The 288,358-nt window shown below is 35.6% G+C and overlaps 1 protein-coding gene across 2 annotated transcripts; it reads right to left on the bottom strand.

Moving 5' to 3' along the window:
• Positions 1-82,723: 82,723 nt before the first annotated feature.
• LOC126757413 (uncharacterized) lies at positions 82,724-253,899 on the bottom strand. 2 transcript variants are annotated; one of them, XM_050471313.1, is made up of 9 exons: positions 253,648-253,899; positions 253,214-253,549; positions 244,607-246,875; positions 133,588-134,261; positions 107,947-108,048; positions 106,698-106,806; positions 98,289-98,465; positions 96,460-96,573; positions 82,724-85,041 (listed from the first exon to the last, which is right to left on the bottom strand). In XM_050471313.1, the coding sequence occupies exons 3-9, from the start codon at positions 244,689-244,691 to the stop codon at positions 84,902-84,904; spliced, it is 1,401 nt and encodes a 466-aa protein (XP_050327270.1). In that variant the 5' UTR covers positions 244,692-246,875; positions 253,214-253,549; positions 253,648-253,899; the 3' UTR covers positions 82,724-84,901. The 2 variants fall into 2 exon arrangements, with proteins under 2 accessions (XP_050327270.1, XP_050327271.1); XM_050471314.1 differs by having other exon boundaries at positions 244,607-246,870; positions 253,214-253,899.
• Positions 253,900-288,358: the final 34,459 nt, after the last annotated feature.

The following is a 288,358-nucleotide window of genomic DNA, read 5'->3' as shown; positions in this document are numbered from 1 at the left end:
TTCAAAACGAGAATATTAAATCCTTAAATCAAAATATCATTTTTATTATTTGTTCTCAGTTCAGGATATTTTTGTGTCTTTTAAAGCATTACCTATAAGTAAAAGATCGAAGATAGTTTCAGATTTGGGAATTTAGTTGTTCAAATATTAGCCAAACCAGAAAAAATGAAGGACTTTGAATTTCACTAACTTATTTTGAATGCTAAGTTTGTGGTAATATTATTTAAAAATACAGAAATTGAATCTCACATTAAAGTTTTTAAAAATAATTAATAATTTTGTATTATATTGAGTCAATCTGAAGAGTTAACGTGTGGCCATATAATGCAGAGAGAACAGTATCGTTCTCAGTTAATTTAAAAAAGTTCTTTCTTTGGATAAGAAAAAATAAAAAGGACTTCTCTCTCTGCAATTCCTTCTTTTTTCTTATTTTTTGTACTTCCCAAATTACTTCGTGAGTATTTGGATATACAACACCACTACAAATTTCCCTAGATAATATATAGTCCCAAACGTGGGTGCGTAAGAACCTTCCAGCTAAGCTTCTAGACCTTTTACCGAATCTCTATCAATGTGTGCGGTATGGCATTGTCTTGTTGGAACAAAATTTCTCTCTTAATGGGCAAAGCTGACTACTTTTAAGCGGGTGCTGTCTTCAGACAGTCCACTTGCTGCCAGCATAGATCCTAGTTAAGAGTTTGGCCGTAAAGGAGTATTTCACATTAGAGTTTTCCTGGCCAAACTTTTCCATTCCATTGAATTCAGCCTCTTCCAAAATGTTCCAAACTGTAGGGCGATGGACGATATCCATTATTTTGATATATCTGCGACAATTAGGCTTCTTCAGGCTACGGTAGCAGGATCTTAAAAATTAGACTCACATTTTCAGCTACCTGGCATGCTTTTCCACTTTGTAGAAGAAAAATTACAATATACGGCATATTTTCTCTTTGTTGGTATTCATCTTTGAAGCATGCTCAAACAGCATATAGTGAAACGATCACAAAACTGTCTCTATGCCACTGGAACGCCTGATAAATGAACCAAAGCCGATCACAATGCTTTGCTGCAATCTGTTTGTGAACATTAATCAATATAAACTCATTCGACGTCTTATACCGAAAAATAACTATATACTATAAAGTAATCCCTTACTTTTTAATACAGGTAGATTTAGAACTCTATATCCCACATTGTAACAAGTTTTTCAACAAGAGCGTTTCGAAATTTTTTTAAATAAAACAAAAACGGTTTGAGATATCAATAAACTTCTATATTTCTGTAAAAGTACATTCGATGCCATTATGTATGTATAGAACTCGATTTCTTTTGCATGGCCACCATGGGCACGCTTGCAGAAGTCCAGACTCTGAACCCAATTTTCGACGGTTTTCAAGCATAAATCAACTGATACTCACAATTTCACGTTTGATATTTGTACGAAGTTCATCAATTGTCGCTGGTTTGTTGGCATAGATCATAGACTTGACATAGTCTCACATGAAAAAGTCTAAGGGAATTATCTGTGGTTTGTTGCGCCATCCTGTTGGAACCACATATTGTCCAAGTCCATATCATTCGATTCAGCTCAAAAATATGCGATAATCATTGAGCGGTAGCGATTCCCATTCATAGTAACGTGCCGGTCCTGATCGTCATGGAAGAAGTACCTCACCAAACCGTAACTTTTCGGAATGCAATGGTGACTCAAGAAGTACGTGTGGATTGCTCTTTGACCAATAACGCATATTTTGCTTATTGACGAAGCCATTCAGCCAGAAATGAGTCTCATCGCTGAAGATGATTTTTCTATGAAAATCCGGATCATTTTCAAGTTGTTGCTCAGCCCAATTCACGAAAATACGACGATTCTGGTGTCAAGCGGCTTCAGTTCTTGCGTCTGTTTGATCTTGTGAGGATGTAGGTCAAGATATTTTCAGCGAAGAAGTTCATTAGCGACGTTCACAGAATAATGTTTTTGTTTTCAAAAAATTTGCAGTTAGGATTTCTGAATATATTTCCGGTAAACCTAAGCCAATTGAAGTTTACACTTTTACACTGTACATTTTGGTACACTGGAAAGAATTAAAAACTTTTGTTCCAAATTATAAATTTAGATAATTATTTTGCAATTCAAATTTTTAATAACATACTATAAGGCGATATAAAACAAAAAAAAATCACTTATATTCTTGAAACTCTCATAAAGACCGATGAAAAGGTTAAGAAATCAGTGCAATTCAAATTGAGATTGCGAAGGGGAAGACTTCTTTTGATGACTTTGAATTTTTAATATTTTGTTTTAGTAAATTGTTAGATTTCAATATATAAATCCAATATCTTCTCCACCACCATTTTTGTTTTATATTTTTAAAGGTTTTGAATTTAAATACACTAATTATACTAAAAATATAAGTTAAAGGCAACCTAACCAATAGCACAACAACAAAAATTGCAAAACGACTGGAGCATGCAACATTGGGAATTAATTTATAAGTGTGTGTGTGGCACTACAATGCACAGCGGCATATCATTTAGTGAGGCAACAGCCGAACGAGCGAGAATTTTCTTTTCCCCAACTATTCTTATACTGAGAGTATATATATATGTGTGTATGTACATGTGCAACATTTCACCGCATCAGTTTGTTGGCCATTTGTGCCAAAGGAAGGTAGAGAAAATATGTTGCCGTTGCTGTAAGCGACTTATGAGGTAATCGTTGCCGTCGCTACTTTAATACAACTCTCAGCGCTTTATTATAGCGCGCCGCTGTTGAGGCGCACACTGCTGGGCGCAACTAGCCGTGTGTGTGTGTGTGTGTGTGTTGGCATTATCGCCTTTGTTGTCTTTGTTGCCATTGTTGTTGACCTCAGGAACCACAGTTGCGACCCCGAGCCGGGCGACTAAATCCAATGGAATTTACGAGACAATCGCCAAAGTCATTGTCGCTGTGTCGCTGAGCCGCTGTGCCACTGAGCGTTGTGCGCTGTGTGCTGTTGTGCCGTCGCTTGCCGCATAACCTCATGACTTTTGGTGCCCACTTTTTACCACTTTGCCATTTCACCACATCACTTTTGCTGTGGTGCGCTCTGTCTCCGCCGCACTCTTTGTTTATAAATATTTTTTTCATTTCCTTTCGCCTTTGCTTTTGTCCTGCTGTGCGGTTGACAGAAGACCGCTTGGCCTAAAAGGGGTGCCGTCTGCCTTCTAGCAGTGGTTGCATTGGGCGCTCGAGCCTGCATTTTCTTGTGAGTCAGCGTTGGTGTGTGTGTGCGGGTGTATGTAATCGCAAAGTGCCTCCACTCACACGCATTTTGCTGCACCGATGCGTTCGCATGCGGAAATTCTTCATTGAAAATTGTTGTAATTACTGTGCTTATTTTTGTGGCATCCTTTGTTGTTGCTCTCGCAAGTTTTCTTCTACTTTCATCGCATATGCTCTGCCATCGCGTGTTTCCTCTTCATTTTCCTTGTTTTTATTTTCCACTACTGTCTTCCTTGGCCGAGTCTGTATGTGTTTTCAAGGGACATCTAAAGACAGATTCGAGTTAAAATTTTATGCGCACTTCTTGCACTTAATCCGTAATCTTTAAAAGGCATCCACTTCAGTGCATCGCTGAGACGCTTCTCGCTTGCGCCTCTTGTCACTGATCGCTGCGGTTGTAGTCCGGTCCTCAGTTGTGCTTATTCGCTTTTAATAGTCGCGCTCCTTTCCCCTTAGCGCCCACTCCTCTACTTTCGGCTCAGCGGTCTATAAATGTCGAGTAATTTTAGTCATAGTTTAAGTGAGTGTAGAAGTCGTTCAAGTTGCCGCTGCTGGTCCACTGTTGTTGCTGCTGTTGCATTTTTTGATGAAGTCATCCAAGCTGCTGAGTTAATATTGATTTTATGAAGATGACGAAGAAAACTGTCATTAATGAAGTTGCGCGTTACAGTTTCTTGCACAAATAGTAAGCAATAAGGATTAAAATATAATATTGGTTCTATATTTTGGAGCTTCTGTGATTATGGGAGAATAGTATTACAAATTTAATTTGAAAGCTTAACGACCCGATTTTAGAGTAAGGATTTGAGTTTGGAGTTTGGTCGCATAATGAGCAAACTTTTTATTTCTTTGTTAAATTGGTTATGGCTCTTTATTTCTAACAGGAAGGAAGTTTGAGGTGTTTCCATCTCGCCTTACTCCATATAGGTTTTGCAGCTGGCGTTCCCTAAGATTCTCAACCGTACAGTATGGATGCAGATATAGCAATGGCCTGTTAGAATCTCCACAAATAGTAGTAGTACAATATTTCGCAAAGCCAAACTATCTAGTAACAAAACACTCGAGGAGAGTATATAACTGTCTGTTCTTTTTTTACTGTCAGCGTAGCTAAGGTGTCTTTCCTTGTCAGCTCCTCAGCCTTATATTTACCTGCGATTTTTCTCTCGCCTGACACTCATACTAGTCATATTACAAAGTTACTAGATATCATTGGTACCGAAGTTAAGCATTCCTTAACGAGATCGGAACGCATGATTAGTGAGCTCAAAGCTATTATTGTCACAATGCTATCAAAGTGAGTCCCTTTTTCTAAGGAGACTGCAATAAGAGCAGTAACTCCTGCATTTGGTCACCAACTCTCCCAAAAGCTGCCTTTTCTTTGGCCCTCCACATACTGTCGTAGGTTGGTTGTGTCGACTTGGTTCAATTGGATTTTCAAATGGGTTGTAAATTTTGATTCGATTTATTTATATATTTCAAAAAAATACTAAAGTCCAATCGACCAACTGCTAAAAAGTCCCATTTCTGGAGACAAGTTCTTCATCCCGAAGGCTTGTACAGGTCTCAGGCCCATCAGCCTCTCCCTTCTTACTGAAAACCGACATAGAAATCCCCTTCATGGTTTCATTTAGGTTGGGTTGTGATTCGAATAGGACAATTATGGTCAAAGGAAAGTCTCAATTGGATTTTCAAATGGGTTGTAAATTTTGATTCGATTTATTTACATATTTCAAAAAATACTAAAGTCCAATCGACCAACATGTTGAGAATAAGTGCTACCAAAAGTGCCCATATCTGGAGACAATTCACTTCAACAATGGCAACAAACGCCATCTTGCACAGAATGACCGTCGATATCATCGCAAAGTGTTTGGCTGCGAAAGCTACTATCACACTCAGAGATTTTGGGTTCCAAAACATGTCTGAATATTCGGAAATCCTCACACGTTTTGATTTCATACTGGATCACTTGGATTATGGAGTCGGGAAACCAAACTTTGGCAGTAATATCGGTGCAATAGTTACCATAAGGGAATATTACAAACATCTTCGATATTCCGGTTAACCACTGCAACACCTGAAGAGATGCTTCCGACTTTGATCCTTGAATGTTGTGAGTATATAAAATGTTCGGTTACACCAGAAGTTAGTTCTTCCTTATCTGTTTTATTTTAAGTTCTTTGAAGTTACATCATCAACCACTGTGCATGAGCTTATGTAATTTATGATGTTCAATCGAAGGCAAGAGCATTTTTCGGCACTAAATAGTACTAGTAGTAGTAATATTATCATTTGACACGCCAATCCATCCCAATTTTTTCTCGTGGAATTTTCTTAAAAATAAGTTCAATATTTCTGAGACTTAATATCATATTTAAAGTTTCTTTCATTAACTAAATAATGCAATATTATTAGTTTAAATATGTAACTACCTTTACTTCTAGACCACACCGAAGAGTTGAAACTCCAGCTCAAAATGCTTGCCTTCACAAATATGTAATAACGCTGGTAGCTATTCCCCGGAAAAGCTTTGGTGACACGTGACCACTGTTATGCAAATGATATACAAGAAAAGTTATATACCGTTATTGTAATAGTTTGTCATATGATTTGTTCTGGCTTCTCAATTTCACAAGTAATAATAATAATGTACATTTATACGTGCAATAAATTTGCAAACACATAGACATATCTATCAATATACATATAATATATGGCACTCACAAGGATGTAGGAGCACCTTGCAACACTACAAGAGCGGTGGCTGTAGCAGCGGTGCTGAAAGCAATCAAAACCGAAAGCTGAAAACACAACAACAACAACAGCGGAAACCATAACAACCTCTGTTTTGCATTCTCCGTTCAATTTAGTTAGAAAACAATACCAACAAAGACTGGCACACGCAGTCCGTTGTTGTTTTGTTTAGATGTACATGCAGCTTTCGGTTTCGCGCCACAATGGCAAGGCAAACTCCAGAAATTGGGATCTCGTTTATCAGCTTGTACCAACGGTGTTCTGAGTAGTAGTTCTGAGACACGCATTAGGGTGTGTCATTCTGAGTCAACCTTTTTTTTCAACTGAAAAACAGGCAAAAAACTTTCGAAAATGTGAAAAAGAAAGTCACTCAAAAGATGAGTAAAATAATCGATTTTTCGAATGTCAAGAATCGATTCTTAATCGACTTCGACTACTGAAGATCGATTCCGAAAAATCGATTATTTTATGAGAAAACTCGATTTTCGGATCGAATCGGAATCGAGTTTACCATCCCTACTGGCAGCCATCGCGTTCTCATATAATAACCTCCGCACAATAACCACCACAAAAAAAATGATTTTTTTTCATTTAATTTATATGGAAAACAGAAAATTTGAAATAGGCTCCTCTTAATATTAATATTAAGAGGTCGTCTTTTGAGTGACTTTCTTTTTCACATTTTCGAAAGTTTTTAGCCTGTTTTTCAGTTGAAAAAATAAGGTTGCCTCAGAATGACACACCCTAATACGCATAGAAGCACAGAAGTGGGAGTAAATGCTCAAGGGATAGACAAAGGATGCAACTTGCTAGCTAGGTGAGATTGTTTTGATGACTGCCGGTTGCATGTGCAACAACAGTTGGTCAATAATTCCCATAAAGGATGAAATGTGCTTGATTTGGTGTGTGTTTGTTGTTGTAGTTCCGAAAGTCTCTTGCACGTTTTCATCTGTTCTGCCTCTGCTTGTCCGTCCATCGCTGTGTTTCAGTTTTTATGGCTTATTCTTCCTTTCTCTCTGCCCTACTTTTGTGCACTTCAAACGGTCTACACCTGCAGCAATGCTCAACAAACCACATACGCATACACTGTGACACGTTTGCCAATTTGCCAGTAAGGAGTGCATAGTCTATCAAAATGCTCAGGAAATAGAATTTGTTTATCTCCTTTTATTGCTATAAAATATGCGAATAAAACACAGAAGTAGTTTTGAGGTCATTGTTTGTCCACTGTCACTGCATCTGCAGGACTTACACTTCACTTTCATTTGTTGCGCTTATTCAACTCTCTGCTCGCATTGCAGCACGGTTAGTTTTCTTTTCATTTTCGTTTTGTTGCTAAGCCGTTTTGTCTTTGTGAAATCTTTGTTATTGTCTTGTTTACTTGACTTATTGGATTGGCTCACTAAGGTTACTGGTAATGCGCTAACTACAAGGCCACAACAGCTTTGTGTGCGTTGTGTGTTGAACTCATTTTAATCATCATCGAAGACTCTGGCTTGTTATTTTGTAAGCATATTTCCAAAAGTAGAAACATCGACGGGTTGTCTTCACCATTTTGGAATGTCCAAATGAAATAAAAGCCAATGTAAAAGATAAGTATTTTAACCCCTATATATATGAGTTATTCCCAAGTATTCTTTTTTTCAGAAGCACCCCATAGCTTTAATTTTTATTTTAAAACCAGAATAGAATGTAAAGAAGCTTTTTATTTTCAAATTACACGATGCCTTAGTCATGTTTTTTTTTTTCATGTAAGTAACTTGGTATTTTATGCTATTTTTATTAAACAGGTAAAGCCACAAACTTGAATAAAATATATAAAATATAGAAAGATAGAAAATGCGTATTACAGAACGACAAAATGATAAAATTCAAAGTTTAAAATAGTTATCGTGTGTAAAGCTCTAATAATTTGATACAAAAAATTACGGTTGCCACCTATTTCAAAAATTTTAAGTCAAGAAATTGTAAAATATCGAATATGACTGTTGAAAGAAAAATGTTCAAAAAACCATACTATTGAAAATTTTGTTTAGTGGGGTTGCCACCTGCTTAAAATTTTAACTATCAGAATTAATATGATATGCCTATAAATACAATCACACTGGTCTCAATAAGAATAGTTAAAGGGGTTTAAAGAAGAAATTATTTTTCAGCAAGGTTGCCACCAGTTTCAAAAGTTTAATTAAATATTTGATAAAATCAGTTAATAAATTGAAAATTGATATTAAATACTCTTGATATGTCTTAATAAAGTTTCAAATATAAAATATTATATTTTTGAGGAATGGTGCCACTTGTTAAAAATTTAAAATTTTTTTTATTGTTCAAAAACAGAAAACAAAATGATTAGTGAATGAAAATGAATTTATTTCAAAATTTTGTTTGGAAAGAAGTAAATATTTTTGATAAAAGTTGCCAACTGTTTAAAAAAAATTAACAAATGAAACAGAAAAAAATTTAAAAAAATGCCGTCTATTAAAGTTTATTAATTTCATTTATTTGTTAAAATTATTTAAATGATCAAAAAATTTGTAAAAGCACCAATTTGCTCCATATCTCTTATATATTGTGACTGGTAGCACTGGAGATATACGACTGCAACATCTTTTGACAAAATACGAAAAGACTTTTTAGACTACCCAATATAATGCCATATTGAAATAAATATGTAGCATTTATCTTTCAAAAATATATGAAATCAGCAAAATTTTTTTTACCGTTAATCACGAATATGCGTATGTCCTTCTTTTCCCGCGACTCGTTGGGCCTATGTAGTCGAAACGAACCCGAATTTTATCCAACTTAACGTTGTTAACTAAGATAAATTTCTGAAAATTATTTGGATAATCGTTTTTGCCTCTACAAGAACGACAACAACGCCTACGTACATATATAAAGTTAGTTCTAAAACATGACTTCTCTTTTTATATGAAATAATTCTCCTTCCGAGAAGATTAGATAACTCGTGTATTTTGGCACTTTTTTTATAAATTATGACAATACATTACTTAAAATTTCCCATTAAACTTCTTCTAATGTTCATTTACATATCCGAAATAACTTATCTACAAAGTCTTGCAACCACAAACAAAAAAAACCAAAAGACAAGCGAAGAACTCGTTAAATTTGCCGCACACTGCGTATAAGCAACACTTTCCGAAGGAGAGTGACATATTGCTTGCAACATGGATGCATGTATGCGCAGAACTGTACAAGCAAGCGTTTTTTGTGCGTTGTTGTAAAAGTTTAAAAACATTTCTTGCAAAAGATTATGAAATAAGCCACATAGCGGAAGTGCAAAGTCCAAAAAGCAAACTTCACAAGATTTCCTCAAGCATTTCTCCTCACTTTTGTAGCATGCACATAAAGTAACACAGTTGAGTGGTGAAGAGTTCTGACAAAAAGAAAGTTGCATGCAACATGCAGGTTGTTGTGTAAGCAAACTTGTTACTTGGTTAGGGCAAACTTATCGGCTTGGACTTTGTTGCAAGCATGCATATCACACATTCACGTTGCAAATACCAAGGAGCAAGCGCAGGGCAATGAAAAAAGAACATGTTATAGCAGCTGTGCTTAATTTCGCAGCATATCTACATACATATACATCATTTGTGCGTATGTGTGTGCGTGTGTTGCTTTGTGTGTGCATGTGCGTGGGCTAAACGTGTTATTTATATGTTTGTACACACAGTAATTGCTTTCTTGCAAGTAAACTTATTTTTTGTTGCGTTGCCTTGTGTTTTGGTGTCCGTGTGCATATGTATGCATGTGTTTGGTATGCTGGCAGCCTTGCTGACCAGCAGCCGTTTCTCATAAAATAAAAATTCATGTTTTATTGACAAAATGTGACATGAATTCGGCTGCTGGTGCATATAAGCTCAAAATTATTTGTCATCCGAAGCGGCAAAAGTTGTTATTGAATTGTTTAGTCTTGTTATTTCTAGCATCCAATATTCGATGGGTTCAATTTTAGTAGCAGAGGATATTTTGCAATAATATGTTAGAGGCTGAATAATAAATGATTCCTCAGAAATATTACAGAATCGAAAGGTAGCTTACGTAAGTGCTCCAAGTAACAAAAAATTATATTTTTTCACTGCTTTATGGACTGCTGAGGAAGTAGTTAGAGTCAATAGGGTTGACAAAAGCCGCAGAAGGACAAAATACTATACGAGCTAAGGTCTAAAGTCAGATTATAAAACATTTTCTTAATCACTAACTTAGTCACTCTTGTATACTTAAAGGTAATCCTCTTATTTGACAATATTCTTCAAATTTTGAAGTTAGTGCGGTAAAAAGTTACAGATATTTCAACAAGGACGTCTCCGAGCGGTCGAATCTTTTTTTCTTGCTCTTTTCAGAATCGGTGATGAAAATTTTACTGAAACGGCTGCACCGATCGATCTTGAAAAATTCGCACGATTTTCTTATAAATAATTGTAGAGTGTGCTCAAAGGATTAAGACTTCAATTTGGAGTTTAGTTGTTGCACAATAAACGTTTTTCATTTTGTCAAAAATAAATTTTTGTGCTAGTTCATCGATGATTACCTGTACTCGCCTGTAGTAATAATACTTTTTTGTTTTTTTCTTTATCAGGTAATTTTAAGCAGAAAAATTTTCCTCACCGCCAGAAACCTTATTTATCGAAGTACTTTAGGAAATTAGCTATGAGAATAGGGTATCCAAAATTTTAAAATTACATAAATCGCCGATTTTTAAGGTCACTGAAATTTTGTAAATGTAGTTTTTTATTTATTTATTTAATTATTTAAAAAAAATTAGTGGAACGCGATAGTGGATATAACCACTTAATAGACGTGGAAGGTGAAGAAAACATTTCTAAATATATATATGGCATACAGAGTCACAACTAATCTGTGTTTTCGTACAAATCTTAAAACTGGGCTCAACTTAAAATCAAAATGCTAGTTTTCCAAAAGACATTATTTCAGAATCAGTTTACCTTTGAGAGACTATCTTCATAATTTTTCAATCTCCCAATATATTTAAAGCCAAACTTCTCGTAGCTGTATCAATAAAAACGAGATCTTCTTATTGTTAAAATGGAACGAAAAATCAAAATCGAAAATTGGGAGGAGCATACAACATATATAACGAAACATAAGACTCTTCTTAATCCTTAGAATTAGGAATATGTGGAAAGCTTGAAATGTCGGAAAATATAATTTTAGAAAAGTAGCCCAAGAAACCTGTTAGTGTTCAGAGTAACAATTAGATATACATATCTTAATTGATAAAATGCCCCTTTATATCCAATATTGCACCAGCGTGACGCTTATAACATATTGTTAGTTAATAAAGAAAGCGATAAACTTTTGCAATTGTGTTATGAAAAGTTTCATATTTATTGCCCATTTTCAATTCCTAACTAAACAGGGCAAAAATAAACCAAAATTCAAATATTTGCTCAAGCTTATACCAATACGAGTATAAGAAAATTTTCTCATTATGAGTGAGTATATATACAAGAAAAACAGCAAAATATATCCCAAAAAGCCTTCGAAAAGGGTTTGCTTTAAATGCTTGGTAGAGAATTTTACTCAACTGTGACACGTTTTTATGCTTAAATGTTGATTGTTTGTGTATTGAGGCTGCTCCACAGCAATGCGGCCAATTACACATATTTTATGGTCATCGATTGGGTCAGCCGTTTAGCTATTCTATGAAAAAGCATCACAGCCTTCGGCAAGGGTGAAAGGTTAGCAATTTTGCGAAGCATTCGATTGTTTGAGATATTGCAAACGTATAAAGCAGTTGTTAGAAATGTAAAGTATATATATTTACACATATATTCATGCGAGCATAAATTTTTTGTGATGAGGAAATAGTCAGGTGCTATGTGGTATGCTTTATACATAAAAATTTTGTGTAACGTTGTTTGTCCGCGATGGACTCCTAATCTACTGAACTGATTTTAGCAAAATTTAGCACACTGTGTCCGGTTTGAACTAATTTAGTAGATAGGATAGTCAAAAAAATGCATAAATAAGAAATACAGTGAAAGCTATAATAAATGGACACTCTATTAAGCGGATATATATTATGGGAAATATCACTGTACATATTTCTTAATATACGCATGTACTCACAATCCCCAAAAAATATAAAACAGTTGAAATTCTATAACTCAAACTTCAATAAGTCGAAGTTCTCCATAACTTGAACTCTCGAATTAGCAATAGAAATCAAATTACATACAAATTTCCTGCCATAACTTGAGGTAATTGTCGATTATGGTGATTCGAGTTAGGAAATTTCGACTGTAATTAGAAATTTATAAAATGCCAAATCCCAAAAACTACTTTTTTAATTGTCTAGTTAAGCCATTCGCTAAATACTGGTAAACTTAACCAAGACTCCTTCTTTCGGTATTAAATTCGTTATTTTTATACCCTGAACAGGGTATATTAAGTTTGTCACGATGTTTGTAACACCAAGAAAGAAGCGTCGGAGACCCTATAAAGTATATATATAAATGATCAGTATGTTGAGCTGAGTCGATTTAACCATGTCCGTCTGTCTGTCTGTCCGTCCGTCCGTCCGTCCGTCTGTCTGTATATATACGAACTAGTCCCTCAGTTTTTAAGATATCGTTTTGAAATTTTGTAAACGTCATTTTCTCTTCAAGAAGCTGCTCATTTGTCGGAACTGCCGATATCGGACCACTATAACATATAGCTGCCATATAAACTGAACGATCGGAATCAAGTTCTTGTATGGAAAACTTTCACATTTGACAATGTATCTTCACCAAATTTGGTATAGATTATTTTCTAAGGCAACAATGTAATCTCCGAAGAAATGGTTCAGATCGGATTACTATAGCAAATAGCTTCCATACAAACTGAACACATAGTTATTGTGAAAGACCGGTGGATATATTAGCTTCGGTGCAGACGAAGTTAACGTTTTTTCTTGTTTTCATTGACATTTTTTATTCATTTCATTTATTCGTAAATGAAATTTTCACTGGTATTGAATAGTTGATTATATGTATATTAATATAAAATGTATACCACAGCAACGCGTAGCCGGAACCACTAGTAGACTATATAAAGGAATTTAGGTGGGTCAGCACCCTGTGATTAAAAATTTTTGCAGAACAGTAAATTTCCTACAAGACTATGAATTTTGCAGCATAAAATGATTTTTCTTTCACTGAGCTATAAAAAAAAACATTAATAATAACAAAATTGCTTTCAAATAATCAAACTTCAACTGTTAATATCTTTTAAATTGTTAGGCGTACGAAAATATTGAAAGAAGACATTTTGTATATCACCAAATTTCTATAAAATCTACTTAGAAGGCATATGTTCAAGTAGTTGGAGGTGAGAGATGCATTTTTCTATTTAATAGTAATAAAATATTGGAAAACGGCCAAGCATAGAACCTCTACCTAACAATTAATAGCCCATACTGTGAGAAATTGTCTTAGACGTGTCTAAGAACGCAGTTTCAAAAATTTTTTTCCACCCTAGAATAAAAAGAATATATTTTTATATATCCATATTGGCCATAAATCTTAGCACCAGTAAATCATAGACAGATTTATAAATGAATTATACAGACTAGGCTATATTTTTTCTTAAGCTTTATTATATGTCCCCTCAGTATAGTTTCGGATTTGGATCTAAGAATCCGCCAACTAGTGTTTGTTTGAAATAATCCATTGTAACAACAAGAATTAACGTCAACCAACACACAATGTATATTCAAAATAACTACTATATTATTAGCACCAAATTTCAAAGGCATAATCAACCAACACATTAACCTTTATCTCCATTTAGATCTGACTTTCGTTGATATTATCTCATATTACTATAAATAAATTGAATTTCCGTGAATGACATTTCCAATTAAAATAATCACAAGTAATCAATGCAGCAAATATTTAATCAGCTTATAGAAGCACACACACACACACATGCATAAATGAGCAGTAAAAATAATTTTCAAATCAATTTTATATCAGCTTGCGTTTGCAGCAAATTAACTGCTTCAACAACTGTCAAAGCACACAAATATTTTGTCAAGACATTAGCTAATTGATCGCCTTATCACACACAAACGCACGCTTCATTTACCAAAGAGTTTTAAAATAATATTTTCCTTGCAAACAAATAACCTTCGGACCTGTCTTCGCAGTAAAAGCTATGTAATCCTTGAGTATGAATATGAAAAGGTCAGTTAAGTTTTCTTAAGGAAGTCATAATATTATCTAACTTATTGTTTTTGTAAGTGTTTATGTGTTTGATGTTGTTTTTGCTTTTGCTAATACTTGACTTAGTGTGCTAATGACAGTTTCATGAGGTGTGCGGCTGTCAAATATAAACAAGTATGTGCACTTAACTTTCAACTCAAGGAAGTTGAAGGCGAACAAAACATAAGAAAGGTCAAATTGGGATGGTGTTGAAGAAACCTTACGTGACCCTTTTGAGATTTATGACACACTTCAGGTTTGGTCTTCTAATCCATATGTTCTTAATATGCATTGTGTGCTTGTTGCCGCCGAATCATATTCATAATTTTCACAACTCGCCGGTGTGTGACGCGCTGCTGCTTTCACTTGGGTTGTCGTTACCCTTTTCACTAACCCACTACAAAGTGCTAATTGTTGTCCTATGTTTGGTGTACGTGACGCACTCGTCCGCCCGCTGACAGCCGTGGTCGGCGCCAAACAATGTCATAATCAAGCCTTAACGCCTCAATTGTGGCCACTGTTTATTGCCTGATATGTGCAAAATTGTTGCTAGCTATCCATTAGCCGGCTGTCATAAATTCTCTATGCTTGATTTGTTATGTTGCGTATACGCAGCGCTGTGCCGTACGCTTGATTTCTTTATCATTTGCAGTGTGCGGCAAACACACACGCATGCACGGCAACTTTTCCCAGGCGCATACTTGCTCCAAAGTATATGTTTGTATTGAGTGCTATTTGTTTTTGTTGTTGTTGTCTCATTGTTTACTTTTGCTGTTATTTATGCAGACAATTTGTTGACTAGGCAAATTTTTGCGCTTGAATAAATTTGCCAAAACTCGGGCTGGCATTGTGTATTGTTTTCCTTTTCGGCTATTTGAAACTGACTTTGTTATTTTGCCGCCACTTTCGCTCTCTGCCAAATTGGTGTAAGTGTGTGTGTGTGTTTGTGGCGCGGGTAAACTTTCCACATGTCGGCTTGATTAATTTAACCTTTTGTTTGTGTTGCCATCTGTTTGTTTTTGTCATTGGTTACTGTCGTTTATTAATTTTCCTTATCGTGCCGCAGGGTTGTCAAGTTCGTGTGTGTACGTAAGACGAGGAAGAGAGAGAGTAATATGTTATATCTTTTGAAGAGTCTTTTGCTAGAAACTGAAAGTGGTACTTTAACAACTCCAATGTTTATATTTTTGAATTAAGATTCTTTAGTTAGTAGAAGGGTTCTTACCATCTGTTAAAATATGGCTCGGACTGGTATTTTTTAAGTTGCGCGAGATTCGAATCATGAAATCTATTTAAATAAAAGAACGTCATGTAAGTTACAGTATTTATTACTCAAGAACGGCTGACCCGATTTGGCTTGGAGATTTAGCTTAACACCAGGGGACTGACATAGGATACTTTTTCAATACTGCGGCTAAGACGATCGAATCTTTCCTGACAACGCCAAAATGCAGGAAGGATACGTTAAAAGCGTCGCGTTAGCATGGCTCGACTTCAAAAAAATATTTTACATCAAATTCGCATCAACTCCTGAAATGACGATCTTGAGATGAATAAAGAGATACATAGTAGGGCTTTTCTCTTGATCGAAGACGTATTTTACGTCATGTGCAATGGTTTATTAGTCAGTTTAAAAATGCCAGCGCCAAGGCCTTAAATGGCTGCATTGCTTAATGATAAATCTACTGAAGATTTCTCAGAGCAATTGTTGGATATTGCTTATTGGTTCACTACCTGTTTATGAATCGACTGTGTTGGTTTCATCCCCCATTAATTTCTGTAACTTTGTCTCATCAAAAAACGAACTTATCAACAAAACGCTAACGAATGAACAAGCAATTTTAGCGGCTAAGAATAAAGGTGTAGAAGACTTTAACACGATTATCGGATCAATGCATGAATTCAAATCTTTTGACTAAGTAATGAATGAAGTTGGAGCCACTAAATAATCAATTGAGTATTTAAACTCCTTGTATGCGTTTGGTGGTAAAAAGATTAATGAACAATGTGATTTGCATAACAATACTCAAGGGAAAATTCGAAGGTGAAGAAGTTTTGATTGATACTCCGAATTCGATGCTCCCAATCGATATGCCGTTTGAGGTTAAAATACTTCAATTTCCAATTACATCCTTCGTAATGATTATTAACAAATCACAAGGTCAATCTTTTAAAGTTTGTGGTTTGAATCTGGAATATCCATGTTTTTCGCATGGTCAATTTGCGCCTTATAATGTATACAAACAGAAAATATTGTGTATCACAAGGTACTTAACTTAAGAGTACGACCTCTGCAGTAGAAAACATTAGCAACAAAGAATCATTAAAATACCTAAATTTTTTATTTGTGTTTCCTAAAAACAGGACTTTATAAAGTCCAAAACCTGCTTATTTGTTACCTCTAAGGCAAAACAGAGTTCGCGGAGTCCTCAAGTGTTTTATAAAGTTACTTCGATAGTCATATATAGAAAGCGCCTTTAATGCATGAAATGTCTGAGCCAATGACTTTTATTCCAACTAGTTTGTTGGGCCGACTAAACCTATGATATTTCAATTTTAGTCAAACAAAATGTTTAGTCCAGAAGGAATTTTTGAGATTTCCTTCCAACAACTTCCATTTCCAGGATTGAATTTCACCATATCGATGCTCACGAGCATCATGTAGCAAGTAGTAGAAGCATACTTCCGAATTAACTTCTAGTCCACGGTCAGTGAGCATGAGTAGTTGTATTTATTTGGTAGTCGGAAAAAACGAATTTTGTGGATTTATATTGAAGAAAAATTTTATTTATTAAAAAAAGATCTGGGTACATTAAATTAATTGAATATGTTTTAAAAATCCGCGAGTCATTTATAAAAATTTTGGATTTTTTTGATCGCGAGGACAATCTCCAGGAGGACCTCTTTTCTGGAATCCAAAAGCTAAACAGTTTTTATTGATGAATAAAGATTGTGATCAAAGGACTGATCAAAATTTAGATTTTTGACGAAATGGCGGTCTTGACACTTCAGAGGAACTTAAAAAATTTAAAGCAGTACCAGAAGTGTTGTTTCTTCGATGAAAATTAGAAATGCTTTTTAGATGGTCATTAAAATTTTTAAGTCGATCAGTCCAGCAGAACTAAAGGAACCTTCGTATTTGAAAACAACGTTTGAGAGAAACTCTTACAAATACGCTCGTGTCTCAGAAACTATTAGTTGGAACTCAAAATTATAAGAGAATATTTTCAAATATGTATGCGTAAATTAAATAAAATTTATTTAATTTATTTATTAAAAATTATTTTTCAATTGATTAAAATATTGAAAAGGGAAGAATATGGCCCTTGAAAATTGTCAGGCAACGGCTAAGAGATGGCAAGTGCGCTCATGTCTCGCGAGTACGAGTTTTTGTCTAATGGTTTTTGGTGGATATTTTGGGTATGAAACGCGTTATTGCTCCACTCGTTCCGATAAAATGAATTTTTTTTTTAAAGAATACCGTGAACAGGTTTTTTTGGACATGCTTGATCGTGCGAATGCCGATCCCACTTTCATGGAAAACATTACAACTGGTGATGAGACGTACATAGGTTCATGTGTTTCACATGAAAACAAGTCAACAATCATCGGAATGGAATCCATTTTCTGTCGATCGAAGCGATAAAACAAATTTCGTTGTAAAAGCTGAAGGCCATCTCAAAAATATCTCATGAAAAGTGTTTCGAAAAAATCGATGAGATATGTGTATTACATCTGGTGCCGATTACTTTGAAGGCGACAAAATAAATATTGATTAAGAAGTTTGCGTTTTATATACAATTTTCGAGTACTTTTCTGTCACAATGTATGTATATGCAAAAACAAAATTACAAGTGAATATAACCCCACGGAGTACAAATGTCTTGCCATCGGAGTACAGCCTACCCTCTCTCAAAACGGTTGAACCTAGAAGCGGCTGAACAGTCACGATTAAACTTCATATAAAATTGAAATACTAGTAGCAGTTACTAATATAATCTGAACTCAAATAACCTAAGCTGCCACAAACCATTCAGGTCTTTTATGTGTTGTTTAAAGGAATGGTGTCTAGAGGAACACCTCAGATCTTGCAAAACTAGCAACGCAAGCCTTCCACAAAGTTGCTTTGTCTAGAAGTTTCCTCTTCTAGAAGTTAGGCTTTAAGATTCAACCTTCAAAAAATGTGTAAAAGTGCGTTCGGCGGAATGCAGAGCATACGCCGAGCATCATGCGACGATAAAACATTATATTTGCGAATGGCCAGTCTTCTGCTGAGTGAGATACTCGACGGATCTCGGTACAACTGAAGTCACGTTGGGAAGTGGAAAAAAGAGGTATTTCACCAAGTTGCTGGATAAGGTTTAATTTGGTTACCTTCCGGAAGCAGAAATTTATAAATACCTAAGTACATCCACCTGTGAACTTTGCCTACCTTTTCAATCAACCAACCAAGTATACATACATATCCAGAATAAATTGGCAATATAAAATGAAAGCGATTTAATAAATATGTCTCTCGTAACAAAACTTTTAGAGTATTATATATCAATATTGATATTCTCAATACATTAGTCTTCCGAGCAGTCCAACAATCTCGCTTATAAAAATAATATTTATTGCTATAAAATCTTCCATATGCTTAAAGCACCCCATTTAAATAGTTTTTAAATGCTCGTCGTCCTTTTATGCAAATCATTCGACCTATTTTCGCAACTCACTGAGATTCGCACGTTGCCGGTGCGTATGAGCAACGTAACTAATTCAAATTCATTATTTTTAATTATTTAGTGTGCTTTAGATTTTTACAACACAGCATACTAATTGCTCCAACACAAACAACTAGTTTGCAGAATTTCGCATAAAAAGAGCAACCAGCTAATTATAATAATTATTCCTGCATTATGCAAGCTCACACACAGCGCACAGCGCCCGCACAGCACGGCTTACCACGGCTCTTCATTGTTGCAATATTTATTCATTAATGTCTTCCGGCACGTGTCGGCAATTTCATGTATGTTGTGTATGTATGTATGCTTGTTTGTAGTGAAGTAAATTATTTACAAAAGCGTCAACAATTCTACCCTTTACTGGAAAACACGAGTTAAATATATATGTATGTGAGTATATAGTATGTGTAAATTATTATATATAGCACCATTTACTCTTCCGTTATAGCCATGCAAACAAACTGCTGTATTATCAAATAATTGTTGTTGCAAACGGCCGGAATAAGCTGCACACTCATGTAGGCCAAATTTAGATAAATAGCCTTAAATTTATCATAATTTCGTTGTTCATTATTGAAAGCAAGAAATTTGTATTCGCTGCTTTGGCACTTAGTTATTTGTAGACAAGTTTGTAATGAAGCTGCCGGAAAGCAAAAGCACTAAGATCTATTTGCATTAGCGCAAACAGGCGTAGAGCGCTTCCGCAGGTATATAATTTACAACAATAACAACGTCACAGCATCTTCATTATTTAGTTGCAAATTTCTGTGCTTTTTGGGCAGCGCAAACAAATTAGCATAAACGCGTGCGTCACAATACAACACAATAAAAGTGTTGATTAAAATTGCAGCGGATTAAATTAGTTTATTATCAAAAATCTAAATGCGTAGAAATCAAATCAACAACTTGCCACACTGCTTGCCTTAAATACATTTACATATTTCCGACTGATTTGCATACTGAGCGTGAAAGCAAAAAAACAAATATATGCAGACTTAAATATGCTTATCCATTTAAGCACTCATCATTTGTATGCGTCAGTCGAGTGCTATTTTCGCAATCAATTTGCATGTGGAGTGCCATCAATGCTGCTTGAATGCTGGTTAATTCAATTGCAAATGTGTTTAATTATGTACACACTTGCAAATTATGCAAGAATCATTGCTGGCTGATTATCCGGCCTAGGGCGCAAGACAGTCGACACTTGAGGGTCATTGAGTAAGCTTGAGTGCTGTGCTCTGATAACTTTACAGCATATCGAATGAGAATGAAAGTACCTGATATCGGTAATACACATACGCACACATAATATATGCTAATATGCATTTCATGTAGGCCGTTGCGTATGAGTAATGTGTGCGCAATTCAGTTGAAGCACTTGAGCTGAGTGCTGGAAGTAAGCGGCACTTAGGCTGATTTGTATGCTGTGAAGTAAGTAAAGTTGATGAAAAATATAAACTTGCAAATATACAATCTTAATATTAAGTTATGTGTGTTGTAAGGGGACCAGCGGTAAGCATGTGGCTTTCAGCATAATTTCATAATTTCAATTTCATAATCACAGTTGGGAGTAAGGAGTATTTGCATTTGTGTTTATTGTTCTTGTAGACACTGAAATTATTATGGAATTATTGTAAAGTTGTATATATAAGCATCAAAATATTTGGCTTTAATATCTGCTTTAATAGAAATTTTGATTTCTTGACCTTTCAATGGCTTAAAATTTTAGGGATTTCAAGCTTTTAGTAAAACTTTAATTTTTATTGAATATTGATTTTATAGCAGGTAATATTATTTTAAATCAGTAGCAGCCTTCTTTAGTATTTATATAAAAGTAATATTGACAGTATAAACTGGGCCCTGTCAACTGAATCCAGAAAGCGGTACCGGGTGTTAAGAATATATGAACAAAAAACATGATAACCATGACATACGCGGATGACTTCATAATGGTAGCAGTGAGTAATCATCTGGATGACCTCCGGCTCAAATGCAATGTTTACTGTCATTATTTTAGAGTTGTCTGAGCAAAAAATGGAACTCTTGCTCATAAGTATAAAGAAAGTGGAAGAAAGCCTAACACTCACCATAAGAGAATGAGACATTATTTTACACAACTGAAGTTACGCAACTGAAGTATCTGGGAGTAATATTGGACTCGAAATAAAAATTTAAGCAACACCTGACGTATACTTCGAGTAAAGCAAAGAAAATATATAATTTTCTATCAAGAATGATGGTCAATAAAGGTTGTGTACAGCAACATAGTTCTCAGAAAGGCAAAAAATGTCGACTAATTTTTACTATTACTGATCTAGCAAATAAAGAAACCTATGCTAAAGCAGCAGTGAATGAGTGACGACTACTATCTTAGATTCTCGTTCGGCAACGAGAAGCAGATAGTATCAGTGCGAGTGAGCTTGCTTACCATATCATTTTTGTACTGTATCTTAAAAATGTATATTTTTTGTAAATGATATTGTTGGGAGCCACAATGAAACACACGAGTTATAGCCTCAACATCATTATTTTAAGGTACGTATGCCTGATGAATTCCAAGGAAAATTATTTCAAGTTATGGACAGAAAGTATAAGTATCCTTTTTCGAACAAACTTAGCTAGTTATAATGTGAAACTTCGTTCCAACTTAAAGAATGGTTAGTGATATGATATATTTCTTATCCTTCCATAATAATTGCTGAGGAAGCCCTAGAAAGATTATAAAGGGAGATCCAAATAAAGTTATTTTTTCTATAGCCTTTTCTTTACATATCACGTGTGAGTCGTGTCAAGTTTTCATGTAATTTTTTCACTATTGTTTAGTATTTTATTATGGAAAGACCTACGCCTATTACGAAAATTCACGTTATAAAGAAGGTGTTTCGCTCAACTGATGGTCAACATAATTGGCCTACTGAGCGTACTTTTCGCAACATCATCACCCATTTTGAGACCCAGCCTTCATTATGGGATAAAATTCGACCGTATATACTACGTCCAGGTCGCAGTAAAGATAATATAGAAGATATAGCTGAGAAGACCGAAGAGAGTCGATTCGGCTTCATTCGCAGCAAATCGGACTGACGTATGGAATAACTTGTCGCAATTTATGTCCAGTTCTTAAATTGAAAGCGAACAAAATACAGCTTGTGCAAGAACTGAAGCCGCTTGGCCTTCCTAAGCGACATCGCTTCGTTTCATGGGCTCCTAAAAAGTTGCAAAAAGTTTCAACGTTTTTAAGCCAAATTTTATTCAGCGATGGTGCCCATTTCTGGCTCAATGGGCATATAAACAAGCAAAATTGCTGCATTTCAGACGACCAGCAACCTACAGAGACTCAAGAGCTGCCATTTCAACCAAAAAAAAATAACGGTTTGGTGTGATTTGTGGGCAGGTGGAATTTATTCAAAAACGATGCTGATGAAAACGTAACCGTATATGGCGACCATTATTGCGCCATGATAATCAACCATTTGATGCTTGGAATTGAAGCTCGTAATCTCGGCGACATTTGGCTTCAACAAGAAGGCATCACTTTCGACACATCGCAATGAATCAATGGATTTATTGAGAGAACACTTCGGTCAGCAGATACTTTCATTTTTTAATTTCGGGCTGATTGGTTGGCCAACAAGATCGATTAATATTACACCGACAAACTTTTCCCTGTAGGGATCTGAAGTTTATAGTATATGCGGACATTTCCGCTTCTATTTAGGGCAAAGCATTGCGCATGTCGTTCTTGAGTTACCAGCCGAAATTCAAAAAATAAATGCCAAAGAATTCTTTCGAATGAAAATAATAAATTTTAAGTTTCTGTGTTATTTCTTCAAAAAAGTAGGGCATCTTGAAATGGACATCTAAAAATAAGAAAGCAATGTTCATATCTAACAAAATGTCCAAGAATAACCACCAAAATGAAATTGGATTTGAATCGCTGGCCGGCTACGTTGTCAGAAAACGTTATATAAATAGTTTTCATGAGAAATGCTTCGGAAATGTGTTTAATTAGATATACTTCTACTTAAAAGGTTCTTGTTACTACAATAGTAAAAGTAAGGATCCTTTCTATAAATCAATGAAAAGCAGGATAACTATTGTACAAGTTTATAAAATACAAACTAAATCAGAAGAAGATATTTCAGTAATTAACTCATGGCCCCTTGCGCCATTGATATAGGCAATATTGCGCACTGCGACCACAAAGGTTAAACAAATATAAGTTGCAACATGTGAGTATTTACTAAATCTACCAGCTATTGTGTGTCACTCGCGTGTTTACACTTTGCTCAATGAGACTTTAGTCATTCCGACAACATTTGGCATTCCTCCGCTCAAGTAAATTTCAACACCAAGCACACACAAAGGGCACATGTGACGTAATATCTGCGAGTTAAGCGAATTGCTGCATAAAAACATTTGAAGCGCACATAAATATGTCTACAATTACACATGAGCAATGCCGCATACACAACAAGTGAGCTGCTGGCATATGGCGCACACAAAAATATTTAAGTAAATATATATAAAACTATAATATATACTTGGTAACATATTTACTTTGAGTGTCTATCTGTGCTGTTTGCTTAAGCGACCTCAAGAGGCGACACCACGAACCACACACCGCACAGCTGCGCGCGCCGCTGACCGCAGCCGCAAACGTCCATTATTGCCACATACACTTGAGTACTTTTCAGAGAGTGTGTGTGTGTGTGCGTGTGCGTGTGCGGTGAAACTTTTGCTGGTATTGTGACGCCAACGCAGTCACCGACGCCGAAGTTGTCATAGTCGTCTATCGCCTAATGGCGGCGTCACTTTTAGTTATTAGTTTTCGTGTTTACTCGCGCCTGACGCTTTTGCTACGCTCACACACACACACACACTCGTACTGCCCTTTTAATTGCATATTTGTACAGATTGTAGATCTCTGGATGGTAACGGGTCTGCGCGAGCACGCTCATGCGCACGCACCGAGTCGAGTTCATTTAATTTTATTGTTTTTAGAGCTTTCGGCGCGCAATTTATGGCAATAGCAATATTTTCTTTCGTACTTTTCCAACTTTATTTTCTTATTTCGCCTTTGCCCTGCCATTCTTAATGCCAGCCGGCAGTTTGACGCTTTTGTTTTAGCCAAAGGCATAGTTAGATAGCACACAACACACACACACACATACACATAGCTGTAGTATACACACAATCTCCTTTAATGCGCCCAAATGCGATCATAGATTTCCTTGAATGAGGCACATAATACCGTAGCGCTGGACAAGAAAAGGTTAGGAAAAATCGCAAAGGTCCTTAGCTGGCAAGCGCGCAAAGTGTGCGAAAAAATGCCGAATAAATAGAAAACATTTTTGCAAAAATTTAATAATTTACTTGGAGCAAAGCTTACTTTACACTCTTTTGTCACTTGTAATTCCACGCTGGGCCCTTTGTGCAGTGCGCTTGTGTGCGTGGCAGCATTTGACTGTGACCAGCCTGTGCAAACAATTTAGCAGAGCATAGATTTCTACACAAATATATGCAGACATATGTATTTTTATATATAGTACATATTTATACTCATGTAAACATACTTACCAGCGTGATTTGTTGCGTCCAGCTGTCTTCTTTGTTGCCGCGGCGTTCGGCGCTGTGTAACTAGTATCTGGATGAGCTGGGTGTTAGGCATTAGAGCGTGGCTATTGTATTACACATAACTGGATAACTGTATATGTGTATGTATGTATGTTCATGGTAGAGCAGATCATAAATAAATTTCATAAATCTCTGGCACTTTAGCGCTTCCTTGCATGCTATTTGAACTTCCGAAGCCGGCTGCTAAAGGCGTCTAAAATATGACCAGAAAGGATTAAGGTTGTCTTTTCTTTCACTATTTCATGCTCACACTTCGGCAGTATTTTTCGGCCATAAACGAAATTACATTTTCGAAATTACGCACATTTGGAAATACACTGTATTTTTATTGTAATATGTTGGCGTCTCCTTTGAATGTAAATAATTTCACAAAGTTCTTTCTCACTTGTGAAGTTGTATTACTTTCATAGTTTTATTTTCTACGAACTAAAGTTAGGGGTGTTTAGCTCTACAATAAATTTTCGGTTTTAAACAGTTCAAAGGGAACTATTTTGATAAGTAAAATAAGCTCAAAACTCTAATATAATTCCGTAGCTTTCCGGTCACCGAGGAGTTATAGGAAAGCTGTGCTCCAGCCAAACTCAATAAAGTTTTTTACAACAGCAGCCATTTTAGATCTATGCTAATTAATTAATAGTCACGTTCACTTCTATACTCACTTATGATTCGATTATAAGATCTTGGCAGTTTTTATATCCTGAACAGGGCATATTAATCGCCGTCTCGTTGAACCTAAATATCGCCAATATCACTAGCTTCAATTTAAGGCATCAAATAGTGGGTTATCATGGCGCGATAACGATCGCCATTGACGTTTATGTTCTCATCATTTTTGAAGAAATAAGTACCGATGATTCCACAGTCCCACAAATCGCACTAAACCATTTTGTTTTCTGGATGAAATGACAGCCTTTGGACCTCTTCAGGTTGACCTTCGTCCCAAATGCAGCAATTTTGCTTCTTTACATACCCATTGAGCCAGAAATGGGTCTCATCGCTTAATAAAGTTTGGTTCGAAAAAGTCGGATCTTCTTATCGTTTGTCTTCGTGTACACTTTCAGCTACGGCTGCTATATTTTTTTCACTGCGTGCCAGGCGTGGTATATTCGATCGAATTTTATCCAGCGCTGAATGCTGGGTACGCTCATTAGGCTGATTATATTGTCCATAAGTTGAACAAAGTGCGCGAAACACATTCCTTACAGAACGTGAATTTTCGTTATAAAATTGAACGATTTGCAAACATTGTTCGGACGTAAGACTTTGCATGATGAAATGCCAAACAATACTATACAAAAATAACATAACCACTCACTAGTGATCTGTCAAAAAAAGGCTGTTGAATAGAGTACCTCTACTTGGATCACCTGTGATTTCCTCAGGTTTTGCAATAACGATAAGGAATGTCGAAACCGTTGATATCGGACTACAATAGCATATTCCTGTCAAACAAATTGAACGATCGAAATTAATGGCTTGTATAGACAGCTTTTTCATTTAAGGATATATCTTCACCAAATATTTTCAGAGAATACAACAAAGAGCAGATTATGGCGGAGACCAGAGCCTGAAAAGAACTGTGTTTATCAGCAGCCTTATATGTCTGCTAACTATAAAATCAGATTTTGTGCACGCCAATGTGCCAAGGGCTCAGAATTCAGGAAATCTCATGGAGTAATAATGATGCAAATAATAAATTCATTGTGTGTGCTTAATAATATGCAAAAGGTCCGAATAAAATGATTCAATCCATATTTAAGAAATAAATTCGCAAAAAAAGTCTTTCTTTTACCTTTTTTTAACATGAAACCCAAAACCCTCCCTTAAACATATAGTGCCCATGAACAAAAATTATATTTTTGACAACCATTTCTATAAGCAAGTGAAACAGAAAACCTTACTCTGCAAGATATATCTCTGCCTATATATATAGTATATATAAATATATATATACCTTAAACTATAATCCTATTTCATAAATATAATCAACATACTGATTTTAAATGCTTAAATCAATCCAATAAATTCAAAGTATATTCACTGCTTCACTAAAATCCACAATCCATCAAGTGCACTACACACAACAGCTCAACTTGAAAGGCATAATCAATAAACCAGAAAAACGAAAACGATTTATATTCAAAAGCATAAATGGATAAATAATCACTGCTACCACAAACAGCATTTACATAAGTATTTATCATATTTATTTTGAGTGTGGCATTCAAGTCTGTATGAGTAGTGGATAAAAAGTGCAATGATGTTGGTGAAGCACATTTATTAGGTGAACAATGCCAACGTATTCGCTATAATAATGATGTCACATAACGCAATTTATTGATTTGAATTAGAAAAGTGATAACAAATGAAATATTATATGTGTGCAACAGTAAATGATAAATAATTTATGTAACCTCAATTGCTTCCCATGCTAGTTTCTAACTATCCCAAAGAGCTGCATATCTTCTTTCAATTGCGAATACCTTGCTTTTCAAACAAATATTCTAGTTGTATATATCAGCTCAGTTTGACCGCAGGACACATATGGACTTGTGTAATATATTTGTGCTTTTAGAAATTTATGCATTTGGCATTCAATTGGTGCGACGTCATTTACAAATCGGCGTACTCAGCTAGCCCTTTGATGCCGCAACATTTGGTGAAAACCAGTAAAATGTCATTTCATTTCAGGACATCACTAACCCTGGTTGTCAGCTAGAGCTATTTGATTTCGAAAAACAAGTGTCGACTCTTTCCCTGTGCAAACTGCAGTTGACATTTGAAGATATTTAAAGTGAAAAGTAGAGCATGCACACATGCTGTTCGGAGTGAATATATCGGGTGATTTTTTAAGAGCTTGATAACTTTTTTAAAAAAAAAACGCATAAAATTTGCAAAATCTCATCGGTTCTTTATTTGAAACGTTAGATTGGTTCATGACATTTACTTTTTGAAGATAATTTCATTTAAATGTTGACCGCGGCTGCGTCTTAGGTGGTCCATTCGGAAAGTCCAATTTTGGGCAACTTTGTCGAGCATTTCGGCCGGAATAGCCCGAATTTCTTCGGAAATGTTGTCTTCCAAAGCTGGAATAGTTGCTGGCTTATTTCTGTAGACTTTAGACTTGACGTAGCCCCACAAAAAATAGTCTAAAGGCGTTAAATCGCATGATCTTGGTGGCCAACTTACGGGTCCATTTCTTGAGATGAATTGTTCTCCGAAGTTTTCCCTCAAAATGGCCATAGAATCGCGAGCTGTGTGGCATGTAGCGCCATCTTGTTGAAACCACATGTCAACCAAGTTCAGTTCTTCCATTTTTGGCAACAAAAAGTTTGTTAGCATCGAACGATAGCGATCGCCATTCACCGTAACGTTGCGTCCAACAGCATCTTTGAAAAAATACGGTCCAATGATTCCACCAGCGTACAAACCACACCAAACAGTGCATTTTTCGGGATGCATGGGCAGTTGGCCACCAAGATCATGCGATTTAACGCCTTTAGACTATTTTTTGTGGGGTTACGTCAAGTCTAAAGTCTACAGAAATAAGCCAGCAACTATTCCAGCTTTGGAAGACAACATTTCCGAAGAAATTCGGGCTATTCCGGCCGAAATGCTCGAAAAAGTTGCCCAAAATTGGACTTTCCGAATGGACCACCTAAGACGCAGCCGCGGTCAACATTTAAATGAAATTATCTTCAAAAAGTAAATGTCATGAACCAATCTAACGTTTCAAATAAAGAACCGATGAGATTTTGCAAATTTTATGCGTTTTTTTTTAAAAAAAAGTTATCAAGCTCTTAAAAAATCACCCGATATTAAAAGGATGTTATATTCCAGCATACTATATAACAATTTAGATTGAATACTTTTGAAATGAGTACGAATTAGGTGTTTATATTTCATAGCTGAAATATATTCACTTGGAAGCGTTCATCATGAATCTTCGCCTTCTGAGAACACACCTTATGAACTATGTCAAATAGATAAAGTTTCGGATGCGAAATAGATAAAGTTTCGGATGCGTGTTCTCAGCACTCAGTCGATTAAGTAATAATAGTGAGAAGCCCAATATTCTAGTCTAAAGAAAATCAAGATGCTGGATTTCAACCGTGTTGGGTGTGGAGAGCTAAAAAAAAATCGTAGAATGCTCTAAATAAGTGTGGAAAAATGTTTAAATATAATAATATTGGTAGTCAAAAAAGTCTATTCGTATTTCTAATCAAACTTCCTCATTTCTTTATATTTATAATGCATTTTATTGAACTAATTATATACAATTTTTGTCGACCACTTTTTGACATTTTTTCGCTAGAAACACATTATACCATCAGTGTAAAACTTTTCTGGTTTTTCGGCGAAAAACTGTGACAAGAAAGGATTTCTCTTGAAGTCAACTTTACTCCGTTAAAGGAGTTCTGCATTGACCCAAACAAAAGGCAATCCGATGGTGCACGGTCGGGGCTATATGCTGGATGCATCAAAACTTCCCTGCCAAGCTCTCTCAGTTTTTTCCGAGTAATAAAAGATGTGTGTGGTCTAGCGTTGTCCTGATGGAAGACGAAGCCAGTTCTATTATTCAGTTCAGGCCGTTTTTTCGATTGCTTTCTTCAATCTCATCAGTCCTTGACAGTAAAATGTTGAGTCTATCGTTCGACCAGACTGATGCAGCTCATAATGGATCATAATGGATGAATGGATTTCGAATCCCACCAAACACTCAGCTTAAACTTTCGAGGCTTCACCTCGCTTGGACTATGCTTTTTTCGCACATTATTGTCGAATTTGATCCACTTTTTGTCTCTTGTTATCATTCCCTTCAGAAATGGTTCGATTTTATTTCATTTCCATTAAATTTTTCACAGACAATTCATGTGGTACCCAAACAACAAGACTATTTTTGTAGCCAGCCTTTTTTTAATGGTTCAAAACCGTTTGGTGATGAATACTAAGTTCCTTAGCGATGTCATGGCATCTTATGTGGTCTTGGTCAATGTTTTCCATAATTTAATCGACTTTTTCAATGATACGTCGACCATAGCGAGATGCATCTTTCACGTCAAAATATCCAGACCATAAGCGAGCAATGAAACACCGTTTTCAGAGCATTCTGTTTACTACCTACAATAGTAGGAAAAGTACCATTAAGAAAATTGTCTTTACGGAATTGTTGGAGTTACCACAGATCATCATTCGTTCTTGAAATGGAAACACCTTTCTTTCAGTATTTCACAGAAATATAATATCTTTGTAGCAATGAAACAAAGTGTAATAGCCGGAACATGTAACAGAACTTATGACAGAACAAAGTGTAATATGACGTAAGATTAGTCTCCTAAACATTAGAATAAAAAACACTTGCGTGAAAGTAATTTGAAAAGTTTTGCCTGAAATATTCAATATATTATATATGTCGATGAGTTTTAAACCTTGTTAGGTTTTTTTTTTACTAAAAAGTTCTGAAAGCAAATACGAAGAAAACTTAGACCAAATGCAGAAAAACGTCATAACGTTTCCGTACATGATCTTATTTCAGCTAAAAATCCTGTGAACGGAGACTCAGAGCCAAAAGCAAATTAAAATGAACTTTCTAGTGATCTTCAATACACAGGAACGGAAACCAGATCAGATTTGTTGACTTTTTACACCCTGAACAGGGTATATTAAGCTTGTCACGAAGTTGGTAAAACCCAGAAGGAAGGGTCGGAGATGCTATAAAGTATATATATATATAAATGATCAGTATGTTGAGCTGAGTCGATTTAACCATGTCCGTCTGTCTGTCTGTCCATCCGTCCGCCTGTATTATATACGAACTAGTCCCTCAGTTTTTAAGATATCATTTTGAAATTTTGCAAACGTCATTTTCTCTTCAAGAATCTGCTCATTTGTCGGAACTGTCGATATCGGACCACTATAACATATATTTATATTAAATTTGGTATGAGTAATTGTTCATAGAAATAATGTAATATCGGAAGAAATTGTTCAGCCTTTTGAAAGCTTCAAAGCTGAGATAAAGGTGTCAAAATGTTTCCAAATTACCGTCTTCGAGAAACCTTTAAAACTTTTAAGCTCCCCTCGTACATTCCTATTAAACAATGCACGTTAAAAACAGCTGTAATTGAGGCAAGGTGATAATACTATAGACTAATAATCTACTTTCCTATTGCAACATCAATAAGTTTAAGGTTTGCAGAGCTATGAAAAAATTTTAATTTTTTGGAACAGATTTGATCATTGTATTTACCTTTTCCTAAGTTTAAGAATTTTTTCAGGCCACGGAAGTTTTGGCGACTACAAGAAGCCGTTTGAATAATGCGGTACCAGAGTTTATAAGCTGTGCACCGACGATTATTTCGAAAGAGCTGCCAGCTGAAAGCATGGACAACTGAATGTTGCTTCCAGATCTGATAACAACTTGAAAAAATCATTGCTCACTGGCTCCTTCTCTTACTTCCAAACTAAAACTGTAAGTATAATACTAACACAATTGACTGTAACATAACCCTTTCAGTGAATTCGAAATGAAATAAGCAAAGTAAATTCAGAAATTAAATTTGAAATGTGTTACTCAGAAACTGTGCAAGACTCAGTTCCTTTACAACTCGTAATGTCTTATATTGCAACCCATTTACCAAACGACTTCGTGTATGTAAATGAATCTACTAAAAGTAACCCGATTTGCGCTATAAATCAGCGAATTTCACTGAATCGGATTTCAGCGCCAAATTGCGTTTGAAGAAAATGAAAAAGTTTAAAGATATGACAACGAGGGAATAACGGCGCGCAGAACTTTTTCAACTTCAATTCGTTAAGCGTTCAAAACAAGTTTGGCACATGTCACACGAAGTGAAATATAAAACACACGGCGACAGTCGCCGAGTGCCAAAAGGCAGGTAAAACACCCACACAGCGCCTCTCTCTGTCTCTCTCTCTTACGCGCCCACTCACATAGACTGGCAGCCACAAAGTCAGCAACGCCATGCGCCTAAGGCTAAGCAGTAAGCGAGCGAGCTGGTTAGGCAAGCCATAAAGGCAGAAGCGCAGAAGGAATGGCGAAATTAAAATATCACTTCTCAACAGATGAAATCGGAAACTTATCTGACAACATTATAACGAGCAAACGAAACGTGTGAGCAGTCGCCCGCATAACAAACGTCAAGCGCAACTACACACATGCATACTTACAAACATACATCATGCATTAGGGCGGCGGGTAAAGGCAGCGTCTCGCCTATTTGTAATCACTGCGCTGATGCTGCCCTGCAGGATATTTGCTCGCGCACACACACATAGATATAAGCAAATATAAGTACGTACTTTTGCGGCTGTAAGTGCTTCTGAGTATGTCAGTATGTCTGTAAAAGCTTGGTTACACAGGTGAAAGGGATACCAAAGCGCGCGCTGTGGAGCGTGCAGCGTCAACGCCAAAGGAACTTTCCAAGTATTTTGCAAGTGCCGAGCACAGTGCTATGTGTGTGTGTGTTATATGTAAGTATTTAAGCAATCTCCTGTGTAAAAAATTGGCAAATGCATGGGGGAATATCGCTGAAACTCGCTGCAAATTGACAAATTTTTCTCAAGAGTGTAATGGGGTATGCTTCATATGAATATTAAAATCTCAGTGCTTCCAAGTAAAATCTTCAGCCCAACGGTAAACCGTTCCGCAAGTAGCATGGGGTCATTTGCTTGATGGCGAGTTTATTTTCTTCTTATTTCTAAAAACGGTTTGAATTTGTGGAGAGAATTGTGTAGGAAAAGGATCATACTAGTTAAATATTCTAAAAAAGTACGCAACGTTCAAATTAATTCTACACAATATGTAACTACACCTCAGTGGCTAAAAGAAGTACAGTGATACTCGTATCTCGATGGGTGGTTCCTTTGTTCATTTCGAACCATAAGCCTAACCGTGAGACCATTTCAAAGTAGATTCTGATGTAGTTTAAGGGCTATTCGAGGGAATTTCTGGGCCGTTTCAAGACTGTTGACCTAATGTGTACTTATAGCTACACACCAGAGACCAAGGATCAGTTCAAATAGTACACATTTTCCGTTAAAAGATATTCAAAATCGGATCTTCTGGATAATGGCCAGTCTAGAGACTTACAACTAACCAGAGAAAGACAAAACTCTCGTAATCACGTTGAATTATTGGCTCCATTTGACGGTCCAGAAAAGAAAGAAATAGTTTTTCTTCCATCACATCTCTGCCTTTATCTTGTCTTAACTTATCGTATTATGTTAAAAACGCCTTGTTGTCAAGATGTGGTTTCGGGCATATACTCGGGCATATAATCGAGTGGTCTCTGGTGTATATGGGGTAGTAGTTTTGGGTATATGTGGTCTCGGGCAGATATTCGAATTCAATAAGGAGAATTCTCGGTCGGAGAGGTCCACTTCACACATCTAGAAAACCTTTTTTTCAAGCGTGTTAAGCAAAGTCTATGTTGAGATAAAAAATTCTGAAAGGGTTTTCGTTTTTCTTATGGAGCCTAAGCATTTATCGGACCACCGTCGTATAAAAATAAATTATTTTCCACATTTTTTTCAAAATCTCATTCCCTATGAAGTCACAACAGAAAATTGACCTATAAAAACTACTAATTTAAATTCTATTTGAGACTCATCAACACACACACACACACTTACTGGCGACCATGCAGCGATGGAAGTCAGCGAAAGGAATGCTGAAACTTTTAGTTCTACTCACTAAAGCTTTGACAGCATAGGAGCCAAAAAGTTTAGTGTCCGAAGTGTAACTATTAATTGGCACACTTACTTACACATCAGCAAATAAGCGTTTGCGCGCAGTTACGCCATGTTTCCTGGCCTTTCCCCAAACACAAACAAATAAATAAATGTTATTTGACAATTTGTAAATAAAATGTTCACTTTCGGAATCGAGTTAAAATTGCAGTCAAACATTGAACGCATGAGCGAGCGAGCGAAGGGCAAAATATAAGAATTTTATATTATAAGAGAGAGCGCAGGTAAGCGGCAACCTGGCAGCTGGCCACATAGCCAGTCATTGAGGCACACAAGCAGTTAGACAGCAAACACTCTGTGCATTTTAAATTGACACATACGTGTATACATACACAAACACACATACACATGTGCTTGAGTTGAAGGGGAGACCGAAGGACCAACGGAGGTATAAATCATAGAAGGGCCAGTCATCAGGTTGATATAACTGTCGCTGTTGCGATGACTAAGAGGTAAATAAAAATCTAAAATACGAGATTTATGTGTATGTGTGCGCGTGTGTTTGAAGCGCATCCTTAGGCGATCATTTGTTTGGCATTTGCGTCTCACGCGTGCGACAGTACGCATGAAACTGACTCATGTGTGTTAAATTATTCCAAACGAGCTGCTTGTCTATGTCACTTCTAAGAATTTGCATACAAAGTCGCAGAGTTGCATGTACATTTCTGAATTTTTTCTTCCTCTTCTTCATATATTTTTCCTTCATTTACTGGAAAATTTCGCACTAAAGCTCAGGCCATCTGCATTTGGCCTCACAAATGACTCTTCATATGTGCATAAGTACGGCAAACACATACACAAACAAGCATCCGTTATTCGTTAGCAACATATGTCCATAAGTACCTGTCTCATGCGCTTCCGCCACCTCCTCACCGACTTGCAACATGCCGGCAAAAGGTCATTCCGTGCATTTCTAGTACTTTGTTGGCGTTGCGCTGTTTATACAGCAAATGCGCAAATATGCCACAGCTCACAAGCAGATATCTCAGCGCAGAGTCGTTCGTATAAATATGTAGCGTCGTATGTAACGTTATACGCATTCGTTTTTATGCCTGAGCACATATAATGCGTGGGTTTTACGATGCTGAGCTCACCAGCTCACCGGCACACCCGTTGCCCAGCACACCTGTCCAGTGGCGCTGGTGCTCACTGTCGCTTTCCACTGCATAAACGCTTCGATATGAAATATTCATCGTCCCTTCGGGTTCAAAGCGGTTAAATATCTAACGTAAAACAGATTTGTGTTCATGTGAGAAGCGGGAAGCGGAACGTAAGACGGGCGAGATGAGCATGCGAGACGCCAAAGATAAACGACTAGTGTCATAAGTCAAAGCGGAAGTCTATTTATACACAGTTGAACGAGGACTGTTTGCGGAGTCAGTGATTCGAATTAAATATGTTAGCTTTGTTGGAAAAGAAATGTGGTATTTTATGAATAGAATTTTATTTAAGTTGAGTTGTCATTGAAGGACGACATCGCAAAATTACATGAAGTGTTTCCTTAATTTTAGTTTTTGCAACTTTTTTATCGATACCACCTTCGCTCAGATTGAACTTCGGATTGCTCTTTTGGTTGAAATTTAAAAAATAATCATTCACGTCTCAATATCACTGACTTATCCAGCTTACTTTGTGTGATATGGATAGAAATGAAGTCACGTGAAATACACTTAGTTACGCAAACAAAGTAGCATTTTTTCTAAAACAAATCACTCCAGCCACAATTTAAAATTTAAGCTCATTGAAGGGGGACAACTGAGCGTCCCTCATCACAACTGAATTTTTTAATACAATCAAGCAATTTTTCTTATGCGGAGTTTAGGGATGAAGACACAGAGTCAGTTGTTCTGTTTTAAATTATATAACTGTAATTTTACTTAGTTGCATTTATTTTTAGGTATGTTTATCAAAAGTAGCACTCTAAAGGGAACTCCATATATGATTTTGTCATAAGCGACATCGATATGGGCCAACATGACGGATATTTATTATTTCGCATACATATACTCACATAATATACGCTTGAAAAGTTTCGGTTCCGATACATTTTAAGTGCATACAGAAACACCCTTCCTTTGCAAGAAGGCCGTTGAACAACTGCAACTGGTAGTCTTAGAATATTCGTACTCTCAGCCTTTGGCATATGCTTTCGAGGGCGAATATTTTCATATTTTTATTCTAGTCTAAGTCATTGTCTAGTTTTCACAACTTAAATTGATTCTAAATTTGGACTCATTTGCTAAGATGTTTGTGGACCTCATAGAATATTTGTAATTTATGAGTTTTTTAAAGCGGTTACATTAAGCTGTTTTTAGGACTTTGTAAAGTATTTTTTTTTTTTTGAGATACTGTTTACGCCCATAATTTATTAAAAACATAAAAAAGTATATATCATTTTTTGTCATTTTCTCTCCTAAAACTATTTATACATATTTCGACTTCTTTAAACAAATTTTGGATAAATGGATAGTTTTCTAATTATATTAAATTTTCCAAAAAAATATATATATATAAGTTCGAAAATGAGCATATCAAAAATTTTCAGGAAATAGGACAAAATGGGCATCCGTCAGTGAAGTCATTCGTACATTTTTTTTAATGTTTGCTGATAAAATTATGATGAAAATGTTTATATATTTTCTCTATTTAGATTCAGTTTAGTTAAATGGTTGCTAAAGACAGTAAAGTTTGTGAAGCCCTAAAACCCTTCTATTTGATAATGTTGTGTCAAAAAAGCTACTTGTCTCCAAAACCAATATACTCATATAATTCTAATTACATATAACTGACATATGACTGAGGGTAGGGCATTCGGGGCGGGCAAAAAATAGTAAGACTTTTTAATTTAAATTTTGCGAGAAAACTCATTCTTCGAAGTATTTTTTTTTTTTAGATTGGTATGACTATCAGTGACAGCTGTGCCAAATCTCAGGCCAAAATAATACTTAGTGTTTACTATACGCTTGCTTTCTTGAAGTACACAAAGTGCATTCGGCGATGCTTACGATAAGTGTAATTGTTCAACAAAAAAGTTCCAATAAATTTTCTGTGCGACATCAAAATTCTGGTGCTAAAACGTTCAGAATGATGAAGAAGGCTGTCGCTGGTAATTATTTGCCGCGGGCAAGTGTTTTCGATTGGTACAAATTATTCAAACAGGGTCGTGGTCGCATTGACGACGAAACACGTACAGGACTGCCATCAAATCAAGTGATGATCAACACGTCAATACAATTAAGGATTTGGTACTTGAAGATAGACGATTAACAGTCAAAGATCTTACTGGCGTCGTTGGAATATCAGAGAGATCAATGAAAACCATTTTGAAAGATCATTTGGGTCTATGAAAGAATGATTTTGCCTAACCACTCAATTTTCAGGTTAACGTCTTTAACGACTATAAGGAATACTATTTCAGTGTTACGCGTCGAAGCCATTCCTAAAAAGAGATCGGAACTATGGGTCGAGAACTCCTGGTTTTTGCCGCACGATAATACTACGTAGCTTACTGCATAGATTATTTTGAGTCTTTCTCCAAATATTTAACCAATATTGTGCCGCAACCATTGTGTTCATCATTTAGCTCCGTATGACTTCTGGCTATTCAGCAAATTCAAAATAGATCAAACGATCGCTCCGGGCAAACCGTTTTCAGTCAATTGAAGTCATTAAAAGTGAATCACTACGCGCATTGAAGGCTATACTGAAACTGACTTTAACAACTGTTCAGCGGATTGAAAAAAATGTTTGCACAAGTGCATTGTGGCCAAGTTGAATTACTTTGAAGGTGACAACATAGATTTTTAAGAATAAATTAAGAATTTTAAAATTATGAGTAAAGTCTTACTATTTTTGGCTCAAAGTTGTAGTCTTTACTTCTTAAAGGGGGGAACATCCTCCACTAGTGGAATATTTGAACTGAATATCTACTAATACATATAATAATGAAAATGAATTTACTTAGATGAAGAGGGCAGCTTAAAGAAGTTTTTCCACGGCTATAGTAGCTTAGAACGAATTAATATTTATTTTTAATTATTTTTATTACTTAAAAATTGAGATACTTGTTCCATAATTTTATAACGTCATATATTTTATGCCACGTTTATACTTCAAATCTTTGAAAAGTAAGTAAAAATTTAAAAAATGTCAGATAAATTGCAAAATTTAAGTCAATAATTTGATTTCTAACTGTTTGATATATACGTCCTTGGCGCTCTTCATTATTCAAATTTATTAATTCCTTATAAGACGCACATTAAGAGCATTATCATGCCGTAAATGAAAAAATAAAATACAAATTGTTCCAATGGGGACCATGTATATATGTATGTATATATAGTTAAATACACCCTGGTGTACGAGTATATCGATATATCACATATATACATAGGTATATAATACATCTTTGAGCTTAAGCGTGTCATGTTGCCAAAATGTCTGGCGAGATGAAACAAAATTAGCATACTTAATGTATGACACGTTATGTCATTAGCACGACACACTTACCTTGATGGCTGTTGGTAAGTATAAAGCACAGACATACACCTGCACACATACTAACAGACATACACATACATGCCTTCGTCTTTGTATGGGTGCCTTAACTAGAAATCTTTCGACAGCTTCACCCAGATATGCAGCACGAGCAAATATTTTGAATGCAAAACAGCGTTCGTAGATTTTTGTTTGTGTATAACGAAAAATATAAATAAAATGTGAATAGCCCGACCGACACATGCAAATATCTACAATACATAGGCGAATTTGACAAGAGCAGCGCTTTGCATAATGACAAGCGTGGCAGGGCTTACGGTACGGTTGCTGCAACGCCGGCGCAGGTGCTGACGTATTGAGGCTTGGCAAGCGCTAACTGTCCGCGCCCAGCAAGGATGCTAATGATGAGCGTAAGTACGCTCGTTGACATGCTGGCGACAACAACAACAACAGCAACAACACTGTATCAGCGTAGCAGGCGTTGATGCTCGGTGCTAGCGGCTAAGTAGCAACTAGAATTCGAGCCTCGGTGGCAGCGGCCCGCCTGCAATCACTGTTGCATGACTTCAGCGTCTTTGTTTGTCCCGTTATATATTTGTTCTTTCCTTCATTGTTTTAAATTTCTGTTTGCTTTTGCTTCTTGCCATTCTTTGCTCCTGTGTTTTGTTGATTTCCTTTCCTTGCGCTTCGGTTGTGTTTGTGTATGTGTGTGTGCTAACGGTATCCATGTGTGTTGTTTGCATATTAAATTTTCATGACACTTAAGTTATGCTAAAATATGTTGTCAACGCTGTTGATGCTCATTTATATAGTCGCTTTTTGTTGTTGTTGTTGTCGCTGATTTCTAAGCTGTTTAAGCTCTTGTTAATGTTCGTGTTGCCGTTATGGTAACCAAAACTAAACGTGTCTCGAATCACTTGCTACACGTGTACTTTACATTTCGCATACTCAAAAAAAAATCTTTTCGAGACACTGGTGGATGACAATGAATTTTTGCATTAAAAATGCTACTACCTATAGGGCAATAGGAAGAGAACGTTGCTTTTCTCCTTTATCACGAGCACAAGTATTTGAATGGTGCAAAGCAATCAGTGATGTCGGTGAAGTCATCGAAAATTTTACTTATCCAAATCATCCAACTACCTCTGTTAATGACGTTTGTCCTCTTCGCTATTTGGCGCTGATAGATACGAGATACCAAGTGCAGCCAGGTCTTTCTCCACCTGCCTCTCCAACAGTGTAGAGGTCTCCTTCTTCTTCTGTTTCCATCGGCAGGTACTAAATCGAAAAGCTTCACAGCTGTAGTGTTTCCTTCCATCTAGATAACATGACCTAGCCAGCGTTGCCGCTGTCTATAAATTCGCTGAGCAATGTCAATGCCGCCGTATTTTTCGTGCAGCTCATCGATCCATCGACTGCGGTACTCGCCGCTGCCAATGCTAAAAGGACCATAAATCTTCCGCAGAGTCTTTCTCTCGAAAACTCCCAAGGCTGACTTAGCAGATAAAGTCATTGTCCATACCTCCGCACCGCAGGACGGTATATCCGATTACATTCCAAGGGAACAGTGCTTCAAAAACGTCGTGTTAGCATCAGATAGGCGGCAATAGATCTCAACCTCTGTCAAGGATCGACTCAACACATTTTGGTTAGTCTTTGAAAAGCGTATATTCTTGAAACGCATCATTACTAATGTCGAGCCGAAACCTATATCGCTCATGAACTAAGCGTTGGTAGGCTTCATTGGCTCAGCTGCCTAACTTAAAGGTGATAATAAGAATTTATTTTAAAATTTTCAGTCCGGTTCAATTTTGATCCGGTGGTACAGCTGGTGCTTACAGCTTGGTTAGACTCCATAACTTCGTCTCGACTAAAAATGCGGATTGCTTCAATTTTGAAATCTTCTGCAAACAGCTGGTGAATTTTCTGCTCTCAACCAGTCAGCACTTTAAAACACCTGAAGGCACTATCTTTATTAATAAGCGTAAAAATTTGTAGTGTACTTATTGTGTGTCTATCAATTGGTGAGTTACAAGTTCCTGGACAAAAGCAAAATTTGGAACTAAAAATATTTTTTAGTAAGAGGTATCAGCTCTAGGCAAGCACTTTGACAATGAAGAGGGAAAAGATTTTATATCTGCTTCAATAAAAAACTGCATTCGCGAATGGTTATCACAATATTGATGATGGTGTGAACTTCAATTCGATCGTTGAATATGCTTACTTTGGAATCAGGATCAATAAACTATGATATATCAAATATGTTAAGATGAGGTTACGGTGAGTTTTAGTTCAATTAACAATATAATTTTAATGCTGATGATAAATAAAAGCTATGGATATACCCAAACAATAATACAATCAACAGGCGATGGCATCTGTAGATCTTTCTCACACCGAACTTTCTTTGTATTGGTTGGTGAATGGCGGCTTTTTCGAAAAGAAGAAAGGAGAAGTTGAAAGCAGGAGAGAAAAAGGAAAAGGATATTCATTTATATTCAGAACTTAGTCGTCACTTTTTGTACTTAGCTTACTTATTGGACAATTTTTTTGAAACCTTTGGTTTTCAAATTTAATAATCATTAAATTAATGTATATTTTAGATCATATTTAATTTATTTTTGTAGCATAAAGAAATTCACAAGTAATTGCGTACCACAAAAACCCATAATGTTCATTGTAAGTATATACTTTCACATATGCATTTGTACATAAAAGTAACAGTAAGTAAGGAGAGGGAGCAAAGAAACTGCTATTACATGCAACTACAGTAGCTGTGACAGTTACAATTGCCGGCAATTTGTTCGCGCGACAATACACTAGAGATGTTGGTAACAGCGAAAGGCCACAATACTCCACGGACATTGGGAGTGTGCATATATTTCTTTCTACCAACAAATATGCATGCTCACTTGAAGTTGAGCGGAGGAACTACGTACACGATCGGCATATTTATCATTGTACTCAGCTATTAAATTTTGATATATTAAACAAAATATGTACTCAAAATGGATTCATTAGAACTCCAAGGGAGTTGTTGCAACTTATTGATAAAAAAGCCACTCAGAAGGAATTACATAAATCCCTTCTGTAGAAGGACTCAAAGAGTTCGATCGACCTTATTTTTTTGTTTTTCAATAAATTTGTTAAACCTCGTTTTTAAGTCGGCATTTCCACTAAAAATTTATCGGAATATTATTGACCTTTTTGTAATAAATTTACATGGCAGGGACATATTGGGTAGTCGAAAAATCTTTTCGCATTTTTTATCAAATTTCAACATTTTTTTTTTTATATATATAATGAACTTAAATGAACCAAATATGTAACACATAAGAGATATTATTCCATCAGTGTAAAACTTTTCTGGTTTCTCGGCGAAAAACTGCGATAAGAAAGGATTTCTCTGGAAGCAAACCTTACTTCATTAAGGGAGTTCACATCTTGACCAAACTCTCATGGTAACATTTCGAATCATCAGGTCCTGGCTTTATATTTGTTGCTTCACCTCACATTTAGACCATTATCTTTTGCTCATTTTTATCTTGATCCGCTTTTCGTCACCTGTTACCATTGGCTTCAGAAATGATTCGATTTCATTTCGTTTCAGCAAAGAATCGCAGATGTTAATTCGGTCCATTAAATTTTTCACAGACAATTCATATTGTACCAAAACATTGAGCTTCTTTTTATAGCCGGCCTTTTTTAAGTGGTTCGAAACTGTCTGATGATGAATGTTAAATTCCTTAGCGATGCCATGGCTGCTTATAAGACGATCCTGGTCAATGTTTTACCATAAAACGACTATTTCAACGATAAGGTCGACCAGAATCATCTTTGGCATCGAAATTTTTTGAACCATTTCACCACGCTTAGCACCATTCACAAATTTATTGTCGACTTGATCCCATTCTTTCCTTTTTATACAAAAATTTCAAAATAGAAATGATTCGATTTCACTTATTCTCAATTTTTTTCGGTTAAATGAATCGCAGTTGTTACCTTTCTCCATTGATACGATAAAATTGATTTAGCACAGATATACACTGCAACGACATCTATTGACATCGAAAATACTTTTTGAAGCCAGGCGGCTGTTGCAATTTATTGATGAATAAATGGTTTATAACTCGTTTTTGATGAATGACTAGGAGTTCGACGATGTTTCATCAAATAATTTATTGAGCGTACTTTTTAAGTCGATATTTCCATCAAAATTTTATGTTAAATATATTTTACTCGGAATATTATTGACCTGTTTTATAATAATTTTACATGACAAGGACATGTATTGTTCTAAAGCAAACGATGTTTCCATTACTAATGTATTTGAGTCGTCATACCTAAGACAAAAGTGAATTATAGAACAAAGAAATCAAATCGGTAGATTAAAAGCCCTTACAAGGGTTATATAAGCAATAAATGAACTGGAGAAGCAGAAAATTGATTTGGTATTCTAGTCCTTTTTTCATAACTCGATAGTTTAGACATCCAAAAAGATATATCCAGAAATATATATCTAAAAGGACTGGACGGTATCAAATAGATTGGCTTTTGAGAACAATAAGTAGTGTAATAGTCATAAATCTTTTTCGATTTCTATTATTTTCTTTCCAACTCAATACAAAAGAGGTAGTACTTTTTCCAAAGCCTTACTTAGATCGAAGTTTTATTTCGAATCCCGAAAACCTCAGAAATATTTGCTCAGAGCACATAAACTTAAAAGTTCTCAGTATTCTCTCACATAGATAAAAACCACTGTCGCTTCAAACATCGACAGAAAATAATATATAACAACAACAAAAACTAAGAAATGCAGTAAGTAAAGTTGGTATTGCTGCAAAAGTAACGGACATGTTCTTAGAGTACATTACAACAGTTATGCGCTGTCTTGGGGCCTATTTGCTGGCTACAATGGGTCAAAGTTTTTACAAGTGAAATAAGTAGACTTCAAAAAAAAATGTTTCTACACCAAGACGGGAGGCGTTCCCATAATATGAAGTGTAAAGTGGAGCAAAAGAAGGAAGCAACAGGAAATGGGACAAAAGTAAGGCGAACAAGGAGTGACAATATGGAGTGCCACTATGACACGATAAAGGAGTGGAAAGTGGCAACACTAGGGGAGACAATCGCAATGTTAGTGCATTGGTCGGCGGATGCAGGCAATTGCAGATAAAGCAGAAACAATGTACTCACAAGAAAGCACAAACACACACACACACTTGCAACATAAGCTATATTTGTAGAATAAGTAAGCCAACCCACACACCCACAACATACACAGAGACTCAGTGCAAGACCAGCTGCTGCACAAAACATTGCTGTCGAGTCAAGTGGGAAACACGGGATTGCCTCGGACAGCAAGAATAACAGTACGGGCGAAGCACCGACATTGCTGAGTAAAGCAACTGGCGCTTGCAAGCAGGTAAAGAGATAATGGTCAAATGTGGCGGTGGCAGTTGGCTTCGGGCTCTCGAGAATTCCAACTGCGAAATTTCTGTGTTGCTATTTTCCAAAACGAAGAATATGAAGAAGAGCGTACAATTTCCACAACGAAGTGCAGAATTCGCAGCGAGTTGCCTTCAACTTGGCATTTTTTCTCGTACAACATGGGCACATTGCAACAATACTAAAAGCATTATGTTGCTACAACAACAACGGCAAAACATGCAACAACAATATTGCCGTGCAACATGTAATTGTATGTGTGTGCGTGTGTCAATAGAGCAAAGGAAGCAAGCGAGTGTAGCATTAAGTGGCGCATTGGCCTCAAATGGGCCAATGAACGGAAAAAGCACAAAACAGCAGCGTTGCAAGCAGAAGGCGTTGGCTATATGCGGGTGACAATGGCAGCATTGAGATAATAGCTCAAATGCTACTTCACCATTGCAGCTGCAATTGTTGGCGGAATGTACGCATTGCTGGCAGTGGACGTGTTTCCTGTTGGCATAGCATTGTCCGAGGGGAACGGCATGCAGGCGCGTCTCCAGCTACAATGTACCAAGTGTGCCTGTTCCATTTCGCAATCGGTTAGCGTAAAAAGCGATTTGAAGTGTGCGTTACTCCGTAACAATATTTATTAGAATTAGTGTGTATATAAGCGAAGAAAGACTTACAGATGGTAAAACATTTTTGAACGCAATATTATTTGTATGAACTGGTAATGTATTATGTTCGAACTAGAACTTGATTTTGATTGATAATTTTTTGAGAGAATGTTCCATTGCCGGAAATAATAATCAGTGCTGAATTTCGTGAAAATAAGAAAAGGACGTGTGCAAAATTTCAGATCGATATCTCAAAAACTTTGGCCTATTTAATTCGCATACGCTTATACAGATATACGGGCATGGCTAAATCGAATCGGTTCGTTATGATGCTCATTTATAAATATATTTTATAGGGTCTGTGACGTATTTTTTGGGTGTTAAAAACATCGTGACAAACTAAATATACCCTGTTAGGGGTATTTTCTAACAATAATAGGAGAGAATGGTGATAAAAGTTGAACACGGTTCCTTTTTTGTACAAAAAACTATCTGATATGGATCATTGGACCCTTTCAAGACGTGCCAACTTCACTCTAGCAAGAGCACTAGCAAAGTCACTCAGAAAGTGTCGATATATTACCACTACTCTTTTCTGCAGACAACTTTGACAATTGGTGTCCGTCCAATTTAATAGCCTACCATGTGTATACCTTTTAGAAAGTATTTTGTTGAAGCCCTTCACAAAATGAACATGACCTTAAACAAATATTGGTTTAGAACTCTCATTTGCTCTGCTTCTAAAGGTACGCTCGAAGTATACCGGTACTCGCAATGAATAAACCCACCAGAGTACTTGGCCAATTTTTCAAATATTGGAAATTATCGCAAATGGTTAGAAGAAAATGTGGACTTCAACATTACAATTTCTTCTAAGGAAGATATCGATTATGTTGCAAAAGTCTTGACCAAAAGCATACACAATGCTGCCCATTTAAGTATGTCAGAAGCTAGAACCACACAAAACGTTCACAAGCGAGACAGATATCTCTAGTCCAATGAGATAATGACGAAGCTCAGAGAAAAAATACGTCTTCGGCATGCATGGCAAGTCAGTAGAAGTCCTAATGACAAATCACTTCTCAATCGTGCCAAAAAAGAAGCTGAAGCATGTTCTCTGGAAATTGCGCACCAAGTCATTAGAGGCATTTCTGGTTGTTGCCAAACCAGGAGATCCAGTAAACAATCTTTGGAAAGCGCTTAGGCAAAACAGTAAGCCGATATCTAGATGTCCACCAATTTTAACCATCAGAGGTCATTGCTGTTTAGTTTAGTTTAGTGATGGATCAAGCAATGCGACTGTCAGTAGGTTTTAGACGTTACTTGTCAAATGTATTTTCCAATTGCTGAAATAAATGCTGTAGAAGTACAAGAGAGGGTCAAAGCATTGGCAAACAAAAAGTCACCAGATTATCACAGTATCAATGCGTTTGTACTTAAATTGTTACCCGAAAACGTAGTCAGCATGATTGTCAAGCTTTTTAATGGAATGCTCAGACTTTGTTATTTCTTTTTGCAAGGGAAATTTGATGAAGTTATTCGAATTTTTAAACCCGGGAAATCTGTCCATCTGATTAATTCTTATCGACCAATTAGTCTACTGGTAATTATCTCGAAAGTATTTGCAAGAATATTTTTACGAAGGTTTTTGCCGGTATTTGAAGCCAAAGAGCTTATTCCGATTCATCAGTTTGGCTTCACAAAATTTCATGGCACAATTGAACAAATAAATAGAGTACAACACTTTATAACAGATGCTAATAATAAATAAATACTACTCTGCTGAGTTCCTTGATGTCCGCCAAGCATTTGACAAAGCCAATACCTAACTATTTGCTGGTAAAGTCTTACTTTCGTTTTACGTTAGATGCCGTGATACTGAGTCGGATTTGAGACCTGTTCGTGCTGGCGTGCCCCAGGGCAGTATAATCGCCCCTGTGCTCTGCATTCTATACTATATACAGCAGAACTTCTAGTGACAGCAATCAATGCTGATGATACTGCAATGCTAGTATCAAGTGGCAACCCTAATAATGCTTCCAGAAAACTGTAGATGCAACCAAATGCTCTAGAACCGTGGCTCACCAAATGGAATATTGCTATCAATACGAAAAAGTTCTTACAAGTAGTATATACCCTCAAGCAAAAAAATTATTCTCAAGTGGCGTTATATGGCCAATTATTACTAAGAAACACATCCGCAGAATATTTTTGGATTACAATTGATAAGAGGTGCACTTGGAAAGATCACATAAAAATAAAAATAACTCAGCTAAGATTAAAGTTGGCGCAGCTATACTGGCTCTTTTAGCCAAGATCCCGCCTCAGTCTGAAGAATAAGTTGCTAATTTACAAAGTTATACTCAAGCCGATCCGGACATATGATATTCAAATCTGGGGAAGTATGGCGAATTCATATGTAAAAGTAACTCAAACTTTAAAAAATAAAGTTCTACGCACCATAGTCGGGCTCCTTCCTATGTGAGAATAGATGTCCACCATCGGGATCTAAAGCTGTTTACTGTAAAGGAGGAAAGAATTGAGTAGACGTTACCTCTTCTGTATGAAGAATCATGCAAAAAGTTTTGCGATTCAACTGCTGGATAATAGAAGATTGAAGAGATACCACTCGGGGAGGTCTGGCGAACTTCCGATTCAATTAATGTATAAAATTTTATTTTATTTGTTTGTTTCATCGTCATAGTGTTTTCACGAAATTTAGTTATTGTTTTTTATATTTAAACAGGTTCCAAATGTATTGAAATTTACAACCAAAACAAACAACTTGCTTCCACGTATTACCAATGCTCAACGAGGTCATGCAAGACCGCAAGTAAACACAGACTTGGAAATAAATAGACCTCTTTTGCCGTCTCTTTGGCACCCTAGAGAGATTGCAGCGATTCCGCTATGCCTTATCGAAAATTGCTCTGTACACATAATCACGTAAATTGACTCCCGATAGACTATGCAAGCGTCTAATGCACTTAAACGGATACGACAATTAGTGTAGTTTGATTGCTCGGAGAGAAAAAAAAGACTTAAGTCCGAGAACAACATTACTAATCAAGAAAGCCTGCCTGCTTTTCAGTATACTACTCAAAATGATACAAAGTTTCTCCGAGCGTCCCATCATTTTTTATTACTATATTCAACTTATGCTTTAGGTTTGTGGTTTCTAACTATAGTCATATAGTTTGAGCTGGATGACTGGTTGGCTCATCGTACCTGGTTAAGGTTGTGCCTTAGAAAGGAGAAACTACATATACACATTCCCATTGTAAGTACTAACAGGAATAAATACGTATAATTATATGAGCAAGTCTTTTACTGTCTGTGAGACTGTTACTTCTATAAAGGTAACACAAGAAATTTGTCCCATAATAAGCATAACTATGTACACTTCATCAATATTGCAAATTGCTATCTAATATACACACAGCTTGAATATACCCAACAGTGGTCGGTGTTAGTGAAATTATCAACGAGCTGCTTAACCTCCAGCACTCAACGCCTGAAAGTTCACTACCGCCTCTACAACAAGCTCAACTCAACACTTCATTATGCATTTGATGAGTTTCATTGCCGCTCGCCGCCACCAACAATTTCGAGCATGCAATTCAAGTGAGTCAAGCCGAACCAGCCACAGCTAAACACACACACCCTCGCACTTCATAGAAGGGAAATTATGTGAATGCCACAACAAAGTGCACTTGCCATAGACTACACGACATCCTTGGCAGCTAACCATGCTTTATCCCATAATCGAGCGCATCACCAGCTCCAGCTCCAGCGCCAGCACCGCGCGCCGCACAAAAGCGGCAAAGTCAGAAGTAGTAAATAATTGTTTAGCTTTATGACTGAAGACAGCAACGCGGTGACTGCAGGAGTGCAGGGCGGCAGCGCAGCGTTGCCCCGGTGGAAGGTGCATGGCATTTTTTAGTTGCAATGCAGCAGCAGAAGCGCATAATTTGCGGCATTTTTCGCTCCAAGTGGAATATTAATACCGCATACTTAAACATGTATGTATGTATATGTGCCATCGTGTATGGCTGTGTGTTTGCCTGTGTTTGTTTGCATATATTTAAAGGTTCATTGGTTCAGTGGCACACAGACTGCATTGACGCTGTTCGCCATTCATGATGAGGAGCTGATAAGCATAATGCATGCGGCTAGACAGCATAGCCCTTACATACATGCATACATAAACATATATACTACACACACATACACATGTAAACATAAATACCACACGCGCAATTCCCTTGAATATACAGCAATACAAAGTAAGAGCCAATTAATTTAAGCATTTATGTGCGAGTGAGCGTGTGCGTCTTTCTCTATTCTGCATATGTGTGTGCTTGTGAAGCAAAGTGTTGCTGCAACTGCTCCTCGGTTGCCACGGTCCAAGCATCATTTAATTAAGTTGCTCACCAAGCATTTTACGCGGCAATAAGCCGAGTAAGTTGCAGTCTTAGCGGCGTCTCAGTCTTCCGCTTGCTCATTTGCGTTGCTCTACTTTATGAGCCGAGCCCAACTACGCCTCAGCGACTTATCAACTAAACGGCTCATTTACTGTCTGTTCGCTTGTTCTTCGCCGTGCCTTATTTACTACTTCGCCTTACGTTCTTTCAGCATTGTCCGTGGTGGTCTCGCTGTCTTATCGCTTTCAATAAACATAAAAATAAAGTTGCTTAGGTAATTTTCTTTGAGCAGCAAGCGAATTTATTTATTTTCAAATAATTATCCTTTACGCTCGTTGTCGAAGTGTTAGAGCGTAAGTAGATAGATATTAGGTTTTAATTAAGTGCAGCAAGTTGACGAAGTGTTAAACTGAAGCTTAGCCAAGTTGGCTAATATACTCGTAGATAGCTGGACTTAAAGAAAATATGAGTTTTGCGCAAATAGAAATAAGAGTTGGAGTTTGAAGATTATCGAAGTAGCTTAAAGTTTTCATATTGCGAAGGCATAACCACAAATTTTGGATTAATTTGAGGAAAATTTTTGAAAAGGCTTACTAGAGAGTTTAATAAGCAAATTTTGTCAGGCAAATGCTATTAAGTTATGAAACACTGAAATAAGGTGGTGAAGGGGGAGCACTTTTTGCAAAGACATAATCTTAGTTTGCTCGATAAGTTACCATACAATATATGTATGTACATATATAGGCGCATTGTGACCCTAACCACCAATTAGTAAGCTTTTGGTTCCATTAGGAAACTATCCTACTACTTCTTTGACAAATTTCAGCATAATCCTGACTTTGTGCCTTTAATTTCTCTTTTATAGCAAATAGGTACGTTACGTACCTAAAGTTAGAAGCTTGGCTGCTTCTAAGTTGACTAAATATTGAATTATTTAATTTAAAACCTGCCTCCTCCGTCTTTTGCTTCCTTCTTCAATAATATGATTTGAGAGACTTGCATTTCTATATCCCATGACATAAAGAGCGCAAACTGTGAAATGCGTTATGAATGCAAAGATTATTTTAAGTCCACCTTTTAAAATTACAGTTTTTATATATACAAACATTAGGGGTTTTTCAAAAAGAGTGTATTTTTAAATAAAACAGATATTTGCTGCCACTGTGTATGGAACTCGATTTTTATTGCATGGCCACTACGAGCACGTTTGCAGAAATCCAAACTGTGAACCCAATTTTCGACGGTTTCGAAGCACAACTCGCCGATATTGCTGGAATTTCACGTTCCATATTCATAAGAAGTTCATCAATCGTCCCTGTTTTGATGGCATAAACCATAGACTTGAACTAGCAGGAAATAGTGTAACGGCGTCAAACCGCACGACCGAGGCGGCAATTTGATTGGGACATTTCGTGAGATAACACGGTCACCAAACTTGGTTTTCAATAAATCGATTGTGATATTTGTAACGCCGTTGTGTTAGAATCACACATTGTCCAAGTCCATATCATTCAATTCGGGCCAAAAATATTCGGTTATCATTGAGCGGTAGCGAATTTCCTTTCACAGTAACGTGCCGGTTTTGATCATCGCGGAAGAAGTACGGCCCATAAACCGCACCAAACCGTAATTTTTCCGGGATGCAATGGTGACTAATGGTGTACGTGTGGATTGCTGCCTGACCATTAACGCATATTTTGCTTATTGACGCAGCCATTCACCCAGAAACGAGCCTCATCACTGAAGATGATTTTTCGATGAAAATCTGGATCATTTTCAAGTTGTTGTTCAGCCCAATTCACGAACATACGACGATTCTGATGGTCAAGCGGCTTCAGTTCTTGAATCAATTTGATCTTGTAAGGATGTAGGCCAAGATCTTTTCGCAAAATTCTCCACAACAACGACACAGATATGCCAAATGCTTGATAACGACATGGGTCTTCCCAAATTGATGCGCTAGTGGCAGCAATATTCTCGACACTATGGGCACTTCTTTGTCTCTATCGCGCGAGAACATTTTTTACTATGTCTGTGGATTCAAATTTTTCCACTAGACGCTCAATTGTTTATCTGACAGGATGATGATGACAAATTGGACCTAGCTCTTAGAGTTGAGGCCACTGACTCCGAATTTCAGTAGTTAATTTTAATAATTTCGACTCGTTGTTGGATTGTATATTTTTCCGTGATGAAGTGGCAAACCTAATTGAAGAGAAATCTCAAAAAAGCTAGACAGAATATTGAGTCATTTTCTGATTCTATTGGTTTTTTTGTAGCATCCCTATGGAAAACCCTTTACTTGAAGATTGCCTGAAAAAATTGTTTAAATATTACTTTGGTACTTCTAAGTTAAGTTATCTCCATGTCATCGGCATTCTTTTGGCCATCAGAGGTGTTCCAAACATAGTTGTTGCGAACAGGTTATATTAAGTTTGCCACGAAGACCCTATAACTATATATGTATGTTAATATATATGATCAGCCGTGATGAGCTGAGTCAACTCAGCCATGCCATTCTGCTTGTCTGCTAATCGGCCCATCTGCATGTGGTACACCCGAATACTCCCTGAGTTTTTGAGCTATCGATCTGAAACTTTCCACGCATACTTTCTTCCCCAAGAAGTTGCTTGGATATCTGTTGCATAGAGGTTCCATACAAACTGATCTATCTTAATCAAATTCTAGAAGTGGAAAACTTTTGTATTTGACGAGATAACATGAAAAGATTTGTTCGAAGGTATAGCTTAGATCGGAACGCTATAGCATATACATAGCTGCCATACAAATTGACCGCTCAAAATCAAGAATCTTTTTATTTTTGAAGGGCATTATAGTTTCGGTGTAAACAAAGTTAAATTCGATAATTATCTTCGAAAAACTCTCATTACGTTAAAAGCGTTAGTTCAAACTGCACTAATAAAAACTCTTTTTGTAACTCATTATCGAAAAATTTTGGTGTCGCTCATTGCGTTCACACGGGCAACACAAATCCAATAACTCTAGTCCAGCAACTCATAAGATTCCCATCTCATTTTCAAATTCTTGTTCGCTTTGCATTTTGCCACGTCGTTTTAACAAATAAAGTGGTTTGGTCGACAAAAAAGTCTGTGTGTGAACCTGTACCGACTGTGCAAAGTGGGCTGCCAAACTCTGATCAAATGTAACTTGCTCTTTCCTGTTTAGGGAATATTTTGAAATATTTTATTCCTAGTCTCTCAAGTTATTATCTGATTGGAAATCATAGTTATGCAAATTAACTGATTTGGGAGTTTTTTAGTAATCATAGTAGGCACTCAAGCGTTTGTAAAATAATTCCCTTCTTCATTTTTTTTTGCGAAAGACCACACAGAATTTTTTTTAATAGTTTAAATTTAAGCCGGTTTAGATACCTGATGACAAATATTAGCGTCAAGAATAAAAATTGGTTAATTTGACTGCAGTTTTACTAAGCAAGGTAGTTTTAATGTTTTTTTCTCCAATGAAAATATGCTGAATAGCTGATCCACATCTTTGCTAGATTCAAGTGCTAGGTCTTCAGTACACTTAAATTCTTTTGTTAGCACTATCTCAACATTTAGCTAATATGCTCATCAGTAAGTATCACTAGTTATTTTGACGTGATTGTTTCCGCTGTAAAATCAGTCGCCAAAGGCAGAGGCAAGCACTTGCAGCTGTATTCACGTAGAAATAAATAATTGCAACAATTTAAGAATTTTGGGCAAAAATTTTCAATTTATTATTATTTAAATAACAAATTGTGAAATTCTATATTTTAAGTCGTTGGAAGCTCTCAGCCTATTTAATAAATATAAATTATTCATTAGGAATTAGCTTAATTACTAATAATTTAAACACCAGAAAACTTTAAAATGTTTCAAGAAATATTCAATGGGATTTGAATTTATACATTTTAGCACATATAAGTACTTTAATATGCATAACTTGAATTCTTAAATGTGAATATGCATGTGTGGAAGATAATTACATATAAACATGCATCATTAGAGTGTATTAATTAAGAATTTGTGCAGAAATATATATAAATAAATGGCTTAAGAGTTTTCGGTTATGTAGATAGGTGAACACACAAACATAAGTACAACTAAACAGTGTTTGTATGCTTTTATACATTTTAAGCCCAGCTTAGTCTTGAGAGCCTAAAGCAACCTCATAAGTAAAACCGCAATAAACTTGTGAGCAGATTTTCAGACAGCCTTGACAGCAGATTTGCTTGCCAAACACGCATTTGCACAGCAGCATATAAATACTGGAATGCATATACTTATATATGAAATGTATACTAACAGACTTGCATGTTTGTACATTAGCGTGTGTGTTATTAGGCAAGTGGATTTTTTATGCAAACGCATTTGGGCATTTGATTTTCCAGTACAAAATTTTATGCTCTATAAGAAAGGTTCCAATGATTTTTCCATAAAACTACACCTCCATAATTTCTAAGCAGTTTAAATTATACATCGAATACACTGAGGCTTCGTAATTTAGTAACTGAGCATTAATGTAGTACACCATGTCGTATGAGCAACATATAGTTTATAACACACTTGTATGAAGGCTCATTACATTTGATGCTTAATTTTAACTACATATAACTGTTAAAGGAATGCTTCTATGAAGAAAACCATTAAGACCTTTTTTATAGAGCGGAAAATATTTTATAAAAATATCAACTTTTATAGGTTGTAAGGTTATCTGGTTTGGAGATACAATATTTATTGCAAAAGAGCAAAAAATCCCATATTATTACATGGGAACATTAAAATGATATACTTATGTAGGTTTAAGTTGAAAATAACAATCTTTTTTACGTTTCATTCTTTTTTTGTGGAGAAAAAACTTAATATTTCTATTTTTAAGGCGAAAATTATAACAATAGTTGGCGAAAAACATCAACTTGTGAAATATGGAACACCTTAATGTATATACATACTTCTGAATATTTATGCAAATGTTCAGTTACAAGGATTAGTGTAATTGTTTCTCGGGTGGGGGGCGTTGCTGAGACATGCAAAGCATAGTAATTTTGTATACAACAACAAAAAACCAAAGCGATTTTAAGAAAAGCAACATTTCAATACAATAACAAGAGTAATGCAAAATAATATCAATACAAAAGGCGGCAAGACCGCTGGCAGCAATTCGCAAAAACAAAAAATATGCAGAAAAAATAGAAGAGTTGATTAGAAAAGTCAGTGCTAGAATTACGCGTACCAGCTGTGTTTTGCTATTACTCGTCTGCTGCTTCATGCACTCTTTTCCCGGCTTGTTTCTCACTTTTGAGCATCTTTAGGGTTAAACAACATTTTTATTTCAGTCTTCTATTATTGTTGTGGTCTGTTGTAAACCTGACTGAAATACAAAAGTGCGAAATCTCTCGCCAAAGCCTTATTTTAGCCAAGCAACTATGCAACTGCAACTATAATAAACTTTGTGGATGCCTTATATAAAATAATCATAAGTACTATATATATGTAAATATACTTGTACACTAAAATGTGCAGACGGTAGCCAAATATTATTTTCAAGGACAGCGAACCACAAACAAAGTTGATTTTCTTGAATTATAGTACATTTCATAAATATATTGAGTACGTATGTGAATGAATTTGTCACGCTTGAATGCCTACTAACTGATAATTTGTCAAGCAGCTTTTGCGGTTTTGCAAACAATTTGGCAATTTCATTCTCTTGACTGCCAAAAATATTTATTTTATTATTATAGAATTGAATTGAGCTTAATTGAATATTAATCGCAAATGGATCTGAACCGATTTGAAATGATAAACTGAATAATGTCCATATTTTCTAGTACTGAAATATTTCAATGACAGGATTTAAAGGAAAATGAGAGTTACATTTTTCATCAAATTGAAATTAAATAAAATGGCGTAAATTTGGTTGGTTTTTGTTTTTAAAAATCTTTTTCTATATATTTGTTTGTGGCTAAATTAAAAACTCGTTTTTTTGTATTTTAATCATTTTTTTTTTGAAAATGATTAAAAAAAAAGGTTTGGTTTGGTACTGTAATTAGGATATATTTTAAACCATTTGCAGAATTTATGTGACGTTACAATTGAGAATTTGGGCTTTTTCAGGTCAAGTCTATTGCAAAACATTATTAAAAAAATATAGTATTTTATAACAAATCAGATGTATAATTGGGTTAAGATAAAAATACAGATTTCACTGGTTACAGGATTTCTGATTAGTAAATTTTCTCGACTCATGATCATAAGCTTGATCTTCTGGACTTTCAACCTACTAGGCTTCTTCAATGGGTATCTTCTTAACTTTAATAGAATATAACCAAGAATATTTGGGGATACTCTTTTAGATTCAATTAGTGTCTCTTCAGGTGTTCCGCAAGGTAGTTATCTAGGTCCGATTTTGTTCTTGTTATTTATTAATGATATATCTTCTGTAGACGATGTGAAGATTTCTAAATCATTTATTTCAATTGATAAAAAATGTCTGTTGCAAACAGACTTAAACAATTTGGTTGCTTAGTGTGATAGAAATATTTTGGCATTGAATGTCAAAAAATGTAAGACAATGGACTTTTCTCGTCTGGGTTTCATTCTCCTTATGAAATAAAATACTATATACTAAAGAAAGTTTTTAAATTTGAGTAATGTTATTACTCAAAGTGTTGTCAAGCCAAATTTTTGACACTCTCTTCTGATATAAACCGTATTCCTGTGAGGGAATATCTACTCGATCGGAACAAATGGCAGGCAGAAGTGGAAAGGCTATAAGGTAGGTGAGGCAAAACAGCCTTAGCTGTTAACAGATCTTACAACATAAGGCCGAACTTTGTTATAATGAAAATTATTGCAATCGCATCCTTCATTATAATGAGTCATTGTGCACCTCCTCATAATACAACATCGCCTTCGGATCCTACAAAATACAGAGCATTTGGCTGGTTGGTCAGGCTACACATGCGTTTACGGTTGTCGTAATGGTCTAATTCATGGTCACAATCCGACGCAAACGCTTTTTGCAGCGTTCAAGCAGCATTCCTAACACGCAAAATCGTCTTTAATCGTCTCTTGGTATAAGTTCAGTATTTATTTCACAGCTTCTGAATGTTTTCGGCTTCTTTTAAATGTTAATTAATGAATGGTTTTGGGGCTTCTTAAGATTATACGAACCTCTTTTGTATTCGGCAAATATTTTCATCGAATAATGTTCCCAGTTCATTCAACTTTTTTGGTCGCCCCGGACGTTCTTCGTCTTTTAAGCCAAAATAACCACTTTTTAATTGAGCAATGAGCAAGTTTGGAGCGTTTGCCCAGCTAGATGATGTTCACCATAATATGATGACTTTCGACTGAGGGTTTCTTCCTTTTATGGTATAGAAAAATAATTCCGCTCGGAGTCTGACATATTCGAGTGAAAGAAATAGTATTTTTACACAATAAAAAAAGCAAAAGAACTGTTGCTTTCAAGCGCATTTTAGGTACTTTGAAACAATTGCACAATAATCAAGTTACGCTATCTCTTGGCAAACCTCATGAAAATACTTACATAGATACAGACGTAATAAATGTTGATAAGAAACCAAATATTGTTGTAAGCGGTCTAAAAAACAAGTATTCTCGGAAATTTGTATTAACACATAGCGACGTGTAAAGAGAAATATTTTCCAAATTTATATTTTATTTTATAATATTTTAAACATAAAAGTTACCTGTTACAAAAAATTCTATACAAATGTTGATATTCCGTAATAAATTTGATATGCCTCTGCAGGAACTGTGTTTTAAATTTTGCTGAAATTCCATTAATTTTCTCTGTTTAATTTTATTTTCACTCAGTTATTCTAAACTTTCGCCAGTTTTTGTTTTCCATTCACTGCAAACACATTTGTTTTGTGGCATACCTCATTACACATTTATTCATGTTATTATTGTCACGCTTCGTTCGTCCGCTCATCGCTTTATGGCTTTGTACCGTTGTATTCTAATTTATTTCTTCCTCTTTTATTATGGCATTTATGTTTCATATTTTTGCCATTTTGCGTTTTGTTTATGCTTTTCTGCTGAGTTTGGTTTATTTATTTATTTTCCCTTTCAGCGCAAACAATGGTTGGCAACGCACATCGCACTCACAGCCAGCTGCATAGCCACGCATAGTTCAGGGTTAAGTTTATTTACTCCGCACATATTTTAATGTAATAAGCAAGCTTGTTTAGCAGCGACATATGCACACACATATGCGCAGTTTATTCACGCATACACACACACATACACACACATATGTTTTTACATACATATAAATTTCTATATGCTTATACAATAAACACATTGTTTGCGGATCTAGTTTAGCTCACATGAACGCACCGACCTTAACCGAACTATTGCCAGCCAAGCACACTATTTTGTTTGTGTTTGTGTTGTTGTAAAAGTAAATGAGCCGGCAGCACGGCTTGTTTAATACATGTGATATATATATTTTTGTATGTGTGTGTGTGAGCACATTTAAGAAACACATATTAAACAAAATTTTGCGCATTTACGCGTTGGTGTGAGTGTGTAAGTGTTTTCTAGCTCATTTTGCTGCGCGCTGTGGTAATTTCTTGTTCTCTACTTTATTGCGAATTTATGTAAATACAACGTAAAGGCACATTTCTGTTAAAATATACACTTTTGCCACAATTGCCTGTTCACATATCTAAATGTGTGTGATCTTTTGCACTTGTATGTGTTACTATATGCATATAAATGTGTATATATACATATGTATATCTATAATTGTATGCTTTGCTGATTTCCATGTTTGCTTCTTTAAATACATTTATTTTTCCCTCATATATCTACATTTCCTTTTCTTTTTTTATTATTCAGGCTGCGCTAATCCCTTTGTTTTATTTCCCTTAATTTGCTTTTAAAACCTTTTTTGTATTTCGAACGCCAATTTGTGTGCTCCTTGGCTTTGCATATGGAGCTCGCTCTGCCTAATATCCTCATTAATCTGCTAAGCGCTGTTATTTTTGTTAGTTTAAGTGTTTGTGTTTACGGCTATTTGTAGATGTTCAGCCATCCGTTTGTCCATACACACATAAACTCGTGAATTTATGATATACTTACATTTGTATTCACACAGTCGTTTTCCTTTTGCCATTTTTGGTGATAAATATTTTGCACAATTCTTATCTTTTTAAACTGGAATTTCAGCTTGTGAACATATATTCATAGAAAATATGTTCCTTTAATTCTATAGCTATTATTTTAGTAACACGATTTGTCTTTTCCTAGAAATTGGCTTCAGCCGCGGCGATTGCCCCTTCATTCCCGCTAAATTTCTTTCCAGCTAGCATCCTATTGAGATAACTTGATTATTGCCCACAGCGTTAATCATTACGAATACTTATTTGGGTTTTACGGAACGATGCTCGGGAAGTCTGTTTGGTATCAGCAGATTTCTTTTCAAAAATTTTATAATTTTTCCAATTGATGGCTTTAGTATTATGTATTTCGCTTTGCATAAGTTCGATTGGAAAAAAACGTCTCAAATAGTTATTTGATTGCTACCCTCAGTATTGTTAGAGTAAGCGTCAAAGATGGACACCAACAAATAGAAAGTATTTCATACATCACATGTTAAAGTACGGGCGCCAGACGAGTTAACGCAGAAACCCTCATAGACCCAATATCCATCTGCAAATCGCTGCTAAATTCCAACAAATTCGAACCATTTCTGAAGTGGATGGTCAATATTGTGGTCGAATCGCAGTGAGCCGGCACAAATGATGGCCAAGCCAGGATTGACGGTCAGTAAGGGATTGCTATATGTTTGGTTTGATTGGCAGAGAATCATTTATTAGGAGCTGTTCTCCTGCAAGCAAATTCCTAAGTTTGATTTCGGCTGTCAACAATTAGAGCAGAAGCTGGAACAGAAGCTGGTGCTTAGTTGGAAGGTGCCTATGAAACCACTAAATAGTCCAGACCTCGAACCAAGTCATCACTGTACGTTCCTGCCTATGGCAAATTAGTTTGCTTCACTTCAAAAGAAACTTGTAAATATCGTTTCAATGTTTTTCTATTAGAAGAGGGAACTTCTATGCGAGGGGTGCTATAAAATTACAACTCGAAATTGCAACATATTTTCGAAAGAAAGCGGTGCATATTTGACCAAGGTGTATAATTCTTACTATGCCAAATAAGATCTTCAGTTTAATGCAAAAAAAAAACTAAATTTTAATTTTTAGACTTTATACGACAGTTCTTCTTATTAATAGATCTTCTTACTCTTGAGAAATATTTCTTATTTAGTTAGGTCTGACGCTGAAACATGTGAGTTCACTTCTTTTGGCAGGATATCTCATTAGAAGTTTTCGGCTTGCTTCGTATGTAACCTAATTACCGTTAAGCTACGAGAGAGATAACAACCGGTTCGAAGGGTGAATCGGTATGTTACTAACAGATTTGTTCATCTCACACAAAATGTGATATACATATGCACTTCACAAATACGACAAGTTTTCAATGAGTGATTTATATAACATGTGGTTTCAGCTTTCTTAACCCAGATGGATTCTTCTACACCACAACCGTATCTTGATCTCGGCCGAGAACACAAAACTTTGCTTGTTGCCTTTTTTCTTTCCGAATTCACGCCAGTTGTACATCTAAGCACCTTCCGTTGGATACATGGGCGTCCTTGCTTTTGTTGTCCAGTCGTAGAATTTAACTAGCTTTTCGTTGGAGCACCATTTTTCATGCGAACGACATGACCTTACCAGTGCATTCGTTGAATTTTTATGCGCTTAACTATATCCATGTGGCCGTAAAACGCATACAGGTTGTGGTTCCATCTTCATCGATATTCATCACTCACGCGAACGGCTCCAAAGACCTTGCGGGAAAAGTTCTCACGAATGCTTCAAGTGCTATCTAATCTCGGTTCGTCATTGTGTATGTTTCTGCGCCGGATAATAGGTCGGGAATAATGAGAGACTAATAGAGCGTAATTTTCGATCGTCGAGACAGGCACATGTTTGTCAATTACTGCCTGTTACTAAGAGTTATTCTGCGCTTGAACTTTATGCTGATTCCTAGATATAAAAATTCCTGTATTTATTCAAATTTACAGTTGCCAACAGTGACGTAGTTCGCGAGACGCGTGTAATCATTGTATGTGGCGTTCAGGTACCTCAAGACTAACCACCTTCGCTCTGTTTCTAAGTGGGCAAAGGCTGTTTTGAGTGCTTTGTTGTTAAGACTCATAATCATTAATATCATCTGCGTAACCCAGATAGTGCCACCGCGTTCAATATTACCGGCATCTATCACTTTTTCTATATATTGAAGAAAATGAAGAGAATCATCTTATCGTTGATCTTAACTGGGTTTGGTTTCTTTTATAATATATAACTAAGGCATAAATTGAAATTCTAAAACAGATCTTAGTATGTATAGACGTGTAGTAATAGTGATGTATTGCAATGAACTGCCTATATGAGGTGTAAATTTATAAACAAGAGTATATGCGTTGTCTTCCATGAAGGAAGTTCCTTAGTCGATACATTCTCTTTGCACTTTTCGATATGAAAATCGGCCGATACCACCTGTTTTGGTCAGAAATCACTTATCTTGGAATCCACTTTATCGATTTGAACCAAATAATACAAACATACTTACTTAGTTTTATTGATATTTGGTTGCTAATAGCCACTTCCACTTACACTTATTATACGCTTAGTGGTTTCAATAATGTAAATAATATATAGTATCTCTTCCAGGGGTATAAGATAATACTTAGCACAATCATGTGCAAAATTTAACTGTATTCTTGAGAGCCTAACTTTTTCTACGTGCGTGAGAATATGTATATCCAACAATATAACCACGCAGTTGGTAAATTTATATTCACATAGATATGCTATCACTTTATTACCCTTGCATATTTCACGGTTTCAATAGACCAATGCAACTATCTGTATTTATTAATGGAAATGTGCTGTCAGAATGAAATATGCTTCCCAATGTGTTATGTCAATTTTTATCGGATGCGCTGTTAGTCAAAAATTCGTCAGCGCTTTTGGCCAAGCAATGGATTATGTGCGTCGCAACGTTTCGCTTGATTTGCTCTACCATTTGTTCAATCAAAAATCAATTTGTGCATTTAGTAGTGAAATTCCAATTTGTTTTAGCAGACGCACACTTACAGCGCCACTCTATATATATATAGTGTGTGTGTGTGTGAGCAAGCACTACTGCCATGAATTCTTATATATGTGCATGTGCTTGTGCTCGCCAGCGATTCCCTGGTTGGCTGCATTTTTGACGGATGGAGCATTATCAGTTTTTTGGCTATCTTTCCGCATTTTATTCATATACTCTCACTTGGAAATATTTTCCGCATTTTTTATGCACATTTGTAATTTTTTGCTCTCTCTCTCTCTCTCTGTCCGCTGCGCTGCTGCTTTGTATGCATTATAAATTATTCAATCAATCGGCATTTAAAAACAATGTTTTTTCCAAAGAATTTTTCAACACGCTGCGCTTGCAGTATTTACGAATTTAATTTGGAAGTTGGCAAATCGCTTTCGTTGCGAAATTTCAATATTCAATTACATTATTATCGCGACATTGGATGCAACGGGAATACACTAAGAGGCAAAACAATGGCAATTGCATGGAATAAATTACGAAATAAATAAGTAAAGGGGTTGCTAGTTTCGAATGGGGCCAAAAATGTTCACAAAAGCCAGTTCTATGTTACTGGAAATAAACCGGATTTTTATTGGCCCCCGAGCTGTTATTTTCATGATGTGATCATGTTTGGATCGGTACATAACAGAGACCAAAAGTTGGCTGTATAAGAAAGAAGGAACTACTTGGTCGACCTATTGTTGAAAAAGTCGATGAAAATATGGAAATAATTGACCAGGACCATCACATAAGCAGCCATGACATCGCTAAGGAACGTAACATTTATCATCAAACGGTTTTGAATCATTGAAAAAGACTAGCTACAAAAGTAATCTCGTTGTTTGGGTACCACATGAATTGCCTGTGAAAAATTTAACGGACCGAATTAACATCTGCGATTCTTTACTGAAACGAAATGAAATCGAGCCATTTCTGAAGCGAAAGGTGACGAAAAATGGATCAAATACGACAATAGTGTGCGAAAAACATCATGGTCTAAGCGTGGTGAAGGTCAACAAATGGTCGCAAAGACAGGATTGACGCCTCGAAAGGTTATGCTGAGTGTTTGGTGGGATTAGAAAGGAATCATCCACTATGAGCTGTTCCAGCCTGGTCGAACGATTGATTCTACATTTTACTGTCAACAACTGATTTTATTGAAGCAAGAAATCGAAAACAACGGTCAGAACTGATCAACAGAAAGGACTTCGTTTTCCATCAGCACAACGCAAGACCACAGACTTCTTTGATGACTCGGAAAAAACTTAAACAGCTTGGCAGGGAAGTTTTGATGCATCCACCATATAGCTCTGACCTTGCACCATCTGACTACCATCTGTTTCGGTTAATGCAGAGCCCCCTTAATGAAGGAAAGTTGCTTTCAAGAAAAGCCTGTGAAAATTACTTGTCGCAGTTTTTCGACGAGAACCCAGAAAAGTTTTACACAGATGGAATAAAATAATATATATTTGGTTCATTCAAGCTCATTATAAATATTAAAAACATAAATTGATGTGTGATTAGAAATACGAAAGGACTTTTTCGAATACCCCATATTTTAACCTTGTACTTCCATCAAAATTTTCTAATATTCAAATTTTATCTAAAACTAAGAATGACATGTGTTTGCACGGCACATGAGTGAGGTCATTCATCTCTCTGGCCGCTTTAACGATATTGTTTCATTCAACAAAATTTTAATACCCGATTAAACGCTCTGTTCTTGTGTGTGAAAAAAGGTACTCGGCCTTTTTGCAAGTGAGTAAACAGTATTAAAAATTCTTGCAAACTTGATTGAGTTATTTGAGTGGCGAAAAAAGTGTAAATAATCACAATAAACTTTTGTACAAAAAAGCTATAATTGCTTACACAGTTTTTATGAAAAAACATATTTGTAAAATATTCATGATATATATTATTTATAGTGAGTTATTTAGATAGTTTTAGCAAATTCATTCATTAAATGGAATTTCGTATTAAATTTGCGCATTGAAATGGCTTCATTGTAATTTGCTTACGATCGATTATTTATAGTATATCGTGAGGCATATCAACATGAATGAGCTAGAGCATGATATTCTGCTGAGTTTTAATAAATAGATGCATGGGTAAACATATATACTCGTATGCCATATATAAACTTTAGTATAAATTTAGGTAAAATTTAAGGCATTCGGTTAAAGTGAGAAACACTTTAGCATTGGCTACAATGTGGACAAATTTGAAATTCTATGGCAACATATTTTAAATTATTATCAATTTCTTTTTTTTTTGTGAACCACAAGTAATTGTTTATATTTATTTTATAATGTCTTTGAACTCATATGACACTCAATATACTTGTACGAAAAACTTGTAAAGTCTGCGTGTGCCAAATGATGCCTAAACTAAACCAAACTAACAAGGTACTTAATGCCACACAAACACACACACACACACTTACACATGTTTATTTGCACATATACCGCTTGTATGGCTTTGAGAACGCTCGCTTAGGCCTCTGGCTCGAGTGCACAAGTGTTCCGTAAACAGAAATAGAAATAGACTATAAATGCGGAACATGCAAATCTGTCCGCCTGTCGACGATAAGTGGTGTTTAATTGTGGCATTGCAGTTGGCAGCAGCAGCAGTTGCTGCCTGAGCATAAATGAATGAATGGCAGTCAATACAATAGGCGAGGCGTATTTGACAACAACAAATGCAGACGATTATTTGAAGACAAATCACAGGATGAGTTACAAATTTATGAACGGTAAGTGTGGGAAAGAAGCAAATAACAAGTGTGTGTGTGTTCAGTTTAATGGCAATGTATGGACATGCCATGATGCATAATGCAACTGTGTGAAGAATGGAATAGGCGCTTTCCTGTAGCGACTAGTCACAGAGCGACCAGTTGGGTATTACTTAAGACATATGTAGATTAGAGTGATTCAATAAAAACAAAAACTTTTTTTCGTTTGGTACTCGGAAAAATAGGTTTCTAGACACCTCTAAGAAAGCCTCTCCATATATGAGTTTTAATTGTAACTAAAGGTCCTCCTACATACAGTTTTTATTTTTTCTTATTATCAGATAGAAAAATTTATAACTCGCTTCTAACTACTTGAAAAAGTATCTGGCTTTATAGATTTTGTAGGAAATTGAATGCTCAACAAAAACGGTCTCCACGAATTTTTCGTAAACCCAACCGTTTAAAAGAAATTAACGGTTGAAGTTTGATTATTTTTGGGAAAATTTTTTATTTCTTATTAATTTTATAACTCAATGAAAAAAATCGTTATGAATCAGGTTTTCTTTCTTAGAAGGTTTATAAATTTTTAGACACCAAACCAAAAAAAAAATTTTTGATCTACCTAATATGCATTGATGTTTGAAGATGAATATCTCGTAAACGCTTAACTTAATCGAAAAATCATTCAAGACCATTTTTATAGAGCAGTAAATTTCCTACAAAACCGTGAGTTTCATCATTCAAAATAATTTTTTTCCATTGAGAGTTATAAAATTCATAAGAAATAAAAAATTATCACTAGCGATACATTGGCAGCCAACGTGTTAAATATTATCAGAAATTAGAAAGCCTAAAAGAGTAATTAGTCTTAAGTTGTCAGTGCAGATTTGAACCATGGGGCCGAACAATAATAAACTAAGCCGAAAAAATTGGAATATGAACAAAGTAAATTTCAAGTCTCATCTGCTTCAGGTGTCTGATTGATTATTAATAATATTAAACCAAGTAGAGTAGCCCAAGCATAAAGGAAAATCTCAAAATCATACTTAGAAATGTTTACTAGTGATTTTTATCAGGAAAATTAATTAAGTTTAATTTTTTAAGAGAGAGGAAGTAAATCATTGTTTCAGACAACACAAGCTTAAAAAACTGTCTTCAATCAGAAAATTCACATTAGCTGATGTTGTTACGAGAAGCAAGTCCACTGTAGAGGAAACAGTAAGAATTTCTATGAAAAGATATTTAAACCCAAGAAACGGCTGAATTCAATCAGCTTTCAGTTTACCTTTAAATTTTCTTTTCTCGATACACAATTTTTCGAATCTACTGGACTGTGTATGCGGAGACATATGCTCCGAAACCCAGCAATTTTTTCAGCTTATTCTTTGCATAGTTGTAAATAGAATGGCTTAGTCTGCGAAAAAATCAAATTTTGGCAAAAACGAAAAAATTTTGGGTAAAATTAAATTTTTGTTTACAATTTGACTAAAAGATGCTGCATTTTTTTTTTGGCAAAATAACAAAATCCACGCAGAAACCCGAAATCACTGGCAAAACTTTTTAGCGTGTAACTGGAAATATATTTAATTCTTTTTTCTCAAAAATTTTATTATGTGTTCTTTAGATCTCTGTAATATTGTTGCTTAAAAGCTTAAAATAGGTTTTGTTTAATTCCCAAAATTAATTTTTAACACACTAGATGTGCCTTTTTGAGTTTTACTGGTTTTTTTGCAGTGTGAATCGAGTTTGTTGGGATGCTCTTTTCGAGTCACGCTTAGAAGTGCAGATATTCAATTTTCGTAATTTTCTAAATCCGTTATAGTGTTTTTGTTCTTACAAGGGTTATAAAAACTATGAGTTTAAGACACACCAAATCTATAACTTGTTCTCCTAAATTAGTGAATTTGAGCTAAGAAGCTTAGGAATTATTTTCTTAACACAACCCTTTGCCATGAAAGGAAAATTTTCATTTTTAATAATAACTTGGTTTTATTGTTATATTTTTCAGTTATTCTCAAACTGTTGTCATTCATTCCAGATAATAGTTTAAGATCTAGTAGTATTCGATCTTCGATCTAAACTCGGCTATAACCTCTTGTCTTCGCCAATAAAGAAGAAACATTTTATCTTTCCTGGAAGACTTGAAAGAGAAAATCGCTATTAAAATATTTTGTATGAAGAAATAATCTTGTGGAAACACAATACTTATTCGTGTTATTTGTTAGTATTTTTTTGTGAAAAGGGACACAAATTATTTAACTATGCTGGAACTTCACTCTGTTTCCTTTCTTTTGGAAATTGCGGAAGCTTCCATTATTCTTCAAAATCAACTTCATCCCGTATAATACTTTTTTCATCTTCAAAACAGTCGGTTTAAACTTTTTCTTCTTCTTCTACACTTTCTTCCATTCGGTTTTTTATCCAGAAATCACTCACAGCCAAATCAAGCGAATTCGGTGGTTACAAAACGAAATGAGTTGAATTTTTTGCCAAAAAAAATATGTCGAGCCAATGCTGTATGACAAATTGCATTATCGCTCAAATAATATTCTTTGTTGACAGCTTCGACAGGCTGTGCACCACACCACGTTAATGAAAGACCTTGACGACCATGAACTTGATTTTCGATGATTTTTTTGTGCTCATTTCGCTTTTGCTTCACCTTTACGCCGATATTCGTTGGACTGTTCGGTGGTTACAGAATCGTTTGCGCAAATCCAAGTCTCGTCTTCAGTATTGATGCATTTTAAGTTGTGCTGAGTCAGGCAACAAAGTTTCGCACTCGGTAGAGGTTGATGGTTGTCCAGAGCGTGATTCTTCTTTAAAGCTTTCACGGTCCGCTTTGAGCTCGTTGTGTCACTATAAACGTTTTCTTTTGTGCTATAATTTGAGCAACAAATACTTCCGTGACATTTTCAACTTGTTATCACGAGAATATTCGTTACGCAAACAAATTGTTGCAAGCTCTTCGCTTAATAAAATCAATCACAGCAAAAATTTAAAAGCTCTCCGTGTGACTCGAAGATAATTTAACCTCTTGAAAAACACTCTTTCTCGCAAGTGTTATAGAGAGTCTTACCAAACAAGAGAAAAATGTGCCTGGTTGATCTCTTTCATTAAAGTCGTTTTTTACGGAAACGGGTCGCCTTCATACGGATATTTTTTGGCAACCCAGAGAATACTTGGTCTAAGACTGGAAGTCGTGAGCTGCTTGAGCCATATATAAAAGGATCATTGCTGGCCACTCCCCAGTGGATAGTGCTCAGAGAACCTTCCTCACTAGCGTGAACTTCTACTCATGACTCCATCCTTTTAACACATATTAGGTGAAGAAAAATGCATTTGAAGAAAAAATGTCTTCTTCTTTTCCTACTTTCTACTCATTTACACAATTTTTCAGCACGAAACTGCTTTCATGCCAATTCTGAGTAGTTGCCATTTAGAAATGAAATGCCTACCAATTAACTGCTGGTTAAAGTGCAGAGACTTGAAATGAATTGTGCCTAAGCAGCGTTTACTTGAGATTGTCAAGCATCAAAGATGAACACTTTTGCATGCTCAAAGCCTTGTTTATTCTATTTGTACACGAAAAGTTTGCACGCTGAATAATTGGAGAGCCGGCTTATCTTTATCTGCGTGTGAGTGTATGTGTGTAGACTTACAAAGGCGCATATATTTACTTTACAAAACAATTTTAGTTCATGCTCAAGGTGTATGCGTGTGTATGGCACTAAATGCGTGTGTGTGTGTGTGAAAGCTTGACTATATTTGAAGTGTTGCAGAACGAATGAACTGCTGAAACAAATTGTAGGCCTGTCAAAGTGTCATGCAGTTGCTAATTGCTTTACGCCTAAATAAACACACAAACAAACAATCAAACGCCAACGCACACATACACATGCATATGTACTTACAGACAAATGCAGTTGGGCATATAAAATAATAGCAACAACAAGCGTATTCGCAACTAGACTAGTACAATGAAAGCTTCAACTGCGACAGTTAACTAGCACAGACTGCATGTGTGGGTGGTTATAGACACACACATATAATATACATATGTATGTATGTAAGTAAGCATTCACAGTCAAATTCACATAGCTTCAAGTAAATTTGAATGTGCCGGCTAACTGCATATACACTCGCCTGGTTATTTGTGTGTGTGTGTGGGCGCGTGTAGGCAGTCAAGCAAACACTAAGCGTCGACAAATAATCTCTAACTATTGGAATTGGGCTGCGAGAGTATATTGGCCTAGTTAGTGCGCTGACTGTGGTTGAGTGGACTAAATTGCATGTCATACTGTCACGCTTGCAAAGCCGCTCATATGTGCTTACATACAGACACATATATGTGTTTCTGTGTGTAGAAATTTACGCATATTTAAACTTGAACATGCCGCAAATACATGCACTAGCGATTTGGCTGGGCTTAGCTTATGCACACATGCACGTATATTGCTATTTGCATATGTGTATGTGTTCGCTTTAATTGTTTTTCTTAGATATTATTTTCACAGTTTTCTTTTCAGTGAATTTACATTTTTAGTGCCGTACAATTGTTCCCTGAATTTCTTATTGGAAATTGAATAAGTTCCTATTGAGTAATCAAATATGATAAAATAAGCTTTTCTTACGAATTTTAAAATCAAAGCAAATAAAAATATGCCAGATAGAGTATTTAAGTGCATAGAAATACAAAGTTCAATTGAATATTGAATAACCGAAAGGCTTAGGGCCATTTTGCCAAAAATCAAAATTTTGACGAGTCTTTCAATCATAAACTGCACTCATTTTAAGCAGAAAGTTTATGCACATCGACAGACATCTTTTTCGTAGGTACTCCTGGTGATCGGCTTTGGCATCAAGGAAATCTAAAAATGTTCATGTTTTTACGGTGTGAAAATGGCCGTACCCGGACTGCAGCCACGCCTATTTCCAATATATAACACACTTTGAAATTCCACCTGATCCTTTCCTTTTGAGTATTTGGACCCCTGTACTTATGGTTTACTTTTTACCGGAAATATTGATCAATGTGTAAGATTTGTAATTAAAAATCAGAGAAAATCCCTACCTGATAGTAGTGTGTCTGGGTGCTACAATTGGGTTGAATCGATTCAATATTTCCCTTAGACTACATATACTTAATATACATAAAGATTTTCGGACTTCAGTTAAATGTGAGTTATCTTAATAACATTAAGAGAGCGTTTTTTACTGAAAACATGCTATCCTTGTGCCTAAAATGGATAAAATCGGGTGAAAACTCGCCCTAGACCCCATGCAACTGAAAAGCCTTATGTACCTGAACTGTACCTGTACTTGCCTGTCTTAGTTCTTGTAAATTCTAAGAGTATGAAATCTTCGGTTATACTCGAACTTAGCTCTTTCTTACTTGTTCTTTTTATATCCTCAACATGGTATATTAAGCTTGCCACGAAGTTTGTATATCCAAAAGTAAAGGACAAAGATCCTAGAAAGTATATTTATAAATGATCAGCATGACGAGCTGTGTCGATCCATCTGTGTGCCGTCCGTCCATCCGTCAATATATATACAAACTAGTCCGTAAGTTTTATACATATGGATTTGAAAATTTGCGTACGTCATTTTCTCAGCAATGCTCATTTTGTGGAACGGCTGATATCGGATTACTGTAGCATATAGCTGCCATAAAAACTGAATGATCGGAATAAAGTACAAGTATGGAAAACTTTTTCATATGACCAGAAGAATTATTCTCTAAAACAAGTCTAAAATATCTGCCGAAAATTTTCAGATCGGACCTTTAAACGTGTCATACAAACAGACCGATCAAATTTATTGTAAGGTAAAAAATACAATTTGTGAAAGGTACTATATGGTTTAGTTAATTCCTACCCTTAGCTATGTTGCCAAACATCTCTTTTGCGACCTCTACTCGACATCGTTTTTCCAAAAGAATCAAGTATTTTGGTATGAATCTAACAGTGAACCGAATCATACTCAGAACAGTCAAGAATGTTAACCAATATGTGTTGAGTTGACTCATAAGATATATTGAGTACCTCTAATATCTCTCTAGTTTCCATGATCGCCTATAACAGAGGTCATCGTCTTTAACAGAGGTTGGCATGTTCACCGCATGAGGCAATTTTCGATGACTTCACGACCTTCACTGATTGCTTTATGCCACTTAAATATTTAGGTTCTTAATAAAATAGACACCCAAAATACTTCTGCAATATTTTGAACGATTCCTTATGTGTGATGTCATTTGAGGCACACAATTTCAAGCAAAATATAATAAAAAAAATATATATAAAACTAAAAAATATAAATTTGTATGTTCAGGTTATATAAGCAAATTTATACAAGAAAGGACGACTACGAATCCAAAATATTTGATTTTCAATCAATTAGAGCGATTTGACCATTTTTGCTTTTCACGCCCATATAATGTCGGTATTCGCCTACATTTCGAAATCGATCTATATTTATCAAATAAAAAGCAGAGTTATTGGTATCGAGAATAAAATAATTTAATTTATTAAATTCTGATATTCGAAAATCACAGTAAAAACGTTATGAAAAGTTTTCTTGTTTTTTCAGTAAGGAAGATGGACTCTGTTTTTGCTGTGACCTGAAATAGTTATTTGAAGATAGTTTCTCTTGCTATACAACGATAGTTTTAAAATGCTGCTATCGGATTATTAAATATAGTATAATATATATATGGGAAACTATTGGAGACTTGAAGATGGCTTATTTTTTGTTTCGAGTGCAAGGTGGGTATACTAAATACTCCTTTTAACTTTGCTTGTTGGATAGTAGAAATGATGGTGCTTACTAATCCTACAAACATTGGCCGGTACCTACCGATAGTTGCAAAATTCAATATTAAATGTGAAGCAATTGTCGATAGTAAAACTAAACTAAAGCCGCCATTGCATTATAAATTTGGTCGTATTAAAAAATTGTTAAAGGCTTCTCAACATGAGTCCGAAGCTTTCTCCTATTTGAACAATTTTTTTTTCCAAAGCTTTTAGAGAGGAAAATAAAAGTTAGAATCTTTGTTGAAATGTCCCAAATAAAAAAAAAAATTAAAGATTGCGATACTTTTCCGAAGTTAATTAGCCATGTAGAGAAAAAAGCCTGGAAAACTTGCCAATATCAAATAGTTTGGTGTTTTTTTGAGTTATTCACAAAATTATAAAATTGTAAATCGTTGAAAGAAGATTAATTATTTTTGAGATGCTGTAGTTAACAGATAAGAAATCCACGTACAGGAGAAAGAGCCTACAAAGGTTTCAGCTAGGATCTGACATAATTTTCCTAAAGAATGTTTGCAATTTAAAAGTATATTCAACCAAAAGATTTCTACAATTTACGAAGAAATTTATGTAATCTAGGGGATCACTAAAGATAGCTAACGTGGTGCGGATTCTACAGTTTAAGTAAGGTTATGTTACTTTGGCGGACTGCCACGCCACACCTAGACCTACTGACGCTTAGTCAGATGGAGAGCCAGTTTAATTTGAGCTGAAGTATTTGTCATACAAGACGTTAACGCTTAATGCTCACCTTGCATAAAAGATAATATAAAAACTAAAGAAGCCTTAAATATCATTGATTCTAATACACTAAACTTTATGCAATACTCAAACTCAATTTGTTTACATTTTAACATTGTTGTACGAATGCGAATCGAACCTTAATTCGGCACAATTATTCGTGTTACCATTTCAGCTGCAACAACCGGCGACGGCTGCCACAAATGAGTTCATTTGCCTCACAAAAACACCAAATCTCAGTCGCTAAATGTCGGCCATATATATATTTATATATTTTTATTTAGCATTTTCAGAATTATTGCTTTAGTTTAGCACTTCTTGTTTCGAAGTGAAATTGCAAACAGTTAGAGTGCATGTTTGTATGTAATGTGTGGCGCGTTGTCGTTAAACAAAGTGCAATTGTCGAATGAAAATCGCACAAATTGCACAGGTGATTGGAAAAGTTTTTCAATTTCACTAATAATGCCGGAGCTTAGTGCTTTGGCCTGTTAGGCGGCCACTGCGCTCCACAGCGCGTTTATACAGTGGCAATAGCAACAAAGGCAACAACAAATGGCCATGCATTAATGCTACTTTGTTTACGGAGCGCATGTGGCAAATAAAAAATAGAAATTAAATTAAAACACAAATAAAAGAAACGCAAAAAAGTGAGGACTGAAGTGGGGGCGAGCAAAACCATTGGCAAATGCAAACTTTAGCAAAGCGGCGCTGGGTACTTGCCACACATAAATGAATGTGTGAGTGTGTGGGTATGTGGGCCTTGTGCTTGTGTGTTGCGCTTGCGGGCTCATAAAAGTGTTTGTTTAACTTTTCTTTGGTGCTAAGCAATTTGCTTGCCATTTGTGCAACGAATCAGACGCAGACCGCAACCTTTTTGGCATTGCATGTTGCATGTTGCGCGTTGAAATTTCACTTTTCACTTTGCAACTCCTACACTTTGGCTTTTAGTCGGCACCTATGCTTCGACATAAATGTGTTGTGTGTGTGTGTGTGGTGTTATGTGCTTAGTTATTTATAGCCAAAAGCCTGTGAGACCTCTGTGTGTGTGTAAGCAAGTTTTTTGCCAGCTTTTAATTTTTTGTTTGCCTGACACATAAAAACGCTTGTACACACATGTAAACATATGCTGCTGAGTGTGCGCCTGTGTGTGGGTACTTTGTTTACACATCAATTTCACCAGCTTGCAACCTTTCACACGCAGCGCTTGCTTGCTCTTCATTCACACACTTACAAGCTTGTGCAGTTGCAAAGCTTTCTATGCCTCGGGCAGTTGCTGTTGCAAGGTAAACAATGTTTGCGTGTATGAGTGTTGGTGTGTGTGTGCGGGTGTCGACATCAACCGGCTTTAGAATTTTGCACTCGCATCATTCAACCGCATCAATTGCTTCGAATTTTTGCTTGCCATGCAAATGCACAGCATAAAATGTGTACTTACCGACACGCCACATATGTTCGCGCATACGGAGGAGTCCTTTGATAAGCACAGCTTGTGCGAATAGCTAAAATATTGTTGCAACATTTCAAGTGTTGCTGGCAGTGGGTGGTGACAAAAAACGCTGCAAAGCCGTCATTGAAAGGCTGTGTCCATGCGATTGTGATCTAGTGAGAAGGAGAGAGAGTCAGCGGGGCTCCTTGTTGCCTGTTATGCGATTGAGTGAGTATTTTCTTTTATGCACTGATACTCGGTGTTGCATGCTTATATATTGTATGTGACATGCCGCTGGAAGCATTCAATTCAGTTATGTTGATGCTTGACAACAAAAAATTTTGTGCAACGAAGAGGTTTGTGGAAGAGTATGCCTGAATGTGAGTGGTAATGTGGGTGTGATATGAATATTGGTGAAAATATGGGTATGAGTATGAGTATGAATATGAGCATGAGTGTGAGTATGAGTAGGAATATGAGTATGAATATGAGTATGAGTGTGAATTTGAGTATGATGAATATGAGTATGAGTGTGAGTATCAGTTTGGGTATGAATATGATTATGAATATGAATGTGAGTGTGGATTTGAGTATGAGTATGAATATGAGTATGAGTGTGAATTTGAGTATGAGTGTGATTATGAGTATGAATATATGTATGAGTGTGAATTTGAGTATGAATATGAATGTGAGTATGAATATGAGTATGAGTATGAATATGAATATGAGTATGAATATGAATATGAGTATGAATTTGAGTATGAGTATGAATATGAGTATGAATTTGAGTATGAGTATGAATATGAATATAAGTATGAGTGTGAGTGTGGTTATGAATATGAATATGATTATGTGTGTGAATATGAGTATAAGTACGAGTATGAATATGAATATGAATACGATTTTGAACGTGAGTATGAACATGGAAATGAAAAATACAAAAATGAGTGTAATGATGAGTATGAGTATGAGTAAACATGAGTTCTATAATGAATCTATGAATACTAATATTAATTAAAATAAATAAAAACCGCAACATTAATACGAATAGAAGTAAGCGCATGAAGAACGAATTTTTACCCCATATTTAATCATACAAATATTGAATAAAGCCAGCTTAAATGCATGACTGATATTATTTTTATGAACGTTCATAAATAAATCTGCACCTGAGTTGACCCAGTTAAAGTTTTACCATTTGCTTACACACTTACATAAACCAAAGTGAATAAATTTGCATTTGAAATGTTGCTGGCATTTGTGTGGTCATTTGTCATGTATTTACCGCCAACACTGTGTCATGGTCACCAGTTGCTTTTCTGCGTCGTTGAACTCGAATTTGTGGTAAAAAATGAAGAAAAGATAACCACGTCTGTACATTTCACAGCACACACTTGCACGCAGCTACCAATTATACGGCATTCGTTGCAACAAATGAGGTTGCGCGTTTGCCAGTGTGTGTGTGTGTGCGGGTACTTAGTAACGAGTAACACGGTTAACCGCAAGCAACAACAACAAACCGCAGCCTGCAACCAACGCTCCGCAAATATGCTGGAGATACATGCTAACGAATTAACTTTTCACACCAGACGCAAGGCCACCAGGGCGTATGCGTGATTTATTCGCTATGCCTGTGTAATTTTTATGTCACTCGTTTTTGCGGTTAAATAAATGAAACCTCTGCATGCCCGACATTAACACAAATAAAATAAAAATCATGCGATGCACACGGCACGCAGGTGCATACATACTATATATGTACATATATAATATTGACTGAATGAAAGTAAAATTTTCCGCCTGTTACGAGCACAGTCAGTTTGTTTATTCGTGCGAGGAGCGCCGATTGACGACTGTTGATGGGTGGCAAATAAGATTTGATGAAAAAGTTTGATTGCTGCCATTTGATGCACATATAAACACTAAAGCGCACAATCATTGGTCACAAGCCGCAATCCGCAAGCCGCATGACGAACGCACTCTCTATTAGCACTTTACCGTTGTGACGTGACCGCTCAGCAAATGCGGCTTATGAATGAGTTGCGTAACAGGCGTTTCGATTCGTTAACCTTTTTTAATCTCCCTGTGTGCATGTAGCGCTAGATTTGAGTATGTCAATTAAGTATCATGTGTGCAATTATGTGCCATAAAGCTAACATTTATGGAGAGATTGTGCATTCCTAAGCGCCTTCTAAGTCAACTTTAATGTCCACAATTAATTTTTGTGTTAAAATAGAATTGTTTCAAGCGCTTCATTACTTTGTGAAATAACAAGAAAAAATGTCAATTTCGATATCTTCCAAAAAGAGTTTCCACATAAGAACTGGATTTTGTTCGGTTAGTTCGTATGTGTACTATATACTATGATGGTGCGATATAATAAATTTTTCGGCGATTATACTGTTGCTTTAAACAATATTGTGCTCTTATTTGTCGCGAAGATTTCTTGTCAAATGAAAAATTTTTCTATACAAGAAACTGCTTTGATTGCTTAGCTTGTATGGCAGCTTAATGTTATAATAATCTGAACTGAACAATTTCTTCGAAGATTGTAGCCTTGTTTAAGATAATAAGTTATGCCAAATTTGGTGAAGATAACTTGTCAAATAAAAAAATTTCCGTATCAGGTTCCACTTTTGTTCGTTCAGTTTGTATGACAGCTAAATGCTATAGTAATTCAATATTGATAATTTATTGGGAGATTATACAGATGTCTTGGATAACTTTCTGTGCCAAATTTCATGCAGATATCTTGCAAAAAAAGCTTTTCTTAGAAGAACTTAGAATTTTGATCATTCAGTTTGTAAAGCACTAATGCAGTATAGTGGCCTGATATAGACAGTTTCGAAAATGAAGTAAGTAGAAAAGATCTATCTGCCTAATGATAGTACTATTTGAAAATCTCTTCTTCCGAAGTTCAGAAAAAGCTCTGCAAAAGCTTTGAAAAAGCTCTACAAAAGCTTTGAATTAGCTCTACAAAAGCTTTAAAAAGCTGACCGCAAAGCTTAACTTAACAAAAACTACTTAATGTCACCTTTCAGACATTCTTAGTAATTAGAAGTAATTGTAGCAATTTTGTGTAATGCTCAGTGCTTTCTTTTAATCCACTTACTTTCAATTATCACTTATGCTTTTAATTATTCTCCATATTAAATATTTATACATGACACTCATTATCTAGGCGATCTCTTAAACAAACTATTCTCCAATTAAGTAATAAAACACTAGACAGACACCTGCAAACGTATTATATGCATATGCAATAACAACAACAAAAGCATTCATTGTATTTATCCATTAACAGGTAGAAAATTGCACAAAATAGCTGTAATTAAGCGAAAGAAAATTGAATTTAATCAGCTTTCCTATATATGCTAGCATGAAAAGTCAACAGTGGCTTTTGCTCGAGTGGCTACAGACAGCTGAAGGTGACATAAGTAGCGATAAAGTCAACAACTCGCATTCTCTTACCATATTTAACGCATGAATGTGTGCTTGTTGCTGTTGTAATTGCAAGCTAGTGTCTAACACATACATTCCAATACATATGTAGATTGGCATAATTACGAAAGCATATCAGCTGGACAAACTCAACGAACCGCAAGTCAAATGGCTGTCAGACACTCAAAAGCACAGACACAGTTATTGCAACGGACATGTTGATAGATAGACAGCAATGTGTTTGTGTGTGTGTGGCGCACACGGTCTAGCAATTAGTTTAATTAACAAAATCAATTTTCTAATTAAAACATTCCGTCGCTAACACTGGCAACACCTTTGCACAACTACATTGCAGCATATTAATGACAGCTAACGGTGAAATGCTGATTTGTGTTGCATTTCTATGCAGGCGTTGAAGTGAAACCCAGTAAACGGAAAAGTTTAGAAATAATTCCAGCACGTGTACTGGGAGTTAGATGAACTTAGAGTTTGAGAGCATAAATACGAGTTTATGAGCCCAAAACACTTTATAGATTGATTTTGATTTGGGTTGGTTCAAATCGTATAGAAGCTTTGTGTTTGCATGTATAAGAAATATGTGTGTATATCTGTATTCAAAACCTAAAATGAGTCACGTCTAATTGATTCATATTTCAGATCACACTGAAAGTAGAAAATCGTTTTGCAAATACATTTCTTGTTAAGTCAATTGCATTTCTTCTATTTCGATCTACTTGAAATTCTCAAATCTAATACTTAGTTTATCGGCATATGTAGCAAACTATCGACTTCATTCCACTTCATCACACTCGACATTGAAGTCCAGGTGTCTACCGCCGAAGAGTTGTCAACAGTTGTCGGTTCTAATTTCGAGCTTTACCGACAATTTTTTAGGCACAGTCCCTTGAATGCCATTGGACTTTCAATCACTTCTGTCTCATCCTGAAGTATATAAATAGAATTATTTTAACCGGCATTAAGTTAGGTTTTTCAAATCAAGGTTTTCAATTCATTTATTCTTAATTTATTTATTTATTTATCATCCATTATTATAAGAATTAGCATTAATATCTGAACTGCTATAGCAGTGGTCAAAGTGCCATCAAAAATGATGAAATATTTGTGCTAACTGGTCTGGCAGACTTCTACACATTTATACGCGTCCACTGTATATATGTGTTAGACTAATGTGCTTCCTTGCACATTCAAACACATACTCATACATATACTAAGATAGTATAAGATTATACAAATGTTGCTCTTTCACAGTCATGAAATTTTTATGGAGTCTAGTGTGAATCGCACAATAGCAGACAATCACGTGATTATACAATCTCATCTCCATACACACAAGACAACAATATGTACATAGAGTATCTGCGGTTCATTTGAATTGATGCTACTATTGATGAGCATTCGCTTCGCTCACTATTGAAGGTAAGTTCTGCAAGAGAAAAAGCTAGTTCATTCTCCCTATTGTATTATTGCATGATTTATATAAAAGCTGCATGGACAAAAAATAGTCTAAGGGTTTTAAGTAGTAAGATATTGGAGACTGCGCCACGAACTCCTTGCCTACAAGGCGTATAGTGCCGTACTGTTGGAAGCAAAGGTCGCCCATATTAACATATTCAGGCACGAAAACGTCATTAGTATTTGTATCACTCCATAGAGTTTCTTTCACTGTAATATTTTGGCCATATGATACTTGATTTTTGATTGAAAAATTAACCAAGTTTCTTTCTAAAAATGAGTATAAACTAAGAGACAGCTGTCGAAAAGACCAACTGCCATAAAAGAATTGCGCTATTAAAAATCACAAGTCGAAAAGAACACCCTTTAATTGGTATGAAAATCTCTAGATTCCAGCTTTCAATTGATCAGAAGAAGTTAATGGAGGAAAATCGTGTACCTTATCGAAAGTTTTCTTAGAAATAAATAAAATAAGTATTGCCAGAGGTTACACTGCTTTCACGCGTTTTTAAAATAAGCAACTATATCAAATTATTGTCTTAAAATAACGTTTTTTCTGATAATTAATATCTTGCAATCTCCGAGAAGTTCAACGCAAACATTAAGAATGCTTACCGGGTAGTAGATCTCCTGCTGCGTCAGTCTTCCATGCCACATAATGTGCGCCGGCTTAAGCGCCAGGAATTAATCAATCATTTTTGATACCTTGTTTTGATACAAATCGTCAAGACATCGACAAGAAAAAATGGTCATATGGAAGGATAAGGTCTGTGCTGTTAGGTTGGCGAGGAAAAACTGCATAGCAACTGTTTTGCAAATAGTGCTTTAGCGATCTAGCAACATAAGGCCAATCGTTGTCATGCTTGAAAATTAAAGCTACGTATCCGGTCGTAATCGTCGTTTTTCAGCCATCGCTTGATTTGATGAGTTGTTGGCGCTAGCGTACTCCATTACTACCATTTAATATTAGATGCAAACAAAACTTCTTTTTGTAGCCTTCTAGCAGCCTGGCAAATCATCTTTTGACTTTTCTTGACCACAATTCATATGGCGATCAATTTCCTTACTTTTTAATGCATCGAAAAACATTTGAACCTTTTAAATGTCTGCTTATGTAACTCCCAAGGATTCAGGAAGTTCTACTTGCGTTAGACAACAATTTTCTTAGAGTTCATCATCTTCCTAGTTTCTTGATCGCCTACTATATTGTTCGTCTTCCAAACCAAAACCATCAAATTTTAATCTTAAGAGTAAGAGATTTGGCAACATATGTTATCAGTTGTATGTATCGGAAGTTTTCCCAATCCTTAAACATCATTTTCCTTCAAAGATTGCAAGCATATTAAACTAATTTAGTCCATATCATCACAACGTGATCTTTTCTGCATTGTGTTCACCCAGATTTGGCTTGAAGCAATTCCATATAAACCTCGAAGTACGAAGCTTAGTCATAAAATAAATGTTCCTCTTTGAATTGGCAAATAGCAAAAGCTTTTAGTTTCTCGAAACATTTAAACAATTTTTTTATTTGGATAAAACTTTTTAGTTGATTATTTTCACTAAACCCCATTAAAAGTTTATAAGCCAGCACAAGCTTGCTGAAAATCGTGAAAAAGAGCAGTAGAAGAGAGACAAGTGCTAACAACAATAACAACTTTATGGTGTTGCAATGACATCAGCAACAATTGAGCAAATATTATAGAGGCAGTTAAGAAATTTACCGCAATTTTTTCCCCCTAACTAAATGATATAGAAATGATAGTTTGCGCGCAAGCTATATAAAAGAAGAAAATCTTCAACAAGTAAATTGTATAATCGTAAAATTCATAATAGTTTGTGTACGCGCTTATAAAGCAATAAAACCGCGAGCAACAACTATGTAATACTAATGAAAGCGATAGCAACAGATATGGTGAGCTGGCTCTTGCCACTTTCGTGCAGCGGATGCCACGGCGGATGAGTGCTATTTGAAACGCCACTCACTAACGCAAGTACGCCGTTAAGCCGTAGGACTGACGAACCAAATGCTGTTGACAGTAAGGCTTCCGCCACGAGAGCACGAGACAAGACAAGTGTATACCCAAGAAGCTATTTAACAGTTAGAAAGTTGCCGCGGCGGCATATAGCTATGTGTCTATCTATTTAGTATGAGTATGGCACAACCTTAGCGTATAGACTTTTTATAATTTCTAAACTCATCTAGGGCCAAGGCGCCGTACGCAAGGAGGACTACTTAGCTAATGAAAGGCAGCGGAAGTGATAATGAGACGTTCTGAAGACATATAAGGCGTTAGATGGAAGAATGTGCGGGCGGTGAGAAGGAGGCAACTTAATGAAATGTTACGAAAAACTGCAATGACTTCACAAATGAGGCTGCTGGTATGTGCCAACGCTATTGGAAACCAGGATATCGGGTTGCCAGACAATCAGCGAGGCTCTGCGAGACGTGACGCTAAACGTCAGGAGGCAAAGCAGTTTTTGCTGATTACCAGCCGTGTCTACGAGCCGTCACTGATGAGGTGGAAAGTTGTCGAAGTAGCAACGACACAAAAACAAAGAAAAGCAAATTTTAATACAAAAGTTGCTGGCGACAATGAGTTTAAGCGCTGGCATTAGGAAATTAGAGTTGACGTAAGCGCGGATGGAAAATGGATGTGCAAATGATTCTGTCACCAACGCTAATACCCGTCACACGATGACAGTGTAAAGCGCGATGGCCGCGCAGACTGCGGTATGGTGGACGCAGTTGTTGAGAGCGGAGAAAAATTGGTTGCTAGAAAGCGCTGCCTCTTGGCAATCGCTGGTAATTGAAAAACGAATAAATAGCTGGGCGGACGTGCTGAGCGTATGAAAGCGGAGCTCTTGAAGAACGAAGAAAGAGGGCGAAATTAATGTGGAATGAGTTTAGTTGAGTGGAGAATTTATGCTTGTAGTTGTTGAGCTGCGAGCTGCAAATGCTTCAAAGAGGCTTGGTTAAAGGAAAGTGGAAATTTTAATAATTTATATGTAACTAGGTAAGTATAAATAATCGAATAAGGAACTCGAAATTTTCATAGATAAGCTGCGCCATTAATTCCCAAGGGATGAGTGTGCCAGGTAAGCTAAAAAGTTTTTACTTGCAATTAGTGGACATTGAGAGTTAAAAAGATGCGTACAAATGCGTGTATTTCGCTGATACTGCTGCGTTGTAGCTAAGTTTCTTAAAGAAATCATACTTTAAATTTTTGTGTACTTAAAGTGCTGTCATTGACCACTATTCATATTCTCGATGTGTGAAAAATCGGATCAGTCATCCCATTACTGAAACCTGAGCGGCCCGTCAACCAAGTGGGTAACTCTCTTTTCCCCAGTAGTGGATACGCTTGAGGCCTTGTAACTGCCGTTCATCACTTAAAATCTGAGTCTAGCAGGCCACCAACAATAAAGTGCACGGCACTTAATCAAAAACCACCCAACTAAATGACAATTCTAGTAGCGTTGAACTTGTCAAAAGCTTTTGACTCAGTCAATCATATAACGCTTGAAGAAATTGAACAATCCTCGCTCCCTTTAGGTATGAAGCAGTGGACTATGGATTATCTGAATTCTAACTTAAGACAAATGAAATAGCCTAGCCTACTATCCTTGGCTGCCTATATTAAGGAGCGTCTCAATGCTTTCCTCTTCCACGTTTGAGCTACTTCTATGAGGACATCGGTGTTTACAGCCACCACTGGCATTATCCTTTGGTATACTCCGGTTCGGGATCCGATGAGGTGGTGCGCAAGGATCGTCGTGGTAAACGATTTTACCTCATGCGCGACAAGCTTATGACCCATTACAACGTTCACCGCTTCTGCAATGCTTTAGCGAAGCTCCAGTCATTGAACAATATATGTACGTGTATCTGTTGAGGAAGGTTACGAGTATGTCCCGAAAATTCTGTGCACCCATCTGGAACGTGTTGCCAAAACGTTATTGAAGGATATCGATCGCGATGAACGTGCACTGAAATTAGCTGACATTGAACGCTGGATCAATCGCGTAGTGTAGAGTATCGATAAGGGTTATGTAACTGATGAAAGTATTCGCTTCAGATTTTGCTAGTAACAGTTAATGAAAAAAACATATTTTTTATATTTCTTTGAGTCCAGAGGCAACAACATACCACTGGACGAAATCGAGGGTATCAATATACTCGGCGATCTTATTGAGCCGAGCTATCTCTCTGTCAATCCCGGTTTCTATGACGATCTTCACAATCAGGGTCACAATGTCATTTCATTCTCACACGATCCAGACAATCGTTTCTTAGAAGACTTCGGTGTTATAGGCGATGTCACAACCGCTATGCGTGATCCCATCTTCTACCACTGGGACGGCTACTTGGATGTGATTTTCAATCGTTTCAGGGAGAAGTTGGCTGTGTACAACTGAGTTCGGTTACAACGGCGTAACGGTAACACGTTCAGATGTTCGCATCATTAGCCCAACAAAAAACATCAAAAACACTCTGCTGAATTACACAGAGCGTTATAAGTTTTTTGAATATCTTTGCTACTTCACAAAAACTATTCCAAATATAAACAAAAAATATATATAACCGTTTTTTGAAACTCCAGTCGACTTTCGAGTTTGTTTTAGTATGCTTAAAATATAACAGAAATCACTTCAAGCGGAATATTTGTTAAACAGTTCTACGAACCATACTTAAAGCGATTCCTGCATAACTTAACCCTAAAAAGTTAAATTTTTCCCATATACATTTGTATGTACCCGCACTCACATATCCTGCTGCTAGAATTAGTAGCCATCATTAGCATAAGTATGTGCATACATTCGAGTGCGTAAACTTCGAGAGGCACTGCAGCGATACTCGAGCAGATTAAGTTTCAATAAGCCTCTAAGTGCTTGCAACATATTGCGCCAATTTCACTAACTGTCTGTGACGCAGCGTAGAAACGTGGAGGGGACTTCGTCAGACGACTAATGACATTGCGAAAATGAAGAAAAGAGTATAATATTGCAATTAGATGGCATTAAAGTTTGAGTGGCATAACTATTAGAATTAGGGAAGCGTAACGACGATAATGCGCGAAGAAGAAATGAAACAAAGAAGCAAAGGCGGACAAATTCAGTTAGGCGCAACAGAAATTCGGTTAAGTGGCTGCACATACTATAAATTATTTAAATGGCAACTTGAAGAGTTGGCAGTTTAATACCAGAAATTTCCATTATTTTTTTTTTGTTTTACTTTACCTGTTTTGCTTTTAGTTAACATAAGAAAAAATTTAGTTTTTTTTTTTGAAATTACAATTTTATATTTATTTACCTTAGTTTTACTTTTTACACATTTCTCATCACTTATGTCTTATTTACTTGGAAATTTTAACTACACAAATGTTATAGTGCTTCAGTTGCACACTTTTCTATTGCCCACAACAGGCGCTTACATTCTTACTTAGAAAGTTCACTTTATGTACAATGTTTGCCTCTAGGCTTAAGTATTAAATTAAGTATAGTAGTTATAGATAAAGTTTAGTAATGTGTATAAATTCTATATATATATTGTTTTTTATTCAAAATCATAAACAGTTTTCGTTGAAAGTCATCAAGCATGAGTTTTATAATTTAAATAATTTTTTTAAAGCGAATTTTATGAAAACAGAAGTGAAAATATTTTCATGAAAATATACCAATAATTTGTTTTAATTTAACTAAACCTTTATGTTATTGAATTATATATAATTTGCGATTAAAAAATAATTTTTAATTGTCTATAAAATTATATATAAAATTTTCGGGGATAGTCGGAAGCGAAAAAAAATTTTTTTTGAAGAAAAACAGATAAAAAATTTCTTTTAGTTTATTTAGCTAACTTTTGTGTTATTAAATTATATATGTTGGAAGATCAAATTGTTAATATTTATTCATAAAATATTTTATCGCGATTTGGACAAAATTAATAAAACTTGGAAGCGAGAAAATCAAAAAATAACTATAACCTTTAAATTATATATATTTGTAGAAGAACATTTATTTGTAGTTATGTATAAAATTAATTCTAAAATCATTTAAAAAGTGTAGTTGCAATTCGATGCAAATTTAGTGAACTCGTACGTGAAGAAAAAGCTATTTGAAAACAAGAGCCTGTTTTTTGGTAAAAAATAATTATTAGCTATAAAAAAATTTATAATTATTTATAAAATTATTTTAAAAATATTTTGAAGTATTGAGTACCATAATTAATAGTGTAATATTTACAGTTTCAATTAAAAAAATTTTGCCATAATATCATAAATTACAATATAATTAATATTTTTTTATTTCGTATTATTTATGATAATTATAATATAATTTAATTTTATTTTTTTATCTTATTTCTTTATTTATTTTATTTTATTTTATTATTTTACTTTATTTAAATTTTTTTTTATTTTTAATTTAATTTAATTTTATTTTTTTATTATTGTATTTTGGTTTTTTATTTTGTTTTATTTTAATTTATTTTATTTTGTTTTACTTTACTTTATTTTAATTTATTTCATTTTATTTTATTTTATTCCATTTTATTTCATTTAATTTTATTTTACTTTATATTATTTTAGTTTAATTAATTTATTTATATGCATTTAGTTATCTTTATCCTCTTTTTTTGCCTACAAATTTTTTAATTTTTCATCAAATATTTCATACATTTTCCTTTTAATTTGTTTGCGTATTTAGCTTTTTTTTAAACTCTACACTGCACATTATATTACTAAATTATATAAATATTTATTATCTAAAGAGCTTAACTCGATATTAAAAAGTTTTGAATTTTTGCTTTTTATTTTGATTTTTTTTAATATTTTATATTTTGATTATTGATTTTATATTTACATATATAGATTTTAAGGACATGATTAGCTAAGGATTTTTGCAAGTTTTAAATCAAATTATTTTTAATTATTATTTCTTTTTTGTATTTCTTACTTCATAAATATATACAATAAACATTTACAAAATCCAAGATTTTCCAAAATTGTTATTGTTGTGTGAATCGTATACAAAAGGAAATAAAAATAAATTTTTTTTTATTAAAAAATCTTAATCTAAAATATTTCGAAATTTTTCAAAAAAAAGTATTAAAAAATTACTATATTTCTGCTAAATTTACTTTTCAAATTTTCTATAACCATGATCTTTAGAAAAGCACAGACTTAACACACACATAAACTTGCAATAATTTTAATTTTTTACCATTTTCGTTTAATTAATTTGCTACAATTTCACACCCTCAATTTTTATACCGACACTCGGCATATATGTTCATATAACTAACTTCGCTTTTAAGTATATTCAGATCTCATCGCTAAATCGTCTACTTCATATCATTTCTTTTTTACTACACGACTTTCTATGCTTACATTTACCGCGCACACCCACACCACCACACCACACAATTGCCCCACATTCACACTCATAAACGCCCAAGCACCCGTGAACCCATGACCAACTAACATTATGCCCGCTTACATTATGCCTTATTAGATGTTTTATTCAACTTAAATGCCTAGCCATATAAATACCTACAGTATGTATGTATGTGTGTACTCGTATATACTCATGTGTGTTTTTGTTAGTAAACACGTGTTATTTATGTGCAGCAGCGTCAAAAGGTTTTCGTGCACCAAAATACCGCTTCGCTCCTTAACTGCTGTGTGTTCCTCGCTGTTGTCGTTTTTGTGGCGCTTTTTGTTGTTGCTGCTCGTCAGCGTAATTATGCCAGGTTAACATGCACATATGTTTGTATTATTCGGTAAGCCATGGCTATTATGGCCGTAATGCCATGCAAATGCGTCTGATATGATTTAGTCGATCCGCCCACATGACCGTGATACATCGCTGCTGGATTATCACCTGTTGATACAAAACATAACATAAAGCGGTATTAAAATCAGAATTTTGTTTAGTAACACAGCAAAGCAGATTAATAGTCGCTAAATATAAGAGTGGCTAGCAAATGAGAGAATTACAACTAGATTATATGTTTTGTTTTTGTTTGTGTGAAATTTCAGGAAAACTTTTGGGCTAGCTTAGTTTTGAAATAATTACATTGATTACAGCTATTAGTTGTTATTTGGGATTTTTGGAGGAAATGTATTATATATAGATAAAGTGGATATTTTAATTGTTGCGAATGAAACTTTAAAAATGTATAACTTCCATGAAGAGTTTGAGCTTTAAACAGAATCTGACTTAAGTCTTAATGCATAAAAGTTGCTACTTTATTTCAAATTGGTTATACAGTGATTAATCGCTGGTATTATTATTATTTTATTACGAGAGAGCACACGACTTCTCCAGTGTCTTCGCTTAATTTTCAAGCAGTAATATAATGTCCTCCTCTCACCCCTATGGAGTGCTACTGTACTTAACTTGCTAAAAATGACAAACGAACTCTGTAAACACTTCTCAAAGATTTGGGATTCCGATTCCAATTTTTTTACAGACCCTGTCGCAATCTGTTGCAGGAGTATAATAATTTAGTTCACCTAACGGTTGTATATGTCACCGAAAACTCATCGTGCTAGCTCAGTAAAATGAATATTTTTGCTTCATATTTTGTGTTTTTTTTTTGCGAACTTTGACCTCATCGATTTTTCTATTATTTCTTTTAAATAAGTTATTAATGATGATGTTAAATAACAAAAATATTTACAACAATTTGAATAATTTTATTAATTCAAAACAAATTTGAAAATTTTCTTCAACGAAAGTTGATATTTGTGCAAAACAAGGATTTATAAAAAATATAAATGAGTTTAATTAATATTTACATTCAACGTTTAAGCTGTTTATTAGATTAGTAACATATTGAATCTTCCTTTCACTCTGGAACCAATTTTAATCGTCGGGGCATCGAATTTACTAAATTTTCAAGTACGCTTATGTCGATACCTCACCTCATTTCTCAAAATGGCTTCTTTTAAGCTATCAAATTGTTGTCCAACTTCGTAAACAAAAAAAAAAAAAGGAAAAGAATGCTCCAAAAATCCACAATTGGATTCAGTTGTGGACTTATAGTTGGCCAATCCAACAACGGCATACTTTTCGACTCGAGAAATGTCTTCGGATACCTTGCAACATTTATAGGGGCATTATCTTGTGTAAATAGCCAGTTTTCGCTATAAAACATATTCGAAAATTATATAAGTTCGCTTTCATTGGTCGGATTACGTCTACTCATACTTGTTTTTGCACTAAAAGACCCGCATACCAAGTTTCATCAAGATATCTCAATTTTTACTCAAGTTACAGCTTTCACCAACAGACAAGCAGACAGAATTTCAACTCGTTATATACCAGGTTGTTCAATAACTTTTGTCGTTTGATGAGAAAAACACAATTTTATGATCCCCATCCCTGAAGTGAGAACCCGAAATGTCTGCAAAACATTCAACAGGTGGTATTCAGAATTAATTGTTTTACCATTTTGCAAGTAATCCACAAAACAAAATTCTTCTCGCATCTCAAAAAACTGATGTCATAACCTTCTTGTCCGATTCACACCACTCTTTAGTCTCTTGTTTTGATTCAAGATCATGGTGATAGACCCAAGTCTCATTTATTGTGAAAACCGATGCACAAAATCCACTTCATCCCTTTTAAAACGCTCCAAATATTGCTGAGAAAGTCTCATTCGAATGTGTTTTTGTTCCATTGTTAGCGAATATGGCTCTCATTGTGCACAGCTTTCTAAAACGCAAACTTCACTCATATATATGGCTCACACTGCCTAATGAGATGTGTAGAGCCTCTACTAAACCACGCTTAGTCAATCGACGATCTCCCAAAACCGTATCTTGTATTTTGGCTATGACTTCTGGTGTTGATGCGCTTTTTGGACGTCCTTTACGTAGATCGTCTTCAAGGCTTGTACGACCACGTTTAAATTCAGCAACCCTTCATTCTACTTTTCTAATTGTAGGTGAACAATCATTACACACTTTTAAAATTCATTCGTGAATTTCTCTTGGTGCTATACCTTCCAAAAATAAGAATTTTATCACTGTACGATAATCAATTTATTCCATTGTAAAAATATGATGTGACACGGCATCACTTAATGGCTTGTAAACGAAGAATGAATTGGCAGATTGAAATGAAACTTCACATACGTTCTTATGAAGAGTGTACCAACAAAACAAGACAATACAAGAATAGTCCCTTTTTCGACCGTATGACCAAAATTTGCCCAAATCGAGCCAAAACTATTCGGCCTTTGGTACCTAATCAGTAGACTCAATGCTTATAGTTGACTTTTTACCGAAAATATTGGTCTATGTGGGAGATATATAATTGAAATTCAGAGAGTATCCCTTCTTGATAATATTATGTCTGTGTGTCGCAAATGGTTTGAATCGGGTCAGTACTTCCTCAGCGCTATATATACATTATTTAATGATTTTCGAACTTCCGGATTACTTTTGAAGGTACTTATCTTTCTACAAGAGTATGTTCGGTTATACCCGAACTTAGCTCTTCCTTATTTGTTGACATACATATGTTGTTATACATAAAGTCAACTGTAAAGACAGAAAATCATTTGTGCTAAATTAGAGAGTTTCTAAGAAGTTTCAATTCATTTCAAAAAACTTGAGGGCGAAGTTGCGATATAGCATTACTTGATATACATTTTCTTTCGATTTATTTACTATTGCTTACATCGTCTGTTTCAAAGTAAAATTGAATTCTACGATAATTAGGTGAAATTGTTAACCATCTTTGACCATGCTCGTGCTGCAGTTGTTTACTTATAAATGACTTGGTGATTGAATTTGACCTTGTAGAAGGCTAATGATCGACATATTCTTCTAAGGACACTGCACCAATTTGCAGCTTAGTAACAGAAAACATCTTACATTGTCCTAATTTTGTTAACATATTTTGCATGTTGCCAAATGTTTAAGGAATAGAAGCAACTGCACTGTTGAATGGATGTAGACCAAAAGCACCCATTTTCACCTTTTTGTAAGCTAAAGTAATACTAAACTAAAAGAGATAGAATGGTCGTTCAGGTTTTCTCTTTTTCTAACTAAACGGAGAATGTACAGAAATGTTTAAGACATGTACATCAAGCCTTTTAAAGGACTCGGACCTGTGTTATTTTCCATTTTTCCGTGACTATTCGCCAAATTTCAGCATTTTAGCTCGGTTTGGTCCACAATGAGGAATACTCGTACCAAATGCCATCAATATATCTCGATGTAAAGTCTTTCGGTTATTGTTTGTGCGAAGAGACGAAGAGTGGTAAAACAGAGAAAACTGCCGTGACATATAAAATTTAAAAAATTTAACTTTGAATGCCACGCATTCTCAACTCGTTGTTCGGGGTATAGACCAAAGTATTTTAAGTGTTTAATAAGAATCTGCAAATATTTAAGTCCCAAGCGGCAAACAAATACTAAAGCAACCCAATATTTACTTGAAACCAGAATATTTCCACAGTGTCTGCTCCGCAGCTGCCGCTGTGCGCGTACAAATATTTCGCAGCAACGCTGTTGTCATTGCGGTTTTGTCAATCGCCAATATATGGCAAACAAAGTGTAAAATTACGCACACACACATACAAATATACACATATATACATGCATACGAATGTGTGTGTGCGTATCGATTACACGTGTATACACTTTTGAGAGTAATTTGCGCCGTTGTTGTCAGCGTTGTCGCGTTTGCTCGCCATCAACGCCGATGTCAACGCTTTGAACAAAACTATATGTACGTGTCTGTGTGTATGTGACACATGTTATGGTGTGCGTATTTGCATGTGTGCGTTTATTTTACAGCCAAGCGACTGACTGACTGACTGCTGTGGCTGGTGTGGCACGCAGCAACATCACACGGACGCAGACAGACAATGCTGGGCTGCCGAGCATTTGCATTTGCGCTACACACACACTCAAGTAGGCATAACTGCTTAATGTAAGTTTTTCAGTTAGTGCGTCATGGTCGCCGTAGGCTTAGGTATTTGTGGCACGTGGCATGGCGTTAGCGCAGTTCATGGTTTTGCAATTTTCATAAATAACTTTTATTACTCGCGCAAGGAATGCGCGCTGAATGATGCTGGCTACGTGCATGTGGCAAGCAATTGCCGTAACAAACATCAACGACCGCAGCGGGCCAACACGCGGCAGCAACAGCATTACAGTAAGCGCATTTGCAAACAACGGAAAAAATTCAATTCTCTTAAATATCCACCAACCACCGTTGCTGACAATTTAGCCTTTTCAACAACCGGAGCGCTTGCCGCTTTGCCACAACCGCAAACAACGTGCAACATTTAATATTTTAGTATTATTTTTATGTTGAACGTTTTATGTTGCCACATTTTATGTCACACAGATATGCGTAAGTTACTCGAAGTATATGCCAATGTACTTGTAACTGCACAACGGTACCTTTATGTCTATATAAATACGAGCAAACATTACATACATACGTGATACGATATTAATGGCAGCAAAATTTACGAGCAAAGTTTTTATAACAAATTTAGCTTCGCTTTGCGGAAACTAAAACAGTAATCTACTATGGATTTAGAAAGACTTTTAGAGAATTGGTTGAGCTTGTGGCGCAAAGACAATAAAAAATTTAACTTAGTTTGCAAAATTAATTAATAACCGAATTTGCGCTTTATTGCGCTTGTTGCATTGATCGTTGTTTGTATGGTAGATGTGTATATGCTTGAGTTTTCTTCGAAAGCTGTCGGCTTTTCTCCGACAATTATCTGTGTCCAAGTTTGATAAGGTATCTTGCCAATTAAAAATGATTTGTATACAAGGACTTGGGCTTAATCAATCCATTTGAATAACAGCCTTATCGTATAGTGATCCTATATCGACGTTTCGAAGATATGAGATGTTTCATGGGAAAAAAGTGGCGTGGGAAAACTTTTTGAACGATATCTCAAAAACTGAGTGACCAATGACTGAGTGACTGACGGAACCCATTTCTGGATTTTCGGTTTATATTTCTTAGGTTTAGATACACGATATACGGACAGACAGGAGGGTTGACAACCGTACATAGCCAAACCGACTCAACTTTTCATGCAAGAAATCTAAACCTAAGAAATATAAACCGAAAATTTAGAAATGGGTTTCCCTACTAGTTGCCGAATAACTTACGAACAATTGGAATCATACAACTCTAGGTGACCTATGCCAGTCAAGTTCATTGCAGTGAGACTACTTGGACCCGATTTGTCTTCGCCTTTCGTTAACTAACCCAGTTTTTCTCAGAAGAGTAGTATTACCATAAACGACTATATAAGCGAAGTCTGAAACTCCCATTTCACAACGCAATACTTCTCAAATAGTGAGAGTAATCTTTACTCTTACTAGAATAGCGAAACCAAAACGATGATCGGCCATAGCATCGTCGGATTCTAACTAAACACAGATCATTCTAGACGTATGCAACGCTTATGATGTTTCTTGAAAAGTGCACAAAGAACACCACATAAACCTTTCTAAGGTATATAGTATGTATACCATCCAAGCAATATCTGCTGGCAACATAAGCAAATAGTTGCTAAAATTCAGCGACAATATTAGAGGTCTGATACAATTCATATCTGAAGCGGTGTTTAAGAAAAAAAAAACATGTCATATTTGATTAAAAAAAAATCAAAGATCGCACGTAGACTGCTATATGTAATCCTTTGTGAAGCCATAGACAAGAAGAACTTCTGTTTTCGAACGTAAAAATTAGCAAAAGGCTTAGTAGCGAACATAAATTTGCACACGCGTTTAATTTCCATTCCCGCCAGTTCGGTGGGATGTCTGAAACTATGCGCTCCCAAGTATTTAAGTTTTGACCTACCAAACGCGGGATAGTCAAGAAGGAAGTGTTGAGTTGTTTTCACCGCATTTTCTTTCATACAGCTTCTGCAGATGGCTTCTGGCAGGATTCCCAACTTTACTGCTTGGACGCCAGTAGACCAATGTTCTATTAAAAGAGGGGCGATGCTAGCCTTACTGAAAAAAAGACATCACTAGATCTCTTCCAATAAATCTTGGGCCAAAAGAATTTTGCGACAACTTTTGCCCAGCGCTGGCTAAGCTTTCGCAAAGCCCAGTTATCTAGTCGTAGAACGTAAGAGGATACCAGAGCACCGACACGCTCCAATTCTACCGATAGCGGTTATAGGCTGCCTTTTCTTGCTAGCTCATCAGATTTACAATTTTCTGCGATTTCGGTATGGCCAAGTATGGCACCCATACAAGACACTGAATTCTATTGATAGCGAGGTTACGCGCTATTTGACCAACCTTGAACGTGTTTAACTCCTTCGAAGAACTTTAATATTTTTTTTGCTTTCAATTAATTTATAAAGACTAAATCGACACTTCCATGAACTACTTTGAAGTTATTACATACTTAGGTTATAAACTTTGAAAGTAATGAACTTACAGAAAAGATACTGAACGTATACTCCTCCGTTGCTCCTGTTGAATAATTAGTTCTATTCCTACCATATACATTCTAAGAATAAATCACCTTGCAAAATTACTACACGTTCGCTTCAATAATCATCCTGAGTCGATGACGATTATTAAAGTGTACATATTCTGATTAGCAAGAGCTATTAATAGTCAATAACCACTCTCGAATCCACATTAATAAGTCCATTAAGGTAGCTTCGCATACGGCCAAAAGCTAAAACATCTTGTTAGAACATCTGAGAGGAATATCTCATTTATGCTGCTTTTGTAGGGTTCTCTATTATCTTACTTACTTTAAACTCACTCCTACACATGCGCACGCACTATATGAATGTAGAGCGTCCCAACACGCCTGAAGCTTTGCCTTGTGGTTAGAAATTCATACGCGCCTGTCATCATGCGTTGCATTACAAACGTGTCTATTGTCATAGAGACAGCTTGGACTCGCATGTTTGGCTTCATTCTGGCATTTCTTGGTACATGTTTATTTTTCCTATATCCATTATGTACGTTGACTGCAAGACGTTGTCTAAAATTCAATATACATATGTATAGGGACATATGCAAAATTTACTTATAAGGTATGTCTTTTTAGAGGCTCAGATATCTTATTTGAAATTAATGTATGAAGCCATTAATCCTTTCGGTTAAATTTCGAAATGCGAATTGCTTTCACTTTTACTCTTCTTACTTCTAATTAAATAAAATCTTTTGTACTCCGGAGCCGAAAAAAGAGTAATGTATCTGAACGCTGACTTGTCCTTTAAAATTGAGATTTTTATGCAAATTTATACTGTAGAAAATTGTCAAATTCGCCTTGACAACTTAACTCTAAGAAATGCTCTTCTTAAGAACACACGCTTTATGTGCAACATACATATATTTCATACATATGTGTACTAATTACATCGAAATTTCAGAGGCCTTAACCCCAAAGTATTTATTATAACTAATATACTCGCAAATTTTGGGGCACAAATTGAAGTGAAAATTAGTCATAACATTGCACGAATGCCAAATTTATACTTGTTAAATATTTTTTTTAGAATCATCAGCAAATATTTAGTAAATTATCACAGTTCCATTTGGAATTCGTAGATATTAATTGGCGTGTTTATTTCCACTGCAGGTTTCGATTGTCATTCGCAGAATTTCCCAAATTAATTTCAAACTGATTGATTGAGCTTTGACTGCCTGCAACTGACCCTCAACGTGATACTGTCAGTCGGAGTTTGCTAAATGAAATGGCTTAATTCAATTAATCCGTATACGCGTAGCTATATTATAGTTTAGTGAAAGAGTAATCGAGGTTTTTGGATAAAATTGAAATGGCAATGGCGAAAGTGTCAAAAACAGTCCATTTAGATACAATTGATGAAAGTTTTTACTTGTGTGGTACATGTGTATTCAATTTTTATATATATATGATATACCTACATTACAAGATGATTGTAAATATCTTCCAATTTAATAATTGGGAACAGGAAAGTTTATCCTGAGAATTGCCCAATAATTCATTTAAACTAAATTGTTTGGAACTCTGTTTCTAAATACTCACAGAGTAACTATAACGGGAGTCCTTTTAGACGCGTGGTTTTCAACGGGACAATAAAAAATCGGAGTCGTTCTTTCTGACAGCTGTTATTTGATTTATACTTAGTTTGGTGTGTCACTTTATGTATGAATGAAGAATGAACATACTCCTGAAAAACGTGTGCAAATCGTGAAAATTTATTACCAAAATAGTGATTGGCGAGCTGCGTCCAGTATTTGGTACATTATCGCCCTGCAGAGTCTGTAATTCGAGCAACCATGGATTGGTAATGCACCACTGTATCTGATGGACATACAGTGCAAACGGAAGGCACTGTAAAGCAGAGTATGGCAAAAGACGCGTATAAATCCAACCGCCGACGTGCTCAAAAATTGGAGCTTTACCCAAACACTTTATCTAAGATTTTGCGGAAGATTCTTGGTCCAAATCATGCAAGAGTTGAAGCCCACCGGCCTTCAATGGCATTGCACGTTCGGTGAATAGGTCCAAAACGAGATGTCCACTGATTCCGGTTTTCACAAGAACATTTTGTTCAGCGATGGAGCTCTTTTTTGGTTTAATGGGTATGCTAGTAAAGTAAACTGTCACGTTTAAGATGATGATTACTCGCAGGCCATTATAGAGGCAGCCTCACCTTCTCAGAAAGTCACTCTTTGGTCAAACATGATGATTAAAGACTTTTCCGTGCCACAAATGAGTGATGTTTATGTTGACAGCGTTTGGTTAGCAAAATTCGGTGCTACACGTCATACAGCCAACAACAATCAATTTATTGAAGGAAACTTTTGGTGAGCGCTTATCTTACTTTGTGAACCTGTGGCACGGTCTCCAAACTATTTTTTGTGGGGTTATCTGATTATTTTTAAAACATAATGGCAAATCCTTATCTTTATAATTAAATTAAATTTTTGGCTATATCTTTTTGGCAATCACATATATAAAAAGACACATTTTACTAAAAACATTTTTCTTTACCAGTCACAAAGGATATGCCCTTAAATAACTTTTTATATTTAACTCTCCTGGAAAGAGGCTTTAAATCTACTGTTTGTCTTAGAGTATGTTAATAAATCATCTGGTTACGATTGTTTATTCTTACGTTCTTTAGAAAAATCACTTTCAAAGAAGATATACATTGAAATTAGTATCTACTTATTTTTAACACTTTTTTATAATATGACCTCAATCAATTGTCAAAGTGTAAATACTGTCAGGAGTTTTAGCTTCAAATTGCCTATAACATACCCATCAGAGCTACAAGCTTTCTTTTGAAGACTGATTCAATAAAACTCTAAGCAGAATATTGCTACTAAAGATTTTTTTGACAGTTTGGAACTACTAAAGATTTCTCGGTCATTTAGTATTCTTATATTTTCTATTTCTGTATTAGTATATCATTAGAAAAATTTGCTTTACTACGGTATTTGAAAAAATATCAAAACGATTATCACTTCATTTGCGAGAGTATAAAATGTTCGGTGAAGCTTTCTTAAATTTCTTTTTAGATCTCGAAAATTTGCTTTCTACAAAAATATCAAGACCTATGAAGCTTTCAATTAGATTTTTTCAACTTTTTTGAATAGTAAACTTTAATATGAATAAGTTCATAAAATATATATACATATATTTATACAAGAGAAATATTTCATAATTTCTACTAAATCCCAGACCTACTTAAAGTCATATATATAGCTGCTGTTATTATTGTTGTCTTTTGGTTGAACTAATTTTTCCACATATAAAAAAGATTTACTCCCACTAGGGTAAAAGGTGGTACACGTATGCCAACATTTCTTCTTTTTTTCTTTTCTTTTCACACATTTCTCCTTTCGCGTCCTCCTGCCGCGTCACGTACTTGCTGCCCTTATATGCACACATACTAGCCTTATATACGTATATATGCATGTGTGTATTGGCTCTTTTTGGCCACTTGAGAAATTTCTTTGCTGGCGCATAGACACTCACGTCATTTGCAATTATCGCCACAAGTGCAGTCGGCGCATCAATGACAGGTGTTGAGAAGCTGTTTAATTTATTGGCAACACAAGTCGAGCTATTTAGTGGAGACTTGTTGCTGCTTGTTGTTGTGCGCAATTGAGTTTGGCTATGTAATGCAATTTCGCTCTCGTCTGGCAATTGTATTGGCACGTGACAGGAACACGCTTGCTTTTTTTTACTATTTTTCTAATTAAGAATACTTGTCAGCATGTATTAAAGTAGGCGTCGGTACTATTTTAAGAACTACGTCTAGAAAAGTAGACAAATACTGATTTTACGAAAAGAAAATTATAAAAACGACGGAATAATTTATCCTTATGTACTTTAAGAACTGGCTAGATAATGGCCATGGTCACAAAACAATTTCACGTTCGATATTCCTACGAGGTACATCAATCATCGCCGGCTTATTAGCATAGACCATAGACTTGACATAGCAGGAAATAGTGTAACGGTGTCATGACCGAGGCGCCCATTTGACTGGACCATTTCTTGAGATAACACATTCACCAAACTTGGTTTTCAATAAATCGATTGGGACATTCGCTGTTGAAGCCGCACATTAATTCTATATCATTCAGTTCGGCCAAAAATGTTCGCGGTAGCGACTCCCATTCACAGAAACGTGCCGGTTTTGATCATCATGGAAGAAGTACGGCCCAATGACGCCGCCGGCCTACAAGCCACACCAAACTGTTCTTGCTTTGTTAAAAAAAAACGTTTATAGCTCCCTATTGAAAACCCTATAATTTACACAGTTTAACATCTGTTGCATCCCAATTTATATTTTACTTAGCATTTGCTCTATTGAACAACTTTAAATATTGTTCAAAGCGCATGAAATCTCCATAAACGGCTTTTAAATCTCATCAGCCTATTCGACTTTCCCATAGCTAACTTAGGCGTCATCAAAGATCTCTGGGTAATTCCCTTCGAACCAACGCCTCTTAGATGTCTACCCGTTGGCTTAATAACATTGCTTTCATAAAATTTTCATTTTATGTTGAATGGCCTATTCTAAAGATGGTTTTCGGTAGGGTTCTCAACCCAAGATAATGGCTAACCTTACTCAGAACAAGCGCTTATTAACTTCTTCTATTTGAAAATCGATATTCTGAATCTTTTAGCAACTTTCGCAGCCACACACTTTCCGACTCTATCTATGGGCGGATCTATGGGATTTATTGATAAGAACCCAAGGGTATCTTGTATGCTAATGAGCAGCACTCATGAAAGTTTTTGAGCTTCATATACATATATCTTTTTTCTCACCTTTGAAAATATGCACCAACACACTTGCAGGTTGTGTATTACTGGCTACGCAGGTAAAATTTCCGGAATGCTCACGGCGTGTGCGTTGTATTGTTAACTCCGATGATTGGAAATCTGTGAGATATGAAGGAAAAATAGTTAGAAATATTATCTTTTTTAATTTTTTTATATATTATGACACTAATTTTAGACAATAGTATACTTTAAACAACTGTTTACTTATTTTGATTTAAGAAAATCACAGAAGGACCGAGGCCCTGTTCAAAATATTATCAAACTTCTGAATAACTATATATGTACAATATAGGGCTGTTTAAGGTCATTGAACGCTCGAAAACAGTTCTTGTTCTATTCGTGATCACTTATCGCCACACTCTAGTACCAGCATGTTGTATCCTACCAATTGCTTTGCAAAATGGCTTGCATGTGTTATGCAAATGCGTCGAAGACAAGCGGAAGTGATAGTTGATTGACGCAAGTGCTGCTGCTTATCCGTATACCCGCAGTGGCGTGTATATGCAAATTCATAGCCCTCGTGGCATACAAAAGATTGAATTTCAACTCGGCTGTGCTCTCGATATGAGAAAATGCACTTCATAGCGCAAATATGTGAAATTGTATATAAAATAATCGTAAAGTGTGGTTATTGTTTGCGCACGGAAATGAAAGCAAACACATTTGTTGCATCACTTAAGGCGAATCTAGGTATTTATGCGTGTATGTAGATGTTTTAACTTGTACACAAAAATGTGAAATAGTCAACTAGTGAGGAAAAATGTGGGTTAAAATATGAATTTGCTGCCTAGTAGCGAAGTGTTCCGAAAAGCACTAGACTTGTAGCAATTTTTCGATGAGTTGATGCAGAAAGAGGGCAAAGTTGTATCAGGGAATCAATATTTTTTTTATAAAAGCGTATTTTGTAATTCAAAAGTGACTTAAAATTCAAGTTAAAATTTTTTCTGAGTATATGATTTGAAATAAAACAATTCGTTACTTATTGTGAGCTAGTATGAGACTTGTATATTTTTTTTCGAAATCGGCACGTAAATACTCATAATTAAAAGCTACTGCTTGTAACTAGTAGTGTACTAGTTTCGAAATAGTTTATTAATAGATATTTTCACTGCTGAGCATGTAGCGCTATGCTTGTGTATGTATATAGAAGACTGCACGGTATTTGTGTTAATAATAAAATTTAATGGCACTTATTTACCAATAATGTCTACTCTGCATATAAAATTCTTTTAAATAATACTACTAAAAACTAATTTCAAATAAATTTTTATATTTCAAATACTGATGCTTCAATTAAAAAGCAATTATTTTCTAATTAAACTGATGATTTAGTTTTCTGGGTTTGAACATTTTATTAGTATTAATGATAATTAAATTTTTTAACTGTCAATCACAAAATGAGGCCGGAATCGCTATGCCAAAATAGTTAAAAAGGTGTATGCCGGAATGATGGAGCCTGGGTTCATTAAAATTTTTGTCTAACAAAAAAAAAATATTTTCTTCTAACGATGACCGTCACTCGGCAATAATACATATTTTTCTGATAAAAATATTTTTTTTGTAAGAAAAAGTCTTCATAAATCGGCTTGTAAGTCACTTCAACTGCTGAATACTACAGCTAGATCAAAGAGAATGCCGAAAATGTTGAGATTATTTAATAACGAAAATTTTGTTCAACTTGAGTGTTTTTGGAGACTCAAGCGATAATCGGGGATTAATACAAAATTATAAACAATTTTATTAGCAACTCCCTCATTCATTGAAAAATAATCGATTATATACTTATATCATACTTATTCACAAAATTCACTCACCTGGCTCCGTCGAAACATTGATGCCCCGATCACTGTCATAGTTGATCATGCGGTTGTCATGATACCAGAATATGAACTCGGACGCCTCCGTATTCTGCACGACGCGACATTGCAGGCGCAGCGTAGAGCCCGGTGTCAGATAGCGTATTGGCGGTCCAGAGATTTCAGCACGCGCTTCTAAGCAAATTGAATGTGCGATGTAGCAATAGAAGTGAAATAACGACAAAAAGTTAATTGCAAATTCCAGGCACATTGCCGCCGGCCAATTAAAGTTGAGTTGAATTTGTTGATTATTGTTGCAATACAAATGTTGTTTGTTGTCGCATTTGTTGTTGTACCAGCAAGCAGCATCATTGAAAATTGCAGTGGCGTGTCACGAGCGCCGTAAAATTGAAATGAAAATTGGTTTGCGAAAATTAGTGTTTGTTAGTTATTAATACATGTGCGAATATATACACATATATATAGTATATACAAATATACCACAAGTACATATGCATATAAACCTATACATATATGCAGTTTTTGACTGGCTTATGCCTTTCGCAATTGTCATTTTGTTAGCGACAGCTTAAACTGGTGAAATCGACTTTGCGCTGATTGCTGCCACCAACGCCCACCGTGAAATATAGCTACAATACCATTAATTAAATATCACCGCTTCCAGTTATTATGTCGCACAATACGTGAGGATTTAGCACACAAATGCAATTATTTAATGCAAAAAGATATTCACGGCCTCGTGTAGCTGTAATCCGCTTAGCTAAGTTGCCAATTCATTTATAAACGAAATAAAATTTTTTTGTTGCTGTTTTAGTTATTTGTTGCTTTAAATACTCGAATGCTGTTTTTGTTTTAATTATAATTTCCCCTAAAGCCGATATTTGATTATATCGTGCGCAAGAAATGACTTTTGATCCAGTCAATTTCAACCAAATATGAGGATAATCTTTGTGCTTTCAATAAATATTTATATTTCTCTAATTAAAATATTGACAGTCATTTAATTGAAACACAAACACGTTGTCGGCAAAATATCCGGAGGTTACAGATTCTAGTTGTATAGCATGGAATTTTCTAAAAAGATAGCTGTCAACCCAGCCGTCAAACCAGCTGTCAAGGCTTACACATGTTTTTGACATTTCTGTTTAATATAGCTTGGCTGATTATCATGTAAAGACAGAATTTAAAATCAATAAAATTAATTTTTAAAGCTTCGGTTCTGTGCAACAAACACACAAAGGTCGCTACATATGACAAAAATGTGACTGATTTCAGTCTTAAGATAATTTTATCGATATTGCAGTGTGAATCACTTGGCTTGGAGAGTTCTAAGGAGATCTAAATATCATTTCCGCTAAAACCAATTCTCTATAATTTGCGGTACAGCAACCTAAATTCAGGCTTTTATATGCAGCTCATAACGTCATAGGTTTATTTTGACAAAGTTTCGGTTTCCGAAACATAAAAAGAAATGGCAAAATCATTGCAGTAAAGATCTAACTCAATATCAATGTATTGTGTTAATACTATGTTGAAATATGCATATATATGTATATATATTTAATGAAAATCAATTTTACAGATAATTTTACAGATTTACAGATGATACAGAATTAGCTAGCTCTTAGAAATGTCCCAGCAGAGCTGCGAGCATTAAGCGGTTGCTTAAAAATGTCTATCCTATTCGGGCATAAAAGTTAATTTGGCAAAAATGTTGATATTCTGCCATATATACTTCTTAAGACCTGAAGCATGTCAGGTTATTAAACGCATCAATATCCCAAGCTCATCAAGGAGTAACATACTAGTACAACGCAAGAACCATCCAAAACTTGTTTTTAGTTTGAAATGCCACTATGATTTTTATTTATTCTTTGTTTAAAATATTTGTACGAGAAAACAGAAATGAAATCAAAAATTCTGAGTTTAAAAATTTCTTTAAAGTGAAGTGAAAAGTGGAGGAAGACAAAAGGAAATATTTCGGTATTAGAGAATGATTAAATTTATACCCAATATATCGAGAGAACACACCACTGCTTTAATTAAGCTGAAAATGCCTGTATACACTTTCGTTTTTTTTAATAATTTTATTTAGAACAATAAATTTATATTTTATAAAGTTTTTAATAATAAATATCGTCGAGTGGGGCGGCGAGACTCCAATTCCGAAGACGATTTGCCGGTGCTGGCAATGGAGTTGACGCGGATTGTGGTAGAATTGAATAATCGAGGTAGAGTGGCGTGAGGTATTGACGCGGCGTATTGTATACTCGATTGATAATTGGAGATATCATTAATTTTGAGATGGACTCAAAAATGATGGATGATGGATACAAAAATGAAGAAAACGTGCTTGTAACTATTTTCGAAAATATGCTCCGAATGTCAAACTATATTTATGTACACAATTTGATTGAAATTTCAAAAATTGTCCAAATCCAATCGAAACTGTTCAAGTGCCTATGTACCGAATATGTGGATCGATCAATGTATGGGATATGCATTAATCGGGTTAATACTCACATGAGCCCCTATATTCCTAATATAAAGATTTTCGAACTTCCAGGTGGCTTTATACTGGAAATATCGGTCAGTATTTGAGTTATATCGTTGAAACTTGCAGAACATGTTTTAGTCATAACAGTATATATTTCTGCTTAAAATATATGCATTTAGGCGAAAACTTGACCTATCCCCCTAATAACTTTTACCAGGATATTCGAGCATATGACTGATTTTGTTCCATATGAATGTTGATTGTATGTGAGGTATTTTAATGAAACCCAGGGAATATTTTTTTTGTATGTGACATGGTAATAGTTAATGTAGAAAATTGGGTCGATTCCCAATTCCCAAAATAATGTTTGCTTTTCTAACAAATCTAATGCCGAATATGTCAGTATGAGAGTTATATACAGTAAATGTATTTATATAATTGGATTCCGTTCCTCTAGTTGACGTTTTACATCAAGGCCAGGTGTTTCCCTGGCGTTGATTCTTGCCAGTTTCAAGAGTATATAATGTTCGGTTTCACTCGAACATAGCCCTTCCTTACTTCTTATTTTGTAGAGCTGAAAATTTTTATAAAAAATAACTTTCCAATTTCTACAATTATAAATCAGATTGAAATATAGAGAAAGAATATTTTTGAGTTTTGGTTATAAAATGATAAATGGTTTATCTGCTACCAGGAAGCTTAAAATTTGAAGCATACATAAATCTATATTTATTGAACAAAGAAGTGAGATAATGCACCATCTCATACAGCATTGGTTATTCGTAAACATTTCGCCACATTTTGATTTACCTTCGTGTAACTTCTGGCTATTTAGCAAATTCACATGAACACTCAGAGGACACTATTTTGACTCAATTGAGGATATGAAAGCTCAATCGCAGCAGGGTCTGATGGCCATCACGACGGAGGATTTTTCCAAGTGCTATGATGACTGGAAAATTCCTTGGCATAAATGTATTGTAGCCGGAGATGAAATGGACAAAGTCCATCTTTCAATTTTATAACAGTAGGACATGATCTGCTTGTTGAGCTGAGTTCATTTAGCGACATCCGACTGTCTGTATATATGCGAAATAATCTCTTAGTTTTGGCGATAACGATCTCCAATTTTCAACACGTTTTTTTCTCCAAGGATTTGCTTATTTGCATAAACCATCAGTATGGAAATATTTTTTATTTGACGAGATATCATCACAAAAGTTAGCATAGATGCATTTAATGCTACAATTTCCGAAAAAGGTTGTAAAAACTGGTCGATAAAAATCAAGATTTATTATGGAATCATTTCATTCATTTATTTGTGAAGTTTATTCTTTTTTCGTTGTAACCTAAGTTACATTTTTTCTTTTTCTGAAAAAAATATTAACTGGAAATAAATTATTTTTGAATTTTGAAAAGAACCTTTAACCTTCAATTAAAATATTATAGAAGTTTCTTTATGTATTTTCTTGAAAGCATATCGTTAACCAAATGCAAAATAACGTAACATTACTTTTCATAAGTTAACACGTGAAGGAAAAACGATATTACACTTATATGAAACAAAATTCAATATTTTGGTTATAAATTGGTTATTATTAATGGCTATATAATGGTTACATCTGGTACCGGAAGCTTAAAATTTATTGCATACATATATGTAATATGATGTAATGAACCGTAAGCAATAAAAAACTCAATTTCGAGTTTTTGGTTATACGTTTTTTCTGCATTTTAGGTGGCGATACCATAAAAATACATTTGATAATTTTTCTTTGACAATATTTAACAATGAAATAAATTTAATTCAAAGAATTATTATTGTGATTATTATCTTTATGAAATATATCTATATGTACATATTTATATCAAAGTAAGTTTTGATTTTCCAAATTACATTGTTTCATAAAGAGTATTATTTACAAACGCCCAACAATGGCGCAAATATGCAGAATAGGTGCAAATCATGAAATTATTTCGCATTTTGGCTGAAAATTGCAATGGATGTTTAGGGAGCCAGCCAACGTAACTACGTTGTTAGTTTAATTGCAAATTATATAAAACAATAGGGGGGAATGTAGAGCCGGGCAGCAGTGTTGCTGTAAATGCATGCAGACCTATGCACATGGCGAAGGCACGTGAGCGCCATTGTGTGCGCTTCATTAACGCAACTTTAATTGCCAAGCGTATAAAATGCTAATGTCCGTCCATGCTATGCCAAACCGATTGCATTATGCATTTGTTGGTGTTTTTGTATTTACTTAAAATACGCCATTGTTATTTTTGTTGCATACTTTGTGGCGTTATAGCATATTCATTAGATTTAACACAAATGCACGCATATTAATACAGCAACAGCCGCCAGCGTGGTTGCGCTAGTGTGTGGGTACTTGCTGTATAGGTGTGTGTTTGTTATGTAGGTGTGTGTTTGTTGTATAGGTGTGTTTTTATTGTATAGGTGGGTGCTTTGACTGGAAGTGTGTGTGTGTGTGTGTGTGCGTGGAGGTTGTTTGACAATGAATTATATTTACGAGGCCGCGCTGCTTATTCGAATTATAGTTCTCATTTAGTTCCGAACATTAGGGCTGCTAATGCAACCAAGCGCAAAATAATATCGTAATAATAATAAATTTGAATCTCAAAACAACAAAAACAGCAACTGGTAGAGGCTTACATGTATGCTTTAATGAGCACACACATAGATAATTTATACAATAAAATTTATTACAAATTTAAATAGAAATTTAAATGCCTGTAAAAGTGCACAGTTGCGGGTGCGCTTAACCCCAGCACGAGCCCACTCTGCTCTTCCGCCATCGCATGGCTGCTTGCTAGGGCGCTCATGGCCACAAATTGCTCTTGCGCCCCACATGCGCTCACACTCACACACAGGCCACACTCAGCCATATACACACACATGCACGGTATATGGCTAAGTGTGTGCATCGTGTACGGCGTTGCGAGTGCTGCATGTTACCATACGCAGGACAGTGACGCGTCCTTGAGCTCATTTTTCTAGTGCACTCAATGGCACATCGGGTGCATGAGCACATGAGTTAATGATTTCGTGATTATGTTTTGATTATATTTGAATTTACAGTTCGGTTACAATTTCGCATTTGTTAAGCAATTCATTTCCATAAATAACAAAATGAACGCGCAATTGCGCAGATACTGAACGTAGCGCAATAAATTTAAAGCGCTATTTCGGGAAATATGTCGCATTTGAAAAAGCAAGAATTTATTTAAATGATAGATGTATGTATACCTTTATTTGGTAACACTTGTAAGTTTTGTATCAAATTTAATAAATTTGAGGATTTGAAAAATCAGATTTTGATATTCTTTAAAACCAGTGATTTATTTTGAAATATCTTGTCTTCCTTGTTGCCGTCGGCGCCTTTCAGGAAAAACTAATTTTTTCTGCTTAAAATTTTCTGATATCATTATCATCATATAACATTAAATTAATACAGTTAATGATCCAGAAACTAGTAGTTTGTGAAAAATTTGTCACGCAGAGTCGCTTAAAATATCGATTTTTGTCAAAACGCGCATTCCTTCGTTCACAATCTGACAAATATATATGTATTTATATCGGTCCAACCGACTCTGAAAACAGCATTTCGAAACACAAGCCTACGAGTGGTACAAATCCTTCAAAGACGGTCGAGAGATCGTTGACGACGACGTTCGATCTCTTCAACTGATGAAAATATTAAAAAAGTGAAGGATATGGTTGATGAAAATCGTTAGCCAAGTGGTAGAGAGATTGCAAGAGAGCTCCGCTTCTCTCGCGAGAAGACTTGAATGATTTTGGTGGATATTTTGGATAGGAAACGTATTCTTGCTAGACTCGTCCGTAAAGAGGGGGTTTGTGACTGAATTTAAGGTCGAAAACGCAATGAATATCATCGATAAGCCAGTGTATTCAATAGATTTGGCTCTGTGTTATTTTTTACGGTTCACCAAACTGAAATTGCCGTCCATCAAAGAAATAAAAAATAATTCGCTAAAGGAGCTGTAAGCCATCCCATAACAAAGTAATCGAACTGTTTTTTTAACTAAACAAGGGGATATAGTCATCTCAAGTGGATATAGCATCATTAAATTTTCATAACTTTTTTTTAGTAATTTAACTGTTAATTCTGCGTCCGTAGATCACCTGGATATTCATCCTGCAAGGTGCTTTCCAAAGTAAACAGAACTCTTTGAATCTAGCGCCCCGTGGTGGCGTCATCTATATGTCGGTTAATGCGTTAGAATCTGCTATCTTTATCGATAGTTCAGTGAGAATTTCATGACATTTCATTGATTGGAAGTGAAGTTATTGCGTTTTAAGTGTCAGCATGTTTGTGTTATCGGCGCGAAAATGAGCTTCGAACAAAGAGCCAAGATTGAATTTTGTTTTAAAATTGGTAAAACTTTTACCGAAACATATCAATTCATGAAACAAGTTTATGGCTATGATTTTCTATCCCGTAGCAGAGAGCATGAGCGGTTTCAACGTTTTCAAAGTAGTCGTGAGGACATAAATGACGTTCAACATGTGGGCCAATCAAAATCCGTGATCACCGGAAATTCCATCGAAACTGTGCGTGAATTCATCAAAAATCAGCCGATATCATTCGTGAAATAGATGGAAATGGAATTGAACATCTCCAAAATATCAATTTGTCGCATTTTGACCGAACATTTGGCCTTACGACAGGTGTGTGCACGGTTTGTTCTGCACAAATTGACTGACGACCAAAAATTGGTCAGAATCGTCTCATCGATCGAAGCTTGTGACACATTATTTGACCAAAAATCACATTTTCACCATTAACCACTACCCGTATTCACCTGATTATGCAGACATAGAGCCTTTAAGAGGAGGCCATAGAGGAAGCATTAAGATAATTAAGAACTACTTAACTGGGCTGTACTGTGCACAAAAAGATCTTGATATTATATAATTCATGATGTGTGTTGTTTGAATTATAAAGGATTAGAAATGAAGAATTCAGCCATGGTTTTTCATAATAATGATAAACAAACTTTACTAAATATTATATATTTAAGATACTGAAAATACATTTTTGTTAACTTTAAACTTTAAAAGTGAAGAACAAACAGAAGTTTCACACTTTATTCAGTGAGTGAGGGTAAAGGAATTTAATGTATTTCAATAAAGCTTTATTAAGCGTATATCCGTATGATACAAAATGGTCAATATTACTGTAATAATCTTCAAACATACTTCTTTCATGAATACCTAGACGGAAACGGAGATTCAAGCAAAATGTTATATTTGCTTCTCAGATATCAAAGAAGTGATCCATTTTTGAAGTGCATACTGGCGATGAAAAGTGGGTTGTTTAGAAGAGTGTAAAGCACAAGAGATCATGATCTAAAGAGGATGAACTTCAAGCCATCTCAAACCATGTCAAAGACCAACTATTTTAGCAAACATATTAGCTACAAAAACTCAATTGGGTTCTAAAACAGCAACTATGCATCTATTTATAAGCCACAACCGTAAATCTTGCTGATAAATGTTCATCATACGCCTCGGGTCAGCGCTGCACAGCACATATTCTCTATTCAGTTTGTTGTTGTTGTATACACTCAACTTATTTCTGCATTTGCAAGCACTCTGCATCGAATACGCTTTCAGTAGATTTATTTGGCTTAATCCGCAGACAAGCAGCATAAAATACACCAAATAAGCTGGTGATCTTTCTATTTGCCATTTCTTTCTCGTTCTGAAGAAATCTAAATATTCGTATGCTGTAGTGGCAGCACCAGCGCAGACAATCTGTTAAATTGTATGCAATCAACTTGTGCACACACACCACAAATACACTCTAACATTCGCTTACACACACACATAAGTACTTAGTTAGATTTGAGCGGGCGATACTCACCGACAACATTCAAATGCAGAAATATTGATGTGGGCGGATGGGTTGACACTTGACATTCATAGACGCCCGCATCACGTAGTTGCACAAATTTTATTTGCAGCGTCCAATCCTGTGGCATGCCACATCACGATTGAATTGGACAATCGCGCGTTAGTGAACACCAATGCAATTGGATGGGTGGGTGTCCGAGTTGCCAGCAGGTCCACAATCGAACGAACGACATGAAGTGAGGCGAAGAGTTGAAAAAGAGAAAACATAGAAATGGAAATAGAAATAGAAATATAAATAGTAACAGTGAAAAATTGTTGGATAATATGCTAACAGCATTCGCAGATAAATGTAACACAATCAGTGGCAGTGGATTTTGGGTGCGGCAAATGTTGCCACTTGCGCGTGAACTAATGCATTTTACTTGTAACGTACAGCGAACCAAAGCGAAATGAAAAATCAAAATGAAATTGATTATGGACACCAATAGTGCGCGCACAAAAAATTTAGATTTTTGCAGAAAAATGTACACAGCGCTTTTTCCAGCCAAACACTTCGAACTGTTTGCTTGCAATTTTTTAAATTTTTCTTTCAATTTCTTTTTTTTTTGCTTTTATCTGGATTTAGCTGGCATTTCCGCAACAAAGTGTGAATGCGCTGCGAATTGTCGCACACGGCCGCTGCCGCGCTGAGTTATATTTATGCGGCTTGTCGCATTTGGCTGCTTGATTGCCGTTGATGCCTTGTTGTTATTGCACTCTTTTTCCTTAAGCCCGTCGGGGGTCAGCTGGCGCTGTATGCGTTAATGTGTGTGTTGGCGCACCACTTTATGCCGGTCACGTTTCATTGCTGCGGCCAGCTATTTTAACCACACATGCGCATGCAACATTCATTGCACTCGTGACGCAATGGCACATCACTCACGAATTCACGCGTGCGGCGAGCGTTGCACGTATGCCAAGTGCATCCGTTGCAGTGGACACTTTCCTGCGCATGTGTGTGTGTGTAGTATTTATGAGTGAGTGTTGGTGCATTGAGGAATGCAAGACACGGAAAATTTTTGAGTTTTAAAGTGTAAAAAGTTTTTCAATAAATTTTTATTTTTTTTTTTTGTATTTGGTCAGTTTCTTATAATATGGGACAAACTTGACAAATAATGAGCTTATTCAGGTTACTTTGCAACACGAAAGATGTATTTTAATAAACTCCCGTATAGCGTGCAAGAGTCATATAGATAGATATTTATTATTATAAATATTACCTCGGAATGCTTCAAATGCGTGGCGCTGAATCGCTCATCACTGCTGTAGGTAGTCAGTCCCACTGTCAGTAGATGATAGTCTTTTTTGCGTATCCAAGATACCTGTAATGAGAGAAAATAATATCAAAATGATTATAGCGATTAGAATATGCACAGACGTGGTTCAATAATACATATCTGAAAATCTACCAAAACTTTGGCTGCTATGTAGGATACTTTCTTAAAGAAGAAAAAACTCGTATAACTCTTTTTCAGTTTAGCAAGAACTTGAGCTCATTTCACAAAAGAAAAAATTTATCCGTAGAGACTAAGATCGTTAATATATATTATGACTGACGAAAATTTTAATGTTTTAGCGCTATCTGAATTTGTGAAATGCAACTTGCACCTCTCTGATGGCAATGAAGATCACTGAAGAGTCTTCTTTGTCGACGAAATATTTCTGCTAAAATACAGATTTATTTTAAGAACTAAAGCAAATAATAAGCACTACCTTCGGCAACGATAATAGTCTTCACAAATTCCAGTTTTTCTTACCAGAACTTGATATGAATTGCCCAGTTTGTACGACAACTATATGCTATATTGATCTGATCTAAAAAAATTTTCTTTAAATTATAAAGGCGCCATAGACAATAACCTCTGCCAAATTTTGTGAAAATATCTTCTCAAAAAAAAAGTTTTTCTTACAAGGACTTGAGTTTCAACGATCAATTTGTATGGCAGCTATATGCTATAGTGAACCAATATCAGCGGTTTCCACAAGATCAACAGCTTCTTGTGAAGAAAATGAGGAGTGCAAAATTTCAGAAAATAATCGATTCAAAAACATCCAATTTGTAGCTCATAAAACTCAGTTCGCCTGAGCCCTTCGTAATGCCATGCTAGCTACACACACTAAAGGTTGACTTGTTACCCGAAATGGTCATTAATCATTGGACTTAAACTCATAAAAATCGCAATTCACTCACCCAACAGCGTTGTACTACACTGCGTATACGTAACATGCACAGAATGATTGTTCAAAGCACGTGTGCGAACTTAACACAACTATTTATACGCATGTGTTTATAAACACACACACTTATGTATATTTATATAACGTATGTATGTATATGTACAAGGTACACTTTTATAGCAATCAATTTCGAATTTATAAAATATTGATGAATTTATTTATCTCAACGCAAGCCTGTAGGTTTTCGGCAGGGGGACTATTATATAGATTGTAAACGAACGCAAAAAAAATATTAAAAATGAAAGAAAAATATTTAGAGAAGCGCTATGTGATACATGTCAGTTTATATTTCAGAGAATGAGGGACGGACACAAGTCTTTCGAAACGACATTAAGCGAATTTCGATTTTCTTATCTCCTGCTTTTAAGCACTCACGACGAAAGCTTGAGCAAATATTGTTATATAATCTTTTTCACCTTCTTTACTTTTATTTAAATGCCGCACGAGTGACTGGCGGACCAATACTGCCCATCACAAGTGAAGCATTTGGGCACAAGCCACTCATATCCGCTGTCTTTAGATGGAAACGAGCAAGGACACATATTAATATTTTTCAGTTTTGTAAACCAACTAAAACGTGAAAAAAGCACGACATAAAAGCGTATTGTGGGTATTACATGCCGAGCGTCTGTTTAAATTTTAATTTATTTACTTTGCTATCGTTTACTCGCACACACACGCAGCACCAGCTGCTGTAAGGACGGGTAATAGCCGAGGCGAGGCCTGAAACTTTATTCTATATGAGCCTTTTTTTATTAAATATCATTTGGTTTACATGAGCTTCTATTGTGTCAGGTCGTTTACTCCAACTGTTATGAGCTCCTGTGTTGTTGCTGTTATTGTGCGACGATTTGTCTTCACTGACGCTGCTTTGCTTTCCCACTGCGCACAAGCTTCTATGTGTGTCTATGTGTGTGAGCCCATTTTCAAAGCAAAACGAAAGAAAGCAGAAATCTTCATATGGCTCTTTTGTTTTCTAAATTGATTGTGGCGCCATATTGTCGTCTTCGAGCCGACCGCCCAGACCAGCAATGGAGGAAACGAAGCAAAGTGCGTCAAATTGACGCAAATGTCAAGCCATTGAATAATATTTCCACTCATTTGCTGTCGTTCCATCTCGATAGCCTGGCCGTACTTTGTATGCGTATGGACTAAGAGACACAATATGTTATGGGCGATTATGTATGAACACACACACACACATAAGCGCGTACACGCACACACTTTGTCATTAAGAGAGAATTACTTCGACCCTAAAATGAACTTTCCACAATTACTATTCAAGCACATGAGGTTTGCAGTTGACTTTCCTTTTAAAGCAAGGAAAATGAAAGTGAAAGGCGATACTTTAGAATGCCATGAACCGTTATTTATGTAAGTACCTACTAGGCATATTCATTGTTGGCACATATTGGTCACTGCCGGCGCTGAGTGGCCCATATCTGTCATACTTTCCTTATTGAATTTTAAATGCCAAGCGTTTATGGGGTTCGGCGATTTCCGTTATGCCGAAGAAAGTAGCGGAAATTGTTCTCGCACATTTTTCGAATTTTCTAAGCAAATTTGGAATATTTATTTGTTTGCTTTGAAAATGGCTTAATATTTGTAGTATATGAGTGGTTTGTAAGTGCATTATTGTTGAATCGCTGATCGAATATACTATTTGTTTAGGCATTGGTGAAAAGGTTACAAAAGATTGTATTTACTTGTCAAATTTTTTGTCAAATTTATTAAAGGCGAATATTTACATTATAGAGTGGACGAAATTTGAATCAGGTTCACTTGAAAATTAATTGGGTATTCATATTTGCAAAAGGTTAGTATTCAATGCTAATTTTATCTTATTTTTGAGGTTTAAAAGACTTGAGCCAACCCCAAAAAAACCGTACCTCCTTCACGTATGCTTACATGGTCTTATGAGAAACATAAAAGGACTCCTGCTTCCTAAAAGTATTTGCCATGCAATGCTCTTCTTTAACTGAATAATCTTTTATCAGTTTAAAGCTCAGTCCAGAGCAACACTTTTCCGAAAAGTGAAGCATAATAAGGTTCCAGAAAACCATTTGCAGTGTCAGCGTGTGCAAAATTTTCAAAAAAGTTGGTTATCGGAATCAAGTCGCACGGAAGAAGTCATTCATTTCATTGTCGAATAGGCAGAAGCGAGTTGCATTTGCCAATGAGTATATTAATAAGCCGGTGGAGCTTTGGAAATGGTTTATTTTCTTAGGCGACAGCATATTTTGCATATTGGGAATAAACGAAGGGAAGCTTGTTTGGAAAACACACGGTACTGCACTCAATAAACAAAAAAGTAAAACACGTTGATGGTGGTGTAATCGTGTGGGGGTATATGCCTAGTACCGAATTGCACAACATAGAGTTTCTTGAGTCAACAATGGACAGAATAGTTTATTTGGATATAATTAATTAATTTGAAGCAAAGTTCAGCAAAACTGGGATTGAAGATGCGCATACTGCATAACACTGAAACTTTGGCTTTGTTCCAATGTGTCCAAACAATTACATACGCCCAATGAGCACTTATGAGATATGTTAGAACGTCCAATTTGCCAACAAAAAATGCTAAATGGTGTTATCATTGAAGAATGGAGCAAAATCATACCGGAGGAGACGTCAAATCTCGTTAATTCAGTGGGGTAAAGGGCACCTAACTAGTTACTAGAACCAGCATTATTCCTTTAAATTAATGTTTGTTATGTTTTTATTCCTTTGTACGCAAACTTTTTCAGAAGATTATCCTTTTTTCCTATTTTGTTCTCGTTCCTGTCCTTAATTTATCTTCAACACTGTTAAAATATTATGTACTATATATAGATATACATATATATGCATGCTGTATGGTAACTCTTTCTTACTATAGACGTATGCAGTTGCACAAACTGATAAAGAAATTCTAGTAAAACAATTTTCTTGGTATCGAATAAATAGAAGTGTGATTAGTATAAGAAAGAAAGAAGGAAAAACTCTAAATAGTTCCACAGCTTTGCTGTTAGTCATTTACAAAAAGAGAACTCGTCAGCCTTTGCCTCAAAATAAGACAGTTCACAAAAGCGAGGCAGTACGAAATGCGACTTGACTGCCTCACTGTGACGCCTAAAAAAATAAAACAATTAATCAAAAGAGAGGCAAAGTGTATAGCGAATTTCAAGGGAATTAGGTTAGACATTCTTACAAGCAAACGGTGAATATACTATTATATATTTATGTATAAGATATTGTTCTGATATGTATATTTTGTCTATATGTAAGCAAAAAAATTCACTGTTTGTTATTCTAATGTAAACAGTTCACTAAAAATATGGCACTGAGATTAGCTTGTGGATATACAATCTGTGTGTGCCGCACATTTTGTTTTTGCAATTTCGAAATGTGTGGCACATTTTGCACTATCTATTTGACACAATGGTACGTATGGAGATGTTCAAAATATTTCCCACAGAATCAGTTAGAAAAGTACAAATATTCATAGCGTTACAACTTTCGAAGTTGGGAAATTGGAGACGTTGCCCGAGGGCGATCCGTATCAAATGCAAGAAAAACTTGCCTCAGCATTGGGAGTCACCTGGCAAGCAATTTTAAAGAGACTACATGCAATTGGAATGATTCAGAAGCAAAAAACTTGAGTTCTTTATGACCTAAATACCAGTATAGACACGAAAAAGTCATTCTGCAGCATGACAATGCACGGCATCACGTTGTCATACTCGTTAAAATCTACCTCAAAACGTTTGAATGAGATGTCATACCACACCCGCTATATTCCTTAGATATTGCAACGTCCGATTTTTATTTGTTCCATTGAATGGCACAAGGTCTGGCTCAGAAACAGTTCCCTTACAAGACGACACCAAAAATGGTTTGATACTTGGATGGCATCGCAAGATGAACAGTTTTACCGTAACAGTTTACCAGCTTTGCAAGAAAAATGGGAAAAAGATATCACTATCGATGAGCAATACTCCGAATAATTCATTCTGAACTATTTTTTTACAATAACTTTGTATTTTCGTTAAAATTGACAGCGAGAGCTTAGTTGTGTACCTAATATATATAGCTCTAGAAATACGCTCATTTTTCATAAAAACATCAAAAATGGTTCTAATTTTATATGGGACCTAACCCTTAAGAACGATGTCCAAATGAAACCAAATCTTCATATAGGCCAGGTCTTCAACATTTTGGGACTTCATATTATGAAAAAATTATCTTTATGTCGTTAGTTGACTTTACTCTGTATACGGCAGGAAGATAGAACGAAATGTAATTAGAAATAAAGGAGAAGGTCAACTAAGCATAATGACATTGGAAGTCAAAAATGAAACAAATCTGGACCGTATGAGAACCTAATTCTTATACATATATGAATATTCATCCATCTAACTAAACTGCCGTAGTATGTATTTCTACCGAACTCAGCTCCACCTTACTTGCTATACTCAGCAATGTGCCTGCGTTTATACGCTATGACTCTCCAAACACCAGGCATAAGAGAATTGAGTTTTATTTATGTAAACACTCATGAGCGGAAGTGCTATAAAAAAGCAAGAATTTGCATGTTGGCAAACAAAAAAAGAAACGTCGAGAATAAACAAAGAAGAAATTACACGCATAAAAAATGTGGATAAAGATAACAGCGAAAGCGAAGGACGCAGACACAGGAAAAGCACACTCTGTATATGAGTGACAAATAAGGAAGAGCGAGTAAGAGAGTGTGAGTGAGAGCGAGCGTGATATAGTGAAAGTGAAAATGTGAAGCGAAAAAATGCAGCAACAAATCACTTGCAGTGCAAAAAACAAAAAGAATTTATTGCGATTTTATGTTAATTTATCTGGCAACGCACACGAACACACACTCGAGCGCACGAACGCATACGAGCACAGCATGTGATATGTACATAAGCAACGAGTGGCACGTAAAAACGTTTTGAAGGGAGCGGTGTAACAACAGAGGCGAAGGATAAGAACAGCGAACGATTCGTAATCGCGCCAAGCTTTTGTTTTTATGTCAGTGTGTCACTGCTGCTGTGCGGCGCTTGCAGGGGGGCCTCTGTGACGCAGCTCTGCAGCTATGCTTTGCTTAGCGTTTTCTTGATAAATTTTACAGTCCGTTTTATGTGTACGTTTATTTGTGCGCCACACACTCACATGTGCGTATTTGTCATTGAGCGTGCTTGCTGCGCAGCTGGCTTTGTCGTTGTCTTTTAAGCGAACATTCTTCATCTTTACTGTTGCGCTGCCAGTGCTCCTTACAGCCATTTAATGTGCATTTAAACTTTTTCCTCTTTATTTACTATATATGAAGTTTACTGCCATCGTTTCGACTCTTTTAACCGCACTGATTTGTTGCATTCCTCTCGCCATAAAAATTGAAATACTTGCATTCACAGCTGGCTTGCTGTCACTTTTGGCGTGCTCGGTTCACATAAAGGCATGTTAGTGAGTGGCTTTTGCGCTTTTCATGCGCTCATAAAACACATACGAGACAAGTTCAAATTTATATATGTACATTAGGGTGTGTCATTATGAGTCAACCTTTTTTTTCAACTGAAAAACAGGCTAAAAACTTTCGAAAATGTGAAAAAGGAAGTCACTCAAAAGATGAGCTCTTAATATTAATATTAAGAGGTGCCTCTTTCAAATTTTCTGTTTTCCATATAAATAACATAGAAAAAAATATTTTTTTTTTTGTGGTGGTTATTGTGCAGAGGTTATTATATGTACACGCGACGGCTGCCAGTAGGGATGGTAAACTCGATTCGGATTCTACTCGAGCATCGAGTTTTCTCGTAAAATAATTGATTTTTGTTTACCGAAACGTTGCAATTGATAAAACAAGTTTATCGGGATGGTTGCCTATCCCGTAGCAGAGTGCATGAGTGCTTTCAACGTTTTCAAAGTGGTCGTGAGGACATAAATGACGATCAACATGTGGGCCAATCAAAATCCGTGATCACCGGAAATTCCATCGAAACTGTGCATGAATTCATCAAAAATCAGTCGAAATCATCATTGAAATTCATGGAAATGAAAGCGAACATCTCCAAAACATCGATTTATCGCATTTCGACCGAACATTTGGGCTTACGAAAAGTGTGTGCACAGTTTGTTCCGCACAAATTGACTGACGACCAAAAATTGCTCAGAATCCAACATTCGAAGGACATCATTTTGACCGATTATTTGACCAAAAATCGCATTTTTACCATAAATCACTCTCCATATTCACCTGATTTGGCACCGTGCGACTTCTTCCTTTTCGGAAAAATGCATTTGCCCATGAAAGGAAAACGCTATGTAGACATAAAGGTCATTCAAAAGGCTTGAACCGGCATACTGGCGGCCAAACCGGCCAACGAGCTAAAACTCCCGTTCGACTCGACATGCTATTTGACCGTGCAAAAGCTGTATTGATGTATTGATGAAGAGGTCCAACACCAAACCCGGAAAAATATCCCCATACCATAATACCATCTCCACCGTGCTTAACCGTAGTACCTTGGCAGTATCGGGGATCTAACTTCTTATTTTTTGGTCGGCGAACTCTTTTCATTCTGTCTGAATATTTCAAATTAAATTTTAATTCATCAGAGAAAAGTATTGTTTTTCATCGTTACACTGACCAATTGATGTGTTCCGGAGCAAATTATAATCATCTTAGTAGATTTTTTCTTGATTTAAAAGGCTTTCTAGCTGCGCTACTTGTTAGTCCACTTGCGTACGCTCTTCTTTGTGCAGAACGGCTTTTAACTTTCAAATTTACGGCTTTAACCGTGCTTGCTGCCCACTTATCTGTAAACTTTTTTAGTTCTCTAAGTATTTTTGAATCGTCATGTCGTGTTGTAGCATTGGGTCGTCCTTAACGATGGTGAGTTTTCACAGATCCACTGCTGGATGTCGTATATTTAGTCGGATATTATCCCATAACGAATGGAGGGTCTCATGTTGGGTGATGTTGTTGTGAAGAGTACGCTCAGTAGGCCGACTATGATGACCACAAGAAAAGCGAAGGGCGCGAAACACATTCTTCACAGAACTTGAATTTTCGCAATAAAGTTAAACGATTTGTAAACGTTTTTCAGGCATAAGTCTTTCCATGATGAAATACTATACAATACACAGCAAAAATAACATGACGCTTTACATGACTCAAGCATGATCTGTCAAAACAAGGCCGTTAAAAAGAGCTCATTTACTTGGATCACCCGTTAAATTTGAAATATATAAATTAAGAACCGAAATGTTTACACTTAGAGTTATTCAGAACTCAATGTTTTGCATTTAATTACTTTTAGTTTGTGAATTTTTTAGCTTTGTCGGCATATTGATATTTCTTTTAGTGTATGCACACAATCTTAAAAAAGCACTAAAGTGATTAGGTGAGTCTCAGAGAAACAAAAAAAGGTATCTTCATGATTCTTTTTAATATAAACAATCATATATTCCAAATATGATATGACATACATATTTGAACAATGCCTCCTGAAATGTTAATATAAAAATGTTGAAAATTCAGCTGTTGAGATCTCATCTCCATGGGTGTCTCACAATTTCGTTGGTACATGTAAATCTCGTGTTTGCACTGACATGGCTTGATATGCAAAACTTCCAGAGGGTCTAAATCTTAAAATTTTACTCGGATCGATTTAAAATTTTGGGAGAATATTTTAAATTTTATTTGAGTTTTTATGAACGAGTTAGTCTCTCATCGCATGAGTGCATAAAACAAAGTATTAACTAGTTTTTCTCAAAATTTAACAAACTTACTTTCTCCTCTTCTATGCAAGCAAGGCTATTACTAAAATATTCCTTTTCTAATCCTAAAGCACTTTGATATCATTGTAAAGCTACTTTATTATTTTAAATGAAAACAAGAAAAAACGTTAACTTCGGCTGCACCGAAGCTAATATACCCTTCACAGGTGCATTTCTTTTAGTAACTATGTGTTCAGTTTGTATGGCAGCTATATGCTATAGTTAACCGATCTAAACAATTTCTTCGGAGATTACATTGTTGCCTTAGAAAATAATCTATACCAAATTTCGTGAATATATCTTGTCAAATGCAAAAGTTTTCCATAAAAGAACTTTTTCCGATCGTTCGGTTTGTACGGCAGCTATATGCTATAGTAAGCCGATCTGAACAATTTCTTCGGAGATTACATTATTTTTACAAAAAATAACTCCTACCAAATTTCGTGAAGATACGTTGTCAAATGTGAAAGTTTTCCATACAAGAACTTGATTCCGATCATTCAGTTTGTATGGCAGCTATATGCTATAGTAAGCCGATCTGAACAATTTCTTCGGAGATTACGTTGTTGCCTTAGAAAATAATCTATACCAAATTTCGTGAATATATCTTGTCAAATTTGAAAGATTTCCATACAAGAACTTGATTCCGATCGTTCAGTTTGTATGGCAGCTATATGTTATAGTGGTCCGATATAGACAGTTCCGACAAATGAACAGCTTCTTGAAGAGGAAATGACGTTAGCAAAATTTCAAAACGATATCTCAAAAACTAAGGGACTAGTTCGTATATATACAGACAGACGGACGGACAGACGGACATGGCTAGATCGACTCAGCTCAACATACTGATCATTTATAATGTACTTTATAGGGTCTCCGACGCTTCCTGCTGGATGTTACAAACTTCGTGACAAACTTGATATACTCTGTTCAGGGTATAAAAAAAGATTAATAAAATGGTTTCGTAGTTTGAAAAATGAACTTTGAACAAAATTCTAAAGATTTTCCTTAAACTTAAGCTTGGCAAGCTTGGAATTCAAACTATAAGCTTTAAATAATACCGAATTGCAACTGCAAAGTTTAGTTGTACGTAACTGTACAATTAAAATAACACTGAAAATCAAACTGTTCAGCTACGAAATTCATATTTTCCACTTGAGAGCCTTGCACAGCAGCAAGATGCAATTATATGAGATTTTACGGTAAACAAATCAATTCTCAAATCTAAGGCATCAACACACACGCACACAAGCGCATTTGAGTGGTGGAGTGGTGTAGAAGTGGAGGGGCGAGTGAGTGCTAAGTTCAAGTGCTGGAAGCAATATTTTAGTTACCTGCTAGTTGTTAGCTCAGCAAATCGAACAAAACACACACACACAACTCAAGCATATTTCCAATGTTTTACAATAAATAAAAGCAAATTGCTTTTCTGCTGCCACTCTGCATGTGCTCTCGTTGTAGCTGTGTATTTTTGGCAAATTTCATTCGAGAAAAAAGTGAAATAAATTCAGAGAGGGCTCAATAATACAGCTCCTAGTAAATGTATGTGTGTGTGTGCGATCAGCTTTTTGTAACATACATTGCTCATAAATATCTGCTCTTTGCTGCTTATAGTATAAACATATATGTATGTATGTATGTTATACATGTGTATATAGTACATATTTGTGGCAAGCTGGCTTTAGTTAGTTTTCTGTCTCGCAAGCAATCAGTATTAAATGTTTACCTTCAACTGCTGCCCTTGCTGTTGTTGTTAAATTGAAAATTACACTTTTAAACGCTGGCATATGTGTGCCGAGCACTTAATTTCTAAGGATATATAAAATATTACAAATTGCCTATATTTCTTAGTTGAGCTATGCGTATTTGGTGCAGCCTAATGCATTCTAAATGGTCCAGCAGTTGACCCGGTGGCAATGACTGCCCTAAGAGTGGCAACCGAAAGTCAGAGAGCATTAGGTAATTAACAGAAAACTGCATGAATTATGATTTTGGTTTTAGGTGGAAGTGGTGAATGCTTTATTTACTTCTGATTGGTGGCAAGGATGCAAGTAAAAAAAACGCGATTTTTGATTAGTTTTTTGAAGACATTTTTATATCAGAAATTAATAAAAAATATTGTAAATATATAGGATTGAAAGCACTTTAGTAAACGGTGATTGAAAACTTTTGGATATCCTTGCTTACGTAGCCGATTTCCAGGAGGATTTCCGAAAAAAGGTGTTTGGCAATGACGACAACTTCTTTCCGTTTGCTGCTTAAAACTAGTTGGAATTCAAAAACCAAAAAAACTATTATTATACAAAGAGATAAATACAGGCAATGATCGACGGATAGTAAAAGTTTTAAGTTTCGGCAAAATGGTGCCTTCTCAAAATCTTGTTATTCTTTGTTATCGAAAATACGGCGTACTCGGTTATAGCAGAGCCTGTCATCTTTTCTTTTCGCTGTTTGACGCCAATTAGAGATTCCAAGTGAAGCAACGTCCTTCTCCCCTTGGCTACTGCGACACGGCACTCCTCATCGTACAAGTTGTTCCTTCCTTGTGTTTGTTGACATACTCTTTTTCCTGCAAAGAGGCGGGTGCGTATCTTGGCTGCAACAATATAGTTGCCCAAGTCGATGTTAGGACCTCGGAGCGTAAGCAAATCTAAAACACTGCAGACGTGTCTTCCGTCTATCACTACATGGTTGATCTGGTTGAAGGCTTTTCGATCCGGAGAGAGCCATGTAGCTTGATGCATATTCCTATGCTGGAATATAGTACTACAGATAACCATATTTCGGGCCCCGGCGAAGTCGATCAGCCTCAACGCATTTGGAGATGTTTGGATGCTGAATTCACCGAAAGACAACTTCTTTGGCGGGGGCAGCTCTCATAGGTGCGCTCCAAGCACTCATAAAAGGCATCTTTGGTTCCGTTGTGCTTCTCTTCCGTCGGGGCGTGGGCTCAAACCAGCGATATATTGAATTACTTCGCTTTTGTGCGGATTTTGGTTAGACGGTTCATCCACCGGGGTGAATGCCAGGACTCGGAGACGGAATTTCTCTGCCACCACGAATCCCATACCGAATAAATGCCATACGGGCCTTCTCATCACCGTCTTCCCAAAATAGAATTCGATTTTTGTAAAAAGTTTTCACTTCAGAGGTTTTATAAATTCTTCTAAGATAGTTGTGCAAAATTTTCAAGTTGATCAGCCCATCGATTTCAAAGCGATTTTCCTCACCGACTTTGAAAATAACTAGAAATGGATATTTTAAGTAACCTAAATAAGATTGCTACGCTCACAAGTAAGGTTCAATAAAATACTATACAACGAGCAGCCCAAATAAGAATTGTTTAAGTTTGACCATGCACTGTGGTGTTTCTGCCATATTGCTGGGTCCCTTTTCATTTCAAAGCTGCAGTTTTTGAGTCACTTTTTCTTTGTTCTGATGTGTTCTTCTAACAGTCAATATTTTTAGAAATAATTTAGAGGAGCTTAACGAGAATGAGGATATCGTTTAACAGACAATTCATTTTACCATGTACAGCCATATAACAAGGTTATCATGTAAAGTATATTGATTTACTCAGTAACAGTCTATTTACTAGCATGACATTGCAAACTCTTGTAAGTCTTGCATGCGTTGATCAGCGCCCCAAATAATGAATGCGTTTTGCATTCCAATTGGTCGGGTAGAAGGGACACCTTTTCTTTATTAGTCGAGTTTGCGGCCGATCAAAAACCTCTGCCGTGCTGTGGGTCCGGCACCCGTCCGCAGTGCGACTCCACACGGAATTGAATTTTTCAATTTTGCCTGCCTTTATGTTTAAACCAATTCCACCACGAATCTCCCCAAAGGGTGAAACCCAATGAGCAAGTTGAAACGAACTTTAAGGGCTAACCGTTCCCCGTGGTACCAGCCTTATGTCTCCGGTCAGACCTTATAGCTTTTGCTACTACCAGTTGAGCACCAAACAAACTCCATGGCTGGTGACATTTGTCGCTTGAACTTTAAATGTCAATTCATCAGAAAGAGTCTTATTCAAAGTCTATAATATCATTTCAAGTTGAGTATTATTGCACTTTTTGTGACAAAGACTATGCTGAGCAAGCCAAAAATGCAGACATAGTTAATATGGATTTTATTCGCCTCTTATGACAGACATATCTTACCGTGGGCAAATTCTATCTCATGCCCGCTGTGGGATTCTTTCCAGGCAGTGTCTTAGTTGCTTTCTTTCACTAAAGCAACATTTTCAACGTTTTCATTGTGAGTGAAGCGACTAGATACATTGTTATGTCATGTCATTTCATAGCTGAGTCTGAACGCAATTGAATGGCATACCAAAAAGAATTATTCAAAGCTTTATATAAATACTTATTTCATTCGAATAACTTCTATTTTCGTGCATTTGGTACACATTTCTTGCCCTTTTCGAGTTCTTAGCACAATTTTTTTACTCGTACTTAACTATAAATAAAACATTATGAGCCTCATAATAATTTGGATGTAATGCATATATTTCATTCATTAAAAAAGGTTAATTCAAAAGGGCAAAATATGCAAAAATATTACTTTTAATAAGGGACTTTTTTCTGTGGGTTCCATGCACCAGCTGGAAGGTGCTTTTGCAGCAAATGGTTTAAAAATAGAATAAAGACATTTTTCGGACGAGCCACGAGTCATTCATTAAATTCAAACTGCTTTTTTGGCAGATACATAAATAATTATTATAGTGACAGCAGTCAAAGTGCCCAGCATGAAATATTCGGAAGTTATAAAGTATAACTTTTAGTTATAAAAAAAAATCAGCAATGCGTGATATAAAACTAAAATTCTTACTAAAGTTTACTCAAAAGCAATACCTTGTGAATTAAAGCTGACAAAGTTGTCGATGCTTGTAATATCATCAGATGATATGTCATTTTGTATGAAGCATTTATATATACAAATTTGAAAGAACAGCATTTGTATAAAAAATGTTTCGCTCTATAAAATATATACTATAATCAGTTATACTCAGTTAAAGTTTTATATCAAATGTACTGAGCTTTCATACAAGTGCTTTATAACTTCTGCAGTATAACTGTTGCTCATACGACATGGTGTACTTTATGAATGCTCAGTACAATTCTAGCATAACTTTAACTGTACGAGTACATAACTTTTAAACGGCTTTCGTAATGTCCTATTCTCAAGGGTATTTGTTTGTTTGTGTTGGAGACAAAAAGCTTAAAGCAAAGGATCAAAAAATGAATGTATCATTGCTGGCTCATACCTCTGTGGTACAATGTGGAAGCGCATATCGTAAACCAAAGGATTATTAACGCAACAACTCTTTAATTGTACTAAAACGATAACTCGGAAAATTACGAGTTGCGCGAAGAATTAACGCGACGCGACGCTAACGTTAGAAGAATAGCGCATGAGGAGAAGTAAGAAAAAATATAAAAGAATAATTGCGTCAGCTACAAAAGTTTCACAAAACGGAACGCACCGCGCAATGCCAGCGGAAAAAGAAGGAAAAATTAAATTAAATGCTGGCATGTAGCATACTTAAAGGCGCTACACAGCTGTCCCTGGAAACAACGCTTCCAGCTAGAGCGACGCAGCGCCAAGATGTTGCATATTGTCTGCAAAGCATACGTCAGCACACAAGTGTATTTGATAAATTTTACGCTCACCAGCGCGCTCATTCTCGGAGTAAGGTGGCGCGTGCAAAGATAGCTTGTAATCTACACAAGGCTTTACCCCCGCGTTGCTAAGCGACATCTTTATTTTTTATTGTTTTTTTCTTATTGTTGTTCATTTACCGAAAATTAAAGCTTAGACTTTGTCATGCAACAAACAAAAGAGCCACAACAATTATGCTCCGAAAATAACTCTTAATGTCCGGATGGTGGAATTAACTTGCCACAGCAAACGACGTGTTAATGATTTGTATTCATTAAAATACTTTATGGCATAAAAGGTTTACGAACTGTGAAGCTGGAGTAAGGAGTTGTTGTGCAAATTAACGCATAATTATATTTTGACTGTAACCAGCGGAATGCTTCGAAGTGGAAAGCACAAAAAGGTGTTTTAAATTTTTAAGCGAAAAATTCGTAATTGTGGGTAATAATCGCAAATTAATTGGGGTTTTTTAAAGCAGGTTGCCATTTAATTGCATGTATGTTGCTCTTAGCATTTTTATAAAGATTTGTTTTGTATTTTGGGTTATTTTAGATGCCGAAAGTTTTTTGGGTTGTTTGTGAGAAATTAAAACCTTTAAAAATAAATTACTCAAACTTCTTGAGTTAAATCCTTCAAGAGTATAGCTGCTCAGTTCAATCTGCTCTTGAGCTTAACTTTAGACGCGTTTTCGAGTTCTGCATACAATGACTTACAAGCTCTGTGGTCTGATTTCGTTAAAAACAACCAAAACTTTGTGCTAAATTCAACTTTTTTTAAACACCGCTACTTAATCAATTTGCCGTTTTTTCACGCGACAATAATTTATAGTCAAGCTTTTTTTTAAGTTTAATCCACGAAGAAAGCCGTAACCATTGTCAAGCAGTTTGATTACAGCAGCTGCTTAAGTCGTTTCATCTCAGTAGTACCTTGCGATTTTTACAATAGATAAAAATATGGAACAAACAATCTCTCACAGTTTTTTATTTTTAACGGAGTTTCGTATGCGGAATTGTTGCGAATGTTTCAAAAGCCTTACGGTGCTACAGTGTTATCAAAAACACAAGCTTGGGAGTCGTACAAACCCTTCAAAGACGGTCGAGAGATCGCTGAAAACATTCCTCGTTCAAGACGACCTTGGACTACTTCAACTAATGATAATAACTAAAGAGTGAAGAATATGGTGGTTGAAAATAACCAGGCAAGTTTCAAAAAGACGGCAAGAGAGCTCCACACCTCTCCCGAGTTAATTTACAGGATTTTGCTGGATATTTTGGGAACGAAATGCGTTCGTGCTCGACTGGTCTCGATAAAGCTGAATTTTCTTCAAAAATGGTATCTAAACAGATCTCTAAGGACAAACTTGATCGTGCCAATTCCGATTCCAAAATCATGGAAAGCATTATAACTGCCGGCGAAACATAAGTTTACGAGTTTTATATGCAAACAAGTCATCAGCCATCGGAATGGAGGAGAAAAATACTAACCCAAAAGAGCTTAAAAATGAAGATGATGTTCCATGTTTTTTTCGATACTCGTAGGTTAGTATATCACGAATTTTTTCCGGAGGACTAAACGATCAACAAGAAGTTATATTTGGCCGAATTGAGGCGTGTGCGTGAGAATATCCGTTGAAAAAGTTCGAAATTGTGTAGGAAGAATTCATGGAATTTATACGATGATAAATTGCATCGATCCACGATGAATGAATACCATCGATTAACCATGGTAGATTTGGTTCCGTGGATTTTTTTCTAAATTCCGAAACTGATAGATAAAACAAAATTGACTGAAAACTGGCTGCAGGCCATCACAAAAAGTGCTTATGAAAACTGTTGCGAGGACTGGAAAAATCTTTGTCATAAGAGTATTACATCTGGTGGAGTTTCTAGTTTTCTCGACACAATATAAATATGTATTAATTTACCATTACAATTTAAAAACAGTTCATGTGATATTTTCTTTCTAATTTCCACAAATCGCCTTGTTTAGGTATGTTCCGTAATACAAATCAGACCTAAATTAAATAAAATTGACATAGGTTTAACATACCTAAGTGAATATGATTCATAAACGAAAAAACAACGCTAATTACTTCACAGTATGTACATAAAAAAGGCTTAAATTCCCAAGTTACAAAAATTATAAAGCACAGTATTTCATTACAGGCCAAGGTCAGTTAAAAAAAAAAGGAATAGAAAAAGACAGGCTTGTTATTTCAGGTTCTTTGTACGCACTTTCAGGACATTGCTGTAAGTGTGAATTATGCATTCACAATTTTTTTTTTAATATTTATCAAAGAACCCCTCTAACGACTACACAAAAAAAAACATGCTCACCCGCCAAGGAGCATACAAAAATTAACCTCACTTGTTTTTTGATACTCTTGAGCAGAGCAAATTCTGCTGCTCATAAGAAAATAATACAAATATGAAAAAAATTATAAAAAGAACATGCAAAAGCTAATATGGTATGTTGAATAGAGGGTGCTATTATGTGTGTTCTATGGAAAATGTGCCGTGCATTATTTATCTTCTTTTGTTTGCAATTAAAAAGTCATAAAAACGAATAATTTTTTTATCTGTTTGTACATAATTTGTAAGCGTAACAATTTAATTTATAGGTGGTCAAAAGCAGGAAATTTATTATGTTCTATAAATCAATGTAGTCCGACTACTGCAAACCACAGCAGTCAGTAATTTATATAAATTTGCATATCGCAAACAATTCTTTCTATGCGCAAAGTTCATGAACTGCGGCGTTGATTTTATGCAGAAAATAGTCGCATTGTTTAAGACAACAAAGCATAAGCAATAATATATAAAATGTTGCTTAATGTGCGGTTCACACCAAGCCGAATTCATGGACAGTCACAATAAGATAGAAGGTATGGGTGAAATCGGTAGTGTAGTTGTAGTTTAAAACACCGTGTTTTTGCTTATCACTAAACCAGTATTTAGCTGTATTATATGGTGTACAATTTTTTCCGAAAATTAAAAAATAATTTTGAATGGAAAAATAAAGAAAAAATTATTCGAAGTATTGACCATTGCTTTTTATGCATTTTGACCAACTTTCTGGCAATTTGTGGATACCATGAAAATAGAAATGCTCGACACTCTATTTTGGACTTCTGCGTAGGAATCGAAGTGGTGCTCAGCCAATGCGTGTCCCATAGGTAAAAACAAATGGTAATCAGAAGATGCCAAGTCTGATGAAAACGACGGGTAGGGTAGCAGCTCCCAGCCAAGTACTTTGATTGTATCCTGAACCAATTTTGCTTCGACTGCAAGTATATTGTCGTAGAACAAAATTACTTCGCCGTCTCTTCTGGCTTATTTTGGTCGCTTTTCAATCAATGCATGGTTCAAATTGACCATTTTTCTTAATTTTTCTTCAGAAAAAATTCGCCAAAAATATTTTTTTCAATACATATGTCTCTGGACTAGTTTAAACCCACGTAGTAGTGGTAGTATAAATAATTATATGACACCTCTCGCAAATTTTTTTTTTAAATATTTATCAACATCAATCAACAAAATGTTTCTCTTCATCTACCCATAATTCCAGTATTTTGCTTAGAAACTTCTATGTTAAACTGACGTTTTGTTTCGACCACTTTCAACGCTTATCTATTAAAACCCACACCTTTCAACTCTCACTCTCAAAGCCAACAGCAATAACTACCGACAATCATTCAGTAAAGTGAATGAATTTATTCAAAGCACAAGCGGCAGCCAGCGTACACTGTCGATGCCATCAATCACCCTGACAAAGGTGTGATGATATCCTCATTATTAACATGAGTTGCGTACGCACATGTGGCATGCCAACTTTGCTGCTTTGAATAATTAATACATCCGTAAATGGTCGCATTATTATGCACGATAGCCAAAGCCACAAACGCAGCCACAGCTTTATAAGTGGCCACAATGTCATATGTGCGTACTTTTTCCAATTGATTTAAGCCACATGTGACAATTTATGCCTCGGAAGCACTGCAGTTTACAAACACATATGCGATGGCTGCCCATAAATCCTTGATGTGATCCTTGAGTATTGGAATTTATATGCAATAGCTTAACTAATGCGTGTGAATATAAATAGATAGTTAGACGGAGATGAGCGCTGATTTATGTTAGAATAGATTGCTGGCTTTATTGACTGCCATTTCAGTTTGATTAGTGAATACAGCTTAGTGTAAAGGACTTTGAGAGCATTGTGGAGATAAGTGTATAAAGCTTAATTAATATATATTGAGTCATTGTTTGCTTTTGGTTTCAAATGTAGTGCTCTAATGTAGCATTCTTTTATAGCTTAAAGTGTTTATCATTTTTATTTAAAATAGTGTTCCTTTCTAGTCATATTTTTTATAATTAATACGTAAAAAAAATATATATTTGTCTTTTAACAAGAATTAAGAAGCATTAAACACATCTTGAAGTTATATTTCATCTTCCCCGACGCTTGAAATTAAACACTCCATCCAAAAATTTTAAAATTAAATCACTTTAAAATGATTGACTTCAATCTCAAGGGCCGAAAATATCTAGCTAAAGTCCCACGCTGCCAATCTCTCTCACAGGTATAATAACAATTTTCTTTTTCTGCTTCCTACTATAAATAAATAGAATCTACGAAGCGGGTAAGTAAACTCAAGTGGCAATGCTAAGCAACTAGTGGCGTCACATCAAGCTTAACTTGTATTTGCCAACAACTCTGCGTAATAATTTGACGCAAGCAGCTGCTTCTGCACATTTGCATATATATTTGCACAGCCTTATATAGCTGAGGAAGCTGTCGTGTCATATTCGTTTCATGCTTAAAAGGCGTAAAATTTTCTCCGAAGTAATATTGCTTTGAGTGCAGTTATGCACAGAGGCTAAATGACACACACACACACACACAAACGTATATACTTTGCCTTATTAATGTACGCGTGTGTGTTTGCGCGCAGATTAGTTGCTGCTCGTTAAGCGTTGAGCTGCGCAATGACCTTCACATTTTATTTAACGCCGTTTGTACATACTTACGTGCGCAAGTAGTTACACACAGTTCTAAATAAATATGCTTAAGTAAGGATTCACCTGAACTAGCGTCAAATGAATGCTTGAGCAACTTTCAAGTGGACAGCCAGGTTTAGTTGCTTTGAAGGCTGCTTATGCAGCCCCAGGCCGTTTTTATTTGTGCTACTCTCCAAGGTCGTTATCTGCTATTCTTCTGTCTTTAATGCTCTATCCTTATAAGCATCTGCTTATTGCTTCGCAGCTTTCGTTTTCAATTTTAAGCCGCCGAGATTGCGAATTCTAAAGAATTTTTAGTTGTCTTAGAGACTTTTTTTATTTGCGTGATGATAGGAGATGTGCTGTGGGAGTTTATTGGCTCATTTTGCCGTTCAGCTTGTTTCTTTCTTTCCAGTTATTGGACAGTACATTTATTACTTTTCTTAAATTTCTCATTAAAATTAAAAAAAGACTTAAAATTTAGTATAATTATATTATGTACTAAAACAAAATAAATAAGATGATAAATTATGAAATAAATACAGAAGATGTATAAGTTATTAAAAAATTAATAATAAAAAAAATTATTTATAAATTCAATATTTTAGTAGTATCTTCCCTCATAAGCCGCTTGTTAAGCATCTCCTTTAAAATTCTTCTCCAACTAAATACCTCTTTTATTAGTACAAACACTTGTCTTTAAAACTGTTTCTTCATGCGTGCCTATTTTCACCTTCTTCACAAATTTCTCACACCTTCAGCCGTGACCTAAGACATTAATTTATACATACATATATTCTCCTGGTGTGGAAGATTCGTAAACACAAGCTCATCTGAGTAAGCATTAACACTTTTTCATGCTAAAACTACTTATAGCAACAGCTTATGCGGATTAGTAGCGATGAAAGAACCTTCATAGTGCCAAGCATGTTGACGACGCAACCCTCTTGTGCAAAAATCTGCTTGTGTTTGTGTTCTATGAAGACGAAAACGTCTGGGTTTAATTTGTCAAAACGTATGGACATAGACGTAGGCTTACGTAAAGAAAATAACTATGCTTAAAATAAAATACTTGGAAGAGTGAGAAAACTTGTACAGATTCGTATATAAGGCGTATGATGTATCTATAATATAGATTCTATATACATTAAGCTGCTGGCCACGGCGTATAAGTAACATTTTAGGCATACAAGTACTTGTTCAGGGACTGATATGTATTAAGGCATCTAAGCATTTGCAAGTTTTCAAAATTTTTTAAGAGACATTTTATTTTGTTTATACATTTGCAAAATTTATTTTACTTTAATATTGGGTAGTCGAAAAAGTCTTTTCGTATTTTGTCATTACATGTCGTTGCAGTCGCACAGCTCCAGTGCTGTCCATCACATTGTGTCATACCATAGGGTGTTAGAAAGGTGAGATTTTAAGCTTTATTTAACTAAAATTTTTTTTTTCTAAAAAAGAGGAGAATGCCACGCAAGCCACCAAGGAAATTTGTGAATTTGAAAAAGTTGATAAAATTATGGAAAATATTGACCTGGACCGTTACATAAGCAGCCATGACATCGCTAAGGAACTTAACATTCATCGTCAAACGAGTTTGAACCATTTAAAAGAGGCTGGCTAGAAAACGAAGCTCGTTGTTTGGATACCACATGAATTGTCTGTCAAAAATTTAATGGACCGAATTAAGATTTGCGATTCTTTGCTGAAACGAAATGAATTCTGAAGTGAATGGTAACAGGAGACAAAAGGTGGATTAAATACGACAATATTGTCTGAAGAAGATCATGGTCCAAGCGTGGTGAAGCTCAACAATTGGTCGCAAACTCAGGATTGACGTCTCAAAAGGTTATGCTGAGTGTTTGGTGGGATTGGAAGAGAATCATCCATTATGAGGTGCTCCAGCCTGGTCGAACGTTTGATTCTACATTTTACTGCCAAAAACTGATGAGATTGAAGCAGGCAATCGAAAAAAACGGCCAGAACTAATCAATGGAAATGGCTTCGTCTTCCATCAGGACAACGCAGACCACACACATCTTTGATGACTCGGCAAAAACTGGGAGAGCTTAGCTGGAAAGTTTTGATGCATCCACCATATAGCCCTGACCTTGCACCATCGGACTTGGTCAATGCAGAGCTCGCTTAATGGAGTAAAGTTGGCTTCAAGAAAAGCCTGTGGAAATTACTTGTCGCAGTTTTCCGCCGAGAAACCAGAAAAGTTTTACACTGAAAAATGGTAGAAAGTGGTCGACCAAAATGGTACATATTTGGTTCACTAATATTCATTATAAATATAAAAAACAAATAATTTGAAATTTGATTACTAATATGAAAAAACTTTTCCGACTACCTAATATTTGTTGATCCATTATGAAAACTCGCTCTGGAACTCATATATCTAACAAGCTTTGTGTATCTGAAGGTAGTTCTTTGGCTCTTCCTTAATTGTTTAAAAATGCCTTTCGTTTCCAATTGGGTCTTAACATACTATGAACTGCTTTAACATTTATTCATTTTCAAAGTCTTCCTCACTGGCCTTTTGTGCGAGTTGAATAAAACATATATATATGTATATGAACTTATATCACCAACGCAAGCTCATATATATTTCCATTCTAGTTAAAAGTCCGAACTGACCACAAAGTTGCTGCTTTCAGTAGTAAGAAGCAAAAAATATTAGACAAGAAGTTGACAGCGAAAGTTTTGCGACAAAACACAACTCGACTTAATATCTTAAAGCTGCTTCCAAATAATTTAGTGGTCATAAACAGCAATCGTATTAAATAAAAAGCAAACAAATTCCACTCATTTCATTTTCGTTTGCGTTTCGCTTTTTCTGTCACAGCGCAAATTAAATTAAATTGCATATTTCATTCGCTGAACGACACTACAGCTCATGTGTAATGAATAAGTAGAGCGTCACTAATAGTGGAAATTGGCTGAGAATCATGCAAAAAGCACGAAGTGTGTGATAGACAGACATAACGAACAAATACAATTAATTTGTGCCGAAACAACGTGCAAACGTGTGTGCATATGTAAATATGTGTAGACACACGTACTAGTGTAGCAATACACAAATAAAATTGAAAGCGAATACACAGCCGTGCAAATGCGCGTATCGAGTGCTTTCCTGTGCAGACAATTCAAGAATCATTAATTAGAATTATTTTAGCGTACACATAAACAATGCACGCTGCCACATAAATAAGCTTATTATTTGAAAACTAAGCCCAGTAGTAAATTATGTGGACTTAAGGTTACGGTTTTAGTAGGTGGCTAGTTTGCAAAAAACGCTAAAAAATATGAAAAAAGTAAACGAAGCTTAAAAACGTTCCACATATAAAAAAAATTTTCAAAACAGCTACTTAGAACAGAGTCAGGTTGTATGCCAGCGATATTTTATAGTGGTCCGATCTGAGCAATATATTCAGGGATTATAGCGTTACCTTTGACATTATTCAGTGGCAAATTTCACGGCCATAGCTCGTTTAGTAAAAAGTTTTCCATACAAGCACTTGATTTCGATTCTGCAATTTGTATGACAACTATATGCTACAGTTGCCCGATTTAAAAAATTTCTTCGGAGGTTGTGGCAATGCCTTAGGCAATAATTCATGCCAAATTTCGTGAAGATACTTCATCAAATAAAAAAGTTTTTCATATAAGTGCTTTATTCCGATCGTTCAGTTTGTATGGCAGCTATATGTTCCTGTGGTCCGATCTGAGCAATTACTTCGGACATTACACCACTGTCTTAGAAAATAATTCAGGGTCAGTTTCTTGAAGATATCTCGTCAAATGAGAATGATTGCCATACAAGTACTTTATTCCAATCGTGCAGTTTGTATGGCAGCTATATACTTAAATGGTCCGATATCGTTGGTTCCGACAAATCAGCAGCTATTTGGACAGGAAAAGATGTGTTCAAATTTTCGTATCGACATCTCAAAATCTGAGTGACTACTTCTTCATCAAACTCTACTCAAGTATGGAATTCCTTCAAACTATTGCCTCAAATTAAAATTCCTACAAACTACTTCCTCATCTTAAAATCACGAAAATTGCTACCACTCTCACGTGCTAGAAAATCTATTACGTCACCCAGTCATTAAAGATATGTACCCTCGCCTGCTAGGCAACCACACATACCACGCAAGGTCGTGTTCTTCCTCCAGTACCGAACTCACACATGCCTTACAAATTCAAATACAAAATAATTGCTATAATATTTACTTGCACGTGTATTTTGTGCCACTACTTGTACTTACACAACAAATACTTATTCAATCCACATTTAACATGTGTATTTGTATATGTTTGTGTAAGAAGCAGAATTGAAATGGTAATGGCATATCAATAAGAAGATTTGTCAATTGGTACGCAATAAGTAGGGCAAGTTGGCAATATTGCTCGCACAGTGCGTGTCACTTAATCTATTTGTGAAGCACACTACCTGGTTTGTATGCTGAGTTGTTCGCAATTGTTTTTATGTCGAGCGCTTGGTAAGTTTTGGTTGCGTGTTACTCATACGCCCCGTGGTATGTAACACATTGTGCGTTTAGGTGGTTTTTCAGCTGTCCTTATTGTTTCTTTTTCAGTTTTTTTTGTATAGGTGTGCCAAATGACAACAGAATGTATTTAGTTAATCAATATTGACAAATAAACATACAAGAATGGTTCTAAATACCATTCAATGTGGGCATATCCCACATTTTATGTTTCGAAGTATATTATCATGCTATTATATAATATATATATTTTGTTTATCTTTTATCATGGGAAACAACAATGCGAATAAATTGAATTTGATTATATGAAAATTTAAGAAACCAGTTCAAGAGTTCTCGATGTTCCTCTAGGATTCATTGCTTTAGAACATATGGTCTGGGACAGTTAAAGGGACATGAAAAAATTCCAGCCTCTTTATTTGAAACATCATCATCCGTGCATGATCTGCATTTCAATTTTCGCCTAATCCACTTTTCCCATTTTCTGAAGGTGAGCTCATAGAGTTAGGTGGCCTTATATGATTCCTATAATGCTACTAAGCTGCCTTACATAGAAGTAGGATCTTTTTGGTTTGTCTATAAATAAAACTACACCAAAGCTACTTTTTGCTATGTTCCTCTAGGATTCATTGCTTTAGACAATCCTTGAAGGAATAGAATGGCTCTGGGACAGTTAAAGGGACTTGTATTTTCGGATGCCATTGAGCTGCTTGTCAGCCCTTTCATTTACTTATATTTCTATATGAACTAGTACCCAAATATTACCCAGATTGCTTGCATAACCGAATTTTATGAGGCTTGGTATTGGAGCTACGGATAGCTTCAACTTTTTATAACAGATGACACTGATTTTTTGGCCAAAATTGAAACGAAAATCATTGCTTAGTCACCGTATTTGCCACATTTGGTTCTTTGTGACTTTTACTGTATTGGCTGAACGCAATCCGCGTCAAATTTGATCAGATGGTATATGGTATAACGCAGGAAATGATATATACCTTTACCGCAGAAAATTCTCCAACTTCTTTACTATTGCAAATGAGAAAATATTAAAAAAATTTTTATTCTAAAAAACAAAAAAAAAAATTGTTTAGAAAATTTTTTATAAATTTGTTTTTCATAAAACCTTGAAGTATGTGCAACTACCACCACATACTGCAACTAAACGTTTGTGGTGAGACACACAAAAATTCAGCAAAATTAATCATTTACTTCATTAACTAAATTAAAGTCTATAGCAAAAGCTCCTGCTGAGATAACTGGAAACCCATACAAACATTCCCACTTATCCACCAATAATTATGTGCCACCTAGCGCTTGATAATTCCTCTTGAGCGGCTGTTCAACTTCAAGACTTATAAACCATTTCATGACATAATTCCATGTGCCACACTTTATGCAAATCACAATAAACATCACTTAGCATAACAAAGCGCTATTTTTGGTGTTCTCCGCTACCCGCTTACCCCAAACAAGCGCTTACGCATCCACAACCCACACAAATTCAACCACTCCAGCCATTTGTGCGCCATAAGTTTCTTCACGACTTGAATGACGGCTTAATTGGTAGCACAACAACACACACACAGCACTTGCGCCCGCCACTCACGGGCCGCAAAGTGAATTTTCAACAAACAAATAAATAGGAAATTGCGCAAAATGTACTCACCACACCATCGCCAATGTGATGCACGGTGCAGGGTATATGTGCGGACGCGCCAATTTGCGTCGTCACAATTGTGGAGTTCTCCGTGCCGAAGTACATGGGCGCGGCGTAGATCTCCTCCAAGCCGGCGTTGGCGCTCTCGGCTGAGCCGTCCAGCGTCGCCTCGCCAAGGCTGTTGTGCTCTAACCCACCAACACCAGCACCACCGCCGAGCCCCACGCCAATCACTTTGTGCAGTGGGCGCGCCAAGTGCTGTAGCTGTTGTTGTTGCTGCTGATGTTGATGGGTGTGCCGCTGTTGGTGTCGCTCATCAATTACATTTGCCGAATCAAAACTTGTTATGCTACTCCCACTTGTTTGATGGTATGGTTGTTGTAGATTCAGCTGCTGTTGCTGCTGCTGCTGGTGTTGGTGTTGGTGATACGATGAGGACGCCGAAATAGAAGAAGGCGGATAAGGCATATCTGATGAAGCTGTGAAGGCGGCGCTGTAGCTGCCATGAAAACTGCCGTGGCCGGGGGCTGGCTGGGCGGGCGGCTGCGGCGCAGGCCCGTTATAATTGCTCGTCACAATGGGACCGGAAATGCCGGCCGACGCGGGCGACATAATTAAATTTTGATTTATATTTCGGTGTAGTTCATTATTAATGTTGTCCTGCGTAACGTACGATGTAAGACCTGCAAAAGAGAGCGTAACCATGAAAAAGACACGGTGAGTAAACATAATGAATAGGCATAGAATAATAAATAAATGTTTGCGGAAATTTGACCAAATACTTAAGTCAAATGAATATGACAAGTGAAAAATTATATCAAAATATATTAATAATAACATTTATGTGTAGTTGACGGTCGGTCTTGCGCTTGCTGCTCATGCTGATTTTCTGCTGACTCGCACGCACGCACATTACAATTTAATTGGCATGTTTATTGTTGCCGTGCAGTGGGTGGTCCAAGCTAAAGATTGCTTTTAGCATAAATTTAGCAATTAATTTTGTGCGACTTCGCCTAATCCAGCGCTTTACTGCCGACACTGCGTGAGATTTGTGGAGAGATCGTCATACGCAGTTGACTCGCCAAAATAATGCTCACTGTTTGCGGTGGAGCATAAGCATTACTGAATACCGTTTAGTTGTGGGAGTCAAATTAACCGACCGCAACGAAGTTGGAAACATTCGCAGTATATGTATGACAAGGTATCAGTTGAAAGCGAGGATGTTTTAAATATATAAGAAAATATATATTTTTTCAGAAGTTGCCATCTGTTTAAAATTTGTAAAGTAAAAATAATATGTCACATAAAAAATGTCGAAATAATATACATTCACCGTGCAGAGGGCTTAAAATATTGAGGCTGAAATTTTTTTAGCCAGAGTTGCCACCTGTTTAGTTTTTTTATGTGAATAAAATTTTGATAATGAAACATTTAAACACTGTGGATTCCAAAAAGTGTTTAATAAAGAATTATTTTTTTCGCAAAGAGTTGCCACCTACTAAAAAAACTAAATCACCAAAAAACTTGTAACAATAGAAATAAAACAAGCTGGGCGTCAAATAGAGTTCAGCAAAAAATTATTTTTGGAGAGAGGTTGCCACCTGTTTAAAAATACTATATCAGAAAAATGAAAGAGTAGGGTTAAATAATTAATTTCGAATTATGGCAAACGTTGCTACTAATTAAAATTAAAGAAAATACTACATCAAGTGCTAAAAATTATCTCCTCCACTGCTTCAATGTTATTTGGGCGCTGTTAAACATAATTTTCTTCACTTTTACGAAACAGTTCAGTTGTTTCCCATGAGACCTCACAATGAAAGGAATCTGTTTGAGGGATGCTTAAAGCAAAGAAGCATAAGCTTAAGCACGAATATTTTATTCCAACTACAATTAATTTACTTGTATGTGCCAAAAAGGCTTAAACTTTTATGTTAATAAAAATTTCCAAGCAAACACAGCTTTATGTAATTATTCCCCGACCCTTTAAACACCTCTACACAAATGCGCTTAAACTTAAAACCAACCCCTTCACACCATATTAGCATGGCAAATTAAACATTTCTTATTGCCAGTTCCGGCACTTTCGCCTGTGTGTTAATGTGATTCTAATGTCAGCCGAAATTATTCACACATACCCGCAGCTGTCATGCCACTTTTTCGCAAACTGCACAGTCAGCAAGGCATTTGACAAGGGGCCAAGCAGCAAGTGGGCTATCTGCTGGAAAGCGCCCACTTTGTTTTTTAGCATAAACATTTTAATTTTTAGCACCTAACATCTTCACCGACGCTCACCCCTACACACACACCTACACATCTACTATGCATATGAATTATGTACATGTGAGCGCACACGGGCTGCTTTGCTGTGCTAATATGCATGTAAACCCGGCTTTATGTTCGGTTTTTTATTACAGCAGCATGTGTGTATGTATAAATTTATGTGCTCTTTGTGCATTTAAGTGTGTGCAACATTATGTTTATGCTAATTTTCTCAGAACTTTTGACGCCGACTCTGCCTCTGTCTCTGCCGCTATGAGCACAACTTACATGTGTTTGTAGAGGCGCGCTTGTGTGGCTGGGTGTGATGTTGGTTTCATAAAAACGGAATTTTTCATGCATATCCTCCTTCAAATTCATTTGCTTAACATATATATAAGTATGTGTTAAGCTTTCGTGTGGCTTGGTGGTTTTGGCTAAGTCAGGTTATTAAAATATTTTGGTAGACCAGTCGTATGAGTAATTATTTTAAATTTTTTCTTCGTGGGGATTTGAGAAGTATGTTTAATTTAAGAATATCTTGTACTGTAAATACATTTTTGGGTAATAATTTATTTGAAAGTGTTATGCTCGGTCGACTGCTTTGTTTTTTATTTACTTCAATATATTGTTACTATTGGCAGTTCTAAGGAGAAGCAGTAACTGATAAAATGTAAGTGGTGAAAACAAAAAAAGTTAATTTTTTATTGTATTATCTTGAGATATCGATTTGAAATTTTGTATATATACTTTTCTATTCAAGAAACCATATATATATGTTGGAATTGGTAAAATCGTATTACTATAACATATAGCTGCCATACAAACTATACCACAAAATTAAGTTCTCCTATGGAAAACTTCTTTATTTAACGTGATATCTTCAGGAAATTTGACACGAATTGTTGCCTAAAAAAATAAAGTAATATTCTAAGAAATTATTCAGATCAGGTCACTATTGCATATAGCTGCCAAACAAACTAATCGAAAAAAATTAAGCTCCTATATGAAAAACTTTTTTATTTAACAAGATAACTTCAGGAAATTTGGCACGAATTGTTGCCAAAAAAAATTAAGTAATAATCTAAGAAATTGTTAAGATCGGACTACTATTGCATATACATATCTGCCATACAAACTGAATGATCAATATCACGATAAAGTTCTTTTCTTACCCTTCTATGCTGTAATAAATGCACCTGTGAAGAGTCTTTTTATGCTCAATTGTTAGCTGGTAGCTGATAAAAATCTTTCAAATGCTTTTCCCTCACTATGGTTAGCTACTTGTACAAAGTTCTTTCAGTTTAATGAAAATATCTACTGAAAAACGTATCTAATTTTATATCTTATTTGAAGTGGCTAAAACAAAGGTATATAAAAGTTTTTGTTAGGAAAATATCTCATAATACTACAAACAAGTCTTTGGGCAGATAATGACTGTATCAACCAAACTTTTACAAATTATACTACTTTTCGTTACACTCGCTTTGCATATAGATATGATATATTAAAGTACCTTTCACCTATAAATATAGTACTTAACCATGCTACAAAATATGATAAAATACTGCCAGACTGCCACATAAATTAACCCTACCCCAAAACCAAAAACAAAAATTACGATTTTACTGATAAATACTATTGCTGGCTAATGAACATCCGCACAACCAGCGACTCATAAATAAGACTAATAGGAAAATAATTACATTGCATGTGGTATAGTAGATGAATACGTTTGCGCGTATATATTTTTTAACGCGTATGAGCATTTTGTATAAACAGGGTGTCGCAAATGTGCGTGTTACAATTTTTTATATGACATTACAGTGCTGAATATAAAAATAAGATTTAAAATTAGAAATGTAGTTCATTAAATCATATTATTTTGCAGCTTACAACCCACCCTGTATATCGTGCATGCGGCATATATAAAGGATATGATTTTGTAGTATCAAAAATTTACAAAACGGTATTTCTGTATAACACAGCTCATGGCTTGCAGCCGTAATTAGCCGAATTGACAGCGCTCTGATAGTACTTAATCAACCTAAAATTGGTCATCAGTTTGCTTTCTTCCCAAATACAGGGAATTATTAGCATAGTTAGCCTATATATTAACTCTAGGCCTTACTGCCAAACATTGTATATATTTAAATACACACATGCAGACCACTAATTGAGCAGACTTTGTCGGCAAGCCTCTAATATAGTAATAAGGTATAATAATATAACTGCGTGTCAGTCAATTTTGAGCAAATTAGATTATAATTTATGAGTAGTGTTACAGCAACATACAAATTTAATTATATTTAAACAACGGACAGGGTAGACTAAGTTCGTCAGGAAGTTTGTAACACTCGAAAATTTGGAGTACCTTTAAAGTATATATAGAGATATGCATTTCGAGGTTACTTACTTTTTAAAAAAAAAAAAAAAAACATTAAGGCTTGACAGGACTCAAGCGTGATCTGTCAGAAAAAGGCTTTTGAAAAGGTGGATTACTTGTTATAAATGACCACCGTAACGAGCTGAGTCGATTTAGCCATGTCTGTTTATCTATCTATATATACACGTTCCATTCTCCCAGTTCTGGAAATATCACTCTGGAACACAAAAATATGATCAAGAAGCTGCTTATTTAACGGAACCGCCGATATCGGACCACTATACTATATGCTGTCATACAATCTGAACGAATGAAATCAAGTTCTTGTATGGAAAGCTTTTTATTTTACAAGATATGTCCACAAAATTTGTAGTGGATTATTTTCTAAGAAACTGACACAAGTTTGGAATTTTTTGAAATCGGACCACTACAGTGTATAGCTACCTTAAAAACTGAAATAACAAGATAAAGCTCTAGCATAAAAACTTTTACTTGTGAGGGGTATTTTATGTAGCTAGCTATAATAGTAAAAGTTAACTATAAATTATAGTGCAATTATGTATAAAACTATACATTTTTGTGATTCTACATTCACATATGAGTGTATATATTTACAAAAATATAATAAAATTTTCTTGCGTTTTACGAATTCTGGAAAATTTCTGTAACTAAGAAGCAAGGTACTATGAAATTAATATTGACAGTTAAAGCCAGCCCGTAATGTTTACTGTCACAACTTAATATTGGCTGCATAAGAATACATATGTTTGTATATGGTTCATGTTATGAGTGAGCAGGGGCGTTAAGTATCATTTTGCCTAACAGAGGTCAATTTGCAAGTCCCTTGACCCATTTTAGCATTATAATTCATGATAATCAAAGGAAAAGTCCAAAATATATACCATTATTTATATTATTGATGATACCAGTGCTGGAAATACGCTAAAGCGGGCAAGCCTAAGTACTTAACTTTATAATTGAGATATCATTTTATGAAAGATTATGTACACCCTAAAATCAAGTTTTATTACTTTTTTTTTACTAAATCTATTTACTGGACATATTCCAGTTTGGTCCTTTGCGATACCAGATGGAGTTCACTTGCTAGGTCCAAGAGGAGTAGTCAACGTTTAGGATGCCTGCACTTGACGCGAATTTTAATCACACTGTGATATCTCCTCCAGTGACATACTGTGGAGACTCCAGATGCTTTCAGCGTAGTCTAGCCAATTCGAGACAAGTGCACAAGAGATGCTCTATTATTTCTCTGGTGTCCTGCTCTAGGCATTTTCTGCAGTCTTCTCGATCTGTCAGCCACGGGCGGGCGTGTGTCGCTACCAGACCAGTTAGTATTCCCATCATATTCCTACAGTCTCTCCTATCGAGTGCCAATAGGAATTTTGTGTACTTCTAATCTATCGTTTTGCAGTTTTGCACCCAGGTAGCTCAATCCATTGGGGTTTGATTTTCTTCACCAACTCGACTTTGCTGAGAGCGAAGAGTCCGCTACACCTCCTACAATTTTCTCCGGGCTCAAAGCACCTTGCGATAGCATGGCTGCTGATACTTGACCAACATTGCTGAGCTGGTCAGACCTAACAGTCCAGTAATGAACCACAAAAAGCCTACGATGCTAATACCTATTCCGCAGTTATTGAGACTGATATAGCTACCCTAGCAAGCTCAAGACTAAAATCGCTGCCCTAGTAGATAGCCACCACTCTGAAGGAGGGTGCACTCCGGCGCATTAGATCTGCTGTTACCTTTATAGCAACCACCTCGGCTTTGAAGACACTGCAGTTGTCAGGAAGCTCAAAACGGGAGATAAAGGAAGGTATAGATTTTTTTTTTCGATTGGTAAGAGAACTTGGTTATTAGATTTTATATATGAATCTGAAGGAAGCCAAGGATCAATCAGCTTTGCGAAATTAACTGGGGTATATTTCTTTCTGACCCATATCAGTAATAAAAAATAGATTAAAAAATCTTTTAGAATTCGTTATCTTTAAATATTCATATCGCTATAAATAGATATATTAAACTCAATATGGAAAAAAATAAAGTTTAAATAACATTTTCGATTTCAAAATAATTCACCGTTAAAAAATAATCTTATATACACTACAAACACATACCTTTTCCCACTTTTCCTGATAGAAACAAAAATCATTTACATTGAAATTCGTAGCAACGTAATGCCACACTACATGACTACGTGTGTCAGTTGAGAGTAAATAACATAGCAGAAATCTCAACGAACCACAAAAAACAATTACAACAGCAATATGCATGAGTGCCAGCGGCAACGAGATAGCAAATAAAGTTTCGCAGCGCCAACACGCTTTCCATTGTCAACAACGGCAACTGCTGCGACAACAAATTTGCCGAATTACGACAAATTCTTGAGTGTTGCCGTAGCCTTTTCCACACCTCCCCGCACCCACCGCTCGGCCAGCACACTGCTTGCGAATGTGCGTGCGCCGATGCAAATGTAAATGCAAGCGATTTTATGCCACACAGCACATACACAATGTAAACATGCGCGTGTGTGCGTGCGCGCTCATGTGAGACACACGTGAGGCAGGCGAAACTTTCATGGCAGACCATACAAATGGGAGAAGAGGTGTGAAAAAAGTCGGAAAAAGTTTGCAACTCTGGCAAGCGGTGTATGGCAAGCACCGAGTTGATGTGACTTGGTGTGAGTAAGTAAGTTGTGAATGCTAACGGTACACCCATGTGTGTGTGTGCGTACTTGCATTCGCATTTGCACTACGAAAGCACTGATACTAAATTGATAGCGACGGCACAAATATATGGCAAGCACAAAATTTAATTACAATGCGTGCTGCAGCCACACACTCACACACACGCCCGGTGCGTAATGCGAAGATTTTCGAAAAACACAAAAAATATTCGAGTAGCACTCTGGAGCGCTAACTTTATTTGTTGCAGGAATCGCATCAAAAAGCGGTGGCCAGAGCTCAGGTAGTTGTGGCGCTTAAAAAGTAACGGCAAATAGTTTCTCCACTGCAAGTTGAAATCGAAGTGCATATTACACTCACACAAATACACACAACAGTGGTAGAATATCAAAAGTACTTTTGCCGTATAACAAATACAGCACGCTTGCTAGTGTTGCAGTCGCACGAATTGTGCCAAAGGCTGAGTGTAGCGTTAACAATTCCTCAGTAAGCTTTATGGATGAAAACTGAGCACTCCATAAAAGAAGCAAAAAGTGCGAAACTATCAAAGTGCAGTCACGTGTAAATGCGGTGAGAGCGTATGCCAGGCAGTTGTTATTGCGTTTTGTGCACATTTTCATGCGGCACAAAAGTTATTGGTGTTGTGTTGCCAACGGTGTAGTTGTATTTGTAATTGTTACAAAAACTTCATACCTTATTGTTGTTGTCATAAATTTACACCTTCCTATTGCAGTGTTAACACCACTTCTCCGCTGTTGCAACGATAACGATTGAGGTGAGAGCGTGAATGGGAATTAGTCGCCTCAAACTTGTGACCTCTTAATTAGAGTTAGTTATAGTCTGACCACATATCTAGACTTTAAAATTCTATTTATTTTAGTTTGATGTCAAATAGAGAGATCCATCATACAAAAGATCCAACAACTTTATGTGGAAATTTAGTAGGTGCGTTTTTTGTCTAAGAACTTTGTTATTGGGTTGGCATTTATTAGAAATAAGTGCTTTTATTATATCAAAAAAGTGTACAAAAAACCTTATCTTGTCTTTGTTTGGTTAGTTTATATGACAGCTATAAGTAATAATGGTCAGATCTGAACAAGATATTCAGAGTTTACTGTAAACGTATTCAGCATAAATCTTTGCCGAATTTTGGGAATATGTAATAGATATATGGTCAAATTAATAAGTCTTCTGCACAAAGGCTCGATTTTGATCAGTCTATATTGCAGCTTTGTACTATACTGGTCCGTTATCGGAAGTTCCAATCAGCTTCTTGATGACGGTGTGGTTGTGGACTTCCCAGGTTTCTTGGGTTGTATCAGAGAGATTTAAATATATATTTTATAAGCTATAAAACGTAAACAAACTAAATAGTTTAATTACAGAATAGTCATTCCACCAATTTCAACCAAATTTTGCTGTCATAGACATTGTATATATTTCATATAATACAAATAATGAAGAAATTGGGATTGGTAACTTAGTCTCATCTTTTTATTTGCAGTTCTTCTTCTTTTTTATTGGCGTAGACACCGCTTTCTCGGTTATAGCCGAGTTTACAACAGCGCGTCAGTCGGTTCTTCCTTCGCAATTTGGAGCCAATTCTCTTTCTCTCGAAAACTTGTCATCGTCCATGCCTCTGCAGAATATAGCAGGTAGAATGAGTGACTTATAGAGTTTGGTCTTTGTTCCTCGAAAGATGAGTTTTCAAACTAGTTAGCTAAATAATTAATGAATGCTACGATTCATGCGATCTCTAGCTTTCACATACCATATGTGAAAATCTACTTGATTTTTGGCAACTTAGTATTAAAACTATAATTTATTATAAAAGTTAACTGAAAGAAATTTTCATAGTCTATTTTCTAGAGCTCAATGCGGTATAGCACCATATCTGTATAATATCAGCGCTTATGATGCTCTAGCCTCCTCAAATCCAATACAAAATGCCTATACCACTTTAGAATAAATCAACTGTGTCCCTCCACCACTCCAGCTCGCGCGAGGCTACCGTAGTTACCGCCTGCTGTACGCGAAAATGCAATTGAAAATCTTCTAGCTATTATAATTGAAAACGCGCGGCATATTAAAATATAATAGAGTATTAATTAATAAGACAAAGCACTGGCGCTTAAGTGCTGAATTTCCACGGAAGCCGCACTCAAGGTGAACACTTCCCCCTTAGAGCGCATATTACTTAATTTTCTTTCATTTCGCATTCCTTCAGCGCGACGCTTACAAATATGCCGCCATTTTACCGCCACATAATGAGTCGTTAATGACTGTAATTGTTGCCGAGGAAACACTGAGCAGCTGAAAGGCACTCTCAGCATGAAGTCTAGAGCCGACTGCGAGAATTCTGTGCGAAATGCAGGTCCTCGGCTAAATTAAATCACAAATAAGTAAATTTCAAAGCTTTGCCAATACATGAAACCACAATAGCAAATACAATTTGAATTTCTACTTCAAGATTTGAGAAAAAAGCAGAAAAATGTACAAGTTGTGTCTGTCAAAAGCGCTTATTGTCGTGTGTGCGTGTGTGTGTCGCCAACCACTGCTTATTGCTAGGCGCTCATACAATACAATGTGCAGCGACAATGCGAACCTCGCAGACAAAAAGCACAAGAAATGACATTGGTAGGAGAATGTCGAGTAAAAGAAAAAATGGCGAAGCTGCGCTTTTGTTGAAATTCCAACGCGCGTCTGCCTTAGCTACGGGACAACGCAGTGAAAAGTCAAGACAAAGAAGAATACTGAGAAATGCTTCAATAAAATAAAATTTGTTAGACGCTGGTGTAGTTCTGCGCTTATTCAGAGAATATAGAAGAAGGGGTTAAGGTAAACTAAGAATTATAATATTTTACTCCATGCCATTGAATTTTATTTAAATTTTAAATTTTATTAATATATGTGCCAGATCACAGTGGAATTACAAAGCTAGTGGGCGGGCAAGTAAACACACGCTAGTCACACTATCAGAGGAATAAGTATGGGTCGATGTTTTGCTCTGTTCGAGCGGTCTACTACTGGATAGCTGGGGTTCCCAGGAGCTTGAAACTGAACAAAGATTAGTTTTTGTGTTACTGGAATATCGTCTTGAAGCAAGATGAAAGACAAGGATCCAGTGATCTCTTTGCTCTCAGTAAGTACTACCATTGCCTAGTTGTAGGGGCTCAAGTTAGTCAATGCGCTTTAGGTGTCCACGTGTTGAGGTTGAGAATCATAATGGACGACAGTTGTCGAAGCTGTTTGGAAGAATATGAAGAGAAAATAGCTCAACACAACTTTCTTGTCTGACCGTCTTTGTCAGATTAAAGTTTAAAAACTTGAGGGCTCACATTTTCAAACATGCACCTAAGTGTTTGGAAATAGAAACAAAAGGCCTGAGCAGATTCGTTTGGCTTCAAAGCGTTTTGTCGGCTTATTAAATCTGCTTACAGGAGTTCCATGTTATGGCTTCCCAAGGGATTTTATAAAATAGGCTAAGTGCCATTCCCATCTTGAGGATCAACGACTGAGCCAAACTTAAACTAATATACGAATATACCAGCAACTTCCAAGCGGAAGTGGTAGGTATAGAGAAGACCTGCAAAGTTCTATCGAGTAACTGCGGGAGGGCACTAAAACCAAACATATACACGGGCAGTCAGTCAACCTTGAATGGTTGTCCACAAAAAGCATAACGGACGTAAGTTCTTTCATAGAGAGATCCAAACGGAAGAGCAAGGCTATAAAGTCCTACGATAGTACATACATCAAAATGACGCATCCAGCGATAATTGAGCCCTTGGTGGCGGCCTATCTCACTACCTACCTACCATATATTACGGGTTGAAATTTATTTGGTGAGACATTCAACTTGTTTCATTTAAGATTTCGCATTTCTACAGACACGAGTGAATATGGCTAAATCGACTCAGCTCATCATTCTGATCATCTAGTTAAATATTTTACACGGTTCCGATGTTTTCAATGATTTAATGTGTTAGAAAGATCGTGACATACTTAATATACCTTATTCAGGGTAAATAAAACCTTTAAATCAAATTCAAAGTGAATCAGTATGCTCTATAAGCAAATAAGAACGCATTGAAAGGCATTACTTGTTATTTATAGCTGAAAATTAATAATTCCTCTTTTCGGGTGGTTTTTGTAGCGGCAGAAAACAAACATCTCAAACTACTTCAAGGAATGGAGCCGAGTTGACAGTCATTGGTCAGATAAAAACCTTGATCCTTTCTCGTTACGTAGAACGATTTCTCTGTACTTCATTGCATTCTCCAATTAATTCAGTTCTTCCAACTAGTTCTGAACCAACAGCAAGTACAGATGTATATGTATTGCACTATGAATGAAAAGCTTCATCAAAAGAATTTTTTTTCAATTGTATAAAATTCATCAATTTCGTATGAAAGTAACTCCTTATTGGCGCTTTATATATACATACATATATATAGTTAAAAAAACAGGCACCATCAAAAGCGCCGACGCCAGCAAACGTGCCGCCGGAAATCGACCAGTTTGAGGAACACAAGTGTTTCGCAGTTTTTAATTTTCGATAAAAGCCGCAATGAAAAATCGAAAAATCAACATTAAATTGCTTTTGAAAACGAAATTTATTGCCTATCGCAAGCTGGCAGTGCAGATAGCGAATGCTGACCGCTTGTACTTTGTGATTACTTGCACTTGCTCCTCACCGCCGCTCCGCCGCATGCATTTACGATGTGCTCTCTGGCACACTCGTTAGTAACAGAAGAAAGCGTTAGCAGGCAGCTTACATTTATAGAAGCTAAAAAAGTTTCCATTTATCAATTTATTTATTGTTACTTGCATACACGAGTATGAGCACTTTTGTAGTTTTGTTGTATTAAATTTGGGATTCTGCGTCTGCGGAGCGCTGTGTTGCTACATTTCACAAAACCAATGAGGAGTAAAAATTTCGCTGTTGCGCTAACTTGGCTAGAGATATTTATGACCTGTACAACAGCCAAAGATAAAGTAAATGTATCGATATAAATGCATTAGGGTGGGTCGAAAAACAAAACTAACAACTCATTTATAGTCAAAATGAATGTGGCAAATTTGCTAGATGAACTTTTAATTATATACACAATTTTTTTTATTAAAAAACGCATGCGATTTATACTCTTAACATATTTTGTCCTCTGCAAAAATATTCGTTGCGACAAATTTTATCCTAAGTTATTCGAAAGTTATGATATTTTTAATGAAAACAGATTTCTTAAGTGGTATTTAAGTAGGAAATTTTGAAAAATCATTACTAGCGGCGAGATTTTTTTTAGTATTATTAATATTATTTTTTTTGTTCACCCTAATATATGTTTGTAGGTGGTAAAAATAACTGCTAAGCGAAATGTATAAAGGATCAGTCGTCCTAATTGTGTTCACAAAGGATAAAATATGTTAAAAGATGCTGATTTAAAATTGACCTTTGTGCTAGTTGTAAAAGTTTTAAGTATATGCTTAATGAAAGGAAAGTAACTTACAATATTCATAATTATATTCTTTTTAATTGAAAAGGTTTTTTACGTCTAAATTACAGAGGAACTAATTTTCTAAAAATTGTAGTGGTTCGCTGTACAATGAATCCACCTCTGTTAATTTGTGGACCACTCTCTAGGCATTTCGGTAGATACTGAGCTATTGAAAATACTTCACTTTACTAAAAACTTTTATTTGAGCTGACTCTAACATTGAAAAAAACATTGAAACAAATGTTTTTAACCATATCTTTTTCTTTATCTTTATCTTTATCTTTGTTTTTATCTTTATCTTTATCTTTATCTTTATCTTTATCTTTATCTTTATCTTTATCTTTATCTTTATCTTTATCTTTATCTTTATCTTTATCTTTATCTTTATCTTTATCTTTTATCTTTATCTTTATCTTTATCTTTATCTTTATCTTTATCTTTATCTTTATCTTTATCTTTATCTTTATCCTTATCTTTATCTTTATCTTTATCTTTATCTTTATCTTTATCTTTATCTTTATCTTTATCTTTATCTTTATCTTTATCTTTATCTTTATCTTTATCTTTATCTTTATCTTTATCTTTATCTTTATCTTTATCTTTATCTTTATCTTTATCTTTATTTTTATCTTTATCTTTATCTTTATCTTTATCTTTATCTTTATCTTTATCTTTATCTTTATCTTTATCTTTATCTTTATCTTTATCTTTATCTTTATCTTTATCTTTATCTTTATCTTTATCTTTATCTTTATCTTTATCTTTATCTTTATCTTTATCTTTATCTTTATCTTTATCTTTATCTTTATCTTTATCTTTATCTTTATCTTTATCTTTATCTTTATCTTTATCTTTATCTTTATCTTTATCTTTATCTTTATCTTTATCTTTATCTTTATCTTTATCTTTATCTTTATCTTTATCTTTATCTTTATCTTTATCTTTATCTTTATCTTTATCTTTATCTTTATCTTTATCTTTATCTTTATCTTTATCTTTATCTTTATCTTTGGTCTTTATCTTTATATTTATCTATATATATTATAATTATCGCACAACAACAATAACTGCATCTTTTACGACACAAAAAGCCATTAAGAAATACTATTTTCCAACCAGATTTACGCATACTTTCATTTACGCTAAGCCACATTGCTTTGAATTAGTAGCACTTGTTTGTTTAGCTGCTGCAAAAGGCGATTAAATCGAGCACACATGCCCAGCAGAAAGGCGCTTTGCAAAATTCATGCAACAAATAAGATGCGATTTAAAATTATATGCGCGTTAAAGCCCAAACATACACACACAAATGAATGCAAGCAAGAACAACACGATACTGTAACACACACACACACACTCACACATGTGCACATCGCTGCTTAAATAATCCAGCATAACAGTACTCTGTGTACTTTTTATTGCATCAAGAGCTTTTATGCGCTGACCTTACACGTTTGCCACACACACTCTCCCATACAGACACACACTCGCACACTCATTTGTACCCACTTTCGTTGCATAAATCAAGTTTAAACAAAAGCATTGCGGCACAAGCCCTCTCTACACTGCGCTTTGCCTCCGCCGTATCTCTGCAACCCGCACTCTCCACCCTACCACGACCGTTTTAGTATTAATTTGCATTACTCTCGCTTTAGAAACTCGCACCCGCGTTTGCTCATATCGCTTGTTTTGGTTGCGCTTTCCGGCTTTGTTACGAGCATGTGGCTGTGCCTATGCGTTAATCCTGCAGGCGGCTTTTGGATCCCGTATTATCAGCCATGAAATGCGACAATAGTTGCAGTCGCCTTTTGTTCTATAATGCAGCAGTTTACATTGCGACTAGTCGGCAACATATACGTAACTGTATGCATATACATATATAATTATACATGGTACTTGTGTAGTAGTAAGTGTGTGTTTAAGCATGAATGAGTGCGCTTTAAGCTTTTGTTTGGTTAGATTTTGTTTGCTGCATTTCTCGGAAACACAGAAAATGAATTATTGTTGGCTTTTTGTTTGCAGTTTTAGTTGGCGATTACAGCAAAGACAAGGTCTGGTGATTTAATAAAATGCCTTTTCGCAGTTAAGCTTTTTACTAAAATGCTGCAGTACATAATTTAAAGTTGGAAATTACATTCACGTTAATAGATAAATGTAGACGCTTCTAACTTACAAATATATTTTTTACCACAAATAGGAACTATCATTATATGTTATGTCATCTTTTAAGATATATTTCAAGATATCTACATACTTGCAGTAGCTGTACTTGGTTATTCATTTCCATCTGCTCTGAGCTATTTGTTTAAAATAAGTATAAAGCTTGATTTTTATCGTTCTAACGGCAGTGTTATTAATGGATTCATGGGTTTACGGGTTTTAAAAATCGAATTATTTTTTTTGTCTTATTAAATTTTATGACACCTCTAGAATATTGTCCAAAATTTTCACTTTGATCCGAGTAATAGTTTCGGAGATACAGCCTTGTGAACTTGTGCATTCGAAGCTACCTAGACTTCCTAGTAAGGGAAAAATGTACTATACCCAGTCTTATCATTTGAGATTCTAAACGAAAGTTCAAAGCTGGTTGGAGCTTTAAAATATTTACTTCCAGACTACCTTGTACAAAAAATATATTAATAATTTTATTTAACAGTGAATTAACAAGACTCGAAAATATGTAAATGGCTCTTACCGTTATACATAATAAGTTCATTTCAGCTGTATTTCTAAGCAGCAGTAATTTCTATGAATGCGCTACCTATTCTTGGTTCAGAGTTCTAAATGTAATGCTTAGGAGATTTTAGAAACCTGATCGGCCTTTTGCTCTCAACAATCGAGTCTTAAAAATACAAGCAATCAATTAATCAACTTCATGCTCAAATTATGGCGTAAAGTGGGTTTCGCAAAGATATTCAAGGAACTTTGTTCGAAAATCATTATTGGCTTTGGATTTTGTCCAATCTAAATTCAAAAGCAATATACATTTTACAACAATTGAATATTATTTGAACTGCATCTACAAGTCAGAGAACGGCTCAAAAACTGCGAACAGCTTAAGCGTCATATACCAAGTATATCCGTAATAAAATATCTACCAAAGCTGGGGTTCAAAGTTTTATTACTTTCCGTCTTTGTCTGCTTTGTCTGAAAGCGAATAAATTTCCTCACAACTCTGTGGTAAAAAATTTGTTAATCAGAAGGTATTATGCTTTTAATCAAGGGATTTACAATCAAATAATTGTATCCGCACTTGTTCGCTCAAAACAAAGTATTTTTCATATAAAAAGGGGAGAAGCTTACAATGTTAGATACAAAGAAGTTAAGAGCAGACTCTTCGCTCTTTAATTAAAAAACGCATTGTTAAGTCATCAGTATTTGCCGTAGTGTAAGCGTGGGGTTCCGATGCTTTTGATTAAACTAGCGAAAAATTGAAAGGATTTGCTAAATTTTTACGCTTTTGAATTTTTCAATCCCCAACCAAAAGGGGTAAGTTAACGCAGTCAAACACTGACGCACACACATATGAAGCCAGCGCTTTCGCCTTAAGCTCAGTAACTTTTTCGTGCTGCACATCGTGCTTATACGCATTCATTGCTATCTGTGCGTATGTGTGTGTTAGTTGAAGTCACCGCAGCACAAAAGGAAAACTTTTCAAGCAGCCGAAAAGGCAACTTTTACATTTTTACACTTCAATTAATATTATACTTTTTGCTATATGCCGTGTGGCTAGGGCAGCCGTACTCAAGCCAGAGTTGTAAGCAATGTTTAACTGTTTTGCGTACAGTTGCATGTGTGTATGTGCCACCCCTTAAAGCTTTTGTGGCATAGAAAATGAGTTAACTGAATACTTAAAACTCGCAGCAAACCAAAATGCCGCAGACAAAGACAAACAATTTTTTTCTCTTTCTTTTATTTTCTATTTTTTTTTAGTGAAGAAAGCACAGATAAAGCAGGGACGCAAAACAGCGCGAATCAAAGCGCTTTTTATTATGAAAATGTATAAAAATGAGTTTCGCCGCGAAAACTGTAAACCGCACTGCGAAGTCGTCGACACACACTGCAATATGCCGCACACACATATATACTTGTAGTGGCAAGTGTATGCGCCGAGCATGTCAAGGGTACGCTGCGCCGCTATTTTTGGCTACTTGTCCTTATTTTTAGCAACAGAACTTAAAGTGGAAGTGAAAAAGAAATACTTTGCAAGTTTATTGTATTGTCGATGCTTTTGCTTAATCGTTTTTATTCGGCTTTTTTGACATTACAGCCACATATACATTTATATGTTTATGTGTGAATACAGTTGGTAAGTAACCTTTTTCACAGCCGCACGCTGCGCTGCAATTTTCTGAAATTTTTGTAGGTCAAAGAAACTTAAAATGCAAAAGGAAACAATAGCGCCGCCTCTACATGTGTTTGTGTGAAGCGCTATACACACACATGAATACATATAAAGTCATAAAGTTTACATTTTTATTGTGTGTGACAGCGTGGCGCGTAGGGGGGTCCCATTCAGTCGATGAAGTACAATGAAAAGTTAAGTGTCTTTGTGCCGGCTGTAAAGCTGCCTCAACGCGGCACTTCTGTATACAGTATTGTATATGTATATATATAAAGACATATGTGTTGCAAGGTTGAATGTGGCAGTTGCTAAAATTTCCACCATTAAATTTTAGTGCTCAAAGTGTGACTGAAATTACGAATTAAAACGAAATATTCCATATTTGCGCTTTCACATTAATACTTTTTAATACCCGCAGCAGGAATTTTTTGTGGTGCCAAATTGAGTGTGTTACTATTCTGAGGACTCTTTTGCGCCACAATGTAAAAATTTAATTTTAGCAAGTAAGGAAAAGCTAAGTTCGGGTGCAACCGAACATTTTCTACTCTTGCAACTTACAAGCATCAAAGCCAGGGAAATACTTTAAGGTGTAGAACCAATCATATAGAGAAAAGTCAGCCGGATATTCGAAAATCCTGATATTAGTTGAATGACGGGTAAGTCAAGTTTTCGCTCAAATTTATTTATTTTTGGCATAAAGATACACTGTTATGAGTAAAACACGCTAGCTCATTTTCATTGAGATAACTCATATATTGGCCGATATATGCGGTACAAAGTCACCCGGAAGTTCGATTATCTTTATATTAAGTATATGGGGTCTAAGGGAAGTATTGGTCCGATTCAACCTATTTTTGACATACAGACATACCATTGTCAGATAAGGATTATCCCTGAACTTCAATTTTATATCACACACATTAACCGATATTTTTGGTCAAAAGTCAACTATAGATACTGGGGTCCACATATTTGGTACCGAGGATCTTAAACAGTTTTGGTCGGATTTGAACGGTTTTTCGTCAAAAAGTGCCATACTTTAGGGAATTATTACTGCAAAATTGTATTCCGTTATAATGATTGCTTCTTGATTTGTGTACTGCAAAGTGAAAGAATCAAATGGAATTTTAAATTGTGTTATATGGGAAGTAGGCGTGGTTGTAGTCCGATTTTGCCTACTTTCACACTGTAACATGGGAATGTTCTTAAAATGATACGTACTAAATTTAGTCGGAATCGGTTTGGTCTGGTGTCTGTATATGTGATTTCACCAAAAAGTGGGCGGTGTCACCTCCATAATAGCCATTTGGGAGCGTGGCAGTGAGCCGATTACGCCCATCTACGAACTCGAAAGAACTGACATACCAAGTCTCATCGAGATATCTCAATTTTTACTCAAGTTACAGTTTGCACGGACCGACTGGCGGACGGACGTACAGACAGACAATCACTCGGTTTGCAACTTTTTTCGTCATCCCGATCATTTATATATATATGTATAACCCTATATCTATCTCGTTTAGTTTTAGGTGATACATACAAGCGTTAGGTGAACTAAACTATAATACTCTGTAGCAACTAGTTGCAAACGTTTAAAAAATCATTTGGTTTATTCAACCCTTTTTATGTTCGCGTGAAGTTGAATCTCCATATATCAATTAGTATGAGTTTCACAGCTGTTTGCTTATGAGGAACATTAACAACGAGTTATTTGAATATTTTTATTTCAATCACGGTTTGAAAGAAGTTTTTGGGGAGTCGATTTTAATAAAACAAAACATTCAGTGAAGGTCGTGCAGTCATCGAAAACTTGCCTCAAGCAAATCACTTATTCACCGCTGTTATTGACGACAACAACGAAAAAGTTAAATAAACAATGTATAAGGGTCGTCGGCTTGGCGTCAGAGAGATTATCGATCAACATCTCTTCTGAATTGAACACAATTTGGTTAATCACGAGTAGCGGTTGCTTGACAACGTAGCTAACGACTCTATAACCACCAAACGCAGCACTGTTGGCGTTGAGAGGTGGGTTTATGAATCGACGTCGAAACTCTACAACAATCTGGGGAATACAGTTTCAAAAATGAACCGATATCGAGCAAATCAAAATTCGCTGAAGGTCATGAAGACTTTATTTCATGGCGTGAGCAAAAGTACTCTTTACTTCGTTAGAAATAATATTTCTTTGAATTAAAATTATTATATTAGGGAACAGTGTGATATTTCAATATACTTACACACAGCAAATACCTTTCCGGCAAAACAATACCAGTCATTTCCTTAATTATCTTAAGTAATCATTTCCAAAAGTGTTTCGTCCAATTAGCTTAGAGATGCAGAGATTATCTTACATTAACTCGGGTCAATGACCGTGACCATCAGAATAGAATTGCTTGTCATTAAAGTAACTTATGCGCTTCAGGATTTTCCCAACTAAATGCAAACAATCAAGCGCTTGCTGACAAAAGATAAACTTTTCTTAAAAAGCTTTTGTTGTTCAACACGAAAAAATGATAAAATCCTTTCAAGATTCAGTAGATGACAATATTATAACTACTAATAACAATATTAAGTGAATGACCGTAACCTTTAGTTAATGTCCACAAATATTTATATCGGTTTACTAATCGCAGTATTGATTACACATAAGCCATTAATGTCAAAAATATGTTAACACTATAACACAAAGGCACAAAATCTGCCGAGAAATCCATTGTGTGATAATTTGCAATAGTTCATATATAATATGTATATATTTCTCGGCAGCTTTTGTCTTATAGTGCCAACACATTTTTTATGTAAATATATTTATATAAGAATAAAAATAAAACTCGTAAGTGCCAGAAAAGAGGTAGCTGGCACAGAAGCGTTTCATTACTCAAGGCAGCAGCCATCTTTGAAAGCATTGATATAATGCTCAATAGTGATATGCATGCGTACATAAATAAACACAACAATAACACTGACGAGCAAGCCATAAAAGCTGTGTCAAGTGCGCCAGTGAGTTCAAAGGTCGTTGAACGCACAAAATTATATGTTTACGCACGCACTTGGCCCCAAAAATGTATTTCCTACATGCGGATACAAAAACTAGAAAATTGTGTTATTAACTATGTGTATGTAGTTAAGAGAGATATGAGGTAGTGCTTTTAGCAGGAAATTTGATATCTTTTGATGTTGTCACAGTACTCACTCAGTTTTTGCGAAATATATCTGAAATTTTGTACGCGGTCTTAACTGCCCACGAAACTACTCATATGTTGGAACCGTTGATATCGGACCTTTGAAATTGAGCGAACAAAGTTCAATATATAAAGAAAGTTTCGGTGAGGTTTCTATGGGATAGGATAGCTATAATACAAATAAATTGCAGGAACAGTCAATATTATGCTTTACTGGCAAAGACATATTGAAAAAGTCATTTCGGTGTACGCGAAACTGTATTATTTCTTTGTCCCCATCCAAATGGTCCCAAGATGTAGCACTTGACTTCTTCAAAGTACTTAAAGAAGTTGAAGGCGTTTGCTCAACATTGAAATCTATACTCAATGAACGCTAAATAGTTCCGGAATTACGACATTTGCAGATCTACCTCACAACTGGAAGGTTTGGTAATAAAGAGCATTTCAAAGCTAATCCAACCGAGAAGACAGAAATGTGTCTCTAAATACTTTATGCAAACGCTTGAAGATATTTCAAATTCAATTTCTTGCCATGAGGGGAAAAAGCCTGAACAAGTAAGAAATAGCTAAGTTCGGGTGTATCCGCAAATTTCATATTCACTAACCATGCCAGGATCAAAGCCGGCGAAATACCTTCATATGCATAAGGTTTGTTAGATAAATAACGCCCCGTTACTAGAAGAACACGCTCTCTCAATTTTATTAAAATAACTTACACATTTGCCGATATTATTTGTATAAAGTCAACTGAAGGTTTGATAACACCGGTCAACAAAAAAAATATTTTTTTGGGGTTTCTGTTCTCATGCTTGAATTCTGATTCTAGACATAGAAAAACGCTTAAATATTAATCTTTAGTTCTTTAAGTTTGCTTTGGGCTGATCTAAATCGATAAGTATGTATATTTGCGGTTTAATACGAGAGAGCTCATATGAGCATAAAAGAAATACAAATAATATTCACTTTTATACAGTAATTTCTTGTTATTTTACATTTATATAATATTGTTTATCACACATCTTATATAAAAACGACTCTTGTATCTAAAAAACGTTTTCTAATTATAATCTATAGAGAAATTGTAGAAAAAATATAAAAATGATCGAAAAATTGCTCTAATTTCTACGAAAGCAAACTAACCTTTTTCCTTATTTTTGTCATAGGAGAAATTAAAATTTAACATGTAGATGTCAGACCCAAAAATTGTGTTGACCGGTGTAATCTTTAAATTAGTTATGAGGAGGAAGATAAAAAATAAATTAGCTTTTCGTAAAAGCTTCATTAATTGCTTTTTTGTGAGCCTCAACGGTCATATACACACGGTATCTGCATGATATACGATTTTTATGCTAATTTGCGCTCTTACCTAGCTAACAATTCCACCAGCAACTCTTAAATTATTATATGTTACATTCCGAAAGCAGCATTGCTTGATGCAGAAAAATTTTAATTACATTTGGCACTACAAAGCATCAACACTCTAGCGATAAATTGAACGACGCATAGCATTTGGCAGAAGTTACGCCGAGGCGTATGAGCAACATCAGGCACGCAATGCGGCGCAAATTACAGAGGTGTTAAGAGCTTCAGCACTGGTTTTGTAACAAGAATTTTGTTTTTCGTTTTTCATGCTTTTTGATTAAAACGAAGTGACAGCTAAATAATACGCGAAAAAGGCAATGAATTTGATTTTTTATGTGGGCGCATTTCTAACACACACACATGCACCCGTGCACTTATATGCAAAGTGGCTTCGCAAAGCGCTGAATTTTTCGCTCTGATAGCTGCTACAGATATGCGAATTGAGTTATATGTATGAAGTACAATACCTTAACATATAAATATATATATATATGTAGCTACATAACGGTTTAATTAGATTTGCAAACATCACAGCCAAACGAGTTGATTCGATTTCAGAAATGTTTGCATGTAAATTGCCGGAAATATTTTTTGACTTCTAAAATAACACGCTTTCGGGCACATGCCGCTACATATGTGGGTGTGCATTGGTGTGAAACGCCTCTTTGATGTCAGTCGCACGCACACCAGCAGCAGCAACTCCATTAACACGCGACTGTAGAAATCAGCAGCTGCTTTTGTATGTGTGCACTTGATCACTTGTGTGCTTATGTGTGCATTACAATTCGCTTTTTATTTATGATATTCATGATTTTTTCCGTAATTGCCTTACATGTTCATGCATTTAGTTTGTTTGGCATTTTTATCGATGTTGCAGCAGTCAGCAGCAGCTTATAGCCGATGGGTAATCAACGCGTATATCACTGTGTTGACACAAAAAAGTGCAGCAAAATATTAAATTTTTTTTGACGCGAGAAAAAAGTTGTGTGATTGCGTGAAAATTTGTGGCATGATTTTTCGTTTACTCCGAGTATATGCGTGTTTACTGTTAACGCCAAGCTTTTTATTTTCACATACAACAACTGTTATGGCTGCATGTACATATGTAGATAAGTGATTATTCGTTCGCGTTACTGTATATTTCGAGTATTATATGAAAAAAATTATAATAAAATACTTTTCGTTAAATTTAAGGGGAACTTTTTAGCGCCTATTGAATTTGTTTATAAACATTTCTAAACGACATTAGTGCACATTTCAATCCACATAGATATATGCATAAACAGATAAGCAAAGAAATGGTGTCTTTTTTTAATTCTAATTTGTGCGGTATTTGTATACAATATTTCCAAATAATTTTTTTTTCCAACCTAATGAGTGAATTAGCTACAGAGTGTACGTATAACACCCACAATCAATCGAGATAGTTATAGGATTATACATATTCAAATGCTCAGGATGACAAGTGAATCCATTCCCAGCTGGCTGTTCTTATCGTTTTTGTTGCTCTAGTGGATGAAAACAAATCTACAAATAATTTAAAAAATCGTTTTAATTCTCTGACAGCCTCTGAATGAATCAAATTCCATTTCCCTACACTTTATACAGTAATCTCAAAGAAAATGAGATTATACATAGATAAATATCCGGACTATCTGTTTTGTAAGTCCTGATGTTCGTCTAGAGCAAAAATTTATAAATTTTTCAAATAAACTTATTTTATAGTATTCCGAGCTTGCTTTCTCATAGAGAATAAAATGTGATCGATGCCATGCTCACAGCATCTTGATCTCTTTTCACAATTTAGAAATCGGCATAGGTGGGTTTTGGTCCTGATAATTTCAAAATAAGGGAGCTTAAAATCCCATCTACAAAAATTTGCCAAAAATGGTTCTCTTCAAATCAAGCTGATTTGGTCCAAAAATATGAGATATCGATTTATGCCTTCTTATAATTTCCGCATATCAGACCTCCTTGTTTCTGCTTTAATTAAGGAGAGTACATAATTTAGGAGGTAACGTTGAAGAGTTATTTTTAGGTTTGTTAATAATTTTAGGTTTACAATGCAAAGTAATCGCGACAATCATCTCCGCGCGGTGCATTTGGATTTCATTTGGACTATTGACTGAAACTTTTTGGGACATGGTTGAACCGTGGGCTGGTAATCGGTATTTGCCCTCAACCGAGTGTCGTGGTAGTGACGTCCTACAAAAATAGTGCCGGATTAATGCCGAGGCTACCTTCGTACTGTTAAAACCTTAGCAGGTCTCGGAGTACATTCCTCTACCGCCATAATTCAGTTGATGTGGTAGATGTAGATAGAAAGGACTCCTTCTTTTCACTGGTCGGCTTCGAGTCTCCTCATAAGGGCATTGCGTCCACCTTAGGCTTGGCTTCTTAATAGATATAACCTTGGCACCATTAAAGGCGATTCCTTTCAGGAGGTGGATAACCAATGTACATATTAGTGGAAGCAAGACGGAACCGACTTTGAAATTGGACAGTGTGCCAAGGGTACACAGCCGCATTGCACTAAAATAATAGCAGATTATGCCCGCAGCAGACTGTTCAGAGAACTAACCAGCATGCCAGCATACTTTAGCAGCGAAAAGGTTGTTTAGCGCCGACAAGGATGGCGGATCAGCGAGCACGAGTGAGTTCCAACCTACGGCTAAGCGGCAAAAGTTGCTTGAGTGGCAATCCTCATATAATCAGATAATCTGACAGTACTTTTATTAAATTGCGGTGTCTTTACTTACTACTTTTTCCAAAACGCATTCGAATAATTGCTGTAATCCCGCGTTCTTTAATATTTCTTCGTGAAATATTAATGCATTGTTCTACGAGTTCTATCTGCATTTAAATTTTAGTCAAAAATTTTACATTATTTTACAGAAGTCATGGCAACAATTGATGACGGCAATGTCAAACAACAGCAACACAGATTTAGCAACCAGCCATTAATTGCTACGGAAACAACAAACTTTGCTTGATCAAATGCTCCAACAATGCACTCACACAAATATAAATAAAAGTAACCACAAAAGTTGTGACACAAACACGACTTACTTTCCGCATAATCAATCGAAAACACGCTTTTGTTGTTTTTGTTGCGTTGTTGTGTGGTGCAGACAGAAAAAATTGGTGTTTGAACACAAGAAAGCAAAGTTTGCTCTCTAGTCGAGTTAGCGCTAATTGAGCGGAAGTAGCGACGAAGAGAAAAAGAGAAAGAGAGGAAGGGAGAAGAGGTTGAAGTGAGAAGTAATTAAGCCAGCAGGGCAAGGAGCATATTGTTAGTTAAGCAAAATTATTTGCAACACGGTGCAAGGAAATGCACTCTAAGCCACTGTACATAAAAATACAACAGACATATATACATGTATGTGTGTGTGTGAGCGGCAAGGCTCGAAGAACTTCAGCGCTCACTTAGAGCTGCTTAGTTAGAGTAACAAGTGTGTGCACATTAAAAAGTTTGCGCAGATTTAATTGAAACTCCAAAGCAACGTGACAGTCTACTTTTGCCATAAAAAAATAATATACTCGTAAACTCGAGTGAAAATAAAGTTAACTAACATGGATGTACAGCTCTGTATACAAATACATGGCATTACTTAATACAAACGCGATTGCGTAATTGGCCTAACCAAAAGTTAATATAAAACTTCTAAAAGTCGCAGCAGTTGTTGGGCGATGTTACAGAAAACCGGCTCTAACAATGTGTGCGCGCTTGTAGAAAAAGCAACAACATAGCGCACAAAGGTCTTCAATTTAATTTGAGAATTAAGAATTGGTAGAGAAATGAAAATGCGTCGCTGAGGAATCATATTCTTTTACATTTTCGCGACAATAATACAAAACTTTCGAAAGTCGTTTACTTGCGCTACTGCGCCTGTGTGTATGCTATGGAAAAATAAAGTTTGTAAAAAAAAAGTACATTTGCTGTCGAATAGCAGCTTAGAATTTGGGTGACGCGTGCCGTACTTGGCGGTTCTATCGTTTAAGCTCCGTAGAATTGAACTTTGACTTAACTTTTCATGCGCTAGAAATGTAGATATTTACGAGTATATCTATGCGAATTTTACAGTAAAAATACAATTAAGTAAACATGCAAAGTTGCTATAACACATCACTACTTTTTTTCCAATGATGAATAAGTGAAGATCTTTTGTAAAAATATTCAGCCTTTGTCTGAAAGCTAACAAGGGTTTTATTATATTTTTTTATTTTATGAAGTACGACGTAGGATTTTAGGGCAATAACTGTCGTATATATGCTGCCTGAAAATTTAATTGTTCAGATAATTTCATTGAAAACAAAGCTATGAAAAAAAAACTTTAAGAAAGAAAAGCGTTCACTTCGCCTGCGCTGATACCAAAATGTCCTTCACAAGTGCATTTCTTGCGGCAAAAAAGTGTTTAAAAATACCTTTATCTTGATCGATCAGTTGAAATTACAGGTAGATACTTATCGCTCTTCTGTTTATTTATTTTACTTTATAATGTGTCCGAGGTTTCTTTCTATTTGTGTTTTACTCTTAAGGCTTTCGACATAATTTCTTTGGTTTGGAATTAATATGTTGTGTGTACGTATATAACTAATAGTGGTTTTTGTTACAAAATTTGAAAGTTAAAAAAAAAGCACGTATGTACATTATACAATATTATTTTTGAAGTATTGCTCATCTGAAGCTGTAACATTGTTCTTCCCATATTTTTAACATTTGTGTACTACACTCCAAATAAACTGAGCCAGCTCAAAGCAATTTCTGATGCACTGTTCTCATTTGCACTGTATTCCAGTGAAGGCGTTCTGCATGCACCGGAATAAGTGGTAGTCAGAAGAGGCTAGGTCTAGTCTATTTATAAGGCGAGTTAGGCAAAACTTGCCAGCCGTTGCTTTCCAAATAGTCTTTAATCGGTATTGCAACATGAGCCTAAGCATTATCATGATGGAACATAATTTCCTTTTGTCTAGTATCAAAATCCGGTAACCTTTCACAATTGCTAGCTTCCATTTAATGAGTTGTTGTCCTTTGTATTTCCCATTAATGGCTTCATCCTACAAAGCTGCTCATAGTACAGCTTTCTCCTTTGATCCCACCAAATACCGGCATTATCTTACCTTGGGGTGGCATTTTAAACGTTAATCATCTTGCTGCGACGAAGGGACTTAGGTAATAATAATAGAAGCAACCCATCATATAGGAATGCCCTTTCTTTTTGCGAAGTAAAAGAATAACTCTTAATTCCCACAATGGGAAATATTTCGTTTTATTAAATGCCTTCTCTACGTACTCATATATCCCGCCTCTGTGAACGAATTACCAACTCTTTCCCGCAGACTCGTTGAAAATAATAACTAAAAACACCTTGACAACAAACGCTGTGACAGGGCAACGATTTTGACAACAGAGTATAGGACTCCAGGACCTATAAGGTAGTCCGGCGAAGACACCCTCCTCGCCTCCAGCCGGGAGGCGATTAAGAATGACACCAGTTAACACATTAAGTCCAAGCAAAGTACTCTTAATATAAATATGGAAACCTCCACTGCCAAGCAGCCACGAGAACGAACCCAATTATACTAGCTGCTAAAAGAGAAATACCGCCCAAGAAAAGAAAGAAATTCTTAAATCAAATGAGGAAAAGCCGATACCATATGGCAGTCGTTATATTGGGTAAGATTGTCGAAAATCCGGTTGCCGGCACCTCAGTGGACGAAGAGAACATACAGCTGTAAAAGCAGATAGTGGAGGGATATGAAAGATTCCTGAAATGAAAACAATCAGAACATCGTGTTGAAACCAGCAGACAGAAGGGTTCTCAGAAAAGGAATCACACAATGAAGCGACCGTAACTCTGTTCAGATAATACAAACAATGAACAGAACAGTGCATCAACCTACCTACAGATGTCAGGGACAGAAGGTCCTTCTCACCAAGCATTACTCTTTATGTACTCGATAATCCGACGGGTTCCCATTCGGAGTTTACACCTCGCAAACCTTTGTGGACTACACGTCATCAAGTGCAAGTTTCTATTAAAATATTGAAAATGAATATTATTTATTACAAACGACGCAGCTTTTTTCTAAAAGACATTTAGACTATTGATTATTCAAATGAGATAATTTCAATTCATCGCCTAAATCATCAACAATAAATAATTTATTTCTTCAACAAATAGGTGCATGAATTATTTCACTGTTTCTAATATTAATTTCACCTCTCTCACATCAATCGTCCATCTTTTCGTTTTATATGAAACCCAACCATAAGCGCGCACTAAACCTTTTTTCTTGCTCCGTCTCCGAATCATAAAGCGCCAACACTTGACTGGCGTTGTCTTGACGCCAATCGCAATTCACCGGCAATAAAAGTGCGCGCATTTTAAATGCTTTCGATAAATTCTGGTTGTAAATAGCTCAAAAGGCGAAATTTATGAGAACTATTAGGTGCTTGAGTCAGCGCTAAAGCGCCTGTCGAAACGCTGAACGGAGGGCGTAGCGCATCACTTCTGCAGGCAATCATTTCTAAAATGATTTTTGCGCAGCCTGTGAGCACTGCCCCCTGAAAGTGCGTGCCAAAAGCGCGCTAACAACAAGCTTGACTGCCAAACAAACGGCTTCTGAGAGCAGAAGTGAAGGAAGAGAAGGGAGCCTAAAAGCTGTTACCCTTTGAAATTGCTCAACGCCGGCAGAGGAGCCAAAGACCGAAGTGGCAATAAATGAGAGAAAGCCATTAAAGCAAGGAAATTTATAGGCCGTGTATAGCTTAAGTTGCTGCAACACGCTTTGTTTGTAACTCAAAGATTCTATTTCAATGGTTGTGAGATATTTTGTAGATGTTTTTATGCTTGCTTTTACAGCGCGTGTTAACAACGACGACCCGTTTGTTTGTTTGTTGCGCTTGCCAACAGTATATTAGAAGTTTGATGATGTTGTTGCCATTGTTTTTGTGTGTGCTTAGTCAGGCCTTGCGTCGCCAACGCTGTCGCTGGCCGTCATCTCTGGCAACTTTTCGCCATATATCTTATCTCTCTGAAAGGCAACTAACCAAAACAGTGTTGAGTGCTTTTCGCATGGCGATGGCCAAATTGCCAAAGTGTTGGAGCGTCGCTGCCAATTTCAATGAAGTTGTGCGACTTCGCAACGCGCCAACACTGGCACATCAAGAGAGCGCTGAGAAGGAAGCTTGAAGAGACGCTGGCCCAACCATGTCTTGAGTTTGACAACCATTTTTGTCTCTATATGTATATGTATATTCGTATTCGTGTGTGTGTTTGGTCAACTAAAATGCACAATTTGTTGTTGTTGGCGCATACAACGTGCGCGTCATTAATGTTTTAGCAGACATTGTTGTTTTCTCAATAAAACATTAACTGTCGGAACATAAAAATTGCATTAAAAGTAAAGGCAAAGTAGCAATTCACAAACAGAATCATTAAACTGCGGCTAGCCGGGAAGGACCACAGCATATTGCGCAAAGGGGTAATCGTTCACATGCGTCCAGATCCGAGGGTGAAATGCGCTTCTACAAGCGGCCATCATTATGCGGTTGCGTCTACAGTTCACGCCTCGCTTTAACGACAACACGCTGGCAAGGCTCGCAACTTTTCACACCACTTGTGATGGCGCGTAGCCACCCAGGCAGATCGACTTTGGCTCTGTGTGAATTCTTATTTAGTATTTCTGCCTTTTAACGGGTTTTAAAAGCGCCAACTTTTTGCAATATGTATGCCGAGCATTCCGCCGCTGATAGAGACAGCTCTGAGTGCACGCACAGTGGTTCATTTTCATATTTGGAGGAGACAAAAATGTTTAAAAATACTAGAATATGGTCTAAGCTGTATTTATGCTTCGAATTATTCAAGATGTCTTTGGGTGTAAAGTCTATAATAATTTTGAGTGATTATATTTATGAGCCTTCCCATTCAGTTGACTTTGGATTCGAGATATAATATATTATTTGAGTTAAAGGGAATTTAGGGAATATATAGGAGTATATGGTACGGTTATTTAGAGAGATATGCAGCTTCAATTGCAGGGCATTATTTATTCTCGCGTTTTACATCCACATTCGAACACTCTGGGTTACTTGGAAGAGAAAAAAGAGAAGAAGCAAATTCACCATATTCGGTTTCAGGGTCTACAGGTTCCAAACCTGAACATCGAACAGCAGGAAAGATAAGCTAAGGTTAGGTTATGTTATGTGGCTGATATTAAGCGTGGATCTCCCATGGATTGTTATGTTCAATCCTCTCTGAATTCAGAAAGAGAAACTTACAGCCAACAAGTTCACATACTTATTGAGGTCGAAATTTCAAGAATAAGATTCGTCGAGAGATTTTTGGAACATCAGTATTACAAACTGACTCAATAGGGATAGAAGAACCGGTAAAGTATTTTAAAAAAATTTTCGTGTGGTAAGTAAATACCGGCGGCAAAAATGTACTTCCCTGATGGATAATGGTAATTGTCTATGAAATAGTTGGCTTGAAATAACATGAGGAGGAAAAAAAAACATGTTTAGTGTTTTTATATGTTACAAATGTCAAACTTTTAGTTTTTGTTTTATAACTTAAAAAAAAAAATAATATTAAAATGTTTTCTGGGAAAGCTTGGACTAACATCGTGTTTTTTTAAAACATAGCTATAGACTACTTGTACTTCACTGTACGTTCACCAGCTTTTACTGCTGTTCACACACACACCTACTTACACACACCTTCGCTTACATGCATTTGAGTGCATATCTTAAGCATTTTATAAGCGCTTAGTTTGCCACTTTCCCTATGGTTGACCGCCTACTACGTTGCCACACTTTGTTTTCCTTTAGCTAGCTTTATTACGGGGGAGCTAACCCCTTAAGCGCCTTGACTAGAACCAGCCTTTATTTGAATTTACGCTTTTTCTACACTTAATTTTCATTTTCATATATTTTTTTTTGTTGCTTTTGCTTCTCTCTGTTTGTTTGTTTGTTTGTTGGGAAAATTTGCGCTCCAATTCCTTTTTAGTTGGCACACTTAAAAACTTTCTTCTTTGGCTTTTATGCTGCGCAGTGAAAGAGAAAGTTGTGGCATTAATAAGCTCAAGCACAAATAACCACATTTAGTTACCTAACAGATAAAGTGTTAGGTTTGCTTTTTAAGCTTTAGCGTGTTCATGTGCTGGTTATGCGTATGTGTAGTGGTATACTTATATGCCTTTTTGGCTAGCAATTTAGAGGCGGTATGGTGGGAGGTAGGTTTAAAAATGTTGATTCTTATTTGTGACTCACTTATGCTTTTGAAAACTGTCTAATAATTCCATGTTTTCATGAGCATTATGTTTTGGAATTTTTAATTCCTTAAAGGTTTTTACGAATCTGATATTAGAAGCCTTTTTCAAGAGTAATGTTTTTAGTAAATAAAAAAAAAAACTGTGCTCATCAGGTTAATATTTTCTTTTTATTATTAAAATATTCTTCGTTATTTATGAATTTTAGCCCAAGATTGTGATCGAAACATTTTTGACTATTTACAAATTACCTTTTTAATTATTTTGCAAATAATTTGTTAATAGAAATCTACTATATTGCCTCACTAACTAGAATATTTTACTTGGTTATAATTATATTAAAACACAGTATTTTGATAACAAAATATGGCAATATCTTTGATTTCTTGTAATCCTTAAACTGGGAGTTTACTATCGAAAGCTATTAAAGTGAAATAGCTATTGTCTGAAGAGAAAAGACACCCGAAATTCAAAGTCTATTAAAGGTGCTAAATGAAGGATTCGAGAATCTAGCTGTACCATTTCTTCAAGTTTGACCCGGACTGGTCTATAATTAATTTTTTTCCTTGTTCGTCTGCCGATTTCAATTTTTCTCTCCCAACCAGCGCTTCTAATGTCGATACTATTAAATAACTTGAAGGAAAAGTTCTTGAAAATCACTATATCGGCATCAAATAGATAGCAGAGTAACTAAACATCTCTTATGAATCGACTCAAGACATTTTGGTTAATGTTTTGGGTATGACGCTTGTCAATGTTGGTCTCATAGCAGCAAACGAAGCCATATTTTTTTCCTACTCTTTTGACATTTCTCTTCAGTAAGGTTTGTCATTTCATGATGGCAAGATATACTATCCAACAACGAGTCGAATTTATTAAAATTTACTACCGGAATTCAGAGTCGGTGGCCTCAACTTTCAGAGCGTGCCAGATCAACAATTGTGCGTCTTGTGCTAAAATTTGAATCCAAAAATACAGTACAAAATGTTCCCGTGCCAGTGAGATAAAGAAAAGACCCAAATCGGAATCTCTCACACGTCGTTATCAAGCGTTTGGCGTTTCTGTGAGGTCGTTGTGGCGAATTTCGGGAAAATGTCTTAGCCTACATCCTTACAAGATCAAAATTACCCAAGAACTGAAGCCGCTTGACCACCAGAAGCGTCGTATGTTTGTGAATTGGGCTCAGCAACAACTTGAAAATGATTTGAATTTTCGTCGAAAAATCATCTTCAGCGATAATGCTCATTTCTGGCTGAATGGCTTCATCAGTCAGCAAAATGTGAGTTATTGGTCAGGCAGCAATCCACACGTACTCCATGAGTCCCGAAAAAATTACGGTTTGGTGTAGTTTGTGGGCCGACGGCGTCATTGGACCGTACTTTTTTCGTGATGGTCAAGACCGGCACGTTTCTGTGAATGAAATCGCTACCGCTTAATGAGAACCCTATATTTTTGTACCAAATTATATACATAGTGTGCTTTTTCCAGTAATTTCTTAAGCATTTCGAGCAAAAGTAAGCAAATAGGAATCAAATGAAGTTAGATTTGGATATCTCTTTGATCAGATAAGTGTACAAATGCATCATTCAGAATTACTTATTACCTAAATTTATATAATGGACCAAAAGCATCATTCAGGAATTACTTAAAATTACCGAAGTTTTAAAATATTATGTTTTCGGATCGTTATAACTTATAACTTTATGAGACTATGTGAAACCCCTAACTATATATTGGGACGCCTTTCACGTAACATGGAACATGAGAAGATACATATAATGAGCTCACTTTCCTCTCATTTTTGTTTCATTGGAAAAAAATATGCCACAAAGGTGTTTATTATGCAAACAATAGAACAATCACTTACTATAATTGTTCAAAGTTACGATTAAAAGTGACAACCTTATTCCATATAAACACAACGCCACAAAGAAGAAAGTTGCTATTTTTAAGTTGAAATCCTTTTGCAAAGTTAAAAATGACAGCTTTCCCTCCTCCTACTTTATGTCAATCTATTTTCAATTACTTTCTTGCATTCGGAATGAAATGTATAAGAATTAGCATGAACACAATAAGTGCAGCACTACTCTATCAATATTATTTAGTGCAGGCTAGCAGACACCAACACATTTATTTGTGTGTATGTGGGTGTGTATTGAGCATTAAGCTCGCATTCAGCACTCATTGTAATTGAATTTACTATTAAGCTCGACTAGCTGGAAGACTGAGGGCGGTGTGAGCGGATTTTCGCAAATAAATTGTGCACTCAATAAATCCATCGACGAACCAGCGCGAGCATTAACAATAACAGAAGCAAACAGATCCCACAGACAGCAGTGCGAAAATACAAAACAAAAATAGAAAAAATATTAAAAAATAAAAATAAGAAAGATAAAAGATGAAAAAGGAAAAATAAAACAAAATTAAAAAATAGGGAAAAACAGAAAAATTGTATAAATAAATAACAGTGCAGATGAATGCAAGAGATAAATTCGTTAAAAGCGGAAGGAAATAGATGGATAAAATAACAACACGTACACAATGAGAAATGATGGAAATAATAATGAATGGTGATATGATTGAAGCCGTTGTGATGAAAGCAAGCGCTAACGAAGCCAAGCGGAAAGTGGAGGCGAGCTTTGACACTTTGGCATGACAGCTGCACATGCCAGAGTAATGCCGACGCAATAGTGTTTATAAGCATAGATATAAGAATAGAGTCGAGCTGAGAAAATCAAACAACAGTGAACCGGGCAAATAAATCAAATTCTTAGCTAAACAATATGTACATTTATATCTATAACTATGTGTATTTGTGTTTCTCCGAATACCGATGGAAACCACAGGTGTATAGAAATCGAGCGAATATAAATAATAATGCGAAAGCGAAAATAACTTGCAACAATTTGTAGCGCCATTGTTGTGGAAAATTTTTGCAAAAGCACACAAATGATTGTTCCACCGCTACAAGTGTATATGTGTTTGTAAGGTGTATAGAAAGCTTGCTAGGTAGTGAGTGCAGTTGGCAAACTAGCTACATTGCCTCCGCTCTGCCACTCCACTCCCACTGAAGTTGTAGTAGTGCAGGTGTAGGCGTCAAGTGATAACTGCTGCCAAACAAGGCGCCTGGCTCATTGACAAGCCATCAGCAGCACACCGGTGCGCAGGTGAGCAGGCGGTCGGGAGCTTGCTGTGGCGCGCAGCGATTTTTCAATTTTCATTTTGAACACTTCATCGCCTCGTTTAAATGATAATGAATATTGTGCTCTTGTGCTGCTTTTAATATTTCTGCGAAAATTTATTTAAACTCCGCCCGTTCAAGGTGTCGTTCTCGTCGCTACAGGCACTCGATGTGTTTCCGCCTTTTTACCACAGCTATTGATTTGTAGTGGCAGAGAAATTTCCACGAGTTTTTGGTTTCCTTTTGTATGCCTTTTGTATTTTTGCCATTTGCTCTTCACACTTCGTTTAGGATTTGTTGTCTGTCAATGCTTTTATTGACTTGCCTTTAGGCGGCATTGGGCTTCAACGGAAACCGAGAAGAATTGTACCGTTATTGTGCTTATTTTTTCTGTTCGCTATTTAACCCCTATTTCTTGTGCTATCAAGCAGATGGCAAGTAAAAGAAGTGAAATGTTAAATAATAAACGCTGAGAGGTGAACAAGCAACGGGATTTTATAATGAATGACTTTCTTTTTGTATGGTGGGGTATAATGGAAATATCGGAGATAGGAATTTTTTTCGTTTCAAATTGAATCATGTTTCTTTAAAAGTTTCCGATAAAAAATTTTCCTGGAAATAAAATATTTTTAAAACTTTAGGTTAGGTTTAGTAAACATATAAGCGCTAAATGTTGTTCTTCCCATAAATTTTTTCATTTAGTTATCAAACCAGCAGCATCTTTGATACAAATTTGCGCATTTGGAGTTAATACACCGCATTGACATGTTGCTTACCTGCAAAAAAAAAAAACGAAAAAATAATATGTAATACTTTATAAAATTATATAATCATTTTTAAAATTAGTTGAACTATCTGAACTTCTATAAGAACAGTTGAGATCATATGGCATAAATTATATTACAATATTAACACTAGTTTACAGTCGTTTTGAGACTATGATGTTAGAGGCTGTTTCGAGCTAATTTTGTTGCTAAAACTGAAAATGTGAGTAAAAATTTCTCAGCACGTAGCATTTTTTGTCTTGTAATCAAGGTGTTTAGGTGTAAAACCAGCACCACTTACTATAGTGACGATAAAAGCTGTATGTGATAAAAAATTTTTTAACTCAAATTCATATACAGGACACCTTAAATACCCCACAGACCCTTTAACACATCAATAGAAAATTTTTCTTCAGATTTGTTAATTTGTGTATTTAAGTTCATTATATGTAGTATGCTTAGTCCTGCCATAAGTTCTGTTACAAGTGAAGGCATTATAAAAAGGAAATTAGAATATATTTTTAATAAAGTTAATTTTATTTAGTGACGCATACATTAGGTGGGCCGTATACAAAATTTCATTCGAAATGATAACATTTTGCTTTCACATAAGCCCTCAAGCCCTCAAACCATGCGATCATTGCGGTATAGCCACACGCATAGCTTTTGTTAGTATTATCGACGCTGTTCACTTCAAAGATTTTTTGAGTTCTTTTCTATTGGTTATTCGACGGGCCATGTTCTCCAACTCTGCACTTGCAGATGGTCAATCAGCTGCAGCTATGAAAATAGGGATACTGCTTTTAAGCCACAGACATGTAACATCTTTACAGAAGACTCGCCACCAAGCCAAGCAACCAGCTCGATGTTAACTACATTGAACCCTTGGAATGACATATTTTGTGTCTTTGGAAGTTTTTGCGTAGATCTTATTAAAATCGTTTCATCTGTAAAATGAACAATTTCATGATAATTAACTTCAGAAGATGAGTCGATGTTATTTCCTATGATAATTTTTTGTTTTCTAAGAAGATTTTTCGTTTCGAACAGTTTTTATGGCTCTCGATGTTTGGGATAAATAATATGGTAAGCAAACATTTTCAAGATGTGAAGGACTTTGAAAAAATCTTTAATTTCACTTGCGCTTTTTTCACACTTAATTAAGTCAATCACCGCATTACCATTGTCTACATCCCGCCACTCGACTTTTAATGAGCGAAAGCAAACTTTGAACTGATTTTTAATTTCCGAAAAGACTTGAGCTAGCATATCCACTTACGTATGCACCTTTGTGTTTTGCTTGGCAGATAAGTGCTTCTCTTCCCGCAGTGTAAAATTTTGTCAAGAGATCAGCATTAAAAGATAGTGAATCCATGCTGCTAGATTTTACATTTTTTTCGGATATTTTTCATTAATTAGTTATTGAAGCTTCAGTGGAATATTGTCACTGAAGTTTTTCTGTAATAATACGATTGGTCTTCGCTCGGAGCTAACCAGGAAATATAGAAAGCAGTAGCTAATAACCTTATATATAAAAATATATTATCTTTTTGGATTAACACCTTTTTTTCAAAAACGCAATAGACAATTATTCTGAGTACTTTCAATTTTGTTTTCTCCCATATAAAAAAAAAAAAAACAAAAATGTTTAGCTGTTCTTCACATCTGATTTCTAATAACAAGACCGAAATTCGAATCAGAATTCAATAAGCTTGAAGCGTGTTTAGAAATATAGAGCAAAAAGTACTAATTCCATTCGCCACTATAAAAATTGTATCCAGGACACTTTCTTGGATACCTCGAATTCGTTCCACATTTCGAGCTGGAGCAGTTTGGAACTCTTCCTTGAAATCTTGCTGATCGATTTCTAAATCGGATTATATGAATCGGCAAAAATGGTTGAAGGACGATTTGATATACTATCAGATTGACTAGAAAGGCACGAAGGGAAAGAGAAAGGAGAAACCGGATTCAATGTGGTTGAATTTTTTATAAAAAAAATGTCGCATAAAACTGTGTGCTGTGCATACCATTAGACTATATTTAAATCCACTTCTTATGTATAATTCATACAATCAATGTTTATGAGATAGAAATTTTGAATAATACCGTTATATGGCAATCGATTATTGGGTCAGAAAGGTTAAAAGAGTGTAAAAATTAAAGGCTTTGCTAATAAAATTTAACTAATAAAAGTACAAATATGCCGTTTTATAAGTTTTGCTTAAAATATTATCGAAATTATCGCTATTCATACACAATTTTCCGCTTAACCTCCTCACATTATAAACGACGCCAAAAAGTATACTAAAATAATGGAATATCTCAAACTCTTATAAAATCACTAAAGTTTAACAATTTCAATAATTTTGCTAAATATGCATTTTCTGACTGAGAATGACTTTCTGAAGTATCAAAAGCCATCCCTATGGCATAGATTATCATAACATGAACTTTGTTGTACCCCTAAAAGCGCGTCGCCACTTTTTGCCAACTTAACTGTTCGATTTCAAATATTTATTTATATATTCCGACAGCGTCGAACATTTAAATTCCGATCGAAAGGGTTGAAATTACAATTGAAAATTTTAAATCAACGCATTAACCCTAAAGTGTATGCAAAAAAAACAGAAGATTCTAAAAAGAAAATGACGAGCAGCTCGAAGTTGCTGGGAAAAGGATGTTTGCGTGCGGCGACAGCAACTTTTTCCATTAAACTTTTTGGCAACGCTTAGAACGGCTGCTACTCAAGCGGAAGGCCACGCCAGGAGTGGGAGAGAAGCAAAGACAAACAAAGCAAAAAAGTTGAGAAGAAACAAGCAAGGAAGCCGCTTGGCAAACGCAAACATTGAAGAAGCATCAAAAATCAAAATATATGCGCACATGTGGCGCTTGGAAAGTGGAAAATCGAAAATCTCAAACTTTCACAAAATACAACAACAACCGAACGAGCATGTGAGCACGCATAAACGCACAGCTATAATACGTATATTTACTATAAATACATATATGTATATAAAATTATATACAAAACATAAAAGTTGAACCCAAGGAGGCGCAGAAGAGCGCACTTGCCGCACGAAAAAGTTTTCCGCTACCTTAACAATAGCAACAGCGCACACCAGCAACAATTACCGTAATAACAATCACCGTTACTGCTGCGTCTATGACAAAATCTTCCGCTGCCATTCCTTTTATGAAAGTGTAGCGGGAGATAAAACTTAATTTCGGGAAATGCGAATCGATAAATTTTGGCCACAAATAAACCACATTGAATGGGCCAAGTTTCCATTCCCAGCTTTTTGTATTATCCATCCGCTTTCTATTATTCTTTTCATGCTTTCAATGCGGCTGTCTGTCGTAAAATTTTACGACTGTACGACTGCGAGGACAGTCAAAAGTCAGCAAAGTGGACACTCGCCACATTGCAGTCCAGCATTGAGTGTCCAGTTTTGTGGGGGGAGAGCGGCTGTGGACTTCACAGAAATTATATTTTATTTGGACGAATTATGGAATTGGGTCTTACAGCTCAGCTGCGCTCTCAATGAAATGAACTCAACTCAACACAACTGTATTCTATTCAACGCTGGTGAACCAGTAGCGAAGTGGCGCGTACTTTGGTTATGGTGAAATGCGAAGAAGTCCAGCAATTGTCGCTGACAAGTGAGGGTTGTTAATAGTTCCTAGTTGCGAAGCATAAAAAATTAAGTGATGCAATTGGGCTACAGTGAATAAATGTATAAAAGTAGGAGGAGAAAATATTTGGGTTAATTCATCCCATTAAACGCGGTTAATCCTGAAAAAGAAAAAATTACAATGGCCAGACGAATTTTTTAATCAGGCTGTTTAACGATTTTTTAAGGACAAATTAGTAAAAAAATTATGTATTCCGGTTACTATTAGTTAGGTATTGCGATTGTGCATTCATGGATAAAATTATTACTCTTTCATAGAACCAAGTTTATCACAACAGTGAACATGTCGTATTCGATTGTATCAATAAAACAATAATCTAATCCAATCTTTGTCGGCCAATAAAATTATTAAGCAACAATTTTAATGTAGCAATGATAAATTGAAATGCTCTCATGAAAAAAACGGAACCAGGAAATCATACTAATTTCGTATAAGCTTAAATAGTATTCAAAAAGAAAAAAGGGCAAAGGCATCAGTGGTTAATTTTCGTTGAAATTTCTCTGAAATAGAGCTATTTGATTAACGGCATGTACTACAAATAGATTAAAGTAAGGGATATGCTCCTCATACTGAAGCTAATCCAGGCTCACAACCAGAAATTTGTTTAGACGACTAACATCAATCCCATCCACTTCACATAAGCTTCGGCGAAGGTGAGTCTAACGAGATATTTCAATATCAATACGGAAAAGGTTAGGCAGTATAGGAGAAAAAGAGCGCATCAACACCAGAAATCATAGCCAAAATACAGGATATGGTTTTGAACGATCATCGATTGACTGAGAGAGATTTAGTAGAGGCTCTACACATCTCAATAGGCAGTGTAAGTCATACTTTTAGTGAATTCATCACTATGGATGAGACTTGGGTCTATCACCATGATCCTGAATCAAAACAAGAGGCTAAAGAGTGGTGTGAACCTGGTTGTTCGGCTTCGAAACGAGTTCGTGTCCCGATATCGGCCAAGAAGTTTATGGCATCAGTTTTTTGTGATGCGAGAGGAATTTGGTGTGTGGATTACTTGCAAACTGATAAAACAATTAATTCTGAATATTATTGCAACCTTTTGGACCAGTTGAAGGAAAAAAATCATGAAAAAGACCCGGTTTGCAGAAGAAAAAGTCCTTATCCATCAGGACAATGCATTTTGACAATGGCTAAAATCCATGAATTCAAGTTCGAATTGTTGGAGCATCTACCGTATTCACCAGATTTGGCCCCCAGCGACTTCCGTTTGTTTCCAGAACTCAAAAAATGTATGTGTGGCAAGCGTTTTTCATCAAATGAAGAAGTCATAATGGCTGTTGAAGCGTATTTTGCAGACCTTCAGGATTCTTACTTCTGTGGATCCCAGATTGGAGGATCGTTGGAGCAAGTATTTTAATGTTCAGAGAGACTATACTCAATAATAAAGTGTATTTTGAATCATAAAATTGTGTTTTTCTTATCAAACGACAAAACTTATTGAACAACCTGGTATTACCACTTCGCCTTCCTCCTTACAGCTTTGACAGTGTGCTTCTTACAAGATAATGAAGCCTTGCCTGTGAGCCTATTATACCTTCTATATTATTATTCTCACAGAACTCACCTTTGCGGAGAAATGAAGCCTATTAAGAGCAAGTACTGCTTGCGTTCTCTTGTAAGCAACTCTCAATAGTCAGCGTTTTCCAAACTCACTGAAGATCCACAGATCTAATGCTGGAGCCTAAGAGGATAGCGTGGCACCGACTCGTTTCCAATCTGCTAATTGGGGTAAGAATGCTCTCCCCAGCAAACTTTGCCGTTTCCAGAGATTCCACTGCGACCTGGCACTCGAACAAGTTGAATAAAAAATGGCAGCCACCTCCGTTTGAAGCTTTAAATATGGAATAGGATAGAAACTCCACCTTCTACCATTATCTTGAAACTGCAGTTGATGGAAACACAATTTTTGTAATTGCTAAATGGAAACGAATTGGCTATTGGCCACAATAAAATGGCTAACTATATCAAATAGTTCTTACTACAGACGACCCAAAACCTACTGGAATGGCTGATAGTCGTCCTAACCATTACCACTTCGGATATGCAATAATATTGCAAGGGGCCACCAGGTGCTGATGGTAAACAAATAATACATAGCTGATTATTTTTCCTAAGGGGAATTGTTAGCCAGTCATCAGATAGAACGGTGTTTAAATATGTAAAACTGGTGTAACACTTTGAATCCCACTGAGATAGCCGCACAAATAGGAAAGCTTCACCTTTTGAAAATAAGCTTAATCACTGTGTCTTACGAGTATGTGAATAAAATATTAGTAATCAAATTTTAAATCACTGTCTTCAATCATGGCTACAATCTAGTTAAGTTTTAGTTCTTCTGTTCATTTTATATCTCTCAAGAAAAAAATATAAGAATTTCTCTTTTGACTGGAAGAAAAATGTTTCATATGTTTTACACTTCAGATAGACTGATTCGGAATACTATGTCTAACCAATCAAATACGAAAGTTTAACCAAGTAGTGGAATGGTGATACGTATACTCTCACAAAAGCAGAACTCTTCACACGAGTCTATAAAGGGATCTCCTTCGTGGCAATCGCCTGCTCCATCATTTATTTAATCATATCAAAGCACATACATAGGTCGTCCTTTGAATTTTTAATTGCATGAGCCAACAATTGAGGCATACACGAGTCATGCATGCAACATACATGCAGTAACCGAAAACGGAGGTGCCGAAAAGCAGCATAGCTTAGAAAATCAATCATCGATGAATAAAGGAACTCAGGTCCCTGAAATCACAATTCAACGAAACTTCCAGCGCTTCAAATCTTAATTGATGGCAGGGCTTGTTTTGGCTATGCAACGATGATGTAATATGCAATCAGCAAACAACAACAAAGATAATATACAACAACAACAAAAAGATCAAACACAAAAACATCAAAAGCAATATGCAACTGCGCTGGAAGCAATGATGACAAGAAAACAACAACACCAAAATGATGAGAGAAAAAATTAGTAAAATTGCAACTTAATCTACGAAATGCCTTAGTTGGAGTCGACAGCTTTCGAAGCAGTAAAGGTCTAGAAGCAAATTTTCTGAGCTATAAAAGCAATGGACAACTTTATGGCCAACAAGATGCTGAACAAAACGCTACCCACACCCGCTCGCCACTAACAGCATGTGGGTAGGGCAGCAAGAAAACAAAAGCAGCGTCGTAGAGAAGAGATTGGACTACAACAATAACAAAATGCTTAGTTAGTTGCTGTTGGTCTTAGAGATATGTGTGTGGGAATGACGGCGCCTCGGCATCACGTGGAGACTACTGACCAGCAATGCAGAAGAAGTGTTGTTGCAGTTGCTTTATGTTGGAACCATTAACCTATGCGCATGCAGCAACACACACACACACACATACATAGAGCAATTTCAGTGTACATCTTAACTTGAGTTAGGGTTACAAGCAAACAACAGAAATTACAACGACACAACACACACACATACATATATAGTACATATAGCAGTGGAGCGAATTTGTGTGTATGTGTATAAATACCGGGCTCCATAGAATTTTCATGGGCGCTGCCCTGGCTGAACACAAGAAATACTGCACTGCTGATGAGCATATTTGGGCAAACAAAGTACTCACGAACGAACGACATGCAATGCCCAAGTGTGCGTGTGTGTGTGAATTTTTAGCATGTCATGGTAGCATACATGCACGGATGTAGGTATGTACATATATGTAGTTGTCATGGCACACTGAAACATTGTGCATTTACGCATGTGACCTTTATATGAACTGCCGAGCATATTTTATAGCTTGAAAGATGAAGATGCATTTGTCTTGTCGCCGGCCACATACAACTAACACACGCATACATATGTATATAAAATGCACACAGACACACCATATACATCTACATGTAAGTACGTGCAGTTTAGTATGCACTCAACCTTAGCGCTGTTAAAGCCAGCATTTTAAAGTTGATTTTCCATTGTCTGCAGTGCTGCCATTCCAGCCATTTGACGCATCACTCTAAGCGTTGTGAGAATTCTAAATTGCACACACATACATAAACACACGGACATAAATGCTTAGTGCAGCTGACTAACGGTACATCGGAAACATTTATAGAGCATTGCAAACTGCAAAGTCAACTATGCGGAACAATTAGCGTGTCAAGGACATTGAGAAAATCACATTTCCAAGCCTTAGATCAGCCATTCGTTTGCGTGTAGTGGTGCGGAAGGCAATTCTATTTGGCTGGAAAAGGCCGGAATGGTTGAGCGGGCACACAACAAGAGGTTTTTCTAATTAAAGTCAAATCTCGAGTTCACTCTTGCTCACAGAGAAGTGTTGTTGCAAGATTTAATGGAAAGAAAATATGCAGCTCTTCGTAGCTTCATTCAAAGCGTGTGTCGGTATTTAGATATTTGGTTTTTCGTATGGTTTCATTTGTCGTTTTAGAGCTCGATATTACTCAGATTGTACCGAGGGTTGAAGAGGGAAGCGAGACGCATTTGCAGACAAAAAACGAGAGAGGCCGAAATATATGAGTGCGAACAGCTTGACAAGCTGACCGACAGGCGGATTGCTTGAAAATTCTACAAAAAAATACGGCGACCCGCTGAAGGTTTCAAGACCGGAGCATACTCTTCTAGAGTCTACATAGGTGATGTGCTGATGACCAGAGTTTCCAAAAATTATGGAGGGTACACTTCCTTAGCCTAATGAATGGCAGTGAAAGCATAACACTAACAGATGGTGGACCCGATTCCCCAATCGATGACGATAGAACAGACGTTTCATTGCCCTACCATGAAGAAGTTCGAGTAGTACTTAACCGTCTGAAAAACAACAAAGCGGCGGAGGTTGATGGATTGCTGACCGAGCTTTTGAAAAACGAAGGCAAAAAACTGATAAGTAGCATGTATCAGCTTCTTTGTAGAATACAGTCGGTCAAAAGAATGCCGACGATTGGAATTTAAGTATGCTCTGCCCAATTCACAAAAAAGGAGACCACACAATCGGCGCCAAGCCGATCAACATCCCATATAAGGTTCTACCAGGGGAATTGTGTGAAACATTAAAGCCCACCGTCAACAAACTGATTGAAGCTTATCAGTGTGGTTTTCGGACTGGCAAATCAACAACTGAACAGATATTCACCATGCACCAAGTCTCGGAAAAGAGCCGTAAAAAAAGAATCAACATTATAACCGCGTAAGCCGTGCCTAAGCCAATAAAGAGGAAGAAATAGAATATAGTTAAATAAATTATAAAAATATCTAACGATATTTATATTCTCTGCTCGAATATAAACACTTAGCATTTTCCCCGAAAATCAGTAACAAACGAAAAATTCAAAACTTTTCCAATCATGAATTGCAAATCATCTTACAACTTTGAACTCGCCAGCCAATTTAGTGCATCAGAAAGTCGATTTGCAGTGCATTACCGCGGAAATAGGAAACTTACACGACTTGCGCTTGCATACGAAACAAATCGCCAGACAATCACTTTTAAGATGTCAAATATTCCGTGAGATCGTATACTCCAATAGAAAAGCTGAGGCAGCTGTGCAATAATGCTGGATATATAAATATCCACAACATATGGTCACACAGAAACTTCCAGCATGGAACGAGCAAACAAATAAAGAAGAAGTTGCAGAATTTACGAAAAAGCTAAAAGCATAAGCAAGTTTGAAAAACTTAGCGCACCCAATAGTCCCGGCCAGCCCCATTAGAGGCCACATTACATAAGGAAGTACGGAAAGTCAGCACAACAAATATGCGCAAACTGCGCTCGCACGTAATATGCGAACAAAATGCAGCAGACAAGCGAGAGTAACACGCAAACAATCACTTGCTTATTGCCTCAACGTGGTGGCAGAGTTGCCATGTGGCATTTGTGGCGTTTTGGCATTGTGTAAGCGGTGAGTGTGACTGGTGCGCGCTGCCGGGTGAGGCGTTGGTCGCCGAGGCGTTCTGCTGGCACATCTCTCTAAATGGCAGAGACATGTTTTTGCGGTCACAATTGATTGTGTCTCTGCGCTGTGCTGTCTGTGTCGGTGTTTTTGGAGTTTACTATGCTCCAGCAGTCTGAGCTAAGCTGCGCACGTGCAACCTCGGTTGCGGCAATTGCGCATATTGTTGTTGTTGCAGCTTGCTTACTGGTGCGGGGGCTTATATTATCGTCAGCCACCGACAATTTTAATCAGCTGAAGAAAAAGTAGCAACAACAACAATCAAAAATAGTGTGCGCGCAAGCTGTCGCAACTGCGGCGCGAATGGTGTTGATGCTGCGAGTATGAACTGTACTTTTGCCACATACATACAAATATATGCAACGCAATTGCAACTAATGTAATGCGCTGTGCTTCGCGTGCACAATTTGTGCCAGCAGTTGGCAACCTCTTGCCAACATAACGGCGTACAGCGCGGCTAACAAGCTTGGAAGCAAAGCCGACAAATACACGAAAATCGCTGGCAATATTAAATGAGATTTGCTATTGGCGTTATGCTGCCAGATGCTGCGAAGCTGATAGCCAACAGCAATGGTTTGGAAAGGAATATGGTGCAAAGTACGGGATGCCAGCTACCAGGAAAGTAATTTATAAAGAGTGATCCAATTCGAGCTTACCTATTTTTATTTTAAGAAAAAACTCAGAAACTTCAAATTGAATGGAGAATGTTTATTATCTTTCGAAAGAGCATTGTTCGCCATTTATTTTTTGAAGATTATCTCTTAGAAATGTTGTCCGCGGCTACGTCTTAGACAATCCAACCGTTAAGTTCAATTTTTGGTGACACATCCGAACAAAAGCCTGAATCGAACCGGTTAGACTGTACACATTCCCACAAGAGAAAGTCTAACGGTGTGATATCACACCATCTTGGTGGCCAATCGATCGCCCCAAATTGGAAAAATATCTGCTCACCGAAGTGTTCTCTCAATAAAACCATTGACTGATGCGATGTGTTGAAAGTGGCGTCGTCTTGTTGAAACCAAATGTCGCCGTGATCACGAACTTCAATTTCAGGTATCATAACGTCGGTTATCATGGCGCAATAACGGGAGCCATTAACGGTTACGTTCTCACCGCATCATTTTTAACAAAATGTGGACCGATGATTCCACCGACCCACGAACCACGCCAAACTGTGGGTTTTTTGGATGAAATGACAGCTCTTGCATTTCTTCAGGTTGTTCTTCCTTGGAAGAGCGGTAATTTTGCTTTGTTTTATGTTCACATACCCATTGAGCCAAAAATGGGACTTATCGTTGAACAAAATTTGGCTCGAAAATGTCAGACCATCTTTGAACTTTTCAATTGTAGGTCAATTCTAAAATCAAAGTTTGGTTGTCGGAGAATTGCTGAATGGCTAGTTACTCGAAAAAGGTTGTAATCCATTTCCAAATGGGACTTAAGGACAAAGGCTACCAAAAATGTGTATACATATTTACAACAGGGTAAACAGTAGCAAAGCTGCTTACAATTATCCCCGATTTTTATATTAAAACGAATCTGTTACCGAGAGGACATCTGCTTTTTCAAAGTGAAAATAATTAAAGCGGTTAATATCGGTTTCTCACACAATCCAAGCTCGCGTTTCTTCGCGTCTTCATCAAAAAACTAGAAATCTCTGGTATAAGCAACCTATTTCTCCTGTTCACCTATCTTTTAGCTATAAATAAACATCATTTAATTTTTGATCTACCTTCTAAATTCACCGTTATATGAAACTCATATTCAGTTATTGGCTTCACATCCGCACATTCACACACTTATATCGGAGCTTTCGACTTTAGAAAGCAAATATCAGCAGATTTTCACACCAAAACTGCAGCAAACACACGCACGGAAACATCTAAATCAGATGTGCAACAAATACGCAGAGGTTGCATGCACCACTGCCATAACTAGCCGTCATAAATACCCATAACCAGCGCGCGCTTTTCACACTTGCCATGCCACCCGCCAACACTTCCATTCCAGCCAAGCTACAGAAATGCAATAATTTCAATTTGCTGTAGCTGTTGCTTATTTGGTAAGCCAACACCTACACACACACACACACACGCATAAGCTCTTACAAAGCAATCGATTATTTGTATGCGTGTTTGTTGCTGCTCGCCACTGCATGGGAGCGCACGTGATTTTCGCAAAATATAGCAAATCATTTGCTGGTAATTGAAAGCTTTGCAGTTAGTGCATAAGTTTGCAGATAAATATGGATTTAGTAGCGAGTGCTCACATGAAAATTACGGAATTGAGTGCGGTTAAATAGCTTTAAAATATTTAGTAATTGAACGGCGCAAATATATCAATTTCTATTAGGTTACGTAAACGCAGCGTAGCACACATGTAACCGTGTGTTATTAGTTGAGTAATTTGTTCCGGGAAATTTACAAATTGTACCAGACTAAGGCCAAATAAATCAGAGCTAATGTTTCAGCTCTCAAATAATTTAACAAATTATATTTGTGCAATTAGGAAAATAACGGTGCTGCTCTGACATTACGTAAATATTTGGCGTTGAATGAAAAAGGGTTGGGGAGAGAAGTAAGCTATTGAGATGTTAATGAAAATAGAAAATATTAAATGGAATTAAATTTAGTTTGATTTACTGGTGGAAAAATTATAAATATATCTGCATAGACAAATTCTAGATATCCGAGTTTAGAATTCAGACCACTTTAAGTGCTTAAATATTTTCTTGTATCTGCAAAAATATACTAAATGTTATGATAACTAACCAATTTAGTGACTTAGGAATATTGCTAATATCCTTTATGCTTTTCGAATTTCCAAAAATAATACTAAAATAAATATTAAAATAAGTAGGGATGGGCTATGTTTGGGTGTAACCGAATTTTTCATACTCAGGTGCCAAACGTCAACAAGAGGAAATTCCAACGAAACGAAAATAATTATATTTATGTATTACTATTTGGGAATTTGGGTAATTCGTAGACCAATTTCACATGCTTCAATATATCCAGTATTTTAGGTTGTGTTAATTTTGATAAAAGCTTAAGCTCTTAGGAGATAGTATTGATCCAATTGTATCTATTTTTTGCTAATGCTACATTCAGCTAAAATGCCGCATACTAATAAATGAACCCAAGGTATCAGCAAAGTTTCTCATATATCGGGTGATTTTTTAAGAGCTTGATAACTTTTTTTAAAAAAAAAACGCATAAAATTTGCAAAATCTCATCGGTTCTTTATTTGAAACGTTAGATTGGTTGATGACATTTACTTTTTGAAGATAATTTCGTATTTAAATGTTCTTATTAGGAGATATTATTCATCCAATTGTATATATTTTTTAGCTAAAAGGCTTTAGACTTGACGTAGCCCCACAAAAAATACGTTAAATCGCAGACTAATAAATGTACCCATGGTATCATTGTTGAAACCACAAGTTCTTCCATTTTTGTCTCATTCACCGTAACGTTGCGTCCAACAGCATCTTTGAAAAATACGGTCCAATACAATCACCAAACATAAGCTCTTCACCCCAAATGCGGCAATTTTGCTTAAAGTCAGCCGGATGTTCGAAAATGCTGATACTGATTATATAGGGATCTCCTTTCCCCCAATTTTATACTTTCTAGGCACTGTTAGGAGTAAATCACGCTTTATCCTTTCGATTGAGATAACTCACATATTGGCCGATCTCTGTAGTATAAAGTCAGCTGGAAATTCGAAAATCGCTATATCAAATATACGGAAGCTAAGGGACCTGCTGACCCGATTCAGCACATTTGTGAAACACAGTCACACTATTCTCCTTCTTAATTGGCGTAGAAACCGCTTACGCGATTATAGCCGAGTTAACAGCAGCGCGCCAGTCGTTTATTCTTTTCGCTACGTGGCGACAATTGGATATTCCAAGCGAAGCCAGGTCCTTCTCCACTTGGTCCTTCCAACGGAGTGGAGGCCTTCCTCTTCCTCTGCTTCCCCCGGCGGGTACTGCGTCGAATACTTTCAGAGCTGGAGTGTTTTCATCCATCCGGACAACATGACCTAGCCAGCGTAGCGACTATTATCAGCAAAGGATTATCTCTTCATTTCAATTATACTACTGCGGGCAAAAAATAGTAAGACTTTGTAATTTAAATTTCGCGCGAAAACCCTAAGTCTTCCAAGTATTTTTTTTATTGGTATGACTGTCAATAACAGCTGTGTCAAATGTCACATCAAAATAATCAGTAGTGCTTAGTATATCTTTGTCTTTCTGAGGTAAATAAAGAAAGAAGTTCCATAATTGTTTGTGTTCGGAATTTAATTTCTGATGCCGAAACGTTCTGAATGTAAAAGAGGCCTTCGGTGATAATTATTTGTTGTGAGAAAGTGTTTTTGGTACAAATTATTCAAAGAGGATCAAGGATCATAAGGTTGACCTCAATTGACGGTCAGCATATCAATAAAATGCATGAGAATCGAAAATTAACTTTCAGAGATCTTACTGGTATCGTTGGAATATCGGAAGGATCATGATAGTTTTGAAAGATCATTTGGGCTTAAGAAATGTGACGATTGGTTTCGAAATCACTAATTTTCTTCGAAAAACTCGATACTTATTATTACTGGCGATGAGTCTTGGATCTATGCATAAGCCTCTGAAACAGACCATCCATCAATCGGCCGAGTATTGTGGCAAAGGTGATCCGAAGCCGAAAATCCATAACAAAACTGATCAAAAATCTAAGCTATGTTGATAATTTTCTCCGATTACCGAGGTGTGGTACTCTCCGAATACTTTTTGGCCCGCCAAACTATCCACAAAGAATACTACTTGAGTGTTCTCGTGGAAAGAGATCGATATTCCTCTCATTTATATTTATATACATATTTTTTCACAAGTTCTTGAAGGTTTGGCTTTAGCGATAATAACAAATAAGTAAAGCATAAATATAGTATATGCATACATTTATTTATGTGCATAAACAGCTCTATATATTGCTTAAATTCCGACACTGAATTTCTCATCTAGAATATTTAACATTTGTCAATTCCACACAAAAGCAAAGCCAAAGCAACCGCTTGGTATATTATTAAATTGCCGTAAGCTTAGTAAATTTACAAACACCTTTGTATAACCGCACACGCGCACACTTCAGCAAACAGATACAATTGCATAATATATTTATTTGTTTTGCGTGCAAACGCAAACTTTCAAGCGCATGCACGTATCGCGTGCACCGTGGCGTATGAGTAACAGACAATTGCTTAAATTTATTTCAGTCAGTAGGGCAACGGGTGAGCCACTGTCTCTGCCTATTTGCAGTAGCACATACGTATTTATGTTATTTTTGTGGCTTTTGTACACCGAACTCCACATACATATGTTGTACATACATGTGCTGGATGTAGGCTTTGAGGTCAACGGTAAGCTCCGACGGAAGCAGCTTAGCCCAGGGCTGTGGTAGTTGCAGTGCAGTGCAAGCCAATAAAAAAAATACAGTCTAACTCAACCGCAATTTAATCGACAGAAATAAAAGCAAATGCTCCAACTGATAAACACATACACATGTACACATGTGAGTTCAAATGAAAGTAAAATTTGTTTGGCAAGCGCAAAGCCAACCGCAAAGCATTCACACAGCAAACATACCAATAACAAAACTATTTGATTTTGATTGCTGGCAAAAAGTTCAATTTTGCATGCTTTACTTTGATTTCTATGCCTCAGTCGTTGTTGGAATTGGCTGCAAGCAAAGAATTTCGTATTCGACTCACATACCTATATATGTTGTGCTCAAGCGCATGTTTCATTGAAATTGGAAAACTAATTGCGATTTTTGAAACAGAAAGAGAATTTATTGGAGCGCTGGTTGGTTTAACCAAACTAATATTTGTTCTGCTTAACTTCTAATATTTTTTTTGCATAATCTTTTTATTCATAAATTGTAGTATTGTTGTCTTGAATGTATGAAATATTTCGATCGGTAAATTATTTTGAACGCTCTTGAGTTTTGAGCGAAATTTTTTCATAAGCCAGAGGCTAATAATTTCAAAAGAAGAGAATAACATCGGCTCAGATAAGAGACTTTTGAGGGACCAAAGCATAGAAGGAATTACACATACACCCCAGAACTTAAGTCTAACTATAAATAACCTTGATTCTTTCTCTCGCGTCAAAGAGAAGCGCTAGATAACAACCGATTTCGGGAAATAAAGATTATAGCTTACGAATTTAAAAGTATTTTTATAGTTTTAATTTTCATCCTAATATAATTGTATTACAGATATTGACTTATTAGCTTAAACATTCCATAAGAAATATAAAACTAAAGTATTGTCAAGTGTTTTTTTTTAACTCTGACTCTGAGGTAGCCTCGATAGATAGATCTGATTTATTTTTAGACGATCAACTGAATTTGTATATTTTAGGAAACCTATACAATCCACATCAATGGAGCTAAGTGATCCAGCAAAAGCCAGTTGCTGACTGAAGGCTCTGAGACTTTGCTCTAGTCTTGCTGAATTCACATGGAACATCATGTTTCACTCAAAATTATCTAAAAATTGAAAAATATTTATTTTTCAACTATCTATAATTTTTGTAAATATTTTCCGAATTTCTGCACTTTTCTGGTATTCGTTCTCATAAACTTAAAATTTAATATCTAGAACAAAATCGATTCCAAATACCGGCCTAACCACAACTTAATCGAAAATAGAATATATATTATATAATATAAGTACTAGCTACTTAATAGAAATAAAGTAAAGCAAATAAGAAAGCATGTAAAAGCCATTTCGGCAAACAAAATCTCCATACCACAACTAAGTGCTTAACCAGGCGCTTCAAACACCTACCACATACTCTGCTGCTCGCTTCCAAATTAGCAACTGCTAAACCAATTATAGCCATATAACATGAGCTTAAGTCATTCATCAATTACAACAACAACAACAACAAACTACTTTGCTATTAATGTGTTATTGCTGCCGTTGCAAACACATCACTGCACTCAACGATACTTCGTAAAGGCGCACCCGCTCCAATACAATGCTACAACAGTGCCTAGCAGTGTCTAGCAGCTGCCAGCCGAAGCAACGCAAAGCAACCACAAACGTTTTCCGGCAATGGCCTCACTTGATTACAAGAAATTAAATTTAGTTGTTAGTTGGTTGTGCCTCACACCTTCCGCACGAGTTGTGGCTAACTGATTTCCCGACACTACTAATTAAATACCTGTCAGTCGTAGGCAAACGAAGCAGCCATTTTGATAATATTTGCCAACGCAGCCACATTGGGGAGGCAGGTTGCTCTATATGTATGTATATCGCTCGCAGCTAAGCCAGGATGGGTCCGTTTGTATAGGATTGAGTTGGGCTGCTTTACCGCTGGCATCAAGTTACGCAAACCGTTGTGTAAATGTTGATATTTCAAATCGAATTTGCCTTCCCTGTACAATGCGATATTTGCTCTTTTTGTGGGCATATATATAATACTAAATTTAATACGATGTACGAGTATGTGCAAGCATAGATATTCATAATATATTTTCGTAGTTTAAGCATAGAATTGGGTAATGTGGCATATGGAGTGGAAGAGGGAATTGCTCGTGGCGTTACAGTGGTTAAGTTTAATGAGAGAAATGCAATTTAATTTCCAGATGGGGAAAACTAAATTTAAATTTACTATATAAAAAATTGTTAACGAATACAAATACAAAATATTATAAGTAAATATGCAAGAAAAAGCAAGCAGCAAATTTATTTAAGCTGATTACTAATAGTTTTGGAATTTTCTTTAGACAGAAGAAGATTCTTAGAAAAATATTAATAAGCGGCCAACCTAATAAATTCATAAATTTCAAGGAAATTGGAAATTTTATTGCAATATGCTTAAATTGCGATATATACTATACTTCCAAAAGCTCTAGTAATCCTATTAATTTTATAGAGCTGCCACCTTTACCCTAATAAAAAAATGTTTCAACATAATTAAAGAATTTATTCAATTCCATATATTTTCCATACTTTTCAAATAAGATATTCATATTTCAAAAGAGTATATAATGTTCTAAATTTTACAGAGTTGCCACCTTTTCATAAATAAAAGTATGCTTCAAAATCTAAACGGAATAGAATATATTCGATATTTTCTACATTAAATTTATTTTTAAAGTCATAGCGTTGCCACTTATTTTTATTAAAATGTTTCAATACATTTAAAAAATTTATTTAATTCAGTAAATTTTCAATGCTTTTCAGTTAATCTGTTCATTTCTTAAAAAAGTGTATAATGTCATAAATTTTACAGCGTTGCCACTTTTTCTGAAATAAAAAACTGCTTCAAAATTTATATACAAATGATATTTTCGACACGTTTTATATATAAAATACTTTTAATTCTATAGAGTTGGCATTTTTGATTAAAATTACAAAATAAAAATAAAAAATAATTATAACAAAAAGTTGGAAATTTTCGATACGTTTTACATTTAATTTATTTTTAAATTTCTAGTATTGTCACTTATTTTGATTAAAATGTTTCAACATAACTTAAGAATTTATTAAATTCAATAAAATTTCGATACTCTTCAGATAATATGTCATATCTAAAAGAGTTTACAATGTTATTTTAATTAGTTTTACAGAGTTGCCACCTTTTCTTTAAAAAATACTTCAAAATTAATATAGAACAAAATATTTTTGACACATATTACATAAAAAAAACATTATTGATTCTATAGAGTTGCCACCTTTCATTAAAAATAAAAAGATCAAAGCATACAAAGAATTGGAAACTTTCGACTACGTTTTAAATAAAACGTTTACATTTTGAAAGTGTACTTATGTATGTTAGCCTAGGCTGCCACTCTTTTTAAATACACATGACAGTAACTATCTGTTTTTTAACTAAAAATTATATTCAAATAATTGATAAGTTAAATTTGCAAGATATCTGAGATTTAGTGCCACATTAATTCAACATTAGATTCTTTTTCTAAAATTTATCAAATCTATTTCTCTCAAAACTTCACAGAAAGGACCTTATAAATTATATGACAGTTGATATTATTATTAGCGAAAATCAATTTTTGCCGAAAAAGGGTTTCATATGTTGCCAGGCAATAAGTCGTGCAAATAAGGTTGCCAGAGTTTAGCAAAATTTATATAAAATTTTATAAAAAACTGGTTTAAAAGATAGAACATCAGCAAACGAGAGCATTTCTATATAATATTTATCAAACAACTGACTGAGATCAGTCCAGAAATTACATAAGTGAGAGTTGCCAGCCGTTTATAGGTAAAAATTAATTTATACACAAAATTTATGTTAGACAGACACTCTTGAGCTAGTTTAACCAGCATCACTTGCTACCAAAAATAACCAAAACAAGAAAAAACGTTAACCTCGGTTGCACCGAAGCTAAATACCCTTCACAGGTGCATTTTTTGTTAGTAACTATGTGTTCAGTTTGTATGGAAGCTATATGCTATAGTCAACCGATCTGATCAATTTCTTCGGAGATTACATTGTTGCTCTAGGAAATAATATATACAAAATTTCGTGAATATATCTTGTCAAATGTGAAAGGTTTCCATACAAGCATTTGATTCCGATCGTTCAGTTTGTATGGCAGCTATATGTTATAGTGGTCCGATATCTGCCGTTCCGACAAATGAGCAGCTTTTTGAAGAGGAAATGACGTTTGCAAAATTTCAAAACGATATCTTAAAAACTGAGGGACTAGTTCGTATATATACATACAGACAGACAGACGGACGGAAAGACAGACGGACATGGCTAAATCGACTCAGCTCGACATACTGATCATTTATGTATATACTTTATAGGGTCTCCGACGATTCCTTCTGGGTGTTACAAACTTCGTGACAAACTTAGTATACCCTGTTCAGGGTATAAAAATGGAATAATTTTTAGAGACTCCTTTCTGAAGTACAGTGAATAGATCGAAGGCGAACAGCGAGCACATAAATTAAGTTTGGTAATTTATTCATTATACCAACTTGCTTTCTCAGTATAAATATCACTTCGAGCGACTCTTCGATTTCAAGCTAATAAATATACTAACTTCATCGATTGAATTATATATTTTATGCACAGCAAGTTGTGGTAACCTCATTCGCATATATATGTAATTTAACTATACATCGTTTTCATAGTAACTCATAGATAATTTATTATTTTAGCCTAAATACCGTTAAGTTTATACCTGCTGTGCAGTGGTAATATCCTCTTGACGAACTAGTCATGTGGTGTGTTCGGAAACCATACCAACAAAAACAACTTAACAGGAAATTTTCTGTTTGCTGTTGTTAGTGTTTTTTGTTGTTCCAAACAATGGCTTTCAACGAATCAGCCCAGCGTAACGCTTGACATGCAATATAATTTGATTTAATGAAGTATAAGCCAATGAACAAGTGTAGTGAATTAAATGAGTAGCGTCAAATATATATATCATATAAATTATACAGACATGTGTGCTGCTGACGCGCTTGTGCGGAGACCGTTTGCTGGTGGTCAATAGATGTTGTGCATTCAGAGTAGGCAATTATCAATTTAGACTAACGCAAAGCCATTGGCCACAAATGTACAGCTCGCAGAGTGTCTGCTCATTTCAGCACAGCAATATCAGATATTATATTTTCTGGTACTTTTATGTTTGTGTGTGAGGTATTGTTAAGGGTAGTCTCTCTCACGTTTCGACACCTTGTATATTTATGCGTTTATATTTGCCTTTAGTGGTACTTAGCGCCATCAGTTTTAGTTATATTCGAACGAATTTCTACACAACATTTAGCAAAAATACTATCGGTGAGGTGAGTTGCTAATTGAATTGGCAACTCCGGTAACATAGAACGCATGTAAGCTGTGGTTACGGAAATCAGCCACTGAGATCTAAGGCTAATTGGTTTATGTTGTAGTTTGATTTGGGGAGAATTACTTCCTAAAATTTCTTGTGTTGACTATAATTAAATGTACGTTGATAAATTTATTTGCTGTGAGCGTAAGTCTGAGGATTAAAATGGATTATTGGCAATGCAAGTTCCGAAGGTATTTGGTGATTCTACTGATACCAAAATAAGAAATATTGGTAACCAACCTCCAAGCATATTTCCAAGTTAAGAATTTAAAGCAGACTAAAGAAATATGAAAGCTAAGCTTTTCATGAATGTGGGGTATTTAAATGGCTTTCTTTACTAGTTTAAATTAATTTAGGTTGAGAATATGATAAATTGTTTTTGAATATACATATATACTTTTTATTTTTTGAATGTTTTTTGCAATTTATTAATGTAATTATATGAAATAATATGAAAATTCTTTATGATCCTTACGTCTGAAAAAGCAATTTTTTTTGTTAGCATTTTTTTGAGATTTGTACAAGTGATGGTCTAAAATTTATTTAAAAAAATTTATGAGAGAAATTCACGAAATGTTTTAAATTATATATAGAATCTAATATCGTTGATACATCTTAGATAAAATTTACTTGAATGGGCGAAGGAGTTGTCCAAGATATCCCCTTGAGCATATGTATATATGAAAAACGGTCAGCTGTAAAATTCATAATATCCCAGATTTACCTCATATAAAATGAGTTGTCTGGCTTTATCGATTAAATGAAGTAAATAGCAGCCATAATTAGAATAATGCTCCATAGATCTTATAGGATTAAACTCAGTCAGAAATATATTCCATGCAATATTTCCTCTATTATTCGAAAGGTTTTTTGAAAAAATGCTTAGATTATTGAAGAAGTGGACGCTTGAGCCCAGAAATAGGGTTGATGAAAATATATGTTCTAAATATATAGGTCTTTAGAACGATTTCCTACACCTTATATATAAAATGAACGCCAGAACCGGCTCAGCTATCTAATATATAAAGACAAAAAGTACATACAGGACTTATCACCATTAAGCCTATAGCTATCGCTTTTACATACTACCATGAATGAGCCTATATTATATAACGAATAAAAATTGATTAAGTTTTCCTTTTGGCGCCACTTCTCCGGCCTTCAACGGTACTTGTAACACAGTTATGCCAATATTGACATAAAATTAATACATACGAGGAGCTTTGTGTGAGCTCGGCTTTAATAGAATTAACACGGATGAAAAACCGATTTCATTTCAGTCAATGCACAAACAAATTGTGAATACAACGAAGTAATTAAATATGATTACTTTATTTTACTCTGTTTTTGTTGTTCTCTTTTGTGTACACAACAACAAAGTTCAGCAAAAGCTTTAGTACTTTTTTCAGGTATATTTTCAATTATCGTTGGAAGTCCAAGTGCTTCAAATATTAATTAAATTACTTTTCATTTATTGTAAGTTTAAAGTAAAACTATTATAAAAAGGATTTTTAAATTTTTAAATAACACTTCTAGCAATGCAATCAAAAATTTCGAAATAAATGCTTTAATAATTTCGAATTTATTTGATAATTTGATATAATCTTTTGGGAAAATTATTATTGCATAAAATTAATAAAAAATGCACAGTAAAGTTTTAACCTTGCCAAGACCGAATTCTACAAGTCACTCGTCCAGGGGGAATCAGAGAATGAGGAAGACATCCAATCCGTTGAAAAGACCAGGTGGAGAAAGGACTGAAAATTGCCGCAAAAGAACGAAAAGGACGAACGACTGGCGCGCAGTTGCAAACACGGCTATAACCGAGCAGGCTATTTACGCCAATAAAGAATAAAACGAAGCTTTAAAGTTATTTTGAAGCCATTCTGTTGTCCTGTTTAATTTTCTCATAAAGCAAATCTTACATCGCCAACAATAATTGAAAGGTTATTTCAATAGTTCAGCCACAGTTGGATTACGACTTAGAGCTGCCATATCCGCACAAAAATTAGTCTAACTGAGTCAAATCTCTAGACGTGTGTACTCAATAGACAAGCCAAATTTTTGATATGATTCGGTCTCTAAAAATACATTCCATGTATATATATGTATATTTATATAACATAATATATATAATATTAGTTATATTTATCAAAGTCTCAATCATGAACCGTCAAACACATATGGTTAATCTGACAGCTGCTTTGACAGATATACCACTCGGAAATGATATACCTAAAACAAACACGGCCACTATTAGTAAAGAATATCAGAAGCTTTTATGGCCATTGAAACTAATAGCTTCTCTAAATTGCTGTAATTTGTATTGAAAGAGAAGCATAAATGTCATAGCTATTAAAAATAATGATACCCTACACTATTTGGAAATTGTCTCAACCATATTGGCACAGTCATTAATGTTCGGTTTACTTATAATAATATTTCTCATCGCACAAATGTTTGCTAAATCCAATCCTTGATATTTGTTCATATATGTTCTTATTTGTATATCGATGATGTTAAGTCAACAAATTATATGTACTATACGGCGATATCAAAGCACACCAACAACATACATGCACTTTACAACTATTGATCTAACATTATGGCAACAACACTTACGCTGGCTAACATTCGAATTATGTAAAAATAGCATGTTCATTTATAAGACTATAACAATAATCATAAATTCTATTTGTCATTTCATAACTCAGCTTAATGGGTAATGATTTGTGTATTTTATTTTTAATTACTAGCTGTCAGTGCCAATGTGCAGGGTAAATAAATTATTGCGATAGCAATCGCAATCATAACGTTTTGGAAATGGCAAGAAGTCAGTTAGAGGAAATTTATTTGCTTTGCTGTAAACATTAACATTAATTATAGTTGTAAATATTATTAAGGAAATCGTTTTGTTAATATATGGCATTAAATAGACAGCTCAATGTATGGGTCACTGCTGAGGATTATGATTTAGGACGAGAAGGCTTTTTACATATAGCTTTTTCGTCTAGTTTTTACTTTTTTTAGTGAAGTAGTTTTAATAGGCTTTAAAAAGCCGAATATTTCGAGAAGTATTAATGATAGCGGTTTTGACATCAGATCTTTTTTGTAGCAAATAAAATTTTCTACAATTTATTATGTTCATTTTTTCTATGTTAATATTAAGGGCTCAAATTTTCAGGGAATTTTTTTAGGGTATTTCCAAGGATGTTTCATGATGGGATTGAAAAAAAAAATAGTTAAAAAAAACGCTAATGTACATATTAACCGATTTTTTCAAAAAATGTCTAGCCATTGTTTCCCTCAATAGCACGTGTGGGTGTTTCGTCACCTAAAATGCTAAATAACGTAACATCACTTTCCATAAATTTGCTGGCGCAAGAAAAACGATATTGGAATAGTTTTCAGTTTTGTTTATATATTGGTTATAAAATGGTTATACATTGGTTATATATTAGTTATAAAATGGTTATACATTGGTTATAAAATGGTTATATATTGTTATGTCTGACAGCGGAAAATTCACTGTGCAAATACTTTTCTCCAAAACAGCTACTCTACTCCTAAACGTAAAATTGCCTTTCGAAAATGTGTGAAATATGAAATCACTCATCCACATCCAAAAACCCATCATGCATAAAAAAGGAGGGAGCGAGCGAGCAAATATCTACGTAAAATATGCTTCATCTCCATGCATGCTGACCTTTAGCGATTTTCCTTTATTAATGTGCCAGACAAAACAAATCCAGAGTACAATGGTTGATAAGCAAACATGCTTATTTGTAAACAATGCTCCTTTATTTTGAAATCATAAAGAGAAATAGAGAAACCTAACAAAGCAAATATTAAAAGTGGAAGAGTACTCAACCAATTAGACAAACAAAGACGTGGCCTTCATGTCGAAAGAAAAGACGAAAACACCAACAAAGCGAAAATTGAGGCAAACTGTGGGTGAAGATAGAAAAATCAGCTGTCATGGCAACAGATATGCATTTCCGACTCTACCTCGATTGAAACGTTTGAAAAGAAGCAAGGAAAGAAAATTGTATACGCTAGTTAAGTGAGATGTTAGAAGCGCAGGATTTAACAGGATTTTTAAGGCATTTAAGTCTTTTTTGCATAAAAGTATCTCTATTTTTATGACAGACAATTAATCAGTGATAATAATTTCATTCATGTTTTTTTTTTTGCTTTTTACTAATATCAAACATAATTGATTACGATTTTTTGTGACTTTGGTTAGTCTATGCAACGTAACCTCGAATGTCTATAGAACTATATAAACTAAGTACAGACATTCTTGTAGAAAAATATAGTCTGAGTTTAGAACACTAAGCAATAATTAGCAGCATTTTAGTCAACTTTTGCTTATATTGTTTTAAAGCACCCTAAATGTGGGAACTAAATTACGATCGACTTTTGTTAAGGCTATATAACAGCTCCTAAATATAGGCAACAACTTCAGCACAACTTTTGCTTAGTTTGTATAGAAGCACCCAAAATCAAGTTATTGTTTATTAGTCTACTTTTCTCACTTTTACCAGCTAAAAAAGTACTAAAAATGTATTACAAGCATATTAGTAACATGCAAATATGACATAAAATTACTTGCTCGAGCAGAAGTTAAAACGCACTTGACTGTAACCGAAGCAAAGTGACACAAATTAATGTCACACTCTCGTCGGCATTCGATAAATCAACGCAATGACGATCAAATTGCCATAACGACCGAATTAAAGCGAAGGGAAATTGCGTAACGCGAGATAAAATTGCCAATTCAGAAACGTGCCAAACGAACCGCAACCCCCGCAAAACGGTATATTTTTGTGCGAAGGTGCAAACGCAAGGGATAATTTATACGCGTAACTTAAGCAACTTAACAACTTTTGTCATTTCTGTTGTTTTTTGTTGATACTGAAGAGGCAGATATTGTCCTACAATGTTTTCGGCATTCCGTGGGTGTTAAATTACAGGAGTTAAGGTAGAGCAGTCTACATCATATTACAATTGGCTGAATATATAAGTAGCATATATTTATTGATAAAAATGGTACCAGAAATAAATACGCAGTCACAGAATGAGGCAACAATAAAATAATCGCAAAGTTGAAATAGAAAACATTGGTATTACACGAGTCATTAGCCATAAACTGTCTCAAATAACCGCAAATTTATAGGCTACACACATATACAATTCGCCTGCAGAGAATCACGTACCCTTTACATGCATTTGATATATGAATATTAGATCTTACATATTTACTTGAAGTTGGCTTTGAAGGCAGTAGACAAAAGTGAAAATTAATATCTTACACGTGGTATCGTATAACCGCACTGCGTGTAGAAAACGCAGTTGAGAAGTGAGTATAGATGTGCTTAGGCTATATTGATATTTTTACGTAAAAAAATAATTGATAATTACATCTGTTAAACGAAATTTAAAGTGTTCGTCGTAATGATGTTGTAAGCAGTCTTTTGGGAAAATTTTTCACACTCTTTCAAGAAATACTCTTAAGAGTACTCTTAAAACAAAGCATGGTGGAGTGATGTTGGTAGCAGACAGATATTTGGAGCAGTATTCCTCCCGATAACTCCCGAACAGCTTTACTTCATACTCTAAGCTGCTCAAAGTTATTAGTTAATCAGAGATATACTTGCATAGAGCATCAGTAACACTCCTCTATACACTCTTCTGTACTCTACTCTCCACTTTACTTAATTCACTACTTAACTTCAACTTCTGAATATTCATCTTGAACTTATAATATGTTTAAGTGCTCTCTAAAATAATACTCTGTGCTCTATATTATTATTTTTTTTCATACTCCACAAGCTATGCTTTACACAATATACTCTATACTCTATACTCTATACTCTATACTCTATACTCTATACCCTATACTTATACTTATACTCCTAGACCTGTTCAGGCTGCTGGGACTCTGGGAAGACATGTGATATCGTAGAGGGCACAATAGACCCTAGGTCGCGGTGCATTACCTCATAACATTTATCTATCTATCTATCTATCTATACTTATACTCTATACTCTATACTCAATTTTACATAATACAACAATATATTTTATGTATGCTGACCACTGAATACTTATACTAAATACTTATGTTTGCTTTGAAAATGAGTATTCAGAATAAACCAGTGTTTATTTCGACCCCAAAATATTTTACAGCAATTTCTGTTCTCTGTAGGCATAATTAAAAAATTAAAAGTATATCATAGAAAATTTCGCTCAGTGTAAATGGAGATATTCGGAAGTCTAGCTCATTTAGGTCAGGTCAGGTAAAAGGAACGATGGAGTAAAAATAGTGAGAGTCTGATCCGATCTGAGATTATTAGAGTTTTTCAAGAATGGACAAAAGCCAAAGAGGAACTTTCATGCCATGGACTATATATATATATCTGAGTATACCAAGATTTTAAGGAAGCTAAGAAGTAAGGAAAGTGTTATAAATGAAATATTTTGATAGATAACTTCGCTATTAATTTTTGAGCCAATAACACTGAAATAACAAGAAAGAACTTTAACTATAAGACCCTTCACAGACAGTTTTCTTATAGTCACTTTACGTATGAACAAAACTGAAATATATTTCATCTTTGACTCAATTGTGATCAATGAGTTTGAATGACCGCATATAGTAGTGATCCGATCTCAATAATTTCTTCTTAATTTGAGTGCTTGTTATAGCAATTTTCCTAACATATCATCTTGAATAAAATAGTCTTCCAAACAAGGACTCTACTTTGATCGCTATTAGTCTGTATGACAGCTAAAGGCAATGTGATCCGATACGGGCAGAAAAATTAGCACTTTGTTAGAGAGAACAAGGCCTGTGTAAAATTTCGGAGCTTATCACCCCGTTCACTTGATATATATATCATATAAGGTATCCGAAAATTCCTTCTGGTATTACAAACTTCGATTAAATCATAATTAAACCTCTCTAGAGTAAATAAAACCACATCAACCCAAAACATTGTATGTGCGATGCTCTTATTAAAATTTCAAGAAACCATATAAATAAAATTATTCTTAATAGTGGTGCTAAAACAAAATGACGCAGTTTAAAACATTAGTAACCATTATTCACTAAACGAACATTCAACAAATTGTGGAGTAAAGAAATAATTAGAATTAATGCATTGGAAAATTAAGAGCTTATGCTGGAGAATGAGAACTAAAAAGTTGTGCGTGACAGATATGAAAAGGGGAAGCAGCCATGACAGCTGTCAAAAAATTATGTTAGTAGTAGTGGCTGCAAAGGCAATGATACGTATCAACTATGTAGAAAGCAACGCTACTTAGAGCTAAACTTCAAACTATTCGTCTGCTTTGGAAATTTTGCCACTTTTCTAGGAAGACTTTTTTCTCACACAAAGCCAAACGAACGTTGCCAGCATGAACGAAGCTGATTTAACAAAAGCTGCCGGTTTTAAATACAATTAGAAATTGGGGAAGAATTGTGGAAGCTTCGCACTAACGGAAACAATGTTGTGGACGAATTTCAATTTGGCATTAAGCGCATAAAAGGACTTGTGTGCAGTCTCTATCTAGTGATGTACTCGTATACTGGCTGAGATGAAAACGAAAATGATGAAGCTGCGTGGGTTAAAATGTGTGCCACGAGTGCGATGAACCGCAAAGTTGTAGACGCGCGCAGCGGCCGGGATCAACGTGTGGTATGAGCAACGCGAAAACAATTGCGCTTTTTGATAGCGCTACGTAGAATGTAAGCGCAAAGCGGAATATAAAATGTGCTCAAACAAATGACTAATGGGCTTGCGTTTTGTAATTAATTTCGAACTTACTTAGCGCGTGGCAGTTAAGCTGTTGTAATTTACTAGCTGCGCAGTGGAGGGTGTGTGCGCGCGAGTGCGAGCGCTGTATGGTTACAGTAAGCGTGTAAACCGCAATTTCTCCAGCAATAGCACTACGCTATTTGCGCGCATTAGTTTACAATGATTAATTGTTGTCAACTTTTAGGTGAGAAACCAAAGACAGCGTTGACCATATTTCATTTCTGGGCGAGTGGGTCTATGTTTTCGCTAGATTGTAGCCAAATAGCAAAGTAAATGCCGCAAAGAAGGATGTAACCTTGAACGCATAGCGCTGTTAGTTGTTAGAGCAAGTTGGCATAGAATGATAATAAACCGCTGCCAGCATCTCACAGCACACTTTCTCCACGTTCAGCCAGCAAATTTTTGAGTTATATCATTCCACTTTTGCTCCACTTAGCGCCGAAAACAAGTACAGTTAAAAAATTGTTGTACCACGTCTTCTGTGTGTGTGTGTGTGTATTTTGTTCCAGCCTTTCTGCTACTTTTTGCGGAGAAACAAGAAATAGCGCTGGCCGGTGGAGTGGCGCTTGTCAGAGAATGAAATATGGTTAGATTATTTTTCATATTTCGTGTTCGCTTTTTACTCATTTCGGTTTGTTGGTTTTGTTTCTTTTTCGTTTCTGCGCTTTTCTTGGCGAATTTGCGATTGCAATTAGCGTTGCGGTTTTTGGTTTCAAGGTCTGCTGCCTTGTCGGCGCTCTTAATTCGTGCGCTGAATTTGGCAGATTGCACATTCACTTTCACTTTTCAACTCGGCCAAGACTTGTGTGCGCGCGCGTGCGCCAGCACTTCACCTGAATAATTGAAATTAATGAATGCTGCTTCTCTTCTCGTTGCGGCAGGCAACGATAATGAAAGTAAAGTGGTGGATATTTTCGATTTCGAGCAGCTGGCCCGTATTCGATTTGAATTTAATTGAAAAATTATTTCGTTGTTTGTAAAGGATTTGGCCGTTTTTGTGCTTTGTACGTTTGCTTTTAAGGAAATTTTACGAATTTTGTGCAAACCTTACCATTTTGTTAATTAAATTTGGAATTATTTGACTAAAAATGATAACAACGAAACTCTTTCGGATAGTTATTATATTTTGCTTTTTATATTTCGGTATTTGAAAAGACTACTATTGCAATCCGATAACTCTGAATTTTATTATAATTATATAATTATATAAGATTTGACATTTTTGATTACTCAGAATGTTTTGACATACCAGCGCTATTTGTGTGGTTTAAAGTAACTTGAAATATTCGTCTCGGCCAAAAAATAGAATAAAATCGCCAACATTTCGAGCGATTATTTTTAATAACTTTCGACGTGTATTGGCTCAGCAGCAGTGTATCGATGAATTTAATTCAATTTTTGGTGATGAATCTCCTGTGTTTATGGTTGATGTGGTAAATCCAATCACAGTTGTAGATCACTTCAAGACGAAGTTCTTGTTCCCGAAACTATTTCTACTATGCATAAACTCTAATTGCAAGACCGTCATGTGACCTATAGAGAGACTGAGACAATTTTAGGTAAATGTGAGACTAGCTATATTCAGTGTTGAGTAGAACATTTGAGTGTAAAACATATTTGTTCACGGTGGAGTCCACAAAATTTGTCGGTCGCTTAAAAAAAGGCTTGTCAGGAAAAATGTCAAAACATACATTAACTTTACTTCAAAATACATCTATGACCTCGTGATAAATAACGAATCGTGGATATATACGTATGCGTCAGAAAGTAAACAGCTGTGGACTGTACAGGTGTTTCGAAAGTAGCGGCATCATACAAAAGCGGTTCGCGCCCGAAGGACTTCAAAGCAAATGCTTGCTAATTTCATGTTTTTTTAACTTGACGTGTGTCAGACATACTTTAAAACATTATTTTGCTGTTCCCACGACAGTCCGGCCTACGTAACCGGATTTGACCTGGATTTTTTATGCGCTCAAGGAATGTCAACTCAGCAGAATTTTTCCGCTACAACAACAGTAACAACATTTTTTTGCCCAGTTACCTTTCGAGATATGTCGCGCTCTTTACCAATCACCGAAGACGGATCATTTTTCATAAGTATGTGCTCTCATACATAGACTAAAAATAAGCGAAAATGTTGTTTTTCTAAAACTATTGAATGAAATCGGCATAGTTCTAATCACATTAAGTAGATATAACTGATTTATTAAAAAAACTCCGTTATTTTTCTATATATGACACAATGAAGTGTATTGTATTATGTAGTATAAACAAATAATTGGCTTTAGAAAATCCCTATTAAACTAGTTGCGATACTTTATCGAAAAGTCTTTATGTTTTCACTGGTCCTTAAAGATTGTTGCTTCAATACTTCTACTTCAATGACACTATCAATCTTATTAATTATTTTGATATCGACGGTGTTGATGTCAAAAATGCACAAAGCTCTGAGAGATCTATTTTCAAAACTATTGAATGAATATGAGCTCCCCAGTATAAAATACATTAAGTAATATATCGTGATTTTTTTTTTAAAAATTATTTATTTATTTGAATAGATATCAATGAAGTGTATCCATATTATGTTATCGAAAGAAATTACTTTGAAGGGGACAAGAAAGAATCCCCATTATTATTATACACTTGCCAACGGTTTTTTCAATCTTCGAAGCACTTCAAAAAATATTTTTTTTTTATCTTCTTCAGCTCCTCTTTCGATGCCGTCTTTATCTCGTCAAGAGAAGCGTAACGTCGTCCATTCATGGGCCTCTTCAGTTTAGGGAACAAGAAAAAGTCACAGGGGGCCCGATCTGGGGAATACGGTGGCTGCGTCATCATTAGTGTGTTGTTTTTGGCCAAAAAGTCGCGCACAAGCAACGATATATGAGCAGGGGCGTTATCGTGGTGCAAAAGCCAATTTTTGTTCTTCCACAAATCCGGGCATTAAACCTAGTACATGAACATTCAAAACGGCCGAGCATGTCGGCATAAGTGAGAGACATGAGTACCAACATAACGCCACAAAAAAATCGAAATTCGAATATACGTAACCCGCGAAAATTCAAAATTCGCGATACTTTTTGAACACACCTCGTAGCTGCATCGAATGTTTGGAACAATTTAACTAAGAATAGATGCAAAATGAAGCTCGGTATATAGATGTTACGCGAGTTAGCACTTTGAAACCCTATGTTCGAATATCAGCTGAATCGTACAAAATCGATTAACTTCTGGTTACTTCTTAGTGATGATGAAAAGCGGATCACTTACGACAACTTCAAGTGAAAACACTCACTATTAAATTGTGGAACCTGTGCTGTTCACAACTGAACCGATTGGAGGCATCTAAAGCGGCTAAGTATGACCAAAAGGAGAGGAGAAATTGTGTTATCAGAACAACGCCATGTCATACACAAAGATAGTGACTTTCGAGAAACTCCCATAGCTTAATTGGGAAGTTATTATGAGTCCACTTGAACTTAATGCTAAATCACTACTTCCTACTTTCTATATTAAGCCATTGATTTTGCTGTTAAAAAAGTTGCTTGAAAAGAAGCTTGTGAAAATCGATAGCCCTATTTTTTTGCCAATATGAAAGAGAGTTTCTGTAGGAGTGATATGATATATAATCTACAAAATTACAGCAAGTTATCGTATAAAATGGTGGCTGTTTGAATTGGATCTTTTTAAATCTGATAAATACATAAAACTTAATATAATCCAAATATTTCATACATATTTTTTCTAGACGTTATACGAGCATACCCAATAATATATTAAAAATTTGACCTGCTTTATAAAGTATAAATCCAAACTTATCACAAATTGTAGCGCAAGCTTCAAGCGCCATCTACAAAATTCATATGTGTTTCTACCAGAGTTCCTTAAGGTGCTATACCAGTGTAACGCATGAAAAATTAGGCAATTTTCGTGCATTTTTTTTTAGAGAAAGTACCAAATTGAATATTTGGAACTTCTTTGAACGTAATAAATTGTAATTTTAGCTATATTTTAAGATTTTTTTTTTACAAAAGTGTTGAAAAATAACGGAGGTGCCAAAAAAAAAGTGCCCCAACTGCTGAAATGATTCCGGCCGAATGAGTAGCTAAAACAAAAAAAGTTGAAAAGTTTATTAAACTTAAAGATATTTCCTATATAATGACTTATGATCTTTGAAAAATATCAAAAATTAACGAAATGGCGTAATTTTGATAAACAAATCGTTTTTCCAGGTAAAAAATGGTTTTTTTTAATGCCAAATTGACAATTTTCAACCAATCAAAAATACCGTTCAATTCAACAATACTTAGTTTCAATCTGAAGTCGATCGGTTAATTTCTCGTTGAGTTAGGATGTCAGCATTTTTGAAAAATTTCGTTTCGAGAAAAACGCGTTTAAAATTTCAATCATATAGTATTACTATACCTGCGAGCGGTCGCTCTTTAGAATGCCTCCGTCCAAAAACTATTGAAGATGCGATCTTGCGGATTTCACGGCATATTTTTGGAAATATAGACTATCGAAAAAGCAAATAAACAAAAAGTTTTTTTTTTGAAAGTGTCACACTGGTATAGCCCCTTAAGCTAAAAATACAATTGAGGTTATATTGTCAACATTTTGTTATTGTTTTGGGTGAGCAAGGTGAGGAGATTTTTGCTTTAATATTCATATATTAACATTAGCTTAATTTTAGCGCGTTTAAGGACTTCTGCTTGTAATTCGTAAGTAAAGTTTGGCAGAGGTAGAATACTGAAAGAGAAAGTTGCAATTCTTCTCAATACTTCAACGCTACCTGCCGCAAAAGAAGCAAAGCTAACAAGATAACTATAAAATAAACCGCCAAAGGCACAACTGAGCTTCCACAACGAAAACACAATTGTTTTGTTTCTTCCTTCATTTGAAATCGTGCATTAATTCTAAATACCCAATTAAAAATAATAGTGTGTAAGACAAAGGATTGAGTTGCTGTTATGAAAAACGAAAATAGTTTACATTTTCGTAGTTTGAGAAATGTTTATGTGTGTTCACTAAGAGTTATTATTATTTTCTAAGAAATTTCTGCTATTCTTTAAAAACCGCAGCAGAGATATTTTGTTATTTTTTTAATTAAGAGAAATTCGTGATTTTGTAACTGCCGAATGCATGTAGTGAAATTTTTGCGAATACTGTGCAGAAATTCAGAGAATAAGAGAATAGAGACTTAAAGCAAAAAACCACAGAGCAAGAACGAGACATAAAGAGCCATCACAAAGATAATTAAGCAAATTTGTTCACAATAGAAGGGCAACTGGCAAAAGTTAATAAAACAACTGGGTATGTGGGTTAAAATGCAACTGCAAATTACAATTACACAGCAGTGCAATTCACTAGAAATGAAATGAGAAATAGCACAAATAGAATAACATGAGCAACTAAGTGGATAATGAAAGAACACAGCATTTTAATTGGGCTACTTTAAAGCCGAAACATTTAATTGCAAAGAGAGCTTAAATGACATTTTAATGAAATTGAAGTGTGCGCTCGCTGCGTAGAGCTACTGCAGAAGCTACGCGTAAAAAAACAAGAAAATAATTATTTCGAAAATTACACAGGCTGACTTAACCACAGAAAACAACAACAACAGCGTGAAAAACAAATAAAAAACTTATCATAGCGGTCAATGGCGGCAATTGTTCCCAATTCGCCCGGCACTTAATCTGACTTTGAGCGCAGACCTGTCAGCCAATTGCAGTGTTTTACATGATCGAAGCTCTGCGGCTTAGCGGCCAATGTTGTTTAAAATTTTCACTTTCTCTGCGAGTTAATTTTTATTGTTGCCATTTACTTGTAGTATTGTCTCTGTGCTCTTATTTTTCTCTGCCCTAGCACCTATCTCTAATCAGCTTATTGCCATTTTCCTTTTGCCAGTTGAAGGTGAAGCGCTGTCACTTGTCAGAGAAGAGCAGAAATAATATTAGCAACAGTGTTAGCATAACCAGCGAATCCAGAAAAAGAAAAGATAAGTCTTCTCTACTTAACCGCTGCTTAAGATTTATTTTGCATTTGCTCTAGTTTAGTACTCGTCAGCTGTGAGATGTAGAGCAAATATTGATAAAGCTACAATTGGACAGTAATGTGGGTAGCTGACGCAGGTAAGGAGCTGGAAAAGTACGAGTCTTACAAAAGGTTTATTTATTTATATTGTGATCTTAGTATAGCTTTCTTCACTCACTCTTTCAAAAATAGTGCTGATCAGAGCTTCTCAAGTATTATATAACTTCTAATTTATGTCTTATATTATCAATTATGTAATCTAAAAATAAAATTATAAATATTGTATATAATTGCAGCTCAACTTCGGTTAATTTCGTATATAAACGAATAAATATATGTTAGACACGGCGTATGAGTAACTAAACTTCGTTCAAATTCACATTAATATTTTCTAGCACTTTCGTTTTCTGTCCCCTTTTAAGCTACCAACTCTTAAGCTTGACTTGGTTTACACTTATAGTTTGCCATGCTACGTATATAACGCAAGTACAATTACAACATTTTTTCGCCAAACATACATATTTTTGCTTTTAATAATTACACTGCGGGCTAGACCGTCAACACACAAGGGGGAAAGACAGCAAGAAATGCTATTTCGCATTTTCAGTTGACAACCTAATTAAGTGCAGCCGCTGTGACCTTCATTTGCTCTTGCTACGCCGCAGTTCAGTGCCACAGAGTCGCAGAGAGAAAGGGCGTGTCGCGGATTTTACTAAGTCCTACAGCTGCGAATTCGAATCTTGTTGCTTTTCACTTTGCTTTCTTATTATATTTATCATGCTATTTACGCTTCCTTGTTGTCCTTGAAATTTTGCAAAGCCTCAAATTTGTTTGTAATTATTGTAGTGGGATTTGTTCTTCGCAAGATAAACTCTTGAGAATTGTGACAAAATCGTTAGCGCTAACAGAACGGCTACAGAATTTGTGTTAATGTTAGTTGTGGCTTATTGAAATTAAAGTGAAATAGGTTTTGTAGTGATTTTACAGTATCCGTATAGACTTTATTGAAATCAAAATATATTTACTGACAATTAGATTTCAACTTTTCTTAAGGTATTAGCTGGGAATTAAACTCGTATGGCATAGCCGAATTCGAATAAGGTTTCAAAAATTCGCGATAATTTAAATTTTGAATTTATAATTTGTCTGAATTAAAAGCAGAAGTTTATAACGATATTTATTGTGACTTAATATTTATGACCTGTCATATCGAGACTCTTTTCTGGTTAAGAAAAGTCAGCAATAAATTAATAAATTTTGAAAAATACTATATTTTTATCAAATTAGCCATATTTTTTGGAAAAGATACAAGAAATGTTTAAAATAATTTTTATAATGCTTTTTGTTGTGGTGAATTGATTTCGAGACTCGCTTACAGCAAGAAAGAAATTGAAGGTTTTTTTATAGAGAGTGTCCCAAACTTAACGCAGGGTTTAAATTTGCTGCCACTTCAAAATTTCATCACAATTGACGAAGCGAAAACACTATTCCGAACATATATTGTACGAAATTTTTGAACTGCGAGCGCCAGGCTTTCGTTATTTTCGAAATATTGTTCAATAATGAAGACTTGTTACAAGCGTTGACACCTTTTCTCCGATAACACCAGATTAGGAATGAGTTGGGTCTTCGTTTTCGTCTTGTGTTCTACCGCTGAAGATGTAGACTTCGCGTGAGTTTAGCAGACACTAGTCAACAATTAACTCCTGTGAGATCCACCGAACTACTCGCTCTCTGTATATCATAATAGTTTTTATTGGTTACCGCCCAAGTGAAATTATTAAGGCGCTTTTTCATACATTTTTCAGTTTTTGCAAGACTGAAACATAACAGCGAACCTGGCGAAATAGCCGAAATCGTCTCAACAAGTTTGTGGCAAACTCGAAGCGTTTTGTCGATATTTGAAAGTCTTTGCAAACAATACTTGAGAGTATTTAGCTATCAAAATGGACCAACTATCTCAACTATGCAAGTGGGATTCGCCTAACCTAAGAATTTGAGCTCAAACGAATCGTAAAAAAGTTAATCAACAAAGCAACAGTTAAGCGATAACCTTCAATTGTGTTGATATGGGATCGTTTAACAAAAATGAAAGCATTAGACCAGTTTTCATATTATTATTGTTGTAATGAAAAAGATTCTTCGATTAATGTCCATTCTGATTATATAAGCCTAACTGTCGTGGAAACATTGATCTATTATAGGTTTGAAACTTATATATATTAGCAAAAACAAACACTCGAAAGATTACTTGATTAGTAAAATTGTCGTTGAAAGATGTTCAAGAGATATAAGATATAAGATCAAGAGAGATAAAAGATATGCTCCACAGGTTGACAAGAATTCCATATATTTGTTGACAAAAACCTTTTGAAGCTCTTTTTTTTTTTAATATTGGAAAATTTCAGTGCAGGTAAGTGCGGGGGAACTCCATATCTAATATTCACATAAATGAATTGGTGTAGTTTTTAAAAACTCTTATAAATATATTTTCCACATCAAATGACTTATCTTATATCCTAAGGCTTTAGTTGCTGTATATCCTCTCCAAACTCCTAAAAACCAGTACAATTTGTATCAGCAGTAATAACCCAAAATGGCACTTAGTTACTAACAGCTTCAATATTGGCACAAACATCATTACACACAATTAATCCCTCTGCCCACATCACCGCGTATATTACAATGCTTTTTCCTATCACTATGGAAAATATTGCGCTCACGCTTACCATAACAATAACTTCGACTTCACCTTTCATTTCATTACACATTCTTCCTTGTGAGACCGTGTGAATATGGTTACTTCCATAGCATACTAACTACAAAAACTACAATATATAGAAGTCATATAACCCTGCACCCAACACCACCACACACACGCTCCACAACATTTGAAATGACCTAACGCCTTCGCAGCTTACACAGCTTTATAAAGCCACTCGCACAGTTCGCCATATTGTTTCGAAAGCCATGTGACAATCGTGAATTGTAAAATTTGTCGCCATACGCTTTTCTCGTCGGGGCGCGAATGTCAGCGCATAATGGGATTTTATGGTTTAAACCCACGCGCTAAATACCAAAATTTATAATCGTTGCGATGGGAGCGCCAAACAAAGAAACCAACACGCGTGTTCGAAAAGCGCAGCCAGCGCGTAGCGGCGGACAGACTGCGGCAGCGTTGGTTTTCAAAAAAAGACAAGCCAAGCCAAGGCGAGCCGAGCGCCGACAGGATAGAGAAGGATGCGGGTGCGCCTTTGTGCTGTGAATTGAATTTAGTTTCGTCGTAAGTGAATAGTGGCGGCGAAAGACAAGGCGCTGTTAATGGCTGATGTAGGCGATGGCGCGCAGCCACTTGCCGCGCTCCGAATGGCTTTAGATTGGCGTTAGATTTGCATTTGCACGAAATTTATGACAATTCAAATGCGACAAAATGTGCCAAAATGGCGCCAAGCTTCAAAACGCCTGTTGTCTGCACATATACAAGCAAAGTAGTTTGTGTATGTGTATATGTGTGTGTGCGCGTAGATTGGCGCAGCTAATAGTGTATAGTGCTTTTTAAGCAGAATCTATGGCAGTTTTTATCCTTCTCAAATTGAATTGCTTCCGGCACATTAGAAGCTGGCGCATTAAGCATATTACTGTGAATTACGCGCTCGGAAATGGGCGATAAACTTTATCCGAATCGAACTTTTTTGACAGCGAAGTGAATTTGCGTTCGAAAGTTCTGCTGTTTTTCAAATGGAGTTTCAGTTTGCGTAAAGTAAAATATCTGACTGATTAGCAAATGGAAGGGAGCAAATTCTACGAGAAATTTTCAATTTATGCGTGCTCTTTGCCTGAAAGTGATTAAATTAGTCTTGAGGAAGATGCGGATTATTAAACACATTGAGTTTACACATTGAAATTGTTCTTTGTTACATAAGAATATACCATATAAAACTAAACGGAAGCGGCTCGACAGTTTTAAGTGTAAAACAATAATTCACAACTTAATAAGCATTGACATAGCTGAACAATATATGTATAATTCTCATTCTTTTTCAGAAGAAATCTAGAATAGTTACTATAATGGGCTATCCAAGTAGATGTGCTTATTAGCCTTTTTTGAGATGTTATGTAATTTTTATTTAGTATTGTTTGGCATTTCATCATGGAACAACTTACCCCTAAACAACGTTTATAGAAGTAAATCGTTCAAACTTATTATGAAAATTCACGTTCTGTAAATAATGTGTTTCGCGCTTCGCTGCATTTATCGTCAAAATAGTCGACCTACTGAGCATACTATTCGCAACCCCATCACCCATCTTGAGACCCAGCATTCGTCATTGGATAATATTCGACCGAATGAGAAAATATAGCAGCCGTAGCTGAGAGTGTACACGAAGACCGTGAAGAGTCGATTCGGCGCCGTTCTGACTGACATATGGAACGACTTGGCGTACTACGTCGAGATCTTAAATTGAAAGCGCACAAAATAAAGCTTGTGCAAGAACTGAAGCCGCTCGATCTTCCCAAAAACGCCAAAAATAAATGCTTGACAACTGGTGAAGTGACTTGAATTTATGAATTTTACGTCAAAACTGTTAAACAGTCTGGCGAAAGGTGCTTCACAAATGAGCCAAAACCAAAGGAATCAAAATTCGGAAAAGCCACTAAAGTCATGATAGTCAAGACTTAAAGTGTACCCAATTTTATGGTGAATAATTATCACCTATCTTCTATCAAATTACGATAAAGTATAATCTGATTTTGTTAGTGCGGTTCAAATTTAATCGGAAGGTACACCTCTTAAGGGGGAGCCTGCTTTAGAAGCTTCAAAAAATCGATTTTGTTTTTTGCTTAAATCTCTTTAGAAACAATCTAAGAATATGTCTCCAAAGCTTTAGATAATATAAGATAATAAGAACTATTTTCGAAGCTAGAAACTAAATAGTTACCGAGCGTCTAGCAGATATATGAATGATTGGGCAGAAAGCGAAAACTTTGGCGGGCGATTTCTCGGTTTTGCATTTTTACGATTTTTCTTAATTGGCGGGCAGGATAAAAAAAAAAACTAAACGTCGTATGGAATTGGGGAAAAGTCAAGTTTGAACATATTTTTAAACAACGTAAAGTAAATTTTTTTGGTCAGAAACTACTCTTTTTTCAATTTTTAAAAAATTTTTAAAATATTACTTCTTTTTTTTGGAATATTTTTAGTTTAACTAGAAGATAAATTATTAAAAAATATGAATCTCTTTGAATTTTTTGTTTCCGATAGAAATTGCGACCTGCATCTTGCCCGTCGCCCGCCACATGCAAATGCGAGATTCATCGGGGCAATTGCTTCTCAAGGGCAGAATATCAAAGATTTCGTATCCAAAAATCTGAGAATGATGTTTAAATATATAACTATAAGCCCTAAAGTTTCGCTTTAATCACTTATTTCTTTCCCTCCCAAAAAAATCCTCAAAAAAATCGATTTTTTGAAGCCTCTAAAGCAGGCTCCCCCCTTAATGATAATATTCTATTTTTATTGATTTTATAAGCCAAGTCTCATAGATTGCCTTGCATTTTCCGCATTTTGTGGGCTGGTTTAGAGTATAGATAGTTTTCGGCTGACACTTGTCATTACGTAAGATAGCTTACTATATTACTTAGTGAGAGAATGTGTTAACTTTGACTTCGCCAAAATCTAAATTTAAGCTTTGGGTATTTTGGCATTATTTGTCTGTAATAAATATACCGAAGTACGAATGTAATGTAATCTTGGTGAATTCCAATATCGCAAAACTTCATTTTACTGACATTTCAATGATTAGATAAATATGTGGTAAACTTATGCCGTACTGGGTATAGAAAGTGGAGTATTATTGAGTAACGACTGTAGTCAACCATAAAAACGGCTTAGTTAAGACCTACTTCCTTCAATTGAGCTGTCTTTTGGAGCTACTTCCAATGAAGATAAGGCTCACCATTAGAAAGCTCCCAGCCTTCTCTATTTTTAGCAATACAGCTGATAAATATTCGTACATATTTCGATAGATGGCCACTTTTGGGATGCATGTGTCTATATTTAAAATGTATTGTCAGTAGTGACCTTGGAAGTAATAGTTACATTAACTCATCCTCACTGGAATAACGATTTCTCGTATGCATGTCGGGTATTAAAAAATTCGCTCACTCAAAGTACTATAGAAAAAAATTCTTTCAAAACTGAAACTAAAAATAGATAAAGGCCCTTTTAAGCACTTGCTAAACTTTATATTTGGATAAAATGATTGGTGGCCTCATCGACGCTGTCAATTCTTCAGATGGGGATGAAATATATTGTCACCTAAAATGCAAAATAATGTAACATCACTTTTCACAAATTTACAGGCGTAGTAAAAACGATATAATAGAAACCACTCAAATTGAAACAAAATTTGAGTTTTGGTTATAAAATGGTTATGTATTGGTTATACATAGCTGAAACCAGAAGCTGAAAATTTTATGCCACATATACATGTGGTGAATCGTAAGTAATAAATATATAATAATAATATACGTTGTTTTGCAATTTAGTTGGCTATATATGTATATGCGTAACTGCAGTAAAAGCTGGAGTTCTGGATAGATCGGAAACTAGCCCGCAGTGTATTTTATGTTGCTTTATTTGCTTTATATTGCCTGGGTATTTGAAGTGAATGAGGGGAATACCCATCATTTCTGTTTGAGACCATACATATATAAAAATTCTAATTTTTTTAAATACCGAAACCAGTTATACCCATACCAGTTATGCAATACAATAGAGTTCATAAAACAATCTAGACTACTAGTATGTCTATGTACAAATTACAACCAAATTAAAACTTAGACTACTTAAATTAACGCGAATTTCACTTATATACATTAACTTAAACGCACCGCCAATACCAAGACACGTCTTCTGCCATTATTTGGTTGTCTTTTTAATTTTTGTTTTCATGCCTAAAAGTGCCAGCAAATTAGTTTATTTTATCAAAGCCAAGCTAATGCACAAATTTAATGCCGACCAACTTTCGTTAACTTTTTCTGTATCCTCTCTCTTGCATGCGAAGCGATAACTTTACCGACGCAAAGGGCAAATAAACTAATAGAAAGTTATCGGCAAAGTAAACGACAAATAGCGCCGTGAGCCATGAGCGAAATGAGCAAAAGTAAGTCGGAGCATTTTGGTAAGTATTTCGTTTGAACAAGAAATCACTGCATACTTTCAGAGGACCGTAGGCACAAAATGCCACTGATAACATTGCTTAAGTCAATGTTTGCCCATGAGCAAAATCACAAATACACTGCCAGCTCGACTATCTGTTTGAACGACAAAATTTCCGCTGCATACCCACATATAAGTATATACACCATCCTCTGGCTGAACTTTGTGCCCAGTGTTTTTTGACTGACGCTAATGTAGCGCCGACTGCTTGCGAGGGGACTGCAGCGCTTTCAGAGGCAACCGATACCATCTACAGGTTTGTGGCCTTCACTCTAGCGAATCCGACGAATCAGGCTGCTCAGCCACCCACACATTGATAGCATGACATCTTGTGTTTGCTTCCACCCAGAAAGCGGAAAAAGAAGTGGGAGAGAGGACAGCGGAGAAGACACGGCTATCCACGTTGCAGTAATCAGTGTGCGAGTGTGAACTTGCGGCGGTAAGATGCGACGAAAATGAGCTTAAAAGTGTGTATTTAAGCTTTGAAAGCGAGGAAGGCGACTGCACCGAAATCACTCACCTTTCACACAAGACTTTATCGTAAGTATGCGAAGATTACACGAAAACATACACAAGTAACTACCTTAAGTTGGTGTACATACATATATATATATACATATATGTATACATATAAAGGTAATAGTGTATATGTGTGTGTGCTTGCTCCCTCCACACATGGCACCGAGCAAATGGCTGGTATACGTTGAGATCTGGTGAAATTCAGGCGGATTTGAGGATGTTCAGCTTGTACGAGTAAATTCCGCATGAATGAAGCTGAGCTGAAGTGAACTGCAACGCTACTTATGACGCATTTTCCTCTGCAGGATCAAGTCCATGAACAAAATGACACAAAGGCGAGAAAATATATATGTAAAAGTATGTGCGTATGTTTGTTGTGAGCAAGTAGAAGCGAGAGCGTGAAAATTTCCAAAATGATAATATGTGTAAAAAAAACGAAAAGTGAAAAGTTCATTTGTTATGCAAACGTAAGTGAAAATTATGCTGTCTCTGTGTGCATAAATATTTGCTCAAGGATATGCTTAAGTGTGTTGGCGTTTCTGTTTGTCGGAGAAATTATGTAATCTTTTATGCCAGTTTGTTTACAGACACTCAGCTTTATTTTTCAGCAACGCAAGCTACGTTGACTCTCATACATGCATGCATCGACACACGTAAGGACTTGCTTATGCGTATGCATGTGTACGTGTGCATTTTTGCAAATAACGAGGCCAATGGTAAGAATTCCTTCAGTCAAGCGCTACAGTTTAGCTGGTATGAGCACGTAACCGATAAGGTTTTTGTATTAAGTAAGCTTGATGGGTATCTGCTATGTACGAACTGTGTGATTGACATGACTTTTACGTAAATCATTTTAAAATTTCACCTGGCACACAAAATCTTTGTAATAAGAGCTTTCGAAAATGAGAAAAGTTAAAAGTGATAATTAATTAATTGGAATTTATTTTCTTGCAAGATATCATATTTCTGATTTACTATTCATAATTTGGATATTCAAAATTTATTTTATGATTTAATACTTTTGTCTGATCGGTTGTTGTTTTTAGATAACATGGCTTGAAACATTTGGGTTTTGTAAGCTATATAATTTTGGTTCACGGGTATAAAAAATTCAATTCGATGAAAATTTTAGGACTATCGAGCGGGTCACAAGTTCAGTCAATGATTCTAACACGAGATGGCTTGATTTTTACAATAAAACATTGCTTAGCGTTGAAGCTATCTTTTGGTAGAATGGATACGCTAGTAAACAGTCTCAGTTGGAGTGATGATAATCCACGAATGACTATTGAGAACCCATTCTCCTACATCTTGATTGGTGTGCTCTGTGAATTATTGATCATATCTCTTCAAAAATTAAGACGTTAATGCTAGTTATGTTGGATGACGCTATAGAGGCATAATATTTAATTAATGAGTAATTATGAATTACGACTAAAGGTCACTGATTTAATTAATTAATGATAAAGATGTATCATTAATGACTAAAAATCATTAATTAAAATTAATGAATGGCTATGATTTATGAATTTTTATTATGATTTACAATTTATTATTAATGACTAAAAATCAATGATATAATTAATTAATGATTATGATTTAAGATTTATGATTTACGATTTAAATAATCAGTGATTTCGATTTATGATTTATGAATTAATAATTATAATTAACGATTAAGGACTAACCATTTATTATAATATTTGTGATTTTAGGTTATGATTAAGATTTAAGATTTAAGACTTAAGATTTAATATTTGAGATTTAAAATTTAAAATTTAAGATTTAAGATTAAAGATTAAAGATTTAAGATTTAAGATTTAAGATTTAAGATTTAAGATTTAAGATTTAAGATTTAAGATTTAAGATTTAAGATTTAAGATTTAAGATTTAAGATTTAAGATTTAAGATTTAAGATTTAAGATTTAAGATTTAAGATTTAAGATTTAAGATTTAAGATTTAAGATTTAAGATTTAAGATTTAAGATTTAAGATTTAAGATTTAAGATTTAAGATTTAAGATTTAAGATTTAAGATTTAAGATTTAAGATTTAAGATTTAAGATTTAAGATTTAAGATTTAAGATTTAAGATTTAAGATTTAAGATTTAAGATTTAAAATTTATGATTTAAGATTTAAGAAAATTTAAGATTTAAAATTTAAGATTTAATATAGTTCTGATTTAAGTCTAACAAATTATAAAGATCTAAGATTTGTGGTGAATTAGTATCCCATATCAGATGTGGATATTGGTTCATTGTGAGTGACTTTCGATTCGCGAGTATTTAACGATTTCTGATAATCGCATATATATCATAATATTTCACTTACGTGGTTTATAACTTTTGACCCCTAGTTTTCGTTTCAGATTTGCTTATGCTAGAGCTGTTAACCACACCACATAATTTTCCACAAAATTCCTAAAATTCGCGCCACTAATTGCCGCAAATATCCGAGCTTTTTATGACTTTCACCTCCCAAATTACTTTCTCACTTACACGCATAGTTCTCACTCAGCAATCAGAACTACATGAATTCATTACTTATTCGGCGGGATATTGCGCGTACGCACAAAGTTTAACTTTAAATTGCTGAACTATGCATTTGTAATAAAGCATATTACCATTCCACATACAGCCATACACGCTTAAAGGCATACGCGCTCGTTGCACGGCACAAACTTATTCAAATTTGTGCAAGAAACCTTGACAACTGCTGGCACACCAGCTGCATACGCACACATATGCGCATGTGTGTGTGTGTGTATGTTTGTTTGCCTTCGTGTGTGTGGTTGTGTTGTTGGGTTGCTCATTGTACTTTGTGCTATTATTACTTGTACCGCCGGCAGCGCTGTGTTAGTACAGCTAACAACTGTAAATACCTATAAATACTACTCTCTTCTTGCCGCATATGAGTAACGGTGCAGTGCAACTTTCTCGCATATATTATACAACACCGCATTCTTGTAGTACAGCAGACTTTAACGCATTTTTCTTAAGAATATTTAAACTTGCTGCATCTCTACTTACAGCTGCTTCAAGCGCATTTGTTGTTGTTGCAATTTGCATAGTTGCCATTTTGTCGCTGCCTGCGCGCAGCTGCGGCATTTGAATAATGTTCGAGCGACGTGATTGCTTACCGCAAACTTGCCACATCACCAGCAGCCGGTGCGACTAGTTTACGCGGTGATTATTATTATAGTTGCACCTTCGGGGAATTGTTGCTGGCATGTGCTGTTCGGTGCGTGGCGCTTTCTACGAAACTGTCGTAACATGGGTAAAATATTGTTTTGGTAGCAGGTTGGTAACTGCTGACAAGTATTTAATGTGATTAAAAGCAGATGTTTGATTTTGATCTTCCTGAATAGAAAAAAGTATAATTTTGTATATTTGTGCATCTATATTGAGTGACAAGGTACTTCAGACTCAAACTTTAGTAAAATCGTAAATTTGCGATCGTTTTCCTAAGTATTTGCTGTCAAGAACTATTGTCAAATATTCTTTAACTACTTCAAATAACACAAAGAAACATAAACATCAAATTCTGTCGATAACCAAACACAGATCCAGACTTGAAACAATTTATTTGTATTTTAAATTACACTAAAAAATACCTTATACTTTTTAGTTTATGAAGCAAAATAAAAACGACCACAGTAATTTCGAAAATAAAAGCAAATTTTTTTTCCAAATAAAAAAAATCATTTCTCCTCCTAAACAAGTTATTTAATCATAAAATTCGGAATATATAAGCATTCAATGTTGAAAAAACCTTCTTTTAACTTTTTTTTTATTTTCTGTTTAAATGCAATTTAAATTTCTGTCTTAATTCGATTATCTGAACGTTAGGATATTCGTTTAAGAATATAGAAAAATGTTGGTAAAAGGCAACCTTAACCTAGGTTAAGAATTCTTGCAGCTCGAAACAATTATTGTAGTTCCGAGTTTTTAGATTTTTTAAAGTAAAACTTCTAATCTCTTTCGTCAAATTGTCTCGTCCAATTGTGGCATGGCACATTACAGCTCTTTACCTACATAACATACCTACTTATCTAAGTGCATTTTTATATGTATACGAATCAACATATCCGTAATCACAAGCACATAAACATCCACGGATGACTTAAAACCTCTATACAAACGACCGGGAGGCCACATCTGGGCTGCAAAGCGGCTGAAGTCACTTACACACATGTCCAAAATTTCTTTCCACACTTCCACTCACCGCAATTTCTGGTCGTCGGTGATCATTTTAAGGACCATCTTCGCGCACACCTTGTGCATGTTCAAATGCTCCCTCACAATGTCATGAACAACAGATTTTACATCTGGGCAATTAAATGAATACGTAGTCGACGGTCTGAGTTCAAAACTTTGCGCATCGCGTCGCATTGTCGCTGTTTGTCGAAGTCGCACGTCTACCAGCACGGTCTTCATAAGCGACCTCTTCCCGGCCCTCCAGAAAGGACTGGCGGCACCGAAACACACCACTTCTTGCTAAAGCAACATTTGGGTAAGCCTGCTTGATCTTATCAAACGTCTTTGTTACAGATTTACCAAGTTTCATACAGAATTTAATCGTGTACGTCTATTCTAGCGAATTTTCGGCTTGCAACACTCACACAACAACGCTTGAAGAATCTAAATAATATAGAAGAGTTTACGGAATTGCGTTCGCAGTTCGTACACCTTTTCATTTCCACTTATTCCATATGATGATATCCAGATATTATTAACTGAGTTACCTACTGAGAGTCTTAGTTTTGGCGCTACGGATAGCATTGATTGCGACTTGGTTGCCTACTAGATGGTTTATGAACTTGCTGGTTAGAATAAAAGCCAAAGAAGGTGTCAATCTTTTACGCCCACAATTTTTTCCTGAAAGACTAAATTGTAATCATTTAGTTTGGAGAAAGCTTCTGTCTATCGATTACTACAGAAAAAGTTCGCTCTTGTTACTATTCCACCCTCTGATCCATTAGTGAATAGGTATGCCGTTGTAACTGTCGGTTACAGAACCTTTGATCCTTCTTCTCAACTGAAGAATAAAAACGTTGCAGGATCTCATTGTGGCCACATCCACAGAGCCTATAGTCTAGATAGGGTCATAAACGCCACTTTATGGCAATGGTTCTTCCGCAGGTGTTACAGGAAGCATTTTTCTATAGATAGTTGAGCAGCAACATTGTAACATCTAATATAGTGCGAGTGGTAAACGCATATTCATGGAGTTGAAGATACCCAGCTTCGAATCAGGAATTGCTTCTTTCGCTTATTTGATATATTAACTATTTATTATCTTAATGATAACATAAAACTTGTAAATTTCAATGAAAGGTTTTACGAAAAAATTTCCGACAGTAAAAAGTGAACGGTTTTCCCCTACTTTTAGAGAAAGCTTTCCTTACCTGAAACATAAAAGAAATACCCAACCGACTATAAACTTTGAATTGCCAACTTTCACTTAAAGCGCGCTGGGTATTACACTCAAAGATTGACGATATTTCCAACGTATATTAGCATCACATGTTGGTAACAGGTGAGCGATATTAGTTCGCTCCTACGAAAGTTTGTAAGTTCAGGAAATAAGAAATTTTCTTTTCACAAAACTTGAGGAAAGCTAAATTTCCACAAGTGCACGCACACATACACATTTGCATAAGCTGATTTGCGACGATGCGCCGTTGCACCAGCTCAAGTTCAAGCTTTATAACTGTGCCATGGGCCACAGCACTTCGCCGACAGAGTTGAACGGCAAGTTGCTGTGGCTCGGCTTGGCATGTGGCATCGATTAGTTGCATAGGCCTACGAGTTATTTGCGCCAACACGCACACATGCCAACCAAACAGCCAGCACCAACGCCACCGAGTGCAGCTGCACGCGCATGCAAATTGTGCAAAGTTAAACCATGTATGTGGTATTTGCGTACATAGCGGTGTGTATGCAAGTATTTACTGTACGTGCACTCTCGCAAGAGCCTTGACACATTGCCCCTGCTGCGGCACAGCGCGCTGGGCTCGTTCGTTAGCGAGCTATGCAGTCCAACCAAAAGCAATTGTTGGCAAATAGAGGCACATGTGTGAGTAAATATATATGTATATATTTTTATATATATATATAAGGTTTTGTTGAATATATTTACGTATATAAAACATGTTTATGCACTCCTTCTTCCCCGCCAACATATTGCAACAAATTACTTGCGTAGTCTTCGCTTTCATACGCCTTTACAGCGCCCCGTTTTTTGGGCATTGCTTAAGCCAAATTGTTGTTGGGAGAAAGTTTGTGCTTTATAGGCATACTTGCGGCAAATTTTGTTCGCATTCTAATATCTACATCTAGCTTATAATGAAAGGGCTGCACTGGTGAGTGAGTGGCGGTGTAGACCCACTCGCACACCTTTTATCTGTGTAATATTCACAGAAATATATATGTAAGATATTTTTTCTCTCTAACTGCGCGTATATTAACATTTGCTTAGAATTTCGTGTGGCACAGCGTCTAATTTACTGTTGTCTTATAAGTCGCTAAAGTGCACTTTGTACTTCGAAAAATTCATAATAATATCAAAACTTTTCCCTTCACATGGTATGCTCCCTCTGCTATATCTAAGCAGTGTGTGCACCACCCAGTGAAAGTTGAAGTTTTGGAATATTCATAAGAGCTTTGGTTAGCATATAATACAATTTAGTATGCTTGCTTTTTGTTTTTGTATAAAATTTCGATTGCCTCAGAGGAAAAACCTAATTTTCCTTTTTAATCTTTCTCTCTCTCTCTCTCTCTTTCTCTTCCTCTAGAATAGAATACTTTTTGTAATCAAAAATTGAAACGGTATGATCCTCAAGATTACCGATATCATCAATTTTCTCATTCATCATTTCTATATCTCTATCTCTGTATCTGTCTCTGTCTCGGTAACTCTCATTATCTTTTCCTTTTACTCTCTCTACCTTGCTAACTCACACTCTTTCTCGCATGCACCCATTCTTAGGATTAGAGTACTCTCTGTTATCACCAATGAAATTGAGCTATACCGAATTTGACATTTCATATTTATTTTTCTTTCACTGCGTCAATTATAAATGTCAAATTTTGAATGACTTTTGGCATTGAACACAATTGGTAAGTCTTCGGTTGTGCTTCTCTTTCACCACAATAATAATGTCCTATATTATTATCTACCGAAGTCAAAGTTTCAATACCTAACAGTTACCCTCACCAATGTACATAGTTTTACCAAATGATTTATCTCGCTTTTTATAATATCTTCAATTCGAACTCCAAAATCTTATTTAGTTAGCAAAATTGCCATTTTTGGTTTACTGGGTATAATATTCGCATTATACTTACATTGCTTGCTTTACTGCTCATTCTGAAGAACAACAGAGACGTACTTATATCTGCTAAGCCTTTACGCAAAATTAAATCAGTTTTCTTTATAAACTTTTAAGTGACGCTTAGGGGTTGGAGTTTGTAGACGCATTCGTAAGAGTATGGGTATACACATGTGCTTATAAACAGACATGCGAGTACATACCTCGTACGTTGGTAAATTGGTTTGTGTACTATAATATAATCTAAGAATCATTTGTTTTCTGAAAGTCTTATTTTTATTTCAAGAGCATTTACCGACTTTTTGAGTTGTAGCTATGAATTTTTTATTATGCAAAAGTTAATATTTTTAAGAATAGATAGTGATGAAGAAACTGATGTTACTATTCTCAAGACAGACCCAATCATTTCGGGCAGGAAATTGGCGAGGTAGGCTAGCTGCGAAGAACGCAGGACGAAGAAGAAAGCTGAACTGAAGGCATACAAGGCACAAAAATTCCGGACAGAAACGCAATCAAGAACGAAACCGCAAAACAACGAGCTAAGAAGCTGACGAAAGATTTAGTTAAGAAATTCGAATGCTGCAAAATGAATGACGAAACCTACGTTTTAGCGGACTTTTCTCAGCTAACAGGACAGGAATTTTATACAGCCGATACTCGAGGAAATGTTGTTAAAAAATTCAAAGCCAAAAAGGTGATAAAAATTCTAAAGAAATTTCTAGTGTGGCAAGCAATTTGCAATTGTGGCAAAAGAGCAGCTCATTCGTTACTTCGGGTTTAATCAGCAGCGAAATATAAGAGGAAATGTTTACAAAAGAGATTGCTCCCATTTCTAAGCCAACATGAAGTGTTCACTTTTTTTCGGTCCATGTCACTATAGCAAAACAGCCTTACAAGTGTTCCCAATGGAATGGAGTGATTTTAGTACCTAGAATAGCAATCCAACTAACTGTATAGAACTAAGGCCGATTGAGAGATACTGGCCTTTAGTAAAAAGGGAGATGAAGGCAGCAAAACAGTGACCAAGGGTCCTCAAGACTCTAAAGGAAAGTAGTGCTCAGCAGCTATGAGAGTATCGAACACTACCATAAAAGCACTAATAGACGGGGTTCCGGCAAATTTTATTCAAAGTAGTCCTTAATAAAAAAAGGGTTTTTTAAAAGATCTTGCACGGTAAAGTATTTTTAAGAAGACTTGCCATCTCTATATTCTATTACATTTATTTTGACATATACTTTTCAAAGTTTTACAATACATACATACAAAATTTTAATGGCGGCTTTTAAAAGGGCGGTATAAATAAAGATGTTAAATTGACCATTATTCTAACGGGTGTTTGTTTTTTAATATAGCAAAACTTTTTTGAGGAGTAAAACTTTCTTTACCAAAATAATCGTCCGGTTCGGGCGATGAACCCCACATTTTGTTGAATGGGTACGTTAATAAACGAAGTTTTTGCGGTCAAGAAAACGGCTTAGGTAGCTAAGAAACAAAATAAGGAAGGAAAACAAAAATAGCTGATGAGATTGAGTTTGCACAAAGTGTCATCTGTCAGACTACCAAACAAGTACAAGAAATACGGAAATTACTCAAAACGATATGCAATGAAATTTCACAAAAGGCTGACAGCCGGATTAGAGTGAGATGGAGTATCTTAAGTAGAGGAAGTGTCAAACATAGATATCAAGTCGCGCTTAAAGTGGTGCTTGTCTACGCAGATATGCCCGAGACGATTGACGCTTTGGAAGAGAATATTCTAAACGTTATTACTTGCATACGCCCTCAATTGCTGCAAAAAGTGTTGTAAAAATAAAACCCTCGGCTGGAAATTACTCGTGCTGGTCGCGGCAGACACACATATGTATATATGTTTTATTTCTTCTTAAAACCCCTTTGTGTCACCCTTTATTTGCTCTAATGAGAAAAATACTACAACCATCAATTAGCTTTAAAAATTTACCCTACATGACTATCTGAAAATGAAGCTGCGCATACATACATACGCACATAGATGAGCCTGAAAAATAGCAAACTAAAAAGTGAAGAAGAAAAGCACCAGCACTAAATGCTAACCTGGCGCATAAATTATAAATTAGCACACACGTCCGTTGGCACTGAAAAAACAGAAAAAGGGCTGAAAATAGGTCGGCTGGAAAAAGTAAATTTTAAATTACTTTTAATACAGAATCTAGTTAAAACTTTTTTACAATAAAATTTGCAGTTTACAAATTGCCATGATTTTGGTGAAACTTGAAAAATTTATGAAAAACAAAAAAGCTTAAAGCTATTCGAAAATTCCGGCTCGTTAACATGTTTTTAATAATTTATGATAAACCAGAAACAAAAACAACGCTATTTTTTATCAAAAGCATGTTGTTGCGAACGCTTGAACACATACATACATGTATGCTTGAGTGTTTATGCCTATTTGTTATACAAAAAAAAAATACATAAATTATTACAAATATATATAGAGCCTTTCATTGCCTTCGGTGTAAAAGCGTTTTTCAACATTGCGCTGACAGTCGGATAATTGCTGGTAATTACCGTTAATTTTTTAACATTTATTCTGCGCTTTTACTTTTTTCGCTGCCACACACGTGATGACATTGTGGCCAGTGTGGCACAATAAACTCACCGACAACTAAATGTTAGGGAGCAAGCACATACAAAGTACATGCACGCTACATGCCACACATACACGCCACAAATGTGTATGTTGCAAGCGCATATGTGTGCATGCATATATTTACATGTTTTATTCCTATATAAATATATGTATATACATATATACATATGTGTGTATGCAAAAGCAATTGAGGTCTACTATTTTCATGCGGCGTCCTTTAATTAGCAAATACTTTGCATTCGGTTTGTGCAACTTGGTCGAGAGCATATACTGTAATATATAGGGCCGACCTGTATATGCTTACATATGTATATATACCTCACCTACTTGCCAGTTGCAGTTGTAAAACATGCGCATATAATTGCCTAGCAATTGAACACTGACAAAGTCAATTACTTCCGTTGGCCAATGCATGGCTCTAACCAAAAACAGTCCAACCATTTGGGTATTTCTGTGACAGTTTGCTTTCAAACCATTTGGCAATTTACATTTTAAATGAAAGTCACCGGACAATACGAGTATATGCAGCAGTAGGGCTACGCACACAATTTGACTAATTTGTTTTGCAATTTTTTTGTTGTTGTTGTACAATTAGTTAGTACATTTCATTGCATTTTAAATATGTATATACTATATGTATGTTTATATGTGGCTCTGCCAACCAGGTTCAATTGAGTTATTTAAATGGAATAACAAGGAACTTACTCGGAATAGAGGCTAGGCGTGCTGGTGTAATGATTTAATTGGAATGCGCTCTGGCTGTAGGATCAATCGATTATTTCCAAGAATAATTGAGTGAGTTTGAGCATATACACAGGAAAAAAATTCAAAAATGTTTATTACTGAAAATCACATTACTTTTTTAATGGGCGGCAACTCTATTTCATGTTAATTTACATGCTTTTCAAGTCATTTATATATTTACTCGGAATCTCTCATTGAAATTCTGGAAATATTGGTACGGCTTTTAGATATTTTCAGATATTTACTCAGTAAACTGACACTTTCGTTTCTTAGCCGCCAGGTCTATTGTGTTATTAGAAATAGTCTAAATAGTATTGAGACTAGAAAGAGAGAGTTACTAAAACACTTTTTATACCCTGAACAGGGTATTTCTTGTTTTGAACTGGTACTCGTCAGCTTCAATAAAAATTATTGACAAAAATTCTTAGTGAAACTCATAAATAAATCAGTTTAAAGTTCTTTTCTCTTGTCTTAGAAAAAATGCGGTAAAAAATGGTAACCAGGCGATTATTTATTAAGGAGGTAAAAATTAAAACATAGCGGCTTTCAGTTCAGAGACAAGTCAATAATGAAATCAATACCTAAAGAATTCTCCTTAGAAGTAGTTGAAATATAGGCACATCCGTTGAAAGAAATCGTTCATTTCTTGAGATAGATTGGTTCATTAACAAACTCAGTATCTAGTGAAAATTAACATAGATTATTTTTCAACGCTATGCAACAATCTCCGAACAAATTATTCAGATTTGATCACTATATCATATAGCTACCATACAAACTGATTAATCAAAATGAGGTCCTTGTGGGGAAAACTTTTTAGTTTGACAAGGTATCTTCACAAAACTTGGCACAGAATATTGGCGAAAGCAATGTTTTAATATCCGAATAAATCATTTACATCGGATCACTATTCCATATAGCTGCCATACAAACTGATTAATCAAAATGAAGTCCTTTATGGAAAAAAATTTTGTTTGACAAGATACCTTCACAAAATTTGGAACAGACAAATTGTTACGGCAAAGCTACAATCTCTGAAGGAATTATTCGGATCGGATTATTATGGAATATAGCTGCCATACAAATGGAATGGTAAAAAATAAGTCCTTGTGCGGAAAACATTTTCAGTTTACAAGATATTCTGACGAAATTTGGCAAACATTATTTTTCATGCTAGCACTGCAATCTCTGAAGAAATTGTTCAGATCGAATCACTATAGCGTATAGCTGCCATACAAACTGTTTGAAAAAAGACAAATCCTTCTTGGGAAAACTTTCTGATTTTACAAGATATCCTCACAAAATTTGACACAAATTATTTTTCGGGCCAGCACTATAATTACTGAAGAAATTGTTCAAATCGAACCACTATAGTATACATATAGCTACCATACAAATTGACCGCCGAAAATCAACTTGGTGTATAGAAAATTTTTTATTTGCTTACAATATTATAGCTGCAGGCGAAGTTAACATTTTTTCTTCACATTCCCAATTTCTTCTTTGTTATCGTTATTCAACTACATTATTTGCTATGGCAAAAATAACAACAAAGCGCATAAAATGTTGCTATACTTGTACTATAAGCTATCTACATGACAATACAAATTGCTTTCGCATACTTCGGATTTCTCTGTGAAGCCTTTTATTTGTGCAGCCCACTGTTAAATGCCACAATAAAAAGTCGTCTTATTTGGCAAATTATTTTATTTAAATTACATTTTAAATATTCAAAGTGGCAGAAGAAAGTCGCCTGACGCTGTATGTGCCTCAATGGGGATGTGTGTGTTGGTTGGCGCAACTGTAGAATATGATACTCGGTTAAGCTATTCAAATGACATCAGCACAATCATCCAATTACACTTACAAAATACACAAAGCAAAATAAAACCCAGAAAATGTACACAAAGTGCAAACTTTATTAAAACGAGGAGGGCAGCTTTGCTTGAGTAGGAGGGGGTGGAGGCATTTATTTTTAACAGCACACTTGCTAACTGATGATTTTTGTTGGAGTTTCAGTGCCAAGAAAATAGAGAGACAGACAAATAAAAACTAAATATGCACACACTCACCCACACAAAAGCTGACAGTTGCGCAAATGCAATAAACATATTTACACAAATTTATATAAAAGCATGTTTAAAGTAACACGACGCTTGCTTGTACATTTGTCCGTGTATTTGCGAAGTTGCAAATAGATATCTAAGCGCTTTTGAGTACAAAGTGCGGTTAAGTGTGTGTTTCGTGGTTTCTGGTTGCATGCACTTTTCCTTTCGCCTTTATGTGAACTTTCATTCGAGCAACTCTTTCGACGTCATTCTGTTTCGCTTTCTGTTTAATTTTTTGCTTAATTTTTTTTTAGTTGCAATTTTTATTGCACAAGTTTGTATCTTAGTGCATTGTTTACTTTGTCACTATTTTTAAATTCCATTTTGAGGTGAATTTTATGTCATTGTTTGAGAATAACCCTGCTTAAGTAGGATCGTTACAAAGCAAGCGTTGCAAAGTTAGGCAAAGGCTATCTTTAAATGTGAAAGTTTTGGGTTGTTCGTTGTCCGTTGGCAGAAAGTTGGAGGTGTATAAAGAGGTAAAATGCCTTGGCATCACATTAGACTCAACCTTACGGTGGAATATACACGTGGAATTAACATTGTTCAAAGCCACCAAGGCACTCATGATCCTGGCGCTGCAAGCCAGGTATCATCAAATAGCTGTATACCATGATCAAAAGGCATATAGTCACTTATGGGGCGATTGCTTGGGCATCTAAAGCAATGCAGTTTACGGTAGGCCTTCAACTATCGAAGCAGCAAAGGCTCGCATGTGTCTATGCTTCAGCGGCATTACGCACTTGTCCAACCGCAGCATTTGAGGTCATGCTGGAGCTCACACCACTGCATCTAGTAATCAAACAGGTAGCGAAACATAACATGCTGCTCATGGCAGCAGAGGCTTTTGACAAAGGGAATGTAATATCGTCAAACAAACGAAGAGCGTAAACCTTAGAAAGAAGTTTAGAGTTACTCTCGGCAGTTAGGCGGAGTGGAATGATTACACTCTCGTCTTACTACTGAAGTGCAGAACTACCCAATAGTGTACTGACGGCTCGAAAACACCGAAGGGCATTGGATCAGACATTGCGGGACTATCAAACTATCCATACCAATGGCACGTTTTTCGAGCATCTTTCAAGCAAAAGTATTTGCTAAAAGTCTTTCAAGCAGAAGTATTTGCTAAAAGTCAGTGTGCAGAAATCAATCTCCAGCACAATTATCGCAACCAGCGTATCACTATGCTTTGCGATAATCTAACGGTACTAAAGACGATCTCAGCTTATGAAGTCAAATCGCTTTTAGTGGAGGAATGTATAGGAATGATGAATCGTCTATCAGTTTGCAGCCGTGTGCACCTGATCTGGGTGCGTGGGCATAAAGGGGTAGCTAGCAATTAGCTGACCGACGTACTAGTCCCCTCTGTGGCAGCGTCCGGGATGATGAAGCCAGAAACATGCTTTGCGGTGGGATCCCACACTATAAAGGAGCTTTTCCGCAGTGTTGATGTGTGGTACTCTCATGAGTTGTGCATAATATGGATTGTAAGTGATGATATGGTGAGTGTGGTGAAGGTTGCGTATCAGTGTTGTGAGTCTGAGCCGATGTTGTGTACTAGTGTGGTGTGTATGTTGAGGTCGGGGGATGATGCTCATTTATTCATTTACTGGTCCGTCGATCACTATCGATCATTGCCTATATTATAAAGCATATAAGTATAAAAAAATATTTTTTTTTGGATTTGAAATATCCCTCCTGATTAGATGGTACGGAATCAAGGGTATCCAAAAATTTTCAAAATAAATCATCATTTGTTAAAGTACGTTTCTTCTGACTTGAAAGAGTGCGGATATACAAATTATGAATGTGATCAAATTTAATGAAATCCTGTCCTCCTATTAAGCTTTAAGGTATAAGTGAAAAAATTCATGAGTAATTACCAAATGTGACTAAATTTAGAGAAAACCCTACACAAACATTTTCAACACGATTACTTTGTGCAGTTGCTGGCATATTTTATGTTAGGCACGACTTAAAAATACTGGCAACTATAAATGTCTTCCTTTACAACTGTATATTTGCCTTGCAACAAACATTGGACGCCAATGTTCGCAAACTACTAAGCGACTGTCTGTCTGCTTTGTGGTTTACACACAATTTCGCGACCATTTAAGCAACTACAATTGCAAATGCCACAATTACACAATTATGCAAATGTTGTTGTACAATTTAATGGTGACACATCGCAATTGCCCACCATGCTAAACCAACTACAAAATTTATTATGTGCGGCAACCAAACTTCCGTTGTGCTAATATTTTCGTCGCATACATACGAACATGACCATGCGGCGAAGTAAAGTTGTTGTTAGACAAACAATTTGTTTTGTAGTTCATTGGAAGTTGTTCACAAACCAATCAAAGAACTAATACAAAAGCATTTCGGAATGTTGCCACCATAAAATTGCGCTGCCGTAAAATTTTATATGCTCATAAATGTGCATGTGGCATGCATATCGGAGAGAACTGTTGCACTCACATGGCCACAATATGTATGTGTGTATGTTTGTATATGGTTTGTCCAACATTTTGCTGTTGACAGTTACATGCGTTGCCTCCGCCGTCGCCTTCAGCGTGTTGTTATTCGCAGACTTTCTGTTATACATATTGCATGCCTGTGTGTGGTATTGAAATTCCCCACACACACATGCATGCAAACTTTCATGTGCATAAATGCTAAATTGTAATAGCGCAAAATGTTGATAAAATTGTTGTTTTTGTTTAAAACTTTTCTGTTTGCCACACGCTAGTATATGTGTGTGGTTGTTACAATTGTTTTTGTTGTTATTATTTGCACGAAAAGCCAATATGCAAGCTGTTGCACAAATAATTGTAAGTATGTATGCATATGTGTACATATGTGTGTGCGTGGGCATGTACCGTTACATTCATAACTAATACCAAAAGAAGTTGTTTTTATTTTTGTTATGCGCTTCACCGTAATTGTTTCATCACGTTTTGTTGAGAATGTTATACTACATTTAGCTAACAACAAAGAAAACAACCAGGTTGTTCAACAAATTATCGAACAACGCTGCGGAAATTAATTTTGTGTCATCTACAAGCTTTTTTGAAAATAGTTTTAATTTTACAATTTAAAATAAAACATCGAAAACTATATTAATCATGTTATTACTCAAGTATCGTTTCTTCGTTAACTATAAAATGCCTAAGAAAGTCACCATCGAATGTGAAAACCGCGTTCCGAAAAAAATCGTTTAAAGTTTTGGAAGCATTATCTCCGAAACTATTTATCGAATCAATTTCAAATATTTTGAAATATATTAGGTTGGCTTAGGTTAGATAAGATGGCTGATCGATGATCGCACGTGGACTAATATACATATGTAATCCTTTGTGAGGCCAAAAAAAATAAAAATTACAGATTGGCAAAATGTTTTGTAGCCAATACAAATTTGATGTCTGAAGATATGCGCTTCCAAGTGTTTAAGTCTTGACCTGACAAACGGGGGATAGTCAAGAAGGAAGTGTTGAGTTGTTTCCACCTCATCTTCTTCCAAACAGCTATCTGAGTGAATAGTTACTTCTTTAAAGGAAGCCGCAATCCGGAGCAGCAAATATACTGCTATCTTGATGGCTGCATTCTCAGCTTGGAGGACGCTCCAATATGGGCAAATATTCAAATATATTACAAAAACAAAAAAACATTTGATTTCTGGAATTTACAATAACTCCTTAAAGTGTTGAAAATCAAGTATACTTAAGCTAGAAAAACGGAGATTTTATTTGATAACTGGGTTAAATAAGACCGACAAGATATTATTACAACTTTACAACTCTCGCAAATAAAGCATTCATATAAATGCTAAATGGTACAAAGTAAAACGATACCTTACCACGTTTATGGAAGATTTCCATTTTTTCGGAGAGTAGATGTAGAACTCAGTCGAGAACTACATCTTTAGAGAGTAAGTTTCATTGCTTTTTATTCATTTTGGAAAATGCCATACCCCTCGAATTTTAAGCTTCATTATTATAGAGTACTGTTTCTTCTCTTTATTCTTTCTCCAACTAACATAACAAATAATATATGTATTTAACTTATGTCAATATGGAAATTAAAGGAATATGAAGGCTGCTTTCACCCATTTTAATTCATGCGTTGTAAAATACCGTTGTTCGTGCAGTATGTATCGTATGTTTGAAAAGCCTATATTATTTTAAAGACAATTGACAGATATATAAGGGTATTAGAGTCCTATCACTTTTAAAAGCGATTAAATTCTTCTCATTGGTATGCTAACATCCTGAGAAAACTAAAATCTATGTTAATATTTATCATTATTCCATCAGTGTAAACTTTTCTGGTTTCTCAGCGAAAAACTGCGACAAGTAATTTTCACAGGCTTCTTTTGAAGCCAACTTTACTCTATTAAGGGAGTTCTACATTGCCAGAAACAAATGGTAGTTCGATGGTGCAAGGTCAAGGCTATATGGTGGATGCATCAAAACTTCCCAGTCGAGCTCTCTCAACTTTTTCCGAGTCATCGAAGTATGTATGGTTTAGCGTTGTCCTGATGAAAGTTCTCTTTCCTGTTTCTCGTTTGAAATATGATCTTTTTCGCACATTTTTCAGAAGTGGTTCGCTTCAGAAGTGGTGCGATTTCATTTCGTTTCAGCAAAGAATCGTGTTAATTCTTTCACATCGAAATTTCCATAACGGAAGCGAGCGAACCGTAGTTGTTCTACATGAAATGATAAAGCATCGTCTCCGTAAACTTCAAAAATTTTATTGGTTCTTCCGGAGAGCTTTATGCCTAGAAAAATGTAGTATGATAAGGCTTAATTTTTGCAATATTTATGAAACATTCGAAAAGGCGCCTTTGAAAAAAAATTAATAATTTTTTCTCAGAAATTTGTAACGAAAATTGTCCAAGCTTTTTGCTTCAATTTATTTAGTATTGCTTACATCGGGCACTATTTTGGATTTTCTTTAATATAGCAATACTCATTTAGATATACGATCGGTTTTTCCTAAACGACTTTGGTTTTAACTTTACTTTACTGTGAGTCATCGACTGCGTGTAGTTTAAATAATATGAAATAAACTATAAGTCGTTTGAGAAGCATATGCACTTGATGCTTAGCAAAAGAAATATGACTACAAACTGCAATGCGCCTTAAAGTAATCCTCTTGAAATCGATGCGGACTACACATGAACCGTAACTTAAGCTTTGCTATGCATTCTTTTCACTAAAAATAAGGGTCGAGTGAAAATTTTGAAAAATAAATGTTCCATGTTTTACCTTAATGCCAAAAATTAGAAAACCCTTTAGCGAATTTGCTTTCTTTAAATGGAAATGCATTATATTTCCTTATTTGTGCCACACATAAACCGTTTAGTATGAACGCTATTCGCAAAATTTTCAAATATTCAAACAGATGTGACAAACATGATAATTGAATTTAATTTTATTTAATAGAGCACTTCAGCAAATTTGAATTTTGCAGTATTCCTGCTAAATTCTACAAACTTTTGTGTGTGTATGCTTGTGCGGCTTCCTGCTTAGTATTCAATACCACACACATATGTATTTATGTAGCAAAAAGCGTGTATGTAAATAAGCAGTAACGAGGATATTGAAAAACAAACAGTAAAATTACTGTTATTGTTGCAGCATACTAATACAGGGCCAACCAAGTAGATGCATATGTGTGTGCGTGTGCGGAGCAGCCAATAGCGCCAACAGTAATGGGTACAGTTATTACAATAACACATCAGCAACGTGCTCCAATTTCTATTTGACACACTTGACTAAACCAAAAGCTAGCAAATATGCGCTGACACATATAAATTTCTATTATTAAAATAAGCAAACGCATACACACGCTTGTGCGTATATGTATATATATTTGTGCAGTTATATTTGTGAAGAGCAATGTGCAGACACACATAAATTCATATGAGGCGTCATATGTGCTCAACTGCTGCAATGCGTGCTTTTCCTGCATCAACTACGCTTATCACCGTTTCCTGCTGGCGCTGCAGCTCCTCGGCTCCTTGGCTGCTCAAGCACACTTACAAATGGTCGAGAGCGCACTCACACACACACACTTAAAGCGCTGCTTACATATGTCGGTACAAACTTGCAGTTCCCAGTGAAGTAAACACTCACATATTTGGCACATTCCCGTTGGCAACAGAAAGTGCAAACACGCACACACACATATATTCGTACAAACATATGTACATATATATCCTATACATTGACACACTGGCACTCGCCAAGCATCACGTCTCTGTTTTTGACTTCTCGGTTAATAATAATAGAACTAAAAAATTCATTGTATTCCAACTGTATATTCCTGAGTATGTGTGTATGTGTGTGCAAACGTGCGTGACAGACTTCAAAGTGGGGTTTGTGTATGTGTGTGTGTGGTGTGAACAAACTTCACTTGATCAGAAGTAAGTGGAAGATAGCATGTCAAACGGGCACTGCTACACAAGCGAACACATTACTTGAACACCTACACATGTAAGGACAGTCTCATACACATTTAAGGAAAAGTCACATACACACATATAAGAAACTCACACATATACTAGTGCACTCATGCATGTGTGTGAGTACAAACTCACACTCACACTTCTGAATTTCATTTGGGTCATCGTAAATGCTGGATATTTAGTGCTTTCACGGAAGACACAAAGCAAGCGAAGGGACCTGGCAGCAAATTGAAATTGAAGAAAATCACTTCAGGAAAAGCGAGAAAACTGCGAGTGAGTTGCAAATACAACAACGCCAAGCTAGAAATCAGATAAAATGCTGAAACAAAATTGCAATGGTCAGTCAAAATACACGGAAAAGCTTAGCTGCGAGGAAAGAATCTATGAAAGCCGGGGTGGAGGGCAGCGAGTGGAGAAGCTGATGAGCAGTAAATTAAATTTTGCGTGTCGGAATGTTGCTAGCAATTTGAAGTGCAAAAACAAAGCACAAAAGTAATACAAGACATCGAAAAAAAAACAGCACAACACAACAACATCGCAAATACAAGTAGAGTTGCAAGGTTTAATACAGTGGCGAGCAGCAAAAAATGCTTATAGAAAATAATTCATAGTGAGCAACGGCATTTTCAATATTATTTAGCGCTGTTTCAGTCTGCGAGCATAAAAATAAAAATGAAATGAAAGTGAAGTGAAAATCACGTGCAAGTTATTTGCCCCGCCATGACTTTTCAGCTGTCCGTTGCATGCTTGTCTGTCCTGCTTGTCTTCTTTTTCGCTTTTTTGCTGTCCATTTGACTTTTCCACTAAATGGAACTCAAGCACGTGCATGTAGAAGGGTGACAAAATGCAACAACAAAAAATAAAATACAACAAAAATTACTAATAAAATAGCAACAATAAAAATTTTGCAAAAATTACGGAAAAGCAACTACTAAATTACAACAACAACAACTACAACCAAAATTACTGAAATACAAAAACAATCGCTGAAATACACCAAATTATATTGAAATACAACAATATTTACCGTAATACAACAAAAAACAAAAAGTATAAAAAAAATAAATTGATGAAAGACAACAACAACGACCGAAATGCCATAAAAAAATAATCGAAATACAACAACCATACTACAATACAACAACAATCACCGAAATGCAATAAACTTCAACCCAAATATATACATATGTATACATACATATATGTATGTGTTCACCTTCTGGGGATTACACAGAAAACTTTCCAGCAATTCTATAAAATAAGTATGTATGTATATGAATAAATCAGCAGCAGAGCGCTCCGTAACGAATGTGGCAAAACGTAAAGGAAATTGTCCGAGCAATTTTAAGATAACTGTAACAGTTAAAGACACTGAAATGACAGGCAAAGGACAGTGTCAGCCAGCGCCAGCACTGCCAGTTTTTTACAAATATACAACTATATACATACATATATGTATATCAAATGGTACACGACTGCGCTTACAAATATACATACATAAAATATACATTTATGTATGTGTTTGTGGTTCTCTACTGAGCTCACCTGCAGTTCTGCTTCAACTGAAAAGGAATTACTAGGTTCACTTTAGTACGGTACATGTAAAATCTATAGTATATACTAGTAAGAAATATAGTTACTCGTTTGGGATCAGCAGCTGAGCACGGTAAACATATACACACACCCACAAATGGTTACCGAAAACTCATTTAGTGCGGTGACTGTTTGTGGCAGAAAAATGTTTAAATGTTTTATTAACAACTAAATGGTTGACTGGTGGTGAACTGTGGAAATGAAAAAAAACTGCAGTGAAAGAAATTCATTCAAGAAAGCACGGGTTAAGTTCAGGACATCAGAAACAGTTAGAGATGTTTGCAAAACTTTTCCAATAAAAATTTTAATGCCTGAAATCAGTATTTTTAGTAAGTGAAATTATGAACTGATTTTCTTGCTAGATTTGCCAGGAAAGTATATTGCGCAGTAACGGAAGTATTAATATTAAAATCAAATGCGTATGGAAGTCTGATTTTATTAATTTTTCATACGAACAAAAACACAAAGATGAACATTACTAGTTTCACTTAGTTTTCTGAGGTATCTCCCACACTCCCCATGTGAAACGAAATAGACCGAGAGGAAATCGGCATTCCTCAAACATACTACAATATATTTAGCAAGTGGTGCTAATTCATTTCAAATATAGTTGATACCAAGACAAATATTATTGGTTTTATTATTACCTCAGTAAACAGACCTCCTCTGTTCTGGTCGGGCAGTTTTAAGCTATCTTGGTCATCAAAGTGTAATAGTAAGGTCACCAAAATCAAAAAAAGTGTTTACCCTTTCATAGTATTGATTAAAATATAATCATAAAGTTAAGAATGAGAACAGGTTCCTTAAAGACTCAATATATGCATGTCTAATTTTCTTGAAGGCGGACTTAGTATAGACAGACTGTATCCGTAAATCCGTTCTAATGAGTTACAAAATGTCTACAAATAACGGTCTGCATTTCGCTTGTAGGCCACTTTTTCTTTAATCCAAATGTGAACTTTTTTCCCATATTCTCATTGCTAAATATTGATGACTATAGATGAGTTGGATTATATATGTGTATTACTAGCTTTGCCAGCTGTTTGTTAGAGAAAATAAATTGTGTGTTAACAGTAAAAATAATGACTATTCACATTTTCAGAAGCAAAATAATTTAATTTTTAATATCAGAAACATCAGTTTATAAAATTTTGATGACTTACAGAACGGGAGAGTTGATTATGTTTGTGGAATTATTTTTTTTGTATCTGGTCGTAGAGAGCTAGAAATCATTGTAATGCAGCACATCTCGGCAAACAACATTACGGTTCTCCGCCTTAGCTCTGTGGTAGTTAACCTAGTGCCGTTGAACAGTCTGGGCGCGTCCAGGTTACGCATCCTTATGACAGGCACACCAATTTTGAGTGTGAACTCGACCAGAGTGTCAGCTTACCCCATGCAAATCTTTATTTAAACTGCTCTAGCCGTTTACCCATGAAGAAGTAACAAACATACACACTCATAAACTTTATAATAATATTAGTGTGATAGTCGTATATGCCCAAAAGATGTTGCGACAATGCAAGTTTTACGAAACGAGATAAAACTTGGATGGCCGCTTTTTAAACTCTGAACTGCTATATTAAGTTTGTCACCTAGAAGAAAACGTCTGCAACCCTTCAGCCATATCTATCTGTTCGGACGACTATTTGTATATAATAGCTCGCTTATAGTCCTTTCCTCAGTTTGATAGATTTGAAAATATATATTGATTTGAAATTTTGCATACGTTCTTTTCTCCGAAGAGCATCTAAGTCGGAACCGTCGCTATTGGACTATATGTAGCTGTATATAACTATAGCAAAAAGGTGTTATACAAACGGAACGATCAATATTATTATAAGATCTTTTATACCCTTGAAAGAACTGCTGCTTTGTGGAGTATTATAGCGTCGGTGCCGTTAAAATTCTCGATATTTCTTTGCTGATCATGTAAAACTCGATTTCCAAAATATATTAAGAAATGTCTCAATATAATTTTAAAATTTCCTTTTATATCTTAAGAATGCTTTCCATCAATTTTTCAATATAAATACATATAAATTCCACCACAACCATAATCAGTCAAACCAAATTAAATAATGATATTTCTCAAACTTAAAACTCACTCAAGAAATATTTTATACCCACATCTAATAAAGCTCCTCACACTCAACACCACCGCTCCTTCTTATATCCTTTTTAAAAGAGGGGTCAGTAACTACTCGAAATCTCGCCACTCACTGCGTTTGTAATAAATCATTTATTTATCCGCAACTGAAGTGTAATTTGTCGGCGGCTAATGAAAAAGCAAAATTTGCACTATGATTTGAAAACGGCAAACGATTTATCAAATTTTACTTGACGCCTTCATGAAAGGTCATAAAGTCACAAAAGCAGAGCCAAATAAAGCCACTTAGTTAAGAGAGGCGGAAAATAAAACATCGATACAAAACACAAAAAATAAAAAATCCCCAATTTATCACACTTGACACCGTTATATGGCGGTCGCGCTGTTGGCTGCTGCGCTGGCTAATGAAATACGTCTGGCGCATTAACTGCCAATAATAACGCAAAACAGACAATCATAAAGCGCACACACACAAACACAGGCACAGACAAATGAAAGTGTCAGAAACGGACTCCATTGTTCTATATTATGGTTCAGTAAGGCAAGTATTTTCAGCAGGAAAGCAAAGTCCAGCTCTTGCAAGTCCTGAACTTGGTAGACGCTGTCAAACAGAACGAATGTAATTGTATTTAGTTATATAAATGAAGCATAAAAGTTGCAAGTAATTTTTTCGAAAGAAAACAGTCAAATTATTGCGAAAATTGTCTGGCGCAGTAGGTGCCATGTACCGTTAAATATCATTTGGAGCATGTTTCTGGCTGTGTTTTCACAATTAGACTCCTCACAAAGTAGCCTCTTCTGAGATAGAAGCGCTTTTTACTCAAGACAGTAGCAATGTCAGTCTTTTATCTCTTTATTTCTGAGCATTTCAGCTGTCAACTCATCCATGTTGTGCCCACTCTGTTTCGCCTGAGTTGTTGCTGCGCTTTCACTTACATTTTTGCCACATTTTTGTTAGTCCTTTTTATTTTGCTAAAAAAACAAATAAGCTGCTCATAAATCAAGCTGCAGCAAATAAATTATATTTTTTACTTTTTCAGCGGCGAAATAAAATTCTAGCGGATTTTTCAGCAAGCTGCTACAATTATGGCAGCTGGCAATGAATTTGCAAGCACAGGCTCACACCCACAACCACACTTTTCACGGCTAGCAGCTTAAAGTTCTTTTACAGCATTTTATATGCTTGCTTCGCAACTTCCAGGCACACTGACACACCCACACATATACATCCTTTGCCATATCACGCGTTTATTGCTAGGCAATGACTTCGCCGTGTTTTACCTTTGCGTTCGCCATTGACCTTCAGACTCACACAGCAAACAATGTGTGTGTACAATGTGTGGGTGGGACTGCGTGGGGCAAGGCTGTGGTGTTTGCTCGCTTTGATAAAAGATTATTTCTAGCTGCTCGTAAAATAGCATTAATTTTTTCATAAATTTTTCTCTCTTTTGCTGCTTAAAATATAAAATGTGTGCACACACTCTCACAAAAGAATATAAAATTACGCGTTAGACAAGGTACTAGCAATATCTGTGAAGGAATCTCGTTCTCGTTCTGAGTTATCGCCAAACGCAAAGAGCTGAGCAAGTGGGGTTTCCCAGGCATTTCACGGCGCGTGTGCGTTGAAAAAATGTCTAAAATGCATACGGCATTTTTGTTTTTGCTGGTTTCTACTTGTGAAGGAAGAATATTTTTGTTTTGCATCGCTTGTTTGGTCTCAGATACAGTTATGTGTGTGCAAATTGAATTTTATCAGAAAAAAGTGAGTTCATAAGTTCGTAAAAATTTTATGGCCTCAAAGTAATCGCAGAAAATTGGCGGCTTTTATGTTCGCCAGCTGATAGGCATCAGTCGAGAAAATTTCACATTTTATTGCAGAATCTTAAGTGAGGAAAATTTTTTCTTTTTAAAATGAGTTTGTGGGATTATAATCTGGCAGCGTGTGGATTTTTTTAAACCAAGATTAGGTTATTCTAATATATAAATATAAATAAAATATTTTCTATAGAGAAGCAGTTTATTGTAACATAGAAATTGCATTCATTATTTACCTTTTTACAGGAGCACCTGCGCCTGAAAGTGCACTCAATCTCCTTCAAAGCTCTTGCTATATACTGATTTGATATTGAAGGAGAACATAAAACATGTTTTACCTTATCGCTTTCCTTCCTGCTTCCAAGCATGAGGCAGATGATGGGATTATGCTTTAACAAAATCATTGTACACTAGTTTCATCAACGGTCAATAATTCGCAACTGAATGCTTATACAATTCTTGTTTGCCTCTCTGAGTGAAAAATTTAAAGGAATTATCGTTTATAGAATTATGTATATCATGAATTGTTTTGATTCTCTTTAGTGAGACTGCTCTGACCATTTAGACTATATGCCATCCTCTTCTTTTAATATATCTATTGAAAGATTTTGAAAATAAACAATAATCTCTTAAAAACCATTATTCGATGGCATCAACAAAACGTGCTCTTTTGGCATTACTTTTTCGAAAATTACTCGAAGGGAATTTGGCACAAATATCTCATGTTAAGAGCGCGTTAATATTAATAAGACCTTGTTTATCAAATAACCCTACAAAAAAACTCAAAAAGGAGAAAAATCTGTAAATTTGGGTGACTAGTAATAGCAATTGGAAAATTAAATTTTGAACCTTACGTCTAAAATAGTAACTTTCGGGATTGTTTTTCTTCTTTTCTGAATTATAAAAAATGAATTCATTGTAGAAAATTTATAATAAATATACTCTAGCTGAGCAAACGTGTCAAAAGTGATTTGCGCCATTTAAAAGAGGTGAGAGGTGATTGTGTCTTCGAAGATGAAAACTTCCTGACTGGTCAATAAAGTTTTAAGATGAGGAACTGGAAGCAATGCCCTATGAATATTGTTGTCAAATGCAAGAAGACCTAGCAGATTCTTTTTAAGTATCTCAATAGCCATGCCGAAACGTTCAAAGAAGCTGGATACATTCAAAAGTATAGAAATTGAGTGTCATATGAACTAAAGTAAAAAAAAATTGAAAGACGATCTTACTTGTCGGATATGATAGAAAGTTGAAAAATTAAGTGGTTTTTGCAAAGGATTGCGCCTGGTAATGGAAAATGGTTATATTACGGCAACCCTCAACGAAAAAAATCATGTATGTATAAAATCTTGTCAACCAGCCAAATCAGCTTCAAAGCCGAATATTAATGATGCCAAGGTAATGTTCACCATTCGGTGAGACCAGCGTTCTTGAAGTTTAAGAACAAGATGAAACCTTTAATGAGAATAGCTATGGACATTTATTCATCAAACTGAAGCGATAGCTTGGAAAAACTTCCTGAATTTGTGACTAGTTGCAAGGCAATAATTTTTGATGATGACAAAGATCGTCTTCATGTTGCAAGACCGATTAAAAATTAATAGGAAAACAGAAGGGAAGCTTCGTTTCCACCGCCTTATAGCTCAGAGCTTTCAACTAACATTTGATCTGGTCTTTCAGAAATCCCTTACTGGGGCGATTCTTACATGATTTATGACCTCTTGGCCGCTAATCCAGCGTAGTCTTTTTTCGAGTAGAATCGGCAAGTTGCCAGAACGATGCGAAAAGGTTGTAGTAGTAAAATATGGCTTACCCTTTAGTACAGCTTTCTAGTAGTTGGTATATTTGCCGTTTCAATTTGTCCAAAAACAATTCCTAGTAACCTGTGGAGGAACCGCATATACGAAAGTGGCCTCAAATTTATTTTGAGTAAAAAATTGGTTGAACGCCCTCATAAATAAGGAATGAAATTTGAAATATTAAAAATTAAAAGTTCATCGCTTAGACAGCTGATTGGTGGAATTACCTCGACCGCTTAGTGAATCGTGGCATCAAAATTCGCAATCTAGATACCGACTTAGAAGCGAAGTGGAAATAAATTGAAAAATTTTAGTTTCCTTTCGAACGAAGAAGAAAAGGAATACAGAAGGATATGAGACGTATCGGCTTCTATAACATACATTTCAGATATCTTTCAGCATGAAGATACTTGTATAAGAAATATGTGGCTTTATTGGTATTTCGAACAAGCTCTTAGCAAGTTGAGGGGTTGAAAGTAAGCAAAATTTTTGTTGTCTATATAGGTTGCGCACCTAAGTAAATCATTTATTTCTTGGTTTATTGTAAACAGCATGCTTCTTATCCATTTTCCCAAGTTTTTTTGCTAGAGAGAAAGATCCCAAAGCAACCACTTTTTTTTGTCACGAAAAAAGGAATTGAAGTCATACTTTAAATTCTTTTACTCTTTCCATGGAAAACCCATTATTTTTTGCATATACACGTTGCCCTCAAACCATTCTCAATTTCGATAATGAAAGAAGCAACCTTGATAACTGTGCCACCAACAGACAATCAGACAATTTTATTTACTCTCTGCAAATAACCGAAATAATGTGAATTTATATTTTGCAGATACAAAAAGCTGAAAGATTGTAAATTACAGGCGAATATAGGCTTCCTAATGCACCCCGTACACTAACATATACAACAACAATACTTACATACAACTAACAACAAACCAACAATTTATGGAAGGGAATTTGAGATGGCTGTCAAAATGTGTTGATGTGCCGAATCTTGAAGTTATGACACAAAAATCAAAATTACACAGAAACACGCTCACAAAAGTGGTAATAAAATGCGAACACAGTAAGTGGCAAGTCGACGAATAATAAAAAAAGAGCACTCACAACAGCGAAATGAAAGCGGCATAACAAACGAAACGAACCCAAACCTAGACGAAAATGCCAAAATAATAGCCTACAACTAGGCGCGCTTGTTGAAGCACTTGCTATTTGACAACAAATAGACAGACAGACAATGCGCCGAAGGGCGCACAACTCATGACGTGAGTGACTATGATGAATCAAGTGCTGAAAACTGCCGTTTGCTTCAAATCGATGACAACGGCAATCGGCACGATGAACAAAACACTATTTGACATGACACAGACACACAAACACACAAAAGTTATTGCTCTCAAAATAAGTGTGAATGTGTATGTTGAGTGAAAAGGTATGAAAATATTGAGAAAATTCGTGTACAGCGTATGTATGTGTGAGTGTGAAGTTTTTTGTGTATTTTTGTGCCTGTGTGTTTGAGCGCCTGTATGTATGCTTTGCCCCTAGCAATTTGAAATCGTCAAAACCTTACCGTAGCCAATTGCTGCGACTATTTATTGGCGGTATTGCTGACGTTGACACGTTTTCGAAACGCTCATACACACATGTGTATGCAATACATTCACACATATATATAAATGTTTATATACACACACATATATACACATACATACATATATGTACACATGCATTTGTATGTACAACAACACAACCTGAAAGCGAGTGAAGGAAGTCAGTTGCCGCATGTCTACATACACAATTATTTGGAAACCACATAACAACAACAACAAATTCGTACTGCAACAATAAAATGTATGAAATTGAAGACAAAAACGAATTTGCGGTTTGTTGAACATTCGTTCTATATTTGCTCACAACAGCATATATGTGTTGCATACACAATACACACGAAAAGCGCATGCACACATATACACATTATGTACATTTTGTATGCTTTTATTTTCGCTTAATTTTATTTTCTTTCCAGTTTTCATAATTTCTCAATACATTTTTATGCCCTCACTTTACTTTCTTCTTTCGTCCACTTATCCACGTTGACTTCTAAAGCCTTCTATTGACTTTACTGTTGTTGCAATATTAAAAATTGTTATTGGCCTCATCACCGCACTGAAAAGCGGATAATATATGACTGCCAGTCATAAATTCAGGATGTGGCAAGTACGTGTGAACTGGCAATTTTTCTGTCAGCTTTATTACAAGTTTCTTTATTTCTTTTATTTTCATACCGCACATATTTCTTAAAATTATTTGTGACTTATAGTCTTGCGAAAGTGTGCTCAGGTGCGCCATAAAATGTTGTGACAGTAAATTTCAAAGTAGTTGAAACGCATAGTGTGCATTGGTGTGCGTCTAAGATGTCAACGTCGAAGCAAATGTCAAGGCTTTGAGAAGCACGTTGGCATTTTAACGATAAATCATGTATGGTATATTTAGAAGGGAGAGGTAGCTTCTTAGTAGCTAAAACAAGAATTTGTGTGTTTAGAGCTACGAGATGTAGAAGCGAAGCTAACTTGGTTGTATCGTAAACCATAAAATAAAAAAGGACGGCTAAGTCTTTGAGATATGTTTCAGTGACATTTATCAAACCATAAAAATAGGGTGCTGCGAATGATATATGTAACTCGTTTCTGACAAGTGGAGACCCCCACGTAAACTGCTTAACCCAAGTCAACTATTTATTTGGGCATCAACAATATATTACTACGCTTTCATATAAGACTTAATTATTTTATTCATTTGATAATATACAAAATAATTTGAACATGTGGCAACCCTTTATAAAAATATTTTCAATCTAATACTACTTATTACTCAAATTTTATGTTGCTTTTTCTTCTGTCTTATTTAAAATTTTTTTTTATTAAAAAAATGTGGCAACTCTCTTCTACTTTAGTTTTCGTTAAGTTGCTAAGAACTATGTATCTACATCTGCTTCAACAAGCTTTTAAGTTCACTCTAATTATATACATATATTATACATCGTAGCATCTGTATGTATGTATGTATGTATATACGATGACAATTTTCAGTCAAGTGGCAACCATTGCCAAATAATATACTTTATTATCTTTTAAACCTCTTTCGTTTCATATCCGTAATAGTTATTCTATTTTATCAAATTATTTAAAAAAAAATTGTTAAAAGGTGGCAACTCTAAAGTAATATGTTTAACTTTATATCTTCATACAAAGTTTTATTTTCGAATTCTCGCACAAACTTAATTATATAACAATATCGTATATCTTAATTGAATTAGTAATTTCTAGACAGGTGGTAACCATTTTCAGAAACGTATCAGACACAACACTTCTTTAAATATTTTATGGTCTATTAGTAGGTTTTGCGCTTAAGTACTTCTCTAAATCGAGTGAACTCCTTTTTATCAATTTAATTGAAAAATAGTTTTTTTAAATGTGGCAACCATTTTCAGAAAATATTTTCAATTTTAAGTGTCATCATAATAATCATTTCGATATGTTATAGACAATATGTTATTCTTATATTAAAAATTCGTTCTTTTATCAAGTTTTACAAAGCTGCATATTTAAACAGGGTGCAACCCTCCTCTAAAATAATATAGCTATGAGCTCTCTTATGACTTATAAGCGCGGTAACTACAATACTCTTTTTCATTATTTATCATATACTTAGACTTTAAATCTGCACAAAAGTGGCAACCCTGCTAACAAAAATTTTTTTTACTAAGATTTTCAAACACGTGGCAACCTTCCACTAAAATATTATAGCTATTAACTATCTTAAGCCCTATAAGCTCGCTAACCGCATTGTGCTGTTTTAATATCTTAGTATTTATTAAGACTTAAAATGTGCCAAAATTTGGCAACCCTGCTAAAAAAATATTTTTATCGTTTTTATTCAGAGTGACTTATGCCTTAGAATTTTTATTCTAATATATTTTTTTAAGCGCCAACGTTTTTTATTTCATGCCAACTGGATATGATACCCACCAATCCAATACTCATACTCAAACACAATACTCAAGCCGATACCATTTCAAGCGTGAAGAAATTTTAAACGTTAAAAAAAAAAACCTCACTGCAAAATTTCCAAACTTCAAAAAATACAAAGCAAACTGATGAGTAGGAAGAATTATATTGTGAAAGTAGTTATGTTCAGTTTAGTCTAAGTTTTTCAATTTTCCAATTTCTTCCATTCAAATTTTGCGCACATCAGCATTGCCATGTGTATGCTGCAGCAGCAAATTCTTGCACATTCCCACTTTATTCCAAGTTGTTTGGTATTTTGCGCATTCTTCCAACTTGATGCCCCAGCAAATCATGTGCTCTGCACGTCCATCACGCTCTTACAAAGTTTGACTTTTATTGGCAGCTGCATAGTTTGGCGCGCTGTGACAGCTGACACAGAAGCGCCCACAGTGACATGAAAATTTAGACGCTTTGCACTCCGCTCAACACCCCACCCACAGTGCACTCCCGCTCGAAGCAATTTATTCATTTTTGTATAGTGCGTATGTGTGTATGTGTTTGTTGCTTCCGTTGTTGCTTTGTGTCTGGGAAATGTGTTTTCCTGAAAGCATTAACCTTCAAGGTAAGCAAATCGATATAGTTGGCGCCGCAACGACACGTTTTTCAATCATTTTTATTTCGGAACTTTCATTCAGCTGCTAACAACAAGCAAGAATTTCACTTTCACTTTGTAGCTACGTACGAAATTCGGTTTTCTTTCTTTGTGAAGCTTCTCTTTATTGGATGAGCTTGTGTGGATGACCCTGAAATGCCAAACTTTCAGCACAACAAGTTTAAAGAAATTTTCCAAATATTTGTGTATGTATGTAGGAGTGTGTGTAAGGACTCACTCATGTGCGTCAATGTTCTTATAATTGTGTGCTGCCATTTCATTTAATTACTTTAAGTGTTCGAGAATTAGATGAAAGAGAGAATTTGTGGTGAATGAATTTGCTCAATGCTTCGCAAATTGTTGTTGTGCGGATTCTATGAGCTAGTGTAGCTCTGCCTTGAAAATCACCATATTATTTAGTATGCAGCGTAGCTGTCCGTGTTTTAGTCTAATGAATAATAAAATCAAGAATTTGCTTTCCGCTGCAATTATTTTGAATGCAGTGGCATTTAATTTAGCCAATATAGCAATTTACTGATTATACAGTACATAAAAGGTTCTATTCATATCATGGTACCAAGCCTTACTGGTTTTAGTCAAGTGAATTTTCTTTGTTTTTTCCAATTTTAAATATTTCTTATTTAATTTTGTTTTAATTTAAATGGGGTTAAATAACATTAAGGGAAATATAAGCTGCTTTGTTAGAAATATTGCCGACAGTTGTCGAAGTAACCGATTTTGATATTTTATATATATAGTAGCAAATTTTTATACAAGAACTTGCTTTGAATCAGCCTTTAGAACCTTTTGTAAAATGGAAATTTATCTCCTTATGGATATATCTTATTTTAAAATTTGTTTCTACTATTCCCTTAGTGTATGTTATACTTAATAGACAAGCTATGGTGTTTACCCCTGTCTTAACTGGTACGTAAGTAAAAGTTTTTTTGTACTGATCCTTCAAACCATCTTATGCTGACTTTCACGGTTCCAATGGTTCTCTATCAGGGTAATTTTTATTAAATTTTCTTAAAATTCTCTGTACCAAGCACGCTTGCAAAATATCCAAGTTATTCGTGGCATCATTTTCTCAGCTACAGATTTAACCTTTTCCTTAATTGTATAATTACATATCAATTTACTTTTTAATTTCATATTTCCATACATCTTGCTTATTAAAGCCTAATCCGATCCAACAATAACGATTTAATAATAACAAACCTAATATTGCCTGTGTGCGACGGTGCGTATGAGTAACCTTGCGAACTTGGCTGATATAAAGTAAATGCGATTTTTGCGTAAAAAAGGTATATACTAAGATCTTAATATATGCAAATATTAGCATTAGATCTCCGTTAATCACAGTTAATCACCTTTCCGTAAGCAATTTATTATGAATTGATTAAGTCGCTTTATCGTTTTAAGCTGTGTGATAGGTGTATTTCTTGGTATACAGAAGGATTTTTTCGGCGCTCATTAAATGCTGATTATATTAATAGCACTGCATTAATTTTTTTTAGTTTCTTTAACTAATTTTTTATGCTTTGTAAACATAATTTGTCTGCTTCAACTAATTGTGCTGCAGTGCGTATGAGTAATATGATGGAAATGCTGCGTATAACGAAATTTTTCAGTAAAAACATTTTTGAAAATTGGTTTTATATTGAATTAAAAATAGAAGTTTAAAAATTTTAACAGGATTGAGCATCGATTTAACTATCGTGTGATTATTGAAGTGTCTCATCACATTGAAAAAACTTACTTCGTAAAAAAAAGATTGTTTTTTATCAATAGGCGCTCTGGCGCTAACCATTACTAACAAAAATATTAAAAAAAATTTAATCAATTAGCAGGGTTTGACATTCGTGTTTTAGTTTTCAATTTTCTGAATAAATTTTTTAGTTTAACAATATTTATTTGAATTTTTTGTATTATTATTTTCTGCACTAATATGTATTTGGTTGATATAATTAATGATTGCTCGTGTTTCTAATTCTTGAAGGATAAAGTTAGCCGCTAAGAGTTTCTATCCCAAAATATAATAAACATAATTTTTCAAATTCAAAATTATACTTTTATATATAGCATGTTGCCGCTAAATTACCAAAAAGCACCACTCAAACGAAAATCGAATAGGAACAGAACCTGATATATAACCGGGTAAAAAACGGAATAGAAACTGTTAAATAACTGGTTAAGAACCAGAAGAGTACCTGATATATAATTGGTTACCAACAACCAACCCGACAGCAGTTTTCAAAATTACTTTAGAAATATTTTTCGTCGCTAAAATAACAACTACAAAGTAAAATAAACACATAACACTCTTATCTCTGCTCATACTATCTTTTCATGCGATTAGAGATACTATAATTTCATTTCAAATTTTGAATGAAAGCTAAAGCAGTTAAAGTATTTTAGTATAAGGAAATTGTACATAATTTTACAAAAGGAGTATTATTAGTAATTTTATAAAACTGTTCAATTCAAAAAAAGTTTTCTGCTGTTCACTTAAACTTTCAAGACCTTCAATATACAACTATTTGGTACACAATATATTACTTCTGAAATATATATGTATCGCTTATATAATATAAGATCATCTCTAAAACACAAATTCGTACAATGTTAAACAAAAGTAAATTATTTTGCACTCACCATTATTTAGATTTGCCAAGCCGAACACTACCATCATGGTGATGCGCAGCAAGTTGTTGCCACAGAGGCAACGCTGCGGCAGCATGTTGACTGCTGATGTTTAACTTTTTTGATTATCTCAAATATGTTTTCCCTGCTACTTCCTCAAACACAATTCGCTTCAACAAACTGGGCGTTAGCGGCACTCACAGCTTATTTCAATTAATTTATTTTCAAGGTTTTCAATTATTTGCAGCTTCTGTTGAACTTGCACTTCGACTTTCACTTTCACTCGTGGCTCAGCGCAAAACTTTTTCAGCTTTTTTATTTACCGTTTTGTTTGTCTAGCTCACTTGCAACTTTTTGGTTTACACTACGTAGTTGCTTGTTGACATGGTCAGCGGAGAGGTCAAGCGTAACGCTTCACTGTTGTTAGGCGAGGGAAAAGCGATTTGCTTGTTTACATTTTGCACGGCATTGACACTGTTGCAACGATTTGAAATTTTTAGCATTTTGCATGTGCGCTATGAAATTTTAATGTCAATAATTTTTGCGTTTATTTTTAGATTTTTTTTTTTTGTATTTCAAATGTCGCTTTTATGACAACGACTGTGTCGGGTCGCTCACACACGTTTACAGCTGGCCATATTTCAGCAGCAGCTGCTACATTTCAACGCTCTATTCATTTTTCTGCAAATATATGCAAACATGCGCATTATTAATATGCTCTAACGGTAACTTGTGCGCTGCTTGGCAAGCGGTGAGTCACTCGTGCGGCGCTGGCAGCTGCTTTCGTTTACTATACACACATACGCATACACAAGCGCATTTAGTGCATGTGTTAGCTGTTTGCAAATGAGTTTTTGTTGTTGTAATTTTTCCGTTATCACTTGTTCGAAATGTTGTCGCTACTGTCAGTTTCAGTTTTGGGAAATGTTGAAATGTTGCATACAACAACTACTTTACAACAACATATCAGTCATATCAGTGGCACAAACACGCACATACGCTAGCACAAAAATATTTCTGTTAGTTTGTATGTATGTATGTATGTGTTAGTATTTTTTGTTTGTACGCTTGCCTCATTCAAATTTCATGCATCGAAATTATCGAGAATATTTTATTTATGCTAAGCGCGTTCTCGTTCACGTTCCCGTTATGCTGTCGCAGTCACTTGTGTATGCAACCGACAAACGCACGCGTGCGTAGTTTTGTTTTCGCGGCGGCGACAATTCGCAATGTCTATGGCAGCCCGACAATGTTGTTGTTTGTGCTATTGCAGCAGCGCGTAGTTAGCGCAGTCAGCACAATTTCACTAGTTTTCGCTTGCCAAAGCATTTTCACAACTCACTGAACTAGATTTTTTGTTTTTTTGCTGTTTTTTATTGTTTTTATAATCGGCAAATTTTTCAGTTTTTTTGTGCGGTTGCCCGTTATTTGAATTCCCGAGCAATTGTGCATAATTTGCAAGCGTTTTATTCCGAATTGTCGCGCACTTTGGGCTTTCACTTCACTTGCTGCACGTTTTGGCGTTTAGCTTGCGATTGAGGGGCGAGAAAAAATATTTTAGTTTTGGCTGAAACATGCAGCTCGATTACTTATTCTGTTCCGGTATTTGATTTTTGTTATGAATTTTTTGTTGTTTTAATTCTGATTGTTGTTTTAATTTGTTTTTAGTTTTTATTTTAGTTTTTTTTTTATTTAAAAAAAAATTTTGGTTCAAAGTACGATATTTTTATTTTTTTTTAATATCTTTTTATCATTAAAATTTTAGTTTTTTGCTTTCTTGTTGAATTATTTTTATTTTTTTTTTCTTATTTTTTGCAATTTTTTATTATTTTCAACTTTTATGTTTTTTCCATTCTTCTAATTTCCACTAACTTTTTCGCAGTTTCAATTTACTCCCACCCGCACAAATACCAGCAACTGTGTGTTGCCGCTTGCATTTGCATCGCTGATAATCAGTCGAATTTTTCGCGCGCAATTTCACTCTATCTGACCTTTGGGGATTCTCGTCAACTGTTTGCATTTATCTCTTCACGCGTATGTGTGTGTGTGTGTGTATTTGTGCTGATTTTAGTTTGCTCGTTGCATACTTTATGGCGCAGTTGACACAGTTTTGCAATTTGCACAAAATTTTTCCATTTGCTGATTTGTTTTTTGCTGCAATTTGTCAATTATTTGCTACTACGCTTGGGAATCCACCGTTACTTATGTGCTTAATTTATTCAGTGGCTTCAAATGTTTTGAAATAAATCATTCACAGTTTTTTTGTGATATTGCGCCTGCACTAGAATTAAATTTGGAATTGATTAGTTAAAATAAAATATTTAATTTTATTATGTTTTATAGTAAAAGGTAGTATTTTTGGTTAACAGCAGCTGATTAATTCCTGCATATTTATCTTCCAATTGAAATATTTTTTCTCGTAAAAAGCTGGAATAATTTTGAAAAAACTATGATCTTATGATCTAGAGATTTACTTGATTTTTTTTTAATAAAGATATAACTACAAAACCTAAATGAATTTTGGTTAGTTATTATTTGTTTAATACTAGTAGAACATTTGTAATGAATGAATCTTTTACATATCCAAAAACCAAATAATGGCTAACCAAAACTCATTAAAGTATTTTGTAGAAAACATCAAACCTTCAACTAGTGACGAAGCTTTGCATATTTGGAGTAAAGATAGGTTAGGTCGTAGGGTTGATCCAAAATCTATGGATCTCACTTGAATAGTCATTTGTTTAGTGTGTTACTCATAAGCTGCTAAAAGTGGACCACCAAATAGCCATATATTGAAGATTTTCAATATCAGTCTTGGAAAAGCCGGGCAGTGGATTGGAAAGTGATTCCAACTCGTTTTCTTCTATACAGCTTTGGAAAATAGCGCGGACGACACAATATTTAGTCGCTTAGTTCAGTCAGAATACCTACAATTGCGGCGATGTGGGCTAAGCTAAGAGCTAGATGTTCAAAAATCCTCTTACGGTTCACTCTGTGACACAATGATATCACAGTCGCACAATTTCTGATGGAAAAGCGCTGCTTAAGCTCACTGAATGCTCAAAAGGCCAATGCAAAAACACAATAACACATTGGAAAACTGACTCGCTTTTAATGAATTGAAATTGCAGAAAGGATGCTCTCCCCAGCAAGCTCATTTTCAGTTTCCTAGTGTAATATGGAAGAACCTTGAAGCTATTATTAATGAGATCATGCATTGCTTAACCAATATTGAACGCACAGTCAGCAAGCTCAAATCTACTGCTATCAGAGAATGCTCACTTCTTTGAAGAAAGCTGCACTTCGGTATATCTACTGCTGCCTTGATGGCAGTCGGTTACGCTTGAAAGACCACTGTGGCGGTCCAGACTTCTGAAATCAGAGTTGATGGAGAGCTACCGGCAAAAGACCCTATTTTCTACCCATAAAATTGCACAGTACACAAATTACACAAGTGAAATCATAGTTCCATATTCATACAAATTATCTAAAAAATCCCGACCCTCGAGTTTATCGTTGTTCAAAATTAAAAATTGTGTGTTTTTGAAAACTTAAAACGTAAAACTTTTCCCAACAACCGAACTCTAAAGGACAGTAGCGTTATGGTAAATGTGTTGGCCAGCTTTCGTTTCTATTAAATATCGAAAAATATTAAAACATACAATACATACACGCACAGTCAGTTCAGTTAAGAAGACGAAACCCAAGAAGAATCATTATATTGGAAAATATTGTTCGTACAATGAGCTGTAGTTGAAAAGAAATTGCAATTTATTCAAACCTTTTGTCGGTTTTAAGCTGCCAAAAATCGAAGTGAGATAAGATAAAAAAATGGTTTAGCCTTTTATGGTATATGGTAGTCGAAAAAGACTCTTCGTTTTTGTAATCAAATATTAACTTATTTTTTTATATTTATAATAATGAGTAATAAACAAATATGTACCACTTTTTGCCATTTTTCTCTTAGAGACATTATTCCATCCGTGTAAATCCTTCACATCGCAATTTCCAGAACGAAAGTGAGCGTACCATTGCTGTGCTACACGAACTGATACAGCATCGTCTCCGTAAGCTTCACAAATTTCATTGATGGCTTGCGTGGCATTCTTCCCTTTTTAATTCAGAAATTTCAGAAAATAGCGAATTTCTTCAGTATTTTCACTCATTTTTGAACAACTGTAATTGTTTTTTCAACTTCACCGAATTTTTTTGTTAAATGAAGCCTAAAATCTCACCTCTCCAACACTATATGGTGTTACACAATGTGATTGGTAGCACTAGGTAGATGTACGACTGCAACGATATCTATTGACAAAATACGAAAACACACTACCCAATATCATGAACAGAACATATATCAAATATTTCATAGCGGTCAGACCATTTGCCTTCGAGTGATACTGCAAAAAATTCCTTGAAAATAATTTGCTCAATAAGTGGCTGTAACCAAAAAATATTTTGAATATTGCTTTAAAATTCTTGTAGGGTTTTATTAAAAGTATATGTACTGAAATTTCTGAAAAACAAATTAGTTTTTTCCAAACTTCATACTTGGTGTGATCCTTAAAAATTTCTCTTAAAAATAATTCGTTTTTTCCCGAGAAAAACAAGAAAAAAAGTTGTAGCGAATTTTAGTCAGAAGAAATACTTTTAAGGCAAATTTTTTCGTCACTACTAAGGAAACAAAGGCTAGTACTTAATTGTACATAATTTTATAAAAGACAACTCGTGATATAATCTTTATAACTTACAAAAAAAATTAAATAAAAAGTTTAAATAAATTCTTGAAAAAAGATATTGAATAAATATACATTGGTCAATTTATATCCTTTAATTCGAAAAAACGAACTGCAACTAGCACTTTTTTGATTTTTAGCACCAAGCAGCCAGCAACTGGAATATTTAATGCAAACCCGCAACACTTGAGCAAAAAATTAGCATTTCAGCCAATTCGCCAGCGCTTGGCTTGGCTTGGTATCGTGTAACTCAATTATGTTTCAAATTTATGCTGAAGTCGCGCCTTTTATTGAAGACTACCGCCCACGAGTGCATGGCGACTACTTTTGCTTAATTTTTTCTGCGTTTTAGATATGCAAACCATAACCATATACATAAAGAGAATTTGTGACAAACACGCACACATACACACACATATATATATGTATATGTATACATTTGTCTGAAAAAATTTCCTCGTAACTAAGCTTATATATTTATATGTAGCGGTTAATATTCAAATAACCCGGTCAACTGCTACGCAGTGCCAGCTTACACGCTTCACTTTGGCAAAAATCCAATCTGCAAAGTACTTCAAGTAGAAATAGCTGGAATGAAGGAAAAAAGCAGAGCAGCAAATAAATTCGTAAGTTGAAGATCAGCAGCAGCAGCAGCAGGAGCAGCAAAAAGTTGAATAGCAAAGCGCAAAGTATGAGATAGTGACAGTAGCAGACGCATAAATTTCCGCTGAGTAGTAGTGGGCGAGTAAAAAATGGGAGTAGAATTTGAAAAAGCACATTGAATAAATAAATTGGCCACGCTGAGTTGGGAGTCAAAAGTACAAACCGAAAGTGGCGCACAATAAACTTTAAGCAAGTGAAAGAGTAATTTCTTTTATGAAAATTACGAAGCACATAATAGTTTTTGTAACAGTGTTTTAATAATTATTATAGACATAACTAATATTAGCTTACTTTAAATGAAAACATTTCTGCATTACAAAAGGCTTGAAAACCCAAGAGATTGTAAACTAACGGTAACTTAGAGTATTGCTAAGACCATTTGGCAACCAACGTGCTTTTATTAAGTATACAAATAAACTTAGAAACGGCAAGAAAAGCAAAAACTAAACACCTTATCAAACACAACAACATAACTTCATAACATAGGTTACGTATACGCAGGGTACAACTTGTAAGTTGAGAATGCGTACAACTTGGAACGGGAGAAAGGCAAAAGCAAGTAGTAATGGCACAAAAGTGTACTTTGCCGCTGCTATCAAGTGACTTATAAACTTATTAACATTTTACCACTGTCGCCGGCAACCCTACAGCAAATAAGCACAATATATATCTCACTTGATAATTGAAGCGCAAAGCAAACCGTTGGCAATATGGCAAACAGCGAGACCTGAACATATGTAAGTGAGTTTGTGTGACGGCGAAGGCAGCGTAATTCAAGCGACACACAGTCCCAGCGGCCATTTAGCATTGGCTCACAATGGATTCACACAAATGAGCATAGCGTATGGTTAAGATGCGAAGCCTAGAAAGGCCTTTTTCCGGCTGCCACCACATATGTGTACTTAAGATGGGGTACAAGGGATTAAAGGATATGTGTTGCTGGTGTGGAGAATGTTAGTTTAGGTTATCGCAGCATCAAAACCCAGCTGTGTAAGTATAGCTAATGTGAATTTCTTAAGATAAATAATGGTTTAGGGGTTATAGTGAAGGAAAGTGCACAAGGAGCAGTAGATGGCATTTGTGTCGTTTAAGAGCGTGATTATATGTAACTATATAAAGTTATGTAATAGTTTTACAAGTAAACGATAAGGTTGCGGTAGGTAGTATGAGTTTGAAAATCTTGCAGAATGAGGGTTAAATTTACATATAATTTGTTTTAGACAGATAAGCTACAAATGTATGGGGTTACTAATATAAAATTGTTGTTATTAGCTTCATTGAATGTTTTGAAATATGATTAATGATTTATCGTTGCTACCGGATTCAACTAAAGTTTTAGAATTTCCATTTTTTGTTTTCAACTAGACTTATGTAAGATATGTAGCTAAACCTTGAAACTCTTTCGGCGTAGATAAGGTATTACTTTGACTGTATTATAACAGTTGAATTAATAAATGGCAATTTTTACACTTTTTCTTCTTTTTATTTCTTCTCTTTCTTTTTTTAAAATTTCTGAAAATATACGCAGTAATGGTATAGAGAAGGTTCTCAAAGAGTATGGGATGCAGAGTTATTCAATTAGTTTGTGTCTATTAATTGTATATTAGAATATTTTTAACTTTACTCTTGGTTGTTGCAGTTGAAAAATTATCAAAAGTGAAGGTCGTAGAAGCTAGGAAAGCGGCTGGTATGAAATTTGCAACAAAATAAAATCTGAAAAGATGGGCTGTAGTAGTTATCAAAGTTCCCGTATTAATGTTCTTTCGCATTATTTATGGTTGGTGAGTTCAAACCTAATAACTCTACATATATAGGTCCTTAACATGGACTAAGTATATGATATTGATGAAATTAGTCATGGAATAAGATGATTTTTTATGTTAAAAATAAAAAAGAAAGCAACATAAGCATTTACTTCGGCAGCACCAATTCAGTAATACCCTTCACAGGTACATTTTTTATAGTATTAAACGTTCTTTGTCTTAATTTTGACAGGTAAGATTGTGTGTCAGCTATAAGCTATAGTAGTCCGATCTGAACAAAATTTTCGGAGATTGTTTGCTTTGTTTTCGATTCTCATATATGCCACATTTCGTGAGGATATGTTGTCAAATAAAAAAGTTTTCTATATAAGAACTCGATTCTAATCATTGAGTTTGTATGAAAACTACATACTATACTACTCCGATCTGAACAATATACTCAGAGGTTGTAGTGTTCACAATAATCTGTGGTAAATTTGGTTAAGATATCATGTCAAATATAAAAGTTTCTCATATTAGAAATCGATTTTGACCATTCAGCTATTCAAAAACTGTTAAATTTGAAGGAACTGAAGCATTTTCATAAGCAAAACTTCAGCTAAGAAGTGGTCCATTTCATATCAGACTATAATTTGAATTGGGTAACGATATTATAGACCAACAAAGATAACAATTTTGTTCCAAAATTTTCTTTCTTACTAGTTGGTAGGACGAAACACGCTCGCTTTAAGCTGTGTAACTCTTATTTTTAAGAGAAAATTGCACTCATCCTTCTACAATACATTTTTGGAACTTATTTAGAAACTTATTTTACACTTTAGCTCAGAAAAAATAAAATAAAATTTATTACTGCAATAAAAAAATAAATCGCCAAAAACCATTAAAGAATGTTTACAAAATTTAACGCCAATCAAACATCAACATAGCAACTGAAATTAAACTGAACGTTCAGCCAATTCAGCCATGCAACATACTCGAAATGACAACGAGTTTATTTGCCGTACTCGCCAAGTGATTGCCTCAAGGCAGCTGGCTCAGCATGCGTCTAAGAGCAAAGCAAATATCTTGGCAAATGAAAACAAAACAAAGTTGCTCGAGGAAGTCGCAGAAATAGGCGAATGCAAAAATTATGTAGCAACAACACAAATAGACGTGCACACACCCACGTGAGCCGCGACGTGTCGTACAAGCTACTTACATGTGGTATATGAAATGTCACTCATACGCCATGGGTGCTGGCACAGCAGCAGCTTTAACTACATACATACACTGAGCGTAGCAAAACGGTTGCTGTGTAAGGAATTAATATATGCAGCTGTATGTGTGTGTGTGTGTTGGCGCCGGAAATGCGTGAACATAAATGCTGCTTTGCCAACCATTCAAACGGGTGGCTGTATGTGTGGGTGTGCGTGTGAAGGTAGTCACATAAAAATAAATAAGAAAATAAGCACACTCACTTGCGCATTCAGCAGCTCATTCGCAAACGTAATAACTTCCGCAGGAAGCTGTAGATTTCACCATGTCAGCTGCTTATTTATGCTTGTGTGTGGCGTCGCCGCTACGTACAGGGTGTTATTTTTACATTTCTTTATTTAATTTTTTATTTTTCTTCATTTAATTCTTTATTTTGAAGTATATTTCTTTTTTTCCACAAATGGTATTAAAAAGATTATAAATTGAACGCTAATTTTAAATAATCCTTTGGGGGCCTTATGTAAACACACTATCCGTTACTTTTACTGTTTAACTGGTGTGTGTTGATTTCGCCGACTGTTAGACACACGCAAGCGACACTGCAACAAATTTTTAATAAAATATCAGATATTTCATTTTTATTCACTATTTTGAATTTAACATGCAATTTTTTCGCAAATAAAACATTTTTTTTTACTTTTGCGTTTTATTTCATCAAAAGCCAACAGCCGTCCAGCAGCTGGTCTCAATTATGTTAATCAGCAGCTAATGCCAAGCCTTGCCACACACTTCACACAACACCGTATTTGCTGTTTGGCTGTGCGCTGCGCTGCCGTTTCACTGTTTTACTCGCCGTTCGATGCGCTCAAACACACCCGTCACGCGTACGGTCGAACAGTAACTGAACGGCGCATAGTGGATACGCGTGCGAAGCATTGCCGTCGACGACGAGCGCCAGCACACAATATTGACTAGCAGCTAAGTGCAAGCAACGGTTACCACGATTGCTGCGAAAGTAACGAGCGCTAATTTTCGTTACGCGAGCCTTTACTACGAACGCACGGCCGTCGTTTCGTTTGCGCTCGCCGCAATGCAAAGAGGCCGGAAAGCTGCAAAATGGCAGGACATATTTGTTATTGTTGTTACTATTAGTTTTTTTGTTTTTTGTGTTTTTGCTTCGGCAGCGTGACGCAGGCTGGGCAATGGTAATGGCGTTGACAGCAGCGAGTAGCTGAGTTGATGAGCGTAATGATTAGTTTACGCATGGGAGCGACGAAATATGAAAGTAGCGTTTACAAAATAGCACTAAAGGTCGTTGTAATCGAGCGAGTTTTGTAGAGAGCAACACCGAACCCTTTGAGCAAAAGGAGTATGGCGGTGCAATGTGCGTGTATGTTGGTTGTGGTTAAGAAAAATGAAAAAAATCAAAAAAAAAATTTACTAAAAAAAGTTTATTTTTAAAAATGTTTTCAAAAATCGAAAATACAAAAATAAACATATTGCTAATATAATAATATCTTTAGTGTGTTTTCCCCTTTATTATGTTGCTGTAATTTACGCCTTACGGCAAATTTGTTTAGCCCATATGTAACGAGTTAGATTTTATAAGCTCTGCAGCATCCGTTTTTATAGCAAAAGAGCTGCGTGCCATAAAATAAATTTATGTATTAGTAAAATGAGTTTAGAGCATATTATTGTGCACACATTTACACCCAAAAAAAATTACTATATTTAAATAAATTTTTTATTGCATGATATAAGATTAATCGCATGCGACTTTTTGAACTGGCCGACATTCTTGTGATTTTTTTCACCTTAAATGGGTTTATTAAAAAAAAAGCATTCTACGGGAAACTAAATTATCGCATGCGATTTTGTAGTTTAGCGTTTTGCATATAAAATTATTGCATGCGATTTTTTGTTTCTTCATTTTATTTTCATAGAAAATAATAAAAAATAATTTTAATAACTTGGATTGTAAATAAAATCTATCACCAAAGAATATAATGTTGCCGGAATTGGCAAATGACGTACTGTGTATGGTGTTAGTTTAGTTGTTCAGATGATAAAGTGTGCAGTAAAATTTTCATTTAAAACTTGTTGATAGTACTCACATAGATATAATGAATTGTAAAAAGGTCGAATAAGAAATTCTCCCTCTAAGAGAAACGCCCTAGGTCTTATATGAAAAAGGCACAGCTGTTAGAGCACACCTTTTCAAGCCTAGGTAAGGTCACAATCTTAGAAAATACCATTTACTTGTCTTTAAAAAGACTAGAATCTCGCTTTTACGAAGTAATCTGAAGAAGCAGAAATAGGCAAAAAAAAATTATTTAACGAATGTGAGTTCACCTAAACGTAAATTTTAACAACAATTACATACCGCCATTAAGACACATAGTATATCGCTCAATAACTCCCTGATTACCAGCATCCGAATTCAAATTCGATTGCGAAAGGCAGCAAGTGACAGCTAAGCATACTTGTAAGTTCATCTGAGCAAGGCGTACTACTTTAATTATTGAAAACGTACGCACACACATCTTCTATATATTAACTCGCTAAACTTCCCCGAGTAGACAAGTAAAACAGCTGTTTTGCATTCGTTTATTGAGTAAGGTTCTCAGTTGAGAGCGCAGACATGCGCCCAAGAGTTGCTATAAAACTGCAAAGAGAGTAAATACTGTTCGTGAGAAGAAGAGAGCGCACGACAGACTAGCTTGTCTGTTCAGTGAGAGCACAAGGGTTATTGTAAGCGGAAATCAGCTGTTTGGCCGAGTTGACGAGCACAAATGTGGGTTAATGTGTTAAAGTGGTTGAGTTTTTCACTATCATTTTGATTGTCGTAGGCAACAACAAAACAAAAAACAATAAAGCAAGCCAAAATGCGAAACATATGTACGCTGAGAGATTAACTTTGCGGAGTTGAAAATCGGAAGTCGAATTCAATGTTATTATGCTCTTGCGTGCACAAATAAATTAATATGAATTTATGAATATGCTTGTATCATAGAATCTTAAGTGAAATTTTCACCTTTTTATGCGAGGAATTAATTTACCGAGTTATTGTATATTATTTTTGGCGTTAGTTAGCATTAATATTTATTGAAAACTTATACACTTGTTTATGGAAGACTATAAATTAATAGAATTTCAAAAATTGCGAACCCTCGTTAGAACAGGATAGAAGTATTTTAATGCTAATTAAAGATGCTATAACTTTTTTAAGTGTTGCTTTAGTAAGTTTGCGTTAAAGGGCCTTTGCTCTTCACTTATGGTAGAGCCAAGTCGGCACTATAAGGTGGATTCAAAAAACTTTCCAACTAAGCTCCCGAAGCTACTGGCGTGAGACTATCGATATGTGTGGCCTTATATTATCGTAATGAGACACAATTTCTCTCTTTTTGACTAAAGCTGGCCAATTTTGGGCAATTACTTCTCTCAGACGGTCTATTTGTCGATAGCACAACTCTACACCAATAAAGAATAATAAGACAAGTCAGAATTAACATTTTGTCCTTATGACTAACAGTCGATCCATCATATAGCATTTGGCTATCAAGCCTGGCTTTTCGCTTGATGTTGTAATAAGTGTACCACTTTTCATCACCAACAGACGTGCGCTTTTCAGAATGGAAATGAAATTCAGCAGCGATGAGCAGATATAAATCGCGTCTGTGATGTTTTTTTATATCGTTAATGAATTCGCTGTTACACCATTATATAAACTATTTACATTTTAACTCGTCTTGCTTGTGTGTTCGACGTTTTCGAATAGAAATTTGTAAACCAATTAACTATAAACTTTTCTTTTTGCAGAACTCCATTTTCGACGCCTGTTCCAACAATACTCAAGCAATCACAAAGGTGTCTGAAATCGAACTTATACAATGCGGGATATGGATTTCAAAAGCCATCTATTGGAGAAATACAGGGTTTATTTCAACTGTGTAGACTTTTTTTATTGGAGCCTTTACTAATAAATTATTCTAACGGTATTTAAGTGCATATTTTAGTTAGTAGAATGACTTTCAATTTTTTTTTGGAAACTGCTTGCAACTTTATTACAAAATATACAGACAGGTCAAGTTGCAATTAAAATATTGGATAAAGGGTGTTCTTTTGAAGTCAGAATAATTTCTCTTTAACGGCTTTTCAATAAGAGCGCTACCAAAGTTTTTTTTTAAATAAAACAAAAACGATTTGGAATATCAATTCATTTTTGTGAAAGTACACTCGATGCCATTATGTATGAAACTGGATTTCTTTTGCATGACTACCACGGGCATCGCTTGCAGAAGTTCAGTCGCAATTTCCGACGGTTTACAAGCATAAATGGGCCAATATTGCTGCAATTTCACGATATGCGGTCGAGTGGGCAATGAGGACTCATGGAGTGCGTGTGGATTGTTGTCTGACCAATAATACATATTTTGCTTATTGACGAAACCATTCAGCCAGACAGAGCCTCATCGATGAAGATGATTTTTCGATGAACAGATGAATAAATTTCTAGTTAGGCTTCAATTTGATCTTGTAAAGATTTAGGCCAAGATGTTTTCGCTAAATTCGCTAAATTCGCAACGACATCACAGAGATGCCCAACACTTGAGAACTTGTGAGAGACTGATTGGGGTATTTCTAAATTGATCCGGTAGCGATCGCTAGAAGGACAACTACAAAATCATATGAAGAGGACTGCCAAACTATAATTTCATATACGTACTTCATTAACTATAACAATAAATGAACAAGATTTGGTATTTGTGAAAAGCTCTTTCAAATTTGGCTTTCAGTTTTCCATAACACACTGAAATTAAAAAGGAAGGCCTTTCTAATGTCTTAGTCAAAACCAAATGAAGTGATTTTTCAAAATAAAATACGATAATTCGCAGATTTACAACTATATAAGTATATATACGCACAAATGTATGTGCGACTGTGATTGAGCGCTTCAAAAAGCCGTCTGTGCCGAATTAATTTTAGTATTTCTTTATTACAGCTGGAAGTCCAATGAATTGCTAATAAAAATGTGTCATAAAAATCAACAGTTAGATAAACCTCATTCGTTTGTGCATATGTGCGCTTATATTACACATATACATACACACTTACACACATATGTGTCTAACAAATACTTATAAAGCAACTAAATAAATTGTCACGAAGCGCGATATATAAGGATATATATCTGAATACATGCTTCTTTCGGCCATTCGCAGTGACAGAGCTTCACTGATTTTTATAGCGAAAGCTTTCGGTTTTACTACGCATTTACGGCGACACTAACACACACTCGCTTGCGCTCAGGCAAACGCCAAGGCAGTGATCACAGTAATGCACCGAAAGCTTGAAGTGACAAAAAACACACAAACAACAAAGTTTACACAACACTTGAGTGGCACTTAGTGGATGCCAGCAAACTGAGAAAGCAAAAAGAAAAACAAAGATGTAGTAAAAGCAACCAGTAGAAGATTGCAGATTTTGAGCTAAGGAAAACGGAAATGAGTCGTTTGCATGAAAGCTCAACCGACGCAAAAGGAAAACTCACAAACAGAAATTGCCCTCAAGCGTAGCTCTAAAATCAAACCGACAAAAGTCAACGAATAAAACTTCGACGAGGCAATGCTGTGGCATGCTTCAAGGCGCACATATACAAAAACCCCCGAGATGTAACCAACAAATGAAGCGCAAAATGGTTTTACCGCGTCGCTGATGCAGTTGTTCGGCACATATTAACATGCAGACATATGTATATGCGTGAGTGTTTCATTAAAAAACGCACATTTTGAATTTTGCTTATTCGAACTCACTCGCCTGCAGCCAACAAGACTACGTCTGCTTATGAGTTTTGTATACATAGTGGCTGGCTTAAAGCTCCCTTCCCTCACCGGAAAGCCGATAATAACAACTGTTGACGCTGTCTGCGTTTAGGAAGCGTACGAGCATTCGCGTCTAAAATGACAAAATCATGCGCGGAAGCCCTGCGGGAAGTTCACGAACACACTCGTGCATACAAACAAAAGCAGAGCGATATATATAGTATAACATATAAAATGTTTTAAATTCAAGCAAGTTCAAATATTGCAGAATGCGGAAGGTTAGAAGATATGATGCAAAATATGTAGCTAAAGATTGGAGGTTAATTTAATTTAGTAAGTCAGCGGATGATGAGCAAGAAGATTTCTATTTCAAACTAAATTTGTTTAGGAGTGATATGTGAGGCGTATCTAGCACTTCACCATATTCTGACTTAGGGTTATTGGGATCACCAACATCTCTTCCGCATGTCCGAAGTAGCAGCTGTCACAGATGTAAGCCAAATAAGTCAGGGGCGAATCCAGAAATAGGTTTTGGAGGGAGTAGATAAATATTTACTTGAAACATGAAAATTATTATATTAAATATAGTAGTATAGTATAGTAGTACAGAGGGCGGCACTCGAAGTACCAATTAATAAAGCAATCAATTCGGTTTGGAAAATTATTTTTATTTATTTTAAGTTATAAAATATGTGAATATAATCATAAATTCAGTACAAATTTACTTTTGTTCGATATGACCACCTTTGTCTTAACTATGGCCTTGAGACGGTCAAAAAACGAATTGCAAGCTACCCGAATGTGACATGCCGGTATTTTGGCCCACTCACGGACCATGGCTTTCTTCAGCATCTCGAGACTGGTGTATTTTTTACTTCGAACCTTGCTCTCCAAAATGGTCCAGAGAGAATAATCCATTGAATTCGCATCTGGTGAATTCGAGAGCCATTGTGTGGTCGTAATGAAGTTCGGAACGTTGTTTTTCAGCCATTCTTGGTTCACTCGCGCTTTGTGAGACGGTGCTGAGTCTTGTTGAAACGTCCATGGTTTGCGACCGAAATGTTTGTTTGCCCACGGCTTCAAAGCAGCCTCCAGAACACTTTCCCGATATTATGTCGCATTTACTTTGACGCCAGGCTCGATGAAAACAATTGGAGTGCGCCCATCTGCGGTGACAGCGACCCAAACCATTATTTGTAGCGATTGCTGCCTCCTGGTGGACAACCGATCACTTAGATTCTCGTATGAACGGTCGGTCAAGTAAACCCTATCGTTTTGAGAGTTTACGAATTGCTCAATTGAAATTTTTTTTTTGCAGAAAACACAATGTTCGGAATTTTACCGCTTTCGGCCAAGTAAAGCAACTGCTTTGCTCTCTCAAGTTTTACTTGTTGCTGCTTCCGTGTGAGATCATGGGCCTTTTGGAACTTGTAAGGCTTGATCTTGTGCTCATTTTTCAATATGCGTCAGATGTTGCGGTCGGATATTTTCAGTTCCTTAGCCACTTAATTGAGCCGGATTGAGAGAAAACAAAAATAAAAATGTTCACATATTTTAAAACAAATTTTTTTATTGCCTGTAACTTCATTCAATTTTCCATACACTTGTTATAACTCCCAAATGAGATGACTTGCAGTGACTTCAGCGAATTTTGGTTTTTATTAAACACACTTCACACCACGAAAAAATTTTGCCAGTCAAAGAAAGAAATTTTAACGATTCGATTTACGTGCGCAGTTTAAGTCTACTGGTATGATTCAAATTTGACTAAATATTAATGTAGATAGATCAGGTACCCTGAAAAGGACATATTAACATTGGCATGAAGTTTGTTATACCCAGAAGGAGGACGAGCTTCATTTAGCCATTTACATATATATGTCTGTCTATCTGTCCGTCAGTCTTCACATACGCGATATAGTCTCAAAGCCGGAACTTTGTATACGTTCATTTTTCCAAAGAGGCTTATTCGAGGGAACCGCCGGTATCGAACCTCTATACAATCCAAATGGTCGGAATTAAGACATTGTATGGAAACCTTTTTTTATTTGACGAGATATATTCATAAAACTCGGCATTGGTTATTGTCTAAGCTAACCAAGTAATCTCCGAAGAATTTAATTACATTGGAGCACATAGCTGCTATGCAATATGAATCAAGTTCTTGACTTTCATTGCAACCGAAACTAAGGTCTTTTAATTCACTCCTGCGAAATCTTAATGTTACAATTAGGTACTTACATGCATCCTTATCGCAATAGTTGCAGAAAGCACAAATTTTTCAAAGTTTCTTAAATTATTTTAACGCGGCAGAAATAAAATCTTAATCGTCTAAAATGGATAATAAATAAACTTATGTTACGTGGTTCACATACTTGGAATATATAATAGCTGTTTACATAAATAGTGGCCGTGAATACTCTAGATGCAAATAATTATGAATAAGCTGAAAACCAAAAACAACATGCTGAATAGAAAGTCACTTGTGTAAGCAAGTTTGCGTGGTATATGCGTGTCTATATGTATACGAATATATAAATGCGCACATGCTGATGTATTTGTGTAAATCAGCACAAACCGCTTTCATCAGGCTCAACTTTGGTGAACTTCCAAGAGTTTGCTGTATTTGTACATACGATTCTATCATTATAACATACATGCCAACAAATCCATACTAACATGTGTGTGTGCATCTCGACAAGGTTGTGTTTATGCTCTCCTCGTCTGTTTGCGCTATTGGTTGCTTAAAGGCATAAAACACTCACATTTTTTTACCCGAGAATAACATATATCGGTTGCTTATTTCTATGTTGGTGGCAAAACATTTTCGCAAGTTTCTGCTTTTCTCCGTTGAGTGCGTGTTTGCGGTCAACCTCTTTGAACATCGCCTCAAACAAGCACGTGCTACAGAATTATAGCCAGAAATAATATTAATGATAGATTGCGTTTTGCTCTTGCCGAAAATAGCTGCTTAATTGCGAGCGTTGGGAGCTAAGCTACTTGCGGCGGTAATCAACATATTATATGAGTAGGAAGCAGCACACATACACGCGTGTTAGTTAATAAGATATTTTTATGTATAAATAGTAAGGTGTTCGTTATGACCAAAGTGGATAGCTTTTTTGCTACTGCCGCTTCAGTTTCAGTTTCAGTTTTTGTTTTCATAAAAAAGATATTAAGAAACAATATCTTTAGTTTCATTTTAAACCGTGACTAAATATTTTTATTTTTCCCATGTATTTTATAAAGAAGTTTTTTTTATATTTTTAAAATAAATTTTCGAAAATAAATTTACAGTTTTAAGAAAGATATATTCTAATACAAAATTTTCCAAAACTCTTAATGTTTTTTTTTTACCAAATATACCTTTAAAATTTAAACGCAGTTAAAATTATATACTGTAATATACTGTATCCATAGGGTACACCATGTCGTATGAGTAACGCTTAATGTACCTGTATCACTTGTATGAATAGCCAGTTCATTTGCTTTATTATTTTAATAATAATATTTATTAAAAATTAAAATATTATATCAAATATTTCTTTGTTTTTATGAGAAAAACTATTAGAGCGGAACATTTTGTATTAGAATATGGTTTCTTCAAAGTTATAGATTTACTTGCTCAATGTAAAACATCAAAAAATCCTATGCTGTCAATATGGAAAAATAATATTATTTAGGTACGGTTAGCATTGAAAATAAAAAGCTTGTTTACGCTTAATCCTAATTTTGAAAACGGCTAGTGAAATTTAGTGTTCTTTTGCAAAAAAACCATTAACAACTTGAAAAATTACGGACACCCTAATGCTCTTGTATTTTATATCGTTGAGATAAGAGTGTAGCGGATACTTTTATGAAGTAGTTTAATAATAACAAGATTTTATATATTAAATACGAAATATTTTTGGCTGCCTTTGCTTGTTTGGTGCACAACAAAGTAACCCGCAGCAGTTATATGTACATATGTTTCATTTATTTGATTAAGTGAATTTTAGGTAAAAATATGTGAGCTTAAACTAACTAAAGTCGTGTTCATTTATGGTGATAATGCTTAAATAGTGGGCGAAATTTAGGAACATCGAAAATGAACGGAAAGATTTTTTTCACTTGATCTCAATAATATGAAGCAGACCCTCTTAATTTTTACTAATACATAAACAAGATAAATTATGACAGCATTTAGAACAAAGACGGTACTGTTTGGTGAATTTTCAATCGCTTTTGCACAAAGCTCAATAAATCATGGTACAAACACCTATCTAAACAATTTTTGTTGGGATTGTGGCATTGCCTTGGATGATAATCTCCATCAAATTGTGTGAAGATATCTTGAGAATTAAACAAGTTTTTCATAAAACGACTGTATTTTGATCCGTGTGCTTGTATGACAGCTATTTGGTTTACTAGTCATATACTAGTCCAAAGCAATAAGTGACAGCACATCACGAAAACTATTTCTATATTAGAATACATTACCTATGTATATATATGTATATAAAAGAGAGTCATGTTAGTTACACTATTTATAACTCAAGAACGGCTGAACCGTGTTGACTGAAAATTATTGGGGAGGTAGCTTAGCACCAGAAGACGGACTAAGGACATTTTTTTATTTATTTATACAAAAATTCAGTAGAATTCATAAACATCAAAATTATATTTCGAATCCTAAGCATTTGTTTAAAACTCAACAAAAACAACGTTCCGAACTTCATTACGACCACACAATGGCTCTCGAATTCACCAGATGCGAATCCAATGGATTATTCTCTCTGGACCATTTTGGAGAGTAAGGTACGTAGTAAAAAATACACCAGTCTCGAGACGCTGAAGAATGCCATTGTCCGTGAGTGGGCCAAAATACCGGCAAGTCACATTCGGGTAGCTTGCGATTCGTTTTTTGACCGTCTCAAGGCCATAGTTATGACAAAAGGTGGTCATATCGGGCAAAAGTGAATTGGTCCTGAATTTATGATTATTTTCACACATTTTGTACTTTAAAATAAATAAAAATAGTTTTCCAAACCAACATTATGGCTTTATTAATTCGTTACACTTCGAGTGCCGGACCCTGTATGTACATACACATACCTTAAAGAGTATATAACAATTCCTTTTGGGTGTTATAAACATCTTAAGAAACTTAATATACCCTGCTTACGGTAGAAAAGCCAACATCAGTTATTAACATTAAACTTTTCAAGGTTGTCTACATTAAGATTTCAATGTTTTGCATTGCTAACAGGTAAGAAGACATAACAGATCATGCATCTATTTTAAAACTTCCTACTTTTCATCGAACTCTTCAAGCATCTTTACCGCTTACAATAACGGCACATATTTCTTTTAAATATATGGCAGAAATAAATTATTTATACACAGTTTGCCGAAAGCGGTGAATTGAGTCAGAAAAGTGCTTGCAACAGTTCTGCTGGTTTGATTATAATAAAATATTCTTCGTCAAAGATTGGCTTTCGATTTCCGCAAATTTTTGCCGATTGCCGGTTTCTTCGGAAGCTTCAAACTCCGCAATAAACAATTCATTATAATATTACATAAGCGCAAGCAGCTGATTATTTGTATGCGAGTGCATATTGCTCTCGTTTTCCACGAATTGCAACCACAAGAAAACAAATTTATTATTTTACAATTGCTTTCACTAAATTCCACGAAGCACGCTCGCATAAAGGCGAATGAAACTGTATGAGTGTGCGAAAGCGTTTACAAGAGCGCGTGGCGGTTGAACACGCGCTCCACTTTCACTTTGATGTGCTTATCGATTTGTTCGTTATCGTTAAATAAAACTGGCACATTATGTATACTTAGGTCGCTGCAGCAGCAGCAGCAACAACAACCAACAACTATTTCGCTTTCGCGCGAATTTTACTCCGTTTTTGCCGGTAACTTTAGCCATCATCACAATCATCAGTGTTTATGCTCAAAAGCAATTGAAAGCAGTCGCAGTGGCAGCAGCAGGTGTAATGGTGTCTGACGCTTCGCATTTTCAGCAGAGTGAGTTTCAAATGCGCGCTTATTACATGGAATAAAATAAAATATTACACAGTGAGCGAAAAGTTAAAAAATTGTGTTCGAAAATAATTTTAAATTGGCGCAGAATTGATGTTGAGTTAGGTCAGCTGAGTTACACGAGCAGCCCAGAAATATTGGAAAAATTTCTGAGTGAGATTATTGATATTTTAGAGCTGTAATATAAGAAAGCGTGAGCCGGAGAGAGCAGGAGAGAGAAAAAATTGAGGCTCTACATGCTTGTGTTGACTACTCTAACAATAAGTTTATGGCTGACAATGCTTCAAAGGGCGATCTGTTATAGCTAAAGTAGAAGTGGAAAATTCCAGATTTCGCAAGCAACGCTTCTAAGCCCCCTATTATATTTATAGTGAGAAAAAATTCAAAGAATAGCAAGAATAAAAGGAACCTGAAATTTTTAAAGGAGAAGTAGATTATGTATCAGTTTCGCGGAAGTCATTTAGTACCAAGCGAGAAGTAGAAGATGACAATGAATGATGATGAATGAAAATAAATCATGAATTTGCTCTCCTGAATTTATCAAAATTTGACTTCTGTGGCTTACTGTTATATACCAACAAACACTGACATACAGCATATACATATAATTATAAATACTTATCATACCCCTTTATATTGGCCCATTGGCAAAAACTAATACGCCCATCAACTTTATTGCTTGTACAATTTGAAGCGAGCAATTCGTACCAGCGCACATGCTCACACACGTCGACGTCTTGCGCTCAACGCAAGAGCACTACACACGTTCAGCCATTTCCATCACTCTCGCCTATAAACGTAGAGTGTGTGACGTGAGCTCCTGATGATGCTCGAGTTCAACTTCTCAAATTTCCACATTTATATTGTTTTGAACCCGCAACGTTTGCCCGGCGTCTGCTGCCGCTTGACGTTGCGCTTTCATTTGCTCACACGATATTCTGTTTTCATTGCTTTTATATTGGCTTGATTGCATTTCACTTGAGGAAATTGTCGATCAGCGTCATTATCTCCTTAAAAGCCACACACACAAACACACTGAGATGCAGGTAATAGTAGACAATTGAAGTGCTGTGGTGTGTGTTTGCATGTATGTGTGTGTCGATAGTATTTTGAAGTGAAATTGCTGAATGATGAGCAAATAAATCGGTTTGATGGCCAAGCGATCAAAAATTTCGGCACAGACACGGCGACAATTCATCGCTCAGTGCGTTAGTGCGGTGAGGGGAGAGTTATCATGGAGCGTTTATATTTGGCATTTAGTTGGCACGTTTTATTTGATAAGTTTAAACTAATTTTATTTTTAATTTTCTTTTATAATTGGTTTTTATTTGAACCCTTTAATAACCCATGATAAGTCTAACGAAATTTTTTCGAACCAATAATTTATATTCACCGTTTTCATAGAAAGTTTTTGCGATTTGAGGACTAGGTTGACTTAATATTAGGACAACGTTGGTTAGTAAATAACTAATAGTTATTACTTTCACCTTTTCTCTTTGTATGTAGCACACATTGTTATCATCATGATCCCATTTTTTGGCAAAACTGAAGCGAGTAAAGAAATATAAGTCAGAAAATGCCTATTTAGAAACTATCGTGAACAAAATTCTTTCTATAATTTAAAACTTTTTAATGGTCGATGCTAACACTGCTTTGCTGTAGAAATCCCATTCACATCTATTGGTAAACTCTTCAAATATCTAGGGAGTTGCCGGAAATTTGTAGACTGCAAATTTAGTTATCTCTCAGATGGATTTTTAGTTAAGCCTAATAACATTCCGTATAGATTTTACATCTTTTCAATACTTAGTCTGAGAGTAGCGATCACGTGATTTTTCAATAAGGCAATGCTTTTTCGGGGTAGGTCTTTTCGTTACTTGATTTATAGTCAAAATAATGGTTCGGTTCACGGGACGTACCGCTTGGTATTTTGGCAAATATTCGAGCGCGCAGCAAAGTTTTTTATTCGAGTAACCAGTGATCGGTTTCGCGCATCTACTCTAGTGGACGCATTGTCAGAGATGCCACACAGTGCACACAGAAGACGACATTGCTGCTTTAAGATCAGAATATCGAATAAAGCTCAAATGAGTCTAACGAATCGAACAGATTGAGCTGTGTCCCCTTTTTATAAAATATTTTGCGGGAAGATATTCGTTTGCAGGTTTACAAATCCCAACTGGGCAATAATTGAAACTTAACGATCATTAATAGAAACTAAAACTAGATGGCTACTGACCCCGACTTTCACAAGAAAATTTGTAGTGATGAAGCTCACTTTTGATTGAATGGATTTTTTGTGCTCTGTGGGCAGTGGCTGTCCATAGTACTTCAAAAATGAAGCGAGCCATAAGTAAATCTAGAACCAAGGTTAATGACTTTTTCGGTGCTGAATTGAAGGATGTTGATGACAGCGATTTCAAATATGATAGATACGCTGCTTGTAACGTTCCGAAATCAAAGACAAAAAGCTGCGGAAAATTTTCGATCCAATTTTCAGACACGAAAAAATTGGCGGCAGAACTGAAAGTTGACGAAGAAAAACCAAATATCTGCAGCCAACAAACAAAACGGGAAAATTTCTACATTAGAGCTTGCGAAGAATAATGCAAAAAATAATAATGGGTCTCAGTGTACATTCCTCTGTTAAATACAATCGGGAATATTTGATTTGAAGAATGGAACTGCTACAGAAGTATTGGATGGATTTCAACTGAGTTTGCTGCTTCCAGAAAAAGTATGTGCTCTAAAAACCAAAGAAATAGAAAATCTTATTGGCTGCTTGATAGATAGGTTCAAAGGCCTTTTGGATAATGACAACAGCGTGCGACGATTGAAGCTCTAAGGTGAACTTGATCACAGTACCATTGGGTTCAGAAGCAAAAGTGAAAAGACAACAAGTTACCGACTACTGCATTGGAAACTTTGAAAAATGGCAACGTAGACCTATACCCCATAATTCATAGTTTTTGTCGCATATTCTGCACACTTGCTGTGACGAATGCGAGCTCTGAATGCTCTTATTTGACACTTCGCCGCATGAAAACCTGGCTGAGGACGACCATGCTTCAAAATAGATATATCGGCCTGGCACAAGCATCAAGACATTGATGTCACTGCAGAAGAAGTTCTCGAAAGATCATCAAAACTTGGTCCGCATCGTATTGTTTTGTGATAATTTTCAATTCAATACACGAACTGGCTACAATATTATATATTGCAATAAAGTATTTTTTTTCAATTTAGTAGGATTTGATATCAGAAGCTCGATTTGAGGTCTTTCCACTATGATATTAAAATGTATAAATATATGTACTATATTTATAATAATCTTCATGTGTCAAGTAAATGTTTATTTACAAAAAATTCTTTCTGAATCCACCCTGTATAAGATAATAAGAGCATATTCAATACTTTCGTAAAGAAAATTGTAATTGAATAGTATAAAATATCAAAGCTTGCTAAGATCTTCAGAGCAAATGTTTCTTTTTTTTTGGGCAGCATTTTAACATTTTTTATTCTTTTTCCTTAACTCTTCAATTTAATTTACTTGACGACTGTGTCTCAAGAAAGAGAAGAGAAATTATATTAGATAGCAACTTTTAGACTAGATATTAGTTATAGAGGCTCTGAGGGTAAATTTGAACATTTAAATTCTTCAAACAAAAGTTTGCTACATTTATTCCTTCGCACTTGTATATGGTGCTCTTTTCCAAAATATCAGATATAGAAATACTTAATTTGCCCTAAACTCACAAATTTTCATACACAACCGTCAACATGGAAGCTAACAGAAAGACCCTTTTTCCTTCATGATTTTGAATTTTCACATATTTCCTACAGAAATATCGATACACAAATGTTTGAAATAAGCTTTGTAAGAAACAACATAAAGTAATAAGAAAATGCTGATGTCATTAAAAATGTCAAGTCTGCTCTTTTAACTTAGCACAAACACGCTTTGTTAGGCATTGGGTTTGGGTGCGAAAGTATTTTCTAAATCAACTAAACATGCAGATTAGACAGTTAGTACATTTACAGGCACTTTATATGAGAGCTAATGCCACACTCACATATGTACATATATTAACAAAATTTGGATTACAAAGCCAAATATACAGATTTACAAACTCTTGTGCATACATATATTCGTACTCATACTTATTTGCAGGCAATAATGTTTGACACATGCGCGCCGAGGAGCACAAGTGGTGCAAAAATGCGAGTAAATTAAATTTTATTGGTTCAGCAACAGCGACGACGCTGACGACGCTCGAGAAATGTCGCGACATAACACAAATGCTTAGACAACTGCTGTTTGCCTTCAAATGGCGCGGCTCTCGTGCGTAAGAATGCTTTGCGGCAGCGGCACATATGTGCAAATATAAGCTTTGATGTGTGGGTGCGGGTGGGTATGTGTGTGTTGGGAAGCCTGTGAGCCGACGACACAATGCGTTGGCACTTTGTAGGTATCCTCTTATACTTACTCCTTATCGCTCTTGTACAGCACATGTATATGAGTATATTAATGTGCGTGTGTGTGTGTGTGTCGCTGAAGTTCGCCACATCGGAATTTGCAATTTAAACTAGAAACCAAGGTCAGGAAAGGAGCAAAAAGCAATGTGAAATATAAATGAAAGGCAAGCAACAAAGCATCACAAATAAAAATAAAATCATTTCAAAAGAAAAAATGCTAAACGTTACACCAAAGAGCAAATAATAAAGTGTCGAGCAGGAGCAGAAAGGTCAATCTCTGTTTCCTCCGCCACATTGCGTTGCACTGCATTCTTTTTATGCCGCTGTTTTACAGCCACATAATGGAGGTAGTTGTTGTGTTGTTGTCTTTTTCCTATTTCTGTTGATATGAGAAATGTTGTTCACGTATAGACCTTGCAAGTGCCTTGAGCAAGTAATCATTGTTATGTGTTTTGACCTTGCACCGTCTATTACAGCGAAGAAGTTTGTTTTATTGCTGCAGGGAAACTATATTATCATATACTTAAATCCAACTGTATAAATTCATCCTGCTCCACAACTCGATTTAAGAGTGGATGTTTAGACATCTGTGAATTTCTATCCATAACCTCAAAAAAAGCCGAAAATATTCTTGCTTTGAATATCAAGCTTAGGTATTTTAAGGACGTAGTCAACATTGGAAGTAGCAGCATGATGGATCTCATTTGTAGAAATGACGTAGTCTTAGAAGCTGTCATAGCGGCTCGGTTGTTTCCCCATTACCAACTTTTTCGGCGTGTTCTGTACGTAGTTTTACATACAATGCGTTTTTGGCAACCCAAAAACTATGAACATCTGATTAAAATTAAATTTTTTTAACTCTCTTAAACTTTTGTACTCCACCTCGATCAGCACTATCCTCTGCCAATTGATATATTTTTTTTATTCCCAAAAATTTATTTTTTATCGCACTAGATGTGCGCCTTAGAGAGCTTAGGATTTTTAGAAAAAATCAGAAAGTTCTACCTTGAAGTACAAAGTGCTGAGTCGTTCATATCTTGTGAAATCGATGAACGAGAATAGGTTACCTTATGAGTTACTATAGTAGGTGCGAGAAGATGAGAGAAATAAAGATAATGCATTCAATTCGGAAGTCTACGAAGCATCACACAGCGTCTCATCGATCTTAAAATAAACGACAAACTAATTGGATAGCACAGGGTTATTTATAATTCCACAATTGAGCAGATATTCAAATATTCGAAAATGATAGCGAAAATTGGTTGCTTTATAATAATTTTGCCAAAATTGAGAAGAATACCTTCTAGCTATTTGTTATTACACGTACTTTTAGATGGAGGGAACCACTCAAAAATAAACTATTCAAGCATAACTTTTTTGCAAATGTTCAACTAGCAACGTAAGCTGGGAACATGTATAAATTGACCAATTGAGCTGCTAGAAGTAATATCTTAAAAGAAGTAGGAAAACGATGGAGCCTACTAGAGATAGAGAATGAAGGGAGTTATATCCATTATCCAAAAAATGATATTTTGGCTAAGACCTGATGCTGCTATTTTATCTTGGAACCCACAATAACATGGAAAACAATCTGAGCAAGGAAACCTTTGGTGAACAAAACTATGGAATTTTGGGCTCCAGTGATAAAGATCGGATAGTATAGAACTCTGAGTTATGAAGCTAAACAATGAAACTCTGTCAACACAGTTTAGCGATTTTAGCCAAAACGGGTCCATCAGTCGAATTCGTATGAAAAATTAAGCACCAAATAGATATTAGACAATCTAACAAGACCAAGACTGTATTAAGGGGTCACATGAGTTTACGGGTTTCAGAAAATCGATTTTTTTATTGTCTTATTAAATTCTACAACACCACTAGACTATTATCTTAAATTTCAAGTTGATCCGAATAATAGTTTCGGTGTTTCAGCTTTGAGAACTTGTGCGCTCGAGGCTAGCTAGGCTTAGTACGCCGTCTTTAAACGCGCTTTTCTCGAAACTGTGTTTTTGAAGTCGATTGGCAAGATTTCTCAAGAGCTACTCAACCAATCTTCATTAAATTTTGCACAGGGCTTTGAAATACAATTCTTAAAGACTTGGATGAAGAACTCTTTTTTCGATTACAACTATTTGAAAAAAAAATTGCGAAATTTACACTGAAATTTTAATTTTTTTGTAAAATTGTCGCCCAAAAATTCAATTTTCAGTTTTTTTTTCCTTCGTAACTAAAACATGTATTTTTTCATTTTAGATGATCTTGTGAAGAGTTATCCTGCCAACACGGACGCAACTTTTTTCCGAGGGAAATGGCCGATAATAAAATTATTTTTTCAAAAAATTTTAGAATTTCTTTGTTAATAGTGTATATTTGTAACATAAAAAAATTCTATCAAAATTTCAATTTTTATATGAGAAAAAAAAATTTAAAAGGCTGTTTTTCACCCGAGGAAACCCATGCAACGTTTCAAACGAACTCCTTTTAAACTTTTTTCGGTTTTGCATGAACTTACCAAAAGATAAAAATTGGAAATAATAACAAAGCTGACTCTATCGAATTTATATCGAAGACGTCACTGAACTGGTATGAAACCGTAAGGCTCTATATGAATAATTAAATCAATTTATAATGCAAACAAACATAAGGTGACGACAGCACAAAAAACAAAAAACTCACGACTTCAGTGGAAATAATATTGCAAACAAAAGAAAATAGTATTTAAATTTTTTTATAGGTGTAGCTTTGGTTTGTGACTGTGCCGAGTAGAGTAATTTTCGCGCCTGCTGCCTGCTTATTGCTTCCTGAATAACGGTTTTTACTTCCGCCATTTATCTATTTTTTTTTTCTCAACATTGTTTTCTATTCAAAAGCACAGCAAAGTTTTGCCAACGGTTAAAAGCAAGAAAGCCTTGGGCTATACGTTAAACTAAATTATTGTACAGCAAGCAGATATTAAAGCAAGGGAGAGAAAAACTGGCAATTGCCTAACAAAGGCAGCAAAATTGTGTTTTTGAAGCGCGCCAAGTGCGCACAAACTCTGCCACGCTAATAGAGTATGGCAAATAATCATTGTAAATAAGGCTGAAAACCAATTTCCATATTCAATTTTGCTAAGTGCTAACAGTTAAATATGTTCATTTTCGCTCGCTTTTAAGTAAGCTTTCGGTAAGCGGTGGCGGCAACTGCGGCGACGGCCCGCAATACGTTAACAGCAGTCACTCAATTCAATTCTTTGTTTGTAAAGGGTGTTTGGTTTGGAGGTATATACTTTTTTTGAAGGGAAACTATTACTGTAGATGGCAAAATAGTAGTCATAGATTATGTTTAACACAACAATATAGAATTACAGAAGAAGACTTACATCGACACCCAAAGTATTAGACTACCTTTTGCGAAGTGAGCTTGAGTCAATGTCTATGAGAATCAATGAGCTACTAATAATCGCATAAAAAGCAACCTTAGGTGAGTTATTGGAGAGATTGCTATGGTTGAAAAAATTAAGAAAAATTGGATGGGATGATATTAGAACTAGACTTCATGTCCAAAATTCTACCTTAACTTCCCTAAATTCTGTTAATACTCTCAAAGTTATAAAATAATGTCAAATTAATACGATTATATTAATAATAAACCCCAAATATTGTCCAGCTCCTACAGTTTTCCTTGTCTTATTTCAAACAAAAGTTCTAATCTTATTAAAATTCACCCTTTATTTGCTTGGTTAAACATAAAAGCTACATAAACAATGATGTGTGTGTGTGCATCTCCACATTTATGGTTATTTCGGACGTTCATAAGGAAGCAAATGAATGGTTAAATGGCTAATACAAGTTTAAGTAATGCGGAAATGTGGTCATCACCAGTATTTTCGAATTCTTGCAGCATGTTGTGGTGAATAACTCGGAAGCATATCAAAGGAACAGTGGAAGTACTGACTTAGTGTAAATATATGCAAATGTATGAAAATGAGTAATAACCATTGTATTTACTGCATATTTATACACACAGATTTCAATACATAGATAGAGCAAATTATACATATACATTTACATTTAATTGAAGTAGATGGCCTTGAATTGCTTCATGCATAGGAGGAAATGTAAATCAAAAGGGCTTAAGTGGAGAGATTAAAAGAAAGGAATGTAGAGAAATGACCGTTATTAAACCACTAAGAGTATGATTCCACACTTTGAACATAAGGCATTTTTCGGTATTACTGATTTTGGAGAAAGTGCTGTACATTCTCATAAATTATTGATTACAGATATTTTTTAAATTAATTCTAATATATATGAGCGAGCGAGTGATTTAAAAATATTTATTTAAGTAAATATACCTTAAGTTTTAATTTAACAAAAATTTACAGTTAAAAATAAAATTTTCAAAAATGGTTTAGGGGATAAATTTCTCAGTCTTGACGTGAACTGCTCATATGTATTATGATTTGCAAAGCCAAGCCGTGGTGAAACATTATGATTGTATTGAAAACACTTGTCTTCCAAATACAAATAAATAGTCAAGACTTTTCGGAATGTAAGTTCTTCATGTAGAAAGTATTGACGGGTCCTTCAACGATTATTCCCAAGTGTGGTAACCCGCTTATCTTTATTTCAATCAATCTGAGTTTTCTGTGTAAAGCACAGCTCATCTTTCCTGTCCCTTTTTTGATATTTATATTCTTTCATATTTCGATCTTCTTCTCGTTTTTGATGTAGACACCGATTACGCGATTATAGCAGAGTTTACAATAGCATTCATTCTTTCTTTTCGTTATTTGGCGCCTATTGAAGATTACAAGTGTAGCCAGGTCCTTCTCCATCTCGTTTTTCCAACTGAGGGTAGTGCGTCGAACACTTTCAGAGCTGGGGTGTTTTCATTCGCTGAACTGTGTACATATGTAAAAGTCGCTATATATGTATTTTGTCTAGATCAACGTTCCATCGAATACGATATGCGCAAAGGATAATAAATCATCCGCAGAACCTTTCTCCCGAAAACTCGTAACGTCAACTCATCAGATGTTTTCATCGTCCATGCCTCTGAACCATATAGCAAGACGAAGATGATGAGTAACTTGTAGAGTTTGGTCTTTGTTCGTTGAAAGAGGACTCAATATCATCAGCAAGGTCCTTCCCGATCCTGCCGCCAGCTTTGAAAGCGACGAAGAGATGGTACGCGTCAATGCTCTTTTCACGGGACTTTTCCAAGATTTGGCGCATGGTGAATATCTAGTCAGTTGTTGATTTTCCAGGCCTGAAGCCATACCTATAAGGTCCAATCTGTTTGTTGACTGTACAGTCGTTGGCCCAGATTGTGGGGTCTCCATTTTTATGGATTGGGTAGAGCGCCCTTAAACTGTTATCGTCTGATATCCTTTCGTCCAACCATATTCTACAAAAAAGCTGATGCATGCTCCTTATCAGTTCTTCGAAGCCGTGTTTGAATAGCTCGGCCGACAATACATCGGACTAATTACTATTCGGACCTCGTCATGTTCGGGCAAAGGAACGTCCGCTTCATCGTCATCAATTGGAGATTAGATTTACCGAGAAGTCTTGCCTGTAACTGTGTTCGCTCGGTTTCAAGAAATGGAGTAACTTGATTACCAAGCCATTGTTCCAACATTCTTAACATGCTTTGAAAAGCTACTGACCTTATCTTACTCAGCATATGCCATTCATTCAAATTCTAGTCAACAATAATGTTTTTCACGAAAATACGTCGTGCCTGAAAAATTGTTATTGCTTAGAGTTCTTCTTCATTACTATAAAATGACGAAAACTTCTATAGAATGTTATTGTATTTTGTTGATATTTACAGTGAACCTGTTCTAGCTGAGCGAGAAAATCAAGAACGGTTTACACGATATCTATTACCTTCGAAAACGAAAAGCGTCCTGGTCAGCTAAAAAAGTTTGAAGATGAGGAATTCAGAACATAAATGACAAACACAAGAAGAGCTCGCAGAAATTTTGGGAGTTACCCAAAGCAACGCAATTTGGTGCCATATCAATTGCAGCCAAACGACGGAGTCATTGAAATGCCTTTCATATATATTATATGTAGGAAATACTGTTTGGTTGCTACAAAAGAAGGAATTTCTGTATCGGATTGTACTAACGATTAAAATTGGATCTATTACGATAGGTTGAAACATGTCCTACTTACCAAGTATTCATGACACCACGTTAACGTTCTGTATTTAGAGGGATCAGAAGAGCTGTATTAAGAGCTTCGAAACCATTTATGGAGAATCTACCAATGACAACACGATGATGCGAACGATAGCTGAAAAATGGCTGGAAATCCCAGATACGGGACAATGTTTTCTGCTATGACTAAATGAAGACCATATGCCACAATGGCAGTTGAAATAATCCATTAACGATAATTGTCTTTGTAGTTCCATGCAGAAGCAGCAGTACACATCGAAAGAATCGATCTAATGCAAACTGTGCTATTGAAATACGCTCGCGAAGCACCAACTAAGCACACGCACTTAGTCTTATTACTTTGGTTCAGAATACTTACAACGCGCATACGTCAATTACTTACCTTCCCCGCTTAAGTTGCATTATTATTATTACCCATTTCCCGTGATATTCCACAAATAGACGAGCAATTATTTTAAAATGCTTCAATAGGCTTTTGAGCACACACTGAATGCGCCACATTCGCTTTGTCAACCATACACATTGACGCACTGACGGACCGAGCGACGGTGTGTAGAACACAGCTTCATTTGGCACCATTAACTTGCTGACGCACACGTTGCACTCACTCCCACTTGCTCGCTCTTGTGCTCGCTTTCCTTGTTCATTTCATTTTGCGCATTAAACATAGAGTTGTTTTGTGATTTCTTCATGCCTTTTGTCGACATCAACTCATTCGTTCACTCATTTATTTACCGCCTGCATGGTCTGGTAGCTTTTATGAATCACTGTAGCTGCAATCACAGCCTCTCCAGCCCAGCACTCGGACACTTGACGCCATCCTTCATGGCGGCGCGTCCCCCGTCGCGCGCGTGTGTGTGTGGTGCATCCATTCACGCTGGCTGACACTTTGTCAACCGAAATGCTCAACTAACACACATTTGCATAACACTTTTGATAAATGTGCACATTCATTCTTGTCCACATGCACACACACGCACTCGCCTACATTGTTTTAATGTCTCCTCCGTGTAGGTGTAAACACAATAAAACTATTTTTTCCGAGGCGTATAATGGTCGCTCGTATTGCTTCGGTCCGTCTGTCTGTCTGTCTGTCGGTTCCCGGTTGTAGCTAACTCGTTTTTGCTAGTGCTCGTTGCTCGCTTAGGTGATAAAACGGCGAAGCAGCAAAAGCACAACAACAACAATGCAACAATATACTCGTCGTTGTTAACTTTATTTCCGGTACTTGCACGTGCTATTCTTTTTGCCTGCCTGCCTCTTTCCATTGTAGGGAAAACAGTAGTTGTTCTTGTCGTTGTTATTGTTCTCCCGACAGACAGTGTAAACTGTCTTTTATTGCCAACACACTTCTGCTATTGCGAAAATATTATGCCAACCATTGTTGCGCATTTATGTTCCCTTTACTCTTTATTAGAATTCCTCCTTGCCACTCACGCGCTCTCTTTCGCTTTGTTGTTGCTTGCTCGTATCGTTATGTTATGTGTCTGTTTTCGCTTGCTATTTTATTGTCGCTTAGCATTTATTACCTCAGCGCAACTGGATGCTTATTGCTTACCTGTCTGTCAGATAATCAGCGGTGTAAAATATAATATCCACAAATGCTCTCTGCCGTAACGAAGGACGAACGGATATCCAGTGGACTTAGAAGCATTAAAAAACCAATTCTAAGTAAGCCAAGTTGTCTCAATAACCACTGGACGCCTTTCTCTTTCGCGCTCGTGATCGCGAGAATTTGTGCTCAATAATTCTAGAAAACACAAGAATATGAAGAGCAAATTGTAGAGGTTAAAAAATCGCTCAAGTTTGAGAATACAAGGTCTGTCGCAAAAGAAACAGAACTTTTTAAATATAACTGTTTCTGATGGCGCCACTTATTGGAGGGTATATGAAATAAAAAATTTGATCTCTTGTTGACATTTCGTAAAAATTTTAAGACAATTGGATAACTACAATCGATGTTATCGATCAAAAAGTGACAGCAGCTTTTGGTCATCGGTCGTAAAATGCATTTTGAACAAAGAGCAAATATTAAATTTTGTTTTAAACTTGGGAAAACGTTTACTGAAACATTTCAAATGATGAAAAAAGTTTATGGCGATCAGTGCCTATCCCGTAGTAATGTGCGTGAGTGGTTTAAGCGATTCCAAGAAGGTCGTGAGGACTTCTGTGACGATCAGAAGTCGGTCGTCTTCAGAAGTAAAAATAAAGACAATGCTGATTTGTTTTTACGATTTCGAGGGTATTGTACACCGAGAGTTCGTCCCACCTGGCCAAAACGGTTAATGCTGTGTTTCACCTTGGTGGTATGAAGCGCCTTTTGTCACGAATTCGTCATGCTCGACCACAATACCGTGAGGCAGGGTCCTGGCGCCTGTTGCACGATAATGCGGCGTGTCATCGGTCGACGCTTGTCACTGATTTTTTGACAAAAAACTCCATATTAAACATTAATCACTCACCTTACTCATCTGATCTGGCATCCTGTGATTTTTCCTATTTGAAAAACTTCATTTGCCCATGAAAAGACACTGGTTTCAGGACATTTCAGCTATCTAACAGGCGACGACCGATATTCTCAAGAGCATTCCGAAAAATTACCTTAAACACTCATTTGAAATGCTAATTGACCGGGCTAAACGCTGTATCGAAGCACAAAAAAACTACTTTGAATAAAAAAATATAACTTTTGAAAAATATTAATTTTTTGTTGTTTTTTTAACAGTCCTGTTTCTTTTGCAACAGACCTTGTAATTTTGAATAATTTTTTTTTTAATTTTAAATGAAGAAAAATTTTAATAATTTATAAGTAAAGTCCACCCACTTGTAATTTCAACTAATTCAGTCTTTTTATTTATTAAATAATTGTTGGTGTCTGGTATGTTGGTCGATAATGGTTGCCAACGAGTCCCTAAAGCGTATAATACCCATAAAAGTTCCCTATTACAAGAAAATACCACATGATATATACATACCAAAAATTAGATATTTCAAAAATAGGGAACAATGCGATAATTTTTTAGAAACATTTAAGTGCTATTACTTCACTTTGTCTAAACAAATTATATACAAATTTGACATCGGATCCGGTAAACGAAACGAAAACAAAAAGTCAGTGTTAGTCCAATATGTTAACGTCAAAAATTGAAAACTTAAAATTTAAATTCGTATTTATAAATACGAAATTTTAAAATTGAATAAAAATAATTTGCATTAATTTAAATAATATGTTATCAAAAAAATCTTGCGGTATTTTCGCTAGTTGGCGCTGAAAGCGCGTAGTTCTAGTTTTATTCGTCGCATCGGGTCATGCTATACCTTTTTTGGAAAGCTCATTTCATGCGCTAACACATTTTTGATTGATTGTCGTTTCTTTTAAGTCGTTCGTGAGTTATAGCATCGCAAACATGGAGCAAAATAAATAGAAAATACTGCATATTTTACAGTACTACTACGATAAAGGCAAAAATGCATATCAAGACGCCAATAAAATTTGTGCAGTTTATGGACCCGAAACAGTTTCCATTTCTACCGCACAACGATGGTTTCAACGTTTTCGTTCTGGCGTAGAGGTGGCCGAAGATGCGCCACGCTCCGGAAGGCCTGTCGTCGAAAATTACGATAAAATCGCTGACTTGGTAGCAGCCGTAGCATCGGTCAAGAGCTGAGCATGAGTCATCAAAAATTCTTTTCAATTTCAATAAAAAAAAAATTTAATAAAAATACCGCAAGACTTTTTTGACAACCCATTATTTCAATCGATTATTTGTCATCATTTTTTTTAGCCGGTATTTGGGATTAAAAATTTTACAATAATTTTTAATTAGGATTTTCGGGAAATTTTTGATTCGAAAGTGAGTTCAGTCCATTTTTAGTGCTTTATTTCCTATCTTGATACCAAAAATACTAGAATGTAATGAAGTTTTACTGTCTTTTAATACAATTCTAATATTAGCACGCTACATATCGAAAACGTTAACGAAAATGAACAGGAACAGTTGTCAAAGGTCTAATCGAAATACTTTGAGTCTAAGCAGGTCAGTCCGAGTCAACTTTGATCAACTAAAATCAGATGTTAAGGATTTGTACAGTCTTTAAACAACTCCTAAAGATGCTTACAATTGTATATTTTTCAAAAAACGCTGTTCTCTTGGATAGAACTGATCAACCAAAAGCAAATTAACCGACTACGCTGGTGGGATGAATGCGGTGATATTTTGCAACCGTATTCCTACAAATTTTAAGCAGTCTCGTGTTTTAAAAAGGGAAGTTTTATACTGAAACTTCTAACTATCTCCACTATTCAACATATCTTTCAACCGCAGGACTTAGTCTGCGTATCCGCTGTCTCTTAATTCGCTGAACTATGTCAAGGTCGTCGTATATCTCGTACAGCCTGGGGTATTCGCCAATGGCAACGCGCAAAGGAAATAAGTTATAAATTTTCTGCCGAATCTCTCTTATCTTATCAGATATTGTCATCGTCCGTACCTCTCCACCATATAGCAGGGCGGTAATGATGAGTAACTTGGTCAGTCCGAAGTATCACCTGTGGCAGGAGTTATCCTGCGTTGTATTTCGAGACTGACGAAATTATCTACAACTTCGAAGTTATGACTGCTTTTTGGACTCTAGGTAAAACTCCTCGGTGAAATTGAGAGATTTAAGAAAGTTATTTTATTTTAAGTCTAGCGTCGAAAGGATTAAAAAGATACCTCAAACCAAACCTTCCTTAAGAATTTTTCTTACTATATAATAACAGCTCAACAATTATTAGCCACTTTCCTAGCTTTTCAATATATCTCTATACAAGTTCACTTTAATTATTTCACAAACTCAAACGCAAACTCTATATGCAATCTCAGTAATACGCATTAAACAAACTCCTTTGCAATTGTGGCTAGTTAAGAAAGGATTTTCATGGTTTGCATTTCGCAGCTCAGTGCAGCAGTTGCACTCAATTGTTACCGTTATATTTGTGCACATAAGCACACCCTTGCACGTGTACATACATCATATCTAACAGAGATAATACTCAAAGCGCGCTAATCCGTGGTTAAAATTGAGATTTAACGCACTCCGCTTCACACGTGCGGTCCACCGCCACTTGAGCCACAAACGCAAGTACAGCCGCGAGCAGAATGATGGTTGTCAGCTTTATGACGCTTAGCATATTTGGTCTGTAAACCGTTGCGGTGGCGTGTTGCGGGTTGTGGCAAGGAAATTACTTACCTCGCGCAGGCATTAGCGGCTTACTTTATGAGCACAACTAAAGGAATGTGTAAAAAATATTAAAGTTAACTAACACAATGCGCTAACAGCAGCAAGGTAAGCATAAATACAAATTCAAGCAACTTTTTCATAATCCTTGAAGCTGGCAACGCTGCATCTCAGCGCGCCTTAACGCATTCGCCCATTGAAAGCTGAAACAATGGAATATTTTAAACAAAGCCGCAAGGCAGAAGCACAAAAAGTACAATGAATTTAACACATATAAACTTATAACGGCACAAGTATGTGCGTGTGGACAACTCACAGTTGTTGAAAAAACCGACATGTCTTTATAATGTAATAATCACGAAGGCAGAGTAATAAAGTCCACTTTTATTAAAAATGATTTGAGGAAATAAAATCTCTTGCACACACATTGTGCTTTTGTCAAAAGCTTTCACAAACACCATCGGTAGTAACAAAAGCTACGCGCTGCTTAAACACACGCGCTATTCGTTGTGGTCTTAATATATTTGGTTTAAAAGTGAAAAGTATGAAAAACTATAAATTAAAACAGGGCAAAGCATCTACTCGAAAAAAAGATCTGTTCATCATTTTTAATTTTCATAAACGAGCTGATTGCTTACCCTCAACAAACTGGGCTAATCTAGTGAAAGCTTTGCTGCCTTTTATTACCTTGGGATAAGTTGCCTTTGTAATGCCTTGCGAAACCTTTATGTAATTACTAAGTTTCGGTTTCTTTAGTATCGTATTGAAATATGTAAGTGTTCGGTCTATATTTCAGTTCTGTATGAAAAATTTTTCGCAGTGTTTTTTTTCTGTTCGTTCAAAATGGTCGAAGGCCGGTGAATCGTCCCAAACAGTTTACTGTGTGTTTGGTGGGATTGGAAGGGAGTAATCCACTATGAGCTTCTCCCATATGACCAGACGCTTAATTTTACCTCCTACTGAGAACAACTGGACCGCTTAAAGCAGGTGATCGACCAGAAGCGTCCAGAATTGGCCAGCAGGAAGGCTGTCGTGTTCCACCAGGACAACGGCAGACCACACACTTCGTTGATGACTGGTCACGAGCCACAGGAGATTCTATGAGAGGTTTTATAGCATCCATCATATAGCCCAGACATAGCGCCAAGAGATTACCACCCGTTCCTGTCCATGGCAAACGCCCTTGTTGGTGTAAAGTTGAACTCAAAAGAGGCTTGTGAAAAGTGGCTTTCCGAGTTCTTCGCAAATAAGGTGGGGGGTTTCTACAAGAAGGGTATTATGAAGTTGCCGTCTAGATGGACAGATTATCGAACGAAACGGCGCATATTGGAACTAAATCCGATCACTTCAACACTTTTTAAAAAGCATTGAATAAAGAGCAAAAAAGCGGAAGGGAGATATTTGACAACCTTACATTTAGTTTTCCAAGAAGTTTCTGACACTCAAATAGACCTATGAACCATATAGCTATGTAAAAGATCAGCTTGGCGACCTTAATCTATTAGCCATGTCCGTAAAGACTGTGATATCTGTCAGAAATTTTACGCGCGATCTCTTTTCTCAGGAAGTTGTTCATTTGTTGGAGTCGCCAATATCGGTTTACTATAGAATATACCTGACATACAAACTGATTGATTAAAATCAACTCCTTATATAGAAAACTTTTTTAGTTGAGAATATATTTTCACAAACTCTTTTATATGTTATTGTCCGCGAAAAAGCTCCAATCTACGAACATATCATACAATTCGACCCACTATAGCATACAGCTGCCATACGAACTGAACTATCAATATCAATATAGAGACCTCCATAAATAATATTTTTAGTTTGGTTAAGTTATTCAACAAATTGTCTGAACCAGACAAAGGAAGGTAACCCAAATCGATCGATATGAATCACCTAGCAGTTGGAGAAAAATGTCTTCCAAATTTAGCTGATACTTATCATTTCTTCTTGGTAGCGTCTGTTTGTATTCTTCGAAGATCCATAACTGAGTAAACTATACTCGTACTTCACAGTATTTTTCTTTTGTTATTGCTACGAGTCTCTTAAATACACACTAATGCTTTAATTCAAGGAAATTTTGCATCGAAAATCAAAACATTTCGACCATAATTTTCAATTTGCACTAACATTACTCCTAGACATGATTTTATGCAATTCACTTTACCTCTTTCAGCTCTCTGTAAATAAATTGCATTGTTTTCGATTATCTATGCTCACGGCCGTTTCTCTAAGCAAATTGTGCAAGTGCAACAAGTCGGTAATGAAATTGAATTAAACCCGTTGTCATTGTCATGTTCACCAGGAAAATTGTGCTGGTTCAGTGTGGCTTCTTCTTACATTTTTGCTGCCAGCAAGTCAATTATAAACTGGAATTGAGTTAATTTGCATCTAAGCACACTAAACACTAATACCAAAGCAACAACACGCAATAACTACGAACACAAGTACTAAATTGTGTAAAATGCCAATTAAGCGATTCTGCTTCGTCCATTTCGCATATGAGTAAATGCGTAAACGAAGCGAGCTCGGGCTGCCATTCTACCAAATATATCCATATTGTATGTACAAGTATATATCTCAGTGCCTCTTTGGTTGCAATTGCCCAATTTTGCCAATTTGTGGGCACTCGCCAATAGTGCATATCGCTGTTTGGTTTTACAACACAGTTGCGCCTCACAATGTCGAATAATTGCTCAATATTATGGCTAGTCAGGTAGCTAGGGAAACGAGGAGATATATATACATATATTCATAAATGAGCACAGTTTAGTAGATATATGAACTGGTTATGCTTTAAGTTGGTAAATAGTTTCTGTCGACAAAATTTGGGAAATATTACAACGAAATACCAAAAACAACAGAGATATCATACTATTAACTGCGCACAGCCTTTTTCTGTAAGCAACTGGCGGATCTTAGGTTAAGAGCTGAGATACCTCTAGAATTTTCAAAAAATTAAAAAAAAAATCGCTCTAATCAATTGAAAAGCTATTCAAAAATACAGACCCGGTGTTTCATTGGCTTACTCCGAATATTTTCGAAGAAATAGGGCCCAGAACCACTGCATTTCATGCAGCGGCTGTATAGGTACCAAAACTTTGAAGCTCGTTTTCTCGAAACTAACTTTTTTTATACGGCCGTCAAAATTGCGAGCGATTTACTTAACCGGTTTACTTGAACTAAAGGGTATTTAATAGACAATTTTGTACTCAAGTGCGTGCTAAAGCGCTTTTCCGAGAAAAATGGCATTTTGACAGTTGTTTAACTATTTTACTGTCGAAAAACACAGGTAAAAATGGCACTTTTTACAAAATCCAGTCATACATCCCCAATCTTTCAAAATTCGCAAAACCCCTATACTATGCACCTCATAAAAGCTTCCTGTCATAAAAATATTTTACTTTTTTCGTTTCAGATAAGATGTCTAGTTGACGGCCGCAAACAATTCCAACATTTTTTTTTTTTGGACATAAAATAATTTTTATTTTATAGTTCAATAATAACTCTTAATATATATGCAACAAATTCGGATGCGATCTTTTTTTTTCTCCAATATTAATAGTGGAATAATTATCTTTTTTGACGGTACTAAGCTAATCCCCTCTTAAGGGAATCCGTTAGCGTCATTCTACCATTATTAAAAAGACACCAAAACCCAGCACCACGGATTATCGAAATCCTATAGAATAACACTTAAATTCGGTGCCCAATACTGCCTTCCTTTACAGAGATGTGTGGAAAAGGGATGAGGAATACAGGGATACAGGAATAAGAGTCGATAGGATGGTTCCAAACTATGGTACATAACTCAGTGGGAGGGTCAGCAAATTAAACCGTACGACTACCACACCACTACAAGGTTTGTCAAGCAGAGATCAGAGCAATTAAAAAAGCCCTCTAGTTCTGACAAATAGTGTACTCACAAAAAGAAATGTTTGTATACTATATGTATATTAATGATAGCCATGCGGCTTTGAAATCACTAAAGAATTTTAAGGTTTCGTCAAGGGTAGTTAAAAATGCTTCTATATCTTAATGGATCTAACATCAAATTTCACAATAAACCTGCAGTGGGTACCAGAAGTTATACATTTCTTCCCACTTGATCGATCGTTAAAAATGTTATAGATATAGCTAAGTATCGGTGGAGTCAACCAGTAACTTGCCTAATAAACAGATAAACGTGGCATGAATGAAATATGAGCCGCTTATACCGACTATTAAAATTCAAAAGGAATAACATATGAACTATAGTAGGAGTGCTAACAGATAGCTGTTTAATTGATAGACTAGGAACACTATGCAATAACTTTTGTGGAAGAAGAAAATACTATAGATCCTCTTCTAAGCGCATGCAAAGCTTTTTATAGAAAATAATCGCAACAATTGCTGAAGGATTTATTGACGATATCTCGGATGTTTCGCATATGAAATATTTTGTATTGACGAGATTCATCAGCAAGCCCCAGTGGTTTCACGGGCCTAGCTAAGGACATAACTGCGTCATCAGACATTCACATTACCTTTAAATCGCGCAAAATTTGCCGGTTCTCAAGCAAAACTTGTAGGTGCAATCTTCATGAATTATTCGATAAGCATATTCTTAAAGAGAGATTTCGGAAAAAGAGAACTTAGAAAATATTTTCGAAACTTCAATCAAATTAAAGATCTCAAGTAGTTTCAGCAAAATATTATTTACTCAACGAAAGTTTAATAAAAAAATATTTTTTTATAGCTCTAAAACAGAAGTCAGCTCTACGAAAACGCATAGATGGCGCTGGAATCGGGTTGTAATGAATAATAAAACTTACTTAAAGTGTTGTAAATATGCATTAATACATTTTAAGGCATTTTTTGTCGAAAATGTATTTTCAAAGGTGGCCAGAGTATATTTTTTATCAAATCTCCTAACTTTGTACGGACTTATTCCAATTAAAATGTACAAATTGACAAACTTTAGGTTTAGAAAATATTCGTGTTTTAATATTTTCGAAAATCAAACCTCAAATTATTGAGAATATCAATACTGGATCAGTTTTTAAAAGATTCGCTAGGTTAGCTCCCTGCGTATAATGAGATGGGTGCTCGGCGATTTGCAGCAGAAGACAGCCAACATTTTCTGGTGACGAGAGACGATTTTGGAAGGCCATTTCATTTCCGGATGTACATATGTAAGTAAAAAATATAAAAATATGCGAACGATGTGATTGGAGAGCACAAACAGAGGATTTTAAAAATCTTTATAAAATAAGTATCTTTGGAATAATACAGATTTTTTATAATATATTTCATTTTTTACGAACCAATTATTGAAACAAGGTTTTGCTCGACGAAATCCACGTAATCCCTTAAATTAATATGTAAAAATTCCCTCAAACAGCATTGAAATTTATTTCGCTCTGCACTCAGGAATTGCAAATCTTACTACATATGATCGCGAAGCATAACATTTGTAGATGTAGATATACTTAGATGTATGTATACAAGCTTGCTTGCTTTAACACAATGCAAAACAGAATACATGGAACATCAAATCGGGAATACAAAACAACAATTCAATAGCCATTAGCTTGCCAGCGGTAATGAAGAAGCCCGTAAGCGCATAAACATATTGATATGCTCATGTAAGTGCATGTGTACGGGATTATGTGTGTGCGTGCGGCCGATGCTTTGCATATTTTTGCCATTACTTGGTAGAACAGTCGTCCGTAGCTTGCGAAAAACATGCATTCATGCAACCGCGCACACACGCAATCACCATTCATGCCAACATGCGGCCACATTTCCATTCATCGATGCCCCTTAATATGCTGCATTTGGATTTTTGCAACTAACAACCGGCACTGCAACTGTGTCTACATTAATAGAGCTGTACATGGCTGGGTCGCACGCATTCGGCCAGCCATTAAAGGTGTGGAAAGCGGAGCTTTTGCTCGTTTCGTTTCGTTTTGGGCTCACCGTTCTGCTGTTGGGTGGCATTGTAGTGGGCGACTCATGCGCATATTAATTGCAATGCTGACCACTGCAAGCAACATAGTGGATGTAACTGTAAAATTGAATCACTGTCTGGCAGATGGGACTGCTGCGGGCCCGCGAGTCGCATTACGATACGTTGATGTGCCCATCATTGTGCTTTGCGCTAGCACATTTACCGTTATGGCAGTGTGGGTGCTATGTGAAATGTGTCATTAGCAAAAATTTGGAGTAAAAACGGAGTAAGACCGTCATTATGGTGAGGTTGCGATTGACAGTGTCATCGATTACCGAAATAAATACCGTTCGCCATGTTGGCCTCGTGGCGTTCGCATGCAAAGGTGTACTTTACTGTGCCGTGAGCTATTGTACACACATGCGCGCACACACTAAGGCAATTTCCAAGGCTTGTCCGCGTCGGGGCATTGACTGAAACACGCATAATTATTGCTAATCGCGCGTGAAAATGAGCACTTTTCGTTGGAGCGCGAGGCGAATAAGCATATGAGAAGATGAGGCTGCTTGTATTGGCTATTTTTGGTACGATTGCATAGAAGCAATAGCATTCATTTCAGTACGTGTGAGTTTTTAATTAAAGTCAAATTATATACAATAGTACACCACGTCGTATAAGCAATATTTTATTAGCTGCTAATTCCTCGAAATTTTTTTGTCACAATTTCAAAAATATTAGTGAGAATGGCTATTTACAACAAGTACAACAGTTCAATAGCTTAAGCTGTTCTAAAAGAACATTACGGAGACACAATTTTACATCACAATGTGTCTTATATACGTTTACATACTAGAAGAATGTTCAATATGTACTATATACATGTGAATTATAATGCATAGAGTCATTTAGTTGTAGTAGCTATGTTATTGGCGTTGCATTTGCATGGGATCCAATATAATTTCTGTCACCAGTAATGAGAGTTACTCTCTTCTCGCCTTGATTTCCATCAGTTGACCTTTGTCCGGCTATTCACCTTGTAGTTCTCCCTACCAGAGAAGTTGGTTTGACATGCATCAGCCTAGTAAGCCTCACAATATTATGATACATACTAAATAACAAGCTTCTGGACATAAATAAAAAATATTGGATTAAAATTTTACGTTGAGGTGGCCACTTGTGGATTAAAAAAAATGATTCTCCACGTCCTCAGGCGCAGTTAACACCTCTTTGAATACGTTAAAGTCCATGTTTTTCGTCAGTTTGATAATATCAGTATATTTTACATTTTTTCTTAGATAAAAATAAGTAAATAAAGTGGGCACTGACTGCCTACATTTGGAGCCAATGGTCTTCAAGGTGAGGTATGCTGTTAAGAATTTAGTTGAGTTTGGTTTCGGTTGGGTTCAACAGAGTTAAAAGCTTTATATACAACCAATATTTCATGATCGTTTGTACTTTTATACACCATATGATCAAATTTGACCATAAATATATTAGGGAAATAGTTGGGAGAATATGCACCGCGACTACTGGCTTATTGTGCCCTCTGATTGTTTCGCATTATTTCTCCAGAAAAGAATTGATGTACTTAATGTTACTTTGCTACGGCTGCATGACTTGTAGATATGACAGGCTTCTTCTAGCCACAGCATCGCATTCCAACATTACGTGCTCCGGCGTCTTTAATTTTTGCTCACGGAAGCAGCAAGTTTCAACTGAGTTCCTTCTTCTTCTGTGCATGTGTTGCCGT

Source organism: Bactrocera neohumeralis, chromosome 4 (assembly GCF_024586455.1).
Source record: "Bactrocera neohumeralis isolate Rockhampton chromosome 4, APGP_CSIRO_Bneo_wtdbg2-racon-allhic-juicebox.fasta_v2, whole genome shotgun sequence".
Classification (NCBI taxonomy): domain Eukaryota; kingdom Metazoa; phylum Arthropoda; class Insecta; order Diptera; family Tephritidae; genus Bactrocera; species Bactrocera neohumeralis.
The sequence above is the reverse complement of the archived record's forward strand: the minus strand, read 5'-3'. Positions and strand labels throughout refer to the sequence as shown.

Bases quoted from the DNA above. Each gene is read 5' to 3' on its own strand.
- LOC126757413 (XM_050471314.1), bottom strand. From the start codon at position 244,691: ATGCTGCCGCAGCGTTGCCTCTGTGGCAACAACTTGCTGCGCATCACC. The intron at 108,049-133,587 runs GTGAGTACATTT...CTCTCATTACAG, and splicing joins ATCACATTGGCGATGGTGTG to GTATCTTGGATACGCAAAAA. The intron at 85,042-96,459 runs GTGAGAAAAAAG...TTGTATCAACAG, and splicing joins GTTGGTGCATATTTTCAAAG to GTGATAATCCAGCAGCGATG.